Source organism: Ranitomeya variabilis, chromosome 4 (genome assembly GCF_051348905.1).
Source record: "Ranitomeya variabilis isolate aRanVar5 chromosome 4, aRanVar5.hap1, whole genome shotgun sequence".
NCBI classification, from domain to species: Eukaryota; Metazoa; Chordata; class Amphibia; order Anura; family Dendrobatidae; genus Ranitomeya; species Ranitomeya variabilis.
The window spans coordinates 381296376-381575002 of NC_135235.1; the positions used below are offsets into that span (position 1 = coordinate 381296376).

The window sequence follows — 278627 nt, forward strand, 5'->3', positions numbered from 1 at the left end:
AAATTCAAGAACCCCCGAACCGTCTAACGGTCCGGGGGGAGAACACCAGCCCCCCTAGAGCTTCCAGCAAAGGTCAGGATATAGATTTGGAACAAGCTGGACAAAAATACAAAACCAAAACAAATAGCAAAAAGCAAAAGGCAGACTTAGCTGATATAACTGGAACCAGGATCAGTAGACAAGAGCACAGCAGACTAGCTCTGATAACTACGTTGCCAGGCATTGAACTGAAGGTCCAGGGAGCTTATATAGCAACACCCCTAACTAGCGACCCAGGTGCGGATAAAAGGAATGACAGAAAAACCAGAGTCTAAAAACTAGTAACCACTAGAGGGAGCAAAAAGCAAATTCACAACAGCCTTAGACTGACTGTCCTGCCACTGTTTAGAGTATTGCTTGAAGCTGAATGTTATAATACTCTCTCGGCGTTCCGGCCACCGGTAGTGCGCCTCAGTAGGATGTTGCCTCGGTCTTACAGCACAACTCCTACTGGTATATTCTCCTTATTGCTTTGATCTCGTTTCTCATTCAGCACAATCTATCTCGCTTCTGATCCTTCCTTGGGCACCGCCGCTATCCTGAGCAGGCACGGTCCCGTTACGTTCGTTCAAGTTGCCAAGCCTCTGTCAGGATCCCACCCCTGACAGAGACCCTACTGTATCTTCCCCCACAACACCCTCTGCCACAAGGTGTTGCCTGGTTCCAACCCAGTCAGCTTTCTGATCTAACTTCCTGCCTGACCCCCAGTTTACCCACTATGGTGGGGAGTGGCCTAGTGAATAGAACCCTTAGCTCCCCCCGGAGGCCCGACTGTGAAATGTATTGGTGTCTGTGATACCTGATCAGATGAACTCCTTCAGTGCCATCAGACGTACCATAGCTCCCCTTAGTGGCGGAGCCACAGTACTGCAACGACCAGGACTCTGGGGCGCTGCATATGATTAATTGTTTCTTTTGCGATATTGCACGTAATTTCAAATTTTTACCCACTATGTGGTGACAACAGAATGAACAGCTACCAAAATGAAAATTACCTATTGGACTGATTGCATTTAACCGCAGCAAGTTATTTTTATTTTTATTTTCTTGGAATCTTTTATGTACTAAAACATCACTTATATTCTTGCAGTGTCAATATGCAATTAGTGGTTTATTCTTTGTTATAGTAGCTAGCTCTTTGGCATGATTTATAAAACCTTCCTCACTGCTATTAATCTTTCCAAGCCTCAAATACTGGCTATAGGGGTAAACCTTTTCAGTACCAACCCATACCAGAAATACATCATCCACGTACCAATGGTACACATGGATGTGTTTCAGGTATGTTTTTTCTTTATTATAGACATTCATATTAAAAATGATCAAAAATGAATTAGGAAAGGTACATGCAACAAGTGTGCTCATCGCTGTTCCAGTGGTCTGGGCATACCCCCTGTTGCCAAAAGAAAAAGCATTATGTGACAGAACAAAAGATAAACCTTCAATAATATACTCAATGCAGTCAGCTAAATCAAAAGTTTGTCCAGATTTTTTATGATTTATATTCCGATTTTTTTGTGGAATGTGAGTGTATAAATTCTCCACGTCGATTGCTACTAGCTTGTAATCATCTTGCCAGTCCAATTGAGATATAATTCTTAAAAAAAATCCGGTATCCTTTATATAAGCTGGAATTAATTTTAAAAGAGGTTTGAACCTGTAGTCCAGAAATTTTTACAGAGGTTCTGTGACTGTGACTGACCCTATTCCAGAAACAATGGGGTGTCCCAGATTATCCATAGTAGTATAATGAACCCCATAGTCATACATAAAGTATAATGCACCATATAGTCATTGTGGAGACACGGGAGGTTGGCGGATGCCCAGGTCCACTACCCGGAACCACATGGACTAGGGATCGTCCCGCCGAACGCCCATTCTCTCTTTTTAGGTGGGCGCAACGCTACTCAGGCAACACAGGGCGAGGGTAAAATAGTGTGACAATGCTTTATTGAACCACAATACAGGCAGATAACATGTAGAACAGTCCCAGCAAAATATCTCAAGATGGTGCACAATACAGAGTCTCACCCTTCCGCTGACTTGCTGGGATAATGGCAGCTGTTACTTCAGAGCTCCCAGGGTGAGCTACCCCACCTCTGACATGCACAGATAACGACAAGCTAAGGAAGATGACAGTCCATTGAGATATAATGCCAGTTGACCCGAGGGTCACAACCTGGCTTCTCCGAACATCTCCATGGAGCCCGGCGACCCGCGGTGTTATGATCCCAATGGCAGAGGATCTCTGATATTCCGGCAAGATAGCAAAAATATAAATACTGCTCTAGGGAGGTGGAAACTGGGCTAACCGCATACCTGATCCTAACACAAACAACTAAAAGTAGCCGGTGAACGTGCCTACGTTGGTTCTAGACGTCTCGAGCCAGCTGGAGAACTGACTACCCCTAGAGAGAAAAAATAAGACCTCACTTGCCTCTAGAGAAATTGAACCCCAAAGATATAGAAAGCCTCCAACAAATAACAACGGTGAGGCAAGAGGAAAACACAAACGTAGAGATGAACTAGATTCAGCAAAGTGAGGCCCAGTAGTCTAAATAGCAGAAAATAGATAGTGGACTATGCGGTTAGCAGAAAACCCTACAAAAACATCCACGCTGAACATTCAAGAACCCCCACACCGACTGACGGTGTGGAGGGAGAAAATCAGCCCCCTAGAGCTTCCAGCGAGTCAGAAAATCAAATGTAAAGCAAGCTGGACAAAAACAATGAATAATGCAAACGATCCAAATTGTACCAAACAGACTTAGCTTTTCTTGCATGAGGCAGACTGAAAGGAATCCGGAGGAGACCATATAGGTCTGGATACAACGATGCCAGGCAAGAGACTGAGTCCAGAGGAGACTTAAATAGGGAACACCCGCTGCTTAACGACACAGCTGGAGCTCAGGCCTGCAACAAGACATGCCTAACACAATACCGTTAGTGACCACCAGAGGGAGCCCAGAAACACAGTTCACAACAGTACCCCCCCCTTGAGGAGGGGTCACTGAACCCTCACCAAGACCCCCAGGGCGATCAGGATGAGCAGCATGAAAGGCATGAACCAAATCAGCCACATGAACATCAGAGGCGACAACCCAGGAATTATCCTCCTGACCATAGCCTTTCCATTTAACTAAATACTGGAGTTTCCGTCTAGAGATACGAGAATCCAGAATCTTCTCCACCACGTACTCCAACTCGCCCTCAACCAAAACCGGGGCAGGAGGCTCAACAGCAGGAACCATAGGCACCACGTACCGCCGCAACAAGGATCTATGGAACACATTATGAATAGCAAATGACGCTGGAAGGTCCAAGCGAAAAGACACCGGGTTAAGGATTTCCAAAATCTTATAAGGACCGATAAAGCGAGGCTTGAACTTAGGAGAGGAGACTTTCAAAGGAACATGCCGAGAAGACAACCAAACCAAATCCCCAACACGAAGTCGGGGACCCACACCGCGGCGGCGGTTGGCAAAACGCTGGGCCTTGTCTTGTGACAATTTCAAATTGTCCACCACATGGTTCCAAATCCGCTGCAACCTATCCACCACAGAATCAACCCCAGGACAGTCAGAAGGTTCAACCTGGCCCGAGGAGAAACGAGGATGAAAACCAGAGTTGCAGAAAAAGGGTGAAACCAAGGTGGCAGAACTAGCCCGATTATTAAGGGCAAACTCGGCCAGTGGCAAAAAGGTAACCCAGTCGTCCTGATCAGCAGAAACAAAACATCTCAAATAAGTCTCCAACGTCTGATTAGTTCGCTCGGTCTGGCCATTAGTCTGAGGATGAAAAGCCGACGAAAAAGACAAATCAATACCCATCTTAGCACAAAAGGATCGCCAGAATCTGGACACAAACTGGGATCCTCTGTCAGATACAATATTCTCAGGGATGCCATGCAAACGAACCACATTCTGAAAGAACAAAGGGACCAAATCAGAGGAGGAAGGCAACTTAGGCAAGGGCACCAAATGGACCATTTTAGAAAAACGATCGCACACCACCCAGATGACAGACATCTTCCGAGATACCGGAAGATCCGAAATGAAATCCATGGAAATGTGCGTCCAAGGCCTCTTTGGGATAGGCAAGGGCAAAAGCAACCCGCTGGCACGAGAACAGCAAGGCTTAGGCCGAGCACAAATCCCACAGGACTGCACAAAAGAACGCACATCCCGCGACAAGGAAGGCCACCAAAAGGACCTAGCCACCAAATCTCTGGTACCGAAAATCCCAGGATGTCCCACCAACACCGAAGAATGAACCTCAGAAATAACTCTGCTGGTCCATCCATCAGGGACAAACAATCTCTCCAGTGGACAACGATCAGGCCTATCAGCCTGAAATTTTTGCAGCCCTCGTCGCAAATCTGGGGAAATGGCAGACAAAATCACTCCCTCTCTGAGAATACCAGCCGGCTCAGAGACTCCCGGAGAGTCAGGCACAAAACTCCTAGAAAGTGCATCAGCCTTCACGTTCTTCGAACCAGGCAGGTACGAGACCACAAAGTCAAAACGGGAGAAAAACAACGACCAACGAGCCTATCTAGGATTCAGGCGCTTGGCAGACTCGAGGTAAATCAGATTTTTATGATCAGTCAAGACCACCACACGATGTCTAGCTCCCTCGAGCCAATGTCGCCACTCCTCAAATGCCCACTTCATAGCCAACAACTCCCGATTACCAACATCGTAGTTCCGCTCAGCAGGCGAAAATTTCCTTGAAAAGAAGGCGCATGGCTTCATCACGGAGCCATCAGAACTTTTTTGCGACAAAACAGCCCCTGCACCAATCTCAGAAGCATCAACTTCAACCTGGAAGGGAAGAGAGACATCCGGCTGGCACAAGACTGGCGCTGAAGTAAACCGACGCTTCAGCTCCCGAAAGGCCTCCACGGCCGCAGGAGACCAGTTCGCAACATCAGAACCCTTCTTAGTCATATCCGTCAAAGGTTTTACCACGCTGGAGAAATTAGCGATAAAACGACGGTAAAAATTAGCAAAGCCCAAGAACTTCTGCAGGCTCTTAACAGACGTGGGCTGAGTCCAGTCATGAATGGCACGGACCTTGACTGGGTCTATCTCCACAGTAGAAGGGGAAAAAATAAAACCCCAAAAAGAAACCTTCTGTACCCCAAAGATACATTTTGAGCCCTTCACAAATAGAGCATTCTCCCGCAGAACCTGAAACACCATCCTGACCTGGTTCACATGGGACTCCCAATCATCAGAAAAAAACAAAATATCATCCAGATAAATAATCATAAATTTATCCAGATATTTCCGGAAGATGTCATGCATGAAGGACTGAAACACAGAATGAGCATTAGATAATCCGAAAGGCATCAGCAGGTACTCAAAATGACCCTCGGGAGTATTAAATGCCGTTTTCCATTCATCTCCCTGCTTTATGCGCACAAGGTTATACGCACCACGAAGATCTATCTTGGTGAACCAACTGGATCCCTTAATCCGAGCAAACAAATCAGAGAACAATGGCAAAGGATACTGAAATTTAACCGTCATCTTATTCAGAAGACGATAATCAATACAAGGTCTCAGAGACCCGTCTTTCTTGCCCACAAAAAAGAATCCTGCACCAAGAGGGGACGAGGATGGGCGAATATGTCCCTTCTCCAAAGACTCCTTTATATAACTCCGCATCGCGGCATGCTCTGGCACAGATAAATTAAAGAGTCGTCCCTTAGGAAACTTACTACCAGGAATCAAATCTATAGCACAATCACAGTCCCTATGAGGAGGAAGGGCACTGGACCTGGCCTCATTAAATACATCCTGAAAGTCTGACAAAAACTCAGGGATCTCAGAAGGAGTAGAAGAAGCAATAGACACCAATGGAGAATCGCCATGAATCCCCTGACACCCCCAACTAGACACAGTCATAGCTTTCCAATCTAAAACTGGATTATGGGCCTGTAACCATGGCAGACCCAAAACGACAACATCATGCATTTTATGCAGTACCAGAAAATGAATCACCTCCTGATGTACAGGAGTCATGCACATGGTCACTTGCGTCCAATACTGAGGTTTATTCTCTGCCAATGGCGTAGAATCAATTCCTCTAAGAGGAATAGGATTTTCCAAAGGCTCCAGGACAAAACCGCAGCGCCTGGCAAACGACAAATCCATCAGACTTAAAGCAGCATCAGAATCCACAAAAGCCATAACTGAGTAAGAAGATAATGAACAAATTAAAGTCACCGACAAAATAAACTTAGGCTGAAAAGTACCAATGGCGACAGGATTAATTTATTTTTTTAAACGTTTAGAGCATGCTGAGATAACATGTGTTGAATCACCACAGTAGAAACACAACCCATTTTGACGTCTATGATTTTGTCGCTCGGCTCTGGTCAAAATTCTGTCACATTGCATAGAATCAGGTGACCGTTCAGACAGCACCGCCAAAGGATTAACAGATTTGCGCTCCCGCAAACGTCGATCAATTTGAATGGCCAGAGCCATTGAATCATTCAGACCTGTAGGGATAGGAAACCCCACCATCACATCTTTAATGGCTTCAGAAAGACCATTTCTGAAATTTGCGGCCAGTGCACACTCATTCCATTGAGTAAGCACGGACCATTTCCGAAATTTTTGGCAATATACCTCAGCTTCGTCCTGACCCTGAGAGATAGCCAGCAACATTTTTTCAGCCTGATTTTCAAGATTAGGCTCCTCATAAAGCAAACCAAGCGCCAGGAAAAACGCATCAACATTCACCAATGCAGGATCTCCTGGCGCCAGAGAGAAGGCCCAATCCTGAGGGTCGCCGCGCAAGAAGGAAATAACAATCTTAACTTGCTGAGCGGAATCACAAGAGGAACGAGGTTTCAGAGACAGAAACAATTTACAATTATTCCTAAAATTCAGGAATTTAGATCTATCTCCAAAAAACGGCTCAGGAATAGGTATTTTTGGTTCTGACATAGGGCTATGGATAACAAAATCCTGAATGCTTTGCACCCTAGCAGCAAGCTGATCCACACTAGAAGTCAGAGTCTGGACATTCATATCTGCAGCAGAGTTTCAGCCACTCAGAGAAAAAGGGGATGAAGAAGCTAGGCAAACTGCAGCAAAAAAAAAAAAAAAAACAAACTCAGAACTTCTTTTTAATCCCGCTTCTGCAATGCATTAAACATTTTCTTTTGGCCTGGCATTCTGTTATGATCCCAATGGCAGAGGATCTCTGATATTCCGGCAAGATAGCAAAAATATAAATACTGCTCTAGGGAGGTGGAAACTGGGCTAACCGCATACCTGATCCTAACACAAACAACTAAAAGTAGCCGGTGAACGTGCCTACGTTGGTTCTAGACGTCTCGAGCCAGCCGGAGAACTGACTACCCCTAGAGAGAAAAAATAAGACCTCACTTGCCTCTAGAGAAATTGAACCCCAAAAATATAGAAAGCCCCCAACAAATAATAACGGTGAGGCAAGAGGAAAACACAAACGTAGAGATGAACTAGATTCAGCAAAGTGAGGCCCAATAGTCTAAATAGCAGAAAATAGATAGTGGACTATGCGGTTAGCAGAAAACCCTACAAAAACATCCACGCTGAACATTCAAGAACCCCCACACCGACTGACGGTGTGGAGGGAGAAAATCAGCCCCCTAGAGCTTCCAGCGAGTCAGAAAATCAAATGTAAAGCAAGCTGGACAAAAACACTGAATAATGCAAACGATCCAAATTGTACCAAACAGACTTAGCTTTTCTTGCATGAGGCAGACTGAAAGGAATCCGGAGGAGACCATATAGGTCTGGATACAACGATGCCAGGCAAGAGACTGAGTCCAGAGGAGACTTAAATAGGGAACACCCGCTGCTTAACGACACAGCTGGAGCTCAGGCCTGCAACAAGACATGCCTAACACAATACCATTAGTGACCACCAGAGGGAGCCCAGAAACACAGTTCACAACACCGCGGGTCCCAATTCTGGCTTTTTCCAAACATATCCATGGTTCAGCGATGGTCAATGGAAAAGATCTGTATTCTTCCAACTGGGACCGAGGTACCCTAGGTTGGTTCCTGTAGAATGTTAGATCCGTGTCCCTCGTGATGGAGCCATGATGAATTGGCTGCTGTCCTGTCTCTGGTCCTTTGGATGTTTTTACTGAATCTCTTGCTATCTCTCAGTCTCTCTCAGTCTATAGAGAGGCATATCACCTCTTTTTATGTTTAACCAGTGTCTTACTGTCCAGCCTCACAGATAAGGAAAAGAATGGTGACGACCAAGTCGCCTTGTTTGAGATGTTCGGAGAAGCCAGCTTGTGATCCTCGGGTCAACTGGTCTCATACCTCAATGGACTGTCATCTTCCAAAACTTGTCCTTACCTCCTCTCTGTGTGCGTATCAGGGGATAATGCATCCCATAATTATTCATAGTAGTATAATGCACCCCCATAGATATACATAAAATATAATGCATTCCCATCGTTATATATATAGTAGTATAATGCACCCCCATAGTCATATATAATAGTGTTAATGCACTCTATAGTCATATTTAGCATTATAATGCACCCCCATAATAATATAATACACAAAAAAAGTTTATCCTTACTGAACTGGCAGAATCCTGCCGCTGGGGCCCAGTGAGCAGAAGAAAATAGAACAATAGTCAATATTTTATTAATAAATCATGAGAAAATTAATTGATTAAAACAGATGCCTCGTGTCAGACAAAGAGACTCAGCAAAAAGTATAGTTAATGTCTAAAGATGTTTTACAGTATGGTCTGGGTGATTAAGGCAGACTCCACAAACTGCACTGACATAGGCGCCTTGCTAAATGAACTGTTTATTTGCCTGACATGAGGCATATGTTTTAATCAATTCATTTTTTATAATTTATTAGTAAAATATTGTCTATTGTTCTGTTTATTGTGTTTACACTCCTTGTTCCTGATTTTTTATCTGTGTTCTGTTTTCATGTATTTGCAATGCTACAGCATTAGCTGCTTTAACCCAGGACCTTCAATCTTTAAACACAATTGCCTGTGTTGTCTGGGACTTCATACCAGCATCTTCCACCAATTGTAGGGATTCACTCTCTGGTAGGTATTAGGTAGCATTCACACAGGCAACGTGGTTTAATTCAATCATGTGCAGTTTTATTGCTTCCACCATAAAAGTCCCTACAGCCAACATTTTCCTATCTCCACCATGATGATGACTTTCCATCTCTTCCTCCTCATTTCCTCATTCCCCTCCTCAGCCTATCCATGTAAGAGAGATGGGAAGAAAGTTGAGTGGGTAATAGTCTGTGTTGCACTAGCCAACAGCTCCTGTTACTCTTCCTCCTCAGCCTCCACCTCCTCATTTTTAACCAATCCATGATGAGCAGATGAGATGAGGCTGGGCTGAGTAGTATCTCGTCTCATGTCTTCCTCCATCTCCACCAGGTCCGCGTGCATAGCTTCATGTTTAATTGTGAGCAGCGAAGGCACAGAAGTGGAATTGTTGCACTGACTATAGTGTCATTGCCGCTCACCATCTTCATGGAGTCCTCAAAGTCTTGGAGAACTACACAAATGTGAGACAGCTATGCCCACTCTTCAGTTGGCATGTGCGTAAGCTGACTAGAATATCTACGGGTGTGTTGGAGTTGGTACTTAACAGCTGGTCTCTGCTGCTCACTAAGCCTTGCCAGCATGTGCAGCATGTGGGCAGGTGGCACGCCAGTCAGTGAGCTGGCACGTGCATGCACTGCTGTAGCACTGCCAGAGCGGCGGCAGCTGTAGCTGACTTTCGGAAATGGGTGCTGATGCAATATATATGACAGCCATATATTTTGTAAGGGACTGCACAGCTCTAATCCTTGTCTACTGACTGTATTCTGTCACTGTCCTCGCTTCTGCAAATCACTCTCCCTCCCTAAACTAAATGCAGAATGTATGTGCAGCGCCCCCACTGCTGCAGGGCCGAGGGGTACCCGGTACCGGGCCTCTGAGTCTCTGCTCTGGGGTTGTCACGGTGGCTAGGCCCGGTCCGTGACCCTGCCGAAGGGCGCACAGTATCTGATAGATGTGGATGGTGGTGGTGGTGAGGCTGTAGTGGTGCGGTGCAGTAAATAACGAGGACACCAGGTTGCAGTCTCTTTACCTCTTTACTGAAGATCTCTGGGTCCTCAGTCCAGAATCTGGATAACCAGGCTGCGCAAGTCCGGCCGGTCCAATGGCACCTCCAGAGTTCTCTTAGCAGGTGGAAATCTGTGCCTTCCTTCTAGCGCTATGTGTTGCGGTCCTTCCCTGCTGTGCTTACGGAAAGTCCCCACAACTGTTGTGTCTGTTTCTTAAGTTCCCTCACAACTCGATTAGATGATGTTCTGCCTATCCTCCGTCCCTCCCTGGTGTTACGGTTAGGACGGCACCCGTTTGACGGGTAGGCTCGGAGCTCTTCCGGGACCCTAGAGTCGCCCCTCTCCACAAGTTGCCCCCCAAGACTGCATAGGTGATTTAAGTGAGACAGCCCGCCTTAGACTGACTGTCCTGCCGCTGTTTAGAGTATCGCTTGAAGCTGGATGTTGTAATACTCCCTCGGCGTTCCGGCCACCGGTAGTGCGCCTCAGTAGGGTGTTGCCTCGGTCTTACGGCATGACCCCTACTGGTATTCTCCTTATTGCTTGATCTCGTTTCTCACTCAGCACAATCTATCTCGCTTCTGATCCTTCCTTGGGCACCGCCGCTATCCTGAGCAGGCACGGTCCCGTTACGTTCGCTCTAGTTGCCAAACCTCTGTCAGGATCCCACCCCTGACAGAGACCCTACTGTATCTTCCCCCACAACACCCTCTGCCCCAAGGTGTTGCCTGGTTCCAACCCAGTCAGCTTTCTGAACTAACTTCCTGCCTGACCCCCAGTTTACCCACTATGGTGGGGAGTGGCCTAGTGAATAGAACCCTTAGCTCCCCCCGGAGGCCCGACTGTGAAATGTATTGGTGTCTGTGATACCTGATCAGATGAACTCCTTCAGTGCCATCAGACGTACCATAGCTCCCCTTAGTGGCGGAGCCACAGTACTGCAACGACCAGGACTCTGGGGCGCTGCACTCCCCCCTGGTTAAACACAGTACTCCGGGACTGAGAAAAAAACAACAATACAAGTTAGCAAAAAGACATACAGTTTTGTTGAGTGCAATAACAATAAGTATATTTAAACAGAGCTTCCCTTTATGGGAGGTGAGGACACTTGAACGTTACAAACATGGTTACCATTATAAATTACAGGCTATAAATAACTCCTGTTACCCAACCGGGTATTCTACTTAGTGCAAACTTTTGAATAATAAGTTAACGTTGTCCTTAAGGATGTACACGCTGAATCCGCTAAAGACCTTCTTATAATCACATTATAAGGCAATTTAACTTTTACATTCTCCTTCTTTAAGTCTGCAGGACCGCCTGTCCTAACGGCACCAGACCTACTGCCTCTCCTTTCTTACAGGACCGCTCCTTTCAGCCCGAGCCTTCTGTCTTTTCAACTACTATACACAGTATAGAATACAACACTACTTTCGGTTTAAGAGCACTGAGCTGTCTCTATATGGCTCCTAGGAGGACTCAGGGTTCACCTTCTGTCCTCATTGTCTATCAACATTATCAACATTTCTTTACAATTAACTAGTTGGATACATATAACTTTCTCATACAAACATTATCATCACTTTCTTTTCGTCAAAACATTATTGCTACCTGTCTTAAAGCAATATCACCATTTAAGTGCAACAAATGAACATCCCCTTTAAGAGGGGACCAAGTCTCTATGAGGTAGCATATCTTCTCAAGCTACCAGTCCGTATTCATCAAAGGTTCCAGTGTGGTATCTTCACAAAGAGTTCTTTTTGAAGTAAAACCAGTAGGGAGCACCTTTAAGAAGGTGCAAACTATTTACAAAAAGTTTGTATCATGCACTGTTCATGATTGCGGCAGTTCTTGATAACGTAGAAAAATAGAAAAAGCAAACAAAACAATAGGGATCCCGGGTCAACAAAGGGATCCCTTTAAGAGTTGACCCTGGACGGGTTTAGCAGAAAAGAAATCAGGAAAACAAACAGTTAAATGAACTATTTACATGTTAAAGCATTCCTGCTTACTCATCTTTCGGTAGCCCCCACCGAGGCTTCACCTGGCAGGTGGCCCTCTGCAAGCCAGGCAGGTCGGACTCCAAGCTCACTCCCGCGGCCAGGTACACCCCGTGGGTTCGGGTTTCCTGCACGACCAGGTCGTGCGCTGCAATGAGTGTCTGCGTGGGCCGATGGATAATGCTGGCAGCAGCAGCGGCGGCAGCAGCGGCTTCAGCGGCGAGCTCCTCTCCCTCGGTGCGGGATACTGCCAGAACGGCAGTGCAGCGCTGCATATCCCGGGCCCACCAGCTGCTCCCCTTGAGGTGCCGGCGGTATGTGACCACGTCCCCCGGCTTCAGGAAGGATTTGGCGCCGTCTCCACACAGGCAGGGCTCCACTTCTTCCCGGGTGATGCGGACCCTCAGGGCCGTCCCGATCTCCTGCATGAAGCCTTTTCCCGTCTGGGGCAGGTACACAACCACAACGCCCCACTTCGGCAGGGAGCCCTCCAGCAGTTCTCCTCGCGCCTCCCGCTCCACTTCTCGCTGGAACTCCGCGATCAGGTGGTTTCGATATTCCCCCCAGGGGAAGGGCCCGAGGTCATGCCCCCCCGGTGCATTGGTGCCAGACGGCGGGACATCGGGGCGCCACTGATCGCAGCAGTGGCCGGGTCGTGTGTAGAGGTGAGGTGGCCTCGCCGGGAGTCGCGGCATTGGGTACCTTTACTCACGGTAGCTCCTTCGGTGCCGCTCTCCTCTCCTGCGGAAGGCGTACGAACCGGAGACCATTCAGGCATGGGATGCCCCATCGGCAGCTCCCAAGGATCCAAATCCTCCAGCGGGGGCATATCAGAATAATCCGCTGGTGACGGGGGTCGATGCGGGGCCATTCTTTTCTGCAGGCCTGTCCTGATCTCCCTCCTGGGTCTTCACCCCGGGGAACCCCATAAGATTGGATCCGGGGTTCACCCAGCGGCACACTGTGCGCTCCGCGTGGACCTCACATAGCAGGGGAGTGGGGGCGATTGGGGCTCGCATACGGTGCTCCATGCCCGTGGCTTCCTCCCATGGTAGCAGGCGTTGGAGTTTATGGGTTCCCGGGAGAGGGGGCGCTGCTACGGGACCCACTAGCAAACCCTTGGCCGGTGGGACGGGGTCGGCGGACTCACCAGCCGATGCAGGGGCCTCCTCCGCGGCGGGTTCCTCCGGCGGCGTCGGTGAGGATCTCAGCGGTTGCTCCGGTAACGGTGCAGGATCCGACGCCTGAGGACCTTCTTCTGGCGCTGCCTGGTGCGGAGCCTGGGCCTTCATGTTCAGCTGGAGGAGCTGGTCGATCAGGCTCTCCATCTCGACCCGCAGAAGTTCGGTGCTGTCCACGGAGAACGGGCTGCTGTGCTTATCCGGGTGGTTGGGGGAGACTTCCACTTCAACCCCACTGTCGGGTTCGGAGCTGCTGGTCATGGCGTCCTCCACGTGGGTCGCTTCCTGGTCTTTTTCCCGCTCTCTCCTTCGTGGGCGGTGTCGTTTTCTCGGTCTCTGCCCTCCATTGAGGATCAGGAGGCGGATCTCCGCTGCTGACGGACACGTCCTCACAGTGCAGAAATATTTAGACTGGGCGGCCATTGTCCTTCGCGCTCTTCAGCTCGTTCACGCCCATTTCACGCCCCTCTTCTTCTCCTGCGCTCTCCTCAGCGCTGTAATGGCGGCGGATTTTGGCGGCAAGTGACACAGCACAGTCTTTGCAATAAAGTACAGTCCAAGCACAATAAATCACAGTTCCAAGCCACACATGACCTGATTCTTCAGGCTTAAGTAGATCCTGTTCGTGACGCCAAATTTGGAACCCCCCCCACTGCCGCAGGGCTGAGGGGTACCCGGTACCGGGCCTCTGAGTCTCTGCTCTGGGGTTGTCACGGTGGCTAGGCCCGGTCCGTGACCCTGCCGAAGGGCGCACAGTATCTGATAGATGTGGTGGTGAGGCTGTAGTGGTGCGGTGCAGTAAATAACAAGGACACCAGGTTGCAGTCTCTTTACCTCTTTACTGAAGATCTCTGGGTCCTCAGTCCAGAATCTGGATAACCAGGCTGCGCAAGTCCGGCCGGTCCAATGGCACCTCCAGAGTTCTCTTAGCAGGTGGAAATCTGTGCCTTCCTTCTAGCGCTATGTGTTGCGGTCCTTCCCTGCTGTGCTTACGGAAAGTCCCCACAACTGTTGCGTCTGTTTCTTAAGTTCCCTCACAACTCGATTAGATGATGTTCTGCTAATCCTCCGTCCCTCCCTGGTGTTACGGTTAGGACGGCACCCGTTTGACGGGTAGGCTCGGAGCTCTTCCGGGACCCTAGAGTCGCCCCTCTCCACAAGTTGCCCCCCAAGACTGCATAGGTGATTTAAGTGAGACAGCCCGCCTTAGACTGACTGTCCTGCCGCTGTTTAGAGTATCGCTTGAAGCTGGATGTTGTAATACTCCCTCGGCGTTCCGGCCACCGGTAGTGCGCCTCAGTAGGGTGTTGCCTCAGTCTTACGGCACGACCCCTACTGGTATTCTCCTTATTGCTTGATCTCGTTTCTCACTCAGCACAATCTATCTCGCTTCTGATCCTTCCTTGGGCACCGCCGCTATCCTGAGCAGGCACGGTCCCGTTACGTTCGCTCTAGTTGCCAAGCCGCTGTCAGGATCCCACCCCTGACAGAGACCCTACTGTATCTTCCCCCACAACACCCTCTGCCACAAGGTGTTGCCTGGTTCCAACCCAGTCAGCTTTCTGAACTAACTTCCTGCCTGACCCCCAGTTTACCCACTATGGTGGGGAGTGGCCTAGTGAATAGAACCCTTAGCTCCCCCCGGAGGCCCGACTGTGAAATGTATTGGTGTCTGTGATACCTGATCAGATGAACTCCTTCAGTGCCATCAGACGTACCATAGCTCCCCTTAGTGGCGGAGCCACAGTACTGCAACGACCAGGACTCTGAGGCGCTGCATATGTAATTCAAATAACAAAGAAAACTATTAGCTCTTACAAGGACTCTTAGTATGGTGGCTCAGCTTCAGCACCAGTATCAACACTACAGGCCTCTGATTCATTATATTGTGCACACACAGCCCTAGACAAGCACTGTCTCCCTCCAATACGAAGTGTCGCAGAGATGTGCAAGGGCATCAGTGTGCGAGCATGGCGGTGCCTGTCCTTTCACCACCCCTGATGATGTCACACAGCTAGCCAATCACAGTAATGTCACTACCAAGACATCTACGGCATTACACTGGCATGCAGGCAATCCCCGAATGCTTATTGGATGTGTAACACACGTCAAATATGTGAGGTGGGTATTAGAGTTTTAAATTGAGCATCTCCCAATCCTCACCGAGTAATGAGCACATCGAAGTACCCAAATACTCGAGCAATATCAGAGTAGCACCGAGTACATTTGCTCATCTCTATTTATTAACCCTTTAGATGCTTCACAGGAATTAAAGCTATGGGGGAAAAAAATAACATTTTAATTTTTCTCACAAAAATGTTGCTTTAGCCCCAATGTTTTAATTTTCAAAAGGATAACAGAAGAAAATGGACCAAACAATTTGTTGTGCAATTTCTCCTGAATACACTGATATTCCATGTGTGATAGAAAACTACTGTTTGGGCGCACGGCAGAGCTCGGAAGAGAAGGAGCACCAATTGAGTTCTGGAGTGCAATTTTGACTGGAATAGATTGCGGATGCCACGTCACATTTGAAGAGCCCTGACATGCTAAAACAGTAGAAACCCACACAAGTGACCCCATTTTGGAAACTATACCTCTCGAAGAATGACTTTGGGGATGTAATGAGCATTTTTAACCCTGAGGCGATTCATAGAATTGTATGACATTGGGCTGAGTCCGTGAAAAATTAAAAAAATTTCCACTAAAATGTTGTTTTGGCACCAAGTGTTTAATTATAAAAAAGGGATAATAGGAGAAAATGAATGGTACAATTTGACAAACACACGGTGACAGGTTCAAATCTTGCAGCGTGACCCACTGGTCTCTAGTTACATCACTAGACACTTTTTATATTTTTGTAACATATACATTGTTGAGGTCTGCAATATTTATGGAAAAAAGACCAATTCATGAGTACCTTCCTAAATATTCTGATGTCACCCCTCACCACCACGTTAAGGTCTGAGACCCTGAGACTGTGCAGACACTATGATATATTGTTTGTCTTCTCTGCAACAATCCCTATTTATTGAAGCTTGCATAGTTTCAGATGAAAGCCATCCTAGTGAACTGTGCTTCTTTCCCATGGTTTTTGTAATAAGGGATGCATTTTTCAGACTGACTGGGAATAATGACAATCACTAAAGGAGGGAGGCAGGAGACATGAGGGGGGCTAGTGAGGCTATTATAAAGCTAGCCTGGGATCCCAGCTCAGAATAGCAGGTCAGACAGCACACTAGCTCATTAAGGATTTGCATCTCTCTTTTCAATGCCTCTGAAAACTGAATGGAGAGGGGGAGGGAGAACAGAAAAAGAAAGGAGAGAGCATGTGGAACAGGAGGCAAAGTGCAAGAGGGGTGTGAAAAGCTGCATGTAGGAAACTGTCAACCTGCAGCAAACAAGCTAGAACTCCAGAAGAAATAAGGAAACTAGAGGCATGGTTCTGGGGACAGATGAGAGTTAGGTGAATGGGCCAAAAACTGAGAGTGGGTGGGGTGATCATTAATTGCCCACAAAGGAACCCATATGCCTGAAAGATTAGTCCCAAGGGAGAGGAGGAGGAGGAGGGTACTGAGAAGTGTTTTGTAAGAAAGCTGAACAACCCCCTCTGCTCTCCTCTCATCCCCCTCCTCCCTTTTTCCTTGGAGATTCCGCCCCACACCCATTGCAAGGGACACACACAGCTTTAGGGACTGTTACTAGGAATGGGCACAGGACTGTGAGCAGGGTGCTTCAGAGAGGGAGGGTGAACAGAAGGTGAGAAAAGTGGTGAGAAAAGTGATGAGACAAGTGCTGAGTGTGAACAGGACCGAAAGAGAAGAAAGTGATCTGGAAAAGTGATTATATCCTAGGATATGAAAATCATCCACGAAGACAGGTGACAACTGATACCTGTCTAGAAGACGGAAGAGTGACATTTCTCACTATGGAGGACAACTGTCCTTCACTTGGGCTCTGAGTTGTCAGAATATGAATACAAAGAAGGAAAAGTAAATTGCAAAAAAAAAGTATCTTCATCTGTGACCTTCCTTGGGTCAGAACCAGATCTTTCAAAAAGGAGCAGTGGAACAGGGATGATGCTGGACAGGGGAGCAGTGCTGGTGTGGGAATGGCAGGACAGAGATTCCCTGTGGAAGCCTTACAGCCCACAGGTGACTCGTCACATAGAGCAGGTGATCAAGGAAAACCCTAAGGCCTCCTCTGTGAACCTGGGGGAAGCTGATGGAAGCCTGACCCCTTACATCCTGGATCTATTGTCAATGAACCAGTTCCGTCTAGATACAGGTGAGTAATGTGGTGTCTGCATGTGTAAGTGGGGCAGGTGCTTCTCTGACAGGTGCCTGGTGCAGTTCCCTTCCGCTTGTGGGAAGTAATCTGGTGTAAACCAGCAGCTCTACATTCCAGATCACGGAATCCAAATATTTGTTCAATACATGTGACTGATGCAGAATTGTAGAGGCATTGGATGAGGAGGACAACATGGTGCCCTACTTATACCACCAGATATAGTCCAGTTTGTCAGAATTAGTAGCACAAATGTGACCTCAGGCATTAAAATGAAGTCGGTATCAATGAGTGGCCGATAATTGCTAATAACTACACTCTAGGTATTGTTGTCATGTGTGATATTTCTTTTAATCTACTGCATTTTACTTTGTCATAAAATATAAACTCATATATATGTAATCATGCGCCAAAGCCCCGAGATCACCAGGGTCCGATACTGCCACCATACACTTTCCATTCAATATTGGCACTTTAGGAAACTCTCAGGTCCCCAACACTCTAATTAGAGCTCTATTCCATTAGTCCAGTGATGTTTTTATTGTTTTGTGGATCTGCACATATTCCAGGAATATGAACTTATATAGAGCACCTTGCTGGATACTAATGATCCGTGTGAATGACTACAAGTGCTGAAATATGCACATTTGTATAGAACAATAAAAATATCACTGGACCAACGGAATAAGGCTCTAAACGGTCATTGAGGCCGTAAACAGGAGTCCAGGGGCCTGACGGCTTCCTTTCAAAGTCTGCTAAGTTGTGTTAGTTTTACAATTGTTAAACTTGTAAGCAGTTCTTGTAAACTTAAATGATTGATTGGAACGTAAAAAATACCACCATCCAGGGGCTGGATTGCTTTGTCAGGACATCAGTGGAGATTTCAATATTCACATTGAACGGTACATACTCACTTAATCAACTAGCCCTGCAGATTTTATCAGGACCAGACTATCTTCTAATGTGTTTGGTGTCTCGATTTTCCCTGATGGCAGATGTTGGGGCAGTTCTGTAACTGGCCATTGTGCTGGCCCTGTAGCTAGGTACAGTGACTTGTTTCCTCTCTCACAGGCATCCACTCGCCCTTCCAAGCTTTGTACCTATGTTAGGGAGGTAGATGGCTCTGACATGTTGGACTTTGGCATGCCTAATCCTTTTGTTTCCACTGTAGATAAGCAGCAGCAATAGCTAAGCACACATTCACACACCTGAAACATTGAAACCCAGACTGTGCTCATGGTGCAACAACTGGCCCAATCACTGAGTCACAAGACCTGAGCTAATGGCCTCATAGGCATAGGGTGCGAAGACCCAGCAGTCAGGTCGTGGGGTTACGATGCAGGTGTTTATTGACGTGTCTATTGTTAGCATAAGTGCCTATGTGGCAGGGCAAGAGAAATACGGCCAATGCACACACTTCTGGGGCCTCTTTCTTCAATATTATTTCCTTTTCAGATATGCCAAGCTACAGAAACCTACAAAAATTAGCTGATCTGAACTGCAAGCTTGTAGCACCATTCATGTGTAGGTCATTGGTAAAAGTCACACATCTTGCACATCCACTGATGCTGTTTCTAGAATAGTCTCAGTGACAAAATAACTTGTTAAAACAGAATGCAAGCCAGACAAAATGGGGAAAAACAAACTGAGTACATGAAAAACACTGCAGCACCATCTGCATGGCGGTTGTTTGGTTATTGGTTGCAGATGACACATTACAAAGTAGACATGGATTACTGTTAAGGTACCTTCACACGAAGCGACGCTGCAGCGATAGCGACAACGATGTCGATCGCTGCAGCGTCGCTGTTTGGTCGCTGGAGAGCTGTCACACAGACCGCTCTCCAGCGATCAACTATGCCGAGGTCCCCTGGTAACCAGGGTAAACATCGGGTAACTAAGCGCAGGGCCGCGCTTAGTAACCCGATGTTTACCCTGGTTACCAGCGTAAAATCTAAAAAAAACAAACAGCACATACTTACATTCACGTCCCCCTGCGTCCACTTCCTGACTGACTGAGCGCCGTACAGTGAGAGCAGAGCGGTGACGTCACCGCTGTGCTGCTTTCACTTTCACTTTGCGGCGCTGAGTCAGAGGAGGAAGCAGACTGCAGGGGACGCAATGTGAGTATGTGCTGTTTGTTTTTTTTACATTTTACGCTAGTAACCAGGGTAAACATCGGGTAACTAAGCGCGGCCCTGCGCTTAGTAACCCGATGTTTACCCTGGTTACCAGTGTAAAATATCGCTGGTATCGTTGCTTTTGCTTTCAAACACAACGATACACAGCGATCGGACGACCAAATAAAGTTCTGGACTTTATTCAGCGACCAGCGACATCACAGCAGGATCCTGATCGCTGCTGCGTGTCAAACGCTAGCGAGGACGCTGCAACGTCACGGATTGCTAGCGATATCGTTATAATGTCGTTTCGTGTGAAGGTACCTTTAGAGTTGTAAACGATCAACAATCAGCAAACTGATCTCACCAGAAATGTGGGACATTTCACAGCTCAGCCTTGAATTTTGCCTTGTGAATGCTGCAAGAACCATCAGCAGCAGATGGCCCAACTATTGAGAAATCCTGGAAAAAATGCTGTGCGTCCTGCTGAATGTGCATTGTCTGCTGATGAATTTTCTACTGTTCTCAATTAGATACGCTGACATGAATCACAAGCAGTGAGATTGGGAACATGTACTCGCTAACTCATCTTTGTAGGGATGGAATTTTAAGTCAGTGATTTGCTAATGTCTATAAAGTGTCCAATCTTCAAAAGAAAGTACTTTATGGCATAATCATGACTCTACCTAAATTTGGCCTAGTAGTCCATTCAACATGTTCTTAGGGAAATACTTATGCATTATTTGGCTTTTATAGCCACAAAGTTATAACCCTTGCTTATTGTTCCATCAAGTCTCCTATATTTAAGACAATTCATACAATGTTTATGACAAAGATCAATTCTAGATTTCCCAATCCTATGGAATTGTAGCATTCTTTTCTTGCCGTCCATTGTCGGCAAGAAAAGGCTTTCTGCTGGATCTGTTCTATCGGATCATTACTGGACATGTGAACATAGTCTTAAGGTGACCATACATATGAGATAGTTATTGGCCTAAGGCTTAGTATGGGAAAAAGGGGATATGCTTTTGTCAGACTCCTTATGCAGCAGCAGTGAGACTGAGAACATTTCATTTACATGTGCCTTTGGAGTATAGTCAAAGGCACCAATTTACTTAGTCTGCCTGTGAATATTGATGGATTTAATCTGATTTTTGGCTAATTTGTAGGGGTTGCCTAAGTTCTTGTTCATGAGATCATAATTGTTATTTTGACGGCATCACTATTTTTCTTGTATTCAATGGTATTGGCTTTAAAGACAACAATAGGACAATAGACAACAATTGTCTTGATATGCAGGTGTTAACTGACTCCTATAGTAGAGTATTTTAGGCAGGCTCTGTGATCTGTGCAGTGGTTGGCATGATCTGTGATCTGTGCGGAGGTTGGCATCATCTGTGATCTGTGCGGAGGTTGGCATGCTCTGTGATCTGTGCAGAGGTTAGCATGCTCTATGATCTGTGCAGAGGATGGCATGCTCTGTGATCTGTGCAGAGGTTGGCATGCTCTGTGATCTGTGCAGAGGTTGGCATGCTCTGTGATCTGTGCAGAGGTTGGCATGCTCTGTGATCTGTGCAGAGGTTGGCATGCTCTGTGATCTGTGCAGAGATTAGCATGCTCTGTGATCTGTGCAGAGGTTGGCATGCTCTGTGATCTGTGCAGAGGTTGGCTTGCTCTGTGATCTGTGCAGAGGTTGGCTTGCTCTGTGATCTGTAAAGAGGTCATTGTCTAGGGAAGACAGTAGAATAGTTCACAGGCAAAAACAGATGTTAAACCCCAGATTCTTAAAAATGACTGAAATTATTTACCAGTCCTCCAATATGGAGGCAACATAAGTTAAAGATTTAAAATCTCAATGCTCAGAAATACTGTTTTTCATCCGCTTTGCATCTTTGGTGTGCCTAGCCTTGCGCACCACCTCTGTCGCAGCTCCGACACACTCTGTGTCTGAGAGAGGCCCAATCTCAAACCCATTGTTCTTACTCCCTGGTGATCTCTTCTGATTCCAAACTCACACACTCTGCGAGTATCTTACAACTGTCTTCTCCAGACAGTTCCCTCCTTGACTCTGAGTCCTGTCTCCCACCAGTCTTGGGCCCTCTTAATAAACACCCCTTCTGGTGTCTCCAACCACCTGTTCACCAGCTGGCAGACGTTGGCTCGGAATAATCTATCTGTGGTTCTGGAACACTCTCCACTACAGGAATAACACTCTTCTCTTTCATTACCTGGGGCTTACAGTGGGGACTTTGGTACACATATAGTATCTCAGCATGGCCTGATAAACTGCTCTTTCCTTGTAACCAAAGAACCATTCCTATGTTAAACACAATAGACTAAAGTCCCACTGATATTGGCGGGATCATCCGAAAGTTTAATGTACATAGGGAGGGACCTCTCAAATGGGGGCCTCATCTTAAAATTTCAATGGCCTTTACTTTTGTTGTTCCTAGAGATAAGTTACTGGCAGGCTCTGCGAGCCAGCGATCCAGCCAGAGCAGTGCATGCTGGCTCTGAAGCACAGTGCGTTCTTTGCCTAGGAAACCAGCAACAGCTATAGAATTAAAAATCTCTCTGTTTATGAGCATGGAAAGGACTTTTTTTTATAAGGGATAAATTTAAAATGTTCTTGTTTTTACAAGAACTTAGCAATTTTAAAAATGATGATTGAGTATACCCCTTTAAAATAAAAACGTAATTTAAAGGGAGTCTCTCGGCCCATAGTTACTGTATAAACTAAAGACAGTCAGTGATTTCTGGCATAGGGAACACCACAGGGAGTCATGAATTAAACTAGTTGGGGCGTTCCACCCCAACTGCGCCACATGAAATGGGATGATGACAACAGAAGTTGCAAAAATGTAGGTGCAACTCTGAGTTGTGCTTATATTTTGCAACTTTTCACTGAGCCCAAAGTGTGCTCATTCCCTCAAAAAGCTTCAAATACTCTTCAAAACTGTTACATAAAGCAAAAAAATCCTCCACAAAGAAGCAGAATTTCCTGAAGCAGTTTCTAAAAGAAAAATTTGAATTTTTGAGCACCTCAAAAAAAAATTCTATATGCTCTTACCTTAAGCCTCATTCAGATGTCAATGATACTTCTTGTACACAAAAAAACAAACAAAACTATTTTAATCAGTGTTTTGGTTCAGATTTTTATGAGTTTTGGTCAGTGTGTCCATTTTTACTAACAGGATTTTTTTCAGTGATTTTCTCATATGCTTTATAAAAAGAAAAAAAGTTTCTCCTATTTTGTTACAGTATTAAATGTCAGCTCCAGGGATCCCGAGGCTCCCCTCACATTGTTATGCGCCCCTTGAGAAAAGTCAGCAGCTGCTATTGATCGGATGACTCTCAGACGTCCGGGAGAAGTGTGAGCGCTGCAGCCCATTAGCAACCGCTAATTGGCTGCAGGGCTCCCGTGACATAACCATGTCAGGCGAGCCTCGGGATACCTGGAGCTAAGTTCGTCGCAATAGGAATATAGTAATTAAGAAGGTGCTGTCCAAGTAAAGGACAACCCCTTTAATCATGGACAAAACCTAGATGGCATCCAGGTTCTGTACATTATTTTCAGTGACCCGTTAGTTTCTCTGGGTAATTTTGATCCATGATTCAGAACAAAAACGAATGTCGTTGTTTTAGGGAGTTTTTGCAAAGTACTTGGTCTGACAAAAAAAAGCAACATGAACATAGACTATAATGGCTACGCTTTCTATCTGTGAAAAACAGCGAACATGTATGTGAAAAACGGACATTTGAATGAGAATTTTTAGGGTATGTGCACACGTTGCAGATTTGCCTCTTTAATTTTCTGTGTGGATTCTGCATCTCTTGGCAGAAAATGCAGGTGCAGATTTGATGCATTTTTCTTTCGGATTTTGTGCGGTTTTCCTGCGGATGTACTGTGGATTCTGTGCAGATTTCATGCGTTTTTACCCCTGCAGAAACGCTGCAGATCTGCACAAAAGAAGTGACATGGTCCTTTTTTGAATCTGCTGCGTTTTCCTTGCAGATTTTTCCGCACCATTAGCACAGCATTTTTTTTTTACATTGATTTACATTGTACTGTAAATCACTTGCGGATCTGCAGCGTTTCTCCGCAGAAAAAAACTCTGCAGTTCTGCAGGAAATCTGCCATTTGTGCACATAGCCTTGTAAGGAATATATCCATTATAAGGCTATGTGCTTGGTTTATACCGCCAGTTCGGGACAACAATTGATCATTTTCTGACATCTCATATATTTTTCACATGTTATAATAGGTGCTTCCCTGTATTGGTAGGTCAGAATTACCTACAATCCTGTTCTGTTCTCCACTCCATGATTCTGTACTATTTGCAATCTTATTTATATGATGCCATACGATAGTACCGCAAAATAGCTTAATTATGTGCAATTATTTTTCTAAGCTGCAAAGACCAGGCTGACAACAAAAAATGACTAGACTAACATGCCTGACAATGATAAATGATTACTGTCAATTAAGAAAAGAATAAAGCAACTACACTATGTTCCAAATTATTATGCCTATGACATTTTTCTCGGATTTTCCTAAATGGTCGGTGCAAATGACAGTCAGTCTAATAAAAGTCATCACCCGTTAGATTATACATCGAATTTTATTGAAGAAACCTCCCAATGATAACAGTATAATCTCCAAAATGACTAAGGCTATGTTCACACGATCCTTTTTTTGCTGCTGTTCCGCAGCGCTTTTCAGGCTGCGGATTCCCATCCTTTTTCCATGCAGGGTACAGTACAATGTTACCCTATGGAAAACAAAAACCGCTGTGCCCACTATCCTTTTTTTCTCAGGCAAATCCGCGCTGATTTGCCTGCAGAAAAAAAGAAGTACCATGTCACTTCTTTCTGCGGATTCAGCTCCTGTTTTCAACAGGCACCAATAGGAAAGTGCTATTGAAAACCCGCAGAGGAATCTGCAGAAGAAACTGCAGGAAAATCAGCAGTGCAGTTTTGCACTGAGGGTTTTCCAAATCAGGACCTGAAAAAAAAAGGATCAAAAAAAGGATCGTGTGAACATGGCCTAAAAACTCTAAACGCACTGTTCCAAATTATTAGACACAGTAGAATTTCTAAACAGTTGATATATTTTAAAGAACTGAAAATGCTCATTTGTGGAATTTGCAGCATTAGGAGAAAAGCTATTTAATTCCAAAACATCCTAACAGGCCAAGTTACATGTTAACATAGGAACCCTTCTTTGATATCACTGTCACTATTCTTGCATTCATTGAACTTGTGAGTTTTTGGAGGGTTTCTGCTTGTATTTCTTTGCATGAAGTCAGAATAGCCTCCCAGAGCTGCTGTTTTGATGTGAACTGCTTCCCACCCTCATAGATCTTTTGCTTGATGATACTCCAAAGGTTCTCTATAGGGTTGAGGTCAGGGGAAGATGGTGGCCATATCATGAGTTTCTCCTTTTATGCTCATAGCAGCCAATGACTCAGAGGTATTCTTTGCCGCATGAGATGGTGCATTGTCATGCATGAAGATGATTTTGCTCCTGAAGACACGTTTCTGCTTTTTAGACCATGGAAGAAAGTTGTCAGTCAGAAACTCCATATACTTTGCAGAGGTCATTTTCACACCTTCAGGAACCTTAAATGGCCCTACCAGCTGTTTCCCCATGTCTCCGGCCCAAAACATGACTCCTCCACCTCCTTGCTGACGTCGCAGCCTTGTTGGGACATCGTGGCCATCCACCAACCATCCACTACTCCAGCCATCTGGACCATCCAGGGTTGCTTGACGCTCATCAGTAAACAAGACTGTTGAAAATTAGTCTTCATGTATGTCTGAGCCCACTGCAACTGTTTCTGCTTGTGAACACTGTTTAGGGGTGGCCGAATAGTAGGTTTATGCACCACAGCAAGCCTTTGAAGGACCCTACACCTTGAGGTTCGAGGGACTCCAGAGGCACCAGCAGCTTCAGATAACTGTTTGCTGCTTTGTAATGGTATTTTGGCAGCTGCTGTTTTAATCCAATGAATTTGTCTGGCAGAAACCTTCCTCATTATGCCTTTATCTGCATGAACTCTGTCTGTGCTCTGTTTCAGTCACAAATCTCTTCACAGTATGATGATCACTCTTAAGTTTTCGAGAAATATCTAATATTTTCATACCTTGTCCAAGGCATCGCACTATTTAACACTTTTCAGCAGCAGAGAGATCCATTTTATTTCCCATATTGCTTGAAACCTATGGCCTGCTTAATAATGTGGAACATCATTTTAAGTAGTTTTCCTTTAATTCGAATCACCTGGAAAACTAATTATCAAATGTGTTTAAGATTGATTTCAGTGATCCATTGAGCCCTGAGACACAATACCATCCATGACTTTATTTGAAAAACAAAACAATTAAATCTTTATGACACATAAATGCAATTTGCATAATAATTTGGAACACGGTGTAGTATCGGGAGATCTGACTACAATTGTTTGAGGTGTTAGAATAAAGTTGTATGGTGTAAAGAACCCTTATTCTTGCTTGTTAGTTTATGAGCATACTTACAGTATTTCTCATGTACTACTATATCACCCTAATCATTCGGGCCTTTTGTAGATTGTGTACCTAATGCACCATCTGACATTCGGAGGGGGTCAGAGAGCAGCAGCTCACTCTTCCGTATTTCAACTTCAACCAAGCAAAGTGAGAATGAAGCGACCCATTAGCGGACGCAGATTGGCTGAAGGGCTCACATGACATAACAATGTAACACAAGCTCCTGGTGACCTGGCACCAATATTTATACACCGATAGAGAACTATGAAGAGACTGGATCTCAAATATAATCAATAAAACCAAATATTTTATTACCTCCTGACGAAGCTGTGGATACAGTGAAACGCGCGTCGAGGTGTGCTCTGACTGGGTGATCCCCCTCTTTGGGTTTAACATGACTTCAGGTAATGATGACCTTATATGATAGTCTTGTCAGCCACAGGGTAATTGAGGATATTATTATCCCTTATATTGGGCAAGGTAAATATCGTTATATATCCTGCAAGTCAGCCGCAATATCGGCACTATATGTGTTATTAGGCATATGGATTGTTACATTTTTTCCAGACATGCTCTTTAGTGGGGAGTCACATCAGTCTTCGGCTCTGTTATGATCCTGTACTTATCTTAAATAGCATCTCACCAAGTTGTAACATTTTGTGTATTGGTTTTAAACTTTTTGTAATAAAATATTTGGTTTTATTGATTATATTTGAGATCCAGTCTCTTCATAGTTCTCTATCAGTGTATATATTCTCTGATGAAGGGATCTGAGTAAGTAGCAATGAGGGCATTGTTTCTTTGTTTGTTACAAACTGGCACCAATATTGCAGGAAGAGCCCCGCAGGTGAGAAGGGGTTGTTCGAGTAGTGTATAACCCCTTTTAAAGCATTAGGAAGTTTAATTTCCTTTCCTGAAAAACCCCCTCACATTTCACCCTATATACTGTAGGAACACGTTGACACATTATGGCGCCTAGTCTGGTTTTAGAACCTAGAGGCTCACTGCTTTGGAGACATGCTTTGCAGATCTTTGTCTTTTGAGTGAAATGTTCAGATACTTATGGGATGTATGCGTATAGTGTTCATTGTTAATGGTGGGATAGTTCAGGGAAAATGAGAGGATGAGCAGTCAGAGATCTCACCAGGATGTCCTTGTGTTTCTGACATTATCTGTCTCTCTCAATGTATGGGGTCATGTTTGGGGGTCTCGGACAGAACAGATGTGCCTTTGTTAAGATCTTGTCCTCCAGCTCCAAGCTCCCAGAGCTACAAGCCAGCTGTGTTTTATTGATGACTCTACAAAACAGACCTAAATATAACCCTAATCTACCTCCTTCTGTCTCTACATAACGCAATATAAGTTTATCTTTCTTAAAGTAACATGATACATTAGGTTACATAACACGTTTTCTGTTTCTTAAAAACTACAAACATAATAAAGCATGTTACCAATTTTGCAGGGTAAATTTGCCTATTTGATGTTGGAAGCCAAAGGCATAAAAGGAAACAGGATGATTAATAAAGTAAAGTCCACCTACTAATTGCCTACGGAACTGTACTGGCCATACGGAGTCTACTTTCTTTTATTTCCTTGCGTGGCAGTTATGAATATCATGAGGAAATACATATGCCATTTGATATTTGTTGTCAGATTACATCAATGTTAGCTGGTTCTACCACCCAATCTATAGGGTTAACTTCCTTTTTCACTGTGTCTGACGAAGGCCCATTAATTTTTTTGGTGGGGAAACACAGAATTTTACAGCATCAGCAAAAGAGGCAGCACGGTGGCACAGTGGTTAGCACTGCAGCCTTGCAGTGCTGGAGTCCTGGGTTCAAACCCCACCAAGGACAACATCTGCAAAGAGTTTGTATGTTCTCTCCGTGTTTGCATGGGTTTCCTCCGGGCACTCCGGTTTCCTCCCACATTCCAAAGACATACTGATAGGGAATTTAGATTGTGAGCCCCATCGGGGACAGTGATGATAATGTGTGCAAAAATGTAAAGCGCTGCAGAATATGTTAGCGCTATATAAAAATAAAGATTATTATAAAAATAAAGATTATTATTATAAGGAATGAGAGTTCTGAAATCTCATGTGCATGCTGCTTATTTTTTCCATGCAGATTTGAACTCTCAAAGCTTTTTTTCAAATCTGCAGTATGTCAGTGTTTTTGCCGTGTTTTGTACATTCTCTATCGGGTCACTGGGATGCCCTTTGCCAACATCTCTCTCCGATTCTGGTCTTCCATCTCTACCCTCAGTTGTACTGTACTGAGTGACCAATTACTGACCCAGATCTGAGATCAGCTATTAAGAATGCCCAGACTGGTAAAGCCCAAGGGTCAAATTAGTTCACTCTCCCATGCTGCAAATATTTTTCAGATATTATTCTCCCTTAATTTGTTTCTGTCCTGTATTCACTCGCAAAGGGTACCTCTATTCCAACAGATGCCCTAATAGCATATATGTCTGCAATTCCCAAGGGAGGCAAAGATCCTTCATTCTGTGCTAGTTAAAGACCGATCTCCCTTATAGGCGTCAACACAAAGCTTTTGCTAAAATCTTAGCACCTAGGCTATCTCCTCATTTGGGCCAAAGGATCCATTAGAACCAGGCAACTTCATTCCAAACTGAGAGGCTTAGTAAACACTTCCCATGCTATCAACCTGATCCAGCATGCACATATACAGTAGCTAAACTCCTGCTCATGCTTTTATTTTCAGATCTGGAAAAAGTTTTTGATTGGGTAGATTAGACCTTTCTTCACATGACTTTATTCCAAATTGTCTTGGGAACATCAATGCATTGGTTAAAGTTTACGGTTGCCCTTTCTCAGAATTCAAGATCACTAATGGAACCCGGCAGGGCTGCCCCAACTCCTCTCATAGTCATACTGAACCTAGAACTGTTTTTCCTCTTTGTAAGAACCAGTTCAGATATTGCTGGTTGAAGAGGTTTGAAGTGGAACACAAAGTCTCAGTGTATGTCGATGATTTTTTTGTATTAGCTTCAGACATGTGCTGGCTTGCAACACGTTCATCTGTAATAAAAACATTCTCAGATCAAAATCTTAGACCTAAAGTCAAACGTGTGATTGGTCATCCCACTCTTGGCCCAGTTGCAATGTTTGTTAAAGTAAAAAATAAAAAAAAAGTGTTTTGTACATGCCAGTCCTTCTCAAATTGGTATTTTTGAAAGTCAAAACCGGAAGGGGGTCAAGAATGCAGATGTGCAAGTGTTAAGGCTATTAACACATCAGTTTTTGGTATGCACATTATCTGTTATTTTTACAGATGTTCTTTTTCGCTGATCAATTGTCCACAAACCAAAAACAAAATAGAGACATGTCCGACATTGATTAGTGGTTTCAGACCAAACTCCCCAATACAAGTCTATGGTTCCGTGAGAAAAAAAGGGAAGCACATTGTCATCTGTGTGTTATTTGTATTTTACTGTTTATTGGGTAGGAGAAACTAAGAATATTTTTCTTCATATGATAAAATGGATGCAATAAGGATTGTAAAAACGGACACATGGACCACAAAATGGATGCGGCAGACTGAAAAATAAACTCATGCATGAAACCGGCCTAAGGCTACAGTCACACATCTGTGGATATTCTTACATCCATGTCAATTGGACATTTTCATGTAACCTGTGTTGCATCTGTATTACATCCGATTTTTTTTCTGATCCATTTTTTAAAGAGGTAGACAAGGGGTCACGAAACAAACGTCTGGCATACTCAATCATGTTCTACACCTGTTAACTTATAAATAGAGAATTCTTTTGGATTTTTAAATTGTCCACGCTGATACCAGGGGGTTTGACTGAATGCACAGAAAATACACGGTAAGTACTAATATATGTCTTGCATTCTGTTTTGGAATTTTAAAATAGTTTTACAATGAGCATGATTTTATAATGGACATTTTATGTTACTTTACTTTACTTTATTGTTTCTTCTGTGCTGTATAAATTTGTTTGTCTATGTACTAGTGCTTCTCACTAAATTAGAATATCATCAAAAAAAGTTAATTTATTTCAGTTCTTCAATACAAAGAGTGAAACTCATATATTTTATAGAGTCATTACAGAGTGATCTATTTCAAGTGTTTATTTCTGTTAATGTTGATGATTATGGCTTACAGCCAATGAAAACTCAAAAGTCATTATCTCAGTAAATTAGACTACTTTATAACATCAGCTTAAAAAATGATTTTAAAATCCGAAATGTTGGCCTACTGAAATGTATGTTCAGTAAATGCACTAAAAACTTGGTCAGGGCTCCTTTTGAATAATTACTGCATCAATGCTTGTGGCATGGAGGCAATCAGCCTGTGGCACTACTGAGGTGTTATGGAAGCCCAGGTTGCTTTGATAGCAGCCTTCAGCACGTTTGCATTGTTGGGTCTGGTGTCTCTCCTCTTCCTCTTGACAATAGAGAATCTATGGGGTTAAGATTATTATTATTTATTATTATAGCGCCATTTATTCCATGGCACTTTACATGTGAGGAGGGGTATACATAGTAAAAACAAGTACAATAATCTTAAACAATACAAGTCATGACTGGTACATTAGGAGAGAAAACCCTGTCCGCGAGGGCTAACAATCTACAAGGGATAGGTGAGGATACAGTAGGTGAGGGTAGAGCTGATTTGCAGCGGTGTGGTCGATTGGTGGTTACTGCAGGTTGTAGGCTTGTCGGAAGAGGTAGGTCTTTAGTTTCTTTTTGAAGGTTTCGATGGTAGGCGAGAGTCTGATATGTTGTGGTAGAGAGTTCCAGAGTAGGGGTGATGTGCGAGAGAAATCTTGTATGCGATTGTGGGAAGAGGAGATAACAGGGGAGTACAGAAGGAGATCTTGTGAGGATTGGAGGTTGCGTGCAGTTAAGTACCGGGAGACGAGGTCACAGAAGTATGGAGGAGACAGGTTGTGGATGGCTTTGCATGTCATGGTTAGGGTTTTTTACTGGAGTGTCTGGGCAATGGGGAGCCAGTGAATGGATTAACAGAGGGGAGAGGCCAGGGAATAGTGGGGTGACAGGTGGATTAGTCGGGTAGCGGAGTTTTTTATAATAGATTGGAGGGGTGCGAGAGTGTTCAAGCGGAGGCCACAGAGCAGGAGGTTGCAGTAGTCAAGGCGGGAGATGATGAGGGCATGGACTAGGGTTTTTGCAGATTCTTGATTCAGGAATGTACGGATCCGTGAAATATTTTTGAGCTGAAGTCGTCAGGAAGTGGAAAGGGCTTGGATATGTGGTTTGAAGGAGAGATCAGTGTCAAGGATTACCCCGAGGCAGTGAGCTTGTGGGACTGGGGAGAAAAGGCAGCCATTTACTGTAATGGATAGGTCTGTTGGGGGGGTCGAGTGAGATGGGGGAAAGATGATGAATTCTGTTTTGTCCATGTTAAGTTTTAGAAATCTAGCGGAGAAGAAGGATGAAATAGACAGGCATTGAGGGATTCTGGTTAGTAGGGTGGTGATATCTGGTCCAGAGATGTAGATCTGTGTGTCATCAGCATAGAGGTGATACTGAAAGCCGTGAGATTCTATGAGCTGTCCCAGGCCAAAGGTGTAAATGGAGAAGAGCAGGGGCCCTAGGACTGAACCTTGCGGGACTCCAACAGATAGGGGGTGAGGTGAGGAGGTGGTGTATGAGTGGGAGACGCTGAATGTTCAGTCTGTTAGGTATGACGAGATCTAGGATAGGTCCAAGTCTGTGATGCCAAGGGATGACAGGGTCTATAATAATAGGGAATGGTCCACTGTGTCAAAGGCAGATGACAGGTCCAGAAGGAGGAGGACAGAGTAGTGTAGCTTTCTCTTGGCAGTTAATAGGTAATTGGTGACTTTAGTTAGGGCAGTTTCAGTGGAGTGGTGTGATCGGAAGCCAGATTGTAAGCGGACAAAGAGGGTGCAGGAAGAGCGATGAGAGGACAGTTCAAGATGGACGTGTTGTTCCAGTAGTTTTGAGGCATAGGAAAGAAGTGATATAGGGCGATAGCTAGATACAGAGGATGGGTCAAAAGAGGGCTTTTTCAGAATAGGTGTGATTGAGTCATGTTTCAAGCTTGAGGGGAAAACACCAGTTGTTAGTGATAGGTTGAAGAGATGGGTTAGGGTTGGGATGAAGACTATGGTGAGGTTTGGGATGAAGTGGGATGGGATCGGGTCAAGTGCACAGGTGGTGAGATGCGATCTTGAGAGTAGAGTGGAAAGTCGATCTTATGTAATGGTGGAGAAGTTGGTTTTGGAGGTGGAGGGCTGGGCAGTTGGGAGGAAGGGCTCTGGGGGTTGTCAACCAAAACTGTCTCTGAAGTTATCAATCTTCTGCTTGAAAAATGAGGCAAAGTCTCATCAGGTGAATTTGCTGGCCAAACAAGCACAGTGATACTGTTGTTTTTAAACCAGGAATTGGTACTTTTGGCAGTGTGGACAGGTGCCAAGTCCTGCTGGATAATTAAATTTACATCTCCCAAAAGCTTGTCGGCAGAGGGAAGGATGAAGTGCTCTACAAATTTCCTGGTAGATGGCTGCATTGACTTTTGTCTTGATAAAACACAGTGGATCTACACCAGCAGATGCTATGGTTCCCCAGGCCAACACTGATGGTGGGAACTTCACACTAGACCTCAAGCAGCTTGGATTGTGTGCGTCTCTACTCTTCCTCCAGACTCCGGGAATTTAATTTCCATATGAAATGCTAAATTTACTTTGATCTGAAATCAACACCTTGGACCACTAAGCAACAGTCCAGTTCTTTTTCTCCTTGGCCCAGGTAAGATGCTTTTGGCGTTATCTATTGGTCATGAGTGGCTTGACACAAGGAATGCGACACTTGTAGCCCAAGTCCTGGATACATCTCTGTGTGGTGGCTCTTGAAACAATGACTCCAGCAGCAGTCCACTCATTATGAATCTCCCCAAAATTTTTGAATGGCCTTTTCTTAACAATCCTTTCAAGGCAGCGGTTATTCCGGTTGCTTGTGCACCTTTTTCTACCACACTTTTTTCTTCCACTCAACTTTCCATTAATATGCTTGATACAGCACTCTGCGAACAGCCAGCTTTTTTAGCAATGACCTTTTGTGGCTTACCCTCCTTGTGAAGTGTGTAAATAGCTGCCTTCTAAACATCTGTCAAGTTAGCAGTCTTCCTCATGATTGTGGAGCCTACTGAAATAGACTAAGGGACCTTTTTAAATGCTTAGGAAGCCTATGCAGGTATGTTCTGTTAATTATTCTAATTTACTGAGATAATGACTTTTGGGTTTTCATAGGCTGTAAGCCATAATCATCAACATTAATAGAAATAAACACTTGAAATAGATCACTCTGTTTGTAATGACTCTATATAATATATGAGTTTCACTTTTTGTATTGAAGAACTGAAATAAATTAACTTTTTGATGATATTATTATTTCGTGAGAAGCACTTGTATATATGATAGCTGGTACCAGTAATGGGGTATAATTTTCTGGGATAGCGTATTGGATGGTTTATCTATGCAAGTAAGGCTGGTTTCACATTTGCAGATGAGGGCTTTGAGGAGGACTGCATAGTTCCTCTATTAAGCCCTGCCCACTGTCACACCTCTTTTTCAGCTCCGCCTACGTTGGCATGCGTCTTGCGTACCCTATCTTTAACATTGGGTACCCAGGCCATGCGGATGTATGCGGATGCCTCCTCATGCGGCGTTTTCACGCTGCGCCGACCGTGACAAATTGCAACATGTTGCGTTTGACGCGGGTCTGCGTAGCGTGAAAGCGACGCATGCGGAGACATCCACATACATCCGCATGGCCTGCGCACCCAATGTTAAAGATAGGGTATGCAGGATGCATGCTGACATAGGCGGAGCTGAAAAAAGGCATGGCAGTGGGCGGGGCTTAACGGAGGAACTATGCAGTCCTTCGCAAAGCCTTCGTCCGCAAATGTGACACCAGCCTAAGGGGTTAATGCCTTTGATGTAATTGCTACATCATCTCCTACCACTTTATGGGTTGAGAAAGACATCCTGTTTGTTACACCTGATGAAGAGGACTGGCCATCCCTGAAACACATAGTTCAATAAATTGTTTTTTACCTTGAATCTACCTCTCCTCCTTCACGGCAGCGCCCGAGTGATATTGTACTTTCTTCTTGGTCTAATTCACTGTTCTGTGCCAAAGCTTTAGACCGGTCGATTGGTGCAGCAGCCTACATAGAATCTTGTTGAGCTATTTCCAGTGTTGTGTCTGCCTCAGGTGAGCAGGGGCGAAATCCTGAATTGTATGCTCAGTAATTTAAATCGGTTCAAAAAGTAGCTCTTTTTCTTTTCTTTGTTGCAACTTTAATATTTGTGCCCGTCTTGATACAGGCAGATGTGCCAAAATCCGGTGCATGCCTTTTAATAAATTTGGCTTAAAACTTAAAACATGTATTACAACTGGAGTGCATTTCTACCATAATTTGACATTTTTGTGGTGTAAAATGAAATGAACTTGTCAGGTCATGCTTTGCCACCTCCTCTTCCTTTTGCCATATTTCTTTGTTACCTTACATTTCTGGGCTAAACTGATAAATCATCCCCCTCAAGTAGAAGTAGTAGATGGACAAAATCAAACTCATCATCTTTCCGACACCTAATTCAACTTCCTATCAGAAATACTTATAACTACTTATAACAATAGACAACATCCCAATTTCACTGTGTCAATGTAACCCTTGACTCTGCTCTGTCCTTCAAAATACGCCTCCAAGCCCTTACCAGCTCCTGCTGCCTCCAACTTGAAAATATTTCCAAAATCCGTCCTTTCTTCAACTCCAAATCTACTAAAGTGTTAGCACATGTCGTTATCATCTCAAATACTGCAATGTTCTCCATTTTGGCCTCCAGACAAACTCTTGCACCTTTCCAGTCTGTCCTCAAGGGGGTTGTCCCACAAACAAAATTTTATTTAAATCAATAGATCTTGGACTAATAACAATTTCCACAATTGGATGTGTTTAAATAAAATGTTGCTGTGCTGAGATAACCTTATAAATGTGCCCCTGCTGTGTCTGTGGGTCTGATCACGCCACAGCTCCTGGGCAGGGGAGCAAAAGAATATACAGACACTACAGTGTGGGATCACAGCTGATTCTTTCTCTGAGGTAAAACATTTTGCTGCCTGTTTTTAAACAATATTTTACTTCAAAGAACATATCAGCTGTGATCCCACACTGTAGTGTCTGTATATTCTTTTGCCCCCTGCCCAGGATCTGTGGTATGATCAGACTATGTACCTGTACGGTCACAGTCATTACACAAGTACACAGCAGCGACACCTTTAAAAGATTATCTCGGCACAGGAACATTTTATTTTAACTAATTCAATTGCGGAAGTTATTATTAGTCCAAGATGTATTGATTAAAATGAACTTTTGTTCTTGGGAAAACCCCTTTAACTCTGATGCCTGAATGATCCACCTTTCCCCTAATCCCACTTCTCCCCACAGCCAATCCCTTCACTGGCTTCAATTTCCCTAGCAAAACCAGTTTGTACTACTAAAAATGATTCACAAGGTTGTTTGTAATATGTCTCCTCCATATATCTCCAAACTAATCTCCTGATCCCTCTCTACAAGTAATCTCCAGTCCTGACATGATCTCATTCTCTCTTCCACTCTATGTTTATCTCACAATTATATTCAAGATTTTCCTGAGCATCCCCAATCTTCTGGATTTTAGTGCCTCCTCATATCTGTTTGTTCCCCGCTGTAATCGTAATGACCCGAAGAATAAAACGGTCTTATGAATTTTACCACACATGGAACGATGTAAACCTCAACACCCGACCCAAACAATTCCTGAATTGATGGTTTTTGTTCATTCTGCCTCCCAAAACTCGGAATAGAAAGCGATCAAAAAAAGTCATGTGTCTGAAAATGGTACCAATAAAAACGTCAACCCGTCCTGCAAAATTAAGGCCTCACGTGATTCTGTGGGCTGAAATGTGGAAAAATTATAGCTCTCAAAATATGGTGATGCGTTTTTGCAATAAAAAGTCTTTTAGTGTGTGACAGCAGCCAAACATAGAAAAACTATATAAATCTGGTATTTTCACCATATTTATGTTTTTTCACATTGGTCTAGTTTCCAAAATGGGGTCACTTGTGGGGGGTTTCAATTGTTTAGGAACATCAGGGGCTCTCCTTGGCATGACATGGCATCCGCTAATGATTCCAGCAAATTTTACACTCAAAAAGTCAAATGACACTCCTTCCCTTCCAAGCCCTGCTGTGCGCCCTAACAGTAGTTTTCTCCCACATATGAGGTATGAGCGTACTCAGGAGAAATTGCACAACAAATTGTATTGTGCAATTTCTACTGTTACCCTTATGAGAATGCAAAATTTAGGGCTAAAATAACATTTTTGTAGGGAAAATATGATTTTTTTTTTTCACGGCTCAACGTTATAAACTTCTGTGAAGCACCTGTGGGTTTAAAGTGCTCACCACACATCTAAATACATTCTTTGAGGGGTTTAATTTACAAAATGGGGTCACTTGTTGGTGGTTTCCACTGTTTAGGCACATCACATGGCATCTGCTAATGATTCCAAGAAATTTTACATTCAAAAAGTGACGCTCTTTCCCTTCGGAGCCCTGACGTGCACCCAAACAGTGATTTTCCTCCACATATAGGGTATTGGCATGCTCAAGAGAAATCGCCAAATACATTTTGGAGTCCATTTTTTCCTGTTACCATTGCGAAAATAAAAAAAATTCGGGTCTAAAGTAAATTTAAAAAAGTTAAATGTTCATTTTTTTCCCACATTCCAAAAATTCCTGTGAAGCAATTGAAGGGTTAATAAACTTCTTGACTGTGGTTTTAAGCACCTTGAGAGGTGCAGTTTTTAGAATGGTGTCACTTTTGGGTATTTTCTATCACGTAGACCCTTCAAAGTCAGCTCAAATGTGATGTGGTCCCTAAAAAAATGGTCTTATAAATTTTCTTGGAAAAATGAGAAATTGCTGGTCAGCTTTTAACCCTTATAACTTCCTAACAAAAAAAAATGTTTCCAAAATTATGCTGATGTAAATTAGACATGTGGGAAATGTTATTTATTAACTATTTTGTGTGACACATCCCTCTGATTTAAGTGCAAAAGAATTCAAAGTTTGAACATTTTACAACTATCATAAAGTACAAAATGTCCCCCCAAAAACTCTCAGAATCAGTGGGATCTGCTGAAGTGTTTCAGAGTTATTACCACATAAATTGATACTGGTCAGAATTGTAAAAATTGGCCCTGCCATTAAAATTCAAACCACCTTGGGGGGGGGGGGGTAAAGGGGTTAAAATAAATAATAATATGTTTCAAAGTCAAAACTCTGAGTGAGTGATCAGACACAGTTGGAACAGGGGCTTCTGCTGTTCTTAGTTTTTAGCTCCACATATATGTGTCACCGTAATGTTCAGTGCTATGTGTCAGCCTGTATCCAGATCTTCTGCTCATTAGACATACATTAGGAGGTAGGGAACGTTGACCCTCAGGCTCTGGTCACTGGAGGGATAAAATGGAATCCTGGTGGGGAGGGGTGGACCAGCTGGGCTATGAATAGGAGAAAGACAGATGCTTTGAGAGTGAAAAGATAGCCGAAGAAGGGGTTGGTGGGGGTTGTGAGTGCATAGGAGAGCAAAAGATTTATACACAGACAATAGGAAAGAGAATTAATAATGTCCTGGGAAAATGGGCTTTTCTCACAGTCCTTAAGTACCCCTAACTGTTGCCCTCTGTCAGAATGACACCCCTCTGGTATGAACCAGACAGGAGTTTCCTTTCAAATGACCATCATTTTACCTAATTGAGAACCACCACCTTCACAATTGTTGTGTTATACAAGGCATTGTGTTTGAACACCTGTTGTATAAAGTCTGTTACATTCAGCATTGCAGTGGCGCAGTGTGGGGGCATCAAGCTCTACGTGGGCACAAAACTTCACCACCCCTGTCAATGTGGCACAGAATGCCAGCCCCAAGGAAATGTTCACTTTGCGGCAAACAAGCGCCACTGCTTCTACTATCACTGCTCAGGAGCAGCAAGTATTAGCTTTATTCACAGCAAGTCAGCTCCGCTGCAGTACCAAGTGGAACTGTAGAGGTGACTTTGTGATCAGCTGCTGCGCTCTGCATAGGCAGTGACCGAGATGACACAGCATTTGGTATAATCATTACACTATGCAGTATCTCATACCATCATACAGTATCCCTGTTGCTGTCTATGCAGCAGCACAGCAGTTGAGATGACTGTCGAGCTGCTGCATAGGCAGAAACAGAGATATTGTATGATGGTATGAGATACTGCATAGTGTAATGATACTGTATGATAGACAGCTCATATTGAATAAAGGCTAAGTTTATATTCACACCTGAGTTTTTTGAATAGTTAAAAAACTGAGTTTTTCAAGCAGAGAACACTTCAGTAAACTTCACACTGGTATTTTCAATTTTCCTGTGAAATATCTGCATTATCAGTTCGTATTATTCCATTATTATTACTCAAAACCTCCACACTTACAACCATTTTATAAATAAAACATAACACAGGAGTTTGGATAAGTTGGCCACAGCAGCTTTTATTTAAACAAACATAATAAATTGAAACGTTTAATACATAATAATGGTGTCCTTGAAGCTCCAAAATCTGGTGATTACCAAAACTATAAACCATAATTACTCCCACATAACCAAAACCATACCCCAAAGGGTTCCATTCCATATTCAAACTTGTAAGGAACCAACATTCTATTGTCACAAGCCCCCTCCAAAATCACCAGACCAAAGACCATATTTTCCAATTGAGGAATCCTTATCCTAATAAATCTCCCAGACCAATTTAGAACCAACTTCAAGGACCCCCAACTGCCACAACAAGGGCACTGTGAACACCTTAAATGCCTGAGACCCCCTACACTGCAATGTTATGGCCCTTTTAATCACCTCCTGTAGACCCAAGGCCCACAGATCAATGCCTACAGCATTCAAGTGCACACCATCAGTCAACCAAAACTCCCCCCCCCTTTTTTTAACTAAAAATGGCAAACTGCAATACCCTCATTTCAAGTAGCAAAATTAGACACCGCCCTATTCACTTTTATCTGGGCCTTATTGACCTTTTAAACTGATCTAGCATTCTGCCAACATTTTGGTGGGACAATTTCAGATCAAACTGTAACCATCCTGGAAAAAGACATCGAAATGCGCAGCAAGTCATGTTTAACACCCCTAATCAAATCTCTAAAAGGGTGGATTCCAAGATTGTTACCCCCCATATGTAACACTAAAATGTTGTGAGCCCTATCCAGATGAGCACTATGGTTTACTGGCTGCAAACTCTTTTCCAACCCATACCTTTAATACTGAGCCATCTAATCACCCCCGTGCTTCTGAAAAAAACAAGTTGTCTACCCTCTTTTCTTACGTCCATCCGAAGTGCTCCCCAGTGGACAGATTTTAATCCCCCAGTATCCATATCTACAGAGGATCAAAACCTGTAATAAAAAACAAGCAAGCCACAATCAAACTCTAGGAACAATACTAAATGAACACCTAATTCTAAAACCACCCCCTAAAATTTAAGCAGGCTATCCATCAACTAAACCCTGGGGTCTGATGTAAACCACGATAGTGCTAGGACTCCCAGAGTCCAATGCACTGAGCAGTTTCAGAGCTAAGACCACACACGCTTCTGTTGCAACCCCAATACGAAACAAGTATGCCATAACACGGGAGGAATCTAATCCCAGTATCCTTAAACATTTCCGGTACAGTGGGGTAAATTGGTATTTTGTCAAAAAGGAACCGTCTTCATCTCATAACAAAGGTCCTTCCTGACTAGCCCGTAAGCGTTAAAAAGCTGCAGACAATGTAAAATACACATAGTGAATTCCGGGACTGCTCCTAAAATTACCCATCTACATTTTCCTGCCTGATCAGTTTTCGATTTTTGAATTCCAAATTCTATTCCCTGGGCTGTAGCCACAAGATCCGCTGCTAAAAGTCCCCCAATCTGCTTCTTGCTAGGGGCCACAATCTCCCCAACTCTCGAGGCACCGAAGAAAGCGAGCAATAAAGTCACATGGAAAAGACAGACCTCAAAGTTTGAACTACAAATTGATCCCAATTCCTTCCCTAACTGCTCCAACAACCCAAACAAAACTGGTCACCTAAAATCCTTGCAACTGCTACCACTATGAAAACCCTTCACTTTTTGTCAAATTCTTGTGACCCCGCAACTTGAAGCCAAAAGCTAAACCTGAAATAACTTAAGAAAAAACTTAAGGGGTATTGTCCCTTGTCACAGATTATCTACTAAATATCAAGTATCTACTCTTATTCTGTCTAACACCACAACCTCTTCTGTAAATATGGAATCTGCACAGTACCACTTTCCAGCCCTGTACACTAGATGTCATTTTCAGTATCTGTATTATTCTGTGTATATATACAACTGCACACTAGCACTTTTCCTGTCCTGTACATTGGGTGTAATTCTAAGTATTATGTCTGGCATTGCATGAAGAGACAGAAGGATTTGTGCAAGCATTGGCTGGCATTGCCACCAGTCGCATGGAGGCAAATTACGAGACCCTAGATCAGCGGTCCCCAACCTCTTAGACCTAGAGAGCCACATTCAGCTCTGAGAGGGGGTCACGAGCAACAACCCTCTACTGTCCCCCTCAACGTAGTGTCAACCAAAGCCCCCTCTAACAGGTACCATTATATGTGCATCCAGATCTGCTCTTCTGTGCAGGGCTACTCAAAAATTCACCATTTTGAGATGTACTCTTCATACTTGTCTGCTAGACCTGGAGCTTATGCACCAAGCTGGCAGACAGTCGCGAGCCACAATCAATTCATGGGACGCGAGCCACATGTGGCTCCCAAGCTACAGGTTGGGGACCCCTGCCCTAGATGAATGGGGGGACAACTCGCTGTCGGGGACACCGGTACACTATGGGGCTTGTGACTCGGGAGAGCCCAGTTTCAGTGCTGGGACTGATCCTCCCCCAAGTAGTCACCTCTGCTCATTCCCCGCAGCTCTAGTGCTTCAGCGTCTTCTGACTCTTTGTGACGTCTCAGGGCAGAGGTTGAGATGATGTCAATACAGTGTGCTCTCTGTGCTGACCACTGCAGAGAGTCAGAAGATGATGAGAAGACCAGGGCTGCGGGCAACGGGAGAGGTATTAGATTTTTTTATATATACTATATGGAGCAATATATGAAGCCCATTATACTGTATGGAGCAAAATAGGCTGTGTCTTTATTTCCAATATAACTATAGGATTAGTAATAAATAGGTGTTATAGACACCTCTCGATTACTAGGTCATGGGCTTGATGTCACCAAACAATACAAAAATTACATCAACCCAACAAATATGAACCCCACTTGCCACTGCTACAGGGCAAGTCGGAAGAGCGAAGCAAAATGCCAGAACTGGTGCCTTTTCCGGGCTGCTGCGAGCTGCTATTTTCAGGTTGGGGGGGGGGGGGGGGGGGGGTTAATATCCATGGATCCTTACCAGCTTGAGAATACCAGCCCCCAGCAGTCTGCTTTAGCAAGGTTTGTTGTCAAAAATGGAGGGGACCCCACGCTGTTTTTAAAATGATTTATTTAAATAAAAAAATATAGTATGGTGACCCCTCTATTCTTGATAAACAGCCTTGCTGAAGCTGACAGATGAGGGCTGCAGCCCCCAGCTGTGAGTTTTGCCTGGCTGGTTATCAAAAATACGAGGGAACCCACACCGGGTTTTTTTTTAGTTATTTACAGCACAGGAGTCGGCTGATGAATACTCCCTTCAGCCGCTCCTGCTCTCACTTTAATTAGTGGCAGCAGGCGTCGGCTGATGAGAGCAGAAGTCCCATCAGCTGAAACTGTAAACTGTAAACTTTATACCTCCTATCATAGCTGGGCGCTCATGCAGTCTTTTGACAGCGTGGAAACCGCAGCTGTCTGACCGCTGGTGATGATTTCACTGCTGATCAGAAGCAGTGTTTGCCATGCTGTCATGCACATGACAGTGTGGCAAACAATGGATGTCCGTGCCCCCTATTTAAGAAAATGGGGTCCGGGTTTGGATCCGAGTACTGTTCTGGTACCCGAACCCGAACTTTTTGTAACTGTTCAGCCGAACCTGTTGGACTCAAACATCCAGGTGTCCGCCTATCTCTACTATGGAGCATTATATATGGACCATTATATTGTATAGAGTAATATACAGGATCATTATATACTGTATAGAGCAATGTATGGGGCCCATTATGCAGGAAAGAAAATGATACAACTCCAACAAGATTTATTATTGTTCATTTAAAAGAAGGTGTCAAAAAAAACAGTAACCAAAAATATTTGTAGAAAAGGGGGAGACATTGGAGGAAAAACATATATGATCAGGGCCGTATTTGCCACTAGGCACTTGAGGGCACGTGCCTAGGGTGGGGACAATGCAGGGGGCGGCACCTGAGCAAGGTTTGTTGTTTTTTTTTTTTTTAATAACAGCTGGGTCACCTCCCGACCGACCGGATATATGAGCCATGCATACGAGGGGGGGGGGGGAATATGAGCCATGCATACAGGGGGGGAATATAAGCCATGCATATGGGGGGGGGAATATGAGCCATGCATACAGGAGAGGGGGAACATGAGCTGTTGTGAACTCTGTTTTCGGGCTCCCTCTTGTGGTCACAGGTGGTATTGCGTGAGTTTTATTTTTGGGCTCCCCCTGGTGGCTTTGTTTGTTATCTTGCGGGTCTGTGGCTGGATCAGCTGCCTCGTTATTCTCTAGGGAGGTTCCTATTTAGCTCTGCTTCACCTCCACTTGTTGCCGGCTGTCGATGTATTCAGTGCTATTCTAATTACTCCTGACTATCTTGGTTTTCTGTCTCTTCCTGAGAAGCTAAGTTCTGTTTGATTATTTTTTGCTCATCTGTCTGCAATATGATTTCTGTTTATGATGAGTTTAGTCCAGCTTGCTAATATGTGATTTCTTGCTGCTGGTAAGCTCTGGGGTACGGAGTTGCTTCCCCCGCACCGTTAGTTGGTGCGGGGGCTCGAGCAATCTCTGCGTGGATATTTTGAATAAGGTTTTTCATTGACTGCACAGTTCCCTTCCTATTTTCTGCTATCTAGTGTTAGTGGGCCTCATTTGCTAAATCTATTTCATCTCTGCGTATGTGCTTTCCCCTTAACTCACCGTTAATATTTGTGGGGGCTTTTCTATATCTTTGGGGTCATTTCTCTGAGGCAAGTGAGGACTTACTTTCTCTCTAGGAATAGTCAGTTTCTCAGGCCGTGACGAGACGTCTAGGATTTCCAGGTAACGTTCCACGGCTACCTATAGTTGTTTGCGGATAGGATCAGGTTGCGGTCAATTCAGTTACCACTTCCCCAGAGCTAGTCGTTGGTTCAGTTTCTTAGCTAGTCAGATTTGCGATCCTTGCCACTAGGATCATAACAATGAGCCATGCATACAGGAGGGGGAAATATGAGCCATGCATACGGGGGGGGAATATGAGCCATGCATACAGGAGGGGGAAATGTGAGCCATGCATACAGGAGGGGGGAATATGAGCCATGCATACAGGAGGGGGAAATATGAGCCATGCATATGGGGGGGAATATGAGCAATGCATACAGGGGGGGAATATGAGCCATGCATACAGGAGGGGGGGAATATGAGCCATGCATACAGGAGGGGGAAATATGAGCCATGTATACAGGGGGGAATATGAGCCATGCATACAGGGGGGAAATATGAGCCATGCATACAGGGGGGGGGAATATGAGCCATGCATACAGGAGGGGGAAATATGGGCCATGCATACAGGGGGGGTATATGAGCCATGCATACAGGAGGTGGAAATATGAGCCATGCATACAGGAGGGGGGATATGAGCCATGCATACAGGAGGGGGAAATATGAGCCATGCATACAGGGGGGGAATATGAGCCATGCATACAGGGGGGGATATGAGCCATGCATACAGGGGGGGGATATGAGCCATGCATAAAGGGGGGGAATATGAGCCATGCATACAGGAGGGGGAAATATGAGCCATGCATACGGGGGGAAATAAGAGCTATGCATACAGGAGGGGGAAATATGAGCCATGCATACAGGAGGGGGAAATATGAGACATGCATACGGGGGGGGGGAATATGAGCCATGCATACAGGGGGGGGGAATATGAGCCATGCATACAGGGGGGTGAAATATGAGCCATGCATACAGGAGGGGGAATATGAGCCATGCATACAGGAGGGGGAATATGAGCCATGCATACAGGGAGGGGGGGGTGAATTATTGAAATATGAGCCATGCATACAGAAGGGGGAATATGAGCCATGCATACAGGGAGGGGGGGTGAATTATTGAAATATGAGCCATGCATACAGGGGGGGGGAAATATGAGCCATGCATACAGGAGGGGGGTCATTATACAGTATTAAGCATCATGTGGGATCATTATACAGTATGGAGAACTGTGTGGCCATTATACAGTATTGAGCATCATGTGTGGCCGTTATACAGTATGGTGCATCATGTGTGGCCAATGGCCATTATACAGTATGGAGGATCATGTGTCGCCGTTATACAGTATGGAGCATCATGTGTGGCCAATGGCCATTATACAGTATGGAGCATCATGTGTGGCCGTTATACAGTATGGAGCATCATGTGTGGCCAATGGCCATTATACAGTATGGAGCATCATGTGTGGCTGTTATACAGTATGGAGCATCATGTGTGGCCAATGGCCATTATACAGTATGGAGCATCATGTGTGGCCGTTATACAGTATGGAGCATCAACACATTATACAGTATTGAGCATCATGTGAGATCATTATACAGTATGGAGAACTATGTGTGGCCATTATACAGTATGGAGCACTATGTGTGGCCATTATACAGTATGGAGCACTATGTGTGGCCATTATACAGTATGGAGCACTGTGTGGCCATTATACATTATGGAGCATCATGTGTGGCCATTATACACTATGGAGCATGATGTGTGGCCATTATACAGTATTGAGCATCATGTGTGGCCATTATACAGTATGGAGCATCATGTGGGGCCATTATACAGTATGGAGCATCATGTGTGGCCATTATACAGTATTGAGCATCATGTGTGGCCATTATACAGTATGGAGCACTGTGGCCATATTTTTTTTTGTTTATAATTATTGTATATAAAACAGTGTGATCAGCAGTGCTAAATGGGTGTGGTTGGGACGTGGATAGTTGTGAAATGGGTGTGGTCAGAGGCGTGGCTTAAAATTTGCCGTGGCACACTACGCGTGCCGCAAACTTTATACCTCCTTCCCTTCTTCAAAAGTTGGGAGGTATGGTACCGCATTTGCCAGATCATGGCAAGTGCCGCAAATCCCATAGGGAATGAATGAGGCCGAACGCAGTGTTGCCGTAAGTGATCCATTACGCGGCAGATTCAGAAAAACTGTCCGATCTGCTGCAAAAGGCGACTTTCACATCAGCGATTCTTGCCAAAGTCACTGCCGATAGTGTCATACTCACCAAAGGGGGAGGCAGCACTAAAAGTGCCTAGGGCAGCAGAAACTCTAAATACGGCCCTGTATATGATCACCAGATGCATTTTGAATAGGACATGTTCTTAAACTTGGTGTGAATGAACACCATATCATGGAAGGAACCTTATTATTATTATACATTCTCATAGCGCCATTTATTCCATGGCGCTTTACATGTGAACAGGGCAAATATAGACAAGTACAATAAACATGAGGGAAACTAGGCACACATAAGTACAGGAGGAGAGAGGACCCTGCCCACAAGGGCTCACAGTCTACAGGGGATGGGTGAGGATACACTAGGAGAGGGTAGAGCTGGTCATGCGACGGTTCAATAGGTTGAGGATCACTGCAGGCTATAGGCTTGTCGTAAGAGGTGGGTTTTCAGGTTCTTTTTGAAGGTTTCCGTGGTAGGCGAGAGCCTGATGTGTTGGGGTAGAGAGTTCCAGAGTATGGGGGAAGCACGAGAGAAATCTTGTATGCGGTTGTGGGAGGAAGAGATGAAAGAGGAGTAGAGAAGGAGATCTTGAGAGGATCGAAGGTTGTGTGCAGGAAAGTACCGGCAGACGAGGTCACAGATGTATGGAGGAGACAGGTTGTGGATGGCTTTGTATGTCATTGTAAGGGTTTTGAACTCTAGCCTCTAGGCAATAGGAAGCCAATGAAGGGCCTGGCAGAGAGGAGAGGCTGTGGAATAACGGGGAGACAGGCGGATTAGTTGGGCAGCATCCCATCAGATTAATTAGGAAACAGGTGTGTGAGATTCAGGAAAAAGGAAAAAAAAACCATGCTAGAATAGCGAGAGAATTAATCTATAAGTAAAAATAAAGAATGAAAATAAAAACAAAGAGATCTATAATAAAATGAATAATGTGACAAAATTTCTTTCCCAATATTCAGACCTCGAGGAACCCGTGTATCTAGGGCAAAGATCTAAAATGCTTCTCTACTATGTAATATGTCACTTCTGTTTTCACAGGGCACTTTTTTAAATATATGTTCAATCGCATAGATTGAATAACTGGTTGTCTTTCTGTTAGACATAGTACGATTAGAAGGGTGTTAAATATCATATAGTTGTATTTGTGTTTTGAGTTCTCTAGTTGTGGAGCCTATATATTTTAGTTTACAGATGGTACACTCTCTTATATAGATAACATGATCTGTATTACAATTTAGGAAACTTGTGATAGGATAAATGCAGCTATTATCACTACTGGAAATGGTGGACATTTTAACCCCTTTCTGACCTCGGACGGGATAGTACGTCCGAGGTCAGATACCCCGCTTTGATGCAGGGCTCCGGCAGTGAGCCCGCATCAAAGCCGGGACATGTCAGCTGTTTTGGAGGAGGCTATTGAAGCATGGCAAAAGTAAAAAAAAAAGTAAAAAAAAATTTGAAAAAAATAAAAAATATATAAAAGTTTAAATCACCCCCCTTTCGCCCCATTCAAAATAAATCAATAAAAAAATCAAACCTACACATATTTGGTATCGCCGCGTTCAGAATTACCCAATCTATCAATAAAAAAAGGATTAACCTGATCGCTAAACGGCATAGCGAGAAGATAAATCAAAACGCCAGAGTTACTTTTTTTGGTTGCCGTGATATTGCATTAAAATGCAATAACGGGCGATCAAAAGAAAGTATCTGCACCAAAATGGTATCATTAAAAATGCCAGCTCAGCACGCAAAAAATAAGCCCTCAATCGACCCCAGATCATGAAAAATGTAGACGCTACGGGTATCGGAAAATGGCAAAATTTTTATTTTATTTTTTTAGCAAAGTTTGGAATTTTTTTTCACCACCTAGATAAAAAATAACCAGGTGTCTATGAACTCTTAATGACCTGGAGAATCATAATATCAGGTCACTTTTTAGCATTTAGTGAACCTAGCAAAAAAGCCAAACAAAAAACAAGTGTGGGATTGCACTTTTTTTGCAATTTCACCGCACTTGGAATTTTTTTCCCATTTTCTAGTACACGACATGCTAAAACCAATGATGTCATTCAAAAGTACAACTTGTTTTGCAAAAAATAAGCCCTCACATGGCCATATTGATGGAAAAATAAAAAAGTTATGGCTCTGGGAAGGAGGGGAGTGAAAAATGAACACGGAAAAACGGAAAATCCCAAGGTCATGAAGGGGTTAATGGCATGTGAACAGGTTTTGCAAGTAGCAGAGCCGAACTTGTGGAAAACACTAGCTGATAATCAGTTTTTATTAGTGGTAGTGGAGTGTGATTTAGAAAAAAATGGGTGAAAGACGATTTTCGATGGTTGTGGCTTTACGAGAAACAACTCTATTGCCTTTATTCAACAGCTAATCTATTATATGATCATCTCTTCATATATTTAAACTAGATGATAGCCCGATTCTAATGCATCGGGTATTCTAGAATATGTATGTAGTTTATTTATGAAGATTTTAGAATAATACATTGAATACACAGGATTCAGACTGCGCCTGTCGCTGATTGTTCGCGGCCGGCCATGTAGTATATAACTCTCTGCTAATCGGCCTCCCTCTTACCAAACTCTCCCCACTCCAATCTGTCCTGAATGCTGCAGCCAGGATCATATTCCTCACCAACCGTTACACCGATGCCTCTACCTTGTGCCAGTCATTACACTGGCTACCCATCCACTCCAGAATCCAGTACAAAACTACTACCCTCATCCACAAAGCACTCCATGGCTCAGCACCACCCTACATCTCCTCTCTGGTCTCAGTCTACCACCCTACCCGTGCCCTCCGCTCCGCTAATGACCTCAGGTTAGCATCCTCAATAATCAGAACCTCCCACTCCCGTCTCCAAGACTTTACACGTGCTGCGCCGATTCTTTGGAATGCACTACCTAAGTTAATACGATTAATCCCTAATCCCCACAGTTTTAAGCGTGCCCTAAAAACTCATTTGTTCAGATTGGCCTACCGCCTCAACGCATTCACCTAACGATCCCTGTGTGGCCTATCATAAAAAAAATAAAATCCATAATCAGGTTCCTCGTATCATGTTCTCATACACTTTATGCAGTTAATAGCCCTCTGTGTCTGTACTGTTACATACTTAGGCTGTTAACTGGTTCATGCAGCTTTACATGAACACCCGAGCCTTACACTATGGCTGGTCCAAATAACTAAAGCAATTGTTACCATCCACCTCTCGTGTCTCCCCTTTTCCTTATAGTTTGTAAGCTTGCGAGCAGGGCCCTCATTCCTCCTGGTATCTATTTTGAACTCTGATTTCTGTTATGCTGTAATGTCTATTGTCTGTACAAGTCCCCTCTATAATTTGTAAAGCGCTGCGGAATATGTTGGCGCTATATAAATAAAATTATTATTATTATTATATAACAGCCCACGTAGTATATTGCACAGCCACGTAGTATATAGCACAGCCACGTAATATATAGCACAGCCCACAGAGTATATATCACAGCCCACGGAGTATATAGCACAGCCACGTAGTATATAACACAGCCCACGGAGTATATAGCACAGCCCACGAAGTGTATAACAGCCCACATAGCATATAACACAGCCACGTAGTTTATAACAGTCCACGTAGCATATAACACAGCTCACGTAGTATATAAAACAGCCCACGCACGCAGTATATAACACAGCCCACATAGTGTATAACACAGCCCACATAGTGTATAACACAGCCCACATAGTGTATAACACAGGCCACGTAGTGTATAACACAGGCCACGTAGTGTATAACACAGCCCACGTAGTGTATAACACAGCCCACGTAGTGTATAACACAGGCCACTTAGTGTATAACACAGGCCACGTAGTGTATAACACAGGCCACGTAGTGTATAACACAGCCCACGTAGTATATAGCACAGCCCATGCAGTATATTGCACAGGCCACGTAGTATATTGCACAGCCCACGTAGTATATTGCACAGCACACGTAGTGTATTGCACAGCCCACGTAGTATATTGCATAGCCCACGCAGTATATAGCACACATAGCATATAACACAGCTGTCATGAATCCCAATGGCTAGGGATAGCAAGGGACAAGCAAAGTAATACAAAATATCGGACGAGCTCTAGGGTGATGGAACCAGGGCTGACCGCTGCCCTACGCCTGACAAACGCAACTAGAGATAGCCAGGGAGCGTGCCTACGTTGGTTCTAGACGCCACGCACCAGCCTAAGAGCTAACTAGTACTGCAGAGAAAATAAGACCTCACTTGCCTCCAGAGGAATGAACCCCAAAAGGTATAGTTGCCCCCCACATGTATTGACGGTGAAATGAGAGGAAGGCACACACATAGAGATGATATATATAGGTTCAGCAAATTGAGGCCCGCTGTAAACTAGAAAGCAGAACGATACAAAAGGGGTCTGAGCGGTCAGCAAAAAACCCTAATCAAAAAACCATCCTGAGATTACAAGAACCCATGTGCCAACTCATGGCACATGGGGAGAACCTCAGTCCACTAGAGCTACCAGCTAGCATAGAGACATAATAAGCAAGCTGGACAAAAAAACCAAACAACTGAAAATCAGCACTTAGCTTATCCTGAAAGATCTGGGAGCAGGTAGGCAGGAACCAAACAGAGCACATCTGAATACATTGATAGCCGGCAAGGGAATGACAGAAAGGCCAGGTAAAATAGGAAACACCCAGCCTCTGATGGACAGGTGGAAACCAAAGGCCGCAACCCACCAAAGTCACCCAGTACCAGCAGTAACCACCAGAGGGAGCCCACAAACAGAATCCACAACAGTACCCCCCCCTTGAGGAGGGGTCACCGAACCCTCACGAGAACCCCCAGGGCGATCAGGGTGAGCTCTATGGAAGGCGCGGACCAAATCAGTCGCATGAACATCGGAGGCGACCACCCAGGAATTATCCTCCTGACCATAACCCTTCCACTTAACCAAATACTGGAGTTTGCGTCTGGAAACACGAGAATCCAAGATCTTCTCAACAACATACTCCAATTCTCCCTCCACCAGCACCGGAGCAGGAGGCTCAACCGAAGGAACAACGGGCACCTCATACCTCCGCAACAACGACCGATGGAACACATTATGAATAGCAAACAATGCTGGGAGATCCAAACGAAAAGATACAGGGTTAAGAATCTCCGAGATCCTATAAGGACCGATGAACCGAGGCTTGAACTTAGGAGAAGAGACCTTCATAGGGACAAAACGAGAAGACAACCACACCAAATCCCCAACAAGAAGTCGGGGACCCACGCGGCGACGGCGATTAGCAAACTGCTGAGTCTTCTCCTGAGATAACTTCAAATTGTCCACCACCTGATTCCAAATCTGATGTAGCCTGTCCACCACCACGTCCACTCCAGGACAATCCGAAGACTCCACCTGACCAGAGGAAAAACGAGGATGAAACCCCGAATTACAAAAAAAAGGAGAGACCAACGTGGCAGAACTAGCCCGATTATTAAGAGCAAATTCGGCCAGCGGCAAAAAAGCAACCCAGTCATCTTGATCAGCAGAAACAAAACACCTCAAATAAGTTTCCAAGGTCTGATTAGTTCGCTCCGTCTGGCCATTCGTCTGAGGATGGAATGCAGACGAGAAAGACAAATCAATGCCCATCTTGGCACAAAACGTCCGCCAAAATCTAGACACACACTGGGATCCCCTGTCAGAAACGATATTCTCCGGAATCCCATGCAAATGAACCACGTTCTGAAAAAATAAAGGGACCAACTCAGAGGAGGAAGGCAACTTAGGCAAGGGCACCAAATGAACCATCTTAGAAAAGCGGTCACACACCACCCAGATAACGGACATTTTCTGTGAAACCGGGAGATCAGAAATAAAATCCATGGAAATGTGCATCCAAGGCCTCTTCGGGATGGGCAAGGATAACAACAACCCACTGGCCCGAGAACAGCAAGGCTTAACTCGAGCACACACTTCACAAGACTGCACAAAGGTACGCACATCCCTAGACAAGGAAGGCCACCAAAAAGACCTGGCCACCAAGTCTCTAGTACCAAATATTCCAGGATGACCAGCCAACACAGAAGAATGGACCTCGGAGATGACTCTACTGGTCCAATCATCCGGAACAAACAGTCTTTCTGGTGGACAACGATCCGGTTTATCCACCTGAAACTCCTGCAATGCACGTCGCAAGTCTGGGGATACGGCGGACAATATTACCCCATCCCTAAGGATACCAGTAGGCCCAGAGTCTCCAGGAGAGTCAGGCACAAAACTCCTGGAAAGAGCATCTGCCTTCACATTCTTTGAACCTGGCAGGTATGAAACCACGAAATTGAAACGAGAAAAAAACAACGACCAACGAGCCTGTCTAGGATTCAAACGCCTGGCAGACTCAAGGTAAATGAGATTCTTGTGATCAGTCAAGACCACCACACGATGTTTAGCACCCTCAAGCCAATGACGCCACTCCTCAAATGCCCACTTCATGGCCAAAAGCTCCCGATTACCCACATCATAATTGCGCTCGGCGGGCGAGAATTTTCTAGAGAAGAATGCACATGGCTTCATCACCGAGCCATTAGAACTTCTCTGTGACAAAACCGCCCCCGCTCCAATCTCGGACGCATCAACCTCAACCTGAAAAGGAAGTGAAACATCTGGTTGACACAACACAGGAGCAGAAGAAAACCGGCGCTTAAGTTCCTGAAAGGCCTCCACGGCCGCAGGAGACCAATCAGCAACATCAGCACCCTTTTTAGTCAAATCAGTCAAAGGTTTAACAATACTGGAAAAATTAGCAATGAACCGACGATAAAAATTAGCAAACCCCAAGAACTTCTGAAGGCTCTTAACAGATGTAGGTTGTGTCCAGTCACAAATCGCCTGAACCTTGACGGGATCCATCTCAATAGTAGAAGGAGAAAAAATGTACCCCAAAAAAGAAATCTTCTGGACTCCGAAGAGACACTTTGAGCCCTTCACAAACAGAGAATTGGCCCGCAGAACCTGAAACACCTTCCTGACCTGTAAAACATGAGACTCCCAGTCATCAGAAAACACCAAAATATCATCCAAATACACAATCATAAACTTATCCAGATATTCACGGAAAATATTGTGCATAAAGGACTGAAAGACTGACGGAGCATTGAAGAGTCCAAAAGGCATTACCAAATACTCAAAATGGCCCTCAGGCGTATTAAATGCGGTTTTCCACTCGTCACCCTGTTTTATCCGCACCAGATTATACGCACCGCGAAGATCTATCTTAGTGAACCACCTAGCCCCCTTAATGTGAGCAAACAAATCAGTCAATAATGGCAGTGGATACTGATATTTGACTGTAATCTTATTCAGAAGGCGATAATCTATACAAGGCCTCAGGGAACCATCTTTTTTTGCCACGAAAAAAAAACCTGCTCCCAGAGGGGACGAAGATGGACGAATATGTCCCTTTTCCAAGGACTCCTTAATATAATTCCGCATAGCAGTATGCTCTGGCAGTGACAGATTAAATAAACGACCCTTAGGGAACTTACTGCCAGGAATCAATTCTATAGCACAGTCACAATCTCTATGAGGAGGGAGCGAATTGAGCTTAGGCTCCTCAAAAACATCCCTATAGTCAGACAAAAACGCAGGGATCTCAGAAGGAGTAGATGAAGCGATTGAAATCGGAGGTGCATAATCATGAACCCCCTGACATCCCCAGCTTAACACAGACATTGTTTTCCAGTCCAGGACAGGATTATGAGTTTGTAACCATGGCAGACCAAGCACTAGTACATCATGTAAATTATACAGTACAAGGAAGCGAATCACCTCCTGATGAACGGGAGTCATGCGCATGGTCACTTGTGTCCAATACTGCGGCTTATTCATAGCCAATGGTGTAGAGTCAATTCCCTTCAGAGGGATAGGAACTTCCAGAGGCTCCAGACTAAAACCGCAGCGTTTAGCAAATGACCAATCCATAAGACTCAGGGCAGCGCCTGAATCCACATAGGCATCGACGGAAATGGAAGACAGTGAAAAAATCAGAGTCACAGACAAAATGAACTTAGGCTGCAGAGTACCAATGGCAAAAGATTTATCAACCCTTTTTGTGCGTTTAGAGCATGCTGATATAACATGAGCTGAATCACCACAATAAAAACACAATCCATTTTTCCGCCTATAATTTTGCCGTTCACTTCTGGACTGAATTCTATCACATTGCATAGTCTCAGGTGCCTGTTCAGAAGACACCGCCAACTGGTGCACGGGTTTGCGCTCCCGTAAACGCCGATCAATCTGAATGGCCATAGCCATCGACTCATTCAGACCTGTAGGCGTAGGGAACCCCACCATAATATCCTTAATGGCCTCGGAAAGACCATTTCTGAAGTTAGCAGCCAGGGCGCACTCATTCCACTGAGTAAGCACCGACCATTTCCGAAATTTTTGACAATATATTTCCGCTTCATCATGCCCCTGAGAGAGGGCTAATAAAGCCTTTTCAGCCTGAATCTCCAGGTTGGGTTCCTCATAGAGCAATCCCAATGCCAGAAAAAACGCATCCACATTGAGCAATGCAGGATCCCCTGGTGCCAATGCAAATGCCCAATTCTGAGGGTCGCCCCGCAGGAAAGATATTACAATCTTGACCTGTTGAGCAGGGTCTCCAGAGGAGCGAGATTTTAAAGAAAGAAACAATTTACAATTGTTCCTGAAATTCAGGAAGGTAGATCTATCTCCAGAAAAGAACTCTGGAATAGGAATTCTAGGTTCAGACATGGGAGTGTGAACAACAAAATCCTGTATGTTTTGAACTTTTGCCGCGAGATTACTCAGGCTGGAAGCCAAACTCTGGACATCCATGTTAAACAGCTAATATCAGAGCCATTCAAGGGTTAAGAGGAGGTAAGAAGCAGCTAGACAGCAATTAAGGGCTAGGCAGCAAAACTCTGAAGGAAAAAAAAAAAAATAAATTCCCTTAAACACTTCTTTTTCTCCTGCTTCAGCCCAAACAATTAACACTTTGCTGGCCGGCTATACTGACATGAATCCCAATGGCTAGGGATAGCAAGGGACAAGCAAAGTAATACAAAATATCGGACGAGCTCTAGGGTGATGGAACCTGGGCTGACCGCTGCCCTACGCCTGACAAACGCAACTAGAGATAGCCAGGGAGCGTGCCTACGTTGGTTCTAGACGCCACGCACCAGCCTAAGAGCTAACTAGTACTGCAGAGAAAATAAGACCTCACTTGCCTCCAGAGGAATGAACCCCAAAAGGTATAGTTGCCCCCCACATGTATTGACGGTGAAATGAGAGGAAGGCACACACATAGAGATGATATATATAGGTTCAGCAAATTGAGGCCCGCTGTAAACTAGAAAGCAGAACGATACAAAAGGGGTCTGAGCGGTCAGCAAAAAACCCTAATCAAAAAACCATCCTGAGATTACAAGAACCCATGTGCCAACTCATGGCACATGGGGAGAACCTCAGTCCACTAGAGCTACCAGCTAGCATAGAGACATAATAAGCAAGCTGGACAAAAAAACCAAACAACTGAAAATCAGCACTTAGCTTATCCTGAAAGATCTGGGAGCAGGTAGGCAGGAACCAAACAGAGCACATCTGAATACATTGATAGCCGGCAAGGGAATGACAGAAAGGCCAGGTAAAATAGGAAACACCCAGCCTCTGATGGACAGGTGGAAACCAAAGGCCGCAACCCACCAAAGTCACCCAGTACCAGCAGTAACCACCAGAGGGAGCCCACAAAAAGAATCCACAACACACAGCCACATAGTTTATAACAGTCCACGTAGCATATAACACAGCTCACGTAGTATATAGCAGCCCACGCATGCAGTATATAACACAGCCCACGTAGTGTATAACACTGGGCAGTATACTATGTAACTGGGCAATATACTACGTGGCTGTGCAATATACTATGTAACTGGGCAATATACTACGTGGCTGTGCAATATACTACGTCACTGGGCAATATACTACGTAACTGGGCAATGTACTACGTGACTGGGCAATGTACTACGTGTCTGGGCAATATACTACGTGGGCTGTGCAATATACTACGTGGCTGGGAAATATACTACGTCACTGGGCAATATACTACGTGGACATGCATATTCTAGAATACCCGATGCGTTAGAATCGGGCCACCATCTAGTATATTAGAAAAATGCAACACAATTAAACACAAACTGCAGTTTTTAAATGAAGCTCTTTATTATTAAGGGGAAAAGAAATCCAAATGTACAGGGCCGCAACTACCAGCTCGGGTCAGACCAGTGAAGTGAAGCCTTAGTCTTGAGTGAGGAAGAGGAATCTGATAGAGAGCGGACCAGAGAAATCGAGATGACTCGAGAAAGAGAGCCAACCTGAGTAAGAGTCGATCAGAGGAATTGAGAGAAAGGGAGCAGACCAGAGGGATCTGAGAAAGATAGACAACCTGAGATTTTGAGACGACCCGAGAAATGGAGCAGAGAAGGAAGGAGTTGATGGCTGAACCTATATCAGGACAGATTTGTGAAATTAGGTGATCTGGCTTATAGCCGCAACTACCAGCTTGGGTCAGACCAGTGAAGTGAAGCCTCAGTCTTGAGTGAGGAAGAGGGATCTGAGAGAGAGAGTCGACCAGAGAAATCGAGATGACTAGAGAAAGAGAGCCAACCTGAGGAAGAGACCGATGAGAGGAATCAAGAGAAAGGGAGCCAACCGGAGGGATCTGAGAAAGAGAGAGACAACCAGAGAATTTGAGAAGACTCGAGAAAGGGAGCTGATCAGAGGAATCGAGAGAGAAAGCTGACCAGAGGAACTCGGACGACAGTTGTGTAAATTGTGGCACAAAGAGGACCGATGGAATTTAGCCAGCCTTCAGGAAACGGAGGTGGCCAGGGTAAAGGCATTGCTGAAGCAACTAGTCGATAAGAGACTTACAGCCTAACGAAATAGCACCACTGACTCCCATTAGGGCCTGTACAGTGATTTTTACTACTGACATACTGACTAAGTGGCAACGGTGAAGATCACAACACTCACTGTGACACACTATAGGTTTTAGGACTGAAACACCATTACAAATCATTAGTGTTTATTTCCTTGTATGATAGTTTTATTGTTAGTATTGTTATAGCAACTTCCACCTCCAAAAGTGTATATTTCCATTGTAAAATACTTCACCGCATTTCAATAATTTGTCAATCCTTCTTAATTGTGTATCCTAATCACGTAAACTGTTGTGTTAGATTGTTAGATTAATAAATAATGTTTGTTGAAGTTACCAATATGTCCTCGTCATCTTCTGCGCTGTTTCATCCTATCGCCTGTCTATAATCAGGCACATATATCATTGGAAGCATCGGAGGTGAGTAGAGCTGTCATTATTTTACATGGGGGAATATAGCAATTGAGAAGGGCTTGTCAGAGTAGTGGAAAACACCTTTAACATATTTGTTAAATTTGCTTTTGTATGCAGGGTGCTAACAAAAGTCACCTTCTAGAGACCTGATCTTCATAGCTGAATGCTAGACCTGGTGCTAATGCTCCAAGCTGGCCGAGAGGTGTGAGAAACATGTTGGGGACCCCTCCCCTAGACTAACAGGCCTCTGCCTATACACATATAGGAAGAGACCCACCAGTCAAGGTGAGTGGGGAGAGTAGAAGCTGCAGGGGACCTGCCTCTTGTACTATTCAGCTGCGAAGCATAGCCCACAGCCAACTGACTTTTCAGACTATGTTCACTCTGAAGTGATAGAGCGTTTTATTGTTAAACACACATGGCTGCAATAACACAGTCAGTATCTAATTCCCACTGTCTATGAAATAGTCAGAAATTATCTGCTGTCAAGTTCGTTAAAATATGCACAAGCTTAATTTCTGGTTTAGATCTGGTGTATTAAGACTGTCTAGTCTAAGTTTGCATTGTCTAAGGATGGGTCCACACATCTGTCATCTGCCTCAGTTTTTTACCCTGACACAACTCAGCTGGATGACAAGTGATACAAAAATGTATCAGATGCCAGAAGGCTTTTTCCCCATTGACACAGCAACACCTGATGCACAGTTGTACGGTATGAAAGCCGTACTCCAGGGCATGGGCGTACCCAGGATCCAAACTAGGGTGGGCAAGCCATGGTCGTGCTTTTTACTCACCTCACTTGCCGGGTTCCCATGGTGATCGCTCCTCATCCCGGCACCGTAGGACCTGTCACAGGACCTTAAACAGCACCATGTGACCAGGCGATGTCACCGGTCACATGGTGCTTCCGGGTCCTAGAGCCCGCACTCGCTGCGGCCCAGGCGGGGGATCAGAAGACACCGGTGGTCACTGGGGGAGCGCTGTGAGGTATAAAGCACAGCAAGAATAAAAAAAAAAATTTATTTTGCTTATAGGCAGAGATGAACCTAGCCACACTGCTGCCTGAGGTGAACTTCAAAAACGGCACCCCCCCACAAACACATATACAGCCCCCCCATAGGGCTCTCATCTCATATACAGTCCCCCCATACATTACATGAGTGATAACTATTGTACATTCTACAATAGGTCATAAATCAGGCAGTATTCTGGGTACCACATAGTGCTCCATACAGAATAGTGAACCCCATATATTGCTCCATACAGTATTATGGGCACCACATAGTCCTCCATACAGTATTGTGGGCACCGCATAGCGCTCCATACAGAATCACATGCCCCATATATTGCTCCATACAGTATAATGAGTCCCATATATTGCTCCACACAGTATTTTGGGTACCATATAGTGCTCCATAGAGTATATTGAGCCCCATATATTACTCCATACAGAATAATGAGCCCCAAATATTGCTCCATACAGAATAATAAGCCACATATATTGTTCCACACAGAATAATGAGTCTCATACTTGTATATACATCATCACCAGCCCCAGCCCACTGAGCCCAGCATCTCTATATACATCATGACCAGCCTCAGCTCACTGAACCCAGCAACACCTGTATATATCATCACCATCCCCAGCCCACTGAGCCCAGCACCACCTGTAAATACATCATCCTAGCCCCTGTATATACATCAGCCCAGCCACAGCCAGCCCCCAGCCCCTGTATATACATCAGCCCAGCCAGCCCCCAGCCCCTGTATATGCATACATCAGCCTAGCCACACCCAGCCCCCAACCCCTGTATATACATCAGCCCAGCCACAGCCAGCCCCCAGCCCCTATATATACATCAGCCCAGCCACAGCCAACCCCAGCCCCTTTGTATACATCAGTCCAGCCACAGCCAGCTCCTGTGTATACAAAAGCCCAGCCACAGCCAGCCCCCAGCTCCTGTGTATACATCAGCCCAAGCCCCCAGCACCTGTATATACATCAGACCAGCCAGCTCCAGCACCTGTATATACATCAGCCACAGCCAGCCCCTGTATATACATCAGCCCATCCAGCCCCTATATATACATACATCAGCCCAGTCACAGCCAGCACGTGACCTGTATATCCATCAGCTCAGCCAGCCCCCAGCCCCTGTATATACATCAGCCCAGCCACAGCCAAGTCCCCTCTATAATGTAAAGTGCTGCGGAATATGTTGGCGCTATATAAATAAAAATTATTATTATTATAGACCAGCCAGCCCCCAGCCCCTGTATATACATCAGCTCAGCCACAGCCAGCCCCCACCCTCTGTATATACATCAGCCCAGCCAGCCCCCATCCCCTGTATATACATACATCAGCTCAGCCACAGCCAGCCCCCAGCATGTGACCTGTATATACACCAGCCCCTGTATATACATCAGCCCAGCCACAGCCAGCCCCTGTATATACATCAGCCCAGCCACAGCCAGCCCCCAGCCCCTGTATATATCAGCCCAGCCCCAGCTCAGCACCTGTAGCGATTGCCTCAGGAGCGTGTGGGTAATAGGAGCTCCTCCGGATGCCTGAGACCTAATCCTGATACATTCATCGGTGCACTGCAGCCAGGGGCAGGAGATGGGGAGAGCAGAGCGCTCTCTCTCCGCTCATAAAGAACGTCCTGACATTCAATGCCAGGTGTTCTTAACCTCTCTGTGCAGGGCACCCTGGCCACTGACACTGATGCGCGCACCTATAAAGGAAAAACAGGTGGCCAGGCCTCATCAGGATAGGTGCGCGGCGCGCCCCTGCTTCAGGGGGGGGGGGGGGCAGCTGCCCATCCCTGCCCCACAGTGGGTACACCCATGCTCCAGGGTGCAAGAAAAGCTATGTTCTGTATTCATCGCAAATGTCTTCGGCAGGCCAGGCTTTCCTGCTCAGATACTGACCGAGATGGCCGACATCAGTTTGGACAGGAGCTGCTGGAATAAACTATACAGTCAGGTTAGGTGAACAGAGAAATACACGTTCATGATGCCCGATCCAACGCTGCCCTCACTCGTCGTCTGTCTGGAGCAGACGTCTTTACCCAACCTACTAGGAGTCAGCTGGAACTGCTGATAAACTGCTATAGATGGCAGCTGACATGTTTAAAATCCTGACAGTGCACTATATAAACTTACCATTTTGCTAAATGTTTTCTAAATTTTAATATATTATAAAAATTATATATATATATATAAATGTTATATACAGTATATAACATTTAATTTAATAATATTTTAATGTATTTTATTTATTTTATTGCATTTCTTGGCGAACCCCTTTTAATACTGTCTTTACTGACAGTCATGTGACAGTTATGTCACATGACCTTTTCAGCCAATCAGCGGACACTTATAGACTGCAGCCTTTACTACTCCATCAGAGTGGATGGGTGTTTGTGTAATACATACAGTTGAAACCAGCACTTTACATACACTATATAAAAAGACACATATGCATGTTTTTCGCAACATCTGACATGAAATCAGAATAAACCTTTCCTGTTTTAGGTCAATTAGGATTACCATAATTGTTAATTTTTGCCAAATACCAGAATAATGAGAGAAAGACAATGCTTTAAGGCATTTTTATTACTTGCTGTAAAGTCAAAAGCTTACATACACTAAGATTACTATGCCTTTAAACATTTCTGGACTGCCCATATGATGAAGTCATGTGTTTGGAAGCTTCTGTGGATGTATTTTAGTGCACACCTGAAACACACTGCTTCTATGTGTTGCATCATGGGAAAGTCTGGCTCATCCTTGGGTACAATTTCAAGATACCTGAAGGTGCCTCGTTCATCTGTACAAAATATTATACGCAAGTACAAACGATGTACAAAAGATGGGAATGTCCAGCCATCATACTGCTCAGGAAGGAGATGAGGTCTGTGTCCCAGATATGAACGTGCTTTTGTCCGACCTGTGCATATCAAGCCAAGGACAAAAGCAAAAGACCTTGTGAAGATGATGGCAGAAGTTAGTAAGAATGTGTCAATATCCACAGTGAAATCAGTACTGCATCAACATGAGCTGAAAGGCCACTCTGCCAGGAAGAAGCCATTACTCCAAAGGAAACCTAAAAAGCCAGATTAATATTTGCAAATGCACACAGGAACAAATACCTTAATTTTTGGAGACCTGTCCAATGGTCTGATGTTACTAAAATTGAACTTTTTAGGCATAATGAGCATCGTTACATTTGGAGGGAAAAGGGAGATGCTTGGAAGCCTAAGAACACCATCCCAACTGTGAAACATAGGGGGGTTGCAGCATAATATTGTCGGGTTGTTTTTCTGCTCGAGGGAGTGGTGCACTTCACAAAATAGATGCAATCAAGAGAAAAGAGACCTACAAACCTTGATCGGTTGGACTAGTTTTGTCAAGAGAAATGGGCCCAAATTCCGACCTACTATTGTGAGAAGCTTGTAGAAGGATATTCCAAACGTTTGACCCAAGTCATTCAGTTTAAGGGCATTGGTACCAAATACTAATAAAATGTATGTAAACTTTTGACTTTCAGCAAGTAATAAAAATCGCCTTAAAACATTCCCTCTCTCATTATTCTGGCATTTGGCAAATATTAATAATTTTGGTAATCCAAATTGACCTAAAACGGGAAAGGTTTATTCTGATTTCATGTCAATATTGAGAAAAACATGAATATGTGTCTCTTTATGTAGTGTATGTAAACTTCTAGTTTCAGCTGTATCTCATCCACTTTACTGATTTAAATATGGTTCTAATGTAAACCAATAGAGCAATATTTAAGTACTTTTTTTTTCTTTTTTAAGAACGCAGCATGTGTGGCTGCCATTAGTCTTACAGAGAGAATATAGAAGTCTTTGAAAAGGCATTCAATGGACACTTAAGTATTCAAAATGTATTTGTATTGGATCAGTATTTTCATTTATGATCTGATTTTGCTCAGTATAAATAGCAACACCTAGAATTTCAGATGTTAAAACATATCAGATACTGGTAGAATACTTAGAAAACACTGATGGAAGATAGAATGCATCCTTTTTATTGTGGATCTGTGTTACATGAAAGACCAGGGACACACACATACAATGCTCTCCTCTGAGTGCTACATCTGGGTTTCGGCCATAATCCACAAAAAACAGGATCCTGCAACCCTGACACAGCCCCAATGGAGCCATTCACTATTAGTAAGCTAACAGAGCCACTATCGACATTTTCTGGCCTCCATCCGGCAAGGTCGGTGTTTTTCACAAGGTCATAGTGCCTAATACAGTAGCATAGCTACCGGGGGGCAAAGGAGGCAGTTGCCCCGGGCCCCGCGCTCTGAGGGGACCCACCCGGAGCTACGCTATGTAATTGTATCAGCGAGCACAGTGCGCCAATACAGATACATTCTGCGGCAGAGCAGGGAGAATCGATCTCCCTGTTCTGCCACTCCGTCGCTATGGGGTCTCTGAGGAGGCGGTGGGGGGGCCGTGTGCCAGCAGTGGGCCCCCCGCTCATCATCGCAGGGTCAACTGTATCAGCTGGATGCCGATACAGCTGACTGCATTGATGAGAGAAGGAGCATTATGCTCCCTCTCCCATCATCCTACTGTCAGAGTGTGACATCACCAATGCTGACACTGACAGGGGGTCGCGATTATGTCAGTACTCATCGCCTGTGGTCCAGTCAGAGCACCGCGGGAACAAGAACAAGGAGGAAGAGAGGTGAGTATTGTATTTATTTTTTATTGGAGTGCATTATACTGTACTGGCTGCCTAATGGGGGTGCAATATACTGTACTGACTGCCTATGGGGGTGCATTATACTGTACTAGCTGCCTAATGGGGGTACATTATACTGTACTGGCTGCCTATGGGGGTGCATTATACTGTATTGGCTGCCTAATGGAGGTGCGTTATACTGTACTGGCTGCCTAATGGGGGTGCATTATACTGTACGGGATGCCTAATGGGGGTGCATTATACTGTTCTGGCTGCCAAATGGGGGTGCATTATACTGTACTGAGTGCCTAATGGGGGTGCATTATACTCTACTGACTGCCTAATGGGGGTGCATTATACTCTACTGGCTGCCTAATGGGGGTGCATTATACTGTACTGGCTGCCTATGGGGGTGCATTATACTATACTGGCTGCCTATGGGGGTGCATTATTCTATACTGGCTGCCTATGGGAGTGCTTTATACCATATTGGCTGCCTATGGGGCTGCATTATACTATACTGGCTGCCTATGGGGCTGCATTATACTATACAGACTGCCTATGGGGGTGCATTATACTGTACTGGCTGCCTATGGGAAACGTATTATACTATACCGAGGACTATCTGGCACATTATACTACACCACGTTCCAAATTATTATGCAAATGATATTTTTCTCGGATTTTCCTAAATGGTCAGTGCAAATGACAGTCAGTCTAATAAAAGTCATCACCCTTTACAGTATACATCGAATTTTATTGAAGAAACCTCCCAATGATAGCAGTACAATCTCCAAAATGAATAAAAACTCAAAATGCACTGTTCCAAATTATTAGGCACAGTAGAATTTCTAAACATTTGATATGTTTTAAAGAACTGAAAATGCTCATTTGTGGAATTTGCAGCATTAGGAGGTCACATTCATTGAACAAAAAAGCTATTTAACTCCAAAACATCCTAACAGGCCAAGTTACATGTTAACATAGGACCCCTTCTTTGATACCACCTTCACAATTCTTGCATCCATTGAACTTGTGAGTTTTTGGAGAGTTTCTGCTTGTATTTCTTTGCATGAAGTCAGAATAGCCTCCCAGAGCTGCTGTTTTGGTGTGAACTACCTCCCACCCTCATAGATCTTTTGCTTGATGATACTCCAAAGGTTCACTATAGTGTTCAGGTCAGCGGAAGATGGTGGCCACCCCATGAGTTTATCTTCTTCTATGCCCATAGCAGTCAGTGATGCAGAGGTATTCTTTGCAGCATGAGATGGTGCATTGTCATGCATGAAGATGATTTTGCTCCTGAAGGCACGTTTCTGCTTTTTAGACCATGGAAGAAAGTTGTCAGTCAGAACTCTATTTACTTTGCAGAGGTCGTTTTTAAACCTTCATGAACCTTAAAGGGCCCTACCAGCTGTTTCCCAATGATTCCGGACCAAAACATGACTCCTCCACTTCCTTGCTGACATCGCAGCCTTGTCGGGACATAGTGGCCATCCACCAACCATCCACTACTCCATCCATCTGGACCATCCAGGGTTGCTCGACACTCATCAGTAAACAAGACTGTTTGAAAATTAGTCTTCATGTATGTCTGGGCCCACTGCAACTGTTTCTGCTTGTGAACACTGTTTAGTGGTGGCCGAATAGTAGGTTTATGCACCACAGCAAGCCTTTGAAGGATCCTACACCTTGAGGTTCGAGGGACTCCAGAGGCACCAGCAGCTTCAAATAACTGTTTGCTGCTTTGCAATGGTACTGTATTTTGGCAGCTTTTCTCTTAATCCAATGAATTTGTCTCTGGCAGAAACCTTCCTCATTATGCCTTTATCTGCATGAACTCTGTCTGTGCTCTGTTTCAGTCACAAATCTCTTCACAGCAGCGTCGGACTGGAGCACCTTGGGCCCACCAGAGAAAATCATTCTTGGGGCCCACTATGTATCTACATAGAAATAGATACAAGACCACCAATTGTGCTATAAAAAGTGCTAATATCAGGGTATAATATAAGGTAGTTCACATCTTAATTATGTAGCAAGGGTTGGGGTAGCCCCCTCACAGAATATAATGTAGCCCCCTCATAAAATATAATGCAGTCCCCTCTCATAGAATATAATTCAGCATCCCACAAAATATAATGCAACCCCCTCAGGTATAACGCAGGCCCCACCATAGAATATAATGTAGCACTCTCATAGGGTATAATGCAGCCCCCCTCATATAGTATAATACAGCCCACCACAGAATATAATGTAGTCCCCTGAGAGAATGCAGCCCCACTACAGAATATAATGCAGCCCCCCATAGAGTATACTGTAGCCCCCTCATATAGTATGATGTAGCCCCCCATAATATAATGTACTGTAGTCCCCTGAGAATAATGCAGTCTCCCTACAGAATATAATGTAGCCCCCTCATAAAGTATAATGCAGCCCCTCTCCACCCCATCATTGTCCTCATCACCACCTTCATCATTGCCTTTCCCCCTCCACCCCTATCATTCTCCCCCACCACCTCCATCACTTCCCATTCCACCATCTGCATCATTGCCTCCTCCCCACCATCATTGTCCATTTCATCACCTCCATCATCACCTCCATCATTGCCTCCCCCACCACCATCATTGCCCATTTCATCACCTCCATCATTGCCTCCCCCACCACCACCATTGCCCATCACCTCCATCATTGCCTCCCCACCACCATCATTACCCATCACCTCCATCATTGCCTCCCCACCATAATTGCATTTCACCTCCACTTCCCATCACCTCCATCATTGCCTCCCCCACCACCATCATTGCCCATCACCTCCATCATTGCCTCCCCACCATCATTGCCTATCACCTCCATTGCCTATCACCTCCATCATTGCCTCCCTCACCACCATCATTGCCTATCACCTCCATCATTGCCCATCACCTCCATCATTGTCTCCCCCACCACCATCATTGCCCATCACCTCCATCGTCTCCCCCCACCAATATCATTGTCCTTCACCACCACACACACACACTTCACCGCAGCTCATCACACACACACGCAGGCACACACACACACTCTCACACACACGCAGGCACATACATATGCAGGCACAGACACACACACACAGGCACACACACACGCAGGCACACAGACACACTCTCACACACGCAGGCACGGACACACTTCCACATACACACACATGCAGGCACACACACGCAGGCACACAGCACAGCTCACCTCCCCGCAGCAGCAGCTCATCCCAGCAGCCTCTTCCTCACTGGAGGCTTTCTGTCATCCAGCTGGGCTGTCTCAGACAGGAAGCATGACACTGGGAGGTGAGCTGCTCTGTGAGTCTGTGTGCCTGCATGTGTGTATGTGTGCGGTGCTGTGTGTGTGAGCGGTGCTTTGTGCGTGTGTGTGGTGCAGCTTTACATGCAGGCAGTGTTAGCTGCAGCTTGCGGCTAATGCTGCCCGCTATGAAAGAAATGGTATTCACGCCTCTCCACGCCCATAGGGATGTGGGGAAGCGTGAATATTCATTTTGCTTTAGCAGCGGGGACAGGATCCTGTCTCCAGCTGCTGCTACGCTGGCACAGAGCGGGCCCCCTGGACTCAGGGGCCCCATAGCCACTGGCTGGGGGCCCCTGGAGCAGTGGGGCCCTAGGCAGCTGCTGGCCAGTATGCAGCAGGTGTCAGTGCCTGGGCCTACTGGAGAATCCTCCGGTTCTCCGGTGGGCCAGTCCGAGCCTGCTTCACAGTATGATGATCACGCGTAAGTTTTCATGAAATATCTAATGTTTTCATACTTTGACCAAGGCATTGCACTATTTAACGCTTTTCAGCAGCAGAGAGATACTTTTTATTTCCCATATTGCTTGAAACCTGTGGCCTGCTTAATAATGTGGAACATCATTTTAAGTAGTTTGCCTTTAATTAGAGTCACCTGGAAAACTAATTATCACATGTGTTTAAGATTGATTTCAGTGATCCATTGAGCCCTGAGATACAATACCATCCATGAGTTTATTTGAAAAACAAAACAATTAAATCTTAATGACACTTAAATCCAATTTGCATAATAATTTGGAACACAGTGGAGGCTATCTAGGAGGCCATCATACAGTGTGTGGATCACAGTGAATGAGCCATCACACATTGTTGGGGCCATCAAGCAGTTTGGGGGCTACTAAGGGGTCAGTATACTGTGTGGGGGTACATTACAGTGAGTAGGCATCATGTTATGTATAAGAGAGCATCATACTGTGTATGGGGCAGCTGTACAGGGGGGAGACTCGGGACATTATTCAATGTTAAGTGGGCACTTATTGTTATAGGGGATCTCAGGTTACTGTGGCTATCAAAGAGGCACAGAGGGCACTATTACTTTCTAGGGAGCAAAATATGGGCACTGTTTTCTAGGGCACTTGTGCCCAGCACTACTATATTCTAGAGGTTTGCTTTAGAATTTAGAGGGCACAGAGAACCACACAGCAGGTGCAGTAATAGGGATACATTTGAGCAGGTTGGGAATAAATGGTGACGTGCTGAAAATATGAGAAGTGAAATGTGTCTTTGTTGTAATTTCTGCAGACGGATCCTGGGTGGAAGAAGTTGTGTCGGTCTGGGTCAGATGGAAAAGACCAGAAAAGTGAACAACGCCATCAGAAAGAACGTCAGTGGTAAGTCACCATCTGTAACTGTACTTCGATCTGTTATATGTTCTTCAGGATTGGTATCTACCATTAACCATATGGTGGTAATATCAATATTTGTCTTTATATAGATGTTATTTTCAGCAACAGTGTGATCATCTGCTATCCACTATTAGGGTGCGTCACCCAGTTGTAATGAAGGTTACCTGGTTAAGGGCCCACTCAGAAGCTTTGCCCCTGAACCAAAACCTTAGCTACACCTCTTGCCAGGGGTGGGATTCAGCCGGTACGACCCGGTACGGGGCAGCCGTTTACTAAAATTTCTATCTGCCAGCGTTCCGGTAATTGAAAAATGGTTACCACGCCCCCGGACCGCCTCTGGTAAGTTGCTGTGTGGTCGCTGGGGAGCTGTCACACAGACAGCTCTCTCCAGCGACCAAGCGACTTCGGCATCGCTGAAACTGTCTTCAGCGATGCCGAAGTCCCCATGTAAAAAAAAAAAAAACACTACATACGCACCTTCTGTCGTCCTTCATGTCCCTCGGCGCTTGCCGCACTGACTGTGTCTCAGCGCCGGCCGGCCATAACAGCGGTGCCCAGCGGTGAACCGCTGTTACTGCAGGTTCACCGCTGGGCTCTGCTTTACGGCCGGACGGCGCTGAGACAGTCAGTACGGCAAGCTCCAGGGGACGTGACGGACAACAGACGGTGAGTATGTAGTGTTTTTTTTTTTTTACTTTTAGGAGGGGGCAGAACGCTGGACACAGGAGGGGGCAGAACGCTGGACACAGGTGGGGCAGAACGCTGGACACGGAGGGGGCAGAACGCTGGACACGGGGGGGGCAGAACGCTGGACACGGGGGGGGCAGAACGCTGGACACAGGAGGGGGCAGAACGCTGGACACAGGAGGGGGCAGAACGCTGGACACAGGAGGGGGCAGAACGCTGGACACAGGAGGGGGCAGAACGCTGGACACAGGAGGGGGCAGAACGCTGGACACAGGAGGGGGCAGAACGCTGGACACAGGAGGGGGCAGAACGCTGGACACAGGAGGGGGCAGAACGCTGGACACAGGAGGGGGCAGAACGCTGGACACAGGAGGGGGCAGAACGCTGGACACAGGAGGGGGCAGAACGCTGGACACAGGAGGGGGCAGAACGCTGGACACAGGAGGGGGCAGAACGCTGGACACAGGAGGGGGCAGAACGCTGGACACAGGAGGGGGCAGAACGCTGGACACAGGAGGGGGCAGAACGCTGGACACAGGAGGGGGCAGAACGCTGGACACAGGGGGGGCAGAACGCTGGACACAGGAGGGGGGCAGAACGCTGGACACAGGAGGGGGGCAGAACGCTGGACACAGGAGGGGGCAGAACGCTGGACACAGGAGGGGGCAGAACGCTGGACACAGGAGGGGGCAGAACGCTGGACACAGGAGGGGGCAGAACGCTGGACACAGGAGGGGGCAGAACGCTGGACACAGGAGGGGGCAGAACGCTGGACACAGGAGGGGGCAGAACGCTGGACACAGGAGGGGGCAGAACGCTGGACACAGGAGGGGGCAGAACGCTGGACACAGGAGGGGGCAGAACGCTGGACACAGGGGGGGCAGAACGCTGGACACAGGAGGGGGGCAGAACGCTGGACACAGGAGGGGGGCAGAACGCTGGACACAGGAGGGGGGCAGAACGCTGGACACAGGAGGGGGCAGAACGCTGGACACGGGGGGGGGCAGAACGCTGGACACAGGAGGGGGCAGAACGCTGGACACAGGAGGGGGCAGAACGCTGGACACAGGAGGGGGCAGAACGCTGGACACAGGAGGGGGCAGAACGCTGGACGAGGGGGCAGAGCGCTGGACACGGGGGCAGAGCGCTGGACACGGGGGCAGAAAGCTGGACACGGGGGCAGAAAGCTGGACACGGGGGCAGAAAGGTGGACACGGGGGCAGAAAGGTGAAACGGCATGATTGGAGACACGGGGCAGGATGACAGACATGGCGGCATGACTGGAGACACTGGGGCATGACTGGAGACACTGGGGCAGGAATGGAAACAGATGGGGCAGAATTGAGACACAGGGGGCATGATTGCAGAAATGGGGGCCTGATTGGAGACGGGGCAGAATGGTGATACGGGCATGATTGGAGACACTGGAGGCAGGATTGGAGACAGACGGGGCAGGATCATGGGGCAGGATGGATACGATGGAGACAGATGGGGCAGGATGGGGAGATCATATGGTGCAGAAAGGATACTCATGAGGGCAGGATGGGAGAACATATGGCTGACGCCAGGAATGAGACACACGGGGGCCAGGATGGGGAATATTATTACCATAGGGACTAATTAAGGGATATTATTACTGCAGTGATGTATTTATTTTTTGAGGACACTGTTTTAAATGAGGGGGCGGTCCTGTTACTGTGTAGAGTGACACTATGTCGCCTCTTTTTCTTTATGCGGTGTAATGTAGAAGTTCGGAAAAATTAAGTAATGTGTTCTACAAGCGGAGCGCGAGATAACTCTGTTATTTCCTGCAGAGACGAGTCCTGGCTGGAAGACATGATGGCGGTCTGTGCTGGATGAAAGATGAAGGACTTAACCTAGAGACGTCACTGGTAAGTCAGTGTTACCTATACACTGACACTATACACTGTATACTATATACAGAGCTCCTGTGTATAATCTCACTAGTGATCACTGTATTACCTCTACACAGACACTGCATACTAAGTACAGATCTCCTGTGTATAATGGCACTTATGGTGATAGTGTGGTGCTTTTTTTTTATTACTGATCAGAATTGTAGTATTCAGTCACTATGTGGTGGTAATATGTGGTCTGGACATGGTGTTGCGGTATTTGTCCCTTGTATGTGATATTATTCGATCACTGTGGTGGTAATATGTCATCTGGTCATGGTGTAGCGGTATTTGTTCTTTGTATGTGATATTATTCGATCACTGTGGTGGTAATATGTCATCTGGTCATGGTGTAGCGGTATTTGTTCTTTTTATGTGATATTATTGGTCATTTTAAAAATTGAAAAATAAATAAAAATATACCTAAATTGTATTGCATATTTTAACAAATATTTAATAGGTTACAGCAGAGTAGGGCCTCACCAAAAGAGTCTACCGTGTTATGGTGGCGGCTTACAAAATCTTTTGGCCAAAACAAAAGCTGCCGGCTATATGTGTGATCTGGTGATGGGAACGGTTAGGGTATGTGTCCACGTTAAGTAAACGCTGCGTGTTTGACGCTGCGTGGGGCCACAGCGTCAAACACGCAGCGTCCAGATGTTCCAGCATAGTGAAGGGGATTTTATGAAATCCCGTCTCCACTATGCGTGGTAACACGCACCCGGCGGCCCTGCGACTCCGGACATGTGGCGCTTCTTTTAAGATCGCAGCATGTCCGTGTTCCTTGCGGCAGTCTTTGAATGACTTTAATACCGTATGTCACAACGTATTCTTGTCATTAAGGGAGACAAACTGCTTCCAAAAATATGAATCGTGCCACTGGGCGTGGCTTATTAGTATGGGCGGGGTTATTGAAAATGGGCGTGGCCAAAATTCCGGCCGCCGCGACTTAGAGGACCTGTTGTTAAAAATTTGAATCCCACCCCTGCCTCTTGCCTAATACAAGGCTAAACGAGGAGCTCTCTAGGTGTGTGAGCCTAGCCTTGCTGACATAGATCAATACATTTGTCAGGAATAAGTCATATTATAATACAAAGGCATGGTAAAGAATCGTATGGGTGTTTCACGCTATTGGTAAATCCTGCACATAAATGTGCCTTGGTGTCATCCCACTCAGGTAATTGTAACCAAGGTCCTTGAATAGCAATTAGGGTTTAACTTGGAAGAATGTGTGTTCTTTCTCTCTGATGTCCCTCATGAAAGAAAGTCCCACAGCTCCCAGAGCAAATGATGGGAGTCTTTCTTGTAGGGCTGCAAGATCCTCGAACAAAGAGGGGATAGATTTTTCAAAAAGGAGAGACGTCAATTCTCAAGCTCTTTCAGAAAATCCGATTGCATTTGGAAGCAAACAATAGTGAATAAGGCTAGGGTAGTTCACATTAAACAATTTGTCACAATATCCTAACAAAATCAATGGGAATGGTAATCAATGACTATGCAAAATAAGGAAAGACTGAGAAAACCGGTAGAAAACTGCATGTAGAAAGTGCGGCTGGGTTACCATGAAAGACATGGCGTGGTGTGATGGCAGACTGTGACAATGTGTTGTCATATCCTTCACAAATCGTAAAAACATGTTTAATTCCTCATAATACTTTCATAAAGTCAAAGGAATGGCAGTCTTCTGCTGAGGGGCAACCACACGTTTGCCCTTCTTCTGTTACACAATGAGTTAGGGTCATTGTAGTTTTTTATTCAATAAGCTAATATTTTTAATTATTTGTTATATTGTTGTTCTGTCTTCATACACGTTGATACGGTGTGTGATCCAACATACGGCATAAACCACTTCTGTCTCCCAAATAAGCAGACTGTTCTCTGTAGTCTAACTCGTTTATTGGTAAACATGAGCGCGGTAAAACTATAAGAATACAAATGACATGAATAAGTATTGGGTAAAATAATAGCACAGCTGACACTTTACAACTAGCAGAGAAAGTATGCAGTATGATGCAACTTGTATATAAAACTACATACAGTAAGTCACTGATAATAGATTTCCTATGTACTGGCTGCTATGCAATAATCACATTCTGTACAACACTATATTACAAGAACAGAAGTAACAATCTTACCGGATAAACTTAACCAGGATGGCAACTAAGTGAGATAGTTCCAGCACAGCACATGAACACGTGTGTCCCAGGGAGTACACAGAAAGTAATGGAGTCTCTCTTTCCTAGCATACCTTGGTACAATCCCATAATGCAACACTCTAATTATTACTAAAGCACAGATTATAAATTTAACCACCACTAGATGGTGCTATAACACAGTAAACCAACACTTTAATACTAAGCTTCAATGCGTAATATGAGCCACACTGTCTTTTCTTGAAATGGACAGAACAATTGTAACAGTATTTTGGTACATTTTTTTCATGATCAAACTTCTCACATCACTCAATCTGCACCTCTGAAACACAATGGGTTTTCACAGCAGGTAGGGGTCTAATGACAGGTCATAGGGGCAATTTGTGACTTTTGTCTCCTAGTTCTGTAACTCAATCTAAGGACAGATTTACACCTCAGTGTGATAAAAACTATAATGGTCAATATGTATTGAACATATAACAAAGTTTGTATAATGTTCAGGTTTTTCGTCATGAAAAGAAATATAAAGAGAAACACTTTTAGAAACTTGAGAAGATAAAATTGGGTAGAAAAATTAGCCGATGCATTGTGATGTCTATGGGATCCATTTGCTGCAGTCAGTACATTAAGAGACATGAGACCAGCAATATGATTTAAATAAAGCATAATCTAGAACAGTGGCGCTCAATATTAGGGTCCTCAGATGAATCTTTAGGCTCAGAGTGCCACATATTTCATTCTTTTAGTGCCGGCATAAGGGAAAGTCATTTACATAGATGCATACACATAAAAGACTCTTTTTCGTTACTATATTTACAATCTGGATTCACATCTTGTATTTTTTTATGTAGTAATGAAAGCAGATGAGTAGTAGAACAAACTTTTCTTAATATCAAGTTCAGTACTTTGATTTTAGCAAATGTTTGAAATTGCGCACATTATAGAGACAGATGTAATATTTCAGTGGTTTCTGCTAGTGAATTTTATAGCAGAAAGTCAACTGCTAATGAGTTAAAGATTATCTTTCACCAACATTTGCTCCGCCATCTAGGAGCAGCATGATGTAGAGGCAGAGACCCTAATTCCAATGATAAGTCGCTAATTTCACTGCTTGTTACAGTATAGATAAAATCATTTTTCTACTGCAGATCTACTAGATCTCTGAATGCTGAGCTCTGTATAATCCCACCCACACCACTGATTGGCAGCTTTCTGTGTACACTGTGCATAGGGGCAGAAAGCTGTCATTCAGTGGCGGAGAAGGGTCTATACAGAACTTATGAATCTTGAGGGCTAACTGGCATCAGTTTAGTATTCCTCTAGTGATAATCTCCTGCTGATAAAACAGTGGTTTCATCAAAACTACACCAGTTAGACCGGGTCTGTGTCTCTATACTAGATGGCAAAACCTAGTTGTGCTAAACAATACAGGACCATACTTTGTCAGAATAGTTGTTTACCTGGCCAAAAAGTTTCAATGAGATCCCTTTTTCTTTTGTTTTTATGAGCTTTTTGAATATCTACATTATTAATATTGTGGACATTTAATATACTGACCACTTAATTTTTTTCCATTCAGGTACCCTCTATCCAGCAAGAAGAGTGACCTTTCCCCTGTACAGTGCACCTGGACAAGGCATAGTATGGGAAAGTGAGGAGCTCCCAGGGCATTGGGTCCCATTTGAAACCCAATTGTCAGTTTTGATCCAGGAAGCTTTTGAGAAACAGCGGCAAGGTGTTCGTCTTGGAGATCCCTGCAGTGGGTCGCATATATGCCTTCAAACCATGACTCAAGTCAAATTTCCATCACAAAAGAGAGTAAGAGTCCGTGCTCGTGCTCACACTCCTTACCCTACAGCGGGAATCCAGTGTCCTTCAACTAAATTTCAGCCTGTGATTTCCCAACTTCTTCCAAATGGAAAATCAAAATATGGATTATATCCTATTTACAAAATTCCTGTGAATCCCAGTCAGGAGCTATTGCATTTAAATAAATTGCTAGTGAACACCAACCAAGGACTTATGAACTCTGGCAGAGCTAGCTCCAGCAAAGAACTAATAGATATTGACACAAGCAAGACATTAATTAATTCAAACAATTTAGTACTTAGCAGAAATCAGGAGAATATGAACTCGCACCCACAGACAGTTCCCTCCAGACATGACCCTGGGAACTACAATTATAGGATGACAGATATTGAGCATGTGTTGGGTAACTCAAATAGTGAAATCCTGAACTCTAACCAGATATTAATGAACTTTAATCATGGGGTGGTAAATTATAGCAATGGACCATTACAATCCAGTCATGAACTTGTAAATTCTAATGATCTTTCAGTAGAATGTAATCGAGGTTTGGAAAATGCCAGCAATGAATTAATTAATTTTGAAGCAAGCGTAATAAACCAAAACAATAGGCCATCCTATTGTAATAAAACCACTCCACCTAATTCCAGTCCATGGTCAGAGAAAACAAATTCATTGCTACTTGAGTCTAACACAATGATCCAGCCACAATGGGCACACGTGAGTCCTGATTGTAGACGAGGTAATCAAAGTCCGGTTTTATCAGCTTCTAAACCTAGACATGAAGTTTCAGAGTCCATGCCTTCAAATTATATAGCTCCTAGACCTGGAGACTATAGAAATGAATTGAACAGATCAATTTCTAGACCAGAAGAAACTAGGCCTGAATTTCTCCGATCAAATTCTAGACCATTTGATAATTCTAAATTTACTGGGTCTAACTCTCAACTCTCTGACTGTAGATCTGTGTTAATCAGATCGATCTCTAAATCAGGATGTGACAGATCTGACTCAAGACAAGCAAATTTTAGACCTGTGCTAGCTAAATCAGAATCACAGTATGATAGTGCTCTCATCGCAATAAGAAATTCTGACTGTGGAAATGTGGGCTCTAGACCTGGGTTTGTTAGATCTAATTCCAGACCTTCAGATGTCAAGCCTGAGTTTGTTAGGTCCCAGTCGAGATCTACTGACTTAAAGCCTGGTCTAGCAAGTCCTCATCCTAACTTCAGCCACTCAAAATCTACCATAGCTGGCAAAGGTTTATCTCGATCAACTTCGCTGAGAAGAAAAATGAGCCCCCCTCCCTGTACTTGCCCACAGTGTCTTCTGGTACAAAGTGTAAAATCAGCCAGTTGGCCTGGACGCCAGATGGAAAGCAGTGGATTATGGCTTGATGGTCATCGAATTCAAAAGGACAAGAACATAACTAGGTAAATGAGGATTATTGCTTAAATATTTGGCATGTTATTATCTGTTTGTTTGCAGCAGTCAACACATATCTAGTATCAGGCATAACACCAAAATCACTTATTATTGTGCAGGTTTTGCAGCACCCACTAGGGCCGTGGGGTACTGGGAACCTGGTCGGACGGTTCTTAAAGAGGTGATCACGGCAGCGGTGACCCGGTCCGTGGCCCTGGGCGCGCAATGAAATATTTAAAGGGCTTTTCGTGAATAAGATTAAAGTCTATAGGGGATAAGGGAATTGTTCGTGATGCCACCCGTGGTGTTCAGCCAGGAATAGCCGACGCTGCAATTCAGATCCACTGGGGCAGATGGTGACGCAGCTGAGTTGTTACAGCTCTCCACGGGTAGAGCTAGACCACAGGGCAGATAAAGGTGTTAAGTAAGATCACTGATGGATGGTAGCAGTGCAGGGCAAGTGTCACAGGAAAGAATTTAGAGGATACAGTAGGGTGTGGTGTTCACGTTTTACTCACAGTTCTCAGAGTACAGTACTCAGCCGGGTGTCCTCCAGGTCAGTGATCCAGCCAACTCTCCGGTAGCTTGGGGCACTTATCCGGGACCCCCTTTGTGTGTTCCCTTTCCTGGCCGACTCACTGCGCTGGCTTACACCTCTCCCTGCCCTGCGCCTCACACACAGTGTCCTAAGCCGGTTGCCATGGGTCCTGATGGGCAACATCCTCCCTGTCCCCTTGACCCTCTATGGTTCCCTTTTAAGCGAGATATGTGTGAATCTGGCTGTCGCACATGCAGACACGACACCTTATCTAGCTGGGACTTGTAGTACCCCCACTAGTTCGGGTCCGGTTTCCTACTGCGACCTAATCCCTCCAACTGATCACGGTCAGCGTGGTTGCAGGCCTTATTGGTGGTTTCCACACTTCTCGTGCCCCAGGACCCCTTTGTTCCTTCTGGGAGCTTCTCTCCCTTCACTCTCTCCTCAGACTGTCTTCTCCTCTTTCCACGTCTGCCCCTCTCTCCCTCTCTTACTTAACTCCTCCCCTTCTCCACTTTCTCCACCCACACTTTCTACCTAATCCCTCCCTGGCCTGGAGAGGTCTAGTGATGGGTGCTAGTGTTAGGGTCCTGTATAGTGTCCCCTCCTTACCAGAGAGTTGGGGCACCACACCTCTGGCTGAGGTGCAGTACCTCTGTGGCGACTGGGCCCTCAGTGTTGCCACAGTTTCATTTCACCAAAATAGCTTGACCATTTGTGCCATATATTTCACAAGACCTCTTAAGGTGTCTTTTGGTATCAAACACCACAGTGTTTTTACATAAAGGAGGCTCCATGGATTTGACTTGTTTTTCCAGGACATCACACATGCTTGATCACACTGCATTTTGTGAAATTTGGATGTGTTGAGTCCTCATCCGTCCCTGGCTTTCTGATGTAGAGAGATCCAAGTAATAACACACAGCACAAGAGATGTGTATTCATATGCAGGGATCGCCCAGGAGCTCGCCTCTGACTCACTGGGCTCACCCCTCCTGTTTATATAGGAATGAGATAAGCATTTACAGACATGCGTACAAGGGCTCATATTCTCTAACAAAGAGTATCTATTCTACTGATAACGTTCACTTCTGGAATGCAGGTTACAATATGGCAAAGGAATGCGTCCATAAAAGGAAATGTCTACCTTGCTCAAGTTTCTTCATATACGTCTCTGAGTAGAGGAAGACAAAATGGATTCTTCAATCTGATCTCTACAATTCCCCCCTTTGACATATTCCTTTTATAATCTATCACAAATCCCCTTTAACATATCCATATTTTAGATTACCACAGGGCCAAAGACAAAGCCTTTATTTTTGGTATTACACATGTACACGCTTATATCATTAATAAGAGAATCAAATCTAGTATCAATTCTTCCGTTTAACTCTCACAACCTTTTCTTTGTTTTGCAATAAGTATACTAAAATATAAAAACAAAAATTAGTACGGTAATATTAATTAGAATCACTAGAGGATAACATAAGAATAAAGAAGAAAATTTATACTCTTGCATCCATTACACAAAATTTATCTGTGCATACTGAGATACTCTTGAGCACAATCTGGAATAGTACGTATATGACTACAATAATCATAACTATATGTATTATGCTCTGCATAATCCCAGCAACCCACCCACCAATCCCTCTGAACCAGTTGGCTGGGTTGAGAAAAGAGAAAGTATCAGACCACCAGCTATCCTTATTCTGGTCATTGTCTTTATCATACTGATCTCTGAGTCGTTGTACGTCCTTTAATTTAAATGTCATGTACTAATTTTCTATGATGTTGTACGAATCTATTGTTCAAAGGGGTTAGAGAATTTAGTCTATCCCATGCCTCCGTTGAGATTAACATTATTAACATCAATATCATGAGTTTTGTACTGCTTTTTTGCAGTGGCTTGCATGTATCCATGATGCCTTTCCTTCTAGCTTGACTGATGTAGGTGTTGTCAACAGGACTTGGAAGGGTCCGTCAAATCTTGGTTCAAGAGCCTTTCTGGTGTGTCTTTTTACATAGACTTGATCACCTGGTTCCAACTTGTGACTTCCTTCTGTGTTGTCAGGATCTGGAAGAGAAGCAAAAACTTGTGCATGCACCTTAGTTAATTGTTTCTGAAGATTTTGCACATAAGAAGTCAATGACTCAATATTTAACACAAGTTGCTGTGGAAAATAACATCCTAAATTGGCAGTCCTGCCAAACAAAATTTCATATGGAGACAGTTTAGTCTTACCCCTTGGGGTATTGCGTATTGAGTAAAGGGCCAGTGGAAGGCATTCTGTCCAAGGCTTTCCTGTTTCAGCCATGGCTTTCTGTATTTTTAATTTTAAAGTTCCATTCATGCGTTCCACCTTACCAGAACTTTGAGGATGGTACGGAGTGTGTAACTGACTTTCAACACCCAACATTTTCAGTACATTTTGAAATATTTCTCCAGTGAAATGAGTACCCCTATCTGACTCGATCACTTCAGGGAGACCGTAACGGGGTATCAGTTCGGCAACTAGCTTTACAGCAGTGTTTTTAGCTGAAGCCTTCCGAACTGGATAGGCCTCTGGCCACCCTGAGAACATGTCCACACACACCAACACATACTCATACCCATTACTTTTTGGCAGCTGGATAAAGTCTATTTGTAATCGCTGAAACGGATAGAGAGGTCGGACGTGGTGCTTCATAGGGGTCTTTGTTGTCTGTCCGGGATTATGTGCCAGGCATATAACGCATGCAGCACAATAGTCTCTTGCATAGTTGCCAAAACCTGGAGCCAACCAGACTTGCTTTGTCAGTAGTGTCATTGCATTTGCAGACACATGAGTAGGGTGGTGCAGTCCACCAACTACAATCGGGTACCAGGCTCTAGGTAGACATATTAGTCCATCTTTCTTCCAAATTCCTGCTTGTTCTTCTGCCCCTTCCTTTTTCCACCTGTCCCTCTCCTCTTCTCCTGCATCTTCCTGTGCTTGTCTCAGTCTATCTTCAGTATTTTCTGTGGGGTTTACAGTATGAACCTGCTGTAAGGGTTTGACCGCTGCTGCCTTGGCTGCTTTATCAGCCCTATCATTTCCCCTAGATTCCCTAGTGTCGAGTCTCACATGTGCAGCTACCTTAATTACTGCTACTTCTTTTGTTTCTTGTGCAGCCTCTAAGATCTGTTTGATCAAAGAAGCATGTTTTACAGGTTGGCCTGACGCTGTCATGTAACCTCTAGCTCTCCAGATTACTCCAAAATCAAACACAATACCATGTGCATACCTAGAATCAGTGTATATATTAGCTGTCTGATTCTCAGCTATTTTTAGCGCTTCAATCAATGCTGTTAGTTCTGCTTCTTGTGCAGACTGTTTTGGTGGAAGTGGTTCTGCTTTGAGAGTTTCAGATTCTGACACAACTGCATACCCTGTATGGAAATTACCTGTGTCATCTGCAAACCTACTACCATCTATAAACAGCTCTAAATCTGGATTTTGAAGTGGTGTTTCGGATACATTGGGTAAGCCTACCGTTTCTTGTAAAATGAGCTCTGTACAATCATGTGTGTCTGTAGGGAAAAAATTTGCGTGTGGATCAGTGTCCTTATTCCCCCCTTCAGACTCGAGAGGTAGCAGTGTAGCTAAATTGAGAGTCTGAAGCCTTGCAAATGTGATAGTAGAGGGGAGCAGCAAAGAACACTGTAGCCGCAAATGTCTGGCCATGGAAATGTGTTTTGGTTGGACCTGGTTTAATATCCCATAAACATCATGCGTAGTTTGAACTGTGAGTGGATGCTCTAGGACAATTTCTGATGCTTTGTCCAACAATAGCGAGACAGCAACAACTACACGTACACAGGTTGGCGCTGCCCTGGCCACTGGATCTAACCTTGCTGAAAGATATGCAATTGGTCTTTGTTTCCCTGCATGCTTCTGGGTAAGAACTCCTGTAGCATGGGAATCAACTTCTGCAGCCATAAGCTGAAATGGTTTAGTGTAGTCTGGTAGCCCTAACGCTGGAGCTGAAACAAGGGCATCTTTTAATTGTTGGAACGAAATCTGACCTTCTTTTGTCAACAAATAAGGTTCACTTTTTACACAGTCATACAGTGGTTGCATTAGTTGACTGGCATGTATAATCCATTGTCTACAATGAGACACTATTCCTAAAAATGCTCGTAGCTGTTTATGATTTCTAGGCTCATTCATCTGTCTTATTGCTTCAGTTCTTTGAGGTGTAAGATGCTTTTTACCTTGAGAAATGCAATGACCTAGAAAGACCACTTTGATCTGACAAACTTGTAGCTTTTGTCTATTCACTTTACACCCTTCTTTTCCTAGAAAACATAGTAAACTCACAGTGGACCTTTCTGCTGTTTCTAGATCTGGGCAACAAAGTAGTAGGTCATCCACATACTGCAAAATTACTACCTGTGATTCAGGTTCAAACCTTTGAAGAACTGTTTGTAGGGCATTTGAATAAAGAGTAGGGGAGTGTATCATTCCCTGTGGAAGGCGTGTCCACGCCAACTGTTTGCCCTTAAATGTAAATGCAAACAAATGCCAACTGTCTTGGTGTAAAGGAACCGAGAAAAATGCATTTGAAAGATCTATTACAGTAAACACTTGAGAACTGGCTGGTATCTGTGATAGTAACGTATGAGGATTGGGTACAACTGGGGTGATTGGATCTAGAACTTTGTTTATTTCTCTTAGATCATGTACCATACGATATTTGGGCATAGAACTCTTATCAAGAGTTCTCTTCTTGACTGGATACAGAGGAGTGTTAGCAGGTGATTGTATCTCTACCAAAACTCCTTTCTCTCTATATCCCTCTATCTGTTTTGTAATTGCTAATTCCTGCTGGGCACTCACAGGGTATTGTCTGAGCTGTGGGAGAACAGTTCCTGGTTACACAGATAGTTTTACAGGAGAGATATGCAATAATCCCACATCAGTGTCACCCTGTGCCCACAGTGTTTCTGGGACCATTGAGAGATCTAGATCTGTGGTGTACTCTTTTTCTTCAGTATAATCCTCAAAAGCCTGAATTCTGACATATTGTTCTAATGTTTCTGCATCATCAGGGATAGTCAACATAACTGTGCCATCTTCCCTAAAATTGATGTTAGCTTCTAATTTCTTTAGGACATCAGTTCCTAACAAACATGTTGGGGCACCTCTGGCATACAAAAATCTGGATGCAAAACATTTAGGTCCTAATGAGACCTCTAGGGGCACAGTATATGGCAGTGTTCGAATTACCCCATCATAACCCTCAGCAAAAGTTGTTTGTTCTGAAATATCTTCCGGATTCGGAAGAAAATCTTGATTCAAAATTGAGGAAGTTGCACCTGTATCTATCAAAAATGGAATCTCTCTCCCCCCCCACATTCATCTGTATCATAGGTCTCCTAGCTGGTAGGGAAGTTTGTAACACATCGAGTCAATCTGAATCTGGTATGGGACCATCTATGATGGTAGATTTCTGCTGGTTGTCCGTTTGGGGAGGGTTATTTCTGGGAACAAATTTGCCTGACTTTATATCTGCCAACTTCTTCCTGCACTCTCTTTGGAAATGACCTAGCTTTTTACAGTAGTGGCAAGGAAAATTGTGTCTCACTCTTCCTCCTGTATTAGCTTGTGCTATTCTAACAGGCTTACGATTCTCTCTCATATCCATGGCTATTCCTAAACATCGTTGTTTCACAATATTTGGTTGTTCAATTGTTCTCCAATCTGGAGTAGAGGATTTAAATTTTTCTCTGATTTTCGGATCTAGCCCCTCTATTAATTGTTTTGTAAAAAGTCTCCTTACTGAAGCATCAGTCAAATCCAATCCTTCATCCCTAAAGCTATTTTCTAGTTCTTGACTATATTCTTCAATACTTTGCCCAAATTTCTGCATAATCACACCTGTTGACCCCCTTTCCCTCTGTTTTCCTCCTTCTGTTCTTCCAGATGGTACAAATGATTGGGCTTTTGGATCTAGGTAAGGTGGTGGGATTATATCACAACTTTTTCCCTTTCCCATGATCCATTTGGAAGTGTCTGGATCATACTTCCAATTCTCCTCTTTAGCTGTTTTTGAGACCTCTATCATACAATGTATGATTTCTTCCCACCCATTGTCTTTGATAATTCCACCTCGTTCTTTACTCAGTCTTTCCCATTCTGTACTGAACATAAGTGCTTCTGAAATTCCCAATTTTTCTCTCACTCTTCTAATCTGTCTTCTGACTATCTTTCCACATCTTTCCTGTATGATATCTGCTGCTTCCACTTGTCCTAAGACGGTTTTGGTCTGTTTATTTCTCATTTTAGCTATTTCTACCCCAGGTGACGTTTGGACAATCACTGTGGTGATGTCTCGTTGCCTTCTCTCCTAGGGAGCTAAAATATCCTTTCAATATTTGCTATTTCTACCCCAGGTGACGTTTGGACAACCACTTCCTCTGTTGGTGGCGTCTCGTTGCCTTCTTTCCTAGGGAGCTAAAATATTGAAGGGCTCGTCTGCTCCGTTTCTTCTAATATGCAGGACGTACTTAAGTGCTATTATGCACACAAACAGACCCAGCAACACCATACAGATCACAAAACTTTCTGTGTCAGTTAGCATACTTGTCCCAGGCTCATGGACCCGCGTCCTGGGCTCATTCTATCACACCTTATCCAGGGAATGTAGAAACAAGTTCTATAGGAGAGTCAAGCATGGGCGGAGGTCTCCCAGAAGGACGCTACCTCATAACCCAGTTAGGCTGACTTCACCAATAACCTTGTTCTAACAATCGTGGCTTATTGTTCTACGCACTTCTATTCTTCTTTCACAACATGTCACAACCTTCACACTGTTCACACACTGTTCACACACTGCCAGGGACTAGACTCATAAATCTATACAATATGGTAACCCGAGTTCTATAGGTATCTACTCACTACTAGACTAACCCAGCATGACACGGCTCATAGAGATCTTTCGGATAATACAGGGCAGATAAAAGAGAACTAATAATGTCTCTTACCTGGCCAGGTTTTTCAGTTCATTTGCCGTCCATTATCCCAGATCTCCGTTGTCCGTATCCGCAGGTAAATCTCGAGCAAACACTCTCTCCTCAGGTCCCTGTTCAGGCGCCAGAATTGTTGAGTCCTCATCCGTCCCTGGCTTTCTGATGTAGAGAGATCCAAGTAATAACACACAGCACAAGAGATGTGTATTCATATGCAGGGATCGCCCAGGAGCTCGCCTCTGACTCACTGGGCTCACCCCTCCTGTTTATATAGGAATGAGATAAGCATTTACAGACATGCGTACAAGGGCTCATATTCTCTAACAAAGAGTATCTATTCTACTGATAACGTTCACTTCTGGAATGCAGGTTACAATATGGCAAAGGAATGCGTCCATAAAAGGAAATGTCTACCTTGCTCAAGTTTCTTCATATACGTCTCTGAGTAGAGGAAGACAAAATGGATTCTTCAATCTGATCTCTACAGATGTCACATCTTCAACTTCTTATTATGTTTCTCAAACCATTCCTGAACAATATTTACAGTAAGGCAGGGTGCATTATCCTTCTGAAAGAGGCCAGTGCATTCACATGAATGCTACAACCCATGGTTTCCAAACAGAACTTTTTTCAAAGCATCGCGCTGCCTTTAGCGCCTTGTTTTTTCCCAGTGCCGTACCACCAATAGCAGCAGACCACGTGTCTGCTAAGTGGCCTGTTAGTTGGAACACAAGATTCAGCACCACTCCCCCACATGGCACCTCCATTTAAAGAGTGAGGATGCAGTGGTGGAACAAGGAGCCAACAACTCTCCACTCTACCATTCAGCTTGTCCATCTGAGGCCCCCTTCAAATGTCCGCTTAAAAAAACATACACGTGGGATGGTCCGTTAATACTATCTGTGTAGTTTTCTGTTGGCCGTCCGTGTGTACACATGAACCGCTCATGTGACATCCGTGTGCCGTCCCTGTGCCATGTACCATAATAGAATGCAGAAGAGAAATTTCAGATTTTTAGGTGTTAAAGATGTGCAAAGATATTGTCACGACTCAGCTGTCAGGTGACCCGCACCAGGGGCTCCTTCCCTGTACCTAACACTAGGGGGAGCCCTAGCTCGCCCTTTTCCCTGGGATACTTCTGAAGATGAAGATGCCGGGGCCTACACCCTTGCCTTATCTCCTGAATCAGCCCTCCATCTGTTCTCTTCCCCCACCCAGGGAAGAGGGGTGCTGTCATGTACCGAAGTACACCAACCCAACAAACAATGCAACACGAACAAGAGTAACTGAAAATACCAGGCATACAAATATTCACTCAAATAACAGAGGAATGCACCAGGGAGTGAAGGATGGGAAAAAACCAAAGTAAGAAGAGGGAAGGGAATTATCACATTTACAAACCCACGCAACAGTCACAGATAACTCCTTCAAACTCCTCATATAAACACCTCTCCTCCAAGCCATGCAGCATAAGCTAGCTCTGACATAGGTTTCAATCAGGACCAGATTCCCAGAGCTCCCAACATGGCCGATTAACCCCTGTTCTGCCAAAAGAAATTAACAGCATTTAAAAAAAGGTGAAATGCTTTTCAGCGCAGGAGTAGGAGCAATCAAACCCTGCGGTCTTCTGTCTCCTCTCTGTTGCGGTAACCCTGTGACAGATATAGATAGATAAGGGATAATAAATAGATGATAGATATATAGATAGATAGATAGATAGATAGATAATAGTTAAATAGATACCCATGAGATTTAGAATTTTTGCCTTTCATGTGTAGCTTACTGTATATTTATTAACCTAATAAAGAAATAAAAAAAGTATATGGGGTACCAGCCATTTTTGGTAACTAGCAAAGGTAAAGCAGACAGCTGTGAGTTGATACTATCAGGTTGGGAAGGTCCATGGTTATTGGGCCCTTACCAACCTAAAAATACCAGCCTGCAGCTTCCCCAGAAGTAGAACATCACATAAAATGCTCCAATTCTGTTGCTTTGCCTTCACTCTTCCCAATTGCCCCGGTGCTTTGGCAATCTGGGTAATGGGGCTTGGGGTTGATGCCAGTAGTGATTTGTCCAAGAACACAGCTGGCATCGAGCCCTGGAGTTAGCAATGGGGAGGTGTCTATCAGACACCCCCATTACTAACCCAGTAATCAAAAACAAAAACGCTTTATTTAAATAACACCAACCACATTTTCCCTGGTTCACCACTTTATAAAAAAAAAATCCCACACAGGTTCGACGTAGTCCACCAAATCCAACATAGTCCATGCAAATCCAGCGAAGTCCAGAGCTGCTGGGTCTCGCACAGAGGCTGTTTGCAAATACTACAGAGATTAGGACCGAGGTTCCATAGGATTTGTATGGTGGATTTGATGGACTTCGTTGAATTTGCTTGGACTACGTCGGATTCAATGTTTTTTTATAAATTGGTGAAGCAGGGAAGTGTCAAGAGAGTGTTTATTTTCATTTTTTTTGGGGTGTGCGTGTGTACGTGTCTCCAGTACGTGTGCAAACGGACGCCACATGTACCGGAAATACGGACCTGTGAAGGTCTCCACCCTGCAGATGCAGTTAAATCATTAGATCACACCTGCTGAGTTGAGCCCAAGTCCACACTCTGCACATAGCAGCGCATAGTGGGAATGGGGCTAGGTGAGTAGGTTTGTTTTTTGGCATTCAATGTATATGTGCATCATCCTCTTGGGTGGGGCTCTGTAGGGGCATCGTGCTGTGTTGGGCTTTAAAAAAACTATAATTTCGCACTCAAAATGAACAATTCAATGTACATAGAATGTATAAAAATGTACACATTAAATTTATAAGAAGTCTCTAATGGAGCAGGTACAGCAAGGATAAAAGCCATCAAATGTTCTCAGTAAAAAGTCATTATAAATATGTCCGATTGCTCAAAATAAAAAATAATCCAGTTTGGACACAATCACAACCAGAATAAGATGCTCACATAGTCCGTTCAGATATCTCTTGATACTTTTTTTTTTTTAAAAAAAAGTGGCTATCGATACAAAATAAACCCTGAAATACTTGAGATCTCCTGGGGCATACACAATAGTCAGACATTCCCTGTCTTTGGCAAAGGGTCAGCAGAGTCATCGTTATGTGCTAGTTCATTAATGGAATCATTTTTTCTTATATATCTTTTATGTTATTTTTATATAACACTTATGAGCTTCAGTAGAGGCCTGATTTTTGTGTGCGCGATGCAATACAAGTCCAGACTGTGATGCTGAGTCACTTATCACGGACAAGCCATGAAATGGGGATAGTCAAGGAGTCCGAGTTCAATAGCCAGGAGGGTACATCATAAACAGAGGGAAGAGATAAAGGCATAGTCAGTTAACAGTCTGAGACTTTTGTCTCCATGACCCTGTTGCTGATTCACCTGTCCTGTCGTCTATAACATTTTGACCCTTGTCTGTGTTATACTGACCAGTAGCTAATAAAACTCCACTCCGGCAAATGTGCTGCGGGATGTGGAAGATGGGGTGATTGAAGGAGCAGTCTCCATCGTACAAACTACTTACATGGCACAGTTGCTATAGATCGTGGCATCTAAGCAGTTGAATGCCACAGAATTGTACAATGCTGCAATCTAGGGTCTTGGAGCAAGTGCCCAGCTGTTTGCAACAGTGGATGCAGATGGCACTGGCACAACTCTGGAGCCATTCCAACCCTGCAATGCATTTTGACATCATAGTGCAGCAAATAACACTTCACCACAATGTATGTATACTTTGTGGTGCAGGAAGGGGTTAAACAATTAATCCATCATTTGTTGCCTCATACTGTATATCCTACTCATTGATAGGTGCCATTGTCATGCAAGTTTATTCACTGTGTAATTCCAATCCTCACCTTTCAGTGGTTTTAATGTAATGGTTATCCAGAATGTGCATATATAACAAGCTAACATAAATGGTAAATAATATAAAGTGTTTGAATATTTGAATATTTATAAAGAATTTCTGTGTTTTGCATTTTGCAGGGTGCCACCACTGCCTCTATATAATATGGAAGGCTCTGGAATAGTCTCACCCGCACTTGCAGGTAACTATGGGGTGGAAATCAAGGTGAAGAGTTTTTTATAACATACAATTTGTACGTAGCTCAAAGCTTTCCTAATAACTCTTTATTGATGAAATTAGGCATAAGTGGTCTCCTGATGAGTGCTGCAGGACTTCCAGTTTGTCTCTCAGTCCCTGCTTCTCCAATTTTTCGCCCGCCCCCAGTAAAGAAAAGATATCTACGTCCAGTTCCTGGAATTCAAGGGACCAGTCGAAAAATCACTAATAAAAAAGGTGAGGCACATCTTTGAGATGTTTTCTTGCTTTAGAAATAATATTTCCTGAATAATTTTCTTTAGGCTGCAGTCACACTAGTATAATCAGCTATAATGTGCTATACGCTACACTATTGAAGCACCCTTGCGGATATAACTAGATATAGCTTAGAGAGTGTCCCTATATGTTAAAACATAACCTATAATCACACAATTAAAATGGACAAAAGTACATGACACACACAAAAAAACCCCCTCAGATATATAAAGTGCTCGTGCAAACCAGTGTTCGTTTAAAAAATGGTTTGATCTCACCAATGTAAGCAGACGTATACTCCACAGCAGTTTTGATCCGGACCAGTTGGCCAAGGGGGAGAAAAAAATATATGGAAGGGGGGAAAGAAGAATATAAAGTAGTTTTATACTAGCTTCCTGTTGTGCCCCTACATTACTCCTGTCCTAACAAGGACATTCCCCAAGTATATCCTGCTGTAAACAGTCCCCATCCAAAAAGGAAAAAGGGGGAGTGTGAATCCCCCACAAGAATGAAAGGGTAAAAATCTCCCTACGCGTTTCTTCCCCAGTCCTGGGGATTCATCAGGGGAGTTAGAAAAAAGTTGGTGCCAATGGGACCAAAGACATATCTCAAATGTCCGTCTGCATAATGAGACCCTGCAGTGGTCGGATGTCTCCCAAAAGATGTGACTATCTGTGTCTCTGCCTATAGTGAATAGTAGGTATAGTAGGCAGTGACACAGATAGACAATTCAGAATATCAAAGGCGAATTGGCTGACGTTGAAAAGAAGAGACTGTCGCAAATGCATCAGGGGACAGGGAAAGCTCGGAGTCCCGCCATGACACTAGAATGCTTCATCGACAGAGACCTCTCACTTGCTTTAATTGTGGCAAGAATGGACATATAGCGCGGGAGTGTACACATCGGGGAAGAGTTCCACACTGTCGTCCGTTAAACTAATGGGCTCCGAGCCGGGGGACGCCGCCCGGAGCCAGAACAGATGCAGAGGAGTAGTGGAAGTCCCGCAAGTCTAGCATCAGCGTGTCCTCTAGTTTGGGACGAATTTCATGGTCGTGCAGTGTGCTGCCTGGTGGACACGGGTTCACATGTAACAACGATGCCAGAAACGTACTTCCGGCGACATTTTCCTGAAGCAAGGTGGCCTGAGTGGGGCTCAGTGATAAAGTTGATGGCTGCCAATCAACTGCCCATTCCGTTCGCAGGGGTGGCGTGGATGCAAATCTCCATTTGTGGAAAGGATCTGGGATGAAAGGGTGTAGTGCTAACCCAGGGAGAAGTGAGTAGCGGACATACAGTCACCCTGGAAATGAATGTTTTGAAGGAATTCGGGAGTCTCCTCATCAATGAACCCTCTAACGAGACTCTGAAGCAGTGGAGTCCACATACTCCTCAGAGAAAAGTATTCCAACAGTTAGTGCGTGAAGCTCAAGCATCTTGCCGTGAAGGAGGAGTGTTAGGAAAAGTGATCGTTCCCGCTTCTTCAAAGCTCATTTTAGCACCCGGACAAACAGTACCCACTTTACCCGTCTAAGCTTGCATCCCATTGGAAGGAGTTGAGATTCAAATTGAGCCATTTTTCTCAGAGCAACTTCCCTTGGGATTCTTGGTGGCAAGTCATTGTGCGTGGTGGAAATGTTCCTGTACACTGCATCAATTTAGAGGATCAGGACATCACAGTTCTCCCCAAATATGAAGTAGCCCGGATTGTGAGTATGCCTGAAGAGATAGTACCATCTCAGACTGTACAGCAAGGAGACCCCTGGACTGTGATGGTGAACTCCTCTTCGCCACCAGAGCCCCAACACATTCAGGATGGACGACTTGTCCTGGAATAAATTGGCCGGACTCACTCAGGCACAAGTGCAACAGGTGGAAGCTCTGATAGGGTGATATAGGGACGCATTTGCTCGCCATGAAGACAATTTGGGCTGCACCATGGCTATCACACACGAGATACCTACTGAAAATATCGCGCCAACTAGAGAACGCTATCGGCAAATCCCACCACAGCTGTACCAAGAGGTAAAGAATATATTGGGACAGATGTTGCAGAAAGGTGTCATCAGAGAGAGTCAGTTCATGAGCTGCTCCGATATTGCTGGTGCAGAAGAAGGACGGGAATCTGCGTTTTTGTGTGGATTACCGGAAACTCAATGCTTGTACCGTGAGAGACTCATACCCATTACCCAGGATTGAGGAATCTCTGTCTGCGCTAGGAAAAGCCAAATTATTTTCTATGTTGGACCTCGCCGGCAGCTATTGGCAAGTGCCGATGTCCGAACAGGATTGAGCAAAGACCACTTTTATTCTGCCCATGGGCCTGTTTGAATTAAACCGAATGCCGTTCGGCTTGGCCAGCGCTCCAAGAACTTTTCAACGTCTCATGGAAAGGTGACTGAGGGACTTGAACTTTGTAGCCACGCTTATCTATCTTGACGAGTTTATAGTCTACGCTGCTTCATTTGAGGAACATCTCCGACGACTGGAACAGGTGTTGAGTCGCCTTCAGAAGCACAGATTAAAGGTGAAACCTCAAAAATGTCATTTATTCTGCACTCAGATTGAGTACTTGGGCCATGTTGTTTCTGCTGACGGGGTAAAACCATCCCGAGAAAAGATTGCGGTGATACAGGATTGGCCCACTCCAGAGACGTTGAAAAATGTTCGAGCATTCCTGGGACTGATCGGATATTACCACCGCTTTGTAAAGAATTTTGCCCGCCGAGCAAGACCGCTGCTGGAGCTACTTAAAGGAGTGCCCTCGGGCTCAAAGAACTGGAACAGTCGTTGGAAGGAACACCAGGAGGAAGCTTTTCAAGATTTGAAGAAGGCATTGACGGAAGCTCCTGTGTTGTTTTATGCGGACTTTTATCGTCTGTTTATTCTCCTCACTGACTGGAGTTTGCATGGACTTGGAGCTGTGTTGTCACAGATACAGGATGGGAGAGAGAGGGTGATCACTTGCGCAAGTCAGTTTCTTCATCATTCCGGACGTAATCCAGACAATTACAGTTCCTTTAAGTTGGAGCTGCTGATGTTGATGTGGGCTATGACGGAGAGGTTCACAGAACATTTGTCCAGTTCTGAAGTGCTGGTACGCACCAATAACAACCCATTGGCTCACCTGGAAAATGTGAGGCTGGGCTCTGGAACACGATGGGTGGTCAGAATGGCAAAATTACAAAACAAAATTGCTTACAAAAGAGGAGCAAAGAACACTCATGCGGATGCCCTATCTAGGGTGAAACATGCTAAACCTGAGCGAAATAGAGATGAAGAACTGGAAAGTGAGGAGGTTCCTAGGTTTTAGGCCTCTTCAGGACAGTGGTGGTGTCACAGCACAAATCCTGAATCCTGACTCAAGGGGGCCGATCCCGGGATGAGTGGATCCGGTTACATCAAGAAGATAGTGAGCTTGCTCTGCTTAGACGGTGTGTGACCTTAAAGAGACTTCCCAGTTTGGCAGAGAGAAATACCCTGCCCCAGGAGACTCGGCGGCTTCATCGACAGTGGGAACGCCTTCAGATGAAGAATGGATTACTGTATCAGAAAGTGCAACTTCAGGCGGAGCTGGATGCCACCACAGAAGCATAAGAAAGGCCGTACTGGGGGCCCACGGCACTTAAGGGGAGGCCGCCATGACGGGGTTACGTGGGACCTGGGGAGCTGGAGCAGTTTAGATGAGGTAGTGAGGTAAGGGTTAATTGGGATATGAGGGGAGGGTTAATGGCATTTTTTGAATGTGAGGAGGTGGGACTAAGGGACTGTGGGGAGGGGGCACATAAAAGGGGGCACGCTTCTCACGTGGGCATCCATTTTAGGTGCCTGCGTGACAAGTGAGGAATCTCCCACTTGCCCTCCCTTTTTTGGCTAGGGTAAAGGGGGTGAATTCGGCCCGCGAGGTTTTTTGGGGTATTGTTTTAAGAGGTACCTAAATGTACTTGTTTTTTGGTCTGTGTATGCTGTTAGGGTATTGTCACGGCAGTTTGGCGGGGGGTGGGGGTCCTCGAAGTCGGTGGAAATGGTAAATGGTGGTTCAATGAGGGGGATCTTGAGAGGTCCTGGACCCCCCATGAGAGAATTTAACAAGGCGCGGTTCGGTTATCCCGTGTGAGGTGGATTTATGGGCCCCTGGCATGGGGGTGGGTTCGGTGGACCAGGATTGGTTATCTATCTCTGAGCTGGTGCTTTACGGCTGGGGGTAAGACTTATCCTGGGCTGAAAATTGTGTAATTTGGGATGCTTAGGTTTATAACTTTGGGGCTTCGAGGACCGCCCCTCCTATTCTGGATTGTTATAAAAGTTCTGTTATCATTTATTTTAATAAAATGGCTGCTGTGGCCAATTAAATCCAATATATGTCTCAGTCTGTTGATTTGCGTACGATAGAAGTTTATTCTTTAGGGGGGGTTATGTATGAAAGGGTTATGTATGAATGTTATGTATGTATTATGTATTATGTTATATATTATGTTATTATATTATGTTATATATTATATTATGTATGTAGTATGTATTATGTATGTTATGTAGGGGGGGTTATGTATGAAAGTTTAAGAGGATTGGGGGAATTTTTTCCAGGTCACGGAACTCACGTATACCCTATGTCATGAAAAAGGAGTGCACTTTGGTCAGGAGAAGACTTTTCACTGGTTACAACGCTTCATATTTCATCCTCGGCTAAAGGCGGTTATAGAAGAGACTTGTAGAGCATGTCGGACATGTGAATTGGCTAAACCGCCAGAGCAGAGAACCCCTATACAGTCCATTGTGACATCTGCCCCCCTGGAGCTGTTAATGATAGGTTATGTGACCATCGGGCTGGCCCACCAGGTGTATGAACATTGTTTAGTGGTGGTGGATCACTTCACGAAATTTGCTGTTGTGACTCCAACCAGGGATCAAACTGTGGAGTTAGCTGCACATGCAATTTGTAAAAATTTCATTCAACCTTACGGATGTCTGACACAGATCCATTCTGACCAGGGAGCCTGTTTCTTGGGTAAAGTGATAGAAGAATTACATCGTATGTACCAGATTGACAAATCCCGCACCACACTGTATCACCCTCAGGGATACTGCGCCTGTGAACGTTGATTCAAATGTTGAGAACTCTGGAAGAAGATCAGAAGGTCAGGTGACCTGAGTATGTATCAGATTTGGTATGGATATACAATAATCGAGTACACCGAACCACGGGTTCCTATTCTCTCCTATTCGGTCAGGCTGGAAAGGGAATCACTGAGTTAGAATTGGACCCAGAAGAGGATTACCCACGGACGGGGGTGTCCTCCTGGGTTCGAGAACATCGTCATCACCTGCAGACTTTGTATCGGTTGGTACAGACGAGGCTTTGGAAGTCAGAGCATGCTGAGAGGACTCCGCCGTGGGCAACAGATCTTCAGGTCAGAGACCGTGTTTTGGTGCAAGAAAGACATCCTCGAGACAAGCTGGAGAATCGGTGGGAAAAGGACCTGTACCGGGTAAAGCGATGAATCAGCTCCGAGGGGCCTGTGTACAAGATTCAGCCTGAAGGAGAACAGAGCTCTCCCACTCGGATAGTTCATCGGAACATGCTTTGGCCTTGTCTATCAAAGGACCTAGTACGAGCAGATGAGACACCAGAGACTCCTGAGCCAGTTCCCACGATAGTAGAGGAAGAAGAGGATGAAGAGAGTGAGGAACCAAGACCTGGGGTCCCTGAAGAATCTGATCCCGAGAATACAGATGCACCATTGCTCCATTCTGTACAACCTGATTCTGCCACTCAAGGGGACTCCACTTCTCCTTCCAATTTATGATGTTCAGAACGAACAACAGCGGGCAAACCCCCCAATCGTTTCGATCAGGAACATTCCTTTTGCCAGCAAAATGTACTAAAGAGAGGAAGACGGTCATGTGTTTCACAAGAACCCTCGCCTGTGGAATGGTGAGCAAAAGGATTGAGCGAATGTAGGAAGATGGACTAGAATAGTGGTTTCTCTCGCGTGTCCGGGCCGGAACTGTCGGGACTGTCACCATTGTTGCTGGGGGAATTATTGCCGGGGAAAGCACTTTCTGACCGGAGTAGTCCTTTGCACCTGACTGTTGGGGGTGGGTGTGATATAAAAGAGGCTTAGCGCGCAAGAACGGGGCTTTTGGCGGGTACCCAGCGTGTGCTACAGGAGAAGGTTGATTCCTTCTCCGCTGACCGACGCCAACTCAGAGGCCCGCATTGCAGCGTTCCATCCCCCACGCATACAGACTGTGCATCTCCTGAGACCAACTCCCTGTTATTCTCTGAACTCTACAGCACTAACCGGTCGGTGACTCTGACAGCTGCTGACTCTCTTTGCAACGCTGATCCGGCATTGCACGCGGTTTGCAGCGGTGAGACTGCGGCCTCCACTCCAGGGCTTTATACATCCTTAGCTGTGCAGCAGACCTTTCCCCGTTCAGCACTTTGTTCCAGGATCACAAGACCACTTGTAGGAAGACCAGCATACTTCGTCACCGTATAGAGACAGTGCTTCACATTTCTCCAGGACTGGCTCAGAGACTTCTCGCGCCACCTACGGCGCCATTGTGGGATTTTCTAGCCACCATCGGCCTGGAACCAGAGACTGATAAGTTAACACGTTATTTGATCCGTTATAGTTACTTTATTGCCTTATACACATTGTGGGTCTGTATATTTACACCCCCGTACTCCCTGCGTGGAGTATTTACTGCTGAGATAACTATATATATATAAGCCTCGTTAACTCTTGCTCTGCCTCCTGCTCGTCACTGCATCCCGCGTTCCTGGTAGTACCTTACACCCCCTATTTTTAATAACAAGCCAAGGTAAAGCACACAGCTGCGGACTTATATTATCAGGCTGGGAAGGTCCAGATAACCATGGACCTCCCAAGCCTATTAATATCCGCTCACAACTGTCTACTTTGCCTTTGCTGGTTATCAAGAATAGGGGGAACCCCACTTCATTTTTTTTAATTATTTATTTATTTAATAGGGCTAAATTCCTATCAGTGCCACAGGAAAGGCACTAAATGGTGGTAGTTTATTATGTGTAGGGGGTTTGTGACATTACATTTCTACATGACATTTTTCTATCTTTTCTATTCTGACAGTTCGACCTGTCAATTTACTGTACTTGGCTGATGAAATATCAGGTTTCCTGTGCTGTGGGATTTTTTTCTCGCACTAATTGACTCGCCTTGACGAATGCGATCTGATTCTCGAATCCACCCGGAGCATCCTGCAATGTTTTCCTCAGTTTGAATAGAGCTGAGGTAAAACTCGCAGATGAGCACTGACTCATTTGCTAACATTGGTCAGAGTGCAATGTGATGTTTTCTCGCATTGCACTCCTCCATATTATACGCCAGTGTGAGTGAGCCCTTACAATGAAGGGCGTACAGGGAAAATGTTTTCACTACAAAAATAAAAAGGCTGACATAATCAAATGCTGATTGAAAACCTCTGGGATTTGTTATTGAACATACAGGGAAGTAAGGCTAAAAATAATTTTAGACTTAACTATTGGACGCATTGCAATTCTGTACCATTAGGCTATGTTCCCACGATGAGCTTTTGGTGCCTTTTTGATGTTGTAGAGTTTCTACACTATTTCTGCACCTATTATTTAAATTAGGTTACGGTACTTGTGTGCTTTATTGCGTTTTTGTGTGAGGTTTAAAATGCGTTTTTATCTCATTTTTTGATGCTGCAAATTTTCTTCTGATAGGTATTTGGCTTTGAAAAAAATTTTATGGACATACTTGGGTGTGGATTACATGTGTTTTTGATGAATTTCCGCTGCTGAAACTCACTTAAAACGCATGTGCGGTTTTCACCTGCAGATTTTCCGCACCTAATGCAAGTCTATGGGAAATTTTTGCACAGAAAATTCAGCGTACCCACAAGAGAAATTGACATGCTGCGGATTTGAATCGGTCATTGTACGATGCCTTAAAAAGAAGCACAAGATGCAAAAGATTTTTTATAAATCCCATCCACTTTGCTGGAACTGCAAGATGCTCTGTTTTTGACGCATCAAAAATACACAAAAATGCGATAAAGGCGCATTTTTGGAATGTAGCAGTAGAGAACAAAATTCTGAAGCAGTATTTTGCAGTAATGTTTTTATATGTCTGCTGAATTGTTGTTTCAGTTGGGATAAATTCAGACTATGTAAATTCCTACCCTTACACGGAGTCAGAAAACAACTTATTTACCGTAATTAGTGTTTTTATCTTTTGTTTCTGTTTTTTTACTGGCTGTCCATACAAAGTAAATATTCCTGATCTTGCACTGTCCACTATCATACACAATGGGCAGATATTCCATTTTCCATGAAAGCAGATTAATGGAGGATGTGGTTTTTTTTTCTTATCTTTTCATTATTATTTATTAGCAAAAAGGCCAGAAGAAATGATAAAACAGTTCTTGCAAAGAGTGAGGCACTCATCATCAGAGGTATGTATTTTAATTTCCACCTGTTCCAGTTTGATTTAATTTTTCTGCGTTTCATATTGCCTGCACATTTTGTGATTGCATTTAGGATTTGGGACGCAAGAAAGATGTTCTGCAGTGTCTGTGTCACAATAGGAAACTTTGCATTTAAGTATTATATCAAGACTAGAAGTTCCAAGCCAAATCTGTAATGAAGCCACCGACAACCATGCTCTGTTTAGAATACTGATATTTTGTTATGTGGCAGGAGGGATCTTTGGGTTTGGGTACTACTTCTACCTCTTCATCCAAAAATAACTCACCTAAAAGGACATAAATTAAAATAAAAAATCACAAAAAACGGGTAGCTGTATTTAACAAAACTAGATTACAATACTAATGCACTACAGGACGCATCAACCCCCATGATAAAGGCGAAAGCAGCACGGGTGCAAACTACCGATGAAACAACCACTCACACGCCTGCCATTCATGATGGGGGTGCTTGTGTGGTATAATAAATGCACACGGATAAGACTTGTATAGAGTGCCAGTCACCAGATAGGTGTAGTGCACAGTGTCTGGCTTACAGCCTATTAGTGACGCGCATACTATTAGATCAGGCTGCCAAGCCCTATAACTATAAGCACATCTCACAAGGACAGACACCGCAAATTCCTCAAGCCAACACTAAAGTACCCGGCTGCACCCAGCAAAACATTACAAATTTGCAACAAAAAGGGATGAAACAGATGTGAAACATGCATAAGTTATTGGTTGATATTTTGTCCAAAATACACAAGTCTGCAACCCACATCAAGGGTCCTGATTGTTTTGCAAGTCCTAACACTAAATTCAAAGCAATTCACCCAAAAAGTAGATAAAATTAAAAAACATCACAGAAAAAAAGACATCCGTATTTCCCAACTCCAGGTAACAATTTTAATACACTACAGGACTCAGCAGACCCACGATAAAGGTGGAGGCAGCACAGATGCAGAATACTAATGAAACAACCACTTACACCTACCATCCCTGAAGGGTTGGGTGCCTAGTACTATAAATGCAAACTGATAAGGTTTGTATAGGGTGCCAGTCACACAGATAAAAATAGAGGAGCTAACTGCACCCTGCAAATAATGAAAAATGGACAACAAATAAAAAGATGTCTAAAATGCATGAGGTATTGGTCAATATTTTGGCAAAAATGTGTGAGCTCGCAACACACATCAAGGGTTCTTAGTGTCTTGTGGCTCCCTACACTAAAATTCAAAACCACTAATCCAAGAGCACATAAAATACCGCATTAGTGATAGGTGTGTGAGTGACTGATTTTCATTACCTTGCACCTGAGCTGCCTCCTCCTTTACCATGGGGGTCTCTTGCATCCTGTAGTGCAGTAATATTGTTATCTAGTGTTGGTAAATGCGGCTGCCTTTTGATTGTGATGGTTTTTTTTACTCCTGCATCCCGTATACTATAATGTAATGCGATTGTTACACAAAACCCTAGCAGACTGCATGAACTAGAGCCGGACTAGGCTGCTATTTACAGCAAAATAACTAATATAACTGCAGCGCCCCAGAGTCCTGGTCGTTGCAGTAATATCATTCTCCTCTAGGGGGGAGTGATGTTACGTTTGGAGGCAATAAAGGAGATCTCTTTACCAGGTATCACAAACATGCAACACATTTCATACTCCAGTCCACCAGGGGGAGCTATGCTCCTATTTAGGGCACTCTTCACAATTAGGTAAAACTGGTGGCCTGGATAGGAAGTTAGGCAGATGCAGGCTGAGCTTCACTCAGGCAGCTGCTAGCTGAGCTCCGCTCAGGTAAGTTGGTCCCTGACAGGGGTGGGATCCTGTCAGATGCCTAGACAGAAGGACACGGAGCTGCGCCTGCCCCACATGCGGCAGCCCCTAAAAAAGGACACAAACAGAGAACTGTATTGTAGAGGGTGAGAAACTAAGTCATAGCAAAAGGAGTGGAAACCAGAAGGAGTTCTGCCCTGCACAGGCTGCCTCCTTCTGAGGCCCAGGATCCGGTAGCCGGAACACCGAGGGAGCAACAGTCCTTTATGTCTTGCTCCAAAGACCGTCAGGACAGCTAATTTCACGTTAGTGATCCGCCCCATACCCAGGAGGCACAGTGGCACCCCTCAAAGGCCGGGGCATGCTAGAGTCCCTGTAAAAAGCCTCAGGCCACCAGTCATATGGGTTGTCCTATCCTTCCAGGGGACAGAGAAAGAGACATAATATCTAGAACATCTACAACAGTTGTGAGGACCTTATGAGAGGCTCAGCAGTAAGGTACTACAACACCCGGGCGCTAGAGGAAGGCTACTGATTTCCACCTGGATAGGGGGACTCTGGATTTGCCTCCAAACCGGCCGGACTCTGCCTGCCCAGTGATCTAGTGCTCTGGACTGTGGATGCTGAAGTCTTCAGTAAAAAGGTAAAGAGACTGCAACCTTGTGTCCTTGTTCTTCACCGCACCTCTCACCATCCACCATTTACACATTGGGAAGCCCTGGGGATACACTTCACCTGTGGGAAGGTATAACATCTAGCTGCCATAACATCACCCCAGTGGACCCCTTAAAGCAGCGTCAGTCACCCTGACCGAATACCACAGGTGGCGTCACGAATATTTCCCCTTTAAAGACCTTTCCCCCTTTTAATACGGACCTCCCGAGGGCCACGGACCGGGTCAGCCACAGTGGCATCCCCCCTTGAGAACCGAAGGACCCGGTACCGAGTACCCCACAGCCCTTGGGGGCGCTCCATAACTAATGTAGAAAAATCTTTACTGTGCTACGGCATTATAAGTGTTTTTCTGTATAACTTAAGGTACACTTAATACATACTGTATATACAGTTATTAAGGTAAAGTAATTTTAATTCTCCATCCCTAAATATTTAGTGCCATATCTGAACTATTTTCTAATATGTTTGCATAAAATATTCCCTATTCTTTCCTAACTACACTATCTGATTTATTTGCTACTTTTTCCCTATATCTTTTCTGATGACACTTCATTTGTGAATCTTAGTGCATGCTAGGAAACTCAAACGGAGCATAATCAGAGGACAAAGGCTGCGGTTACTGCCGCAGCCTCTGCCCCCTCTATGAAACAGAGTGTCATCAGGGGACAAACCGCCGCAACCCCTGCCCCCTCCGTGAAACAGAGCGTCATCAGTGACGATCGTTTCAGGTGCTGGGCTCGTTCCAGCGTGCTGTGCATGTGCAATGTGCACTCAACCTCTGCTTCATTTGAGTATCCAAGCATGCACTGGGATTCCCAAATGAAGCGTCATCAGAAATTAAGTAGGGAAAAGCATTAGAATAGCTGTTAGATAGTGTAATTAAGGAAGGTTAGGGAATTTTTATGCAAGTACATTAGAACATAATTTAGGTTATGGAATAAAATAAAAAGGGATTTAGAATGAAAATGACTTTGCCTTTGGACCACCCCTTTAATCTATGCCAGGTTCCTATGGTTTTTTTATACACTGCTCAAAAAAATAAAGGAAACACTAAAATCCCACATCCTAAATATCACTGAATGAAATATTCCAGTTGTAAATCTTTATTCATTACATAATGGAATGTGTTGAGAACAATAAAACCTAAAGATTATCAATGTAAATCACAACTAATATCCCACGGAGGTCTGGAGTTCGAATGATGCTCAAAATCAAAGTGGAAAATGAAGCTACAGGCTGATCCAACTTCAGTAGAAATGCCTCAAGACAAGGAAATGATGCTCAGTAATGTGTGTGGCCTCCACGTGGCTGTATGACCTCCCTACAATGCCTGGGCATGCTCCTGATGAGGCAGCAGATGGTCTCTGAAGGGATCTCCTCTCAGACCTGGTCCATAGCATCTGTTAACTCCTGGACAGTCTCTGGTGCAACGTGACGTTGGTGGATGGTGCGAGACATGATGTCCCAGATGTGTTTAATCAGATTCAGGTCGGGGGAATGAGTGGGTCAGTCCATAGCTTCAATGCCTTCATCTTGCAGGAACTGCTGACACACTCCAGCCACATGAGGTCTGGCATTGTCCTGCATTAGGAGGAACCCAGGGCCAACCGCACCAGCATATGGTCTCACAAGGGGTCTGAGGATCTCATCTCAGTACCTAATGGCAGTCAGGCTACCTCTTGCGAGCACATGGAGGGCCCTCCAAAGAAATGCCACCCCACACCATTACTGACCCACTGCCAAACCGGTGATGCTGAAGGATGTTGCAGGCAGCAGATCGTTCTCCACAGCTTCTCCAGACTCTGTCACGTATTATGATCTGGTGGCCTAGGAGCAGCATGAGACGTACTCTGGAGAAGGTGGTACGTGTACTGACCGCAGACCCTGAACTTAACACCGCAACTAGAAGTAGCCGTGGAATGTACCTAACACTTCCTAGACATCTCGACACAGCCGGAGGACTAAATACCCCTAGAGAACCCCTCAGAGAAAATCCCCAAAGGATAGACAGCCCCCCACAAATATTGACTGTGAGAGAAGAGGGAAATAACATACGCAGACTGAAATCAGGATTTAGCAAAGGAGGCCGCTCTAGCTAAATAGAAAGGATAGGACAGAGTACTATGCGGTCAGTATTAAAACACTAGAAAATATCCACCACAGAAAATACAAAATCTCCACATCTAACTAAAGATATGGAGGGTATATCTGCATCTCCAGAGATACCAGCTTGGCTGAACAAATCCTTATACTGACCAAGCTGGACAAGACAAAACATGGAAAAGAACTGAACAATAAGGCCCACAGCATGTGGACTGCAAAAAACAAAGCCAGAACTAATCTATGTTGAAATAAACAGCAAAGCAGGAGAGACCAGGCAGGGATGTGAATCCTCCAGAAACAATGGACAACTGGCACTGACTAAAGGGTCAAGCAAGACTAAATAGCCCAGTCAGGATTGCAATAAGTGGACACACCTGATGAATGCAGCGATCCAAAGACAGCAGCGCTACCAATTATAACCACCGGAGGGAGCCCAAGAGCAGAATTCACAACAGTACCCCCCCTTGAGGAGGGGTCACCGAACCTTCACCAGAACCCCCAGGCCGATCAGGACGAGCCAAATGAAAGGCACGAACCAAATCGTCAGCATGAACATCGGAGGCAACAACCCAAGAATTATCCTCCTGGCCATAACCCTTCCATTTGACAAGATACTGAAGCTTCCGCCTCGAAAAACGAGAATCCAAAATCTTCTCAACCACATACTCCAACTCCCCATCAATCAACACCGGGGCAGGAGGATCAACAGAGGGAACAACGGGCACCACATATTTCCGCAACAAAGATCTATGAAAAACATTATGGATGGAAAAAGAGGCTGGAAGGGCCAAACGAAAAGACACTGGATTGATAATCTCAGAAATCCTATAAGGACCAATAAACCGAGGCTTGAACTTAGGGGAAGAAACCTTCATAGGAACATGACGGGAAGACAACCAGACCAAATCCCCAACCCGAAGCCTGGAACCAACACACTGACGACGGTTAGCAAAACGCTGAGCCTCCTCCTGAGACAACACCAAATTGTCCACAACATGAGCCCAAATTTGCTGCAACCTGTCAACCACAGAGTCCACCCCAGGACAATCAGAAGGCTCAACCTGCCATGAAGAAAAACGAGGATGAAAACCAGAATTACAAAAGAAGGGTGAAACCAAGGTAGCAGAACTAGCCCGATTATTAAGGGCAAACTCGGCCAATGGCAAGAAAGCCACCCAATCATCCTGATCAGCAGACACAAAGCATCTCAAATAAGTTTCCAAAGTCTGATTAGTTCGCTCGGTTTGGCCATTTGTCTGAGGATGAAATGCGGAAGAAAAAGACAAATCAATGCCCAGCCTAGCACAAAAGGCTCGCCAAAACCTAGAAACAAACTGGGAACCTCTATCGGACACAATATTCTCCGGAATGCCATGCAAATGAACCACATGCTGAAAAAACAACGGAACCAAATCAGAAGAGGAAGGCAATTTAGGCAAAGGTACCAAATGAACCATTTTAGAAAACCGGTCACAAACCACCCAGATAACCGACATCCTCTGGGAAACCGGAAGATCTGAAATAAAATCCATAGAAATATGCGTCCAAGGCCTCTCAGGGACCGGCAAAGGCAAAAGCAACCCACTAGCGTGGGAACAGCAAGGCTTGGCCCGCGCACAAGTCCCACAGGACTGCACAAAAGAACGCACATCCCGTGACAAAGAAGGCCACCAAAAGGACCTACCAACCAAATCTCTGGTACCAAAAATCCCGGGATGGCCAGCCAACACAGAACAATGAACCTCAGAAATCACTTTACTAGTCCATCTGTCAGGAACAAATAGTTTCCCCACTGGACAGCGGTCAGGTTTATCAGCCTGAAATTCCTGAAGAACCCGTCGTAAATCAGGGGAGATGGCAGAAAGAATCACCCTTTCCTTCAGAATGCCGACCGGCTCAAGGACCCCAGGAGAATCAGGCAAAAAGCTCCTAGAGAGGGCATCAGCCTTAACATTCTTAGAACCCGGAAGATACGAGACCACAAAATCAAAACGGGAGAAAAACAGGGACCATCGGGCCTGTCTAGGATTCAACCGTTTGGCAGACTCGAGGTAAATCAGATTCTTATGATCGGTCAAGACCACAATACGGTGCTTGGCCCCCTCAAGCCAATGTCGCCACTCCTCAAATGCCCACTTCATAGCCAACAACTCACTATTGCCGACATCATAATTGCGTTCCGCAGGCGAAAACTTTCGAGAAAAGAAGGCACACGGTTTCATCAAGGAACCATCAGAATTCCTCTGAGACAAAACGGCCCCTGCCCCAATCTCAGAAGCGTCAACCTCAACCTGAAATGGAAGAGAAACATCCAACTGACGCAACACAGGGGCAGAAGTAAATCGGCGTTTAAGCTCCTGAAAGGCAGAAACAGCTGCAGAGGACCAATTCGTCACATCAGCGCCTTTCTTCGTCAAATCGGTCAGGGGTTTAACCACACTGTAGAAGTTAGCAATGAAACGGCGATAAAAATTAGCAAAGCCCAAAAATTTCTGAAGGCTCTTCACGGATGTGGGCTGGATCCAATCATGAATGGCCTGAACCTTAACCGGATCCATTTCTATAGATGAGGGAGAAAAAATGAAGCCCAAAAATGAAACCTTCTGTACTCCAAAGAGGCACTTAGACCCCTTCACAAACAAGGCATTATCACGAAGGATCTGAAATACCATCCTGACTTGTTTCACATGAGACTCCCAATCATCTGAAAAAATCAAAATATCATCCAAATATACAATCATGAATTTATCAAGATAATTCCGAAATATATCATGCATGAAGGACTGAAACACAGATGGAGCATTAGAGAGCCCGAATGGCATCACAAAGTATTCAAAATGGCCTTCGAGCGTATTAAACGCAGTTTTCCATTCGTCACCCTGCTTATTACGAACAAGATTATATGCCCCTCGAAGGTCAATATTAGTAAACCAACTAGCCCCCTTAATCCTAGCAAACAAATCAGAAAGCAAAGGCAAAGGGTATTGGTATTTGACCATGATCTTATTCAAGAGGCGATAATCAATACAGAGTCTCAAGGAGCCATCCTTCTTGGCAACAAAAAAAAAACCTGCTCCCAATGGTGAAGAAGATGGCCGAATATGCCCCTTCTCCAAAGACTCCTTAACATAACACCGCATGGCAGTATGTTCTGGCACAGACAGGTTGAAAAGTCGGCCCTTAGGGAACTTACAGCCTGGAACCAAGTCGATAGCACAATCACAGTCCCTATGCGGCGGAAGGGAACTGGATTTGGGCTCTTCGAATACATCCTGGAAATCTGACAAAAACTCAGGAATTTCAGAAGAGGGGGAGGAGGAAATTGACATCAAAGAAACGTCACTATGAACCCCCTGACAACCCCAACTAGTCACAGACATAGATTTCCAATCTAATACCGGATTATGCACCTGTAACCATGGGAAACCCAGCACAATAGCATCATGCAAATTATGCAACACCAGAAAACGACAATCTTCCTGATAGGTTGGCGCCATGCACATGGTCAGCTGTGTCCAGAACTGAGGTTTATTTTTAGCCAACGGTGTAGCATCAATGCCCCTCAAAGGAATAGGACTCTGCAAAGGCTGCAAGGGAAAACCACAACGTCTGGCAAATTCTAAGTCCATTAAGTTTAAAGCGGCGCCTGAATCCACAAATGCCATGACAGAAAATGACGATATTGAGCAGATCAGGGTCACAGATAACAGAAATTTAGGTTGTACAGTACTGATGGTAACGGAACTAGCTATTCTCTTGGTACGCTTAGGGCAATCAGAAATAACATGAGCAGAATCGCCGCAGTAAAAACACAACCTATTCTGACGTCTGAATCCTTGTCGTTCAGCTCTAGACACAATCCTATCACACTGCATAGGCTCAGGACTCCGCTCGGAAGACAATGCCATAGTGTGCACAACTCTGTGCTCGCGCAAGCGCCGATCAATCTGAATGGCCAGAGACATAGAATCACTCAGACCAGCAGGCGTGGGGAACCCCACCATAACATCTTTAACGGATTCAGAAAGACCCTTTCTGAAAATTGCCGCCAAGGCATCCTCATTCCATTTAGTCAGCACAGACCATTTTCTAAATTTCTGGCAATATGATTCTGCCGCTTCTTAACCCTGACACAGGGCCAACAAGGTCTTCTCAGCATGATCCACTGAATTAGGTTCATCATACAATAACCCTAGCGCCTGGAAAAAGGTGTCTACATTAAGTAAGGCCGGATTCCCAGATTCCAGGGAAAATGCCCAATCCTGAGGGTCACCACGCAGCAGAGAGATGACTATTTTAACCTGCTGAATGGAATCACCAGAGGAACGGGGTTTCAGAGCAAAAAACAGTTTACAGTTATTTTTAAAGCTCAAAAATTTGGACCTGTCCCCAAAAAACAAATCAGGAGTTGGAATTCTAGGCTCTAAAACCAGAGTCTGAACGATATAATCGGAAATACCCTGTACTCTAGCAGCAAGTTGATCCACACGAGAAGCCAATCCCTGAACATCCATGCCAGCGCCAAACTCCTGAGCCACCCAGAGGTAAAGAGGGAAGAAAAGACACAACAGACTACAGAAAAAAAAAATGGCTCAGCACTTCCCTTCCCTTCTTCTGAGATGCGATTAACTCATTGTTGGCCAGTTGTACTGTTATGATCTGGTGGCCTAGGAGCAGCATGAGACGTACTCTGGAGAAGGTGGTACCTGTACTGACCGCAGACCCTGAACTTAACACCGCAACTAGAAGTAGCCGTGGAATGTACCTAACACTTCCTAGACATCTCGACACAGCCGGAGGACTAAATACCCCCAGAGATAGAAATGGGAAAACTATCTTGCCTCAGAGAAAATCCCCAAAGGATAGACAGCCCCCCACAAATATTGACTGTGAGAGAAGAGGGAAATAACGTACACAGACTGAAATCAGGATTTAGCAAAGGAGGCCGCTCTAGCTAAATAGAAAGGATAGGACAGAGTACTATGCGATCAGTATTAAAACACTAGAAAATATCCACCACAGAAAATACAAAATTTCCACATCTAACTAAAGATATGGAGGGTATATCTGCATCTCCAGAGATACCAGCTTGGCTGAACAAATCCTTATACTAACCAAGCTGGACAAGACAAAACATGGAAAAGAACTGAACAATAAGGCCCACAGCATGTGGACTGCAAAAAACAAAGCCAGAACTAATCTATGTTGAAATAAACAGCAAAGCAGGAGAGACCAGGCAGGGATGTGAATCCTCCAGAAACAATGGACAACTGGCACTGACTAAAGGGTCAAGCAAGACTAAATAGCCCAGTCAGGATTGCAATAAGTGGACACACCTGATGAATGCAGCGATCCAAAGACAGCAGCGCTACCACTTATAACCACCGGAGGGAGCCCAAGAGCAGAATTCACAATAGTCACGTCTGTCACATGTGCTCAGTGTGAACCTGCTTTCATCTGTCAAGAGTACAGGGCGCCAGTGGTGAATTCGCCAATCCTGGTGTTCTGTGGCAAATGCCAAGCATCCTGCATGGTGTTGGGCTGTGAGCCCACCCCCATCTGTGGACGTCGGTCAGTCACACCATCCTCATGGAGTCGGTTTCTAACCGTTTGTGCAGACACATGCACATTTGTGGCCTGCTGGAGGTCATTTTGCAGGGCTCTGGCAGTGCTCCTCCTGTTCCTCCTTGCACAAAGGCTGAGCAGGTGGTCCTGCTGCTGGGTTGTTGCCCTCCTACAGCTCCCTTCATGTCTCCTGGTGTACTGGCCTGTCTCCTCGTAGCACCTCCAGCCTCTGGACACTACGCTGACAGACACAGCAAGCCTTCTTGCCACAGCTCGCATTGATGTGCCATCCTGGATGAGCTGCACTACCTGAGCCACTTGTGTGGGTTGTAGAGTCTGTCTTGTGCTACCACAAGTGTGAAAGCACAACCAACATTCAAAAGTGACCAAAACATCAGCCAGAAAGCATTGGTACTGAGATGTGGTCTGTGGTCCCCACCTGCAGAACCACTCCTTTATTTAGTGTATCTTGATAATTGCCAATAATTTCCTTCTGGTGTCTATTCCATTTGCACAACAGCATGTGAAATTGATAGTCAAACAGTGTTGCTTCCTAAGTGGACAGTTTGATTTCACAGAAGTTTGATTTACTTGGAGTTTTTTTCTGTTGTTTAAGTGTTCCCTTTATTTTTTTGAGCAGTGTATATTTGATAACTGTTGCTGGGTGCAAATTCATATTTCATGATCACTGACCATACTTAAAGTGAACCTGATAGCTGATAAAAGCTGCTGATCCATGACAATTATGTATTAGACACTGGCTGCATGATTTTAGCCATATTATTTAACTCTGAAATGTGTCGTTTTCAAAGAAAAATATACTTTAGGAGCTGGTCGCACGCTGCCCTTCAGTGATGAACTTCTCCCTGCATTTGTATATAGAGAGTGACCTGTGATACGCTGATAATGGGTGAGGCCTTTTCCACTAGTTTCCCATGTGAGGTCCCTCACCGGCTTCTAAAGGTACCTTCACACGAAATGACTTTGTAACGATATCGCTAGCGATCCGTGACGTTGCAGCGTCCTGGCTAGCGATATCGTTTCGTTTGACACGCAGCAGCGATCAGGATCCTGCTGTGATGTCGCTGGTCGCTGAATAAAGTTCAGAACTTTATTTGGTCGTCCGATCGCCGTGTATCGTTGTGTTTGACAGCAAAAGCAACGATACCAGCGATATTTTACACTGGTAACCAGGGTAAACATCGGGTTACTAAGCGCAGGGCCGCGCTTAGTAACCCGATGTTTACCCTGGTTACCAGTGTAAAATGTAAAAAAAAAAAAACAGTACATACTTACATTCGCGTCCCCCGGCGTCCGCTTCCCACACTGACTGAGCGCCGCAAAGTGAAAGTGAAAGCACAGCACAGCGGTGACGTCACCGCTGTGCCCTGCTACTGCCGGCGCTCAGTCAGTGCAGGAAGCGGACGCCGGAGGACGCATGTAAGTATGTACTGTTTGTTTTTTTTACATTTTACGCTGGTAACCAGGGTAAACATCGAGTTACTAAGCGCGGCCCTGCGCTTAGCAACCCGATGTTTACCCTGGTTACCCGGGGACCTTGGCATCGTTGGTCGCTGGAGAGCGGTCTGTGTGACAGCTCTCCAGCGACCAAACAGCGACGCTGCAGCGATCGGCATTGTTGTCGCTATCGCTGCAGCGTCGCTCCATGTGAAGGTACCTTAAAGCATGTTTTTCTCTGAAATGCCGCAGTGTTTTAGGCTATGTTCCCACGATGAGCTTTGGGTGAGTTTTTGATGTTGCAGATTTTCTATTACATAATATAGGTTACTCGCGTTTCTTTATTGTGTTTTTCAGTGTGTTCTTTTTCTACAAGTGTTTTTATCGCATTTGTTTTTGATGCTGTGTTTTTTGTTTCTTGTTGGTCTGTCATGTTTAAATAAAGCTTCTTTGTCTGTGATACTTCCTGGCATTTGAGTTTAACAACTTTATTGATATAGTCATGTATAGATTACATGCTTTTTCATGCATTTCGGCTGCGGAAACGCACTGAAAACACATGGTTTTTTTTGCAGATTTTCAGCATCTAATGCCATGTGCACACCTTGAATATTTGGTGAGTTTTTTTACCTCAGTATTTGTAAGCCAAAATCAGGAGTCAAAAAATCGGAGAAAAAGTATAATAGACGTTACCACTACTGCGGTTCCCACCCGTTCCTGCTTGTGGTCTAAACATACTGAGGTAAAAAATTCGCCAAATACTGACTATGGACTAAGGGGAAAATCTACACATAAAACTCAGTGTATCTGCAAGAGAAATTGACATTCTGGGGATTAGAAACGCACTGCAATTCAGGCTACGCTGAGCTATAAAAAAATCACAATGGGCATGAAATCTCTATTTGTGTGAACTGTAGGCGCTGCGTTTTTCATGTAGCGAAAATGCGCAGTGTCAAAAACTCATACAGCCTCAGTCAAGCATGCATGGCTGACATTGCACAGCCAGTGTGTGGTACATGCGGCATGCATCAACTGCCAGGTTTACTTTAAGGCCGGGGTCACACTTGCGAGTGTGATGCGAGAAACTCGCACGAGTCTCTGGCATCAATACCCGGCACTGCCGCCAGCTCTCGGGACCGGAGTGTGCGACTGCATGTATTTCTATGCAGCCGCTGCGGTCCCGAGTGCCAGCAGCTGTGCCGGGAATTGATGCGAGAGACTCGTGTGAGTTTCTCGCATCACACTCGCAAGTGTGACCCCGGCCTAATACGTATTGACACTAGCAAACAACTACTCCCAGGAAAAAAAGATATACTGATTTTTATTTACTTTATTTTTCATATTGGTGCTAGGGCTGCCTCGCTTCATTAATAGCAGTGTTTCTCAACTCCAGTCCTCAAGACCCCACAAAAGGTCATGCTTTCAGGATTTCCTTAGTATTGCATAGGCGATGGAATTAATGCTTGAGCAGGTGATGAAATTATCACCTGTGCAATACTAAGGAAGTCCTGAAAACATGACCTGTTGTGTGGGTCCCGAGGACTGGAGTTGAGAAACACTGGTATAGACAATGACCACATAGTCAATAGAAATAATTGCACAATTCTAAATTTAGCACAATTATTACAATATTATTAATAGTTAATATGAAAAGCTACGAATAACACAATAGTGTCTCTACTGACCATATACACAGTGTAAGGTTTGTTATAACTTGACTGAGATTTAATGGTCCTCAACTTACAAGATGATTGTAGTCTACAGACAAAATCTAACATCTTCGGCCATTTATAGTTTTGTACATTGCACTCATGAGATCCCACAAGGACGAATACCTAGTAATGGTAAGGTGTATTATGTGCAGATGAATACTACTCATTATTAGCTACTTTGCTCGTTTGTGGTTTCTTGCTCTAGGACTGTGCTTACTGTAGAATGACTCTGACAGAAGGAGAGGTTGGAAGATTATATCGATGTTCTCATTCTTACCATGTTCGATGCTTGGGACCCCTGTACAAGGTATGGGATAGCTGCTACTGCTCAATAAAAATGCACAATGCATGCAGATTAGATATTAGAAAAAAGCTTTTTTGACAATGAGTGGAACAGGCTGCCACGACAGGTGGTGAGTTCTCCTTCAATGGAAGTCTTCACACAGATATAGGACAGATATCTGTCTGAGATGGTTTAGTGCAGTGTTTCTCAACTCCAGTCCCCAAGACCCCACAACAGGTCATGTTTTCAGGATTTCCTTAGTATTGCATAGGCGATGGAATTAATGCTTGAGCAGGTGATTAAATTATCACCTGTGCAATACTAAGGAAATTCTGAAAACATGACCTGTTGTGGGGTCTTGAGGACTGGAGTTGGGGAACACTGGTTTAGTGAATCCTGCATTGAGCAGGGGGCTGGACACGATGTCCCTTCTAACTCTAACATTCTATGATTCCATGTAATGTTTTAGCTATTATTCACAGGGCAAAAACATCATTGCTCCTTCATTTAAGCGTCATCCACTTAGCCCTAGCCTAGAGGTTGACTTCTGTGTTAGTATCATATTTTTTTATTAATGATTTTTAATTCTATAAACAAATACTTTTAAGATTATGAAATTACATATTGTAAAATTATTTTTTTTATTGATCATTCACTGAGGGCTGCCATTTTTTTGGTGGTGTGTCAGAGCAAATATGGCAGACACCGGCCTTAAGAGACTGCTGTCGATGTCGGACCCTATATCCGATGCTGTGGCCTCAACAGCTGTTAATTATGCACGAAACCCCTGTCATGCGCAGTTCACAGCTGTGGGGGAGGGAAGGCGCCATTTTATTGTGGCCTAGCACTATGCACTGACAGGCAATTTCCTTCTTGCACCACTACTTACAGTCTTCAGTGGTAAACAGCAGAAGTAGTGGCAGTAAAAACAGGTCGGCAGCCTGTTAAAATAATTTTTAATATTTTATACTATTAAAAAAATTGTAACTATTTAAAACAAAAATTGAAGACAATATTTTTAATTTTTAATTTTTGATGATACATAATCTTTAACCCCTTCACAACACAACCAATTTAGTTTTTTTTATTTTAGTTTTTTTTCTCATCGTCTTCCCAGAGCCATAACATTTTTATTTTTTTTCCACACAAGCATATGAGGGCTTGTTTTTATTAAAGTGTGATGAAACTATTAAAAAATGAAGTGCAAATCTGACATTGTTTTTTGGGAACAGTTTTTATGGCGTACACTGTGTGGTAAAGAAAAAAAACCTTTCAATATGTTTCTCCCCATCAGTTTTTTTTATTGTTTTAGTAGTGAAAAAAAGAATCAGAACTTTTTAACCCCTTCATGACCCAGCCTATTTTGGCCTTAATGACCTTGCCGTTTTTTGCAATTCTGACCAGTGTCCCTTTATGAGGTAATAACTCAGGAACGCTTCAACGGATCCTAGCGATTCTGAGATTGTTTTTTCGTGACATATTGGGCTTCATGTTAGTGGTAAATTTAGGTCGATAATTTCTGAGTTTATTTGTGAAAAAAACGGAAATTTGGCGAAAATTTTGAAAATTTCGCAATTTTCACATTTTGAATTTTTATTCTGTTAAACCAGAGAGTTATGTGATACAAAATAGTTAATAAATAACATTTCCCACATGTCTACTTTACATCAGCACAATTTTGGAAACAAATTTTTTTTTTGCTAGGAAGTTATAAGGGTTAAAATTTGACCAGTGATTTCTCATTTTTACAACAAAATTTACAAAACCATTTTTTTTAGGGACCACCTCACATTTGAAGTCAGTTTGAGGGTTCTATATGGCTGAAAATACCCCAAAGTGACACCATTCTAAAAACTGCACCCCTCAAGGTGCTCAAAACCACATTCAAGAAGTTTATTAACCCTTCAGGTGTTTCACAGCAGCAGAAGCAACATGGAAGGAAAAAATGAACATTTAACTTTTTAGTCACAAAAATGATCTTTTAGCAACATTTTTTTTATTTTCCCAAGGGTAAAAGGAAAAACTGGACCACGAACGATGTTGTCCAATTTGTCCTGAGTACGCTGATACCTCATATGTGGGGGTAAACCACTGTTTGGGCATACGGCAGGGCTTGGAAGGAAAGGAGCGCCATTTGACTTTTTGAATGAAAAATTGGCTCCAATCTTTAGCGGACACCATGTCGCGTTTGGAGAGCCCCCGTGTGCCTAAACATTGGAGCTCCCCCACAAGTGACCCCATTTTGGAAACTAGACCCCCCAAGGAACTTATCTAGAAGCATAGTGAGCACTTTAAACCCCCAGGTGCTTCACAAATTGATCCGTAAAAATTAAACAGTACTTTTTTTTCACAAAAAAATTATTTTAGCCTCAATTTTTTCATTTTCACATGGGCAACAGGATAAAATGGATCCTAAAATTTGTTGGACAATTTCTCCTGAGTACACTGATACCTCACATGTGGGGGTAAACCACTGTTTGGGCACATGGTAAGGCTCGGAAGGGAAGGAGCGCCATTTGACTTTTTGAATGAAAAATGATCTCCATCGCTAGCAGAGACCATGTCACGTTTGGAGAGCCCCCGTGTGCCTAAACATTGGAGCGCTCCCACAAGTGACCCCATTTTGGAAAGTAGACCCCCCAAGGAACTTATCTAGAAGCATAGTGAGCACTTTAAACTCTCAGGTGCTTCACAAATTGATCCGTAAAAATTAAAAAGTACTTTTTTTTCACACAAAATTTCTTTTAGCCTCAATTTTTTCATTTTCACATGGGCAACAGGATAAAATGGATCCTAAAATTTGTTGGGCAATTTCTGCTGAGTATGTTGATACCTCATATGTGGGGGTAAACCACTGTTTGGGTGCACGGCAAGGCTCGGAAGGGGAGGCGTGCCATTTGACTTTTTGAATGGAAAATTAGCTCCAATCGTTAGCGAACACCATGTCGCGTTTGGAGAGCCCCTGTGTGCCTAAACATTGGAGCTCCCCTACACGTGACCCCATTTTGGAAACTAGACCCCCCAAGGAACTTATCTAGATGCATAGTGAGCACTTATAACCCCCAGGTGCTTCACAGAAGTTTATAACGCAGAGCCGTGAAAATAAAAAAATAATTTTTCTTTCCTCAAAAATGAGTTTTAGCCCAGGATTTTTTAATTTTCCAAGGGTAATAGGAGAAATTGGACCCCAAATGTTGTTGTCCAGTTTGTCCTGAGTACGATGATACCCCATATGTGGGGGTAAACCACTGTTTGGGCACACGGCAGGGCTCGGAAGGGAAGGCACGCCATTTGGCTTTTTGAATGGAAAATTAGCTCCAATCATTAGCAGACACCATGTCACGTTTGGAGAGCCCCTGTGTGCCTAAACATTGGAGCTCCCTAACAAGTGACCCCATTTTGGAAACTAGACCTCCCAAGGAACTAATCTAGATGTGTGGTGAGCACTTTGAACCCCCAAGTGCTTCGCAGAAGTTTATAACGCAGAGCCGTGAAAATAATAAATGTGTTTCCTTTCCTCAAAAATATTTTTTTAGCCCAGAATTTTTTATTTTTGCAAGGGTAACAGGAGAAATTGGACCCCAAAAGTTGTTGTCCAGTTTCTCCTGAGTACGGTGATACCCCATATGTGGGGGTAAACCACTGTTTGGGCACATGCCGGGGCTCGGAAGGGAAGTAGTGACGTTTTGGAATGCAGACTTTGATGGAATGCTCTGCGGGCGTCACGTTGCATTTGCAGAGCCCCTGATGTGCCTAAACAGTAGGAACTCCCCACAAGTGACTCCATTTTGGAAACTAGACCCCCCAAGGAACTTATCTAGATGTGTGGTGAGCACTTTGAACCCCCAAGTGCTTCACAGAAGTTTATAACGCAGAGCCGTGAAAATAATAAATGTGTTTCCTTTCCTCAAAAATATTTTTTTAGCCCAGAATTTTTTATTTTTGCAAGGGTAACAGGAGAAATTGGACCCCAAAAGTTGTTGTCCAGTTTCTCCTGAGTACGCTGATACCCCATATGTGGGGGTAAACCACTGTTTGGGCACATGCCGGGGCTCGGAAGGGAAGTAGTGACGTTTTGGAATGCAGACTTTGATGGAATGGTCTGCTGGCGTCACGTTGCATTTGCAGAGCCCCTGATGTGCCTAAACAGTAGAAACACTCCACAAGTGACCCCATTTTGGAAACTAGACCCCCCAAGGAACTTATCTAGATGTGTGATGAGCACATTCAACCCCCAAGTGCTTCACAGAAGTTTACAACGCAGAGCCGTGAAAATAAAAAATCATTTTTCTTTCCTCAAAAAAGATGTTTTAGCAAGCAATTTTTTATTTTCACAAGGGTAACAGGAGAAATTGGGCCCCAATGTTTGTTGCCCAGTTTGTTGTGAGTACAGTGATACCCCATATGTGGGGGTAAACCACTGTTTGGGCGCACGTCAGGGCTCGGAAGGGAAGTAGTGACATTTGAAATGCAGACTTTGATGGAATGGTCTGCGGGCGTCACGTTGCATTTGCAGAGCCCCTGATGTGCCTAAACAGTAGAAACACCCCACAAGTGACCCCATTTTGGAAACTAGACCCCCCAAGGAACTTATCTAGATGTGTGATGAGCACGTTCAACCTCCAAGTGCTTCACAGAAGTTTACAACGCAGAGCCGTGAAAATAAAAAATAATTCTTCTTTCCTCAAAAATTATGTCTTAGCAAGTAATTTTTTATTTTTGCAAGGGTAACAGGAGAAATTGGACCCCAACAGTTGTTGCCCAGTTTGTCCTGAGTACGCTGGTACCCCAAATGTGGGGGTAAACCACTGTTTGGGCACACGTCGGGGCTTGGAAGGGAGGGAGCACCATTTGACTTTTTGAATGCAAGATTGGCTGGAATCAATGGTGGCGCCATGTTGCGTTTGGAGACCCCTGATGTGCCCTAACAGTGGAAACCCCTCATTTCTAACTTCAACACTAACCCCAACACACCCCTAATCCTAATCCCAACTGTAGCCATAACCCTAATCCCAACCCTAACCCCAACACACCCCTAACCACAACCCTAACCCCAACACACCCGTAACCCTAATTCCAACCCTAGCCCTAATTCCAACCCTAACCCTAAGGGTATGTGCCCACGTAGCGGATTCGTGTGAGATTTTTCCGCACGACTTTTGAAAAATCTGCAAGTAAAAGGCACTGCGTTTTACCTGCGGATTTACAGCAGATTTCCAGTGTTTTTTTGTGCGGATTTCACCTGCGGATTCCTATTGAGGAACAGGTGTAAAACGCTGCGGAATCCGCACAAAGAATTGACATGCTGTGGAAAATACAACGCAGCGTTTCTGCACGGAATTTTCCGCACCATGGGCACAGCGGATTTGGTTTTCCATAGGTGTACAGGGTACTGTAAACCTGATGGAAAACTGCTACGAATTCGCAGCGGCCAATCCGCTGCGGATCCGCTGCCAAATCCGCACATGCCATAACCCTAACCCTACCCGTAACCCTAACCCTAGTTCTAACCCTAACCCTAGTTCTAACCCTAACCACAGTGGGAAAAAAAAAAAATATATATTTTCTTTATTTTATTATTGTCCCTATCTATGGGGGTGATAAAGGGGGGGGTTTATTTATTATTTTTTTTATTTTGATCGCTGTGGTAGAACCTACCACAGCGATCAAAATGTACCTGTAAGGAATCTGCCGGCCGGCGGGCGTACTGAGCATGCGCCCGCCATTTTGGAAGATGGCGGCGCCCAGCGAGGAGACGGCCGGACACCGGGAGGATCGGTAAGTATGAAGGGGTGGTGGGGGGGTGGATCTGAGCACAGGGGGGGTGATCGGAGGACGGGGGGAGCGGACAGCAGGACGGGGGAGCGGGCAGGAGCACGGGGCAGCGGAGCACAGGACGGAGGGGACCGGACCCCATAACGGAGCGGTGGGGGGGCGATCGGTGGGGTGGGGGGTGGTCACTTCAGGTTTTCCAGCCATGGCCGATGATATTGCAGCATCGGCCATGGCTGGATTGTAATATTTCACCTGTTTTTTAGGTGAAATATTACAAATCGCTCTGATTGGCAGTTTCACTTTCAACAGCCAATCAGAGCGATCGTAGCCACGGGGGGTGAAGCCACCCCCCCTGGGCTGAAGCACCACTCCCCCTCTCCCTGCAGATCGGGTAAAATAGGAGTTAACCCCTCCACCCGATCTGCAGGGACGCGATCATTCCATGACGCCACATAGGCGTCATGGGTCGGATTGGCACGGGTTTTCATGACGCCTATGTGGCGTCATGGGTCGGGAAGGGGTTAAAAAAATTTTTTGATTGTTTCTCCATTTTCCAAGACATAGCGTTTTCATTTTTCAGCTGTGTGTGAGGGATTATTTGTTGCAGGTCCACACTATGTTTTTATTGGTACCATTTTGAGATAGATGTGACGTCATTTTGTGGTATTACAGCAACAACAAAAAAAACGCATTTTTGGCTTTTTTTTTATTTTTTCTATGTTTATGTTATTTACTAATCAGGTTAATTGTTTTTATATTTTGATACATCAGACTTTTCTGCATGTGGCAATTTTTTTTAATCTATATTTTTAATCCCGACCTTGGGATTTTTCGTTTTTGCATATTTGTCTTTTGGTCCCCTTCTTCCCAGAGCCATAACTTTTTACGTCAATATGGCCATGGGAGGGTTTGTATTCAGTTGGAAGAGTTGTACTTTTGAACTACACCATTGATTTTACCATATAGTGTACTAGATAACAGGAAAATAATTCTAAGTGCAGTGAAATTGCAATTCCAAATTTTTTTTTTTTACCATATTCTCCAACCTGTGGATACTATATTATGTAGGAAAGCAGAATTTTTTTTTCTAATTTTGTACACTGCGCTTTCAAATGTGTTTTCTGGGTTTTTGGGCCTTAGGACATGCATAGCAGGGCTGCCAGCTACAACGTGCGTCCTCTTGTATTCCCATGATGTACATTTATGATGATATACGGTAATTGCCTCTTACCCATGATCATTATGCCAGACCATTATCATGGGTAAGAGGCAATTACCGTATATCATTTCCTTATGTGCACGTGTCACGTTTTATAATTATTTAACACTGTGTTTGGCAATCTCCCTATACCTATATATTGATTGGGTTACAGTTATAAAGAATGGAGGTTGCCAAATACTATCATGTCTCCTCTTTTCCCAATTTTAAGACTCCTGCGGGATTACCTTTTTTACATTTTTTGCACTGAGCAATATGCACTGTGATATACTGTATATTATTACCCGGGTGTCTAGGGTTCTCCCACTTGTTTATATTGTATGCCTCCCTTTGCTCCATGGTTGTACTGCTGCCCACCTATTTTTTTAAATAATTTTTGGTGTATGGATTTGATTAACTTTTTGTACTATCTTGTCTATGTGTACTTTTTGATTACTAAAGACAATTTTTGCACTTTTTGACATACAGTGGGTATGGAAAGTATTCATACCCCTTTAAATTTTTCACTCTTTGTTTCATTGCAGCCATTTGGTGAATTCAAAATAGTTCATTTTTTTATCATTAATGTACACTCTGCACCCCATCTTGACTGAAAAAACAAAAATGTAGTAACATTTCCAAATTTATTAAAAAAGAAAAACTGAAATATTCCATGGTCATAAGTATTCAGACCCTTTACTCAGTATTGAGTAGAAGCACCCTTTTGAGCTAGTACAGCCATGAGTCTTCTTGGGAATGATGCAACAAGTTTTTCATACCTTGATTTGGGGATTCCCTGCCATTCTTCCTTGCAAATCCTTCTCCAGTTCCATCAGGTCGGATGGTGAACGTTGGTGGACAGCCATTTTCACATCTCTTCAGAGATGCTCAATTGGATTTAGGTCAGGGCTCTGGCTGGACCAGTCAAGAATGGTCACAGAGTTGTTCTGAAGCCACTCATTTGTTATTTTAGCTGAGTGCTTAGGGTCATTGTCTTGTTGGAAGGTGACATTCGGCCAAGTCTGAGGTCCAGAGTACTCGGGAAAAGGTTTTCATTCTGGATATCTCTGTACTTGGCCGTATTCATGTTTCCTTCAGTAACAACCAGTCATACTGTCCCTGCAGCTGAAAAACACCCCCATAGCATGATGCTGCCACCACCATGTTTCACTGTTGGGATTGTATTGGGCAGGTGATGAGCAATGCCTAGTTTTCTCCACACATACCGTTTAGAATTATCACCAAAAAGGTCAATCTTTATCTCATCAGACCAGAGAATCTTATTTTTCATAGTCTGGCAGTCCTTCATGTGTTTTTTAGCAAACTCTATGTGGGCTTTCACATGTCTTGCATTGAGGAGAGGCTTCCGTCGGGCCACTCTGCCATAAAGGCCCGAATGGTGGAGGGCTGCAGTGATAGTTGACTTATGGCACTTTCTCCCATCTCCCTACTGTATCTCTAGAGCTCATCCACAGTGATCTTGAGGTTCCTCTTTACCTTTCTCACCAAGGCTCTTCTCTCACAATTGCTCAGTTTGGCTGGACAGCCAGGTCTAGGAAGACTTCTGGTGGTACCAAACTTCTTTCATTTAAGTATTATGGAGGCCACTGTGCTCTAAGGAACCTTGAGTACTGCAGAAATTCTTTTGTAACCTTGGCCAGATCTGTGCCTTGCCTCTGAGCTCCTTGGCCAGTTACTTTGACCTCATGATTCTCATTTAGTCTGACATGTACTGTGAGCTGTGAGGTCTTATATAGACAGATGTGTGCCTTTCCAAATCAAGTCCGATCAGTTTAATAATTAAAGTTTAATTAAACATAGCTGGACTCCAATAAAGAAGTAGAACCATCTCAAGGAGGATCACAAGGAAATGGACAGCATGTGACTTAAATATGTGTCTGAGCAAAATGTCTGAATACATATGACCATGTGATATTTCAGTTTTTCTTTTTTATTAAATTTGCAAAAATTACTACATTTCTGTTTTTTTTAAGTCAAGATGGGATGCAGAGTGTACATTAATGTAATTTTTTTTTTTTTTAACTTTTTTGAATTTACCAAATGGCTGCAATGAAACAAAGAGTGAATAATTTTAAGGGGTCTGAATACTTTCCATACCCACTGTAGCAAATCTCTAATATTTACCTATACCCTTTAGAGGTCAAGCCATACTATTATAAGGATATTTAAACTCTTTATGTCTCTTATTCACTCTCTATAGCTTTTTGAGAGTATCCTTGCTAAGGAATATGTATTTTGCTGCACTGCATCTGTTCTGGTATGTTCTTATGATAAGCAGCAGTGCCTCATCCTCGGGATTCATGTGGGTCTCATTCAGGGCCGGACTGGGACTAAAATTCAGCCCTGGCATTTGAAGTTACACAGGCCCACTTGTCACATGGTGACTATATAATATCTTTGTACACTTGTAGGCAGGGCTGGTTTTAGGCAAAGTGGGGCCCTACACCTAGGCAAAGTTTAAAATGGGGCCCCAAATGCTAACATATTGCACATCACACAAAAGCATTTCGGTTGCACTGGCGATGTGCTGCTGAGAACAATGATTTTTGTTCCAGCAAAAACAATCTGAATATGCAGCATTTTACTTTAGTAAAATACACCCCATAGTCCTCCATATATTATAATGTGCACCACAGTCCTCCATATAGTATAATACACTCCCTATAGTCCTCCATATATTAAAATACACTGCTCAGTCCTCCATATAGCATAATACACTCCCCATAAGGCTCCATATAGTATAATGCATCCATGTAGTACAATTCACTTCCCATAGTATAATGCACCCCATAGTTCTTCATATAGTATAACGTATTCCCCATAGTCCTCAAAACAGTATAATGCACCCCACATATAGTATAATGCAGCCACCACCCTACAGAATATAATGCAGCCACCCCAGAGTATAATGCAGCCACCCCATAGAATATAATACAGCCTACCTCCCCATAATATATAATGTAGCCCCCATAGAATATAATGCAGCCCCCCATAGTATATAACACAGCCTCCCCCATAGAATATAATATACCCCCACAATAGTATATAACAGCCACATAATATAACACGGCCTCCCCCATAGAATATAATATACCCCCATAGTATATAGTAGTATATAGCACAGCCCACATAGTAGTATACAGCACTGCCCACACAGTAGTTTACAGCACTGCCCACACAGTAGTATACAGCAGAGCCCACACAGTAGTATATAGCACAGCCCACACAGTAGTATACAGCAGAGCCCACATAGTAGTATATAGCACTGCCCACATAGTAGTATACAGCACTGCCCACACAGTAGTATACAGCACTACCCACATAGTAGTATACAGCAGAGCCCACATAGTAGTATATAGCACAGCCCACATAGTAGTATACAGCAGAGCCCACACAGTAGTTTATAGCACAGCCCACATAGTAGTATATAGCACAGCCCACATAGTAGTATATAGCACAGCCCACACAGTAGTATACAGCAGAGCCCACACAGTAGTATATAGCACAGCCCACATAGTAGTATATAGCACAGCCCACATAGTAGTATATAGCACAGCCCACACAGTAGTACACAGCAGAGCCCATGCAGTAGTATATAGCACAGCCCACATAGTAGTATACAGCAGAGCCCACATCTCTCCTCCCCCCTAGAATGGCCCCACAGTCCAGTAAAAAAAAACAAAAAAAACACAAGCTCTTCACCTTTCCTCGTGCCCGCGCTGCCTGCTCCCTGCTCCTGTCTTGGCGGCTGCCCCTGCACTGCCTGGGACACAGCGAGTGCGCGCGCACCCACAGTGTCAGAGGCAGAGCGGGGAATGATGGGAGAGGGAGCGTCTGGTGACGCCCTCTCCTCCATCATTGCATTCAACTGTACCGGCGTATGACGCTGGTATAGTTGAATGCGTCGGCAACGCTGGGGGGGGGAAGGTGAGTCGGCGTGCAGTGGCCCACTACTGGCACCGGCCCTTCTGGCATTTGCCAGAACTGCCCGATGGCCAGTCCGGCCCTGGTCTCATTGATAAAATCTGTATATACTATCCGTAATGTAATATCCTGTGGATATGGCATAAATGTAGGAGATCAGCATATCCATATATTGGCGAATTCAGATGTGATGGAATTGGTGTGGATTTGAGATGCAAATTCCACACCACACATTCAGAGGAGTTTATAGTACATATTTCATGTATGTACACATGTACAAATAATATATGTGGGGGGGTCATTTTGTATCAGGAAAAAAAAAGCCAAAATTAATTTTCGTAAGATACAAAAATATATTCTGTCCTCGTTTGTGTTCTGGGAAACTGGGTAAAAAATGAATAGGGTGGGGGTACTGAAGTGCAATTTTGCACAGGCCACTATTCGGGCTAAGGCTGTCCCTGAACCCATTGGCACCCAATGATCAAGCCATAGGAGAGCTGATGGACACATAGAATGATTTGCCCCCAATCTCTCAAAGCAGCATTTAACAGGTTAACAACCACGAGCGGCTGTTGGAGGCAGATCCTGGTTGTAACACGCAGCCATTACCTGCTGATATGGGGTGAGCTCACCCTGTGAGCCGTCTCTATACACCCACTACCGACTTGCTCAGTACATGTATGGCTTATGTCAGTAAGGGGTCTATGGATGTCTTTTGTGTCTATGGAAAAAATGTTCAATGTTTATATACTTTACTGATAAACTACTGAGATCTAGTAATTCATGTGCATTACATTTACAACTTGCACTTATATTTATTTCACTTATTTTTCACATTTTGTTTTCTTCCTCAACAGAATGGTACTTTACGATGTCCAACTTGTCAAACGTTATATGGTGTGAAAATTGGGTCTCAGCCTCCAGGAAAGATGACTTTCCACGTCATTCCTCATTCCTTGCCTGGATATCCTGACTGCGAGGCCATACGTATAATTTATTACATTGCTCCTGGAGTACAGGTACTATTAAGTACAAGTATAAGAAAGTTTGTGGATACAGCTCACCCCGTCCAGTATAAGTGTGGTGTTCAATCTCCTTCTTGGGCAAGACAAGGCTTGTTAGGCATCCAGCGCTCCGTTCAAAGGAATAATAAAGGTTTTTCAATCCAGTACAGCAAATTAACCCCTTAGTGACAGAGCCAATTTGGTACTTAATGACCGAGCCAATTTTTACAATTCTGACCAGTGTCACTTTATGAGGTTATAACTCTGGAACGCTTTATCGGATCCCGCTGATTCTGAGATTGTTTTTTCGTGACATGTTGTACTTCAAGTTAGTGGTAACATTTCTTCGATATTACTTGCGATTATTTATGAAAAAAAATGGAAATATGGCGAAAATTTTTAAAATTTTGCAATTTTCAAAATTTGTATTTTTATGCCCTTAAATCAGAGAGATATGTCACAAAAAATAGTTAATAAATAACATTTCTCACATGTCTACTTTACATCAGCACAATTTTGGAAACAATTTTTTTTTTTGTTAGGGAGTTATAAGGGTTAAAAGTTGACCAGCAATTTCTCATTTTTACAACACCATGTTTTTTTTAGGGACCACATCACCTTTGAAGTGATTCTGAGGGGTCTATATGATAGAAAATAACCAAGTGTGACACCATTCTAAAAACTGCACCCCTCAAGCTGCTCAAAACCACATTCAAGAAGTTTATTAACCCTTTACTTACTTCACAGGAACTAAAACAATGTGGAAGAAAAAAATGAACATTTAACTTTTTTTTGCAAACATTTTACTTCAGAACCATTTTTTTTAATTTTCACAAGTGTAAAAACAGAAATTTAACCACAAATTTTGTTGTGCAATTTTTCCTGAGTACGCCGATACCCCATATGTGGAGGTAAACCACTGTTTGGGCGCACCGCAGAGCTTGGAAGTGAAGGAGCACCGTTTGACTGTTTCAATGCAGAATTGGCTGGAATTGAGATCGGACGCCATGTCGCGTTTGGAGAGCCCCTAATGTGCCTAAACAGTGGAAACCCCCCACAAGTGACACCATTTTGGAAACTAGACCCCCCAAGGAACTTATCTAGATGTGTGGTGAGCACTTTGAACCCCCAAGTGCTTCACAGAAGTTTATAACGTAGAGCCGTGAAAATAAAAAATCGCATTTGTTTTCACAAAAATGATTTTTTCGCTCACAAATTCTTATTTTCACAAGGGTAACAGGAGAAATTAGACCACAAAAGTTGTTGTGCAATTTCTCCTGAGTACGTCGATACCCCATATGTGGAGGTAAACCACTGTTTGGGCGCACCGCAGAGCTTGGAAGTGAAGGAGCACCGTTTGACTTTTTCAATGCAGAATTGGCTGGAATTGAGATCGGATGCCATGTCGCGTTTGGAGAGTCCCTGATGTGCCTAAACAGTGGAAACCCCCCACAAGTGATACCATTTTGGAAACTAGACCCCTTAAGGAACTTATCTAGATGTGTGGTGAGCACTTTGAACCCCCAAGTGCTTCACAGAAGTTTATAACGTAGAGCCGTGAAAATAAAAAATCTCATTTTTTCTACAAAAATGATCTTTTTGCCCCCAAATTTTTATTTTCACAAGGGTAACAGGAGAAATTAGACCACAAAAGCTGTTGTGCAATTTCTCCTGAGTACGTCGATACCCCATATATGGGGGTAAACCACTGTTTGGGCGCACCGCAGAGCTTGGAAGAGAAGGAGTGTCGTTTTACTTTTTCAATGTAGAATTGGCTGGAATTGAGATCGGACGCCATGTCACGTTTGGAGAGCCGCTGATGTGCCTAAACAGTGGAGACCCCCCACATATGACACCATTTTGGAAACTAGACCCCTTAAGGAACTTATCTAGATGTGTGGTGAGCACTTTAAACCCCCAGGTGCTTCACAGAAGTTTATAACGTAGAGCCGTGAAAATAAAAAAATCGCATTTTTTCTACAAAAATGATCTTTTTGCCTCCAAATTTTTATTTTACCAAGGGTAACAGGAGAAAATGGACCCCAGAAGTTGTTGTACAATTTATCTTGAGTACGCCGACACCCCATATGTGGGGGTAAACCACTGTTTGGGCGCATGGCTGAGCTCGGAAGCAAAGGAGCGCCATTTGACTTTTCAATGCAAAATTGACTGGAATTGAGATCGGACGCCATGTCGCGTTTGGAGAGCCCCTGATGTGCCTAAACAGTAGAAACCCCCCAAAAGTGACCCCATTTTGGAAACTAGACCCCCCAAGGAACTTATCTAGATGTGTAGTGAGAACTTTGAATGCCCAAGTGCATCACAGAAGTTTATAATGCAGAGTCGTGAAAATAAAAAATATATATTTTTTAACAATAAAGATTTTTTAGCCCCCAAGTTTTTATTTTCACAAGGGTAACAAGAGAAATTGGACCCCAAAAGTTGTTGTCCAATTTGTCCTGAGTATGCTGGTACCCCATATGTGGGGGTACACCACTGTTTGGGCGCACGGCAGAGCTCGGAAGGGAAGGAGCGCCATTTTGGAATGCAGACTTTGATAGAATTGTCTGCGGGCGTTATGTTGCGTTTGCAGACCCCTAATGTACCTAAACAGTAGAAACCCCCAACAAGTGACCCCATTTTGGAAAATAGACCCCCTAAGGAACTTATCTAGATATGTGGTGAGAACTTTGAATGCCCAAGTGCTTCACAGAAGTTTATAATGCAGAGTAGTGAAAATAAAAAATATTTTTTTTCCCACAAAAAAGATTTTTTTAGCCCCCGAATTTTTATTTTCACAAGGGTAACAAGAGAAATTGGATGCCAATATTTGTTCTCCAATTTATCCTGAGTATTCTGGTACCCCATATGTGGGGGTAAACCACTGTTTTGGCACACGGCAGAGCTCGGAAGAGAAGGAGCGCCATTTTGGAATTCAGACTTTGATAGAATTGTCTGTGGGTGTTATGTTGCGTTTGCAGAGCCCCTGATGTACCTAAACAGTAGAAACCCCCACAAGTGACCACATTTTGGAAACTAGACCCCCTAAGGAACTTATCTAGATATGTGGTGAGAACTTTGAAAGCTCAAGTGCTTCACAGAAGTTTATAATGCAGAGTAGTGAAAATAAAAAAATATTTTTTTTTCCAACAAAAAAGATTTTTAGCCCCCAAGTTTTTATTTTCACAAGGGTAACAGGAGAAATTGGACCCCAAAAGTTGTTGTCCAATTTATCCCGAGTACGCTGATGCCCCATATGTGGGGGTAAACCACTGTTTGGGTGCACGGCAGAGCTCAGAAGGGAGGGAGTACCATTTGACTTTTTTAGCGCAAAATTGGCTGTCGTGTTTGGAGACCCCCTGATGTACCTAAACAGTGGAAACCCCCAAATTATAACTCCAACCCTAACTCCAACACACCCCTAACCCTAATCTCAACCCGATCCATAATCCTAATCACAACCCTAACGATAATCACAACCCTAACCCCAAAACAGCCCTAATCTCAACCCTAACCATAACCCTAATCAAAACCCTAAATCCAACACACCCCTAACCCTAATCCCAACCCTAACCCTAATCCCAACCCTAATCCCAAACGTAACACTAATCCCAACCCTAATCCAAACCCTAACCCTAATCCCAACTCTAACCCTAACTTTAGCCCCAACCCTAACCATAACTTTAGCCCCCGTCGTCACAAAAAAAGTTCAATGTAACCTTTTTTTTTGTACGTCGCATCCGCCATTTCCGCGCATGCGTGGCCGTAACTCTGCCCCCTCCTCCCCAGGACATAGACTGGGCAGCGGATGCGTTGAAAAACTGCATCCGCTGCCCACGTTGTGCACAATTTTCACAACGTGCGTCGGTCCGTCGGTCCGACGCATTGCGACCGCCCCGTACCGACGCAAGTGTGAAAGAAGCCTAAGGCTACTTTCACACTAGCGTCGTACTCGGCCCATCGCAGTGTGTCGGGCCGACGTACCGACGCTAGCGTTGTAAGCGCCGCACAACGGGTGCAGCGGATGCTGTTTTTTCAACGCATCCGCTGCCCCATTGTGAGGTGCGGGGAGGCGGGGGCGGAGTTCCGGCCACGCATGCGCGGTCGGAAATGGCAGACACGTCGCACAAAAAAATTACATGTAGTTTTTTTTGTGTCGACGGTCCGCCAAAGCACGATGCATCCGTCGCACGACGGATGCGACATGTGGCAATCCGTCGCAATGCGTCGCTAATGCAAGCCAATGGAGAAAAAACGCATCCTGCAAGCACTTTTGCAGGATGCGTTTTTTCTCCAACGACGCATTGCGACGGAAGCCAAAAAACGCTAGTGTGAAAGTAGCCTAACCCTAACCCTAGCCCTAACCCTAACCCTAAATTTAGCCCCAACCCTAACCCTAACTCTAACCCTAACTCTAACCCTAACTCTAACCCTAACCCTAACTCTAACCCTAACTCTAACCCTAACCCTAACCCTAACCCTAATTTTAGCCCCAACTCGTCTTCTCCTGCCGGCCGGCAGATGGCAGCAGATGGCGGGCGCACTGCGCATGCGCCCGCCATGATGAAAAAGCCGGCTGGCAGGAGAAGACAGAAGAGGACCCAGGGACACCGGGTGAGTATGTTAGGGTCCCCGAATCCCCCTATTTCTCTGTCCTCTGATGTGTGATCACATCAGAGGACAGAGAAATAACTGATCGCTTTTTTTTTTTTTTTTTTTTTGCGGTCGCCGGTAAACTGTTAATTACCGGCGATCGCAAAGCAGGGGTCGGTGCAAACCGACCCCGATCATGTTCTTTGGGGTCTCGGCTACCCCCGGCAGCCGAGACCCCAAAGATCTTCCGGGTGCCGGGCGGCGGGCGTACTGCGCGTGCGCCCGCCATTTTTTCCCGGAAAAAAGATGGCGGCGCCCATCGGGAGCCACGAGGAGCACCGGGAGAGGTAGGTAAGTATCGGGGGGCTATTGGGGGCCATCGGGGACCACATTTCTCTGTCCTCCGATGTGCGATCACATCGGAGGACAGAGAAATTAAACGGCAAATCGCGTTTTGTTTTTTTTTGTTGCGACCGCCGGTAAACGGTTAATTACCGGCGATCGCAACTCGGGGGTCGGTAAAACCCCCCCGAATCATGTTCTCTGGGGTCTCGGCTACCCTCGGCAACCGAGACCCCAGAGAAAATCCGACTCTGGGGGGCACTATTCACTTTTTCCACAGCGCCGTTAATTAACGGCGCTGTGGTTTAAGTACCCTTAGCGGCCGCCGTTAAAAGGCGTATCGGCGGTCGTTAAGGGGTTAAAAGCAAAAAATCTTTACTATGACTCCATTAAAATAATAATACAGAAAAATACAAAAGACATTTCGACTCTGGTTGACTCTTAATCGTAGATAAAGAAAATACACACCAATGGCAAAGCTACTATAGAGAACGTTGTAGTTGATTGTAATATTACAGTGTTTTCTTTAAAAATTATTTTTCATTTTTCACCACAGGGTCCAGGCCAGCCTCACCCAGGAATGAAGTTTACAGCACCCGACTTCCCACTTCACTGTTACCTCCCTAACACTAAAAAGGGGAGAGAGGTGAGTGTCACATTGCCATTCAGTACGTAGGACAAGTTGATTGACTACATCAGCAGAAACTATGAGTCACTTTTGTAAATCCAGGATCTGTTAAGTTAAAGACAACTGAATTATGAATGTATAAGATATTCCCTAAAGTAGAATATGACATGCTGTGCATTCAGTTGTGTTGAAACTTAAAAGGGCTGTCTGATCTAAAACTATAAGTGTGCAGTCACTTTATGTGACTGCAGACTTGTTAATCCTCACATTGTGAACACTGCACACTGTCAGGACTCTCCGGCTCCGGGATCAGTCGGTCATATGATTGTAAGTATGCAATATGCATATTCCTGGCCACATTCTGACTAGACTGGCACGGCCTCGTTCAATGCAAGTGTATTGAGTGAGGCAGGAAACAGTCTAGTCGAAATATGGCCAGGAGTATGCATATCGCATACTTGCAGTCCCATGGCAGCCTCCTCCTGAGGAGGATTAGCAAGTCTGCAGTCACATAAAATGACTGCTGACTTGTAGTTTTAAACCAACCCTTTTAAATTTACAGCTTAAAGGTGTTGTCGATGTTTGGTACAAAAGTCTGCAGTTACTCTATGTGACTACAAAATCCTTAAAGAACAGAGCCACATAATAACACAGCAGATCCCAATCAATGATAATAAGGTCCCTGTGTATGCAAAAACGGACTAACAGCCCCTATCATTTATCTAAATACACAAAGCTCAACACAACAAAATGACTAAAGGGTCAAAAAGGTATATAGAAAATTACAATTTTATTAATTAAAAAACAACCAAAAAATTAGGTCAACATACAAAGTGCAAGGGAAAAATATGCAAAAGTTTGAACATACATTGTGGAAAATGTAAAAGTCAGGACGCGCCGGGACATTGGAGATAAACGAGGCAAAAATACTATAGCCTCCTATGAGGGCAAAAGTCACAGTACATCCATGTAGAACCCCAAACTAACAAAAGGGTTAACACTAGTTCAAGCCCTAACGTGCCTGCACTCAGTGCCGCAGTAAATTGCCACAGCACCTATACATAATATAAAGTAACCGCCTCAGAGTAAAAGTGTAGCCATAATTACCAAAATGTACGCGATTCCAGGCATCAACACACCAGTGCCCCGACGCGCGTTTCGGACCTTCCTTCTTCCAAGGGGGCCTATGTGACTGCAGACTGCTAAATCATGACATTATTCCCCTTGCTAGTCTGAGGTCATGCGATTTGCATACGTGCAGTCATTTGCCTACTGGAATGTAAAAGTAATAAAAGTGAATTTAGAGGAGCCAGATGAGTCTAGTCAGCACATGACTTCAAGTATGCAAACTGCATACATGGTGAGTACTAGGGAATCGTGACAGCTTGCACACCGCACACTGCCACGATTTTGCACATAGTGTCTGCAGATATTTGTCCCAAAACCCCTTTAAGGGTTTTATAAAGATAGATAACTATACTTAATCCATGGCAATAAGCCTATAATCACTAGGCATAATTGGCAGAATAATGTGTAGGAATAGAAGAAACAAGCCAAAAACTAAACAAAAGATGATTTTCTTGTTTATTACATTTTTAAGAGGTAGACTTCTTGTATTAGGCAACAATCCATCTTGAAATCCAAGTATTTAATGCAACTCATTCCTACTGCCTCTGTGAGCATTGTTATTGTCGTTTGTCACCATTATAGGAAGGGAAGATGACTTGCGTTTACATAGTTACATAGTTACATAGTCATTAAGGTTGAAGGAAGACTTTACGTCCATCTAGTTCAACCCATAGCCTAACATGCCCTTACATGATCCAGGGGAAGGCAAAAAAAACCCATGTGGTAAGAGTAAGCTCCACCATGGGGAAAAAAATTCCTTCCCGACCCCACATACGGCAATCAGACTAGTTCCCTGGATCAACGCCTTATCAAGGAATCTAATATATATATACCCTGTAACATTATACTTTTCCAGAAAGGCATCCAGTCCCCTCTTAAATTTAAGCAATGAGTCACTCATTACAACATCATACGGCAGAGAGTTCCATAGTCTCACTGCTCTTACAGTAAAGTAAAGAATCCGCGTCTATTAACCTTTTTTCCTCCAGACGTAGATGATGCCCCCTTGTCCCTGTCACTGGTCTATGATTAAAAAGATCATCAGAAAGGTCTTTGTACTGTCCCCTCATATATTTATACATCAACATAAGATCACCCCTTAGCCTTCGTTTTTCCAAACTGAATAGCCCCAAGTGCAATAACCTATCTTGGTATTGCAGACCCCCCAGTCCTCTAATAACCTTGGTCGCTCTTCTCTGCACCAGCTCCAGTTCAGCTATGTCTTTCTTATACACCGGAGACCAGAACTGTGCACAGTATTCTAAGTGTGGTCGTACTAGTGACTTGTATAGAGGTAAAATTATGTTCTCCTCATGAGCATCTATGCCTCTTTTAATGCATCCCATTATTTTATTTGCCTTTGTAGCAGCTGCCTGACACTGGCCACTGAATATGAGTTTGTCAACCGCCCATACTCCCAGGTCTTTTTCATTGACGGTTTTGCCCAGAGTTTTAGAATTAAGCACATAGTTATACATCTTATTACTTCTACCCAAGTGCATGACCTTACATTTATCCCCATTAAAGCTCATTTGCCATTTATCAGCCCAAGCTTCTAGTTTACATAAATCATCCTGTAATATAAAATTGTCCTCCTCTGTTTTGATTACCCTGCAGAGTTTAGTGTCATCTGCAAATATTGAAATTCTACTCTGAATGCCCCCTACAAGGTCAATAATAAATATGTTAAAAAGAAGAGGGCCCAATACTGACCCCTGTGGTACCCCACTACTAACCGTGACCCAGTCCGAGTGTGCTCCATTAATAACCACCCTTTGTTTCCTATCCCTGAGCCAACTCTCAACCCACTTGCACATATTTTCCCCTATCCCCATTATTCTCATTTTATGTATCAACCTTTTGTGTGGCACCATATCAAAAGCTTTTGAAAAGTCCATATTCACTACATCTACTGGGTTCCCTTGGTCCAGTCCGGAACTTACCTCTTCATAGAAGCTGATCAAATTAGTCTGACATGATCGGTCCCTAGTAAACCCGTGCTGATATTGGGTCATGAGGTTATTCCTCTTCAGATACTCCAGTATAGCATCCCTTAGAATGCCCTCCAGGATTTTACCCACAGTAGAGGTTAAGCTTACTGGCTTATAATTACTGAGTTCAGTTTTTGTCCCCTTTTTGAATATTGGCACCACATTTGCTATACGCCAGTCCTGTGGTACAGACCCTGTTATTATGGACTCTTTAAAGATTAAAAATAATGGTCTATCAATGACTGTACTTAATTCCTGCAGTACTCGGGGGTGTATCCCATCCGGGCCCGTAGATTTGTCAATTTTTGTGATTTTTAGACGCCGCCGTACTTCCTGCTGGGTTAAGCAGGTAACATTTAATTGGGAATTTTTATCACTAGTCATATTGGCTGCCATGGGATTTTCTTTTGTAAATACTGATGAAAAAAAGTCATTTAGCATATTGGCTTTTTCCTCATCCTCATCCACCATTTCACCCAGACTATTTTTAAGGGGGCCAACACTATCATTTTTTAGTTTCTTACTATTTATGTAGTTAAAGAATATTTTGGGGTTATTTTTGCTCTCTCTAGCAATGAGTCTCTCTGTCTCAATCTTTGCTGCCTTGATTTGCTTTTTACAGAATTTATTAAATTTTTTGTATTTATTTAATGCCTCCTCACTACCTACTTCCTTTAATTCTCTAAATGCTTTCTTTTTGTCACTTATTGCGCCCCTTACAGCTTTATTTAGCCATATTGGTTTCCTCATATTTCTAGTATGCTTATTCCCATACGGTATATACTGTGCACAGGTCCTATCCAGGATGCTAATAAACGTCTCCCATTTTCTTTGTGTACTTTTAAGTCTCAGGATATCGTCCCAGTTAATTGCACCAAGATCCTCTCTCATCCGTTGGAAATTTGCCCTCCTGAAGTTTAGTGTCCTTGTCACCCCTCTACTACACATCTTATTAAAGGAGACATGAAAACTTATTATTTTGTGATCACTATTCCCCAAGTGACCCCCAACCCTTATATTTGATATGCGGTCTGGCCTGTTTGTTAATATTAGGTCTAGCAGTGCCCCTCTTCTTGTTGGGTCCTGAACCAGTTGTGAAAGGTAATTGTCTCTCATAGTTGTCAAAAACCGATTACCTTTACTGGAACTGCAGGTTTCTGTTCCCCAATCTATTTCAGGGTAGTTGAAGTCCCCCATAATAATGACTTCTCCTTGAGTCGCAGCTTCATCTATTTGCTTTACGAGGATATTCTCCATTGCTTCCATTATTTTTGGAGATTTATAACAAACCCCTATCAGTAATTTATTATTTTTTCCCCCTCCCCTTATCTCCACCCACAGGGACTCTACATTTTCATTAGATTCACCTATATTATCACGCAGGATGGGTTTTAAGGTTGATTTTACATACAGACACACCCCACCCCCTCGCTTATCTGTACGGTCATTTCTGAAAAGGCTATAGCCCTGCAAGTTAACAGCCCAGTCATGGCTCTCATCCAGCCATGTTTCAGATATCCCCACCATGTCATAATTATGTTCCAACAACATTAGTTCTAATTCGTCCATTTTGTTGTCGAGGCTTCTGGCATTAGTATACATGCACTTGATGTTCTTCTCTGTACCTCTATTCTTTCTTAAATTACTAACTGTTCTAACCCCACCCCTCATGCCACCGCCACCCCCAACTTCCTTATTTGTGCCCAGGTCTCTATCTGCACTATCTTCCCCTCCTATAAAATGAATACCCTCCCCCCATTCCCTAGTTTAAACACTCCTCCAACCTTCTAGCCATTTTCTCCCCCAGCACAGCTGCACCTTCCCCATTGAGGTGCAGCCCGTCCCTAGCGTAGAGCCTGTAGCCAACTGAGAAGTCGGCCCAGTTCTGCAGGAACCCAACCCCCTCCTTCCTACACCAATTTTTGAGCCACTTATTAACCTCCCTAATCTCCAGTTGCCTCTCTGGCGTGGCACGTGGTACAGGCAGTATTTCGGAAAATACCACGTTGGAGGTCCTTGCTTTCAGCTTGCAGCCTAATTCCCTGAAATCATCTTTAAGGACCTTCCACCTACCTCTAACTTTGTCATTTGTGCCAATGTGCACAATGACCGCTGGGTCCTCACCAGCCCCTCCCAGTAATCTGTCCACCCGATCAGCGATGTGTCGGACTCGAGCGCCAGGTAGGCAGCACACCGTTCGACGATCCCTGTTTGTGACAGATTGCCCTATCTGTTCCCCTAATAATTGAGTCCCCCACTACCAGCACCTGTCTGGCCTGCCCTGCTCTTCTATTTCCCTCCTTACTGGAGCAGTCACTCCTCCGGCTTTCAGAGGACATTCCTGGCTGCAGCACTGCTACCCCTGTACTGGCACCCCCCTCATCTGCCAACTTAGCAATCTTATTGGGGTGAGCCAGATCAGGACTAGCCTCCCTGGCACTCTTCCCTCTACCCCGCTTTCTGAATGTCACCCAGCTACCTACTTCACTGTCCTGCAGCTCCATCCTACCATCCCCCTCCTCATCTATCCCATTGAGCATCTGCTCTGTGAGCAGAAGACTCCTCTCCATATTGTCTATGGATCTCAGTGTTGCCAGCTGCACATTTAGATCCAGAATCTGGGATTCCAAATGCACAATGTGCTCACATCTCGCACAGCAGTATGCACCCTCGACCGGCTGATCAAGGACTGCATACATGTGGCAAGATGTGCACTGGATGGCATTAACAATAGTGGAGCACATTTCCTAATGGGGATTGCACCACACAAACGTTAAAATAAAAAATAAATACAAAGTATTAATTAAAAACAGACAGCAATTCCTCCCTTGGAAACTCCCTGATTCCAAAGTCACTGAATCACAAGTCACACTTACCGCCGTCCACACTTACGCTCAGGTCACACTCGCTATGCTGAAGATTTATAGATTTTTTTTTTCTCTATTTCCCTTCAACAACAAGCCACCTTGCTGTTCAAATGCACTTCCAAAAAGGACTTGAGCCCCAAACAGCTGCCCCTTATAAACCCTTGATTATGACCGCCCACCCTAAGTTAACCCCTTGTGAATATAGCTACTCCCAATTCAGCAACTCACACAAATTCACACAGGTATTTTTTAAAGGCTTTCCAAATACCTCCTCACTGAATCACAAGTCACACTTACCGCCGTCCACACTTACGCTCAGGTCACACTCAGCTCGCTCACACTCGCTATGCTGAAGATTTATAGATTTTTTTTCTCGATTTCCCTTCAACAACAAGCCACCTTGCTGTTCAAATGTACTTCCAAAAAGTGCAGGAATTCTGGTCGGCCTTGTTCTGTATTGATGTAGAGTCTGCACTATGCTTAGCATTAATGTTTTGTTTCTGGGCGAGTCAGAGGTGGTGGGGAATTTGCATGTTCTGACATTGCCCTTTCCTTGTGTTCGTATTCTTCCCAGTACTAGTAGCTGTTCTGAACTGATAATAACACAATTCCTTAATATACTAACAAAGTGAAGCTTTTACCGTAAATCAACGTGGAGCTCTGATTCTGGTGTTTGTTTCCATATAGGTTCTTCTTCTCCTGATAAAAGCTTGGGAAAGCCGTCTCCTTTTTCCTCTCCTTCCCTCACATCTCCCTGGTGTTCCAGACTCTGTGTCCATTTCTCGAATCCCCCTCAAGACAGAGTTTGGATCGAATGTAACTGGAAAAGGATTTCCAGACTCCCGGTATCTGGACAGAGTTTTGCATCAGCTTCAGGACTGGGGGGTGTCGGTGGACTGATCTGGTAGATCAAATGCCAGCACCATACCAGCATAGTTTGCTTTACGTCACTGCTGTGGTTACATTAACCAGTCATATCTCAAGTATTCAGTTGTCTGCTTTTAGTGCAGAACAGAGTATTTACATTTGTATATACATTATATTTCTACCTTTTGTCTTTTTCTTCCTCTTAGTGTGGGTTCCTTGCAGGTTCGTCTACAGTATTGTGTTTATATACTACTGATCAGAATTGTTTTTTAGCCGCTTTATAAACAGTAAGTCCTGCATGGTACATATTTAATATGTGCTATGTATTTGTACATATATAATGGCATTATCATATAATGGTACACAATTTGGAAAAGTTGCTTAATGTCTTAAGCATTTCATATGATGATGTCAGCAATAATTGAAACTACACTTTATTATCTCAATGTGCCATGTTAAAAAGTTTCTCTTATTTTTACAATATAAGGATCCAGGATGATGAAGTTGTCACTGAGGAATTTTCTGCTGGGTCCACTTTAGTCAGCTGGATGTGCTTACGGAAGTAAAAACGAGTGGTACCTGAACAATGAGTGGCCTCATAAATATTAGAAAGTCTATGATCAGCTCTAGTCAAGTGTCATAAGACAGTAAAACCTGCAAAGAATCTATGTTTGTCTGTCTTCTGTTAGACCTCTTCCCATCTCTAGGAGATGCAGCTCATTGTACTTCACTTGCTTTGTTTGTCTAGAACAATGGAAATAAACAATGTTGACATTCTAGTCTTACTCTGGAACTTTTATATATGGCAAGCTTAACCTAAAAAAGTAGATTATTCTTGTTTTATTTCAAGGGAACTTATTAAAGTTGCCCAAACCATGGCCAGCATGAATCAGTACCTGACTGCATGACTGCAAGAGTGTTTCAGAGGAAATATACCGTAGTTTTGAAGATCTACATACACACATGGGTGAGACCTGTCAATCAATCAGAACACTGCGGAGATAGGCTGGACGAATCTTCTCACTAGACATCTGGACCATTTCAGAGAAAAATATATCTTGCTGCAATAATGAAGCCAGGCTCTGGTTCATGCTCTCCATGATTTGGGCAGCATGAATCGGCTGAAAGATTCAGTCCAAGAATGGCCTAATGTAATCAGGTGATTATCATGCAGCCTCCAATGCTTCATATCATTTATAGTTTCAACATATACTTTAAAATGTATTCTGAAACTACATTGCTTTGCTGTGTTTTTTATGTCTTTTTTTAATTAACTTAAGTATTTTGACATTTGTACTCATAGCTACTTTCTAAAGTCTAGTTGCCATTGTTAAAAAATAATAGTAGTTTAACATCGCCTTACTGTCAGAGAATGTTAAGTGCTAACGGTGTTACCTTACGTATTATATTGATTTTAGTTGTATTTATTCTTCTAAAGCATAGATTTTTTGTTCTTAAAGCTTTGTGGAAACTGTACGGAAGTGCACGCACTACAGCAGTCAGTCCGGCATTGGGCTTCTGCCTTTTCCTTTATGGAAAAAACTAAAATATACTTTTTTTTCAATTTTTTTTTCTTTAACAGAAACTTATTTAAAAATAAAATTCTAAATCTGAATTTTGTGATGGAGTTTCCAAACTCTTAGACCCAAGCCTGTTGATGACAGATAACAAGAGATAAAGGTCACTTCAGAATTTCTCATGTCAGTGGTACTCCCTGCGCGCTTTGGCAGTTCCTGGGCAGTAAGCCATACCACATACCGTATTTTGCGGATTATAAGACGCTCTGGAATATAAGATGCACCCCAAATTTTGAGGAGAAAAATAGGAAAAAAAATGTTTTAATAAAATGGTGGTGCTTCTTATTCTCCATGCGTCTTATTGCTTACCGGGGGTGGTGGCTGCGGTAAAGCGGGGTCCCAGGGTCACTACTGAAGGAGGCAAGAGTGGAGCGTTGTTGCAGGCCGCAGGCAGGGATGAGGGAGTGTTAAGCGCTGAGATCTCATCTCCCGAGATCTTGGTGCCAAGATCTCCATCTGTGCATGGGCCGCCCCCGGCGCCCATTTTCCCAGAGTCCTCCGCATAGTAAACCATGTAAGTTAAGGGGCTCTGGGCTTTCATAAAATGTCGGCAGAGCCCCCTCAGCACTGAACACCTGCAGCAGCGCACATTCGAACACCCCCTCATCCCAGCCGGCGGCCTGCAGCAACAATCCACTCTTTCCTCCTCCAGCAGCGACCCTGGAACCCTGCTCCACCACGGTCGGTAGGGTATATCCGTATTATCAGACGCACCTCCATTTTCCCACAAATTTTTTGGGGAAAAAAGTGCATCTTATAATCCGAAAAATACGGTACCTACTGTAGCTCCTTCATCCATGCAGTTCGATGACCACTGATTTTGAACTATTGCCAATTTACCAATTTTTTTGCCATTACATTTTATTTTTCTCCTTGCCAATGGTGGATGTTGATTATATTTTTTTAACTATGCTATCACATGTCTAGTTTTAATTCAAGACTAAATATTGTAGTCACTGACAACATTTTAATGTTACACTGTTTCTTAGATACACAATGCTGTTCGACATTTTCATACATAAAAGTTACAGGTAAAATTCATACCATATATGTTCATTCTTCATTGCCATTGCCTGATGACTTCCAGATAGGGTTACTTCTAGGTGAAATCTTTGTGTGCCTTCTCTTCAAATGTTGAGATTATTTTTTGTAATGCTGTAAGCCAGAAGTTACCACCAATGGACTCATTTGGCCTTTTTAACTATTATTATGTACAATTTTATTGCATTTTTTTTGCCGGTCAGTAAAATATTTTAAAACTTTTTTGTCTTGAAATTGGAAAATAAATACAGATCTACTTTATTTTGTCCACAGATTATAGAAATCCTAATGTTAAGCATAATTAACAAATAACCAAGAGGTAGGGAAATATTTCCTGAATTGTTTGTATGATGTAGCAGTCAGTGCACTTGTATTTTGGAAGTAGCATTACACTGTACATTTGAGATGTAAATATTTCTAGAATTAAACAAAATATATAAAAAAAAATCTGACTGATTTAATTATTTTTTTTTCTCAGCTCTAAAACTACCAGAACTTACTGGCTACTGTTGAAGAATAGACATATAAGAATTTTTCCCTGCTTTTTATTCATAGGAATCAAATACAAGCGATGGCTGTGGTGTGCCAAGTGTAAAAGCTTCAAAGGGAATCTATCAGTAGGATCAATGCCCCCTTTCAATTAAAATTGCCTCTGGAGGCAGATTCTCAGGGAGAGCTCTGTCCAACCCATAGATCTTAACAGCTCATTTACATATTAAGAAAAAATATGGATTTCTCTACAATAACACATCAGATAGCAGATTCTAGCTGCTGCACAATCCTTTGTTGTCTATACCTGAGTTTTCATTTCATATGTGCAAAATGTTTCCTAATGGTGAAAGGTCTGAGCTGCAGGCAACCAGTTCATCAGCAGAAGTGTTCTGTGAAGCCATACTGTTGTGCTAGATGGAGTAAGTGGTTTAGCACTGTCTTGCTGAAATATGAAAGGCCTTCCCTGAGTTAATACTCATCATCGATACTGCCTTTCAAGATGTGTAAGCTGCCCATGCCATAGGCACTAATGTAGCCCTATACCATCAGAGATGCAGGCTTTTGAACTGATAACAAGCTGGATGGCCCCTCTCATCTTGAGTCTACAGGATGCGGCATCGAGGGCGGACAGTGGGGAAAACAGGTATTTGATACACTGCTGACCTTGAATGGAGCCCAAGACCGAGGGAGATTGACTGTCATCTTGTGTTTCTTCCATTTAATAATTGTGCCAACGGTTGTTGCCTTTTCACCAAGCTGCTTACTTATAGGCCTGTAGCCCATCCCAGCCTTGCACAGGTCTACAATTTTGTCTCTGGTGTCCTTAGATAGCTCTTTGGTCTTGGCCATGGTGGAGAGGTTGGAGTGTAAATGATTGTGTGGACAGGTGTCTTTTATACAGGTCACGAGTTCAAACAGGTGCAATTAATACAGGTAATGAGTGCATAGTAGGAATGCTTAACTAACAGGTCTGATAGCCAGAATTCTTGCAGGTTGGTAGGTGATCAAATACTTATTTCAGACAATAAAATGCAATTTAATTATTTAAAAATCATACAATGTGATGCGATTTTCTGGTTGTTATTTTAAGATTCTGTCTCTCACAGTTGAAGTGTACTTACAATAAAAATTATAGACCTCTCCATTCTTTGTTGATGGGAAAACTTGCAAAATCGACAGTGTATCAAATACTTATTTTCCCCACCGTACATAGAAATAATGGGGCCCTATAGAAGAAGTTCTAATTGGACACTCCCAACAAAAAAAATTCCGCTGGCCAGAGAAGAGCATATGTCACAACTTTGCAGTCCTTACAAAGTAATTTTCCTCCTACCTCTACTGAAGCCCTAGATTTCCCTTAATTCAAAACCATAAAGTATGAGGCCAATAAAAGTGCCACACAAACACTATATGATACCCCCAAAGTGAATTCCTCAACAGCACACTCTGTACGCACAGTATGATGACCCTACTATATCCCACCTTAACTCACTCTGCAAAGTATGGTGACCCTCAGCACAGTGTGATCCTCCCAACTGTGACCCCCACATAGCCCTCTATGCAGTATAATGGGCCTAGATACAGTATAATAGTTCCATAACTCACAACACTGTAAAATGGCCCCCACTAGGTCTCCAAACAGTATAATGGCCCCAACACAGCTCTCCTCACAGTATGATGGACCCCACACAAACCTTCACGCTGTATAATTGCTTGCATACAGTATAATGGCACCCACATAGCTCTCTCTAAAGTATAAAGGCTCGCACATAGCCCTCCAAATATTATAATGCTCCCAACATAGCCCTTCATATAGTATAATGGGCCACATAGTCCTCCATATAGTATACTGCACCCCATAATCCTCCATATAGTATAATGCGCCCCATAGTCATCCATATAGCATAATGCACTCCACAGGGTTTTCCACATAGCATAATGCACCCCATAGTCTTCCATACAGTATAATGCACCCCATAGTTTTCCATATAGTATAATGCTCCCCCAATAGTGAACCTTGTAGTATAATGCACTCCAAAAAGTCCACCATATAAGTATCATGCACTCTCCATAGTCCTCCATATAGTATAATCAACTCCCCATAGTTCTCCATATAGTATAATGCATTCCCCCATATAATATAATGGACTCCTCTTAGTCCTCCATATAGTATGATGCACTCTCCATAGTCCTCCTTATAGTATAATGCACTCCCCATATTCCACAATATTCCACAATATGGTATAATGCACTCCCCATAGTCCTACATGTAATATAATGCACTCCCCATAGTCCTCCATAAAGCATAATGCACTCCCCATAGTCCTTCATACAGTATTATGACTAAAGATGAGCGAACCTATCAAGGTTTGGTTCAGCAATGCTCCCCATTGAATTCAATGAGAGACAAAACCAAACGTACAGACAACACCTTAAAGGGGGACAGAAAGCTTCCAAAGCAGCTCAAATTAGGGGCAGACACTAGGAAATGTGGCATCAATTGAATAAAAATAATATAATTGCGCAGCATAGTTGCATGGGACAGGGCTTGGACCAGCATTTCTATCTGAAACATTGATCAGTAACAGATGGATGAGTGACAGGTGCAGGCCTGGTGTTCTGAGATGTCTGCCAAATTCAGGCAACACACGTGAAAGAGACCCAACTTGGAGTCCAAACATTTACAAAAATGATGGGCAGACACCAGGAAAAGAGGCCTCAATTGACCCACAGTAAAAATTTGAAAATCGCACAGCAGTAGTCAACCATGGGCCATGCATGAGGTATCAGGGTCTGGGCTAGCATTTAGAGCTTTGAATTGAAGTTTCAATTAAAATGAGGTGGGTGAGAGCGCAGTATAAGCCTTCTTTGCTGGGAGCACTCATAGTTCATGCAACAAATAAAACTGTTATTTTCCCAGCCACACTAAGGTGGCACAAACATCAGTTTTGTAGACTACTATTGGTAGAAAAGTGTAAGGATAGTAACACAAGTAGTTGACTGATCAATTGACCCACAATAGAACATTTTATAAAGTCACAGAAGCAGTCAGCCCTGGGCTATGCATGAGGTATCAGGGCCAGCATTTAGAGCTTGAATTAATGTTTTAATTAAGAAGAGGCTGGTAAGGGAGCAGTGTAAGTGTTCTTTGCTGAGAGGTCTGATACCTCTTGTAATAGCTCAAACTGTTTTTTTTTCTCAGCAACTCTCAGGTGGCACAAATATCATCTTGGTAGAGCACTAATGTTAGAAAAATGTGAGGATACTAACTCAGGTAGCTGACCGAAAGTGCAAGCCTGCCGGTCTGGGAGCCCTACTGCTACAGGCAACACGCATGAAGTAGACCCAACTTGGAGTCTCCACATTTCAAAAGATTATTGTCACACACCACTAAAGTGGCATCAGTTTCCATAGAGTAGAAACAGTATAATGGGCATCTGACACCCCTTCCAAAACAGGCAACACAAAGATGGAGACCCAACTTGGAGTCTCCACATTTCAAAAAATGAATGTCACACACCACTAAAGTGGCAACAATTTCCACAGAGTAGAAACAGTATAATGGGCCTCTGACACTCCTTTAACAAAAGTCAACCCAACAGATGGGGACCCAACTTGAAGACGCCACATTTCAAAAAATTGCTTCTAACATCAGCAGGAGTAGAAGCAGCAGGCATAGAAGCCATGACAAAGGTATGACAGACTGCAATAATGCGTGCTGGGGTGCAAATGTCATTGGAGATCCATGACTTTTTCATTTTGATTAAAGTTAGGCTACACTTTCAGAGGACAGGTGGTATCTCTACCTGCGCTAAAGACACGTTCTAAGAGAAAGCTGGCTGCCGGGCATGACAAAACCTCCAAAGCGTGACTGGCAAGCTCAGGCAACTCTTCCATTTTTGATGACCAAAATGCAAAAGAGTTCAAATTAATGACAATGATATTGAGCTCGACATACTCTTGCACCATCCTCTCCACTCGTTCACAACGTGTCAGACTTGTACTCTGCTCTGCTGATGCATGGGTTGGTCTAAAAAATGTGTGAAATGACTCACAGAAATTGCTTATGCCACTTGCCACTTACACTGCTGCTGCTGCTATTGTTTTTGCGTTGATGCCTTAACATTCCTGGGGTGTCACACTGGTGAGGGAGAAGTAAGGTGCACAACAACAGGGAGAAGGAGGAGGAAGCCCAAACACAAGGGAAGGGGGTAGTGGAGAATCTAACAACACCCTGTCTGCCCTAAACGTCCCTAAATAGGTTCCGCACCTATTGCCGAGCAGGAACCTAATGGCTGCCGGCCATAGTGATAGGCCCTGGATAGGGAGCAGATGGGGAGAACTAGTCAGCCCCCACTACAACTAAAAGCAGAGAGTGGTCAAATGAGGGGATAGACTTAGCTTAAGAAAACCACGGAGCTATCACAACAGCTATCCTCCAAGAGGCTCCAAGAAGACACTAGCCGGCTGCTACCATTTTGAACAAGACAGAGAGAAATCGAGGTAATACCAGTGCCCTGCTGAAGAAACTGAATGTATTTAAACCTACAGCAAAGGTGTGTTAATTAGCAGCAGGAGGTGGAGGTAAATGTTGGGTTCTAGAGGTAGAAGGATATCACTCCATAACAGAGATGAAAAAATAAAGAGCTAAACACAATGACCTACAGCCGAATCCAGGATGACTGTCTGTCACAACTAACATAATCGTGACACGGAGTTGGAAGTCTAGAACTGCAATGCACACTGGGTGCTTCACTGCTGTCTTGGAGAAAATGACTCTTAAGATTGCGTGGAATGCAGTGCATATTCATTTCTATTTAGCAGCGGGCACAGGAGTTAGCCGGAGCCTCCGGCTCCAGCCTCCTGTGACCTAATGCTCCACCGAAACCGCTCCCCCACCTCCCCACCACAGCCAGAGCCCATATATCCGGACTATAATGCTATGTGCCCACGTTGCAGAAATGCTGCGGAAATGTCCGCAGCATTTCCGCAACTCCCTGCCGCGGGAAAAACACATGGGGAATTTGCATGCGTTTTCCTGCAAAACACAAGCGTTTTGCAAGCGTTTTTAGCTTACAGAATGCTTGCGTTTTCCAAGTGATTTGAAGCATCGCTTGGAAAAGTGATTGACAGGTTGGTCACACTTGTCAAGCATAGTGCTTGACAAGTGTGACTCACGTTTTACTATTGATGCTGCCTATGCAGCATCAATAGTAAAAGATAGAATGTTAAAAATAATAAAAAATAATAAAAATATGGTTATTCTCACCTTCCGACGACCCCTGATCTCCTCAGCAGCGTTTCTGGTACGTTCTGTTCCCAGGGATGCTTTGCGCGAAGGACATTTGTGACGTCATGGTCACGTGACTGCGATGTCATCCCAGGTGATTTGCGCAAAGCATCCCTGGGAATGGAAGCCTCTGAGAGTCGGGAGGACTCTAGGGGCCATCAGAACATAAGTATATCCCTATTTTTTATTTTAATTCTTTTTTTTACAGGGATATTATACCTAGGGCCTGGAGGAGAGTCTCCTCTCCTCCAGACCCGGGTACCATCCGCACATGAAGCGCTCACTTTACGCATGGTGGGCATAGCCACATGTGTAAAGTGAGCGTTTCAATGTAATCCTATGGCTGCGGAATCGCCGTAATTCCACAGAAATAATGAACATGCTGCTGATTTTACCGCTATGCGATTTCGCAGCTGGAAAATCCGCAGCATGGGCACAGCAACTGCGGAATCCCATAGGATTGCATGGGAATGCGTTTTTTAAGCGTTTTTTTAGTGTTTCCGCTGCGGCAAAAAACGCAGCAGAAATGCAACGTGGGCACACAGCCTAAGAAGCACCCCCCCCCCCCATTTTCCTACACATTTTGGGAGGAAAAAAGTGTGTCATATAGTCCAAAAAATACGGTAAATGTGTCCTACTGATTCCTGACTGCAACACAGCTTTATCCAGCAATAGCACAAAAAGAGGACTTGAAAATCCTCCAAAAATACAAAAATACAGCAAAAAGTCAGAGATCCTTACCTGCTCAGGCCTCCAAAGAAATGCACTAACAGGATGCAGTGGACCCACATAGTTAAAGTGGTAGTAACACAGGTGCAAGAATACCGATGAGACAACCGCTCACAGCCTACCAATTCAAAATTCTAAACGGCGTAGAGAGAAAAAAAATCAAAACGCCAGAATCACATTTTTTTGGTCGCTGCAACATTGCTTTAATATACAATAACGGGCGATCAAAAGATCGTATCTGCACAAAAATGGTATTATTAAAAACATCAGCTCAGCACACAAAAAATAAGCCCTCACCCAACCCAAGATCACGAAAAATGGAGACGCTATCGAAAAAAGGCGCAATTTTTTTCTTTTAGCAAACTTTGTAATTTGTTTTCCAAAAGAACCTTGACATGTTTGGTGTCTATGAACTTGTAATGACCTGGAGAATCATAATGGCAGGTAAGTGTTAGCATTTTGTGAACCTAGCAAAAAAAAGCCAAACAAAAAACAAGTGTGGGATTGCACTTTTTTTGCAATTTCATCACACTTGGAATTTTTTTCCCATTTTCATGTACAACTTGTCCTGCAAAAAACAAGCCCTCACATGGATATATTGATGGAAAAATAAAAAAGTTATGGCACTGGGAAGAAGGGGAGCGAAAAACAGAACAGTTTTCTAACATCTCAGATTAGGAAATGCAGTAACAGGATCGATGAGGACATATATTTGTGTGTGTGTGTTGTGAGATAGTGCTTACTGCATGTGTTGGGGGACACTCGCTTAGCAACGGGACTCAGTCACACAGGCACGTTTTTCTCACAAAAACAGTCCATGCGGTTTATTATGGCATCATAAACCAGGTCATGCACAGTCCATTACACTTCATGGAACACCAACAGATGACATTTAGTTGCGGCTTTAACTTAGATACTTCTTATACGGCTTTAACTCACAGTTCCGACACTACACCCGCCAGCCCTCCTTGACTAGTTCCCGGGGGTGTCCGTATGCTGTATCAATGTCTATGTGCTATTCAGGAAGTCCTACTCCCAGGACTTCCAACACAGGCCACTGCATGTGCTGTTCAGGACGTCCGTCCCCACCTGGGACCATCCGACACACAAGTCTCTCAGTGCGCTTTACCAAGGATCCGATCCTACTCCCAGGACCTCCCAACACACCAGTCTTCCAGATCCACGGCCTCTCAGTGCACTGTTCAGGGATCCAGTCCACACTCATTACCTCCCAACACGCAAGCCATCCAGGATCTACACACTCTCCATTACAGAGAGCACAGAGACCATTACAGACTCTCCAATGAACGCCAGGTGTGTTACCTCTCCTCTTCTTCTGGGTCCTTCGCTTGAGACTGCCGTCTCCGGGTCTGCTGCCATCCTCGCCGCGTCTTCCCCGCTCTACTCTCCTGTCGGCGCTCCCCGCCGGGACTCTGCGTTGGTGTCCCAGTATGCTCCTTTCCTGCCGTCGGTCGCGCGCTCCTGTGGGTTGCGCAGGCATGTTAGGTCCTGATCATGCGCTCCCTCCAGCCTTCTCTTCCTGCTTGACCTGACCCGGCAGAGTATCCTGTCCAATAGAGGACAGGCTTCAGGTATTTCAGGCCGTCCTCCCTCAGTGGAGTCGCCTGATTATCCTGTTTCCTTGCTGTAGTTAGGCCGCCTTATTGTCTCGTCCTTTCGCTAGCCTTGCTTGTCATATTAACCCCTTGTTGTTCTTCCTCTCTTCCAGTACCTGCTCCTGCCCTGTGTTCCTCGGTCCCAGTCATCATCTTTCTTCAGTCCGGTTCTCGTCTCCTCATCTGGTTCTTCCCTCAATTACTGGCTTCCGTCTTCCTTGTCTTCAGCTTTATTATTTCTCCTCCTGTTCCCTCCATCTCTTTCCCTCCTGGTTCCTTGCCCTGCTCCTTCCCGTTTCCTTCCTCTGAGATTTCCCTCCGTCTCTCTCCTTTGGTTTTTCCTTGAGCCGATTACTGGTCCTGGCATCCGTGGTTCAAGAAATCCCTGAGCTTGCTTCCTAACTGTCCCTGTATAGGGGTTGGTCTATTCTGGTGTGCTCGCTCGGGGGAGGGTCGGTTCCACGGTCCAGTGGGTCCACTCTTGTACTCATCGCCTTCGGCGTAACAAGGTGGCACTCCAGGACAGACCAACGGTCGTGCAGCAGCTGGATCCAGAAGGACAGACTAGATGGAGCAGCAGGCGGAGCTAGTATCAGAATGCAGCAGACCAAGTTTGTATCCGAGCACAGCAGACAGAGTTTGTGTCAGAGTGCAGCAGACAGGGTCTGCATCAGAGTGCAGCAAGCAGGATTTGCACTTAAAGTGCAACAGGCAGGAATTGCACTAGAGTGCAACAGGCAGGATTTGCATCAGAGTGAAGCAGGCAGGATTTGCATCAGAGTGCAGCAGGCAGGTTTTGCATCAGAGTGCAGCAGGCAGGATTTACATCAGAGTGCAGCAGGCAGGATTTGCACTTAAAGTGCAGCAGGCAGGAATTGCACTAGAGTGCAACAGGCAGGATTTGCATCAGAGTGAAGCACGCAGGATTTGCATCAGAGTGCAGCAGGCAGGTTTTGCATCAGAGTGCAGCAGGCAGGATTTGCATCAGAGTGCAGCAGGCAGGATTTGCACCAGGGTGTAGCAAACAGGATTTGCACTGGTATGCGACCTTACACTACATAGACTGTAAACAGGAAGATTGCCCAGGCACCTCACCAGTGGGGAGGAAGCAATATATACATAATGTCCCACAGCCTTTGGCTGAGGAGGAAATAGCAAGTGCATGTGCTGACCCTTTAAGAGGGCAGGAGCACATGCTCGTGCCCTAAGGACATGGCTAGAGGACCGGCTGGAAGCATGCAGAGCATGGGCAAGGGAAGAACTGTCTGCAGCATGGGTGAGTGAAGTGACATGCCAGAGACCCTGCCTGTTAGAGCAGGGATTCGGTGTGGTGCTAACAGTACCCCCCTTTATGCCCCCTCCTCTTCAGGCCATCTGGGAAGTTCCGGAGAAGAATCGGAGCATGCATATTCTCCTTAGGCTCCACGGATCTTTCACCAGAAAGAAAATCTTGCCTCTCACCCTCTTCATGGCCAAGATGTTCTCCACTTCAAAAACATCATCTGAGGCAGTTGATTGACACGGGGTTAGTACTGGGATTCTTGAAGAAGGGGCTCAGGATGAGCGGCTTCAACAGAGATACATGGAAAGCATTCGGAATCCGTAATGAGGAAGGTAACTTCAGTTTATAGAAGACCTCATTGATCCTCTTCAGCACCTTAAAAGGCCTGATAAAACGAGGACCCAACTTGTAAGAGGGAACCTTCAATCGGATGTACCTGGGCGAGAGCCACACTTTGTCACCAGGGTGGAAGCACGGAGGATCCAGACGCCTTATGTCTGCATGTTCCTTCATACGGGTGGAGGAGGCTTCTAAAGTGGCTTTGGTATCCTTCCACAACTTTACAAAATCCTTGAAAAGGACATCTGCTGCAGGGACATCAGAAGGAAACGTCACCATGAGGGGAACCTCGGGTTGCCGACTGAATACAATATAGAATGGAGACTCTCACAAGGCTTAACTAACGTGATTGTTGCAAGAGAACTCAGCCCAGGGAAGTAATTTTACCCAATCATTATGGTGGGCATTGACGAAGTGTCGCAGGTAGTTGCCCAGGACCTGGTTGACACGCTCCACTTGTCCACTGGACTGAGGGAGATAGGCCAAGGAGAAATCAAGACGATATCCAGATGTTTACAGAGAGCTCGCCAGAATCTGGAAGTGAACTGCGAACCTCGATCAGATACGATGTGATGAGGAAATTCACACAGGTGGAAAATATGCTTAATGAAGCTGTCAGCCAATTTTGGAGTGGACGGAAGAGCAACGGGGTAAATGCGCCATTTTGGAGAAGCGATCCATGACTACCCAGATTACGGTGCAACCCTTGGAAACGGGCAAATCCATAATGAAGTCCATTGCTATGCGCTGCCATGGACCAGATGATATGGGTAACGGCAGGAGAGAACTGGTAGGAAGTCGTCTAGGAACTTTTTTGCAGGCACAAATCAGACAGGCAGCTACATAAGCATAGATCTCCCTCCTCATGGATGGCCCCCAGTAGTGGTGAGACATCAATTGTAATGTCTTCCTTTGTCCCATGTGACCAGCCACTTTGGACAAGTGGTCCCAGCACAAAAATCGCTCCTTCTTAGATTCAACCACTGGGGTCTTTCCTGGGGGAATTTGCGACAGACTGACTGGGGCAACAGTAACTATCTTGTAGTGTTCGATGATAAATTGAGGGTCTTCCTCTTGGTCCCCAGACAGAAATGAGGGAGAGAGGGCATCAGCTCTGACATTCTTGTCACCAGACCTGAAATGTAAAAGAAACCGTGTAGATAACCACTGGATAGACTGTGCCCTCCAGCAAGTATCGACACGCCTCCAAAGCCATCTTAATGGCGAATAACTCCTGGTCCCTGATGGAGTAGGTACGATCTGGAGCGGAGAAGGTCTTGAAGAAGAAACCACAGGACACGCGGCAACCCAAGGAGGACTTCTGAGTAAGCACCACTCCGGCCCCTAACAAGGATGCATCCACCTCAAGGAAGGACTGTTTGTTCAGATCTGGACAATGCACAACGGGTGCAGTGGAGAAGAACCATTTAAGAGAGTGGAAGGCCTCTTGAGCCTCGGAGGACCAGTTCTTTGGATTGGCTCCCTTTCGGGTCATAGCAGAGATGTGAGTAGTCAGAGTGGAGAAGTGAAGAATAAATTGCTGATAATAATTAGCAGAGCCAATGAATCTTTAGATTGCTTTGACTCCAACGTGCAGCGACCACTTAAGGATGAAAGAGACTTTCTCAGGATACATCCTGAGTCCGGCATCTGAGAAAATGTAACCCAAGAAAAGAAGGGAGGACTGTTCAAAAACACATTTCTCATACTTGGCGTAGGGTCGATTCTCCCTAAGGCTACTTTCACACTTCCGTCTTTCAGCTCCCATCACAATCCGTCAATTTTTGAGAATGCAGGATCCTGCAAAAAAATTTACAGGATCCTGCATTTTCCCATAGACTTGTATTAGCGACGGATCACGACGGATGGCCATGCAGTGCCCCAGAGTCCTGGTCGTTGCAGTGATGTCATTCTTCCACCAGGGGGAGTGATATTACGTCTGATGGCAATAAAGGAGATCTTCCTACCAGGTATCACAAACCATACACCACACTTCACACTCCAGACCACCAGGGGGAGCCTTGCTCCTATCTACTAGGGCACTCCTCACAGAAGGGTAAAACTGGTGGGCTGGATAGAAAGTTAGAGAGAAGCTGACTGGGCTTTGCCCAGGCAAGACCTGTCAGGCAGACAGGGGGAAAGGAGGAACATCGGAGCTGCAGACAGAGGGTCCCTGACAGGGGTGGGATCCTGTCAGAGGCCTAGCTAGCTAGAAGGCTACGGAGCTGCACCTGCCCCACGTATGGCAGCATCCTAAGAAAGGTCACGAAGAGAATTGTATTGTAGAGGGTAAGAAACAAAGTCATAGCACAAGGAGATAACACCAGAAGGAGTTCTGCCCTGAAATAGGCTGCCTCCTTCTGAGGCGCGTAGCCGGTGGCCGGAACACCGAGGGAGCAACCGTCTCCAAGCCTTGCTCCAGAGACCGGCAGGACAGTCAATTCCAAGTTGGCTGCCCGACCTTAATACCTAGGAGACACGGTGGCAACTTGTGGGGGCCGGGGCGTGTCTAGGGTCCCTGTAAAAAGCCTCAGGCCATCAGTCATATGGGTTTGTCCTATCCATACCATCTGGGGGACAGAGAGGAAGACATAACATCTAGAACATCTACAACAGTTGTGAGGACCTTACCGAGAAGCTCAGCAGGGAGGTACTACAACACACACAGGCGCTAGAGGAAGGCTACTGATTTCCACCTGGATAAGGGGACTCTGGATTTGAGTTCAGACCGGCCGGACTCTGCCTACTCTGTGGTCTGTACCTTGAACTGTGGATGCTGAAGCCTTCAGTAAAGGTAAAGAGACTGCAACCTTGTGTCCTCGTTATTCACTGCGCCTCTCACCATCCACTATCTACACTTCTGGGAAGCCCTGGGGACACACTTCACCTGTGGGAAGGTATACCATCTTGCTGCCATAACATCTCCCCAGCGGACCCCCTAATGCAGCGTCGGTCACCCTGACCGAATACCACAGGTGGCATCATGAACTACCCCTTTAAAGACCTTTCCCAAAACCATAAAAACTCTTTCCTTTAATGGACGTCCCTCAAAGGGCCACGGTCCGGGACGGGCCACTGTGACATCCTCCGAACCGAAGGACCCGGTGCCGGGTACCCCATTGCCCTTGCATGGGGGCACTCCAGCCACATGTCGCATCCATCGTGCGATGGATCCGTCGTGTTTTGGCGGACCGTCGTCTGGAAAAAACATTCAATGTAACTATTTTTGTCTGCGTCGGGAAAACGTGTAGCGACGGATCCTGCATCATACGTCGTTCACTAGAATGGAAGCCTATGGATGCAGGATCCGTCGCTGACCGTCACACACTGGAATCCAGCGACGGATCCAGTTTTTCCCCTCTGAGCATGCCCAGAAGGATTTTCAAATCCAGGAGAAAAGGTCTCTCTCTTTCTCTCTCCCTCTCTCTCTCCCTCTCTCTCTCTCTCGTCCCCGGACATTTATTTTCCCGGAATTTATGGACGATGCATCCGTCATTACACTGGATGCGTCGCACACGTTTTTCACTATTTTCATGACGTCCATCGATCCGTCATTTTGCTGCACTACGACGGACACAAAAAGATGGAAGTGTGAAAGTAGCCTAAGAATCTGAAGAACTTGCCAAACTGCTCATCTGTGAGAAGGCCAGATCTGGGGAAAATATCAGAATATCATCCAGATACATTACAACACAGGAATAAAGCAGGTCCTGGAAGGTACAATTGACAAACTTTTGGAAAACAGCCGATGCATTACTGAGACCGAAGGGCATCACGCGGTATTCATAATGTCTATCCCTGGTGTTGAAAGCCGTCTTCCATTCGTCTCCTCCGCGATTGCAGATCAGATTGGAGGCGCCCCTCATATCTAATTTGGTGAAGATCCTGGCACCTCTTAACCAGTCAAACAACTCAGGAATTATTATTATTATTGCGCCATTTATTCCATGGCGCTTTACATGTGAGGAGGGGTATACATAATAAAAACAGGTACAAAAATCTTGAACAATACAAGTCACAACTGGTACAGTAGGAGAGAGGACCCTGCCTGCGAGGGCTCACAATCTACACGGGATGGGTGAGGATACTGTAGGTAAGGATAGAGCTGGTTTGGTCGATCGGTGATTACTGCAGGTTGTAGGCTTGCTGGAAGAGGTAGGTCTTCAGGTACTTTTTGAAGGTTTCGATGGTAGGTGAGAGTCTGATATGTTGTGGTAGAGAGTTCCAGAGTAGGGGTGATGCGCGAGAGAAATCTTGTATGCGATTGTGGGAAGAGGAGATAAGAGGGGAGTAGAGAATGAGATCTTGTGAGGATCGGAGGTTGCGTGCAGGAAAGTACCGGGAGACAAGGTCACAGATGTAAGGAGGAGACAGGTTGTGGATGGCTTTGTATGTCAAGGTTAGGCTTTTGAACTGGAGTCTCTGGGTAATGGGGAGCCAGTGAAGGGATTGACAGAGGTGAGAGGCCGGGGAATAGCGGAGGGACTGGTGGATTAGTCGGGCAGCTGAGTTTAGAATAGATTGGAGGGGTGCCAGAGTGTTTGAGGGGAGGCCACAGAGCAGGAGGTTACAGTAGTCGAGGCGGGAGATGATGAGGGCATGGACTAGTGTTTTTGTAGATTCTTGGTTTAGGAATGTACGGATCCGTGAAATATTTTTGAGTTGAAGGCTGCAGGAAGTGGAAAGGGCTTGGATATGCGGTTTGAAGGAGAGATCAGTGTCAAGGATTACCCCAAATTAATAGGATAGGGTACAATAAACAGGATTTGCACTGGTATGCGACCTTACACAACATAGACTGTAAACAGGAAGGTTGCTCAGGCACCTCCCCAGTGGGGAGGAAGCAATATATACATAATGTCCCACAGCCTTTGGCTGGGGATGAAATAGCAAGTGCACGCGCTGACTCTTTAAGAGGGCGGGTGCACACGCGCACGTGCCCTAGGGACATGGTTGGAGGACCGGCTTGTATAAGAGGTAAATAATAACCATTCATCAATATACAAATATCAATTCAAGAAGAGCTAACATAAAGATAACTGTGTATACCTCCTGGATTACTAAATTTGCATCTAAGGCTACTTTCACACTTGCGTTTACCTGATCTGCGGCAGGCTGCGGACTTCCTCCGTGAAGCCCCACCCTCGGCCGCTAGCTCCGCCTACTTCTGCATGCGGCCCTTATGCGACCTCCGTACCTATCTTTAACTTTAGGTACGCAGGTCGTGCGGCTGTATGCGGATGCTGCCACATGCGTCGTTTTGACGATGCGGAAAAAAAAAATGCTACAGGCTGCATCCTACGCTGGTCGCCGCATCGTCAAAATGACACATGCGGCAGCATCCGCATACAGCGGCACGACCTGCGTACCTAATATTAAAGATAGGTATGGAGGTCGCATAAGGGCCGCATGCGGAAGTAGGTGGAGCTAGCGGCCGAGGGGCGGGGCTTCACGGAGGAAGTCCGCAGCCTGCCGTAGGTCAGGTAAACGCAAGTGTGAAAGCAGCTTAATTAAGATTAAATGCTGTGTTGTCTCAAGGGGTATTAAACTGCCCTCCTTGTTTGCAGTGTGTGAAGAATAAAAAAAAGAATAATAGATAAGATTACATTTTTTTATTATTAAGGTGGTTTGCTGCAATATTTCTTGGATTAATCAATTCACAGTCACACTGACTCTGGAAGTCCTGCAACTCCCTATTACTTGAATCTTTGGAATTTTATTCACAGACTGAGTTTACCACTTCAGTTTTCAATGTGGTTCAGCACTGCAGTAATACAACACAATCTTATTTAGGCATTTTTATATCCTTAATTGTAATGAGATGTGCACTCTGAACCCATATCCATGGCTGTTAAATTGTAAAATTACCAATGCTTTTTCCTGTTCTCATCTTTTACTGTAAAGTCCCAATAACAGTCCCCCTGATTGGCTGCGCTAGGTCGTGTGATGTGACAGCTGCAAGGCATTATGAGGAAGTCCGCATGGCCACGCCTGACATCATAAGCTTGCTCTCTGGCTGCTGCAATCTTCAGGAGTGAATGACTGGCTTTCTTTTAGATACAAATCGAATCACAATGTGTTCAAATTAGCCAGGCATTGTGGAATTCAGGAAATTCAATTTGCTTTGCAGCAGATCCAGCGCTTATCTCTTTGTTTTTACTTAGATTTAATCAACAGATTTAATTGATAAAAAAAACTATTAATACTTCTAATGTATATATGCTTCAGTCCTAGTGTCTCCTATGTAATGTATATTCTTCAGTGTAGCCTGTGTGATGTATATACAGCAGTCTCAGCGTCTCCTATGTGAGGTATATACAGCAGTCTCGATGTCTCCTATGTGATGTCTATACACCAGTCCCAGTGTATCCTATGTGATGTATGTACAGCAGTCTCCATGTCTCCTATGTGATATACACACCAGTGTGTCTCCTATGTGATGTGTGTACAGAAGTCTCAATGTCTCCTATGTGACGTGTACAGCAGACCTCCCACTTCTTGAGTGCTATAAATGTAACTTGAGCAGTGACTCATTTCCCACTTTAAGGAAACATGCAGTGTAAAATGCATCTATGTTCGGAACAACTTACTGCAGCAATTAATTCTTCTAAAAACGAATCCCTGCTTTTCTTATTATCTAGAGCATTAATGCAATTCAAATTTCATATATTTAATGTTTACATGCTGCAGCACTATAGAGTATAGAGTGCAACTTTATCTGTTTGTTATGTATAGAGATGGCTATTATTGGTTTGCACTTGTACACACTAGCCTTCTGTTTGGAAGTGAAAGTCAGTCTTTTGTTATTTGTATATTAGCTCTCTGACTGAGCACTCCACTCACCAGCCTGTGGTAGTTTTAATTGCAGCAGGGACCTACCTCCCCATAAATGCAGACTTCGGCCTAAGAGAAGATTCACATTAGATAGGTTCCTGGCAAATGGATATCGCATTGTCATTGGCTGCCCAGCACACATGAATTGGCCAAATTATGTGCTAAGCATCTCACTGTTTTCATATGATCTAGAGCAGGGCCGTATTTGCCACTAGGCACTTGAAGGCATGTGCCTAGGGGCACCAGGATGCAGGGGGCGGCACCTGAGCAAGGGTTTTTTTTTTAAGTCCTTTTCAGACTGCCCACCCACCAACAATCGTTACTGAACTTTGCAGCCTAACCCCGGAAACAGCCCGCTCCTTCACTGCCCATGTTCCCCAGCCGACAGCTACTCCACACCTCTGTGGGCACCACAGCTACTTACATGTCCTTGGCCAGCAGGTTCTTCCCTTCCACTACCCTAATGAAGAGGGAGCACCGTCTGGCCATGGCTGAGGGCAGAGAGTTCAGCAGCCAGCTCCCATCCTCGTCTCCCTCCACATTAGTCCTAAAGGCTCCGGTTAGCAGGTAATGCTGTGGCTGCTGTGGCTGCAAGGAAATAGCAGCCAGCGGTCCCACAGAGCCCTCGGCAGCGGGTTAGGGGGTTTCCTAGTCTCTACCGTTCTCCTGGGAGCTGCTGGATTTCTATGACAGGGTCATGACCTAGAGTCAATCTGCAGAGTGAATGGAAGGAATGCTCACTGAGGGCTTCTGGGTGCAGAGTACTTTTATAAGCGAAAGCACAGATTTCTCTCAGTGTAAATGCACATGAGGAAATCACAAGCTGCTCACTTCAGACTAAAGACCTGGTCAATTCTGCTACCTCTACATGTTTCATTTGTTACTGTTTATGTGGAATGTGGAGAGCAGAACAAATAAAATGTAAAGCAGTTTCCCCCATACAAATCAGCATCCACCTAGCTTTCCCATACCTCCCAACTTTTGAAGATGGGAAAGAGGGACAAAGTTTGCGGCGCGCAAAGCGCGCCGTGGCAAGTTTTAGGCCACGCCTCTGACCACACCCATTCATAATTAGTCACACCCATATCCACGTCCCAACCACACCCATTTAGCACTGCTGATCATACTGTTTCATATACAATAATTATAAACAAAAAAATATGGCCACACAGTGCCCCATACTGTATAATGGCCACACATGATGCTCCATACTGTATGATGACCACACATGACGCTCCATAGTGTATAATGAACACACATGATGCTCCATACTGTATAATGACTGCACATGTGTTATGGACCTGGTGGTTAGGTGCACCTGGAATGACCTGATGGTTAAACTAAAAAACAGGACAAGCTCTGGGAAGTGGGAACTCTGCTGACCGCAATCCTAATCCTATAACACACACACTAGAAATAGCTGTGGAGCGTACCTAACTCTACCTAGACGCCTCTTCACAGCCTAAGAGCTAACTACCCCTAAAGATAGGAAAATAAGCCTTTCCTTGCCTCAGAGAAAATTCCCCAAAGGTAAAGGAAGCCCCCCACATATATTAACTGTGAGTTAAGAGGAAAGTCACAAACACAGGGATGAAACAGGTTTCAGCAAAGGTGGCCAGATTTACTAAATAGACTGAGGATAGGAAAGGGATCTATGCGGTCAGCACAAAAATCTACAAAAAGCCACGCAGAGTGTGCAAAAAGACCCCCGCACCGACTCACGGTGCGGAGGTGCCACTCTGCAACCCAGAGCTTCCAGCTAGCAAGGCAATATCATGTTAGCAAGCTGGACTAGAACTTAGCAAGTACTAAGAAATATATATTCAGTACACAATGAACAACAAATGAACTAGCAGGGACTTAGCTTCTGCTGGAGTAGACAGGTCATCAGAAAGATCCGAGAGAGATCTGAACCAGTGCAGATACATTGACAGCTGGCATGGAGTAACGATCGGAGTGGAGTTAAATAGAGAAACCAGCCTAGCCGCAAACGAAGGCAGCTGAGGAAGGAACCTCAGAACCAGCAGTTCCACTCACAGCCACCAGAGGGAGTCCACGGACAGAACTCGCCGAAGTACCATTCATGACCACAGGAGGGAGCTCGAGAACGGAATTCACAACAGTACCCCCCCCTTGAGGAGGGGTCACCGAACCCTCACCAGAGCCCCCGGGCCGATCAGGACGAGCCAAATGAAAGGCACGAACCAACTCGGCCGCATGGACATCGGAGGCAAAAACCCAGGAATTATCCTCCTGACCATAGCCCTTCCATTTGACCAGGTACTAAAGTTTCCGTCTCGAAATACGAGAATCCAAAATCTTCTCCACCACATACTCCAACTCCCCCTCGACCAACACCGGAGCAGGAGGGTCAACGGAGGGAACCATAGGCGCCACATATCTCCGCAACAACGACCTATGGAACACATTATGGATGGCAAAAGAAGCTGGAAGGGCCAAACGAAACGACACAGGATTGAGAATTTCAGAAATCTTATAAGGACCAATGAAACGAGGCTTAAACTTAGGAGAAGAAACCTTCATAGGGACATGACGAGACGACAACCAAACCAAATCCCCAACACGAAGTCGGGGACCAACACAGCGACGGCGGTTGGCGAAACGTTGAGCCTTCTCCAGGGACAATGTCAAGTTGTCCACTACATGAGTCCAAATTTGCTGTAACCTGTCCACCACAGAATCCACACCAGGACAGTCCGAAGGCTCAACCTGCCCAGAAGAAAAACGAGGATGAAAACCAGAATTACAAAAAAAAGGCAAAACCAAAGTAGCCGAACTGGCCCGATTATTAAGGGCAAACTCAGCCAATGGCAAGAAGGTCACCCAATCATCCTGATCAGCAGAAACAAAGCATCTCAGACAGGTCTCCAAAGTCTGATTAGTTCGTTCGGTTTGGCCATTTGTCTGAGGATGGAAAGCCGAAGAGAAAGACAAATCAATGCCCATCTTAGCACAAAAGGACCGCCAAAACCTTGAAACAAACTGGGAACCTCTGTCCGACACGATGTTCTCCGGAATGCCATGCAAACGAACCACATGCTGGAAAAATAGTGGAACCAAATCAGAGGAGGAAGGCAATTTAGGCAAGGGTACCAAATGGACCATCTTAGAGAAGCGATCACAAACCACCCAGATGACCAACATCCTTTGAGAGACAGGGAGATCTTAAATAAAATCCATGGAAACATGCGAAAGAACGCACATCCCGTGACAAGGAAGGCCACCAAAAGGACCTAGCTACCAAATCTCTGGTACCAAAAATCCCAGGATGACCAGCCAACACCGAACAATGAATCTCAGAGATAACTCTACTAGTCCATCTATCAGGGACAAACAGTTTCTCTGCTGGACAACGGTCAGGTCTATCAGCCTGAAACTCCTGCAGCACCCGCCGCAAATCAGGTGAGATGGCAGACAGAATTACCCCCTCTTTGAGAATACCAGCCGGCTCAGGAACTCCCGGGGAATCAGGCACAAAACTCCTTAAAGGGCATCGGCCTTCACATTCTTAGAACCCGGAAGGTATGAAACCACAAAATTGAAACGGGAGAAAAACAGCGACCATCGAGCCTGTCTAGGATTCAACCGCTTAGCAGACTCGAGATAAGTGAGATTCTTGTGATCCATTAAGACCACTACGCGATGCTTGGCTCCCTCAAGCCAATGTCGCCACTCCTCGAACGCCCACTTCATAGCCAACAACTCCCGATTGCCAACATCATAATTAAGCTCAGCAGGCGAAAACTTGCTACAAAAGAAAGCACATGGCTTCATCACAGAGCCATCAGAACATCTTTGAGACAAAATAGCCCCTGCTCCAATCTCAGAAGCATCAACCTCGACCTGAAAAGGGAGCGAAACATCTGGCTGACACAACACAGGGGCCGAAGAGAAACGACGTTTCAACTCCCGAAAAGCCTCAACGGCCGCAGAGGACCAATTCACCACATCAGCACCTTTCTTGGTCAAATCAGTCAACGGTTTAACAACACTAGAAAAATTAGCGATGAAGCGACGGTAAAAATTAGCAAAGCCCAGGAATTTCTGAAGGCTCTTCACAGATGTAGGCTGAGTCCAATCATAAATGGCCTGAACTTTAACAGGATCCATCTCGATAGTAGAAGGGGAAAAAATGAAGCCCAAAAAGTAAACCTTCTGAACTCCGAAGAGACATTTGGACCCCTTCACAAACAAAGAATTAGCACGAAGGACCTGAAACACCATTCTGACCTGCTTCACATGAGACTCCCAATCATCCGAAAAGACCAAAATATCATCCAAATATACAATAATGAATCTATCCAAATACTTTCGGAAGATGTCATGCATAAAGGACTGAAACACAGATGGAGCATTAGAAAGCCCGAATGGCATCACCAGGTACTCAAAATGGCCCTCGGGCGTATTAAATGCTGTTTTCCATTCATCGCCCTGTTTAATACGCACAAGATTATACGCCCCTCGAAGATCTATCTTGGTGAACCCACTAGCCCCCTTAATCCGAGCAAACAAATCAGACAGTAGAGGCAAAAAGTACTGAAATTTGACCGTGATTTTATTGAGAAGGCGGTAATCTATACAAGGTCTCAGAGAACCATCCTTCTTGGCCACAAAAAAGAACCCTGCTCCCAACGGTGATGACGACGGGCGAATATGCCCTTTCTCCAAGGACTCCTTTATATAACTCCGCATAGCGGCGTGTTCCGGCACAGATAAATTGAAAAGCCGTCCCTTAGGAAATTTACTACCAGGAATCAAATTAATAGCACAATCACAATCCCTATGAGGAGGTAGGGCACTGGATTTGGGCTCATCAAATACATCTCGGTAATCCGACAAAAACTCAGGGACTTCAGAAGGAGTAGAAGGAGAAATTGACAACAACGGAACGTCGCCATGTACCCCTTGACAACCCCAACTGGACACAGACATCGATTTCCAATCCAATACTGGATTATGGACCTGTAGCCATGGCAAACCCAACACGACCACATCATGCAAATTATGCAACACCAAAAAGCGAATATCTTCCTCATGTGCAGGAGCCATGCACATGGTCAACTGAGCCCAGTACTGAGGTTTATTCTTGGCCAAAGGCGTAGCATCAATTCCCCTTAATGGAATAGGATACTGCAAGGGCTCCAAGAAAAAACCACAGCGCCTGGCAGACTCCAAGTCCATCAAATTCAGGGCAGCGCCTGAGTTCACAAATGCCATAACAGAGTAGGAAGACAAAGAGCAAATCAGAGTAATGGACAAAAGAAATTTAGGCTGTACAGTACCAATGGTGACAGACCTAGCGAACCGCTTAGTGCGCTTAGGACAATCAGAGATAGCATGAGTGGAGTCACCACAGTAAAAACACAGCCCATTCTGACGTCTGTGTTCTTGCCGTTCAGCTCTGGTCAAAGTCCTATCACATTGCATAGGCTCAGGCCTCTGCTCAGAGGATACCGCCAAATGGCGCACAACCTTGCGTTCACGCAAGCGCCGATCGATCTGAATGGCCAAGGACATTGATTCATTCAGACCAGCAGGCGTGGGAAACCCCACCATAACATCCTTAAGGGCTTCAGAAAGACCTTTTCTGAAAATTGCTGCAAGGGCACACTCATTCCATTGAGTAAGCACAGACCACTTTCTAAACTTCTGGCAATATACCTCCGCTTCATCCTGACCCTGACACAAAGCCAGCAAGATTTTCTCAGCCTGATCCACAGAGTTAGGTTCATCATAAAGCAATCCAAGCGCCAGAAAAAACGCATCTACATTAAGCAATGCAGGATTTCCTGGCACAAGGGAGAATGCCCAGTCTTGAGGGTCGCCACGTAACAAAGAAATAATGATTTTTACTTGCTGAATGGGGTCACCAGAGGAGCGGGGTTTCAAAGCAAGAAACAGTCTACAATTATTTTTGAAATTCAGAAATTTAGATCTATCCCCAGAAAACAATTCAGGAATTGGAATTCTAGGCTCTAACATAGGATTCTGAACTACATAATCTTGAATGTTTTGTACCCTTGCAGTGAGTTGATCAACACAAGAGGACAGACCTTGAATGTCCATATCTACACCTGAGTCCTGAACCACCCAGAGGTTAAGGGGAAAAGAAAGACAAAACACACTGCAAAGAAAAAAAAATGGTCTCAGAACTTCTCTTATCCCTCTATTGAGATGCATTAACACTTTGTGGGCCAGCTGTACTGTTATGGACCTGGTGGTTAGGTGCACCTGGAATGACCTGATGGTTAAACTAAAAAACAGGACAAGCTCTGGGAAGTGGGAACTCTGCTGACCGCAATCCTAATCCTATAACACACACACTAGAAATAGCTGTGGAGCATACCTAACTCTCCCTAGACGCCTCTTCACAGCCTAAGAGCTAACTACCCCTAAAGATAGGAAAATAAGCCTTTCCTTGCCTCAGAGAAAATTCCCCAAAGGTAAAGGAAGCCCCCCACATATATTAACTGTGAGTTAAGAGGAAAGTCACAAACACAGGGATGAAACAGGTTTCAGCAAAGGCGGCCAGATTTACTAAATAGACTGAGGATAGGAAAGGGATCTATGCGGTCAGCACAAAAATCTACAAAAAGCCACGCAGAGTGTGCAAAAAGACCCCCGCACCGACTCACGGTGCGGAGGTGCCACTCTGCAACCCAGAGCTTCCAGCTAGCAAGGCAATATCATGTTAGCAAGCTGGACTAGAACTTAGCAAGTACTAAGAAATATATATTCAGTACACAATAAACAACAAATGAACTAGCAGGGACTTAGCTTCTGCTAGAGTAGACAGGTCATCAGAAAGATCCGAGAGAGATCTGAACCAGTGCAGATACATTGACAGCTGGCATGGAGTAACGATCGGAGTGGAGTTAAATAGAGAAACCAGCCTAGCCGCAAATGAAGGCAGCTGAGGAAGGAACCTCAGAACCAGCAGTTCCACTCACAGCCACCAGAGGGAGTCCACGGACAGAACTCGCCGAAGTACCATTCATGACCACAGGAGGGAGTTCGAGAACGGAATTCACAACACACATGATGCCCCATACTGTATAATGACTGCACATGATGCTCCATACTGTATAATGACTGCACATGATGCTCCATACTGTATAATGACTGCACATGATGCTCCATTCTGTATACTGGCTGCACATGATGCTTCATACTGTATAATGACTGCACATGATGCTCCATACTGTATAATGACTGCACATGATGCTCCATACTGTATAATGAACACACATGATGCTCCATACTGTATAATGACTGCACATGATGCTCCATACTGTATAATGACTGCACATGATGCTCCATACTGTATAATGACTGCACATGATGCTCCATACTGTATAATGGCCCCACATGATGCTCCATACTGTATAATGACTGCACATGATGCTCCATACTGTATAATGACTGCACATGATGCTTCATACTATATAATGGCCCCACATGATGCCCCATACTGTATAATGACTGCACATGATGCTCCATACTGTATAATGACCGCACATGATGCTCCATACTGTATAATGAACGCACATGATGCTCCATACTGTATAATGACTGCACATGATGCTCCATACTGTATAATGACTGCACATGATGCTCCATACTGTATAATGGCCCCACATGATGCTCCATACTGTATAATGACTGCACATGATGCTCCATACTGTATAATGACCGCACATGATGCTCCATACTGTATACTGGCTGCACATGATGCTCCATACTGTTTAATGACCGCACATGATGCTCCATACTGTATACTGGCTGCACATGATGTTCCATACTGTATAATGACCGCACATGATGCTCCATACTGTATATTGGCTGTACATGATGCTGCATACTGTATAATGACCGCACATGATGCTCCATACTGTATAATGACTGCACATGATGCTCCATACTGTATATTGCCTGTACATGATGTTCCATACTGTATAATGGCCACACATGATACTTCATACTGTATAATGACTGCACATGATGCTCCATACTGTATAATGACTGCACATGATGCTCTATACTGTATAATGGCCACACAGTTCTCCATACTGTATAATGATCCCACATGATGCTTAATACTGTATAATGACCCCCCTCCTGTATGCATGGCTCATATTCCCCCCCCCTCCTGTATGTATGGCTCATATTTCCCCCCCCTGTATGCATGGCTCATATTCCCCCCACCCTCCTGTATGCATGGCTCATATTCCCCCCTGTATGCATGGCTCATATTCCCCCCCTGTATGCATGGCTCATATTCCCCCCCTCCTGTATGTATGGCTCATATTCCCCCCTGTATGCGTGGCTCATATTCCCCCCCCCTCCTGTATGCATGGCTCATATTCCCCCCTGTATGCATGGCTCATATTCCCCCCCCTCCTGTATGCATGGCTCATATTCCCCCCCCTCCTGTATGCATGGCTCATATTCCCCCCTGTATGCATGGCTCATATTTCCCCCTCCTGTATGCATGGCTCATCTCTCCACCCCCTCCCCCACGCTCCCCCCACGCTCCCCCCACGCTCCCATCTTGAACGGCGCGGCTTACCGTCCTCCTTCATCCCCCCTACCCTGTCCCCCGTCCCTCATACTTACCTGTTCCTCACCGCGCGCTCATCCCTCTCGCTCTGTCCCGACTCCCGGCTCAGCAGAACCTTCTTCCTGGGTGAGCGGTCAGGTGATACCTCATTAAGGTCATGAATATGCTCATATTCATGAGCTTAATGAGCGGTACCACGTGACCGCTCATTCAGGAGCGCTGCAGAAGCCGAGACCATCGCTGGAGCAGGGTGAGTATCGTCTTCAAGGAGGGTGGGTGGGAGGTGGGAGGCGGGCGTTCGGGGGGGGCGGGGGCGGTCGGGAGGTGACCCAGCTTTTATATAAAAAAAAAAACAGCCACAAACCTTGCTCAGGTGCCGCCCCCTGCATTGTCCCCGCCCTAGGCACGTAGTGCGGGACAACTAATGTCCCGCCCGGGATCTGACTGTCAAAATCAGGACAGTCCCGCGGGATCCGGGATGGTTGGGAGGTATGCTTTCCCCCATACAAATCAGTATCCACCAAGCTTTCCCCCATACAAATCAGTATCCTCCAAGCTATCCCCCATACAAATCAGTATCCACCAAGCTTTTCCCTATACCAATTGGTATCCACTCAGCTTTCCTCCATGCAAAACAGTATCCACAAGCTTTCCCAAACACAAATCACTGTTCACCCAGCTTTCGCCATACAAAACAGTAACCACCCAGCTTTCCCCCATACAAATCACTATTCACACAGATTTCCCCATACAAATCACTATTCACCTAGCTTTCCCCATGCAAAACAGTATCCACCCAGCTTTCCCCATATAAATCAGTATTCACTCAGTTTTCCTCCAAACAAAACAGTAACCACCCAGCTTTCACCCATACAAATCACTATTCACCCAGCTTTTCCCATACAAAAAAACAGTATCCACCCAGCTTTCCCCCATACAAAACAGTATCCACCCAGCTTTCCCCATACAAATCAGTATTCACTCAGTTTTCCTCCAAACAAAACAGTAACCACCAAGCTTTCACCCATACAAATCACTATTCACCCAGCTTTTCCCATACAAATCACTATTCACCTAGCTTTCCCCATCAAAACAGTATCCACCCAGCTTTCCCCATATAAATCAGTATTCACTCAGTTTTCCTCCAAACAAAACAGTAACCACCCAGCTTTCACCCATACAAATCACTATTCACCCAGCTTTTCCCATACAAAAAACAGTATCCACCCAGCTTTCCCCCATACAAAACAGTATCCACCCAGCTTTCCCCATACAAATCAGTATTCACTCAGTTTTCCTCCAAACAAAACAGTAACCACCAAGCTTTCACCCATACAAATCACTATTCACCCAGCTTTTCCCATACAAAAAACAGTATCCACCCAGCTTTCCCCCATACAAAACAGTATCCACCCAGCTTTCCCCCAAACACATCAGTATCCACCCAGCTTTCCCCCATACAAAACAGTATCCACCCAGCTTTCCCCCCATACAAAACAGTATCCACCCAGCTTTCCCCCAAACACATCAGTATCCACCCAGCTTTTCCCCATACAAATTGGTACCCACTCAGCTTTCCTCCATACAAAACAGTATCCACCCAGCTTTCCCAAATACAAACCACTATTCACCCAGCTTTCGCCATACAAAAAACAGTATCCACCCAGCTTTCCCCCATGCAAAACAGTATCCACCCAGCTTTCCCCCAAACACATCAGTATCCACCCAGCTTTCCCCCATGCAAATCAGTATCACCCAGCTTTCCCCCATACAAATCAGTATTCACTCAGTTTTCCTCTATACAAAACATTAACCACCCAGCTTTCACCCATACAAATCACTATTCACCAGGCTTTTCCCATACAAAAAACAGTATCCACCCAGCTTTCCCCCATACAAAACAGTATCCACCCAGCTTTCCTCCATGCAAATCAGTATCCATCCAGCTTTCCCCCGTACAAATCAGTATCCATCCAGCTTTCCCCATACAAATTGGTATCCACTCAGCTTTCCTCCATAGAAAACTGTATCCACCCAGCTTTCCCCCTTACAAATCAGTATCTACCCCACTCTCCCTAATACAAATCACTATTCACTCGGCTTTCCCATATACAAATCATTATACACCTGCAAATACCGCCACACCATGACCAGACCACATATTGCCACCACATAGTGACTGAATATTATGATACTGTAAGGAGAGAATGGAGACAAGGAGACTGCCTGTCCTAGTCTACGCCGTAGCCTGGAGCCTCATTATCATAGGAATATGTCAGTTAATAAATTGTTTTTCTAAAGCTTTATAGTGTAGTTTTAGGTCAGGGAGGAATGGTTAGGGATGAGCTAGCAAGGTGCAGGGACAGGTAGTGATGGCTACTTGCGGACATGTGCGGCACTTGCTGTTTTGTACTTGCGGTGAGACAAAAAAAACCCCACTGCTAGCAGCATTTTTTTTTCCGTTGCTGCCGGATTGCGGCAAAACCGCAAATGCCGCTGTAGTGACCAGGAAAGCTATTACTAATGTATGTTATATATGTAAGTGTGTTCTCTATTCCTTACATGATTACACTTGCGACATCGGCTCTCTGCCTTGCCTTGGGAGCAGGTAAACTATTTAATTCTATGCTGCCCTCTCCTGCCTTGTTTTGGTATTACAACTTGTAGTACTATGCTGCCCTCTTCTGCCTTAGTTTGGCATTGCAATGTGTTTTTCTGATTTGAAGATAAGTGGCAGTTGGAGGTGGTGCGTGCGGGACGAAGGCACTTTATGGATGATTTTGGTGGGGAGAGGAGATAGAAAATTGAGGCTCCTGGATTGGGACAAGCGGGGTGTACAAATAGCACCCTATTCGGAGTGCCCTGCATCTTACAGCAACAGAGTGTGCTGAGACAAGAGAAGGAACTGCAGAACTGCGCAGCACATTCCATGGATACTCCGATCTGATTAAGGTCAATTTGATCCTCCTCCTTCGTGCAGCACAGGTAGTCAATTGAAAAGTTACCACCGGGCCGGGACCGAGAAAAGGCTTTGACCGTCGCAATTGTAAGAAAAATTTTATCGGCTACCCATGACTGTTATATTGAAAAATATAAGGATTGTTACAAGTCTTCAGTAAAGTTCATCTTCAAGTTTGCACAAGACCCCGGTGTATGCTTCCTTCATCCGCAGCCCCATAACTCACAGTCTCATATATCCGTCGTCTCCCCCTTTATATTTGCCACTGAACCTAGGGATTGTTAGAGCCATTGGAGTCACCATGACTGAACCATCCTCCGAGATACTAGGTCCTGCATCTCACAAGGCGGTGCATCCCTGCACATGTCCGCAAGTCCCATGGGGAATGAATGAGGACGAACGCAGTGTTGCCGTAAGTGATCCGTTACATGGCAGATGCGGAAAAACTGCCGGATCTGCCGCGAACGGCAAAAATCGCTGATGTGAAAGTAGCCTAAGTCACTGCCGACAGTGTCTGCATTAGTCATACTCGCCAATGGGGGAGGCAGCTCAAAAAGTTCATAGGGCAGCAGAAACTCTAAATATGGCCCTGATCTAGAGCAATCATACAATTTAAATTTCATATGGTTCATGTTAACATGCTGTAGCACTACAGAGTGCAACTTTATCTGTTTGCTATGTGTAGAGATGGCTACTCTTAGTTTGCACCTGTACACACTAGCCTTCTGTTTGGAAGTGACAGTCGGTCTCTTGTTATTAAAGAAGTTGTCCACTACTTGGACAACGTCTTCTCATACCCCATGCTTGGCCCCCATAAATAGTAAAGCTTAAACCCGCCTCCTATGCTGGCGCCGTTACCAAGGTGTCGGCACTCCATCTCTCAGGGCTCCCGGGCTGTTCTTGGGATGCCAGCACCCAATCAGCGTAGGCGTCACTGTCCCCGCCTCTTGTCGAATAGAGCAGGAAGAGGAAAAGGAGATAAACTGCAGACGAGACTTCTTGTTAATATTCGATTTGTCCGAAGGCAGGGACAGTAACACCAGCGTTGATTGGGTGCAAGTGTCATATACAGTATCACAACACCACACGAGAACCCAGAGCGATCAAGTGCCAATACCGCTGGAACGGTGCCAGCGCAGGAGGTGAATATAGGCTTTACTATTTTTTCGTCGAAAAACATTTTGATCAAGAAGGGGGTTTTCCTAGTAGTGGACAACCCCTTTAATATACCAGAGCAGACATGTGTTTCCTATAACAGTATATGAATTAATGCCCTGACCCTATGTCATATAGAAATTCCCCTTTTTTTTTTTTACATAGTTCCTATTTCAATTATTCAGGTCTATGCATTAACCCTTTGTAGGTTTTCGTTAGTCACAATTAACCCCCATATGTCATTCGCTGCACCGAACTCTAGGCTCATTACTTATATATATATGCTACCCTCGAAACCACTGAGTACATCTTCCTCAGTGCACTGCTGCCCGTATTGCACAGTAATGTATTTTCCCATTTACTATAGGAGAGAAGTTCTTAGATGCATATGTCAGAATTTCCATATTCATAAGCAAAAGCAGGATGCTAGTAGTGCTTCCTACATGTACAGAGCAGTACCACACAAAAACCCTAGCTGGGTATGGAAAACCACAAGAAAAGGGTCAAGAGTATAGGAAAATGCACTCAATTTATTAATAATATATTTATGCAAAATTACATCCATCCAGAGTAACACTACCAAAAGCAGGTAACATGGGGATTTTGTGAACCAAGGTATTGCATAGTTGACAACTTAATTACACTGATGAAGAAAATAAATAATTAAAATGAATTGTTATGTGCAGTATATGATGTAAGAGCACACTAAATGCCAAAGGTTCACGATAGCCACATTCGTAGTTAGTCCCATAAGGGGTCAAACTCCAAGTGGAGAGGGAACATGGATAGTGATTAATTCTATTAATAAAGTGCCACAGTGCATATCAATGCATGTATGTTAAACTATGTATCCATGATAAAAGTGCTTGTACCAGTGCTACAACTTGCATGGTATTCCACAAAAATTAATCCCAGGCCTGCCGCTCTACGCGCGTTTCGCCCGTTTTCGTCAGAGCAGTATATCAAATGATGCCACAGAGATTAAGGTAATTTCAAAACTCGGACACACCCATTAGATGATGTCAAACCAGGTCTACATCCATTTGGCTAGAATAGAACCAATCAGAAATCTCCTTCTGCTGCACCTTTGGGGTGACCGCCATTAGTAAGTGAGGAGGGTCATGGCCTTTGTAAGATATTGTGCCATCGGCAGACAAGGATTCAACAAGGCAAAGAGAAAGAGAAACTTGCAAACTTTTCCAGTTACTCGTGGTCTTTTAGTGCCCCATGGCATACTGTATAGATGTACAGTACAGAGCGAAAGTTTGGACACACCTTCACATTTAGAGATTTTTCTGTATTTTCCTGACTATGAAAATTGTACATTCGCACTGAAGGCATCAAAACTATGAATTAACACATGTGGAATTATATACTTAACAAAAAGTGTAAAACAGCTGAAAATATGTCTTATATTCTAGGTTCTTCAAAGTAGCCACCTTTTGCTTTGATGACTGCTTTGCACACTCTTGGTATTCTTTTGATGAGCTTCAAGAGGTAGTCACCGGGAATGGTTTTCACTTCACAGGTGTGCCCTGTCAGGTTTATTAAGTGGGATTTATTGCCTTATAAATGGGGTTGGGACCATCACTTGTGTTGTGCAGAAATCTGGTGGATACACAGCTGATAGTCCTACTGAATAGACTGTTAGAATTTGTATTATGACAAGAAAAAAGCAGCTAAGTAAAGAAAAACGAGTGGCCATCATTACTTTAAGAAATGAAGGTCAGTCAGTCCGAAAAATTGGGAAAACTTTGAAAGTGTCACCTCTGCTTCTGAGAATAAGTTTATCCAAGTCACCAACATCAGAAATCGCAGGTTAACAGCAGCTCAAATTAGAGACCAGGTCAATGCCACACAGAGTTCTAGCAGCAGACACATCTCTACAAAAACTGTTAAGAGGAGACTTTGTGCAGCAGGTCTTCATGGTAAAATAGCTGCTAGGAAACCACTGCTAAGGACAGGCAACAAGCAGAAGAGACTTGTTTGGGCTAAAGAACACAAGGAATGGACATTAGACCAGTGGAAATCTGTGCTTTGGTCTGATGAGTCAAAATTTGAGATCTTTGGTTCCAACCACGCAGAAAAGGTGAACGGATGGACTCTACATGCCTGGTTCCCACCGTGAAGCATGGAGGAGGAGGTGTGATGGTGTGGGGGTGCTTTGCTGGTGACACTGTTGGGGATTTATTCAAAATTGAAGGCATACTGAACGAGCATGGCTACCACAGCATCTTGCAGCAGCATGCTATTCCATCCAGTTTGCGTTTAGTTGGACCATCATTTATTTTTCAACAGGACAATGACCCCAAACACACGTCCAGGCTGTGTAATGGCTATTTGACCAAGAAGGAGAGTGATGGGGTACTACGCAAGATGACCTGGCCTCCACAGTCACCAGACCTGAACCCAATCGAGATGGTTTGGGGTGAGCTGGACCGCAGAGTGAAGGCAAAAGGGCCAACAAGTGCTAAGCATCTCTGGGAACTCCTTCAAGATTGTTGGAAGACCATTCCCGATGACTACCTCTTGAAGCTCATCATGAGGCTGCCAAGAGTGTGCAAAGCAGTCATCAAAGCAAAAAGTGGCTACTGTTAGGGCTAGCGGAACGCACTGAGGAAAATAGTTTTTATTGTTATTGGTGCGTTCGCAGCCCGGGGTCCACCGTGCAGGAGAACCTGCTGCTAGACAAATGGCAGCACTATATGGCGGTATTGGCTAGCTCGGTTAACTCACAGAGCAGCCGTGAAAGCAAAGCTCTGCGCCCTGTTAACTTCACAGGAGCACAGGCTAACTACCCAAGAGAGAGCAGTCAGTGGTCATGCATGCACACAGAACTCCTCGCCGGAGGTGCCAGCATTCTAGGGGCTTATTTCAGCCAGGTCCCTGAATGTACTCAGACACACAAACTCCTCGCCGAAGGTGCCAGCATTCTAGGGGCTTATTTCAGCCGGGTCCCTGAACACAATCACACATGACCACACTGGCGCAAAGCACATAATTTAGAAAGTCACTAGCGCATGGCCGTGCGGCCATGCAAGCCTTTTATAGCTGCAGCCCGAACAGGACCTTCCAAGAAGGACCAATGAGAAGCTGCCGCAAAGCCTGAGCACCTTCAGGACCTTCCTGGAGGACCAATGGGCTTTGCTGCAGTATCCAAGCATGTGACCCTCGATCTCCAATGAGAGATCTTACTCTGGGCATGCTCAGAAGGAGAAAAGCAAGACTTAGTCCCAAAAGCGTCTGCTCGCCACTGCCCAGCACTGACTACAATAGCAGAAGCTGGAAGAGCAGCAGTAATCCTCCTCACAGAGTCAGATTGAGCGAGACGCTGAGACTGACGTCTCCGCTGAGCAGCCTCCACTGCAGCAGGAGAAGAATGGGATACCGCAGCGGAGATGGCCAGAGATTCCCCCTGTGCAGAGGCGGGAACTCGACTCCTAACATGCCCCCCCTCCTTGGGCCTCGCTACGCTCCAAGGCAGCAATGAGCTGCGGAGCCCTAATGTGCTCAGCAGGCTCCCAAGACCTGTCCTCAGGACCATAACCCTTCCAGTCCACCAAATAAAGTTTTTTACCACGTACCACCTTGCACCACAAAATAGCGTTCACCTCGTAATCGTCCGTAGACTAACCCGATGTCCCAGCAGATGACTCGGAAAACTGGGACATGTGTACGAGTTTCAAGAGGGGCACATGAAAGGTGTCGGTGATACTAAGGCGTGGCGGAAGGGCTAAACGATAGACCACAGGGTTAACCTGTTCGAGGGCCTTGAAAGGACCCAAGTAGCGAGGTGCAAACTTAGTGGACTCAACTCGCAGCCTGATGTTACGGGCGGAGAGCCACACCAAGTCACCAGGAGCAAAGGTCGGAGCGGGGCGCCGATGTGCATCGGCGGAAGACCTCATTCTCTCCTTGGAGGCCCGAGTGGCATCCTGAGTGTGGTCCCAAATATCCCGTGCCTCCACAGCCCAGTCTGCCACCCTGGAGTCGGCGGAAGACACGGGCATAGGCACAGGTACCCGCGGATGCTGACCACAGTTGAGGAGGAATGGGGTTTGTCCAGTGGAGTTGGCTACAGCATTGTTCAGCGCAAACTCCGCCCACGGTAGCAAGGATGCCCAGTCATCCTGCCTGGCTGAGACAAAATGTCGCAGATATGTGACCAAGGTCTGGTTGGCCCTCTCTACCAACCCATTCGTCTCGGGATGATATGCGGAAGAGAGATTTAATTCAATGCTGAGAAGACGACAAAGCTCTCTCCAGAACCGAGATGCAAACTGGGGACCCCAGTCACTGACAATTTTGTCTGGCATACCGTGTAGGCGGAAGATATGTTTTATGAACAACGCTGCCAAGGCCCGTGCAGAATGTAACCGTGGAAGCGGCACCAAATGCACCATTTTGGAAAAATGATCAGTGATAACCCAAATGATGGTACAGCCACGAGTCTTTGGCAAACCCACCACAAAGTCCATCCCTACCATTTCCCAGGGCCTGTCTGCCACCGGCAAGGCATAGAGTAACCCAGCTGGCCATTGTCGAGGAGACTTATTTTTGGTGCAGGAGACACACGCCTGAATATAATCTCTGACATCACGGACCATATGTGGCCACCAGTACGTTCTTGCCAACAGCTCAGACGTCCTCTTTGTCCCAAAGTGTCCACCCACCCTGGACGAATGAGCCCAAGAGAGAACCTCTGGTCGCAAATTAATGGGCACAAAAGTCTTGCCCGGAGGCACAGACTCTAGCGAAACCAGAGCTACAGTTCTCAGACTCTCGGAAGGGACAATAAACCGAGGCTCTCCTTCCTCCTCCTCAGATGACACAACAGAGCGAGAAAGGGCATCAGCACGAATGTTCTTCTCCCCAGCGAGATAATGGAGGGTGAAATGGAATCGGGAGAAGAACAAGGACCATCTGGCCTGGCGAGAATTTAGCCGCTGAGCTGTTTGCACATATAATAAATTTTTGTGGTCCGTGAAGACTTGAAAGGGAAAACGAGCCCCCTCCAAGAGATGTCTCCACTCAGAGAAAGCCAACTTCATTGCTAGCAACTCCCTGTCCCCGATAGAATAATTCTTCTCCGCTGGTGTAAAGGTCTTGGAGAAAAAGAAGCAAGGATGCTTCCGACCTTGAGCATCCTTTTGGAAAAGGACTTCTCCTGCACCAACGGATGAGGCATCCACCTCCATGATAAATGGCTTATCTACAATGGGACGATGTAGAATGGGAGCGCTAGCAAAATGAGACTTGATAGAAGAGAAGGCCCTGGAGACCTCTTCTGACCACAATTTGGGATTTGCTCCCTTCTTGGTGAGTGTCACGATTCCCACCGTGACTGTCTCCAATTGTCACGATCCCTTAGCCGTGGCCCGCAGTTTGTCACGAAAATCCACAAGGATTCCTGACCACTGCCACCATTAGGTCACGGATTGGGGTGACTTTAGACCAGCAGACGGCTATCACATGTGCAGGGGGGCTTATCCTCGTTATCCCTCCACTGTCACAATGTGATAAAAAAAACACACAAGGTTATTGACCTCTTAGTTTACAGCAGGGGCTTATTTTAGGTATCCCACTGCTCTTCAATATACCATGAACTGCAGGGATTTGTGTATCCCGCTTATAGTTTCACTCAACCCTTGCAGCTCTCTGGCGCCCCCCTTACTCTCAGGTCAGATTAGGTACTGCACCTAGGGTAATTAGCCGCCAGAAAGGCTGCCTGCTATGTACTGGCTATTGGGCGCACTGCAGCGACGCGATAACTACTCCCACTCAGGCAGGAACAATAATTATCAAGCCGCAGTCGCTACAGTGACCCCCAAAACCCTGCACACGGTAAGCTGCCACCAGCTCCGATTAAACGGGTCCGGAGCTAACCCAAAACAGTAGCGTAATTCCCCTTCAAGAGACTTAGGGTACGTTTTTAGAGCAGGGAGGAAGAACTGGCATGAAATAATATACCCCACAAGGAGTAGGCAGTGCTTTATAAAAATATTTTACAAAGATGTTACAAGTGAGACAATTGCAAATATGTACAAGGTAATTATGAAAATAAAAGGATTAAATGAAGAAAAGATAACACTCACATTTCTCAGATCATTGCATTGCAGGCAACCATACGTCCCAGCTCATTGGACGTGCTGCTCAGGTCTGTCCAGCAAAACTCACAACTCCCCCCTGGAAGCCTGCCAGCAACTTTATAACCTACAGCCTGTGACCTCACAGAAAGGGCTGGCTTTTCCAACCCCTCCTACTTCTTCAGTATTACTCACTGGGCATTAAATATATCTGATGCCCGTAACTTCGCTACAGAACATATCATAATCATACCATACCCAGCATTCATCTCGTATTATCGTGGGCATTCCGATGAGATCAAATATGTCCTATTATTTACAGAGCAATCCCTACTTCCTCACCCAATGGAGTTAGACGCCCGTATTTAGAGTGATGCGTAGATCCTTCGAGTGTGATTATGACGATATATTTTGGTGTTCGTATTTTAAATCGTTTGCCTAATATCTTACAAAAACAGAACAAAGGACTTTCATGATTCTAGAAGGTTCTAGTCCAGTGATAGCTGGACAAGAGCTTACGCGGCAGGAAATGCCGGTCGTAAATACCTTTCTTCAATAAAACTCCCCTCTCACATACATTGGCAAGGCAAGCTCAACTCTGAAGTAAAAGAGAAGGGGGGTTTCTTAGCCCACATCCTGGGCTGACAAGAGAAACTCAACTTATATGATATTTCCTACCATATCGTGACACCTCCCCCTTTTAGCGTGCGCTACGGCGGCAGAACCTCTCGGTATGCCTCCATGCGCACCTCCGTGGGTTCACCCTGGCGGGAGAGTCCATCTGCATTCCCATGCTCTTTGCCCGCTTTGTGTTTAATGGTGAAGTCAAATTGCTGAAGGGCAAGGCTCCAGCGTAGCAACCTGCCATTGGTTCCACACATGGTGCTTAGCCAGCGCAGAGGGTCGTGGTCGGTCACCACAGTGAAGGTGCGACCGTACAAGTAGGGCTGCAAGCGCTGCAGGGCCCAGACTATGGCCAGGCACTCCTTCTCAATGGTGGAGTAGGCCACTTCCCTCGGCAAAAGTTTCCGGCTCAGGTACAACACGGGGTGCTCTTGGTCCTCCGAGTCAACCTGGCTGAGCACAGCACCAAGGCCAAACTCGCTGGCGTCGGTCTGGACCAAGAACGGTCGACTGCTGTCGACTGCTTTCAACACAGGGGCGTTGCACAGTGCTGTTTTCAACGCCTGGAAGGCCCCCTCACAGCCATCTGTCCAGTTGACGATGTGGGGTAGCTTCTTCCTGGTGAGGTCCGTCAAAGGTTTTGCCAGGCTACTATAGTGCTGCACAAAGCGCCTATAGTACCCTGCAGTGCCCAGGAAGGACATCACCTGTTTCTTGGTCCCAGGAGTGGGCCAGTTCACAATCGCGCCCACTTTCTCAGGCTCCGGTTTCAGGGTGCCTCCACCTACCCGGTGCCCCAGGTAGTGGACCTCCCTCATGCCCATCTGGCACTTTCCCGGCTTGATAGTCAGTCCTGCTCGGTGAATTCGCCCGAGCACCTCCTCGAGATGCTGCAGGTGTTCATCCCAGGAGGGACTAAAGATGGCAATGTCATCTAAGTACGCCACAGCGTACTTCTCCAGTCCCTGAAGCAGGAGATTGACCATCCGCTGGAAAGTGGCAGGGGCATTCTTCATGCCGAAGGGCATGACCGTGGACTCGTACAGTCCAAATGGTGTGATAAAGGCGGACTTCTCCTGCGCCTCGGGGCTCAGGGGAATCTGCCAGTATCCGCGACTCAGATCCATTATTGTCAGGTATTTTGCACCAGCTAACTTCTCAAGCAGCTCCTCGATGCGCGGCATTGGGTGCGCGTCAGAGGCTGTAATGGCGTTGAGCCCCCTGTAGTCCACGCAGAACCGGGTGGTCCGGTTCTTCTTTGGCACGAGAACTACAGGTGAGGCCCACGCGCTCTTTGACCGTCTAATCACCCCCAGCTGTAACATCTCATCGATCTCCTGGCGCATAATCTGCTGCACCTGGTCAGAGATTCGATAGGGTGTTCGCCGTAGTGGGGCGTGATTCCCGGTGTCCACCTCGTGGACCGCTAACTCAGTCCTTCCAGGCCGGTTGGAGAACATGACCCGGAAGGGTTCCAGTGTGGTTTGCAACTGCAACCGCTGTGGTTCATCTAGCGAGGCGCTTACCTCCATGTCCTCAATGGACCCACGGGCCTTGGCTTGGGCCAGCATGTCCAGGAGGGTGTCTTCCTCCCCTTCTTCGGGTGCGCTGCAGACCGGTAGGACTAAAGGTTCACGTTCGTGATGAGCCTTCATCATGTTGACGTGAAAGGCCTTTCGCCTAGCCCGAGTGTGGTCAAGCGTGACCACATAGGTGACCGGGTTGAGCTGTTGGTGGACGACGTACGGGCCCTCCCAGGCTGCCTGAAGCTTATCCGTTGGTACAGGACCAGCACCCACACCTTTTGACCCACGTGGTAGGTCCGCTCCCGGGCGTTCTGGTCGTACCAGTGCTTCTGATCAGCCTGAGCCTGCATCATGTTGTCATGCACCAACTGCGTCAAGGTCTGCATCTTGTCACGGAAGCGCATGACATACTCCACTATGGACACTTCAGAAGGGTTCGGCTCCTCTTCCCAGGATTCTCTTACCAACCCAAGGGGTCCCCGGACTCGCCTGCCGTACAGGAGCTCGAAGGGGGAAAACCCCGTCGAGGCCTGCGGAACCTCTCGGTAAGCGAATAGCAGGTGTGGGAGGTACCGCTCCCAGTCGCGCCCTTGTGTCTCAACCAGCATGCGTAGCATCTGTTTGAGGGTACCATTGAAGCGTTCACACAAGCCATTGGTCTGTGGGTGATGCGCACTCGATACCAGGTGCTTCACCTGCATTTTCTTACAGAGAGCCTCCATTAGGTGAGACATAAATTGGGTCCCTTGATCAGTAAGCATTTCTCTGGGAAATCCTACCCGTGCAAAGATAGCCAACAGGGCATCTGCCACCTTATCTGCCCTAGTTGAAGACAGAGCTACTGCCTCTGGGTACCGGGTAGTGTAGTCTACCACAGTAAGAATATATTGCTTTCCAGAGCTGCTGGGGACGGCCAGCGGGCCCACAATGTCCACCGCAATCCTCTGGAAAGGCTCCTCTATCACTGGCAAAGGGATCAGGGGAGCCTTAAGAGCAGGCCCCGCCTTCCCCACTCTTTGACAGGTGACACAGGAGCGGCAGTAGTTTGACACATCTGTCCCCATCTTAGGCCAATAGAAGTGTTGAGACAGCCGGGCCTTAGTTTTGCTGATCCCCAAGTGTCCAGCTAGCGGGATCTCATGGGCAATCCGCAACAACTCACCCCGGAATTGCTGTGGGACGACCAGCTGTCTTTCCCTCAACCACTCCTTTTGTGATTCTCCGGGTACTGTCTCCCGGTACAACCTTCCCTGTTCCCAGAACACCTTCTCCTTATCAGTCTCGGAGAATGGCGTCCCGGCGAGTTGTCTCAAACTCTCTAGGCTCGCATCTGTGTGCAGAGCGGCCTGAAACTCCTGGCTAGGGGAAGCCAGAAGCGACGTCAGGGTCCCTTCCCCACGGAAGCCCTCTGGGACCTGCTCTGGGTCCACCTCTGGTTCAGTCATACTGATGACTGAGGAGGGTCCGGAAGGCAAACGGGTATCTGCGTTCCGGGCACTCTGACTGCGGGTGACAGCAGCTACGTAGGCTGTCTCCCCGGGGGTTTCTACAGACCCATCAGCCGATGCTGCTATGGGCTCTACCTCCCCATCCACCCCCATTACCTCAGGAGCATTGCTACTTATGGGCCAGTTACCTTCCTCGGTGACACTGGTCAATTGCATGGCATCACCTTGCTCACGGTTCCCATGTATCTCCCCATTTCTTGTAGCACCGACACTTGCCCCTGCTAGGGGTTCCTCAGCCGTCTCACTCCGCAGAGCGACTTGGCTGAGCACTCCTGTACCTATGGACACATCAACTTTCACAGAAACATCATTATCAGATACAGTTGGCACAGGTACAACATTTCCCCCATCAATCCTAAGGAAAAAATGGTTATCAGATGCAACATTACAAGATAAAGCATGGTCGGGTAACACATGCGATTTCCCATCATCACCATCATCAGGGTTAACTTTACCCTCATTAGTAGATTGGGGAGGAGGGTCATCGACGAAGTATGCAAACAACCTCCCCAAATCAGTCCCCAACAAAACATCAGTGGGCAAATTATCAGACAGCCCCACTTCCTTCACCCCACTCCCGGCACCCCAATCAATAAAAACCCGGGCCATCGGTAAGGGACAGCTGATGCCCCCAATCCCAGTGACAGTTAGGGTTTTCCCCGGAATGATTTCTTCAGGGGCCGCCAGTTCGGGTCGGATGAGGGTTCGTTCAGCCCCGGTGTCCTTGAGGCCTGTAGCAACATGACCTCCCACAATGACATGCTGTACGTTATCACACCCCCTCCCAGCCACACCACCCACCAAAAGAACTGCTGCATTCGGCCCTGGGGCCTTGGATGAGGGGTTCTTCTTCTTGGCTGGACATTGGTGACTGAGGTGTCCAGTCTGCCTGCAGTGGTAACACTGGCGAAGTTCGGTGGTAGGTCTGGTGCTGTTAGCCACGGGGACAGGACCTCTGGTGTGTTGGCTGGCAGGGGTACTGGCGTTGGATGCAGGCTTACCCCCTCTCCAGCTGGAGGTGACTGGCTTCCGCACTTCCGATCTACGGTTGGCCTCATAGGCATCGGCAATCTGCGCTGCTTTCGTCACGTCTTTGGGTTCTCTGTCCATCACGAACTGTCGCACCTCAGTTGGGCAAAGATGGAAGAACTGGTCTTTGATCATCAGGTCGCGCAGCTGTGCAAAGGTGGTCACTGACAGTCCTTGGGTCCACTGGTCAAAGTGGGTCCCCAGTCCATGCACCACATCACTGTAACTGTCGTGTGGGCCACGTTGGAGGGTCCGAAACTTTTTACGGTACACCTCGGGTGTAAGCTGGTACTTGGCTATCAGAGCCTGCTTGATGGCCTCATAGTCACCATCTTGTTCTTGAGGGAGGACAGCAAACGCCTCCAGAGCTTTGCCTCTCAGCCCTGGTGTCAGGTATCGTGCCCATTCTTGTGTAGCTGGTACTGCCTGCAGGCTTTCTCAAAGGCCCGCAGAAAAGTGTCCAAGTCCCCATCCTTTTCCATAACAGGAAAGTGGTCGGGCCGGGGCTTTGGTGTCTGAGCGCTGCTGGGCTCACGGCTCTGGGCAGTGGAAGGCATCCCCCCCTGCCGGAGCATCTCCAGTTCATGTTCTCGCTGGGCTTGGCGCTCGGCTCGCTGGGCCTGGGCCTCTCGCTCGGCTTGCTGGGCCTCTCGCTCGGCTCTCTCTGCCTCTCGCTGGGCCTCTCGCTCGGCTCGCTCCTGGTATTGCTGGATCAGCTGCAGACGTCTCTCTAGGTCATCTGCGGAGCATTGTTGCAGAGCCAGCTGCAGGCGGAGGTCTGCGCTCCCCTGGTTGCCAGTAGGGCCCGTATTCAGTGGTTGGACCTCTGCTGCAGCACCATGTTCGCTGGTGCTGGAATCTGCGGCCTCTGGGCTCTGTGAGTGGTCTAGAGTGGCTTCCCATTGCACCAGTTCAGCGACCATTTGAGTCTTGGTCTTGTTCTGGGGGTTCAGGCCATGGTACATGCATATCCCAGCAAGAGTGTCCTTCTTCTGCTGGGTGTACCAGGCTTCTCCTTTCGCAGCCATGGTTGCCAAATAAAAGATAGGATAGAAAAACGAAGAGAAGGGAGGGGATAATTACCAGTACACAATTGTCTCAAGTCTAATAAACACTGAGTTCGTTCTCCCAAACTTATTTGAGCAGAGTTCTCGCAAAAACTTTCTGCAAGTTTTTAGTGAGAGGAATGATTGCTCAACCCAAATCACTAATGCTCTAATATCCCACCGCCTTGCCACCAATTGTCACGATTCCCACCGTGACTGTCTCCAATTGTCACGATCCCTTAGCCGTGGCCCGCAGTTTGTCACGAAAATCCACAAGGATTCCTGACCACTGCCCCCATTAGGTCACGGATTGGGGTGACTTTAGACCAGCAGACGGCTATCACATGTGCAGAGGGGCTTATCCTCGTTATTCCTCCACTGTCACAATGTGATAAAAAAAACACACAAGGTTATTGACCTCTTAGTTTACAGCAGGGGCTTATTTTAGGTATCCCACTGCTCTTCAATATACCATGAACTGCAGGGATTTGTGTATCCCGCTTACAGTTTCACTCAACCCTTGCAGCTCTCTGGCGCCCCCCTTACTCTCAGGTCAGATTAGGTACTGCACCTAGGGTAATTAGCCGCCAGAAAGGCTGCCTGCTATGTACTGGCTATTGGGCGCGCTGCAGCGACGCAATAACTACTCCCACTCAGGCAGGAACAATAATTATCAAGCCGCAGTCGCTACAGTGACCCCCAAAACCCTGCACACTGTAAGCTGCCACCAGCTCCGATTAAACGGGTCCGGAGCTAACCCAAAACAGTAGCGTAATTCCCCTTCAAGAGACTTAGGGTACGTTTTTAGAGCAGGGAGGAAGAACTGGCATGAAATAATATACCCCACAAGGAGTAGGCAGTGCTTTATAAAAATATTTTACAAAGATGTTACAAGTGAGACAATTGCAAATATGTACAAGGTAATTATGAAAATAAAAGGATTAAATGAAGAAAAGATAACACTCACATTTCACAGATCATTGCATTGCAGGCAACCATACGTCCCAGCTCATTGGACGTGCTGCTCAGGTCTGTCCAGCAAAACTCACAACTCCCCCCTGGAAGCCTGCCAGCAACTTTATAACCTACAGCCTGTGACCTCACAGAAAGGGCTGGCTTTTCCAACCCCTCCTACTTCTTCAGTATTACTCACTGGGCATGAAATATATCTGATGCCCGTAACTTCGCTACAGAACATATCATAATCGTACCATACCCAGCATTCATCTCGTATTATCGTGGGCATTCCGATGAGATCAAATATGTCCTATTATTTACAGAGCAATCCCTACTTCCTCACCCGATGGAGTTAGACGCCCGTATTTAGGGTGATGCGTAGATCCTCCGAGTGTGATTATGACGATATATTTTGGTGTTCGTATTTTAAATCGTTTGCCTAATATCTTACAAAAACAGAACAAAGGACTTTCATGATTCTAGAAGGTTCTAGTCCAGTGATAGCTGGACAAGAGCTTACGCGGCAGGAAATGCCGGTCGTAAATACCTTTCTTCAATAAAACTCCCCTCTCACATACATTGGTAAGGCAAGCTCAACTCTGAAGTAAAAGAGAAGGGGGGTTTCTTAGCCCACATCCTGGGCTGACAAGAGAAACTCAACTTATATGATATTTCCTACCATATCGTGACAGTGAGGGCTACCAAGGGAGCTACCAAAGTTTAGAAGTGGGGAATGAACTGGCGGTAATAATTAATGAACCCCATAAAGCGCTGCACCGCTTTAAGAGAATGAGGTTCTTGCCAGTCCATCACAGCTTGTAGTTTGGCAGGATCCATAGCCAATCCCTGGGCTGAGATGATATAGCCCAGGAAAGGTAAAGACTCCTGCTCAAACATACACTTCTCCAACTTAGCATACAGGGAATTTGCCCGTAAGAGGTCGAAGACTCTGCCAACATCTCTCCGGTGGGAGTCAATATCAGGAGAAAAGATAAGAATATCATCCAGATAGACTACAACCGAGGTGGAGAGCATATCCCCGAAAATGTCGCTGCCAAAGTCTTGGAAAACGGCTGGGGCATTACAGAGCCCGAAGGGCATCACTAGATATTCATAGTGCCCATCTCTGGTGTTAAACGCCGTCTTCCATTCGTCCCCCTCACGGATGCGAATCAGGTTATATGCACCCCGCAGATCTAATTTGGTAAATACCCTTGCTTCCCGTAGCCTATCAAAAAGCTCAGAAATCAAGGGCAGCGGGTATTTATTCTTAACGGTGATGGCGTTAAGACCCCTGTAGTCTATGCAAGGACTTAACTCTCCATTCTTCTTCTGGATGAAAAAGAACCCCGCCCCTTCCGGTGACACTGACTTCGTAATGAACCCTCTTGCCAAGTTCTCCTGGATGTATAGGGACATAGCCTCAGTCTCCGGGAGAGAGAGGGGATAGACACGTCCCCTAGGAGGTTCTGCTCCAGGCAAGAGATCTATAGGACAGTCATAGGGACGGTGAGGCGGAAGGGTCTCAGCAGCCCTCTTGGAGAAAACGTCTGCATAGGACCGATAGCATTCGGAAAGAGAAGACAGATCTGCGGGTATCTCAGTGGTGGAAACCTGAACGCACTCTTTCACACATCTGCCCTTACAAGACTCACTCCAACCCAATATCCTCCCAGAGGACCACTCAATATGTGGAGAGTGAAAACGGAGACAGGGTATTCCCAGCAAAATCTCATCCATTCCCTCGGGAAGAACAAGAAGGGAAATAATCTCCTGGTGGGATGGGGACATGGCTAATGTGAAAGGGACAGTCTGGTGTGTGATTTGTAATGGAAGTGTCGACCCATTCACCACTCTAACAGTTACTGGTTTAGTGAGCATCACCAGAGGTACATTGTGGCGCAGAGCAAAAGTAGAGGACATGAAATTTCCCTCAGCTCCTGAATCCACACAAAGCTCAACTGCAAGAGTGAATGAGTCCAACAGAATTGTCCCTGTTGTGAAATTGGATTTTGGGCTCCCCCGGTGGCCACTGGTGGAATTGAACTGGTGTGCATCATCCTCTCTGTTCACCTGTTTCCATCAGGATGTGGGAGTCGCTATTTAGCCTTGCTCCTCTGTCACTTCCATGCCGGTCAACATTGTAATCAGAAGCCTTTCTGTGCATGTTCCTGCTGCTAGACAACTCCCAGCTAAGTTGGACTTTAGTCCTTGTTTGTTTTTGCATTTTGTTCCAGTTCACAGCTGTAGTTTCGTTTCTGTGTCTGGAAAGCTCTTGTGATCTGAAATTGCCACTCTGATGTTATGAGTTAATACTAGAGTCTTAAAGTAATTTCAGGATGTGTTTTGATAGGGTTTTCAGCTGACCATGAAAGTGCTCTTTCTGTCTTCCTGCTATCTAGTAAGCGGACCTCAATTTTGCTAAACCTATTTTCATACTACGTTTGTCATTTCATCTAAAATCACCGCCAATATTTGTGGGGGCCTCTGTCTGTCTTTCGGGGAAATTTCTCTAGAGGTGAGTCAGGACTATATTTTCCTCTGCCAGGATTAGTTAGTCCTCCGGCCGGCGCTGGGCGTCTAGGGATAAAACGCAGGCTACGCTACCCGGCTACTGTTAGTTGTGTGGCAGGTTTAGTTCATGGTCAGTTTAGTTTCCATCCTTCCAAGAGCTAGTTCTTATGTTTGCTGGGCTATGTTCTCTTGCCATTGAGAACCATAACAGTTTGACCGGCCGGAAAGGGTTAAATTAATTGACAGAGAAAGGAGAGAAAAGAGAAGTCTGCTGAAGATTTTTTTTTTTTTTTTTTTTCCTTCAGTTCTGAGTGTGCTTGTAATTGAATCTCTTGCAAGTCTGCCTATATTGCAGCCTTTCTCTCTCTCTCTCCTTCTAATCCTGGAATGGCTCTGTGTTCACCTGTTTAAAATGGATATTCAGAGTTTAGCTGCAGGTTTGAATAATCTCACCACGAAAGTTCAAAATTTACAAGATTTTGTTGTTCATGTTCCTATATCTGAACCTAGAATTCCTTTGCCTGAATTTTTCTCGGGGAATAGATCTTGCTTTCAAAATTTCAAAAATAATTGCAAGTTGTTTTTGTCCCTGAAATCTCGCTCTGCTGGAGATCCTGCTCAGCAGGTCAGGATTGTGATTTCCTTGCTCCGGGGCGACCCTCAGGATTGGGCTTTTGCATTGGCTCCAGGGGATCCTGCGTTGCTCAATGTGGATGCGTTTTTTCTGGCCTTGGGGTTGCTTTATGAGGAACCTCAGTTAGAACTTCAGGCGGAAAAGGCCTTGATGTCCCTATCTCAGGGGCAAGACGAAGCTGAAATATACTGCCAGAAATTCCGTAAATGGGCTGTGCTTACTCAGTGGAATGAGTGCGCCCTGGCGGCGAATTTCAGAGAGGGTCTCTCTGATGCCATTAAGGATGTTATGGTGGGGTTCCCTGTGCCTGCGGGTCTGAATGAGTCCATGACAATGGCTATCCAGATCGATAGGCGTCTGCGGGAGCGCAAACCTGTGCACCATTTGGCGGTGTCTACTGAGAAGACGCCAGAGAATATGCAATGTGATAGAATTCTGTCCAGAAGTGAACGGCAGAATTTTAGACAAAAAAATGGGTTGTGCTTCTATTGCGGTGATTCAACTCATGTTATATCAGCATGCTCTAAGCGTACTAAGAAGCTTGATAAGTCTGTTTCAATTGGCACTTTACAGTCTAAGTTTATTCTATCTGTGACCCTGATTTGTTCTTTATCATCTATTACCGCGGATGCCTATGTCGACTCTGGCGCCGCTTTGAGTCTTATGGATTGGTCCTTTGCCAAACGCTGTGGGTATGATTTGGAGCCTCTTGAAACTCCTATACCCCTGAAGGGGATTGACTCCACCCCATTGGCTAGCAATAAACCACAATACTGGACACAAGTAACTATGCGGATTAATCCGGATCACCAGGAGATTATTCGCTTTCTTGTGCTGTATAACCTACATGATGTGTTGGTGCTTGGATTGCCATGGATCTCATAACCCAGTCCTTGACTGGAAAGCTATGTCTGTGTTAAGCTGGGGATGTAAGGGGACGCATGGGGACGTACCTGTGGTTTCCATTTCATCATCTATTCCCTCTGAGATTCCTGAATTCTTGACTGAATATCGTGACGTTTTTGAAGAACCTAAGCTTGGTTCATTACCTCCGCACCGGGAGTGCGATTGTGCCATAGATTTGATTCCGGGTAGTAAATACCCTAAGGGTCGTTTATTTAATCTGTCTGTGCCTGAACATGCTGCTATGCGAGAATATATAAAGGAGTCCTTGGAAAAGGGACATATTCGTCCTTCGTCATCTCCCTTAGGAGCCGGTTTTTTCTTTGTGGCTAAGAAAGATGGCTCTTTAAGGCCGTGCATTGATTATCGGCTTTTGAATAAAATCACGGTTAAATATCAATATCCGTTGCCACTGCTGACTGATTTGTTTGCTCGCATAAAGGGGGCCAAGTGGTTCTCTAAGATAGATCTCCGTGGGGCGTATAATTTGGTGCGAATTAAGCAGGGGGATGAGTGGAAAACCGCATTTAATACGCCCGAGGGCCACTTTGAGTATTTGGTGATGCCTTTTGGTCTTTCAAATGCCCCTTCAGTCTTTCAGTCCTTTATGCATGACATTTTCCGTGATTATTTGGATAAATTTATGATTGTGTATCTGGATGATATTTTGATTTTTTCGGATGACTGGGACTCTCATGTCCAGCAGGTCTGGAGGGTTTTTCAGGTTTTGCGGTCTAATTCCTTGTGTGTGAAGGGTTCTAAGTGCGTTTTTGGGGTTCAAAAGATTTCCTTTTTGGGATATATTTTTTCCCCCTCTTCCATCGAGATGGATCCTGTCAAGGTTCAGGCTATTTGTGATTGGACGCAACCCTCTTCTCTTAAGAGTCTTCAGAAATTTTTGGGCTTTGCTAACTTTTATCGTCGATTTATTGCTGGTTTTTCTGATGTTGTTAAACCATTGACTGATTTGACTAAGAAGGGTGCTGATGTTGCTGATTGGTCCCCTGCTGCTGTGGAGGCCTTTCGGGAGCTTAAGCGCCGCTTTTCTTCCGCCCCTGTGTTGCGTCAGCCTGATGTTGCTCTTCCTTTTCAGGTTGAGGTCGACGCTTCTGAAATCGGAGCTGGGGCGGTTTTGTCGCAGAGAAGTTCCGATTGCTCCGTGATGAGACCTTGTGCTTTTTTCTCGCGTAAATTTTCGCCCGCCGAGCGGAATTATGATGTTGGGAATCGGGAGCTTTTGGCCATGAAGTGGGCTTTTGAGGAGTGGCGTCATTGGCTTGAGGGGGCTAGACATCAGGTGGTGGTATTGACTGACCACAAAAATCTAATTTATCTTGAGTCCGCCAGACGCCTGAATCCTAGACAGGCGCGCTGGTCGTTGTTTTTCTCTCGGTTTAATTTTGTGGTGTCCTACCTGCCGGGTTCTAAGAATGTTAAGGCGGATGCCCTTTCTAGGAGTTTTGAGCCTGACTCCCCTGGTAATTCTGAACCTACAGGTATCCTTAAGGATGGAGTGATATTGTCTGCCGTTTCTCCAGACCTGCGGCGGGCCTTGCAGGAGTTTCAGGCGGATAGACCTGATCGTTGCCCACCTGGTAGACTGTTTGTTCCTGATGATTGGACCAGTAAAGTCATTTCTGAGGTTCATTCTTCTGCGTTGGCAGGTCATCCTGGAATCTTTGGTACCAGGGATTTGGTGGCAAGGTCCTTCTGGTGGCCTTCCCTGTCTCGAGATGTGCGAGGCTTCGTGCAGTCTTGTGACGTTTGTGCTCGGGCCAAGCCTTGTTGTTCTCGGGCTAATGGATTGTTGTTGCCCTTGCCTATCCCGAAGAGGCCCTGGACGCACATCTCGATGGATTTTATTTCGGATCTTCCTGTTTCTCAGAAGATGTCTGTCATCTGGGTGGTGTGTGATCGTTTCTCTAAGATGGTCCATTTGGTTCCCCTGCCTAAGTTGCCTTCTTCTTCCGAGTTGGTTCCTCTGTTTTTTCAAAATGTGGTCCGTTTGCATGGTATTCCGGAGAATATCGTTTCTGACAGAGGTACCCAATTCGTGTCTAGATTTTGGCGAGCATTCTGTGCTAGGATGGGCATAGATTTGTCTTTCTCGTCTGCTTTCCATCCTCAGACTAATGGCCAGACCGAGCGGACGAATCAGACCTTGGAGACATATTTGAGGTGTTTTGTGTCTGCAGATCAGGATGATTGGGTTGCTTTTTTGCCTTTAGCGGAGTTTGCCCTCAATAATCGGGCCAGCTCTGCCACCTTGGTGTCTCCCTTTTTCTGTAATTCGGGGTTTCATCCTCGATTTTCTTCTGGTCAGGTGGAATCTTCGGATTGTCCTGGAGTGGATGCTGTGGTGGAGAGGTTGCATCAGATTTGGGGGCAGGTAGTGGACAATTTGAAGTTGTCCCAGGAGAAGACTCAGCTTTTTGCCAACCGCCGGCGTCGGGTTGGTCCTCGGCTTTGTGTTGGGGACTTGGTGTGGTTGTCTTCTCGTTTTGTCCCTATGAGGGTTTCTTCTCCCAAGTTTAAGCCTCGGTTCATCGGCCCGTACAAGATATTGGAGATTCTTAACCCTGTGTCCTTCCGTTTGGACCTCCCTGCATCTTTTTCTATTCATAATGTTTTTCATCGGTCATTATTGCGCAGGTATGAGGTACCGGTTGTGCCTTCCGTTGAGCCTCCTGCTCCGGTGTTGGTTGAGGGCGAGTTGGAGTACGTTGTGGAAAAAATCTTGGACTCCCGTGTTTCCAGACGGAGACTCCAGTATCTGGTCAAATGGAAGGGATACGGTCAGGAGGATAATTCTTGGGTGACTGCCTCTGATGTTCATGCCTCCGATTTGGTCCGTGCCTTTCATAGGGCTCATCCTGATCGCCCTGGTGGTTCTGGTGAGGGTTCGGTGCCCCCTCCTTGAGGGGGGGGTACTGTTGTGAAATTGGATTTTGGGCTCCCCCGGTGGCCACTGGTGGAATTGAACTGGTGTGCATCATCCTCTCTGTTCACCTGTTTCCATCAGGATGTGGGAGTCGCTATTTAGCCTTGCTCCTCTGTCACTTCCATGCCGGTCAACATTGTAATCAGAAGCCTTTCTGTGCATGTTCCTGCTGCTAGACAACTCCCAGCTAAGTTGGACTTTAGTCCTTGTTTGTTTTTGCATTTTGTTCCAGTTCACAGCTGTAGTTTCGTTTCTGTGTCTGGAAAGCTCTTGTGATCTGAAATTGCCACTCTGATGTTATGAGTTAATACTAGAGTCTTAAAGTAATTTCAGGATGTGTTTTGATAGGGTTTTCAGCTGACCATGAAAGTGCTCTTTCTGTCTTCCTGCTATCTAGTAAGCGGACCTCAATTTTGCTAAACCTATTTTCATACTACGTTTGTCATTTCATCTAAAATCACCGCCAATATTTGTGGGGGCCTCTGTCTGCCTTTCGGGGAAATTTCTCTAGAGGTGAGTCAGGACTATATTTTCCTCTGCCAGGATTAGTTAGTCCTCCGGCCGGCGCTGGGCGTCTAGGGATAAAACGCAGGCTACGCTACCCGGCTACTGTTAGTTGTGTGGCAGGTTTAGTTCATGGTCAGTTTAGTTTCCATCCTTCCAAGAGCTAGTTCTTATGTTTGCTGGGCTATGTTCTCTTGCCATTGAGAACCATAACATGTCCCTTTAAAGGACAACTTGGAGGAAAAGGCCGCTGTGTCCAGTGAACCTCCTCCTATAGTCACTAGATGCGATCGTTTACCCGACCGCTGTGGACACTTGTTAGCATAATGTCCCAGTTGCTGACAATTTCTACACACCACAGGTACTCGAACGGTCTGAGACTTAGGTCCTGCTCGAGAAAACTCCATGGCCTCATGGGAGTCGGACGCCAGGATGGGAGATTCTGGAGGTTTGGCGAAGGTGGGAGCCAGCCCAAACCTCTGCCTACACTGGGTCCGCTCCAACCTCCGCTCGTTAAAACGGAGGTCGATGCGGGTAGAAATTGTAATGAGCTCCTCCAGTGTGGCGGGAATCTCCCTAGTGGCCAAGGCGTCCTTTACATGATCAGCCAGTCCTTTCCAGTACACCGGAATAAGGACTTTATCCGGCCATTCTAACTCAGAGGCTAGAGTCCGGAATTGAACGGCAAACTGGCTGACCATGGACGAACCCTGAGTAATTGCCAACAATTGGAGCGCGGTATCGTGAGTGACACGAGGTCCTAAAAAGACCTGCCTCAGAGCATCCAGGAAGAGAGGAGCACTCTGCACCACACGAACATTGCCCTCCCAAAGCGGCGTTGCCCACTCCAATGCCCTGCCCAACAAAAGAGACAAAATGAATCCCACTCTCTGACCTGGCCTCCACAGTCACCAGACCTGAACCCAATCAAGATGGTTTGGGGTGAGTTGAACCGCAGAGTGAAGGCAAAAGGGCCAACAAGTGCTAAGCATCTCTGGGAACTCCTTCAAGATTGTTGGAAGACCATTCCCGATGACTACCTCTTGAAGCTCATCAAGAGACTGCCAAGAGTGTGCAAAGCAGTCATCAAAGCAAAAGGTGGCTACTGTTAGGGCTAGCGGAACGCACCGAGGAAAATAGTTTTTATTGTTATTGGTGCGTTCGCAGCCCGGGGTCCACCGTGCAGGAGAACCTGCTGCTAGACAAATGGCAGCACTATATGGCGGTATTGGCTAGCTCGGTTAACTCACAGAGCAGCCGTGAAAGCAAAGCTCTGCGCCCTGTTAACTTCACAGGAGCACAGGCTAACTACCCAAGAGAGAGCAGTCAGTGGTCATGCATGCACACAAAACTCCTCGCCGGAGGTGCCAGCATTCTAGCATTCTAATTTAGAAAGACACTAGCGCATGGCTGTGCGGCCATGCGAGCCTTTTATAGCTGCAGCCCGAACAGGACCTTCCAAGAAGGACCAATGAGAAGCTGCCGCAAAGCCTGAGCACCTTCAGGACCTTCCTGGAGGACCAATGGGCTTTGCTGCAGTATCCAAGAACGTGACCCTCGATCTCCAATGAGAGATCTTACCCTGGGCATGCTCAGAATGAGAAAAGCGTCTGCTCGCCGCTGCCCAGCACTGACTACAATAGCAGAAGCTGGAAAAGCAGCAGTAATCCTCCCCACAGAGTCAGATTGAGCGAGACACTGAGACCGAGGTCTCCGCTGAGCAGCCTCCACTGTGACAGGAGAAGAATGGGATACCGCAGCAGGGATGGCCCGAGATTCCTCCTGTGCAGAGGCGGGAACTCGACCCCTAACAGCTACTTTTAAGAACCTAGAATATAAGACATATTTTCAGTTCTTTCACACTTTTTTGTTAAGTATATAATTCCACATGTGTTAATTCATAGTTTTGATGCCTTCAGTGTGAATTTACAATTTTCATAGTCATGAAAATACAGAAAAATCTTTAAATGAGAAGGTGTGTCCAAACTTTTGCTCTGTACTGTACATCTGCTGTTTCTTATTCTCTTATCAATGTGCTTTATACTTGAGTCCTTTGAGCTCTCTGTTGGTCAAGATTCTAGTAATATAATTGTTGCGCTGTCTAAATATTGTGTTTCTGTCACGTCTTAAACATTACTTCCATAATGAATAAAATAGTCATCTATAGGTTTGTTGAATATGATTTTGTTTTATGATTCTCATGATTGCATTTCTGCAGGTCTCATGACCTGGTCGGTGTCAGCATCGTTATCTTCTTCTTGTTGCGCTCACATTTGTTCTTCACCTCCTCTTTTATCCATGGCTTATAGTTTCTACCTTCATCTGTGTTTGGAGTCAAAATCGCTATTCATTGCTTGCGTTGAGAAACACGTGATGGTGTCTCCATGGCTTTTCTACATGCATTTGCATATTTCCCATCAGGGATGGTGGCAGTGTTCTAGATCACTGCGTTGAGAAACACGTGATGGTGTCTCCGCGGTGTTGGATGTTTTCATCTCCCCGAGGTCATTCACCCTTATGTTTATAGTCTTTTCATTAGGCACTGCTCCTAATAGCCAGTTTCCTACTCCACACTGATGAGGGGCAAATACCCTGAAACAGCTGTCTGTGGATGGATACCATGTTTTGGCATAGGTGGTTTTCCTTTATTGGATGCTGCCCTTCCCGTGGTTGTTTCTTCCTGGTGAAAGACCTGGCTATTCATTGCTTGCGTTGAGAAACACGTGATGGTGTCTCCACGGCTTTTCTACATGCATTTGCATATTTCCCATCAGGGATGGGGCAGTGTTCTGGATCACTGCGTTGAGAAACACGTGATGGTGTCTCCGCGGTGTTGGATGTTTTGATCTCCCCGAGGTCATTCACCCTTATGTTTATAGTCTTTTCACTAGGCACTGCTCCTAATAGCCAGTTTCCTACTCCACACTGATGAGGGGCAAATACCCTGAAACAGCTGTCTGTGGGTGGGAGTGCCTCTCGGCCTTTTGGCTGCGATCTTGTGTCGCAGTCAGAGGGTGCGAGTATTTCTTTGCAGCGTGCTGCTAATTTTCGTCTGCGATATTCGTATCGACAGTGAAGACTGAAGATGTTTATCAAGAATAGGATTCATGTGATCGTGGAGGATGGTGCCAAAAACAACGTGACCAATCACACGGGAGGCAGGAGACGCGCGCATTTTAAAATGCGCGCGTGTCCAGCCTCCCGTGACGTCACGGCTTGTGATTGGTCGCGTCGCCCATGTGACCGCGACGCAACCAATCACAACGCCGGAACGTAATTTTAAAATCCTGAAGGACCTGAAATTACGTCACGGCTTGCTGTGATTGGTTGCGTCCCGGCCACATGGGCGGCGCGCGACCAATCACAAGCCGGGACTTCGCGTAAGGAAGTTAAAGCGCGAATTTTAAGCAAAGAAGGCTGCCGGTTCCCTCGGTAAGGTGCAGGCTGCGTCGGAGAGGTGAGTATAGCAATATTTTTTATTTTAATTCTTTATTTTACACATTAATATGGTTCCCAGGGCCTGAAGGAGAGTTTCCTCTCCTTCAGACCCTGGGAACCATCAGGAATACCGTCCGATACATGAGTCCCATTGACTTGTATTGGTATCGGGTATCGGTATCGGATTAGATCCGATACTTTGCCGGTATTGGCCGATACTTTCCGATACCGATACTTTCAAGTATCGGACGGTATCGCTCAACACTAGTGAAGTATGAACTGTGTGATGTGGATGTGAGATTGTTAGAAAAGAAGAAAGCTGTATATAAGATGATTGAGTGTAGAGAGATGGAATGTGACATTATTGTAGGACGAGCCCATAGGCTGTTCTTGCCAGATTTTAAAATGATAAGAGGGGATGATGTGCAGAAAGTATGGAAAAAGGTACGTGTGAATGGTATGACAAATAGGCAGAGTGAGATTGTATGGCAGTCATTGCATGGGGTGTTGCCGGTGAGGGAGTTTCTCAAAAATCGGGGTTTAGTGAGGAGTGTGGTGCATTTGTTTTGGAATTGTCAGTATGCTAGAAGTGTGATTGCAGGTCTGGGTCATTTGTGTAAGGAGCTGTGTGAGGTGAATCTGTTGTCTTTTGAGCTTTTTATGTTTGGATTGGGTATGTGTGGGGAGAAGGAGAGAGTATTGTGGTTGATGATGGCATGTATAAAAGAGGTTTTGTGGGATGTGAGGAATGTGTAATTGTTTAAAAGGAAGGATATTGAGGTTAAAAACTGTATAAAAATTATTTTGGGAAAATTGGATTTTTGCTTTGTGTGTGATCAGAGGTGGAGAGGGGAGGTGGATGCAGAGGGAATTTGGAAGACTAAAAAGTGAAAACATTTTGTTAATGTATCTTGAAGTGTTTTTTGGTTGTTAATAAAAAAAATTTTTGTGTGTTTTCCAATGATGATGGGAATGGCGGTTGCACTAAGTATGTGGCACGCTGTTTTGGGAGATGAGTTCCTTATAGTTTTGGCTACCTGACTGTGGAACTTCCCATCTGAGGGAAAAAGAAGCTGTCTGTGGATGGATACCATGTTTTGTCATAGGTGGTTTTCCTTTATTGGATGCTGCCCTTCCCGTGGTTGTTCCTTCCCGGTGAAAGACCTGGCTATTCATTGCTTGCATTGAGAAACACGTGATGGTGTCTCCGTGGCTTTTCTACATGCATTTGCATATTTCCCATCAGGGATGGGGCAGTGTTCTGGATCACTGCGTTGAAAAACACGTGATGGTGTCTCCGCGGTGTTGGATGTTTTGATCTCCCCGAGGTCATTCACCCTTATGTTTATAAAATCGCTATTCTGTCTGAAAAATCACTTCAAAAGCGCCCCAGAAAATGAATATACTGTTAGAATCTGTTTAGTTTGTGACTATGCCATTTTCTTGTGGAGTTCTGGCTGCTGGTCTTTTTTCTCTGGTGCTGGGTTTGTCTTGGGTCAGGTGTTTGTATCACTCTTTATTAACCAGCACCTGCCTCCCAGTCCTTGCTGGACAACAGTGTTTATCTGCTTGAGCTCTAGCTTGGTGCTTTGCATTGTCATCTGTGTGTTATTTTTGCAGTGCTGGTATCTCTGGTTCTGCTAGCCTTAGTTTCCGTTTTCTATTGGTTTCTGCAGCCTTCTCTTTGTTTTCTATTAGGAGGTGACCCGTTTTTGTACCTAGTCCTTAGTTCTTTAGGGAACCCCTTCCCCTTATCTATAGGTCTTCGCTTGAGATTAACCTAGGATCGTCGGTGGGTCTTTTCGCAAGGAATGGGTCGCCCACTCCATCATAGGGTTTCAGCCTGGTCATAGTGCAGGGTCAGTTTTCCCCCTTCTACCTTAGTCCTGTGTTGCAGATCCGTAACATATACTACACAGCAATGTCAGTACAACATTGCTGTGCACACGTTCCGTCTTATGTCACTTCTTTTAACTACTTCAGGGTTTACAAATCCTGAAGTAGTTAAAAAATGTGACATGTCCATTGTTCAGGTGGTCCTTTAGGGCCACTCAATCTCAAAACTTAAAGGATAGAGAGAAAGTTGCTAGCGATGGAGCCACTGCAAAAGTAATGGCACAGCTGTTGTCAAAGCAACCTCAGGAAAGCAACCACTGGTGTTTTCATTAAAAAAAGGCTTCACCTGGGAAAACTCTGCGACTGTACTGGCTTCTAAATTATGTCGTGTGCACATAGCCTTATATCAGAATCAACTAGAATGATATACAAAAGGGCTATCATAAAAGTCAACATTTTTTAAAGCAATTTGTGTCTCAAATTTTCTGCATGTCTCAGCTTCCCCCCTCCTCACCATCCTATGATACAAGCTGACATAGAAAAGACATACACACGCACTGTGTGTATAGCGTCATGTGGTTATAGTGATGTGCGTCTTATCAAATGTGTTAGGGTATAGCATATAAGTCATGTATCATGTTAATGTGTAATGTGAGTAGTGTATAGTGTGGCGCCCCAGGGTCCTGGTCGTCACAGTGGCATTGCTTTCCCCTTGGGGAGAGGGATGTTACGCTTGGGAGCGATGAAGGATATCTTTCACCAGGTAAATCTCACATACAACACTTTCACGCTCCAGGCCAGAATGGAGAGCTCTAAACCTGGTTTACAGTGACCTCCTCTATAAATACATTCTGGTTGGAGGGAAAGCATCAGTTCCTGTCAGAGAGAGAGAAGAGAGAGCAGACAGACATAGAGTGTCAGAAGGTCTGAAGGGGCCCTGTAGTCTGAGGTACTACAGCCCCTGGAGAGAGAGATTGCCAGAAGGGAGCTTGTCGTGGAACATCTGCGGAAGCAGAGCTGGTATGATAGGAGAATAGCTGAGCAGACGTGGAAGTCTGCAGCTCTTGGCAGAAGGAGGAAACTGAGAAGGAAAGAACAACTTGTGGAAAGTATGCAGGAGAGAAAAGGCACAGGAAAGTGACACCAGGGGAGCAGAGCAGTAATTTGGCTACCTCCCTGGATAGCGCATATTCCGGTAGCCGGAAGGCCGAGGCCGTGTGGGACTCTAAGGGACACAGCAGAAACCGGCAGGACAACTGAACTGCAAGTTACCTGTCCGCCTTACACCCAGGAGACACATTGATAATTATAGGGCCCGGGTCATCCTAGAGACCCTGTAAAAAGGCCCAGTTCACCTGTCATATGGGTTGTGTCCTAACCTATATGGGGGACAGAGAAAAACTGTGAAGACCTTATGTGAAGCCTTAGGCAGTAAGGAACCACATCACCACTGCACTTGGAGGAAGGCTTTGATCTCCACCTGGTGAAGGGGACTCTGGATTCGCTCCCGAGTCGGTCGGACCCTGCCTGTCCTGTGATCTGGTGCCCTGGACTGCGGTTGCCTGAAGCTACAGTAAACCAGGTACCATCCACCACACCATTGGTGCCCTACACCTGGGAAGCCCTGGGGACCCTGCTTCACCTGTGGGAAGCGTTACCATCTTGCTGCAACAACATCACCCCAGAGGACCCCTATAAGCAGCGTCGGTCCCTATTGACCGAGAACCACAGGTGGCATCATGAACAATAGACTTTATCCACAAATCCCCTTAAAAGACCTTTCCCCTTTAATTGGGTGCCCAGGGCCATGGACCGGGTCGCAGCCACCGTGACATCCCCTTTAAGACCGGACCCGGTACGGAGTGCCCCATGGCCCTGGCGCGCTACTCATGTAGTGCAGAATAAGCATAGGCTTAGCTTGGAGATAGCATAAGTATGGTTTATATAGTAAGTGGTTCAGCAACACTATAGGAAACAGGATAAGAACTATAGGTTTAGTCTATAGGATATGAAATGGTTAATGATAAAACTAGCCCAGTGGGTGTAACTGGTGTTAATAAAAGTGTGCACTTCCTGCTAGTGTGTAGTTAGAGAAATGCAGTGTCAAGGTCATGTTTAGGTGCAGTGAGCTGCTAGGGGCAGCATGGGCCAATCATTAGAGACAGTACTGACAAAGCTGATGGACATTCCGGTAATGGCTGGAGCCTAGGTCTTGGGCCAGATACCAATTGCGGGAATGGTCTTCTGACATCTCGAAGTTGGTGGACATGGAATTACGTGGGGGTGGCTGGTCTCAGGTACACTGCTGAAGTGGACAGGATACCCTGACACTGATGGAGCCAGTGGGCTTTGAGGTAGACCAAGATGAACGAGTGGCAGGGTTAAAGAGGTACTGTACTAAGGAAGGAAAGAACATGAATTGCTGGGCCCTATCTCACATGTTACCACCTGATGAACTGGAACTGACTGGAGGCAGCGGAGGTTACCCCACACATGACAGCACACTGGGATTGGGACTTTGGCTTTTTTCATTGAGCACCCGATTCCAATGAACTGGCGTGTTTAACGCACAGCGAGCTTTCTATATGGAGCGGCCCCCAAACGCAGGGCAGTGGGGTACTCGGTACCGGGTCCCTTCTGTCTCGGTTCTGGGGATGTCACTGTGGCCCGACCCGGTCCGTGGCCCTGCTAAGGGGCGCCCAATTAGAGGTGTAGGTGAGAGTTTGTCAAGTGTTCGTGACGCCACCTGTGGTGTTCGGTCAGGGTGACCGACGCTGCCAGGGGTCCGCTGGGGTGATGGAATGGCAGCTAGATGGTGTAACTTCCCACAGGTGAAGTATGTCCCCAGGGCTTCCCTTGGTGAGTAGATGGTGATGGTGTAGGTCACAGTAAATGACGAGGACACAGGGTTGCAGTCTCTTTACCTTTTTACTGAAGGCTTTGGCATCCACAATCCAGAGCACTGCTAACAGGGCTGGCTGAGACCGGCCGGTCCGAAGGCACATCCACAGTTCCCTTTGCAGGTGGAAATCAGTAGCCTTCCTACTAGCGCCTGTGTGTTGTAGTACCTCCCTGCTGAGCACCACGGGATAGTCCTCACAACTCTCGTGTATGTTTCTGTTCTCTCTCTCCATCCCCCAGATGGTTTGAATAGGACGCACCCATATGACGGCGTAGGCCTGGAGTTATTTTATAGGGACCCCAGAGATGCCCCTCTCCCACAACTTGCCTCCGTTGTCTTCGTAGGTGTAAAGGGTGGACAGCCAACTTGGAATTAGCTGCCCCTGCCGCTATCTGGAGTAATGCGTGTAGTCGGTACTCCCTCGATGTTCTGGCCACCTGCTACGCGCCTCCGAAGGATGTTGCCGATCTTGGGGCACGACTCCTCCTTTTTCTATCTCCTAGTGCTGTGATCTCGATTCTCACTTCTCCACAAAACACTTCGCTTCTTGTCCTTTCTTAGGAAACTGCCGCGATGCAGTGTGTTGTGAACTCTGTTCTCTAACTCCCTCCTGTGGTCAGGAATGGTATTTCTGTGAGTTCTGTCCATGGGTTCCCTCTGGTGGCTGAAAGTGGAGCTGCTGGTCTGGAGGTGGCTTCCTCAGCTGCATCGTTTAAGACTGGGCTGGTTCCCCTATTTAACTCTGCTCAGATCGTTACCTGATGCCAGTTGTCAATGTATCTGTACTGGTTTAGATCTCACTTGGATCTCCTGATGACCTGTCTACTTCAGCAGAAGCTAAGTCCCTGTTAAGCTCATTTGTTGTTCATTTGTGTGCTGAATATATTTCTGAGTACCTGCTAAGTTTTGTCCAGCTGGCTATCATGATATTGTCTCGCTAGCTGGAAGCTCTGGGTTGCAGAGTGGCACCTACCGCGCTGTGAGTCGGCGCGGGGGGTTTCTTGCTCACTCTGCGTGGCTTTTTGTAGTTTTTTGTGCTGACCGCAAAGATCCCTTTATCTATCTTCTGTCTATTTAGTAAGTCGGGCCTGCTTTGCTGAAACCTGTCTCATTCCTATGTTTGTGCCTTCCTCTTAACTCACAGTCAATATATGTGGGGGGCTGCTCTTTTCCTTTGGGGAATTTCTCTGAGGCAAGGTGAGGCTATATTTCTCTTTAGGGGTAGTTACCTCTCAGGCTGTGAAGAGTCGTCTAGGCAGAGTCAGGTACAATCCACGGCTAATTCTAGTGTGTGTGATAATAGATTAGGGCTGCGGTCAGCAGAGCTCCCACTTCCCAGAGCTCGCTCTGTTTTGCAGTTTTGACTATCAGGTCATTCCCGGTGCTCCTAACCACCAGGTCCAGCCATAACAGTACAACTGGCCAGAAAGTGTTAATGCATCTCAATAGAGGGATAAGAGAAGTTCTGAGACCATTTTTTTTTCTCTGCAGTGTGTTTAGTCTTTTTTTTCCCCTAAACCTCTGGGTGGTTCAGGACTCAGGTGTAGATATGGACATTCAAGGTCTGTCCTCTTGTGTGGATAATCTCACTGCAAGGGTACAAGGCATTCAGGATTATATAGTTCAGAATCCTATGTTAGAGCCTAGAATCCCAATTCCTGATTTGCTTTCTGGGGATAGATCAAAGTTTCTGAATTTCAAGAATAATTGTAAACTGTTTCTTGCCCTGAAACCTCGCTCCTCTGGTGACCCTAGTCAGCAAGTAAAAATCATTATTTCCTTGTTTTGTGGTGACCCTCAAGACTGGGCATTCTCACTTGCGCCAGGAGATCCTGCATTGCTTAATGTAGATGCGTTTTTTCTGGCGCTTGGATTGCTCTATGACGAACCAAATTCTGTGGATCAGGCAGAGAAAATCTTGCTGGCTCTATGTCAGGGTCAGGATGATGCTGAAATGTATTGTCAGAAGTTTAGAAAGTGGTCTGTGCTTACTCAATGGAATGAGTGTGCTCTGGCAGCGATTTTCAGAAAGGGTCTTTCTGAGGGCCTTAAGGATGTTATGGTGGGGTTCCCCATGCCTGCTGGTCTGAATGAATCAATGTCCTTGGCTATTCAGATCGATCGGTGTTTGCGGGAGCGGAAAGTTGTGCACCATATGGCGGTGTCCTCTGAGCAGAGGCCTGAGCCTATGCAATGTGATAGGACTTTGACCAGAACTGAACGGCAAGAACACAGACGTCAGAATGGGCTGTGTTTTTACTGTGGTGACTCCACTCATGCTATCTCTGATTGTCCTAAGCGCACTAAGCGGTCCGCTAGGTCTGTCACCATTGGTACTATACAGCCTAAATTTCTTTTGTCCGTTACTTTGATTTGCTCTTTGTCATTCTACTCTGTTATGGCGTTTGTGGATTCAGGCGCAGCCCTGAATTTGATGGACTTAGAGTATGCCAGGCGCTGTGGGTTTTTCTTGGAGCCCTTGCAGCATCCTATTCCATTAAGGGGAATTGATGCTACGCCTTTGGCCAAGAATAAGCCTCAGTACTGGACCCAGTTGACCATGTGCATGGCTCCTGCACATCGGGAAGATATTCGCTTTTTGGTGTTGCATAATTTGCATGATGTGGTCGTGTTGGGTTTGCCATGGCTACAGGTCCATAATCCAGTATTGGACTGGAAATCTATGTCTGTGTCCAGTTGGGGTTGTCAAGGGGCCCATGGTGATGTTCCAGCGTTGTCAATTTCTTCTTCCACTCCTTCTGAAGTACCTGAGTTTTTGTCGGATTACCAGGATGTATTTGATGAGCCCAAGCCCAGTGCCCTGCCTCCTCATAGGGATTGTGATTGTGCTATTAATTTGATTCCTGGTAGTAAGTTTCCTAAAGGCCGACTTTTCAATTTATCTGTGCCAGAACACGCCGCTATGCGGAGCTATATAAAGGAGTCCTTGGAGAAAGGGCATATTCGCCCGTCGTCGTCACCATTGGGAGCAGGGTTCTTTTTTGTGGCCAAGAAGGATGGTTCTCTGAGACCTTGTATAGATTACCGCCTTCTTAATAAAATCACGGTCAAATTTCAGTACCCTTTGCCTCTATTGTCTGATTTGTTTGCTCGGATTAAGGGGGCTAGTTGGTTTACCAAGATAGATCTTCGAGGAGCGTATAATCTTGTGCGTATTAAGCGGGGCGATGAATGGAAAACCGCATTTAATACGCCCGAGAGCCATTTTGAGTATCTGGTGATGCCATTCGGGCTTTCTAATGCGCCATCTGTATTCCAGTCCTTTATGCATGACATCTTCCGAAAGTATCTGGATAGATTCATGATAGTATATTTGGATGATATTTTGGTCTTTTCGGATGATTGGGAGTCTCATGTGAAGCAGGTCAGAATGGTGTTCCAAGTCCTTCGTGCTAATTCCTTGTTTGTGAAGGGGTCTAAGTGTCTCTTCGGAGTTCAGAAGGTTTCCTTTTTGGGCTTCATTTTTTCCCCTTCTACTATCGAGATGGATCCAGTTAAAGCCCAGGCCATTTATGATTGGACTCAGCCTACATCTGTAAAGAGCCTTCAGAAATTCCTGGGCTTTGCGAATTTTTACCGTCGCTTTATCGCTAATTTTTCTAGTGTTGTCAAACCACTGACTGATTTGACCAAGAAAGGTGCGGATGTGGTGAATTGGTCCTCTGCGGCCGTTGAGGCGTTTCAGGAGCTGAAACGTCGTTTTTCTTCGGCTCCTGTGTTGTGTCAGCCAGATGTTTCGCTCCCTTTTCAGGTCAAGGTTGATGCTTCTGAGATTGGAGCAGGGGCTGTTTTGTCTCAGAGAAGTTCTGATGGCTCTGTGATGAAGCCATGTGCTTTCTTTTCTAGAAAGTTTTCGCCTGCTGAGCGTAATTATGATGTTGGCAATCGGGAGTTGTTGGCCATGAAGTGGGCATTCGAGGAGTGGCGACATTGGCTTGAGGGCGCCAAGCATCGCGTGGTGGTCTTGACGGATCACAAGAATTTGACTTATCTCGAGTCTGCCAAGCGGTTGAACCCTAGACAGGCTCGATGGTCACTGTTTTTCTCCCGTTTCGATTTCGTGGTTTCATACCTTCCGGGTTCTAAGAATGTGAAGGCTGATGCCCTTTCAAGGAGTTTTGTGCCTGATTCTCCGGGAGTTTCTGAGCCGGCTGGTATTCTCAAAGAGGGGGTGATTTTGTCTGCCATCTCCCCTGATTTGCGGCGGGTTCTGCAGGAGTTTCAGGCGGATAGACCTGACCGCTGTCCTGCAGAGAGACTGTTTGTCCCTGATAGATGGACTAGTAGGGTTATCTCGGAGGTTCATTGTTCGGTGTTGGCTGGTCATCCTGGAATTTTTGGTACCAGAGATTTGGTGGCTAGGTCCTTTTGGTGGTCTTCCTTGTCCCGGGATGTGCGTGCTTTTGTGCAGTCCTGTGGGATTTGTGCTCGGGCGAAGCCCTGCTGTTCTCGTGCCAGTGGGTTACTTTTGCCCTTGCCGGTCCCGAAGAGGCCCTGGACGCATGTTTCCATGGATTTTATTTCAGATCTCCCTGTCTCTCAAAGGATGTCGGTCATCTGGGTGGTTTGTGATCTCTTCTCTAAGATGGTCCATTTGGTACCCTTGCCTAAGTTGCCTTCATCCTCTGATTTGGTTCCGTTGTTTTTCCAGCATGTGGTTCGTTTGCATGGCATTCCGGAGAACATTGTGTCGGACAGAGGTTCCCAGTTTGTTTCGAGGTTTTGGCGGTCCTTTTGTGCTAAGATGGGCATTGATTTGTCTTTTTCTTCTGCTTTCCATCCTCAGACAAATGGCCAAACTGAGCGAACCAATCAGACTTTGGAGACCTATCTGAGATGCTTTGTTTCTGCTGATCAGGATGATTGGGTGACCTTCTTGCCATTGGCTGAGTTCGCCCTTAATAATCGGGCCAGTTCGGCTACTTTGGTTTCACCTTTTTATTGTAATTCTGGTTTCCATCCTCGTTTCTCTTCAGGGCAGGTTGAGCCTTCGGACTGTCCTGGTGTGGATTCGGTGGTGGACAGGCTGCAGCAAATTTGGACTCATGTAGTGGACAATTTGACATTGTCACAGGAGAAGGCTCAACGTTTCGCTAACCGCTGTCGCCGTGTTGGTCCTCGACTTCGTGTTGGGGATCTGGTTTGGCTGTCATCTCGTTATGTTCCTATGAAGGTTTCTTCTCCTAAGTTTAAGCCTCGTTTTATTGGGCCTTATAAGATTTCTGAAATCCTCAATCCTGTGTCTTTTCGTTTGGACCTTCCAGCTTCTTTTGCCATCCATAATGTGTTCCATAGGTCGTTGTTGCAGAGATATGTGGCGCCTATGGTTCCTTCCGTTGACCCTCCTGCTCCGGTGTTGGTCGAGGGAGAATTGGAGTATGTGGTGGAGAAGATTTTAGATTCTCGTATCTCGAGACGGAAACTTCAGTTTCTGGTCAAATGGAAGGGCTATGGTCAGGAAGATAATTCCTGGGTTCTTGCCTCCGATGTCCATGCTGCTGATTTGGTTCGTGCCTTTCATTTGGCTCGTCCTAATCGGCCGGGGGGTTCTGGTGAGGGTTCGGTGACCCCTCCTCAAGGGGGGGTACTGTTGTGAACTCTGTTCTCGAACTCCCTCCTGTGGTCAGGAATGGTATTTCTGTGAGTTGTGTCCGTGGGTTCCTTCTGGTAGCTGAAAGTGGAGCTGCTGGTCTGCAGGTGGCTTCCTCAGCTGCATCGTTTAAGACTGGGCTGGTTCCTCTATTTAACTCTGCTCAGATCGTTACCTGATGCCAGTTGTCAATGTATCTGTACTGGTTCAGATCTCACTTGGATCTCCTGATGACCTGTCTACTTCAGCAGAAGCTAAGTCCCTGTTAAGCTCATTTGTTGTTCATTTGTGTGCTGAATATATTTCTGAGTACCTGCTAAGTTTTGTCCAGCTGGCTATCATGATATTGTCTCGCTAGCTGGAAGCTCTGGGTTGCAGAGTGGCACCTACCGCGCCGTGGGTCGGCGCGGGGGGTTTCTTGCTCACTCTGCGTGGCTTTTTGTAGTTTTTTGTGCTGACCGCAAAGATCCCTTTATCTATCTTCTGTCTATTTAGTAAGTCGGGCCTCCTTTGCTGAAACCTGTCTCATTCCTATGTTTGTGCCTTCCTCTTAACTCACAGTCAATATATGTGGGGGGCTGCTCTTTTCCTTTGGGGAATTTCTCTGAGGCAAGGTGAGGCTATATTTCTCTTTAGGGGTAGTTACCTCTCAGGCTGTGAAGAGTCGTCTAGGCAGAGTCAGGTACGATCCACGGCTAATTCTAGTGTGTGTGATAATAGATTAGGGCTGCGGTCAGCAGAGCTCCCACTTCCCAGAGCTCGCTCCGTTTTGCAGTTTTGACTATCAGGTCATTCCCGGTGCTCCTAACCACCAGGTCCAGCCATAACAGCAGTGCAGGCGCAGCTCCGTAATGATCTCCCTGTGCTAGGCCACTGTCAGGATCCCACACCTGACAGGTCTTCTCTGGAACTCTTCCAGGCTGCTTTCTGGCTAACTTCCCATCCAACTCCCAGTTTTACCCGTGTGTGAGGAGTTGCCTAGTAGTTAGGACCCTTTGCTCCCCCTGGTGGCCGGAGTGTGAAGTGTAGTGTGTGACTGTGATACCTGGTCAGGTGAACTCCTTTAGTGCCATCAGACGTACCATCACTACCCCTTGTGGAAGAGCGACAATAGTGCAACGACCAGGACTCTGGGGCGCTGCACTCCCCCCCCCCCCCCCCCCGTTAAGTCCAGTACTCCTGGACTGGGAAAAGAAGAACAACAATACATGTTAGCAAAAGACATGCAAAATTTTTGGAATGCTGTAAACAATTAAATATAACAGTGCTTCCCTTTATAGGAGGCAAGAACACCTGAACGCTGCGAAAATCTTGGTCATGCACAGTTCATGACTCCCAGTTCAGTGAGTGCAACTTGAAACAGCAGGGATCCCGAGTAAACAAAGGGATCCCTTTTGAAAGTTTTGGAGCAATTCACTGTCCATTACTCCATTGTTCATTTTAAATCTGTAACAAAGATATATATATATATATATATATATATATATATATATATACAAACATTTTTAACCAAACAGCAGCACCCATTAATATTTCCAAGTTTTGTAGTGAATTGGGGTTTGATTCTTGGTGCTACGTGTAGACCTCCACAGTGCCGGGGTTGCTTGTGACCTAACAGGACCCGCTGTGCTTGCTATCGCTGGTGTAGTGCACTGTCTTCTAGCTACACTTCTAGTGAATCTGGGTAGCACTGATATGCTGGAGCTCTCAGGACCGCTGCTACTAATTGTGGGCATGGCAGATTCACCGATAGCAGAGGGAGGACTTGCCGATTCAACTGTTGGCATGGCATCCTCTGTTGGAATCTGCTGTGGTTGAGTTACAGCCGGAATCGCGTCGGCTATGGGAACCTGTTGGTGCAGAGTCTCTTTTGGCTCCAGATGATCTGGCATCACATTTGGTTCCAGCGGCTTTGGCTGATGAAACTTTAAGACAGGTACCACGATGGCCTGATTTATTTGAGTCCAAGACTGGGGAAAATCGCCAAGAACAGTGTGTATCATCTTCTCCTCTTCCGCTGGTGGAGATGTCCCTGGGTCTGTGTAACGCTCCCACCGAGACTGGTTGGCGCGGGCGCCTGGGGGTGTGGCCCCACTGGACCACAGACCGAACTTCCCTGGAAGGGGCGTAACTAAGCAGCTTCCTAGGTGTTTGCTGGAGCCTCTGATGGTGAGGACAGACTTGTGCAATAGGAAGCTACCAGGTACCACTCCAGGGTGGAGTCGGACTGTGGATGGTGATCCCACCAGGGACAAGACACATGCAGGCAGGCACGGCTGTGACACTGGCTGACAGACGGGTATGGCAGAGGCCCTGACGGGCAGACTGGCTTGACGGAGATACAGGCAGGCAGACGGGCGTGGCTGGCACTCTGACAGGAACGGCTGTGTTGTGAACTATACTTTTTGGCTCCCTCTTGTGGTCACTAGTGAATTGGCACTTGGATATTCTTTTACCAGGTTTCTGCTCACCTGCTTCGTTAGGCCTGGGGTGTTGCTATTTAAACTTCCTGGATTCTCAGTCCAGTGCCTGGCTTCGTTGTAATCAGTTCACTTCTGTTTGCTCCTGTCTTCAGGTCCTGGTTCTTTGCAAGATAAGCTAAGTCCTGCTTTCGTACTCTTGATCATTTGCATTGTTCATATTTTTTGTCCAGCCTGTACAATATGTGATTCCTGTTATTGCTGGAAGCTCTAGGGGGGCTGATATTCTCCCCCCACACCGTCAGTCGGTTTGGGGGTTCTTGGATATTCAGCGTGGATATTTTGCAGGGTTTTTGCTGACCATATAAGTCTTCTTACTATATTCTGCTATTAGTCAGTGGGCCTCTCTTTGCTAAATCTAGTTCATTCTTACGTTTGTCTTTTCTTCTTACCTCACCATTATTATTTGTTGGGGGCTTGTATTACTTTGGGGTCTTTTCTCTGGAGGCAAGAGAGGTCTTATTTTCCCTGATAGGGGTAGTTAGTTCTCCGGCTGGCGCGAGACGTCTAGAATCAACGTAGGCACGTTCCCCGGCTGCTGTTAGTGTTTGCGCTAGGATCAGGTATATGGTCAGCCTAGTTACCACTTCCCTATGAGCTGGTATTTATGTTTTGCAGACTTTGCTGTAACCTTTGAGGTCCCCTGCCATTGGGATCATAACACGGCTGGCACTGGCAGACAGGGCTGATACTCTGGAAGGAACTGGTATTCAGATGGATGTATGAAAACAGGTAAGAACCTGTTCAGAACATAAAGAAACAGGTAGAGACCAGTACGGCAAGTGCAGAATAAAGGTAGAGCAAGAGTGGAAGCAAAGCAGAATCACAGGAGGCGGAGTAAGAGCAGGAGGTGGAGCCAAGAGTAGAGAAGGAGAAGGCAGAACTATGAGCAGAGAAGGAGAAGGCAGAGCAAAGAGTAGGGAAGGAGAAGGCAGAGCTATGAGCAGAGAAGGAGAAGGCAGAGCAAAGAGTAGAGAAGGAGAAGGCAGAGCAAAGAGTAGAGAAGGAGAAGGCAGAGCTATGAGCAGAGAACAAAAAAGGCAGAGCAAAGAGTAGAGAAGGAGAAGGCAGAGCCAGGGACGGAGCCGCAGGAGGCGGAGCCAAGAGCGGAGATGCTGGAGGCGGAGCCAAGAGCGGAGATGCTGGAGGCGGGGCCAAGAGCGGAGATGCTGGAGGCGGAGCCAAGAGCGGAGACGCTGGAGGCGAAGCCAAGAGCCAGAACCGCAGGAGGTAACGCCAAGAGCCAGAGAGTGCAGAACCACAGGTTGTGGCGAGGGAAGCTGAGAGGCACAGAACCACGGGTTGTGCAGAACAGAGCAGAGAGATGCAGTGCCACTGATTGTGGCAAGCAGAGCAGAAAGATAAGGCGGAGGTACACACAGCAGAGTGGGAAATGACAAATGACAAAGAAGGAACAGGAACGGACATAGACCAGAGTTCAGACAGGAACAGACACGGATACACAAACAGAACACAGATGAAGGCCTGCAGTATTGCAGCCCTCTGAGACAGGAAACAGACATGACCTGGCAGCTCAGTAGCAAATGCTAACTGAGGGGAATAGTTTGCTCAGGCATCCTCCAATGGGTGAGGATGCCTTATGTATCAGAGGCCTCAAGACTATTGGCCAGGAACACCCCAGGGAGGTGCACACAGTCTCAATAAGAATCCGGAGTGGCTGGCGCCGCCCCCCTATGCACACAGCCAGGAAGTGTACACAGAGCAAGCCGCCATGAAGCACATGGCATGGAGCCGGCAGCAGACAGATCTCACAGCATGGCACTGGGTGAGTGAGTTGATGTGACAGGCAGGTGGGGAACGGAAGGCCATGCAGTGATGCCGGCAGGGTTGTTACAGTACCCCCTCCTTTACGCCCCCTCTTCTTCAAACCCACCAGAATGATCTGTAGAAGAAGAAAGAAACCACTCACAGTCCAAATCATCATAACATCTTCAAAGTAGGATAAGGCAAACGGGTCACCAAGAATCTCAGAAGACAAAGTCTCTTTGTGCTCAACAGGGTTAGCTTCACCCGGAATCTCAGATAGCAAAGTCTCTTGGTACCCAATGGGGTTGGCTTCCACAATGGACTGGACCATTTCCTCTGGGTAGACAAGAAGCAGGGACTTGGATGCTACTGACTTGATATCTTCACCAGCCGGCCACATGGAAGCCGAAGGAGCATTCACAAGATACATCTTCTGCCCGATATCCAGAGACAAACTTTCAGGTAGCGGAGATGTCTTGATATCTTCACCAGCCGGCCATATGGAAGCCGAAGGAACACTCACAGGATACATCTTCTGCCCGTTATCCAGAAAAAAAAGTCCAAAAGGCGGGGATGTTTCCACAAACCGGTTACAGGTATAGTCATTAGAGTTGTGAGGAGAGATTGTCACCGCTTTCCCATCTTTGGTAACATCAGCACTCCTTGACTCTATGATTAACGGGTTACTGGTATAGTCACTGGAGACGTGTAGAGAGATAGTCACCGCTTCCCCCTCTTGGGTGACATCATCACACCTTGACTCAATGACTAACGGGTTACTGGTATAGTCACTGGAGACGTGTGGAGAGAGTCACCGCTTCCCCAACTTTGGTGACGTCAGCACACCTTGACTCGACGACTAGCAGACCAGCAGAAGAAGAAGACAACACAGTTGACTGTCCTTGACGCATGGGAACCAGACACCTCTCATGACTGGGTAAATCCAAACGAAGCATTTTGCAGGAACTCTTGACCAGGGCGGGTGGTAGAGTCCTAGGCTCAGAATGCCCCCTGGGCATAACAGACAGCATACGGCAGACAAACCTCTTCGAGTATGAGATTCCAACCTGGAGCTGTAATTGTCCTTGAAGGACTAGACTGCTCTTGAGTAGGGCTTGACCAACTTCAGACAATGCCCTCACGGGGTTCTGGAGCTGTAGAACGGAGACCACACACTGACTCTGAATGGCAGGCGACTTTACTTCGCCAAAGCTCCTGGAAAACAGAGACACAGTCTTAGATTTAGATGGAGAGGAAGTACTCTCACCTAGGGCAGCCTCTCCTGCTGGCCCAGGGTTTTGGAGTTTAACATCCACAGAGCAGAGACCGTCTGGATGTTCCTTGCAACCGCAGCGATACCGCGTCCCCTTCTTGCGGTTGGATTCGGGCTGCTGCTTTGCCAGCCCACTTTTACCAACCTTCTTGGGATTTGCTTGGGTAGCTGCAGGAACAGGTAGAGGAACAGGCGGGTTTTGGACGGGCTTGGTCAGACGTGACGGTTTCTTTGGGGGATTCGCTCGTCTAGACCGCCTCTGAGATCTGGTGAGGGAAGACTTTGCAGGAGGAGCTGGCTTAGGCGCTTTGAAGGCTTTAAGGAAAACCGTCAGGAAGGCATCAAGGTCAGAGAGGATAGGATCCCTTGCTTCCCATAAAGGGTTAATCCAATTCAATGCATCTCCTGCTAGGTAGGACATCAGGAATCCCACCTTGTGCTGATCAGAGGGAAATTCAGAAGCATTCAATTCCATATACAACAAACTTCGCTCCAGGAACTACATGCACTCCTCTGGATCCCCATAGTATCTTGGCGGAGGCTTCCGAAGGAATTTTTTATAAGCAAGGTAATTATACAACTCATCAGAGACTATATAAGCATATAAATAAACACGTATTTCTGAACAATGGTAAACAAACTTTATTAAATATAATAAAAACAAAAATTAAAGGTTTAAAAAATAGCCAACAGTGCTTGGGTGAGCCAAAGAACCAGAAGAGGCATCACCATTGGGTGGGCAGGATAATCAAAAACATATAGCATAGCAGACTGCAGTACAAACGATCGAGGCAAGGATCATAGACAACAGGGATACAAGTGAATTACAGGCTAACTAGTGCCATTATATATACCAAAAGGAACCCTAATACTAAGATCCATAGATCCCCAATACAAAGAAATAGTAACATATATAGACCGTAGATTACGGGGTTAAGAATAATGAAAAAACTACATGTAGACTAGTGCCTTATACAAGCCAAAAGAGGCCCCCGGTCCTAAGGTCCATAGATCCCCAATAGATTTATAAGGAAGTACATACAGTTAGGTGCAAGCATAAATATAAATATGACTTACCAACACCCAAATGGCGATGCCACAGCCCCTATGCGCATTTCGGCGGCGTGCCTTCATCAGGGGGAGTGGCATCACAGCTAAAACATGCCCTTTTTATATGAGAGATGGCCAATAGAAACAAAAGATGTCACGAGACACATGACCGGAAGTGGACCGAAAAGGATGCTGGTAGTTGTAGTATAAACCCGGACGTGATGGTCGAGGGCGGCGCATGTAGCCCGGCATGACAGGATGATGTCAGCGAGTGCGTCATGGCTGGAGGCGGGACGCCAAGGGAGAGGCCACGGCCACACACTGAAGAGCGTGAGCAGGGAGCCGCCCCAGACATCCGCCCACAACCAAGATAGACCCCGTCGCCGGCAACATCTACAGGAGTGCCAGTGCACATGCGCACAAACCACCAAGTGCCGATATACCGGAACTACATCAAGTATGCGGCAGATTTTAAAACGGCCCACAATATAACATGTGGCACAGTATATGCTAAAACATGAATATAGATAAAGAAAGCGCCCAAGTATAAGGCTACTTTCACACTAGTGTCGGGCTAGGCCCGTCGCAGTGCGTCGGGCCGAGGTCACCGACGCTAGCGTTGTCTCCGCCGCACAACGGTGGCAGCGGATGCATTTTCCCAGCGCATCCACTGCCCCATTGTTAAGTGCGGGGAAGTGCGGGGAGGTGGGGTCGGAGTTCCGGCCACGCATGCGCGGCTGGAAAAAGCGGACCGTCGGGAGCAAAAAACATTACATGTAACGTTTTTTGCTCCCGGCGGACCGCCACAACATGGCGCAACCGTCTCACGACGGTTGCGACGTGTGGCAATCCGTCGCAATGCGTCGCTAATGTTAGTCAATGGAGAAAAAACGCATCCTGCAAGTGTGGCGCCCCCACTGCCGCAGGGCCGAGGGGTACCCGGTACCGGGCCTCCAAGTCTCTGCTCTGGGGTTGTCACGGCGGCTAGGCCCCGGTCCGTGACCCTGCCGTGGGGCGCTCAGTGAATAACAGGTGTGGATGATGGTAGTGACGCTGTAGTGGTGCAGTGCAGTAAATAACGAGGACACCAGGTTGCAGTCTCTTTACCTCTTTACTGAAGATCTCTGAGTCCTCAGTCCGGAATACGGTTCACCAGGCTGCGCAAGTCCGGCCGGTCCAATGGCACCTCCAGAGTTCTCTTCACAGGTGGAAATCGGTGCCTTCCTACTAGCGCTATGTGTTGTGGTCCTTCCCTGCTGTGCTTACGGAAAGTCCCCCACAACCGTTGTGTCTGTTTCTTAAGTTCCCTCACAACTCGATTAGATGATGTTCTGCTAATCCTCCGTCCCTCCCTGGTGTTCTGGTCGGGACGGCACCCGTTTGACGGGTAGGCTCGGAGCTCTTCCGGGACCCTAGAGTCGCCCCTCTCCACAAGTTGCCCCCCAAGACTGCATAGGTGATTTAAGTTAGACAGCCCGCCTTAGACTGACTGCCCTGCCGCTGTTTGGAGTATTGCTTGAAGCTGAATGTTATGATACTCCCTCGGCGTTCCGGCCACCGGTCGTGCGCCTCAGTAGGATGTTGCTTCGGTCTTACAGCACGACTCCTACTGGTATTTCTCCTTTGCGTGATCTCGTTTCTCACTCAGCACAATCTATCTCGCTTCTAATCCTTCCTTGGGTACCGCCGCTACCTGGAGCAGGCACGGTCCCGTTACGTTCTTTCTTGTTGCCAAGCCTCTGTCAGGATCCCACCCCTGACAGAGACCCTACTGTATCTTCCCCTACAACACCCTCTGCCACAAGGTGTTGCTTGGTTCCAACCCAGTCAGCTTTCTGATCTAACTTCCTGCCTGACCCCCAGTTTACCCACTATGGTGGGGAGTGGCCTAATGAATAGCACCCTTAGCTCCCCCCGGAGGCCCAGCTGTGAAATGTATTGGTGTCTGTGATACCTGATCAGATGAACCCCTTCAGTGCCATCAGACGCACCATAGCTCCCCATAGTGGCGGAGCCACAGTACTGCAACGACCAGGACTCTGGGGCGCTGCACTCCCCCCTGGTTAAACACAGTACTCCGGGACTGGGAAGAAAACAACAATACAAGTTAGCAAAAAGACATACAGTTTTGTTGAGTGCAATAACAATAAGTATACTTAAACAGGCTTCCCTTTATGGGAGGTAAGGACACTTGAACGTTACAAACATAGTTAACGTTATAAATTACAGGCTATAAATAACTCCTGTTACCCAACCGGGTATTCTACTAAGTGCAAAATTGTTGAACAATAATTTAACATTGCCTTTAAGGACATACACTCTGAATCCACTAAAGACCTTCCTATAATCACATTATAAGGTAATTTAACTTTTTCATTCTCCTTCTTTAGATCTGCAGGACCGCCTGTCCTATCGGCACCAGACCTTCTGCCTCTCCTTTCGGTTACAGGACCGCCCCGTTCAGCCAGGGCCTACTGCCTTTTCAACTACTATACACAGTATAGAACATAACATTACTTTCAGTTTAAGAGCACTGAGCCATCTCTACATGACTCCTATGAGGACTCAGGGTTTACCTTCTATCCTAACTATCTATCAACATTATCAAAACATTTTCTATTGAACATTAAGCCTTCTCATTATCTTTCTTTCTATCATGCATGCTGGACCCCACGTCTATCCCTACGGGCCCACTGCATCCTTCTTTTATCCTTCACCTTTTTCTTCTCAGAGAACATCATCAGTATTTCTTCACAATTAACTAATTAAATACATATAACTCTCTCATGTAAACATTATCATCTCTTTCTTTGGTCAAGACATTATTGCTTCCTATCTTAAGCAATATCACGGGTTAAGCACAACAAATGAACATCCCCTTTAAGAGGGGACCAAGTCTCTATGAGGTAGCACGCCTTCTCAAGCTACCAGTCCATACTCAGCAAAGGTTCCAGTGTGGTATCTTCACAAAGAGTCCTTCTTTAAGTAAAACCAGTAGGGAGCGCCTTTAATAAGGTGCAAACTATGTACAAGAAGTTCGGATCATGCACTGTTCATGATTTCAGCAGTTCTTTTTAACTAGAAACTTGTGCAAAACTTTAGAAAAACAAACAAAAACAAACAATAGGGATCCCAGGTCCACAGAAGGATCCCCTTAAGAGTTAACCCTGGACGGGTTCAGCAGCAAAAAATCAGGAACCAAACAGTTAAAAACTATGTACATCTTTAAAGCATTATGCTTACTCGTTCTTCGGGGAAGAAGGTGGTTTCCTCCCGGGCCTCACCAGACCAACAGGTCGTCCGGCTGGTTCAAGGATCGGGTCCCGCCCCAACAACGACAGGATCCCTCGCCGGGATGTTCTTTTCACCGAAGCTCCGGCACGCCCCCAAGGTACATGGTGAGTCCGGTTGCTCCGCTGTTCTTCAGGGCCAGGTTCAGCAGCTTTTTCAGTAGGAGATTTATCCTCCGGTGCTCCGGCAGCGGCTTGTAGTGCGACGCACCGCTGGACGCCCCGCGCCATCCAGCCAGCCTCTCCCGTGGCTCTCCTCCATCTGGTATAAGTTACCGCGTCACCTGACTCCAGGTCGCAAGGGAATCTTCCTTCGCAGGGCTCCACCTCCTCCCGGTCCACATGGACTTGTAGCGGCTCTCCAATCTCTTGGATAACCCCGCGTCCATATTGAGGGTTGAAGGAGACCACTACACCCCAGTGGGACAAGGGGGGCTCCGCAACGGTGATTAGATCAACCTGGGTTGCCGGTTGTGGTCGGGCTCACCATGCAGCCATCAAGCGCCGCAGGTGTTCGGCCTCAGGCATGAGCTTCAGGCCCTGTATCTGCAGCGCACTTTCAGCCGCGACCGGGTTGGAAGGAGCAGGGGACACTGGAGACAAGCAGACCTCCGTGGGCTGGCCCAGCCGAGCGATCACGCGGGCATCAGCCTCCAGGCGGGCAGCGATCCGCCGGGCTTCGGCCGCGGCCATACACTCTTCCGACGGCGGCCGGGGAGGTCGGCCCATCGTTGGCTCTGTAAGGGTCAGCTCTTGCAGTGACGGCGTACCCTGGGCCACCTCGGGCTGTCCAGCCTCTCTCCGGGTTCGACCATTCCCGTGCGGTGCTTCCGGCGTCGCCATCTTTATCTCCTCTCCAATGTCTTCTTCCCGCGGTCTCTTTCGTGGGCGGCCCCGTCTCCATGGTCTCCACCCTCCAAACAGGATCAGGAGGCGGACCTCAGCTGTTGACGGACACGTCCTCAGGACACAGAAATATTTAGACTGGGCGGCCATTGCTGTTCGCGCTCTCCAGCTTGCCTACGCCCACTTCACGCCCCTCCTCTTCTCCTGCGCTCTCCTCAGCGCTGCAATGGCGGCGGATTTTTGGCGGTAAATGGCGCAGCACACAGTCTCTCAATAAAGTACAGTAAATCACAGTTCCTAGGCACACATGACCTGACTCTTCAGGCTTAAGTAGATCCTGTTCGTGACGCCAAGTTGTGGCGCCCCCACTGCCGCAGGGACGAGGGGTACCCGGTACCGGGCCTCCGAGTCTCTGCTCTGGGGTTGTCACGGCGGCTAGGCCCCGGTCCGTGACCCTGCCGTGGGGCGCTCAGTGAATAACAGGTGTGGATGATGGTAGTGACGCTGTAGTGGTGCAGTGCAGTAAATAACGAGGACACCAGGTTGCAGTCTCTTTACCTCTTTACTGAAGATCTCTGAGTCCTCAGTCCGGAATACGGTTCACCAGGCTGCGCAAGTCCGGCCGGTCCAATGGCACCTCCAGAGTTCTCTTCACAGGTGGAAATCGGTGCCTTCCTACTAGCGCTATGTGTTGTGGTCCTTCCCTGCTGTGCTTACGGAAAGTCCCCCACAACCGTTGTGTCTGTTTCTTAAGTTCCCTCACAACTCGATTAGATGATGTTCTGCTAATCCTCCATCCCTCCCTGGTGTTCTGGTCGGGACGGCACCCGTTTGACGGGTAGGCTCGGAGCTCTTCCGGGACCCTAGAGTCGCCCCTCTCCACAAGTTGCCCCCCAAGACTGCATAGGTGATTTAAGTTAGACAGCCCGCCTTAGACTGACTGCCCTGCTGCTGTTTGGAGTATTGCTTGAAGCTGAATGTTATGATACTCCCTCGGCGTTCCGGCCACCGGTCGTGCGCCTCAGTAGGATGTTGCTTCGGTCTTACAGCACGACTCCTACTGGTATTTCTCCTTTGCGTGATCTCGTTTCTCACTCAGCACAATCTATCTCGCTTCTAATCCTTCCTTGGGTACCGCCGCTACCCGGAGCAGGCACGGTCCCGTTACGTTCTTTCTTGTTGCCAAGCCTCTGTCAGGATCCCACCCCTGACAGAGACCCTACTGTATCTTCCCCTACAACACCCTCTGCCACAAGGTGTTGCTTGGTTCCAACCCAGTCAGCTTTCTGATCTAACTTCCTGCCTGACCCCCAGTTTACCCACTATGGTGGGGAGTGGCCTAATGAATAGCACCCTTAGCTCCCCCCGGAGGCCCAGCTGTGAAATGTATTGGTGTCTGTGATACCTGATCAGATGAACCCCTTCAGTGCCATCAGACGCACCATAGCTCCCCATAGTGGCGGAGCCACAGTACTGCAACGACCAGGACTCTGGGGCGCTGCACAAGCACTTTTGCAGGATGCGTTTTTTCTGCAAAACGACGCATTGTGACGGATTGCAGTTAACGCTAGTGTGAAAGTAGCCTTAGCCGCACGTGATATGATGAACATACCCCTTAAAGTGACAGAGAACTATTAAAAAGTGTGCACTGGATATAAGTACTGCTAAAAAAAACTATAAGTGCAGTACATCACAGGTTAAAGGATGGGTACCGAAAGTGGACAGAAAATAGACAAAAAAAGCGAATGTGTAAACATATGCAAAATGAGTGAATAAAGAATAAGGTGCAGGTATGGGACAATTACTATCCCGAAATAATCGAAGGAGAGAACCAGAGATAAATACACCAAACATCTCAATATGATAAAGTGCCAAAAAGTGATATTAATACAGTAAACGAAAATAGAAAATGATGAGGAAAAAACCTCAAATATTAGCGCCATATGGCAAAGAATTTAGCAATAGGTAAGTGTATACCACATTAAGCATATATTAAGATGTGCAGAGTGGTTAATAAAAACGGCATCAATGAATCACAAAAAATGAACTTAAAAAGCTATCTATATATATATGTACCCAATAAAAAAATATTATTAGACATACAGTAAATGAGTAAATATAGCAAAAGATCGTGCAAATATAATAACAAAACAATGATATATATCTCTTCAATGTAGCTACATATAAATCATTATCAATAATATTATTATTAATAGTACATTGACAACGATGTGAACGATTAATAAAGTGCAAAATGCAAAGAATGTGATAGAGCTGTACAAAAATCTTCAAAGCGGTCGATGGTCCAGTTCTCCTTATTATCACAAGATATAGTCATATAGGTGGATAAAAAGTTCCACGTCGGTCCCTCATCTAGAGATCCCACTTCCAATGAGTCAGGGAAAAGTATACGACAATTAGCCACGGTCATACTAGAAGGGCATGTAAAGTAGCACAAATTAGTATTAGATAAAAACAATTAAAAAGTTGAATAAGACTCAAAACATACATGAGTAAAATGAAAACATATAAGAATAGAAAAAAAACAAAAAACGAAAGAAACAGATGCCAAAACAATTAATAAGCAACTCGTTGCACGAGGTCGAGATCTAAATGAAAGGAGCAAAACTAAGAGATTCATTTAGACCATTTGGGTGTAGGGTACGCAGAGTTCAGATCCATTTTGCCTCTCTTTGAGCCAGACAACGACTAAGGTTACCCCCACGAAGGTTAGATTTAATGTGATCAATACCTTTTACTCGGAGACCAGATGGATCACAGGCATGATGTTGCTTGAAATGCCTTTGAAATTGTCTTCAATTGCTCCAAATCATCTATTTTTGCCGCTGCCACAATATCGCGTACATGTTCCCGAACTCTAACCTTCAGAGCTTGTGTGGTAAGGCCTATATAAATGAGGGAACAAGGACAGGTGGCGTGGTAAATCACTGTTTGTGTGGAACAATTTATTGAATGCGTAATGACAAAGGTACGTCCATCTGATGAAAGAAACTCTTTTGTTTTTTCAATGTTGGGACATGCGACACATTTACCACAGGAAACGCAACCCCATACATTGGTCACTCTTCTGCCCGTGTTTACAAATAACTGAGGTTGATTTGTAGGTGAGTAGTAACTCCTAACTAAATGGTCACGCAGATTATCGCATCGTCGAGCAGTGGCAACTGGTCTTTCAGGTAAATATTATCTCAAAGTCTTATCTGCCAATAACACTGACCAATGTTTTTCCATAATCTCGTACATCCTCTGCCACTGGGAATGATAACGTGTTACCATCCTTGGAGACTCCACTTTTGGCTTCATTGTTTTGACGTACTTCAACTCATGACGATTGTCATTTTTTGCTCGATTATATGCATGTTTGATAGAACGCTTGCTGTAACCGCGTTCATAAAACCTTTCCCTCATGTCCCTTGCACGCTCTTCAAAATCCAGGTTTGTTGAACATAGGCGCCTAAGCCTAAGGAATTGGCCAACCGGAACCGATCTCACAACATGTGCTGGGTGAGATGATGTAGCGTGCAAAATAGAGTTGACCGCAGTTTCTTTCCGGAACAAATCTGTCTGCAATAAGCCGGTGTCATCTTTTTTGATCAATACATCTAAGAATTCGATTTGACAAGCATGGTATTTGTAAGTCAATTTTATAAGTCAATTTTATTTTGTAAGTAAAGGTTATATATGAGGTTTTTTCCTCATCACTTTCTATTTTCGTTTACTGTATTAATATTACTTTTTGGCACTTTATCATATTGAGATGTTTGGTGTATTTATCTCTGGTTCTCTCCTTCTATTATTTCGGGATATTAATTGTCCCATACCTGCACCTTATTCGTTATTCACTCATTTTGCATATGTTTACACGTTTGCTTTTTTTGTCTATTTTCTGTCCACTTTCGGTACCCATCCTTTAACCTATGATGTACTGCACTTATAGTTTTTTTAGCAGTACTTATATCCAGTGCACACTTTTTAATAGTTCTCTGTCACTTTAAGGGGTATGTTCATCATATCACGTGCGGCTTATAGTTGGGCGCTTTCTTTATCTATATTCATGTTTTAGCATATACTGTGCCACACGTCAGATTGTGGGCCGTTTTAAAATCTGCCGCATACTTGGTGTAGTTCCGGTATATCGGCACTTGGTGGTTTGTGCGCATGTGCACTGGCACTCCTGTAGATGATGCCGGCGACGGCGTCTATCTTGGTTGTGGGCGGATGTCTGGGGCGGCTCCCTGCTCATGCTCTTCAGTGTGTGGCCGGTGGCCTCTCCCTTGGCGTCCCGCCTCCAGCCATGACGCACTCGCTGACATCATCCTGCAGGGGGATGCCAGGCTACATGCGCCGCCCTCGACCATCACGTCCGGGTTTATACTACAACTACCAGCATCCTTTTCGGTCCACTTCCGGTCATGTGTCTCGTGACATCTTTTGTTTCTATTGGCCATCTCTCATATAAAAAGGGCACGTTTTAGCTGTGATGCCACTCCCCCTGAGGAAGGCACGCTGCAGAAATGCGCATAGGGGCTGTGGCATCGCCATTTGGGTGTTGGTAAGTCATATTTATGGAGCGCCCCCAGACGCAGGGCCGTGGGGTACTCGGTACCGGGCCTCTCTGTCTCAGTTCTGGGGTTGTCACAGTGGCTGGACCCGGTCCGTGACCCTGCTAAGGGGCGTCCAATGAAAGGTGTAGGTGGTGGTGCGTGGTGCAGGTCGTGATGAATAACGAAGACACAGGGTTGCAGTCTCTTTACCTCTTTACTGAAGGCTTCAAGATCCTCAATCCAGAGTACGGTTAACAGGGCTGTCTGAGACCGGCCGGTCCGATGGCACCTCCAGAGTTCCCTTTGCAGGTGGAAATCTGTGCCTACCTTCTAGCGCCTGTGTGTTGTAGTACTTCCCTGCTGAGCACCACGGGATAGTCCTCACAACTGTTGTGTCTGTTCCTGATGTTATTTCCCACAACTATGTCTGTTCTGATGTTCTTCTCCGTCCCCCAGATGATATGGATAGGACGCACCTGTATGACGGGTAGGCCTGGAGTTCTTCCGGGACCCTAGTGATGCCCCTCTCCCACAGTTGCCCCCTATGTCTGCTTAGGTGATTTAGGTGAGACAGCCAACCAATAATTAACTGTCCTGACGTTGGTTTGAAGTAATGCTTGGAGCCCAATACTTCCTCGGCGTTCCGGCCACTGGCTACGCGCCTCAGTAGGATGTTGCCTCGATCTTACAGCACGACTCCTACTGGTGTTATCTCCTTGTTGCTTTGATCTCGTTTCTCACTCTCCACAGTAAACCTCGCTTCTTGTCCTTTCTTGAGATACCGCCGCGATGTAGTGCAGGCGCGGTTCCTTAACGTTCTTTCCTTTTCGCTAGACCTCTGTCAGGATCCCACCCCTGACAGGGACCCCCCTGAATCTTCCCCTGCAACACCCTCTGCCACAGGATGTTGCCTGGTTCCAACCCAGTCAGCTTCTCTCTAACTTTCTATCCAACCCCCAGTTTTACCAGATTGTGAGGAGTGGCCTAATACATAGCACCCTTAGCTCCCCCTGGAGGCCAGACTGTGAAGTGTATTGGTGTCTGTGATACCTGGTCAGGTGAACTCCTTCAGTGCCATCAGACGTACCATCACTCCCCTTAGTGGCGGAGCATCAGTACTGCAACGACCAGGACTCTGGGGCGCTGCACTTATATTCATGCTTGCACCTAACTGTATGTACTTCCTTATAAATCTATTGGGGATCTATGGACCTTAGGACCGGGGGCCTCTTTTGGCTTGTATAAGGCACTAGTCTACATGTAGTTTTTTCATTATTCTTAACCCCGTAATCTACGGTCTATATATGTTACTATTTCTTTGTATTGGGGATCTATGGATCTTAGTATTAGGGTTCCTTTTGGTATATATAATGGCACTAGTTAGCCTGTAATTCACTTGTATCCCTGTTGTCTATGATCCTTGCCTCGATCGTTTGTACTGCAGTCTGCTATGCTATGTGTTTTTGATTATCCTGCCCACCCAATGGTGATGCCTCTTCTGGTTCTTTGGCTCACCCCAGCACTGTTGGCTATTTTTTAAACCTTTAATTTTTGTTTTTATAATATTTAATAAAGTTTGTTTACCATTGTTCAGAAATACGTGTTTATTTATATGCTTATATGTATTTTGCGTAGAACAAGTCCCCATCCTTTTTGATTTGGATACAAAAATATAGTAAATAGTTTTTGGTTAGTCTTCTAACTATTGTGTTATATAATTTAGTGTATCCTTTAGCAGGAATAACTATTGGTTATTGTCATCAGAGACTATGAATTGACCACCTGGAGTGGGTGTAGGCAGATCCTGCAACCGAGCAGGAAAACCTTCCGGGGGCCAATACTGGCTAGAAGAGAGTTAATTTTGCTCTGAGAGCAGCGGCTCATGGGACTCAGCGGGGACCATGGCCTGAGCAATCTGTAACGCTCACGCCGAGACTGGTTGGCGTGGGCGCCTGGGGGTGTGGCCCCACTGGACCACAGACCGACCTTCCCTGGAAGGGGCGTAACTAAGTAGCTTCCTAGGTGTTCGCTGGAGCCTCTGATGGTGAGAACAGACTTGTGCAATAGGAAGCTACCAGGTACCACTCCAGGGTAGAGTCGGACTGTGGATGCTGATCCCACCGGGGATAAGATACAGGCAGGCAGGCAGGCACGGCTGTGACACTGGCTGACAGACGGGTATGGCAGAGGCCGTGATGGGCAGACTGGCTTGACAGAGATACAGGCAGGCAGACGGGCGCGGCTGGCACTCTGACGGGCACGGCTGGCACTGGCAGACAGGGCTGATACTCTGGTAGGAACTGGTATTCAGATGAATGTATGAAAACAGGTAAGAACCTGTTCAGACTGGAGAACATAAAGAAACAGGTAGAGACCAGTACGGCAAGTGCAGAATAAAGGTAGAGCAAGAGTGGAAGCAAAGCAGAATCACAGGAGGCGGAGTAAGAGCAGGAGGTGGAGCCAAGAGTAGAGAAGGAGAAGGCAGAGCTATGAGCAGAGAAGGAAAAGGCAGAGCAAAGAGTAGAGAAGGAGAAGGCAGAGCCATGGACAGAGCCGCAGGAGGCGGAGCCAAGAGCGGAGACGCTGGAGACGGAGCCAAGAGTGGAGACGCTGGAGGCGAAGCCAAGAGCCAGAACCGCAGGAGGTAACGCCAAGAGCCAGAGAGTGCAGAACCACAGGTTGTGGCGAGGGAAGCTGAGAGGCACAGAACCACGGGTTGTGGCAGAACAGAGCAGAGAGTTGCAGTGCCACTGATTGTGGCAAGCAGAGCAGAAAGATAAGGCGGAGGTACATGCAGCAGAGTGGGAAATGACAAATGACAAAGAAGGAACAGGAACGGACATAGACCAGAGTTCCGACAGGAACGGACACGGATACACAAACAGAACACAGATGAAGGCCTGCAGTATTGCAGCCCTCTGAGACAGGAAACAGACACGACCTGGCTGCTCAGTAGCAAATGCTAACTGAGGGGAATAGTTTGCTCAGGCATCCTCCAATGGGTGAGGATGCCTTAAGTATCAGAGGCCTCAAGACTATTGGCCAGGAACACCCCAGGGAGGTGCACACAGTCTCAATAAGAATCCGGAGTGTCTGGCACCGCCCCCCTATGCACACAGCCAGGAAGTGTACACAGAGCAAGCCGCCATGAAGCACATGGCATGGAGCCGGCAGCAGACAGATCTCACAGCATGGCACTGGGTGATTGAGTTGATGTGACAGGCAGGTGGGGAACAGAAGGCCATGCAGTGATGCCGGCAGGGTTGTTACAGTCTGTTGCCCCATCTCTCAACTTATCAGGGCATATTGCCGTTGAAGTCTCTCCCCCATCTTTGTTGATGAGACAGACCTTTGTATTGTCAAAATCGGATGGCAGGATGGTATATGGTTCCGCCTCCCATTGATCGTCAAGCTTGTGTAATCTCCTCTTCCGTTTGAGCACTTGCTCAACGGGTGACAAGGGAATTGCAGGAGCATGCTGATTGTAGTCCCTTTCTTGTTTTTGTTGGGCTTGGGTTAAACTTCTTTCCATGCATTCCTGTATTCTGCAGTACCTGTGCTGCCTTTCTGTATCCCAATTTGCAGCTGGGGAGGTGTCTTCGGGGGTTAGGACCCCCATGTCTAGGTCAACAGGTAATTTGCTAGGTCTCCCTCGCATCAGGTAGGCTGGAGTGCAATTGGTGGAGTTCACCGGGATGTGGTTGTACATATCTACCAAGTCAGGCAACTTGGCTGGCCACAAGTTCCGTTCTTCCACAGGTAAGGTCTTCAGTAAGTCGATTACCACTTGGTTCATCTTCTCGCACATCCCGTTAGTTTGTGGGTGATATGGCATTGTTCTGATCTTCTTACACCCGTACAAACTGCAGAATTCCTGGAACACCTCCGCTTCGAATGCTGGCCCTTGATCGGTCAGCAACTTCTCCGGGTACCCATGCGGCCTACAGAAGTACTGCTGGAAGTCTTTGGCGGCCGTTCGGGCCGTCAGATCTTTGACCGGCACAACTACCAGAAATCTAGAGTAGTGGTCCATGATGGTAAGAGAGTAGACACAGCCTGACCGGCTGGGTGTTAGTTTCACGTGATCTAGCGCGACCAGCTCAAGTGGCCGTTTGGTGATGATAGGCTGCAAGGGAGCCCTTTGGCTGTCACGGTCCTTCCTGCATAGGCTACATGGGCCACACTCTCGACACCTCTTCTCGATGGCTTTCTTGGCTTTCTTCATGCCGATCCAGTAGAACCTCCCGCGGAGGAGACTCTCCAACTTCCTCCATCCAAAGTGTCCTGCCCCATCGTGGTACGCTCCCAGAACCATTGGCGCGTCTTGCCGTGGGACTACTATCTGCCATACCAACTCATGAGTGCGGGGGTCAATGCTTCTTCAGCACAGCTTACCATCGTGAATGAACAGTTTGCCTCTCCCCTTCCACAGTTGTTGTGTCTCTTGTGGATCATCCGGGCCGGGATGCGAACCTGCCTGCGTCAGGAGCTCTTTCACCCGACGGACCGCAGGGTCACCGTCCTGGGTCTCTGCCCATCCGTGGTGGGGCAGGGGATTTAGCATGGCGTCCTGCTTGTTCTTGCGCCTATTCTCCACATGATGGAAACACTGGATGGCCTTGGGGCGATGGAACGCGGGCAACTCTATCTCTTCAAGTGCTTCCGAGTCTTCTCCCGTTTCCGGCAAGTTGGGCATCCTGGACAAGGCATCGGCGTTCGCATTCTTGTGCCCTGCCCGGAACTTGATAGTGAAGTCGAAATTGGACAACCGGGCCATCCACCGCTGTTCCAAGGCGCCAAGTTTTGCTGTGTCCAGGTGTGTTAGGGGATTATTGTCCGTGAAGATGGTGAATTTTGCCGAGGCCAGGTAGTGCTTGAACCTCTCCGTCACGGCCCAAACGATGGCGAGGAACTCCAGCTTAAAGGAACTGTAGTTGTCAGGGTTCCTTTCAGTGGGACAAAGCTTCCTGCTGGCGTAAGCAATTACCCTCTCCTTGCCTTTCTGGACCTGGGACAACTCGGCTCCCAATCCCATGTTGCTGGCATCCGTGTACAGCACAAACGGTTGGTCATATTCAGGGTAGACCAGTACCTCTTCTCCCATTAGCGCCGACTTTAAACAAGTGAAGGATCCCTCCAGTTCGTCATTCCAGTCAAATGGGGTATTCCTACACTTGGTCTTCTTGGACTGGCCCACCAACAGGTTTTGCAATGGCGTGGCTTTCTTGGTGAAGTCCTTGATAAATCTCCTGTAGTAGCCTACCAACCCGAGGAACTGCTGGACTTCGTGGAGGTTGCTGGGCTTCGGCCAGTCCTTGATCACAGTGACCTTGTCGGGGTCTGGGGCCACTCCCTTGGCACTCACCACATGGCCCAGGTACTGCACTTTGGGTTTTAGCAGATGGCACTTGGACTGTTTTACCTTTAAGCCGAAGTTGGACAGGGCTTCAAACACCTCGGCTAGGTGCTTCAGATGGTATTCATAGGTCTTGGAGAAGACAATGACATCGTCCACATATAGCAGCACGGTTTCAAAGTTCTTGTGTCCCAGACAGCACTCCATCATCCTCTGGAATGTTCCCGGGGCGTTGCACAGCCCGAAGGGCATGTAGTTGAATTCGCATAGACCCATCGGCGTCGTGAAGGCCGTCTTTTCCCTGTCCGCCTCTGCCAAGGGAACCTGCCAGTACCCACTGGTGAGATCCAAGGTAGAGAAGTAGTTAGCAGATTTTAAAGCGGCCAAGGACTCTTCTATCCCAGGCAGTGGATATGCATCCTTATGTGTAATGCGATTTAGCTGCCTATAATTAACACACATCCTCATTGTGCCATCCTTTTTCCTAACGAGGACTAATGGAGCTGCCCAGGGGCTACAACTGTCTCTCACTACCCCAGCCTCCTTCATCTCTCGCAATATGTCTTTGGCACACTGATAATGAGCTGGGGGTACGGGACGGTATCTCTCTTTTATAGGTGGGTGATCTCCTGTGGGGATATGATGTTGAATCCCTTTTACCTGCCCAAAATCTAGGGGGTGCTTGCTGAATACCCGCTCATACTCATGAACCACCCTGTAGGCCCCCTGTTTCTGGTGTGATGGGGTTGAATCAGTGCCCACGTGCAATTCCCGACACCAATCTACCTTTTGCCCTGCAGAGCCATTGTTCTCCGCCTGGTTGGACGGACTCAAGGGTTCTGGTGCCTGTACCGCATTATTACCAACAGTAAACAGTTTAGCAAGTGTGGCATATTTGGTTAGGTGGACCTCTTCCTCTCCACAGTTAAGAACACGTACTGGCACCCTCCCCTTGCGGACTTCAACCATTCCCCTGGCGGTCAGGAGGGTAGGCCTGCTATCTGAATACACAGGTTCTACCAGGGCCTGGTAGTCTTTACTCCTGAGGCCTATTGCTGCTCGACACCATATTAACATTTCACTCCTGGGAGGTATTGCAATGGGGGTTGAATCACTCACGGTGACACAACCAATTTCACCACCAGTCAGCTCTACCTGTTGTCTCCGCTTCAGAGCCTGAATTTTCTTCTGCAGGGCCCGTTGCTCACTGTAACCAGCTGTTTCTGCTACCTGCTGTAACAAGACAATGACTACTGCAAGACAATTTTCTATGACATTAGTACCAATGGTCATCATGGGGTTACATTCACGCCGGTCAATATCAACAATTACGATTCCTTGGGCCTCCAATTCTACCCGCCCCACTTTAATGGTGACCTCTTTGTACCCCACTTGTGGCAATGGATGTGGCCTCCCAATAACATCTATAAAGGATGTAGGGCATAGTTGTCACCTGAGAACCGGTGTCCAAAAAAGCATTCATGGGGATACCGTCAATCACAATGGGGAGAACTGGTCGTCCTCCAATGTATTTGGCTCTCCAATTTTGCGGGCCTGGTCGTCCTACTCCTGGGGGTTGGCCCTCTGCCCCAGGGGTTGCTCGTTTAAATGACAGTACCTTGCGATGTGGCCCATCTGGTTGCAGTGGCGGCAGATGGGTCGTCCGTCCTGATGAAAGCGATCGCGTCTGGTCAGCGGAACCCTCCTCTGTCGTTGCCAGGGAACATCCTCCGGTCCGGAAGCCAGCTTGACCTTCTCCTTGGGGCCTCCTGTAGGGACTGGATGGTCCGGGCTAAGGCAGCAACGCTCTTGGTCAGCTCCTGCATCTGGAGGCGTAGTCCTGCAGGGGAATCGTCTTCTAGGATCTGGGCATCGGCCTCGGCAGAGACTGGGGCATCTGATGCCACCTCCTGGTGGTACGTGAGAGCTTGATGCCTAGGAAGTACTGCATGGCTGGGCTGTCGCTCCTGGAGCATCTGGATGGCTTTGTCTTTAAATTGCGCGAAGGGCAGGTCAGGGTTTTGCATAGCCATGAGGTGCAGCTGGGCCCTTTGATGACTGCACAGGAGCCCCTCGATGAACCGCTCTTTTAAGAGTTTATCCTCATCTTGCGTGCCGTTTGGGTCATCCAGCTTAATGGCCCGTAATGCCTCTTGGAGATTAAGGGCATAGTCCCGTAAGCTATCCTGCGGTCTCTGCTTGCACCCATAGATCGTCAATTTAATTTCTGTGGCGGTGCAGGTGTCAAAGGTGGTTTTAAGCTTTGCAAAGACCTGCTGCGCAGTTCTCTTATCCGCAGCGGGCCAGGACTTTACTTCCCTCCAAATAGTTGGCCCGTTATCATGTGAACTTTCTGAGGCTCGGTCAGGGGATAAAACTCAAGCAGGCTGCAGATCCCTTCTTTAAAGTCAGTTAAGGTATGCGATTCTCCCGAGTATCGCGGGAGCCAGGCTGCTCCAGGGATGTATGGTATGGAGAAGGGCATTATGGCCGCCGTAGCTGCGGCAGTGTCCGGCTGGCTGATGGGGGCGGCAGGCTCTGTAGGAACCGGTGGCGGTACCAGGCCCGCGGCTGCGTCTAGCGCGGGGCCCAGCGGCGCTTCTGCATCTGCGGCTGCGGCCACCGCTGCCTCCCCTTCCAGGTCGGACATGGCCGCTCCTCCCTTCTGCTAACCTGGTGGAAGTCGGGGGGGAATCCCCTCGGGGTCAGCACTTCGCTGCGTTTCCACTTCCGGCTTTCCCGGCAGCAGCGCGGCGCCCGTCTTCCCGCTTCGCGCTCTTTTCGGCCGGCTCCGCCCACGAAGCTGTGGCTCCTCCCCTTGCGCTCCACACGGCGCGGCAATGGCGGATTTTGGTGGCAAGTGGCAGTACACAGTCTTTGCAATAAATCACGATTCAAGCACAATTCAGAAACAGTTCCAAGGCACACATGACCTGATTCTCAGGCTTAAGTAGATCCTGTTCCTGGCACCAAGTTTGGAGCGGCCCCCAAACGCAGGGCAGTGGGGTACTCGGTACCGGGTCCCTTTTGTCTCGGTTCTGGGGATGTCACGGTGGCCTGACCTGGTCCGTGGCCCTGCTAAGGGGCGCCCAATTAAAGGTGTAGGTGAGAGTTTGTCAAGTGTTCGTGACGCCACCTGTGGTGTTCGGTCAGGGTGACCGACGCTGCCAGGGGTCTGCTGGGGTGATGGAATGGCAGCTAGATGGTGTAACTTCCCACAGGTGAAGTATGTCCCCAGGGCTTCCCTTGGTGACTAGATGGTGATGGTGTAGGTCGCAGTAAATGACGAGGACACAGGGTTGCAGTCTCTTTACCTTTTTACTGAAGGCTTCGGCATCCGCAACAGGGCTGGCTGAGACCGGCTGGTCCGAAGGTACATCCAGAGTTCCCTTTGCAGGTGGAAATCAGTAGCCTTCCTACTAGCGCCTGTGTGTTGTAGTACCTCCCTGCTGAGCACCATGGGATAGTCCTCACAACTCTCGTGTATGTTTCCGTTCTCTCTCTCTCCGTCCCCCAGATGGTTTGGATAGGACGCACCTGTATGACGGGGTAGGCCTGGAGTTACTTTATAGGAACCCTAGAGACGCCCCTCTCCCACAACTTGCCTCCGTTGTCTTCGTAGGTGTAAAGGGTGGACAGCCAACTTGGAATTAGCTGCCCCTGCCGCTATCTGGAGTAATGCGTGTAGTCGGTACTCCCTCGGTGTTCCGGCCACCTGCTACATGCCTCAGAAGGATGTTGCCGATCTTGGGGCACGACTCCTCCTGGTTCTATCTCCTAGTGCTGTGATCTCGATTCTCACTTCTCCACAAATCACTTTGCTTCTTGTCCTTTCTTAAGAAACTGCCGCGATGCAGTGCAGGCGCAGCTCCGTAACGATCTCCCTGTGCTAGGCCCACACCTGACAGGTCCTCCCTGGAACTCTTCCAGGCTGCTTTCTGGCTAACTTCCTATCCAACTCCCAGTTTTACCCGTGTGTGAGGAGTGGCCTAGTAGATAGGACCTTTTGTTCCCCCTGGTGGCCCGGGTGTGAAGTGTAGTGTGTGACTGTGATACCTGGTCAGGTGAACTCCTTTAGTGGCATCAGACGTACCATCACTCCCCCTTGTGGAAGAGCAACAATACTGCAATGACCAGGACTCTGGGGCGCTGCATATACCCTGCACCAGTGATTCAGCAGCTGTTCAGTACGGACTTTTTTTCCTTTTGGTTTGGTTTCATGTTGTGAATTAGACTTTTTTGGCTCCCTCTTGTGGTCACTAGTGATATGACTCTGGGATTGTCTTTCCTCAGTTTGGCACCCACCTGGGTCGTTAGTCCAGGGGTGTTGCTATATTAACTTCCTGAATTCTTAGTCTGGTGCCTGGCATCGTTGTAATCAGTCCTTTCTGTTTGCTCCTGTCTGCTGATCCTGGCTCTTGCAAAATTAAGCTAAGTCTTGCTTCCTTGTTTTTTGGTTATTTGCATTGCTCTTATTTTTTGTCCAGCTTGTACTAAATGTGATTCCTGATTTTGCTGGAAGCTCTAGGGGGCTGGTATTCTCCCCCCGGGCCGTTAGACGGTTCGGGGGTTCTTGAATATCCAGCGTGGAAATTTTGATAGGGTTTTTGCTGACCGTATAAGTCATCTTACTATATTCTGCTATTAGTCAGTGGGCCTCTCTTTGCTAAATACCTAGTTCATTCTTACGTTTGTCTTTTCTTCTTACCTCACCGTTATTATTTGTTGGGGGCTTGTATCCAACTTTTGGGGTCTTTTCTCTGGAGGCAAGAAAGGTCTATCTTTTCCCTTCTAGGGTTAGTTAGTTCTCCGGCTGGCGCGAGACGTCTAGAACCAACGTAGGCACGTTCCCCGGCTGCTGCTATTTGTGGTGCTAGGATTAGATATACGGTCAGCCCAGTTACCACTGCCCTATGAGCTGGTTTTGGGGCCATAACAGTATGCCAGGCCAACATTGAATGTTTAATGCATTGCAGAAGTGGGATAATAAGAAAGGAAATTCTGAGTTGTTTTTTTTTTCCTCTCTTTCTTCCTCCCCTTTACCTCTGAGTGGCTTATGCTTGCTGCAGAGATGAATGTCCAGACTTTGATTACAAGTGTGGATCAGCTTGCTGCTCGTGTGCAGAGCATACAAGATTTTGTTACCAGTAGTCCAATGTCTGAACCTAAAATACCTATTCCTGAACTGTTCTCTGGAGACCGATTTAAGTTTAGGAATTTCAGGAATAATTGTAAATTGTTTCTATCTCTGAGACCCCATTCGTCTGGAGACTCAGCTCAGCAAGTTAAAATTGTTATCTCTTTCTTGCGGGGCGACCCTCAGGATTGGGCTTTCTCGCTAGCGCCAGGAGATCCGGCATTGGCGAATATTGATGCGTTTTTTCTGGCGCTCGGATTGCTTTACGAGGAACCCAATCTTGAAATTCAGGCAGAAAAAGCCTTGCTGGCTATTTCTCAGGGCTAGGATGAAGCTGAAGTGTATTGCCAAAAATTTCGTAAATGGTCCGTGCTTACTCAGTGGAATGAGTGTGCTCTGGCCGCAAATTTCAGAAATGGCCTTTCTGAAGCCATTAAGAATGTGATGGTGGGTTTCTCCATTCCTACAAGTCTGAATGATTCCATGGCGCTGGCTATTCAAATTGATCGGCATTTGCGGGAGCGCAAAACTGCTAATCCTCTGGTGGTGTTGTCTGAACAGACACCTGATTTAATGCAATGTGATAGAATTCAGACTAGAAATGAACGGAAAAATCATAGACGTCAGAATGGGTTGTGTTTTTTCTGTGGTGATTCTACACATGTTATATCAGCATGCTCTAAACGCCTAACAAGGGTTGTTAGCCCTGTCGCCATTGGTAATTTGCAACCTAAATTTATTTTGTCTGTGACTTTAATTTGCTCATTGTCTTCCTACCCTGTTATGGCGTTTGTGGATTCAGGTGCTGCCCTGAGTCTTATGGATCTGTCATTTGCCAGGCGCTGTGGTTTTGTTCTTGAGCCATTGGTAAATCCTATCCCTCTTAGAGGTATTGATGCTACGCCATTGGCGGAAAATAAACCGCAGTTTTGGACACAGGTAACCATGTGTATGACTCCTGAACATCGGGAGGTGATTCGTTTTCTTGTTCTGCATAAAATGCATGATTTGGTCGTTTTGGGTCTACCATGGTTACAGACCCATAATCCAGTCTTGGATTGGAAGGCAATGTCTGTGTCAAGTTGGGGCTGTCAGGGAATTCATGGTGATTCCCCGCCGGTGTCTATTGCTTCCTCTAATCCTTCGGAAGTTCCTGAGTATTTGTCTGATTTTCAGGATGTATTCAGCGAGTCCAGGTCCAGTGCTCTGCCTCCTCATAGGGACTGTGACTGCGCTATAGATTTGATTCCAGGTAGTAAATTTCCTAAGGGAAGACTATTTAATCTGTCTGTACCTGAGCATACCGCAATGCGTTCGTATATCAAGGAATCTCTGGAGAAGGGGCATATCCGTCCATCCTCTTCCCCTCTTGGTGCGGGATTCTTTTTTGTGGCCAAGAAGGACGGATCTTTGAGACCTTGTATTGACTATCGGCTTCTGAATAAAATCACTGTTAAATTTCAGTATCCTTTGCCTCTGTTGTCGGACTTGTTTGCCCGGATTAAAGGTGCCAAGTGGTTCGCCAAGATAGATCTTCGTGGTGCGTACAACCTTGTGCGCATTAAGCAGGGAGATGAATGGAAAACTGCATTTAATACGCCCGAAGGTCATTTTGAGTACTTGGTGATGCCTTTTGGGCTCTCTAATGCTCCTTCAGTGTTTCAGTCCTTTATGCATGATATTTTCCGGAAGTATCTGGATAAATTTATGATTGTTTATCTGGATGATATTCTGTTTATTTCTGATGATTGGGACTCGCATGTAGAGCAGGTCAGGATGGTGTTTCAGGTCTTGCGTGAGAATGCTTTGTTTGTTAAGGGCTCAAAGTGTCTCTTTGGAGTACAGAAGGTTCCCTTTTTGGGTTTTATTTTTTCCCCTTCTGCGGTGGAGATGGACCCAGTCAAGGTCCGAGCTATTCATGATTGGACTCAACCCACGTCAGTTAAGAGTCTTCAGAAGTTCTTGGGTTTTGCTAACTTCTACCGTCGTTTTATCGCTAATTTTTCTAGCGTTGTTAAACCTTTGACGGATATGACCAAGAAAGGTTCTGATGTTGCTAACTGGGCTCCTGCAGCCATGGAACCTTTCCAAGAGTTGAAGCGCCGGTTTACTTCAGCGCCTGTTTTGTGCCAGCCTGATGTCTCACTTCCCTTTCAGGTTGAAGTGGATGCTTCTGAGATTGGGGCAGGGGCCGTTTTGTCGCAGAGAGGCCCTGGTTGCTCTGTAATGAGACCATGTGCTTTTTTCTCTAGGAAGTTTTCGCCTGCTGAGCGGAATTATGATGTTGGCAATCGGGAGTTGCTGGCCATGAAGTGGGCATTTGAGGAGTGGCGTCATTGGCTCGTGGGTGCTAAGCATCGTGTGGTGGTCTTGACTGATCACAAAAATCTGATGTATCTCGAGTCTGCTAAACGCCTGAATCCTAGACAGGCCCGTTGGTCATTGTTTTTCTCCCGTTTTGACTTTGTGGTCTCGTATTTACCAGGTTCAAAGAATGTGAAGGCTGATGCTCTTTCAAGGAGCTTTGTGCCTGACTCTCCTGGAGTCGCAGAACCAGTTGGTATTCTTAAAGAGGGAGTAATCTTGTCAGCCATTTCTCCGGATTTGCGACGTGTGTTGCAGAGATTTCAGGCTGGTAGACCTGACTCTTGTCCACCTGACAGACTGTTTGTTCCTGATAAGTGGACCAGCAGAGTCATTTCCGAGGTTCATTCCTCGGTGTTGGCAGGGCATCCGGGAATTTTTGGCACCAGAGATTTGGTGGCTAGGTCCTTTTGGTGGCCTTCCTTGTCACGGGATGTGCGGTCATTTGTGCAGTCCTGTGGGACTTGTGCTCGAGCTAAGCCTTGCTGTTCTCGTGCCAGCAGGTTGCTCTTGCCCTTGCCTGTCCCGAAGAGGCCTTGGACACACATTTCCATGGATTTCATTTCAGATCTTCCGGTGTTTCAGGGCATGTCTGTCATCTGGGTGGTATGTGATCGCTTTTCCAAGATGGTCCATTTGGTATCTTTGCCTAAGCTGCCTTCCTCTTCCGATCTGGTTCCTTTGTTCTTTCAGAATGTGGTTCGTTTACACGGCATTCCTGAGAATATCGTGTCTGACAGAGGATCCCAGTTTGTTTCCAGGTTCTGGCGATCCTTTTGTGCTAAGATGGGCATTGATTTGTCGTTTTCGTCTGCCTTTCATCCTCAGACTAATGGACAAACGGAACGAACTAATCAGACTCTGGAGGCTTATTTGAGGTGTTTTGTTTCTGCAGATCAGGATGATTGGGTGACCTTCTTGCCGTTGGCTGAGTTTGCCCTTAATAATCGGGCTAGTTCCGTTACTTTGGTTTCGCCATTTTTCTGCAACTCTGGTTTCCATCCTCGTTTTTCCTCGGGACATGTGGAGCCTTCTGACTGTCCTGGGGTAGATTCTGTGGTGGATAGGTTGCAGCAGATTTGGAATCATGTGGTGGACAACTTAAAGTTGTCACAGGAGAAGGCTCAGCGTTTTGCCAACCGCCGCCGCGGTGTGGGTCCCCGACTTCGTGTTGGGGATTTGGTATGGCTGTCTTCTCGATTTGTTCCTATGAAGGTCTCCTCTCCTAAATTTAAGCCTCGCTTCATCGGTCCTTACAAGATATTGGAAATCCTTAATCCTGTGTCCTTTCGCTTGGATCTTCCGGTGTCGTTTGCCATTCACAACGTGTTCCATAGGTCTTTGTTGCGGCGGTACGTTGTACCTGTGGTTCCTTCTGTTGAGCCTCCTGCTCCGGTGTTGGTTGAGGGCGAGTTGGAGTACGTGGTGGAGAAGATCTTGGATTCTCGTCTCTCCAGGCGGAGGCTTCAGTATCTGGTCAAGTGGAAGGGCTATGGTCAGGAGGATAATTCCTGGGTGGTTGCCTCTGATGTGCATGCGGCCGATTTAGTTTGTGCCTTTCACGCTGCTCATCCTGATCGCCCTGGTGGTCTTGGTGAGGGTTCGGTGACCCCTCCTTAAAGGGGGGGTACTGTTGTGAATTAGACTTTTTTGGCTCCCTCTTGTGGTCACTAGTGATATGACTCTGGGATTGTCTTTCCTCAGTTTGGCACCCACCTGGGTCGTTAGTCCAGGGGTGTTGCTATATTAACTTCCTGAATTCTTAGTCTGGTGCCTGGCATCGTTGTAATCAGTCCTTTCTGTTTGCTCCTGTCTGCTGATCCTGGCTCTTGCAAAATTAAGCTAAGTCTTGCTTCCTTGTTTTTTGGTTATTTGCATTGCTCTTATTTTTTGTCCAGCTTGTACTAAATGTGATTCCTGATTTTGCTGGAAGCTCTAGGGGGCTGGTATTCTCCCCCCGGGCCGTTAGACGGTTCGGGGGTTCTTGAATATCCAGCGTGGAAATTTTGATAGGGTTTTTGCTGACCGTATAAGTCATCTTACTATATTCTGCTATTAGTCAGTGGGCCTCTCTTTGCTAAATACCTAGTTCATTCTTACGTTTGTCTTTTCTTCTTACCTCACCGTTATTATTTGTTGGGGGCTTGTATCCAACTTTTGGGGTCTTTTCTCTGGAGGCAAGAAAGGTCTATCTTTTCCCTTCTAGGGTTAGTTAGTTCTCCGGCTGGCGTGAGACGTCTAGAACCAACGTAGGCACGTTCCCCGGCTGCTGCTATTTGTGGTGCTAGGATTAGATATACGGTCAGCCCAGTTACCACTGCCCTATGAGCTGGTTTTTTGTGTTTGCAGACTTGGTATTTATTTCTGAGACCCTCTGCCATTGGGGTCATAACAGTTTCAACACTGGGATTGGGATACTGTTTTTCTGTAAAGTGTAAGAGCATAAGTGGACAGCAACTCGGTCGTGACTACCGCTTATGTGGCACCCCAGGAGTTCGGGTACTACATTAGTGCTGTCTTCCTCACGGGGAGGATAGTGCTATGTCTGGAGACAAGTGAGATCTCCTTTGGTAGGTTTATACACACACAACACCTTCCACTTCCAGGCCAGGAGGGGGAGCTCAAGCCCTGTTTTAGGGCAACTTCCCTGAATAAAGATCTTGGTTTGGAGACAGCTCAGTTTGTAGCAGGAGTCTGTGTGCGAGGACAGACAGGAGTGGAGCACAGAGGAAAGAGAGAGCTCCAAGAGGCCACGAGCAGGCCTCTGAAGAGTAACAGCACAAGAATCCGGGTACCGGGAGCCCGAGGCTTTTGTGAATTATAAAACACAGAGCAGAACCGTAGGGCATTGTTCTACAAGGACTTTGCCCATAATTACCTGTGGCACAGCAGCACCTAGGAGCCTGGAGTCACCGAGAATAGACCCCAGTTCACACAGCCCAAGCTGCCTGCCATACAGGTACCTTGTTATGGTTCTCAATGGCAAGAGAACATAGCCCAGCATACATAGGAACTAGCTCTTGGAAGGATGGAAACTTAAACTGACCATGAACTAAACCTGCCGCACAACTAACAGTAGCCGGGTAGCGTAGCCTGCGTTTTATCCCTAGACGCCCAGCGCCGGCCGGAGGACTAACTAATCCTGGCAGAGGAAAATATAGTCCTGGCTCACCTCTAGAGAAATTTCCCCGAAAGGCAGACAGAGGCCCCCACATATATTGGCGGTGATTTAAGATGAAAATGACAAACGTAGTATGAAAATAGGTTTAGCAAAATCGAGGTCCGCTTACTAGATAGCAGGAAGACAGAAAGGGTACTTTCATGGTCAGCTGAAAACCCTATCAATACACCATCCTGAAATTACTTTAAGACTCTAGTATTAACTCATAACATCAGAGTGGCAATTTCAGATCACAAGAGCTTTCCAGACACAGAAACGAAACTGCAGCTGTGAACTGGAACAAAATGCAAAAAACAAACAAGGACAAAAGTCCGACTTAGCTGGAAGTTGTCTGGTAGCAGGAACATGCACAGAAAGGCTGCTGATTACAATGTTGACCGGCATGGAAGTGACAGAGGAGCAAGGTTAAATAGCGACTCCCACATCCTGATGGGAACAGGTGAACAGAGGGGATGATGCACACAAGTTCAATTCCACCAGTGGCCACCGGGGGAGCCCAAAATCCAATTTCACAACAGTACCCCCCCCTCAAGGAGGGGGCACCGAACCCTCACCAGAACCACCAGGGCGATCAGGATGAGCCCTATGAAAGGCACGGACCAGATCGGAGGCATGAACATCAGAGGCAGTCACCCAAGAATTATCCTCCTGACCGTATCCCTTCCATTTGACCAGATACTGGAGTTTCCGTCTGGAAACACGGGAGTCCAAGATTTTTTCCACAACGTACTCCAACTCGCCCTCAACCAACACCGGAGCAGGAGGCTCAACGGAAGGCACAACCGGTACCTCATACCTGCGCAACAATGACCGATGAAAAACATTATGAATAGAAAAAGATGCAGGGAGGTCCAAACGGAAGGACACAGGGTTAAGAATCTCCAATATCTTGTACGGGCCGATGAACCGAGGCTTAAACTTAGGAGAAGAAACCCTCATAGGGACAAAACGAGAAGACAACCACACCAAGTCCCCGACACAAAGCCGAGGACCAACCCGACGCCGGCGGTTGGCAAAAAGCTGAGTCTTCTCCTGGGACAACTTCAAATTGTCCACCACCTGCCCCCAAATCTGATGCAACCTCTCCACCACAGCATCCACTCCAGGACAATCCGAAGATTCCACCTGACCGGAGGAAAATCGAGGATGAAACCCCGAATTACAGAAAAAAGGAGACACCAAGGTGGCAGAGCTGGCCCGATTATTGAGGGCAAACTCCGCTAAAGGCAAAAAAGCAACCCAATCATCCTGATCTGCAGACACAAAACACCTCAAATATGTCTCCAAAGTCTGATTCGTCCGCTCGGTCTGGCCATTAGTCTGAGGATGGAAAGCAGACGAGAAAGACAAATCTATGCCCATCCTAGCACAGAATGCCCGCCAAAATCTAGACACGAATTGGGTTCCTCTGTCAGAAACGATATTCTCCGGAATACCATGCAAACGAACCACATTTTGAAACAACAGAGGAACCAACTCGGAAGAAGAAGGCAACTTAGGCAGGGGAACCAAATGGACCATCTTAGAGAAACGGTCACACACCACCCAGATGACAGACATCTTCTGAGAAACAGGAAGATCCGAAATAAAATCCATCGAGATGTGCGTCCAAGGCCTCTTCGGGATAGGCAAGGGCAACAACAATCCACTAGCCCGAGAACAACAAGGCGCACAAACGTCACAAGACTGCACAAAGCCTCGTACATCTCGTGACAGGGAAGGCCACCAGAAGGACCTTGCCACCAAATCCCTGGTACCAAAGATTCCAGGATGACCTGCCAACGCAGAAGAATGAACCTCAGAAATGACTTTACTGGTCCAATCATCAGGAACAAACAGTCTACCAGGTGGGCAACGATCAGGTCTATCCGCATGAAAATCCTGCAAGGCCCGCCGCAGGTCTGGAGAAACGGCAGACAATATCACTCCATCCTTAAGGATACCTGTAGGTTCAGAATTACCAGGGGAGTCAGGCTCAAAACTCCTAGAAAGGGCATCCGCCTTAACATTCTTAGAACCCGGTAGGTATGACACCACAAAATTAAACCGAGAGAAAAACAACGACCAGCGCGCCTGTCTAGGATTCAGGCGTCTGGCGGACTCAAGATAAATTAAATTTTTGTGGTCGGTCAATACCACCACCTGATGTCTAGCCCCCTCAAGCCAATGACGCCACTCCTCAAAAGCCCACTTCATGGCCAAAAGCTCCCGATTCCCAATATCATAATTCCGCTCGGCGGGCGAAAATTTACGAGAAAAAAAAGCACAAGGTTTCATCACGGAGCAGTCGGAACTTCTTTGCGACAAAACCGCCCCAGCTCCGATTTCAGAAGCGTCGACCTCAACCTGAAAAGGAAGAGCAACATCAGGCTGACGCAACACAGGGGCGGAAGAAAAGCGGCGCTTAAGCTCCCGAAAGGCCTCCACAGCAGCAGGGGACCAATCAGCAACATCAGCACCCTTCTTAGTCAAATCAGTCAATGGTTTAACAACATCAGAAAAACCAGCAATAAATCGACGATAAAAGTTAGCAAAGCCCAAAAATTTCTGAAGACTCTTAAGAGAAGAGGGTTGCGTCCAATCACAAATAGCCCGAACCTTGACAGGATCCATCTCGATGGAAGAGGGGAAAAAAATGTATCCCAAGAAGGAAATCTTTTGAACCCCAAAAACGCACTTAGAACCCTTCACACACAAGGAATTAGACCGCAAAACCTGAAAAACCCTCCTGACCTGCTGGACATGAGAGTCCCAGTCATCCGAAAAAATCAGAATATCATCCAGATACACGATCATAAATTTATCCAAATAATCACGGAAAATGTCATGCATAAAGGACTGAAAGACTGAAGGGGCATTTGAAAGGCCAAAAGGCATCACCAAATACTCAAAGTGGCCCTCGGGCGTATTAAATGCGGTTTTCCACTCATCCCCCTGCTTAATTCGCACCAAATTATACGCCCCACGGAGATCTATCTTAGAGAACCACTTGGCCCCCTTTATGTGAGCAAACAAATCAGTCAGCAGTGGCAACGGATATTGATATTTAACCGTGATTTTATTCAAAAGCCGATAATCAATACACGGCCTCAAAGAGCCATCTTTCTTAGACACAAAGAAAAAACCGGCTCCTAAGGGAGATGACGAAGGACGAATATGTCCCTTTTCCAAGGACTCCTTTATATATTCTCGCATAGCAGCATGTTCAGGCACAGACAGATTAAATAAACGACCCTTAGGGTATTTACTACCCGGAATCAAATCTATGGCACAATCGCACTCCCGGTGCGGAGGTAATGAACCAAGCTTAGGTTCTTCAAAAACGTCACGATAGTCAGACAAGAATTCAGGAATCTCAGAGGGAATAGATGACGAAATGGAAACCAAAGGTACGTCCCCATGCATCCCCTTACATCCCCAGCTTAACACAGACATAGCGTTCCAGTCGAGGACTGGGTTATGAGATTGCAGCCATGGCAATCCAAGCACCAACACATCATGTAGATTATACAGCACAAGAAAGCGAATAATCTCCTGATGATCCGGATTAATTCGCATAGTTACTTGTGTCCAGTATTGTGGTTTATTACTAGCCAATGGGGTGGAGTCAATCCCCTTCAGAGGTATAGGAGTTTCAAGAGGCTCTAAATCATACCCACAGCGTTTGGCAAAGGACCAATCCATAAGACTCAAAGCGGCGCCAGAGTCGACATAGGCATCCGCGGTAATAGATGATAAAGAACAAATCAGGGTCACAGATAGAATAAACTTAGACTGAAAAGTGCCAATTGAAACTGACTTATCAAGCTTCTTAGTACGCTTAGAGCATGCTGATATAACATGAGTTGAATCACCACAATAAAAGCACAACCCATTTTTTCGTCTAAAATTCTGCCGTTCGCTTCTGGACAGAATTCTATCACATTGCATATTCTCTGGCGTCTTCTCAGTAGACACCGCCAAATGGTGCACAGGTTTGCGCTCCCGCAGACGTCTATTGATCTGGATAGCCATTGTCATGGACTCATTCAGACCCGCAGGCACAGGGAACCCCACCATAACATCCTTAACGGCATCAGAGAGACCCTCTCTGAAATTCGCCGCCAGGGCGCACTCATTCCACTGAGTAAGCACAGACCATTTACGGAATTTTTGGCAGTATATTTCAACTTCGTCTTGCCCCTGAGATAGGGACATCAAGGCTTTTTCCGCCTGAAGCTCTAAATGAGGTTCCTCATAAAGCAACCCCAAGGCCAGAAAAAACGCATCCACATTGAGCAACGCAGGATCCCCTGGAGCCAATGCAAAAGCCCAATCTTGAGGGTCGCCCCGGAGCAAGGAAATCACAATCCTGACCTGCTGAGCAGGATCTCCAGCAGAGCGAGATTTCAGGGACAAAAACAACTTGCAATTATTTTTGAAATTTTGAAAGCAAGATCTATTCCCCGAGAAAAATTCAGGCAAAGGAATTCTAGGTTCAGATATAGGAACATGAACAACAAAATCTTGTAAATTTTGAACTTTCGTGGTGAGATTATTCAAACCTGCAGCTAAACTCTGAATATCCATTTTAAACAGGTGAACACAGAGCCATTCCAGGATTAGAAGGAGAGAGAGGAAGGCTGCAATATAGGCAGACTTGCAAGTGATTCAATTGAAAGCACACTCAGAACTGAAGGAAAAAAAAAAAAAAAAAAATTTTTTCAGCAGACTTCTTTTTTCTCTCCTTTCTCTGCCAATTAATTTAACCCTTTTTGGCCGGTCAAACTGTTATGGTTCTCAATGGCAAGAGAACATAGCCCAGCATACATAGGAACTAGCTCTTGGAAGGATGGAAACTTAAACTGACCATGAACTAAACCTGCCGCACAACTAACAGTAGCCGGGTAGCGTAGCCTGCGTTTTATCCCTAGACGCCCAGCGCCGGCCGGAGGACTAACTAATCCTGGCAGAGGAAAATATAGTCCTGGCTCACCTCTAGAGAAATTTCCCCGAAAGGCAGACAGAGGCCCCCACATATATTGGCGGTGATTTAAGATGAAAATGACAAACGTAGTATGAAAATAGGTTTAGCAAAATCGAGGTCCGCTTACTAGATAGCAGGAAGACAGAAAGGGTACTTTCATGGTCAGCTGAAAACCCTATCAATACACCATCCTGAAATTACTTTAAGACTCTAGTATTAACTCATAACATCAGAGTGGCAATTTCAGATCACAAGAGCTTTCCAGACACAGAAACGAAACTGCAGCTGTGAACTGGAACAAAATGCAAAAAACAAACAAGGACAAAAGTCCGACTTAGCTGGAAGTTGTCTGGTAGCAGGAACATGCACAGAAAGGCTGCTGATTACAATGTTGACCGGCATGGAAGTGACAGAGGAGCAAGGTTAAATAGCGACTCCCACATCCTGATGGAAACAGGTGAACAGAGGGGATGATGCACACAAGTTCAATTCCACCAGTGGCCACCGGGGGAGCCCAAAATCCAATTTCACAACAGTACCTGTTCTAGGACAGCAGAACGATTAAAGACCTTGTTGAGACACTTAGTGGCAGCAGGGACTTAAAGACAGAAAGCGCAGAGTGGTAGGCTCCCACCTGACTTACCCAGGGGAACTCGCTTGTCTCTGGACTGCTCGGACTTCTCTCCTGCCCTGTGATCTGGTGCTCTGGACTGTGGATGCTGAAGTCTTCAGTAAAAGGTAAAGAGACTGCAACCTTGTGTCCTCGTTCTTCTCTGCGCCTTTCACTATATCACCATCTACACCCCGGGAGCCCTGGGGATATACTTCACCTGTGGGAAGATATACCATCTAGCTGCCATAACATCCCCCAGCGGACCCCCTAAAGCAGCGTGGGTCATCCTGACCGAATACCACAGGTGGCGTCACGAACATAAACTCTATCCCTTTTAAAGACCTTTCCCTTTTACATGGGTGCCCTGGGCCACGGACCAGGTCGCAGCCACTGTGACATCCCCCTGTGAAGTACCGGACTCGGTACCGAGTAACCCCTGGCCTGTGGGGTGACTCACTTACACATGGCCCCGCAGATTCAGAGCAAGCCTCTTTGCAGGTTTGTGGTGGCCCTGGGAAGCAATGCCCGTGCTGGATCCCCGAGGGCGCTGTATACCTGAATTTTGTCTATCTAATCACATACATTCCTGAAAACAATAATTAACCCCTTCACTCCTAAACCTGTTTTCACCTTCCTAACCATGCCAATTTTTACAATTCTGACCACTGTCACTTTATGAGGTCATAACTCTAGAATGCTTCAATGGATCCCGCTGATTCTGAGAATGTTTTCTCGTGACATATTGTTCTTTATGATAGTGGTAAAATTTCTTTGATATGACTTACGTTTATTTGTTAAAAAAATAGAAATTTGGCGTAAATTTGAAAAATTTCGCAATTTTCAAACTTTTAATTTTTATGCCCTTAAATCTGAGTCATACTGCAGAAAACAGTTAATAAATAGCATTTCCCACATATCTACTTTACCGCAGCACAATTTTGGAAACATAATTTTTTTTTTTGTTAGGAAGTTATAAGGGTTAAAAGTTGACCATTGATTTCTCATTTTTACAACAAAATTTGCAAAACCATTTTTTTTTTTAGGGACCACCTCACATTTGAAGTCACTTTGAAGGGCCTATATGACAGAAAATACCCAAAAATGACACAGTTCTAAAAACTTCACCCTGAAGGTACTCAAAACCACATTCAAGAAATTTATTAAGCCTTCAGGTGTTTCACAGGGATTTTTGGAATGTGGAAGAAAAAAATAAAACATTTACTTTTTTCACAAAAATGTTCCTTTAGACCTATTTTTTTTTACTTTTGCAATGTCAACAGGAGAAAATGGACCATACATTTTGTTGTGCAATTTCTCCTGAGCATGCCGATACCCCATATGTGGGGGAAATCTGCACCCTGAAGACAATTTCCGTATTTGCGTCTTCAGTTTTTTATCTCCTTACTAAAATATCCATTAAATTTTTTTTGATCTTTGTACTTACACGGACAAATGAGGCCTTACTTTTTGTGAAGGACTGGTTGTACTTCTGAATGACGCCATTCATTTTAAAATTCCAAGTGAACTAATATAGTGATAAAAACAAATTTAAAACATTGTTTTTTTTCAGGGTGTTAATTGTGCAGCAAAAATGACCTAGAACCATAATTCTCCAGGTCCATAGGATTACAGAGTTACTAAACATGTATAGATTTTTTTTGCTTAAAAAAAATATGAATTTAAAAAAAAAGAAAAAAGAAAAAGCAATGACTTTGTGTGTCCCGTAACTTTTTTATATTACCATAAATGGAGCTGTGTTGGGGCTTGTTTTTTGCGTGACGAGCTGGTGTTTTTATTTATACCTTTTTGTGGTACATACTTAAACCCTTCACGATGTTCGCTGTACAGGTACTGCGCATGTCGTGTCTCTCCCTTTGATGTGGGCTCCGGAGCTGAGCACACATCTTTCCTGGCACATGTCAGCTGTTTTGAACAGCTGACATGTGCCCCTAACAGCCGCTTTTGGAATCGCGATCCACCCGCAGATGCTAACTTGTTAAATGCTGTTGTCAATCTCTGACAGCTGCATTTAATGTAATCGCACAGAAAGCGAGTCACTAATCCTACCCATCGGCGCCTGTGTCACATGACGGACATGGGTCGGCAGTGCATAGGCATGACAACCCGGGGTCTGCAGGAGACCCTTGTTGTTGTCACTGCCGACTTTCCGTGGGCGCCGCCCGGTGGCAAGTATTTCTGCTACATACAGGTGATCTGATCATCGCCTGTGTGTAGCAGAGGCGATCAGGTTATCGCAGCTTCTAGTCTACCATGGAGACTATTGAAGCAAGTGAAAAGTCAAGAAAAATATTTAAAAAATAAACAAAATAAAAAAGTTCAAATCACCCCTCATTCGCCCATTCAAAATAAAACTAATAGAAAAATACACATATTTGGTATCGCCGCATTCAGAATTGACTTATCTATCAAGATATAAAGAAGAATTAAAACGAACGGTAAATTTTTATATATTTAAAACTTTTTTCCCACTTTTCTTTTCATATTTACTTAGGAGACTTATGCCTGTGATCACCTGATCGCTTGTTCTATGTTTAGTAGCAGCACAGTGCAGCGCCCCAGAGTCCTGGTCGTTGCAGTAATGTCGCTCTGCCACTAAGGGGAGTGATGTTACGTCTGATTGCACTAAAGGAGTTCACCTGACCAGGTATCACAGCCACACACTACACTCCACACTCCGGCCACCAGGGGGGGTGGTTCTATCTATTAGGCCACTCCTCACACTCTGGTAAAACTGGGGGTTGGACAGGAAGTTAGAGAGAAAGTAGCTAGGGAGAGCTCGAGAGAGGACCTGTCAGGGGTGGGATCCTGACAGTGGCCTAGGACAGACAGAACGTTACGGAGCCGTGCTTGAGTCCATAGCGGCAGACTCCTAAGAAAGGACACGAAAGCGGAGTATATTGCGGAGAAGTGAGAAGTGAGATCACAGTACAAAGGAGATAGAATCAGAAGGAGTCGTGCCCTTAAGACCGTGGCAACATCCTTCTGAGGCGCGTAGCCGGTGGCCGGAGCACCGAGGAAGTAAGGGACTCTACGTATTGCTTCAAACAGCGGCAGGACAGTTAACTATAGGTTGGCTGTCTCACCTAAATCACCTAACGAAGACAAAGGAGGCAATTGTGGGAGAGGGGCGTCTCTAGGGTCCCAGAATAACTCCAGGCCTACCCCGTCATACAGGTGCGTCCTAGCCATATCATCTGGGGGACGGAGAGAGAAAGAACATCAGAAACAGACACAACAGTTGTGAGGACTATCCCGTGGTGCTCAGCAGGGAGGTACTACAACACACAGGCGCTAGAAGGTAGGCACTGATTTCCACCTGCAAAGGGAACTCTGGATGGGCCTTCGGACCGGCCGGTCTCAGCCAGCCCTGTTAGCAGTGCTCTGGATTGAGGATCCTGAAGCCTTCAGTAAAGCGGTAAAGAGACTGCAACCCTGTGTCCTCGTTATTCATCGCGACCTGCACCACGCACCATCATCACATCTCTCATTGGACACCCCTTACCAGGGTCACGGACCGGGTCTAACCACCGTGACAACCCCAGGACTGAGACAGAGAGGCCCGGTACCGAGTACCCCACGGCCCTGCGTCTGGGGGCGCTCCAACTTGGCGTCACGAACAGGATCTACTTAAGCCTGAAGAATCAGGTCATGTGTGCCTTGGAACTGTGTCTGAATTGTGCTTGAACAGTGACTTATTGCAAAGACTGTGTATTGCTGTTTGCCGCCCAAAATCCGTCATTGCTGCGCCGAGCGAAGAATGGAGAGAGGAGCCATAGTTTAGTGGGCGGAGCAGGCCAAAAAAGAGCACGGAATGAGAAACCGCGGGGAGGTGCCGACTCCGGAAGAGGAACCCCGACTCCCAACAGGTTAGCAGGGGGAAGGAACGGCCATGTCGGATCCCAGAGGGGCAGAGGTGGCGGTCGCAGCCGCGGACGTGGGGGCACCTCCAGGCCCCGTAGTAGACGCAGCCGCGGACCTTGTACCACCGCCAGATGCCGCGGGGCTTGCCGCTCCCACCGGCCAGCCGGACACTGCCGCAGCTACGACAGACATAATGCCCTTTTCCATGCCGTACCTACCCGGAGCCGCTTGGCTCCCACGATACTCTGGAGAGTCCCATACGTTAACTGACTTTAAAGAGGGGATTTGCAGCCTGCTCGAGTTTTATCCCCTGACAGGGCCTCAGAAAGTTCATATGATAACGAACCAACTCTTTGGCGCGGCCTTGAGAGAAGTGAAGTCCTGGCCCGCTGCAGAAAAGAAGACTGCACAACAGATCTTTGCAAAGCTTAAAACCACCTTTGACACCCGCACCGCTACAGAAATTAAATTGACATTTTATGGGTGCAAGCAGAGGCCGCAGGATAGCTTACGGGACTATGCCCTTAATCTGCAGGAGGCACTGAGGGCCATTAAGCAGAGTGATCCAAGCGGTATGCAAGATGAAGATAAACTCCTAAAAGAGCGGTTCATCGAGGGGCTCCTGTGCAGTCACCAAAGGGCCCAGCTACACTTCCTAGCCATGCAGAATCCCAACCTGACTTTTGCGCAATTTAAAGATAAAGCCATCCAAGCACTACCAGAGCGACAGCCCAGCCGTGCTGTACTTCCCAGGCGTCAAGCCATCACGTACCACCAGGAGGTGGCACCGGAAGCACTCGTCTCCACCGAGGCCGATGCCCAGATCCGCCGAGGACTCCGCCGACCAGAGGCAGGGACGACGATCGCTTTCATCGGGATGGACGACCTATCTGCTGCCGCTGCCACCAGGTGAGCCATCTTGCAAGGTACTCTCCTTTAAACGAGCAACCCCTGGGGCAAAGGGCCAACCCCCAGGAGTAGGACGGTCAGGCCCGCAGAATTGGAGAGCCAAGTACATCGGAGGGCGACCGGTCCTCCCCATTGTGATCGACGGTATCCCCATGAACGCTTTGCTGGACACGGGTTCCCAGGTGACGACTATGCCTTACATCCTTTATAGACGTTATTGGGAGGACACCGACATTACCCGTGTCCCTGATGATGACTTCTCCATAATAGCTAGTAATGGCCAGCAACTGCCACAAGTGGGATATAAAGAGATCACCATTAAGGTGGGGCGGGTAGAATTGGAGGCCCAGGGGATTGTTATTGTTGATATTGACCGACGTGAATGTAACCCCATGATGACCATCGGTACTAATGTCATAGAAAATTGTCTTGCAGAAGTTATTGTCTTGTTGCAGCAGGTCGCCGAAACAGCGGGTTACAGTGAACAACGTGCCTTGCAGAAAGAAATCAGAGCTCTAATGCAGAGACAGCAAGTGGAGTTGACTGGTGGTGAGATTGGCCGGGTCACAGTGAGTGATTCAAACCCCATTGCGATACCCCCCAGGAGTGAAATGTTGATATGGTGTCGGGCAGCCATAGGCCTTAGGGGTAAAGATTATCAGGCCCTGGTAGAACCTGTGTATTCAGATAATAGGCCTACCCTCCTGACAGCCAGAGGGGTGGTTGATGTCTGTAAGGGGAGGGTGCCAGTACGTGTTCTTAACTGTGGGGAGGAAGAAGTCCACCTAACCAAATATGTCACACTTGCCAAGTTGTTTACTGTTAATAATAGTGTGATACAGGCACCTGGACCCTTGGTTCCATCCAGCCCGGCGGAGGACAACGGCTCTGCAGGACTAATGAAAGATTGGTGTCGGGAATTGCATGCGGGCGCTGATTCTACCCCATCTCACCAGATACAGGGCGCTTACAGGGTGGTTCATGAATATGAGCGAGTATTCAGCAAACACCCCCTAGATTTCGGGCAGGTAAAAGGGATTCAGCATCACATCCCCACGGGAGATCACCCACCCATCAAAGAGAGATACCGTCCTGTACCCCCAGCTCATTATCAGTGTGGACATGTTACGAGAGATGAAGGAGGCTGGGGTAGTGAGAGACAGTTGTAGCCCCTGGGCAGCTCCATTAGTCCTCGTTAGGAAGAAAGATGGCACCATGAGGATGTGTGTGGATTATAGGCAACTAAATCGCATTACACATAAGGATGCATACCCCCTGCCCAGGATAGAGGAGTCCTTGGCTGCTCTAAAGTCTGCTAACTACTTCTCTACCTTGGATCTCCCCAGTGGGTACTGGCCCCGGGGACGTTTCAGAAGATGATGGAGTGCTGTCTGGGGCACAAGAACTTTGAAACCGTGCTGCTCTATCTGGATGATGTTATTGTTATTGTCTTCTCTAAGACCTATGAAGACCATTTGAAGCACCTGGCCGAAGTGTTTGAAGCTCTGTCCAACTTTGGCTTAAAGGTGAAACCGTCCAAATGCCACCTACTAAAACCCAAGGTGCAGTACCTGGGCCATGTGGTGAGTGCCGAAGGAGTGGCCCCAGACCCCGACAAGGTCACGGTGATCAAGGACTGGCCGAAGCCCGGTAACCTCCATGAAGTCCGGCAATTCCTTGGGTTGGTGGGCTACTACCGGAGGTTCATCAAGGACTTCACCAAGAATGCTGTGCCGTTGCAAGACCTGTTGGTGGGCCAACCCAAGAATCCCAAGGGTAAGAATACCCCATTTGATTGGAACGACGGACTGGAAGTATCGTTCACCTGCTTAAAATCGGTGCTGACGGGAGAAGAGGTACTGGCTTACCCTGAATATGACCGTTTGTGTTGTATACGGATGCCAGCAACGTGGGGCTGGGAGCTGTGTTGTCCCAGGTCCAGAAAGGCAAGGAAAGGGTAATCGCTTACGCCAGCAGGAAACTTCGCCCCACTGAAAGGAACCCTGACAACTATAGTTCCTTTAAGCTGGAGTTTCTCGCCGTCATTTGGGCCGTGACGGAGAGGTTCAAGCACTACCTGGCCTCAGCAAAATTCACCGTCATCACAGATAATAATCCACTAACACACTTGGACACAGCAAAACTCGGCGCCTTGGAGCAGCGGTGAATGTCCCGGTTATCCAATTACGATTTCACCATCAAGTACCGGGCGGGGCACAAGAATGCGAATGCAGATGCATTGTCCCGAATGCCTCACTTGCCTGAGACGGAGGAAGATGCAGAAGCATTTGAAGAGGTAGAGCTGCCCGCTTTCCATCGCCCCAAGGCCACCCAGTGTTCCCATCAGGTGGAGGCCAGGCGCAGGAATAAGCAAGGTGCCCCATTGCATCCCCTGCCCCACCACAGGTGGGCAGAGAACCAGGATGGCGACCCTGCGGTCCGTCGGGTGAAAGAGCTCCTGACGCAGGCGGGTTTGCATCCCGGCCCGGAAGATCCACCGGAGGCATTACAGTTGTGGAAGTAGAAGGGCAAACTGTTTATTCATGATGGCAAGCTGTGCCGGAGGAGCGTTGACCCACTGTTGTGAATTCCGTTCTCGGGCTCCCTCCTGTGGTGATGAGTGGTACTTTGTGAGTTCTGTTCTTGGGCTCCCTCTGGTGGCTTTGAGTGTTACGGCTGGTCTGTAGCTGGACTCCAGCTGCCTCGTTTCCTGCTAGGCTTGCTGCCTATTTAATTTCACCTGGACCTTTACTTGTTGCCTGCTGTCGTTGTATTCAGTACTGGTTCAGATCTCTCTGGGACTTCCCTTGTGACCTGTCTCCTCGTGGAGAAGCTAAGTTCATGCTAGTCTATTTTTGCTCATTGCTATTTGAAAATGTTTCTCAGTATATGATGAGTTCAGTCCAGCTTGCTTATATGCTATGTGATTGCTAGCTGGAAGCTCTGGGGTGCGGAGTTGCGCCCCTCACATCGTGAGTCGGTGTGGGGGTCTTTTTGTATTCTCTGCGTGGATAATTTTTGTAGTATTTAATACTGACCGCACAGATTCCTTGCTATCTTCTGACTATTTAGTTATTAGCGGGCCTCATTTGCTAAAACCTGTTTTCATTTCTATGTTTGTGTTTTCCTCTTAACTCACCGTCATTATTTGTGGGGGCTGCTCTCACTTTGGGGAAAATTTCTCTGAGGCAAGTGAGGCTTTGTTTCTCTCTAGGGGTAGCTAGTTTCTCAGGCTGTGCAGAGGCGTCTAGGCCTAGTTAGGAACGCTCCACGGCTGCCTATAGTGTGTATTGATAGGATCAGGATTGCGGTCAGTAAAGTTCCCACATTCCCAGAGCTTGTCCTATTTTTTGGTTTACCTATCAGGTCAGTTCATGTGTTCTTACCACCAGGACCATAACACCCACGCACCCACGAACTGGTATGGCAGATTGTGGTCCCAAGACGAGATGTACCAATGGTCCTGGGAGCGTACCACGATGAGGCAGGACACTTTGGATGGAGGAAGCTGGAGATGCTGCTCCGAGGGAGGTTCTACTGGGTTGGTATGAAGAAAGCCATCCAGAAGTGGTGCCGAGAGTGCGGCCCATGCAGCCTACGCCAGAAGGATCGTGACAGCCAGTGGGCTCCCTTGCAGCCCATCATCACCAAACGACCGCTTGAGCTGGTCGCGCTGGATCACGTGAAGCTAACACCTAGCCGGTCAGGCTATACCTATGCGCTCACCATCGTGGACCACTACTCCAGATTCCTGGTAGTCGTGCTGGTCAAAGATCTAATGGCTAGGATGGCCGCTAAAACCTTCCAGCAGTACTTCTGTCGACCTCATGGGTACCCGGAGAAGGTACTAACCGATCAGGGGCCAGCATTTGAAGCGGAAGTGTTCCAGGAGTTCTGCAATCTGTATGGATGTAAGAAGATCAGAACCACACCATACCATCCACAAACCAACGGGATGTGTGAGAAGATGAACCAGGTGGTGATCGACTTACTGAAGACCTTACCCGTGGAGGAACGGAACTTGTGGCCCACCAAGTTACCCGACTTGGTGGATATGTACAACCACATCCCCGTGAATTCCACCAACTGCACCCCAGCGTACCTGATGCGAGGGAGGTCTAGCAAGTTACCTGTTGATCTGGACATGGGAGTCCTGACCCCCGGGGATATCTCGCCAGATGCGGACTGGGATACCGAGAGGCAGCAAAGGTATCGCAAAGTACAAGAAAGTGTGAAAAGAAGTCTTGCCCAAGCCCGACAAAAACAAGAAAGGGATTACAACCAGCATGCTCCTGCAACTCCCTTGTCACCCAGGGAGCAGGTACTCAAGCGAAAGCGGAGATTACACAAGCTTGATGATCAATGGGAAGCGGAACCATATACCATCCTGCCATCTGATTTAGACAATACCAAGGTCTGTCTCATCAGCAAGGATGGAGGAGAAACCTCAACGGCAGTATCCAGTGACCACCTTAAGGTATGCCCTGAGAAGCTGAGAGATGAGGAAACAGACCCCAGGACGCCTCCGCCCATGGAAGAGGAGAGATGATACACACTGTTCTTGGGGATTTTCCCCAGTCTTGGACTCAAATAGACCAGGCCATTGTGGTACCTGTCCTAACGTTTCGTCAACTGACACCGCCAGAACTAAACATGGAGCCAGGTCATCCCGACCTGCAACCGCAGCGGACCCCACTGGAGGATGCCATGCCAACCGTTGAACCGGTCAGTCCTTCCTCTACTATCGGTGAATCTGCCATGCCCATCGGTCGTAGCAGCGGCCCTGAGAGCCCCAGCCTGCCAGTGCTACCCAGACTCACTAGAAGTGTAGCTAGGAGACAGTGCACTACACTAGTGGTAGCCAGCCTATCGGGCCCTTTTAGGGCAATAGCCACTCCTGCACTGCGGAGGTCTACACGTAGCACCAAGAATCAAACTCCACTTCGCTACAAAACTTGGAGATACCAACCATAGCTACTATTTGGTTCAAAATGTTTATGTAAGTTTCTTGTTACAGGTTTAAAAATGGACAATGGAGTGATGGACAGTGAATTGCTCCAAAACTTTCACGGGGACCCCTTTGTTTACCCGGGGTCCCTGCTGTTTAACGTTGCACCTACTGAACTGGGAGTCATGAACTGTGCATGACCAAACTTTTGCAACGTTCAAGCGTCCTCACCTCCCATAACGGGAAGCACTGTTATATATTCACTTGTTCATAGCATTTACTTGTTTATAGTGTTTCAAAATTTGGTGTGTTTTCTAATGACATGTAATATTGTTTTTCTTTTCCCAGTCCGGGAGTACTGGATTTAACCGGGGGGGGGGGGGGGGGGGGGGGGAGTGCAGCGCCTGGTCGTTGTCCTGGTCGTTGCAGTAATGTCGCTCTGCCACTAAGGGGAGTGATGTTACGTCTGACTGCACTAAAGGAGTTCACCTGACCAGGTATCACAGACACACACTCCACTCCACACTCCGGCCACCAGGGGGGGGGGGGTTCTATCTATTAGGCCACTCCTCACTCTCTGGTAAAACTGGGGGTTGGACAGGAAGTTAGAGAGAAAGTAGCTAGGGAGAGCTCGAGAGAGGACCTGTCAGGGGTGGGATCCTGACAGCGGCCTAGGACAGACAGAACGTTACGGAGCCGTGCTTGAGTCCATAGCGGCAGACTCCTAAGAAAGGACACGAAAGCGGAGTATATTGCGGAGAAGTGAGAAGCGAGATCACAGTACAAAGGAGATAGAATCAGAAGGAGTCGTGCCCTTAAGACCGTGGCAACATCCTTCTGAGGCGCGTAGCCGTGGCCGGAGCACCGAGGAGGTAAGGGACTCTACGTATTACTTCAAACAGCGGCAGGACAGTTAACTATAGGTTGGCTGTCTCACCTAAATCACCTAACGAAGACAAAGGAGGCAATTGTGGGAGAGGGGCGTCTCTAGGGTACCAGAATAACTCCAGGCCTACCCCGTCATACGGGTGCGTCCTAGCCATATCATCTGGGGGACGGAGAGAGAAAGAACATCAGAAACAGACACAACAGTTGTGAGGACTATCCCGTGGTGCTCAGCAGTGAGGTACTACAACACACAGGCGCTAGAAGGTAGGCACTGATTTCCACCTGCAAAGGGAACTCTGGATGTGCCTTCGGACCGGCCGGTCTCAGCCAGCCCTGTTAGCAGTGCTCTGGATTGAGGATCCTGAAGCCTTCAGTAAAGAGGTAAAGAGACTGCAACCCTGTGTCCTCGTTATTCATCGTGACCTGCACCACGCACCATCATCACATCTCTCATTGGACGCCCCTTAGCAGGGTCACGGACCGGGTCTAACCACCGTGACAACCCCAGGGCTGAGACAGAGAGGCCCGGTACCGAGTACCTTGCGGCCCTGCGTCTGGGGGCGCTCCAACAGCAGTCCTGCATGTCAAGAAGGTCACATGACCAACACTTGCATGCTGCTGTCAGTGATTGACAGCGGCATTTAACAGGTTAGGCTACTTTCACATTTCTGTCTTTCCTCTGCCATCGCAATACGTTGATTTTTGAAAATGCAGGATCCTGCATTTTCCCATAGACTTGTAGTAGCGACGTATCGCGATGGATGGATGGATGTGATGGGCCGTCTTTTGCAAAAATGTTCAAGGGAACGTTTTTCTGTACGTTGTATCCAGTGTTTCAGACTGCGCATGCCCAGCAGGAAATCTCGCACTCAGTCTCTTTCCTCACCCAGAATGCAGACGGAAATGTGAACGTGGTACGTCGCGCTGACGCTTTGTGACAAGCGACTACCGACGGAAATGTGAAAGTAGGCTTAGAGGCCAGCTATCTAATACTGCCCATATCTGCCCGCTCCAGTGTCCCTACACTCTCCATAACGTGTATATCTGCATATATAAAGTGTATGTATAATATATATATATATATATATATATATATATATATATATATATATATATATATATGTATATATATATATATTTTCATCCTGCGCTGTCTCTTTTGGCTATGGGCAGCATGAACACAGTGTAATGTAGGCCCATATCTCAGGTCTGTAGCGATCACCCCTGCCCCACAAGTGACAGAACAGTGCCTGCTCATGTGCATAACTATAATAGATAAACTGCAGTGAGGAGAGCAATCCTCTCTACATGATTTCACAGAAAAAGTCCTGTTGTGGTTTTCTGTTCACCAAAGAATATTCAGTGTAGGAATAAAAAAAGTATAGAAAAATAAAAGATTGACCTGCGCTAGCCGGGACTCGAACCCGGGTCGCAAGAATGGGAATCTTGCATGATACCCCTACACTACTAGCGCTGCTGGTGGAGACTCCTTCTCCTGGAATCCTATCTGTGATCGTACACACGTCAGGATACACTACAACACAGTATGTGGTGAGGAGCTGAGTGACTGAGGATTCAGTATCATATCACACACGTCGCCATATAAATATGACTTTACAAAACGCTAAGGCTACGTTCACACGATCAGGATTTCCATCCTTTTTTTTTCCTGCCCGTTTTTGGAAAACGGCAGCTAAATTCCGCAGTGAATTTGAGCTGCGTTTTCTGATCCTTTTTCTTCAGCGTTTTCCACTGCGGGTTTCCAATAGCAGTTTCCTATTGGAGCTGCTGGAAAACCGGTGCGGAATCCGCTGAAAGAATTGACATGCTACTTCTTTTTTCCGCTGGAAAATCCGCGCGGATTTTCCAGCGGAAAAACGGATCGTTAGCACAGCGGTTTTGGTTTTCCATTGGGTTACATTGTACTGTAACCAACATGGAAAACTGATCCGGATCCGCAGCTGAAAATCCGCTACGGATCCGGATCAAAATCCGGATCGTGTGAACGTAGCCTAATAGTTGGAACCTGGTATGAAAGAAAAAGTTATTAAGCAGAAATTAGAAAAAAAAATACACGATGAAGGCCCCAGCGAGATTTGAACTCGCGACCCCTGGTTTACAAGACCAGTGCTCTAACCCCTGAGCTATGGAGCCCTGTACAGTCCCCACGCCGATTTTTGCGTTTCTATGATGTATCAGTGGAGCAGAGGCACAAAGTTGCTGTCATACTGACGTGATATTCCCAACAAACAAGCCAATTGTCTTTGCGAATCTTGCAAGGTTCAACTAAAAAACTGCTCACTCGAGGCGGTCCTGTCATACTGTGACTTGAACAATAGATTCCTGGACGCATGCCTCAAGCAAAATGGCGTCAAAGCTGTGTGCAACCTCGGAACCGGGGGGCGTAACGAGCGCTTTGTACAGCAGCAGCTGGCTCCTCTCTGTCTGTCAGTCAGTCAGTCAGTCAGTCAGAGAGGAGAAGCGCCGTCCACATACTATCAATACAAACGGCAGCCCTGGGCTCCGCCACTCCCGGAGTCCGGACTGAGGCTCAGTTCAATTTTTCCGGTGTGTGAGGGACACTGGCATATACACAGGGAGGTGTGAGGGGCACTGGCACAGTCAGGGAGGTGTGTGAGGGGCACTGGCATATCCACAGGGAGGTGTGAGGGGCACTGGCACAGTCAGGGAGGTGTGAGGGGCACAGACAGGGAGCTGTGTGAGGGACACTGGCATATACACAGGGAGGTGTGAGGGGCACTGGCACAGTCAGGGAGGTGTGAGGGGCACAGACAGGGAGCTGTGTGAGGGACACTGGCATATACACAGGGAGGTGTGAGGGGCACTGGCACAGTCAGGGAGGTGTGTGAGGGGCACTGGCATATCCACAGGGAGGTGTGAAGGGTAGGGTTGAGCGACTTTGACCTTTTTAGGGTCGAGTCATGTTTCGCGAAACCCGACTTTTTGAAAAGTCGAGTCGGGCAAAATCGGCCGATTACTGCAAAAAGTCGAGGATCGGCCGGAACACGAAACCCTATGCACGTCAATGGCCTCCTCCTCCTCCTCCGCACAAGCGATAAAATGATGATAGCCGTGCACGCCCCTAACCCCTATGTCATCACTCTGCCCACACTCCTTCATTGGCTGAAAAAATGGCGCTAAACGCATCATACGAAACGCGACTTTGGCGCCAAGATCGCGTACCGCATGGCCGACCCCACACAGGGATCGGGTCGGGTTTCATGAGACGCCGACTTTGCCAAAAGTCGGCGACTTATGAAACTGAACGATCCGTTTCGCTCAACCCTAGTGAAGGGCACTGCATATCCACAGGAAGGCACTGGCACATACAGGGAGGTGTGAGGGGCACTGGCATATCCACAGGGAGGTGTGAGAGGCACTGGCATAGCCACAGGGAGGTGTGAAGGGCACTGCATATCCACAGGAAGGCACTGGCACATACAGGGAGGTGTGAGGGGCACTGGCATATCCACAGGGAGGTGTGAGAGGCACTGGCATAGCCACAGGGAGGTGTGAAGGGCACTGCATATCCACAGGAAGGCACTGGCACATACAGGGAGGTGTGAGGGGCACTGGCATATCCACAGGGAGTTGTGAGGGGCACTGGCACAGACAGGGAGGTGTGAGGGGCACTGGCATATCCACAGGGAGGTGTGAGGCGTATGCTGTGTGTGAGGGACACTGGCATATATATAAGGAGGTGTATGCTGCCTGTGAGGGGCACTGGCACATATACAAGGAGGTGTATGCTGCCTGTGAGGGGCACTGGCCAGGGCCGGCCCGAGAGATTACGGCGCCCTAGGCGAAACTATTTTGTTGCGCCCCTACTACTTTTAACATACCTCCCAACTTTTGAAGATGGGAAAGAGAGACAAAGTTTGTGTAGCGCGAAGCGCGCCGCGGCAAATTTTAGGCCACGCCTCTGACCACACCCATTCATAACTAGCCACACCCATATCCACGTCCCAACCACACCCATTTAGCACTGCTGATCACACTGTTTCATAAAGAATAATTATAAACAAAAAAATATGGCCACACAGTGCTCCATGCTGTATAATGGCCACACATGATGCTCCATACTGTATAATGGCCACACATGATGCTCCATACTGTATAATGGCCACACATGATGCTCCATACTGTATAATGACCGCCTAGTTAGCCTATACGTTCGGGCCGGCCCTGGCACTGGCACATATACAAGGAGGTGTATGCTGCCTGTGAGGGGCACTGGCACATATACAAGGAGGTGTATGCTGCCTGTGAGGGGCACTGGCACATATACAAGGAGGTGTATGCTGCCTGTGAGGGGCACTGGCACATATACAAGGATGTATGTGAGGGGCACTGGCACATGTACAGGGAGGTGTGAGGCATATGCTGGGTGTGAGGGGCACTGGCTAGGCTTAGCTAGGGTTTTGGTTCGGGGGGGCGAAGCTTCTGAGTGGGCCCCTAACCAGGTAACCTTCATTAGAACTGGGTGACACACACTAAGGCTGCCGTCACACTAGCAGTATTTGGTCAGTATTTTACATCAGTATTTGTAAGCCAAAACCAGGAGTGGAACAATTAGAGGAAAAGTATAATAGAAACATATGCACCACTTCTGCATTTATCACCCACTCCTGGTTTTGGCTTGCAACTACTGATGTAAAATACTGACCAAATACTGCTAGTGTGATGGCAGCCTAATAGTGGAGGAGAACATCAGCAGATGACAGCGATGTTACTGAAAGTAATCTATATATATAACAGGCATCGTGATTACTCGCTAATCCCGCCCCCTGCACAGTAGCTCCGCCCTCACCACATCACCACACATAATCCCGCCCCCACCCCATTTCCACACATAATCCCGCCCCCACCACATCACCACACACAATCCCGACCCCACCACATCACCACACACAATCCCGCCCCCCCACCACATTACCACACATAATCCCGCCCCCCCACCACATTACCACACATAATCCCGCCCCACCACATCACCACACATAATCCCACCCCCCACCACATCACCACACCCAAGCCCGCCCCCCACCACATCACCACACACATCCCCGCCCCCCCACCCCATTACCACACATAATCCTGCCCCCACCCCATTACCACACATAATCCCGCTCCCTAACACATCACCACACATAATTCCGCAACCCACCCCATTACCACACATAATCCCCCACCACCACATCACCACACATAATCCCGCCCCCACCACATCATTACCACACATAATCCCGCCCCCACCACATCACCACACATAATCCCGCCCCCCACCCCATTACCACACATAATCCCGCCCCCACCCCATTACCACACATAATCCTGCCCCCCACCACATTACCACACATAATCCCGCCCCCCACCACATTACCACACATAATCCCGCCCCCCACCACATTACCACACATAATCCCGCCCCCCACCCCATTACCACACACAATCCCGCCCCCCACCACCACAAACAATCCCGCCCCCTACCACCACACATCCCACCCCCCACCACATCACCACACATAATCCCACCCCCCACCACATCACCACACACAATCCCGCCCCCCACCACATCACCACACACATCCCCGCCCCCCCACCCCATTACCACACATAATCCTGCCCCCACCCCATTACCACACATAATCCCACTCCCTAACACATCACCACACATAATTCCGCCCCCCACCCCATTACCACACATAATCCCCCACCACCACATCACCACACATAATCCCGCCCCCACCACATCATTACCACACATAATCCCGCCCCCACCACATCACCACACATAATCCCGCCCCCCACCCCATTACCACACATAATCCCGCCCCCACCCCATTACCACACATAATCCTGCCCCCCACCACATTACCACACATAATCCCGCCCCCCACCACATTACCACACATAATCCCGCCCCCACCACATTACCACACATAATCCCGCCCCCCACCCCATTACCACACACAATCCCACCCCCACCACATCACCACACACAATCCCGCCCCCCACCACCACAAACAATCCCGCCCCCTACCACCACATTATCCCAACCCCCACCACATCACCACACATAATCCCGCCCCTACCACATCACCACACATAATCCCGCCCCTCACTACATCACCACAAATAATCCCGCCCCCACCACATTAACACACATAATCCCGCCCCCCACCACATTACCACACATAATCCCACCCCCACCACATCACCACACATAATCCCACCCCCAACACATCACCACACATAATCCCGCCCCCCACCCCATCACCACACATAATCCCGCCCCCACCACATCATTACCACACATAATCCCGCCCCCACCACATCACCACACATAATCCCGCCCCCCACCCCATTACCACACATAATCCCGCCCCCACCCCATTACCACACATAATCCTGCCCCCCACCACATTACCACACATAATCCCGCCCCCCACCACATTACCACACATAATCCCGCCCCCCACCACATTACCACACATAATCCCGCCCCCCACCCCATTACCACACACAATCCCGCCCCCCACCACCACAAACAATCCCGCCCCCTACCACCACACATCCCACCCCCCACCACATCACCACACATAATCCCACCCCCCACCACATCACCACACACAATCCCGCCCCCCACCACATCACCACACACATCCCCGCCCCCCCACCCCATTACCACACATAATCCTGCCCCCACCCCATTACCACACATAATCCCACTCCCTAACACATCACCACACATAATTCCGCCCCCCACCCCATTACCACACATAATCCCCCACCACCACATCACCACACATAATCCCGCCCCCACCACATCATTACCACACATAATCCCGCCCCCACCACATCACCACACATAATCCCGCCCCCCACCCCATTACCACACATAATCCCGCCCCCACCCCATTACCACACATAATCCTGCCCCCCACCACATTACCACACATAATCCCGCCCCCCACCACATTACCACACATAATCCCGCCCCCACCACATTACCACACATAATCCCGCCCCCCACCCCATTACCACACACAATCCCACCCCCACCACATCACCACACACAATCCCGCCCCCCACCACCACAAACAATCCCGCCCCCTACCACCACATTATCCCAACCCCCACCACATCACCACACATAATCCCGCCCCTACCACATCACCACACATAATCCCGCCCCTCACTACATCACCACAAATAATCCCGCCCCCACCACATTAACACACATAATCCCGCCCCCCACCACATTACCACACATAATCCCACCCCCACCACATCACCACACATAATCCCACCCCCAACACATCACCACACATAATCCCGCCCCCCACCCCATCACCACACATAATCCCGCCCCCCACCCCATCACCACACATAATCCCGCCCGCCACACATAATCCTGCCCCCCCACATCACCACACATAATCCCGCCCCCCTACACATCACCACACATAATCCCGCCCCCACCACATTTACCACACATAATCCCGCCCCCACCACATCACCACACTTAATCCCACCCCCAACACATCACCACACACAATCCCACCCCCCACCCCATCACCACACATAATCCCCCCACCCCATCACCACACATTATCCCGCCCACCACATCACCACACATAATCCCGCCCCCTTACCTCATCACCACACGTAATCCCCCATCACCACACATAATCCCGCCCCCCGACCACATCACCACACATAATCCTGCCCCCTTACCTCATCACCACACATAATCCCGCCCCACCACCACATCACCACACATAATCCTGCCCCCCGACCACACCACACATAATCCCGACCCCCCACCACATTACCACACATAATCCGGCCCTCCACCACATTACCACAGATAATCCCGCCCCCAGTACATCACCACCCATAATCCCGCCCCCCACCACATCACCACACATAATCCTGCCCCCACCACATCACCACACATAATCCCGCCCCCCACCATGTCACCACACATAATTCCGCCTCCCACCACATTACCACAGATAATCCCGCCCCCCCACCACATTTGATAGCAATGAGCCTGTCGAGCGTTAGCTGGCTGGAAACAGCTAGTCTCTACACTGTGTTCCAAATTATTATGCAAATAATATTTCCTCATATTTTCTCTAAATGACCTATCTGAATTGCAGTCATTGTTATTTTCCAGTCATCTACTATTCTAGTATAATTGCAATGTTTTGGAACAAACTGCCTATGAAACCAGTATCTTTTTAAAAAAAATAAACACTCAAAATGCATGTTCCAAATTATTATGCACAGCAGTGTTTTCAACCATTTTTATTTTATTTTGAACAAATAAATGGTCAATTGTGAAGTTATAAGCATTATCAGCTTATTAAAAATGAAATCAAACAGTTTTCAAGTGAAAACTTTATTCTAGGTGATGTTACATTTGCACATAGGACCCCTTGTTCGAAAGAAGCTTCTGAACACTCTCGTCCATTGAATTTGTCAGTTTTTGGATGGTTTCTGCTTCAATTGTTTTGCATGTGGGCAGAATACCCTCCCAGAGCTGTTGCTTAGATGTGAACTGCCTCCCGCCATCATAGACACTCCTTTTGATGATGCCCCAGAGGTTCTCAATGGGGTTGAGGTCAGGGGAAGATGGTGGCCACACCATAAGTTTGTCCTCTTTTATGCCCATAGCAGCCAGAGATGCAGATGTGTTTTTTGCAGCATGAGACGGTGCATTATCATGCATGAAAATGATCTTGCTGCGGAAAGCACGGTTCTTCCTCTTGAACCATGGCAGGAAGTGTTTTTAGAGACTCCACATAGATTATGGAGTTCATCTTTACCCCTTCAGGGATCATAAAGGGGCCGACAATCTCTCTCCCCATGATTCCAGCCCAAAACATTACTCCACCTCCTCCTTGTTGGCGCCTTAGCCGTGTTTTCATGAGGTGTCCATCAACCAGCCATCCTCCACTCCATCCATCTGGACCATCGAGCGTTGCACGGCACTCATCGGTGAACAAAACAGTTTGGAAGTCAGTCTTCATGTATCGTTTGGCCAACTGGAGCTGTTTCTGCTTGTGTGCAGTGGATAGAGGTGGTCCACAGGATGGCTTACGCACCTCTGAAGGACCCTGCATCTTGTTGTTCTGGGGACGTTGGAGGCACCAGCAGCTTCAAAAACTTGTCTGCTGCTATGACAAGGCATTTTTGCAGCTGCTCTTTTAACCTTACGCAATTGCCTGTTGGAAAGGGTCCTCAATTTTTCCTTATCAGCACGCACACGTGTGTGCTGGGAATCAGCTACATACTTCTTGATTGTGCGATGATCACGATGAAGTGTCTTGGCAATGTTGATTGTAGTCATGCCTTGACCTAAATACTCCACAATTTGTTGCTTCTCAGCAGCCGACACATCTTTTTTCTTTCCCATTTTGGCCAAAAATGTAGGCTGCTTAATAATGTGGAACAGCCTTCTTAAGTAGTCTTGCCTTTATTTGGACACACCTGCCAAACTAATTTGCACAGGTATCTGCAATTGCTTTCAGTGATATAAAGAGCCCTGACACACATCACCATCAATGAGTTTAAATGACAAACAAAAAAATTCTAACCTTATCACTCCTAAACTCTTTGTGCATAATAATTTGGAACACAGTGTATATGAAGACCAACATAGATATTACCACCATATGGTCAGTGGTAGATACCAGCCCTACAGAACATAGATCACAGCACAGTTACAGATAATGACTTACTGCTGACGTTCTTTCTGATGGAGTTGTCACTTTTCACGTATTTTCCATCTGGACCAGACCGACACGACAACTTCTTCCAGCCACGTCTCGGCTGCAGAGAAAACAACAAAGACACGTTTCATATTTTCAGCCATCACCATCTATTCCCAATCTGCACAAACTCCTCATCCTGCTGATAACCCAATGCTGAGCCACTGCTGCTGTATGTGTCCCTATTACTGCCCCTGATACCCCAATACTGAGCCGCTGCTGCCATATGTGTCCCTATTACTGCACCTGCTGTGTGGTTCCCTGTGTCCTCTAAATTCTAAAGCAACCCTCTATAATATTGTAATGCTGGATGCAAGTGCCCTAGAAAACAGTGCCCATATTTTGCCCCCTAGAAAGTAATATTGCCCTGTGTGCCCCTTTGACAGGCAAAGTAACCTGAGTTCCCCTATAACAATAAGTGCCCACTTAACATTGAATAATGTTCCGAGTCTCCCCCCCCTGAGGCTCCAAGACTGTAATCTCCACACTGTATGATGGCCCCCTAGATAGCCTCCATATAGTATAATGCACCAGATAGTCCTCAATATAGTATAATGCACTTTTCTTAGGACTCCATATAGCATAATGCACTCCCCATAGGCCTATGCTATATTGTATAATGCACCCCCATAGGCAGACTCTATAGCATAAGACAGCTCCCATAGGCAGACTCTGCAGTATAAGGCAGCACCCCATAGGCAGACTCTGTAGTATAAAACAACACCCCATAGGCAGATTCTGTAGTACAAGACAGCACCCCCATAGGCAGACTCTGCAGTATAAAACAACACCCCATAGGCAGACTCTGTAGTACAAGACAGCACCCCATAGGCAGACTCTGTAGTATAAGACAGCACTCCATAGGCAGACTCTGTAGTTTAAGACAGCACCCCATAGGTAGACTCTGTAGTATAAGACAGCACCACATAGGCAAACTCTGTAGTATAAGGCAGCACCCCATAGGCAAACCCTGTAGTATAAGACAGCACCCCATATGTTAGGAGTAGAGTTTCCGCCGCTGCACAGGGGGAATCTTGAGATATGTCTGTTGCGGTCTCCCATTCTGCTTCAGCCGCAGTGGAGCCTGCTCAGCGGAGATGTCGGTCCCAGCGTCTTGCTCAGCCTGATACTGTGCAAAGGGTTACTGCTGCCTTTACAGGTTCTGTGTAAGGATTCCGGACTTCCCTTGTTCCTGTTTGCCCTGATCCAAGATGGAGTCTTGGATCTCACCCTGTCGTGGAACTTCCTGTCTGTCCTGATTATTTAAGTCCGAGTCATGTGGTGTTCTGTGCTTCAGTATTTTGTGCTGCTGGCTCCTGAGCTTCTGCCTGTGGTCTGGGAAACTCCCTGCTTCAGCTGCTCACTACTCGGGGGACTGCCTCGCCCCTTTGAGCTGCATCTCACCTCTGGAACTGCTGCGACTGGCAGCACACCTGTGGAAGGATTTCCCTTGTTTGCTAAGCTTTTCCCAGTGTTGTGCCTCTTTGCACAACCACACCAGGTGAGCAAGATTCCAGTGTTGCTTTTCTCACCAAGAGTGTTTTGTACTTATCTACTACGCTTAGATAGCGTTCTCCCTCTTTTTCCTTTTATCCTCTTTCACCAGGACTTCATGCTCAATGCACCACCTGCATATTATTGAACTTCCACAAACAAGTGCTGTGCGCACGTGGGATCAAGTTTTGCTGGATTTCCTCATCAAGTACTGTGTGCATTTCTACTTCACTTCTGCTGGATTCCTTAGTTTAAGTACTGTGTGCATTTCCACTAATAACCTACTGGACTTCCTTGTCAAGTGGCTTGTTTGCCCCCTCGTCATATCTTTGCTGGACTGGTTCATATTAGCGGTCGCGTCCCGCAATCCGCTGTGCTGTGATTTACTATATTGTGCTGAGCATCTCGTCACAATTGCAGGAATATCTGTTAGTTCTGTTTGCTTTTCTGTTTACCATATTGTGCTGAGCACCTCGTTACAATTGCAGAAATATCTATGTTGGTTCTGTTTGCATTTCTGTTTTGTTAAAATGCATCTTTTACAGCAGCTTTGCTCTCAGACTGGTTTTATCCCAAGCTATCAGATTCCTTAGTACCTATATATTGTTACATTCTGCTTTTGTAGCCACCACTGGTCAGCGGTGTGCAGGCTTTTATGGGACTAAGTCCTGCTATGCACACACTGAGCATGCCCACGGGAGGACCTCTCATTGGAGGTCAGGGGTCACACGCTCTGACCCTGTAGCAGCTCCTATTGGACCACTTGGAAGGTCCTTGTCTGCTACAGCTATAAAAAGTTCGCATGGCCGCACGGCCATGCGCTAGTATCAAACCAAAGTATATGAACTCAGCGCCAGTGTGGTCATGTTTATATGTGTGTATTCAAGGCCTTGGCAGAAATAAGCCGCTAGAATACCGGCACCTCCGGTGAGGAGTTTGTATGTGTGTATTCAGGGCCTTGGCTGAAATAAGCCGCTAGAATACTGGCACCTCCGTTGAGTTGTTTGCCTGTTTCTCTGCATGACCACAGTTTTGCTCTGTTTGGTAGCTGTGTACCTCTGTGAGGTTAACAGGGCACAGCATCTTGTTTCTAATGAATATGTGGAGTTAACAGAGTTCGCTTATACCGCCATATAGCACCGCCATTTGCCAGCAGCAGTGTAATAATTATAGGGGATAACTCAGGAGTCTCTTTGCGTGGAACAAGACAACTACAGGACACAGTTTTATAAGTGGTAAAGTCTATATTATCACACGGTGATTCAAACAGGTGCAGAGAGAAACTCAAGTCCACAACACTTGGTGTAAATATTAAATGCAGCTTAGCAGTTTATAGGAAACTTCAGAGGAAAAATGCAATCAAGCAGAAAGTCTATGAAGCACAGTTATTCTTGAGGATACTTGACACGAATAAATCCTTGTCTTAGTCCAAACACAGATAGATGAGCTTATAAGGCAGTTCAAATAATATCTTAGCTCAACCAGGGAGGCCTGGTTAATAGTCTCAGGTTTTTGCAGAGCAGCAAACGCTTACATGTCCAGCAAATGCAGATGGAAGTAAACAAGAGCAGCAGATGAAGGAGGATTACTGGAACTGGTGTATGCAGCAGGAACTCAGAGCAGAGTAGCAGGATCACCACACAGGTTCACAGGAGCAGGTATATAGCCAGGGAGTCACCAGAGGTCAGGAGCTGGATGCAAGGCAGAATACTCTAGCACAGACTGAAGGCTGGGGTGGAGTTTTATAGCAGGAAGACACAGTGCACATGAGACCAAAGATGCCATCTTGGAAAAGGGCAGTAATGCACAAAAGGTAAAAAATGTTCAGAGTCCTGACATTACCGAGGGCGCCGGGCAGTGATGTCATCATGCCCCATCAGTGACGGCTTTGGTGACGTCAGACGCTGACAGGGGGATGATGGGAGGAGTGTAGCGCTCCTTCCCTCATCAATGCGGTAAGCTGCATCGGCTAGATGCCGATACAGCTGACCCTGTGATGACAGGCGGGGGGCCCACTGATGGCACCGCCCCCCGCATGCTCAGGGGCCCCATAGCGGCCGGGCGTCAGTGCAGGAAGATCGATTTTTATTTTATTTTTATTTTTTTTTCTTCCCCTGCTCTGCCGTGGAATGTAACTATCGGCGCTCTGTGCTCGCCAACACAGTTACAGTAGCGTAGCTCCGGGTGGCCCCCCTCTGAGCACAGGGGCGATGGCCCCCTCTGCCCCCTCCAGTAGTTATGCTACTGCCACTGGCACATATACAAGGAGGTGTATGCTGTCTGTGAGGGGCACTGGTTTATACACGGAGGTGTGTGTGAGGGGCACTGACATATATACAGGGATGTGTGTGAGGCATATGCTGTATGTGAGGGGCACTGACACATATACAGGGAGGTGTATGCTGTGTGTGAAGGGCATTGTATATATACAGGAAGGTGTGTGAGGCATATGCTTCATGTGAGGGGCACTGGCATATGCACAGTGAGAGGTGTGCTGTGTGTGAGGGGCTATTAATAGCCTAGGATGGGGCCATGGATATTGGCCCCCTCTGAGACTAAAAACATCACCTCTCAGTCGCTCCAGAAAAGGTGCATCCATAAGACATGCCATTTCTGGCACTTAACCTTGCTCTTCCCACTTGCCCTGGTGCCGTGGCAAGTAGGGTGATGGTATAGGGGTCGATGTCATCTTTGTATTGTCAGGTGACATCAAGCCCAGAGGTTAGCAATGTAGAGGCATCTAAAGGATGCCCCCATTACTAACCCCATAGTGATATTGTATAAAAAAAAACAGAATAGTAATTCCTAGGCTATTAATATCAGCCCGGAGCTGTCTTCCTTGCCTTTGCTGGTTATTATAGGGGGACCCTACATCATTTTTGGGGGTTCCCCATTTTAATAAAAGGCTAATGAAAGGCTAAGTATACAGACTGTATGCTGATATTAATAGCTCAGGAACCTCCATCGGTATTACCCCCCCTTCCCAGTCTAAAAACATCTGCCCCATCTGTCTGCTTTCCTTCTGCTGGTTAATAAAATTTCAGGGGACCCCACTCCATTTGTTTAAATAAAAAAAATTTTATTTAAAAAAAATTACAGTAAACTACACATACAAAGCACTGATTATATATCTCGCACATATTTATATCTATCATCTTGTATCTCTTATCTATCTAGAAATCCAAAAAATGGGGCAGCACACCATTTTCAGTGAAAAAAGAAGGTTCACATCTTTGTTTTTCCAAACAATTTTATTAACATTTTCAACCAAAACAAGACATAGAGAGAGCAAGGTTAACATACATGCAATGGCATGAAACATTCATGAAGCATAAAAGTAAAAATAGAATAAAATAACAAAACAATAAATACAGTAAATTCTTATGGAAATATTTCCAGCCAGCGAGACCATTTTTTCAGTAACACCAATTTTTGTTCATAGGATTTATGCAAAGCCAGTTTGTCAATAATTTCTTGTGAACAGGGTATTTTAGAAGATTTCCCCCAAAAAAGCAATAGCATTCTTAGAAACTAAAAGCAGATGTATAACAAGTTTCCTAAAAGGCAATTGATCTGCATTCAACGAAAGCAGGGCCAACTGAGGAGACAGAGAAAAATCCAAATATTTTAATATAATAGAAATAAGAGAAGAGATTTCATCCCAAAAAGGTCTAATAGGTGGACAAAACCAAAACAAATGGGAATGGCTACCATAATTACCACAATCCCTCCAGCAGAGAGGAGAATTGGAAGGATTAATAAATGCTAAGTGAGACGGTGAATAATACCACCTATAGATAAGTTTAAAATAAGACTCATGAAGAGCCATGGACATGGTGGCAGAATAAGTCAAGGACATGGCCAGTTCCCAATCATCTAGAGCTACAGAAAGATTCAAAGTAGATTCTCATTTGCTCATGTATGGGGATTTTATAATTTTGAAATCGTTATTAAACCACTGGTAGAAATATTGAGTAGACCAAAATATGCTATGACCAGAGTTGCATAAAATATTAATCGCCGGCTCCGATAATGCAGGGCGACCAGTCACCAGTAGACTTAAAAAATCCTTTAAAATAGTAAACTGCATAAAAGCCGATGAAGGAACACCAAACCAATCTTTAAGGTGGGTAAATGAAACAAACTTGTTACCATCAAAGATGTCATGTAGTTTAGAGATTCCCCAGTCAGCCTAACTTGAATGCAGATCAAATGCTGCCACAAACCACACATCGCTCTCCTGCTTGATGGCATTCCAGAGCTCCTGCGCTGTGTGGCTTCGATTCCCCAAAGAAATTAATTTCAAGACGGCCTGTTGACGTTTGGCCACGGCTGTGCTCATGTCAGTCGTAACAGGTAAACGTTCACGGGTCCATGTGGAGGTGGACTGTGACGGCTCCTGCAGCGATGATTCTGAGGAACTTGTGTAAGAGGAGGAGTCAATGCGTACAGACTGGATTCCTGCAATCCTTGGAGTGGGCAGGACACGTCCTGCGCCACTCGCACGATCTGTACCCGACTCAACAACATTAACCCAATGGGCAGTGAGGGAAAGGTATCGCCCCTGTCCATGGTGACTGGTCCACGCATCGGTGGTGAGGTGGACCTTGCTACTGACGGCTTTCAGTAGCGCGTGTTTTATGTGTCCCTCCACATGCTTGTGCAGGGCAGGGACGGCTTGCCTGCTGAAATAAAAGCGGCTGGGCACATTGTACTGTGGGACTGCCAATGACATCAAGTTACGGAAGCTGTCAGTCTCCACCAGCCTGAATGACAGCATTTCCAGTGACAGAAGTTTGGCAATGCCTGCAGTCAGAGCCTGTGCTCGTGGGTGGTTTGCCGAGAAAGGCCGCCTTTTCTCCCATGCCTGTACTACCGATGGCTGTAGACTGGGCTGGGAATGTGAGGATGACTGGGAACGTGGTGCTGCTGGTGGAATTACAGTGGGTCTCTGGACAACAGTGCCAGAGGTTCTTCCATGGCGATCCTGGGAGGAAGCCGAACCAGCTGTGTGTGAGCTGGAGGAAGAGGCAACACGAGCTGAAGAGGTGGTAGCTGCCGCTGTTGGTTGGCCTAGGTCTTCAGTGTGTTTTTGTAACTCCGCCGCTTGCCTGGTCCGCACATGTTTCCACATGTTGGAGGTATTGAGGTTGCTGACATTTTTCCCTCTTTTGATTTTATGATGACACACCTTGCATTTGACATAGCAAATGTCATCTGCAACTGTGTCAAAAAAGGACCAGGCACTGCAAGTCTTGGGAGCGCCCTTTTTGGCTTTTGGAAGAGACATGCTCCTAACGGGTGCCAAAGTGGAGTCTACAGGATCCGCAGTCTTCGCCCTCCCTCTCCCTCTTTGGCCCTTTCGGGGAATCTCTTCCTCAGAGCTGCTCCCACCACCTTCCTGTCCCTCACGCCACGATGGGTCAAGGACCTCATCATCTACACTACCCTCTGCCACCAACTGCTCCTCCTGGGTAGTCTCAGCAGCTGTACGCACCAGAAAGTGGCACCTGAGTGTCATCAGCAGATGCGTTCTGCGGTGTGGTGACCGGAGGCACTGGCCCACCCGCCTCTTCAGACTCAGAGAGAAAAAGCTGTTGGGCATCACTGCACACTGCCTCTTCTTCCATTTCTCCAATGCTGCTTGGCTGGCCCCCTGTTTCCAAGCCAAGACATTCAGAGAACAGAAGTAGAGACGGCTCCTGTCCTGGGCTCTCTGTCTGCCTGGGCAATTTGGCAGGTGGTGAAGAGACAGATGGCTGCTCTCCAGTGCTCTGTGTCTGAGAGGATGTGGCACTAATTGAAGTCGATGCGTTAGCTGCCATCCATCTGACAACGGCTTCAATTTGGTCTTCACGCAGCAGCGGTGTACGGCGCTCTCCGACAAAGCTGTGCATGAAGGACTGTTCCCTGCTGAAACTGGGTGATGATAAGTCGCCAGTGCCCGCAGCAGGTACAGAATCCCCACGTCCTCTCCCTGCTCCGCGCCCACGCCCACGTGCCTTACTCCCTGCCTTCTTCATCTTGGTTGACTAATAAAGATAAGCAGAAAAGTACTAATGGCTTAGTGTGCTTATTCCTGAACAGCTCCTAACAGGTATAAGAAACACTAATTTTCTAAAGTGTGGACTAGACTTTAATATGAGCTAATGTGGCCTACACAACTGTAAAGTGGTGTGTTTGGTGAACTTTATTATTTATTTATTTTTGGGGGGCTGAATTGACAACAGGGCGAGCTGCACTCACACGGAGACCGTGCAGACAGCCGTAAACGGCGCTGCAAGGCCCCAAAAACCTCCTCTACGTTATCCTATGTAGTGTCTTTCCACAATTTAGCTGGATACGGGTGGAAAGCCACTAATAGGAATTATTTGAAAAAATGTGCAGCGGGCTGCACTGTTTGCAAAAAAGGACAATGGAATGGATAGAACTGTATGAGTCAGTGAACCACCCTGAGCTGGATACAACCGGCTGTGGCTGCACACAGACTACAGGGCGAGCTGCACTCACACGGAGACCTTGCAGACAGCCTTAAACGGCGCTGCAAGGCCCCAAAAACCTCCTCTACGTTATCCTATGTAGTGTTTTTCCACAATTTAGCTGGAAACGGGTGGAAAGCCACTAATAGGAATTATTTGAAAAAATGTGCAGCAGCCTGCACTATTTGCAAAAAAGGACAATGGAATGGATAGAACTGTATGAGTCAGTGAACCACCCTGAGCTGGATACAACCAGCTATGGCTGCACACAGACTACAGAGTGGGCTGCACTCACTCACACACACACACACACAGAGACCTTGCAGATCGCTGTGAAAACAGCGCTGCAAGGCAAAAGCAAGGTGAACACACAGCGGTTGCTAAATTAGCCTGGGAAAAGCACAAAGAAGCAAATCGCTATCTCAACTGGCCCTCAGTCAGAACACAGCGTCCTATGCCTAACTGAATTCACAGCAGAGTGAGCCCAAAATGGCGCCAGCGACTTTTAAACTGCAGCATGACATCATTTCAGCAGCCAATCACAGCCTTGCCAGTAGTTTCATGCCCACCATGCTGAACAGGATGTGCCCACACTTGTAATCAGTCCTCATTGGCTGAATTCGTGCTGTTTGAATTGAGAACTTCCGATTCCGGTATCCGATATGCGGCAAGTATCGGATCTCGGTATCGGAATTCCGATACCGCAAATATCGGCCGATACCCGATACTTGCGGTATCGGAATGCTCAACACTAGTGCTCACAGATCACCGTAATTTGGAATTCCTTAAGTCCGCCAGATGTCTCTCTCCTCGACAAGCTAGGTAGAGTTTGTTCTTGAACCAGTTTGATTTTATTATCTCGTACCACCCAGGTTCATGTAATAGGAAAGCCGATGCATTATCCCGAATCCACACGATGGACTCCGTGCCTGGGACCCCGTCTAAGACCATCTTGTCTGATGCCAATTTCATAGGAGTGCTCCAGGACCGGGACTTGTGGGAGGAGATCAAGCTGGCCTATGATGGTGATGTATTTCTTGCTGCCCCACCTGACAATGTGAATCTTGTCTTTCAGAATGGTGTATGGCTTAGAGATCGATGTATTTATGTCCCTGAGGCTGTGAGACTTCGAATTCTCAAATTGGTCCATGACTCCGTATTGGCTGGTCATCAGGGGGTACAGAAAACGCAGGAATTTTTAAGTAGTTTTTTCTGATGGCCTACCTGCTTGAAGGATGTGAATGACTATGTCCGCTCTTGTGAGATTTGTGCCCGGTACAAAGTTCCTCGTGTTTCACCTACTGGCCTTCTTAAGCCACTACCCATACCATCTCGCCCTTGGGGGTGTATTTCGATGGACTTTATTGTGGAGTTACCCACCTCTGGCGGTAAAAATACTATTTTGGTGGTAGTGGACCGTTTAACGAAGGTTGCTCATTTTATTCCTTGCACCGGTCTTCCCTCAGCTACAGAGACAGTGGATCTGGTTATTCAGAACTTTTTCTGGCTTCATGGGGTACCAGATGAGATCATCTCTGACCGGGGAATACAATTTACCTCTAGGTTTTGGAAAGGATTTTGTTCTGCGCTCCACATTAATGTTTGCTTGTCTTCTGCATACCACCCTCAGACCAACGGGCAGACCGAACGGACCAATCAAACCTTGGAGCAATATCTACGCTGTTACGTCAGTCATTTGCAGGATGATTGGCTGAAGCTACTTCCGCTAGCGGAATTTTCGTATAACAACTCACAGAGCAGTTCCACGAAGGTAACGCCTTTTTTCCCCAATCTGGGATATCATCCAAATATTTTGCCTTGGTCTCCAGTTGCTACTTCGGTACCGGCAGTTCAAGACAGAGTGGCGGTGTTGCAACGTAATCTTGAAGTTTTGAAAGACTCCAGTGCGGCGCCCCAGTGTCCTGGTCGTCGCAGTGATGTCATTATCCTTTCAGGGGAGAAGTGATGTCATGTCTGAAGGCAATGAAAGACAACCACATCCAGGTATCACACACATGCAACATGTTCACACTCCAGACCAGAAGGGGGAGCTCTAAGCCTGTTTAGGGTGAACGCCCCTATTTACATCGTGATCTGGAGGGAAAGGAGTTGAGTTTCTATCAGGCAGCCAGGACGAGAGGAGCTCTGCTGGCCTGAAGTGCTGCAACTCCTGGGAAAAGGCACAAAAAGGTGGACATACAGCAGAGAGTGTGCAGGAAAGCCGAGCACAGGAGAGGAATATCAGAGGGAGATCCGCCAGGAACAAGCTGCTCCTTTCTGAGGCGCAGAAGCCGGTAGCCAGGAACACCGAGGGAGCAACTGTCTCTAAGCCTTGCTCCAGAGACCAGCAGGACAGTCATTTCCAAGTTGGCTGCCCGACCTTAATACCTAAGAAGACACGGTGGCAAATTGTTGGGGTCGGGGTGTCTCTAGGGTCCCTACAAACAAGCCCCAGGCTACCCAGTCATACGGGTTGTCCTATCCATACCATCTGGGGGACAGAGAGAGGAAGACATAACACCAAGAACATCTAGAAGAGTTGTGAGGACCTTACCGGGAAGCTCAGCAGGGAGGTACTACAACATCCAGGAGCTAGTAGGAAGGCTGCTGATTTCCACTTGGATAGGGGGACTCTGGAATTGCCTTCAGACCGACCGGACTCTGCCTGCCCTGTCATCTGGCGCTCCGGGCTGAGGATACCACCTGAAGTCTTCAGTAAACAAGGTAAAAGACTGCAAACCTGTCTCCTCGTTCTTTACTGCACCTTGCCCATATATAAAGTCTTTTACTGGACGCCCCTGAGGGCCACGGACCGGGTCAGCCACCGTGATATCCCCCGAATCGCAGGACCCGGTACCGAGTACCCCATTGCCCTACTCTGGGGGCGATCCATTTTGGCGTCACGAACAGGATTTACTTAAGCCTGAAAAATCAGGTCATGTGCGCCTCAGAACTGTGCCAGAACTGTATGTGAACTGTGCTTTGCTTAAAGACTGTGTTGCAAATTGCTGCCAAAATCTGCCATTGCCACACCGTGTGGTGTTGTGAACTATACTTGTTGGCTCCCTCTTGTGGTCACTAGTGATTTGGCACTTGGATTGTCTTTTACCAGGTTGGTACTCACCTGCTTCATTAGGCCTGGGGTGTTGCTATTTAAACTTCCTGGATTCTCAGTCCAGTGCCTGGCATCGTTGTAATCAGTTCATTTCTGTTTGCTCCTGTCTTCAGGTCCTGGTTCTTTGCAAGATGAGCTAAGTCCTGTTTTCTTATTTTTTGTTATTTTGCTTGTTCATATTTTTGTCCAGCTTGTACAAAATGTGATTCCTGATATTGCTGGAAGCTCTAGGGGGCTGATATTCTCCCCCCTCACCGTTAGTCGGTTTGGGGGTTCTTGGATATTCAGCGTGGATATTTTGCAGGGTTTTTTGCTGACCATATAAGTCATCTTACTATTTTCTGCTATTAGTCAGTGGGCCTCTCTTTGCTAAAATCTAGTTCATTCTTACGTTTGTCTTTTCTTCTTATCTCACCGTTATTATTTGTTGGGGGCTTGTATTACTTTGGGGTCTTTTCTCTGGAGGCAAGAGAGGTCTTATTTTCCCTGATAGGGTTAGTTAGTTCTCCGGCTGGCGCGAGACGTCTAGGATCAACGTAGGCACGTTCCCCGGCTACTGTTAGTGTTTGTGCTAGGATCAGGTATATGGTCAGCCTAGTTACCACGTCCCTATGAGCTGGTATTTATGTTTGCAGACTTTGCTGTAATCTCTGAGATCCTTGCCATTGGGATCATAACAGTGTGGAGCGCGAGGAGAGAAGCCATAGCCTCGTGGGCGGAGCCAGCCGAAAAGAGCGCGAAGCAAGAAGACGGGTGCCGTGCTGCTGCCTGGGAAAGCCGGAAGTGGAGATGCTGTGCAGCAGAGCCGCCAGAAGAGATGCTGCAAAGTGCCGATTCCGGAGAGGAGCCCCGACTTCCACCAGGTTAGCAGAGGGGAGGAACGGCCATGTCCGATCCGGGAAGGGAAGTAGCGGCGGTCGCAGCCGCAGACCTGGAAGCGCCTCCAGGCCCCGCGATAGGCACAGCCGCAAGCCTTGTACCGCCGCCGGGTCCCGCAGAGCTTGCCGCTTCCATCAGCCAGCCGGACACAGCCACGGCTACAGCAGCCATAATGCCCTTCTCCAGGCCATACATACCTGGAGCAGCCTGGCTCTCAAGACACTCTGGAGAATCGCATACATTAACTGACTTTAAGGAAGGGATCTGCAGCCTGCTTGAGTTTTATCCCTTGACAGAGCCTGAGAGAAGTGAAGTCCTGGCCCGCTGCGGATAAGAGAACTGCGCAGCAGGTGTTTGCAAAGCTTAAAACCACCTTTGACACCCGCACCGCTACAGAAATTAAATTGACGTTCTATGGGTGCAAGCAGAGGCCACAGGATAGCTTACGGGACTATGCCCTTAATCTCCAGGAGGCACTGCTGGCAATCAAGCAGGATGATCCAAACAGCATGCAAGATGAGGATAAACTCTTAAAGGAGTGGTTCATCGAGGGGCTCCTGTGCAGTCACCAAAGGGCCCAACTACATCTCCTGGCCATGCAGAATCCTGACCTGACGTTTGCACAATTTAAAGACAAGGCCATCCAAGTGCTACAGGAGCGACAGCCCAGCCATGCAGTACTTCCCAGGCGTCAAGCCCTCACGTACCACCAGGAGGTGGCGCCAGATGCTCAAGTTTCTGCCGAGGCCGATGCCCAGATCCTGGAAGACGATGGAGAAGCAAGACGTGCACTCTGGGAATCGTGTGGTAGGTGCTGGTTGAACCCGGAGAGATCCAGATCATGCGAATTTAGAAGAAAACAACCGCACTCAAACTGTAGATTTGCGTCATAAATGAAAAGACTTTAATAGGGACACCACAGTGATACAATCAATTGTTCAGGAATTGTAGAGGTAACGTTTCGACCCTTGCATGGGCCTTTGTCAAACCTCACTAAAAAAGTACAGAAACAAATAATTAGAAACATGTACGAAACTGAAAGAAAAATATACATATGCTGCTGGCTAAATAAGAGAGTGAAAAAAGTGCCACAAGTAGATAGTATACAAAGGGGAACCATACTATCATACATAATATATATAATATTTACATGATATGTACAAAAAGAAGCCCTAGATAATGTCATAAAAAATGGCAGTGAACTGCTACAAGGCAAGGAGGCGGAGGCCAAGGAGGAGGGCAACGTTGTCTACTAGAGTACCAAATTAACATAGTCTGCTAGGGCAAATGCAAAATATAGATATAAATGTAAGACAATAAATACATAGGAGAAACAGTAATAGTAGCAATGTAAATGCAAAATGTTAAGCATACCTGACCTTCAGGAAGGAAAGGAGGGAAATAAGCAACGTGGAACACAGTGGCTCCTAAGGAAAGTAAAGAGATTTATGAGAAAACAATAGCAATAGGCAGGGAGGGATAAGGGTCCGGAAGCAGCAGTACAGTGGTGGATAACCAGATAATAGCGGAGGCCCAGTGGAAAAAAATGAACGCACATACCACTCGGATGGGAGAACTTGGTAATCTGGAACGGCACGGATAAGGGGAATGATCCCTATGAAAGCTGAAGACACAGGGGCGAAAAAAGAGGGCGGGAAGGGGAAAGGGGGAAGGGGGGGGGGGCGCTGATGAGATGAGTAAACACTAGGAACGGTATGCAGGAGCGTATGGTGATGCACAGTACCTGTGGGTCCTATGTCCGGGAAAGGCGGCTGTAGTGTGTGCATTTGGCCGGTGGCTGTGGGTAAAATAGACCCAGAGCAGGAAGTGAAGTAGGGCGGGAAGGGGATGACGTCGGGGGAGGAGCGACAAAGACGCACAAGGAAGGGGACTGTGGTGGAACGCAAAGGGCAGCCGCATGCGCGGTGCCGCTGGGCTGAGAGAATGATGTCGAAAGCAGCGCGACAGGGACGCACAGGGTAGGGGACCAAAATGGAACGCAAGGTGGAGCACAAAAAGCGGGAGCATGCGCCGTGTTGCTGAGTTGGTAGCGAACAGCGCCTATGTACTGAAGGGCTGACAGCTGCGGGGAGCGCGGTAGTCTGGCACTGGGCCAGGCAGTGGTGGCACAGCTAGATGAACCAATGTAAATGAGCTAGGACACGTAATGTGGGGAAAAAGAGAAAACAGAAAATGAGGAATTAAAAGGGGGCGGATAAGGTACAAAATAGAGGTGATAATGGAGATAAAAGGGGGAATAAAATGAATGTGGTATGATGATGAATATAGGATGGAATGAACCATGTAAAGATAGACATATTAGAGCGAGGGGGACCATATTGAAAAAAGGAATGCTGAAAACTAAGGGTAAACAGTCATAAAATACCTGAAAAAATACACAGATTGTTATTGTGAAATGAAAATGAAACAAATGAAAGGAATGAAAAAAATGAAAAAAATGAAAAAATAAAAAATAAAAAAATAAAATGAAAAAATGAAAAGAAAGAAAAAAATGAAAAAAATGAGAAAGAAAAATGACTAAAAAGGTATAATAATAAAATGGACAAAATTGAATAGAAATGAAAAATTGAACCTAATACTGAAAAAAAGGAAAAAAGGAAAAAGTAAAATGAAAAAAGAAGAATGCAATAAATAAGAGAGAAAGAAACAAAATATTGAAAATGATTAACAAAATAAGGAATAAAAGGGAAAACAAGAAAAAATAAACTAAAATATAAAATAAAAATTAAAAAATGAAAAATAAAAAATAAAAATAAAAAATGAATCTGGGTACTTACCCCAGTGGAATAACAATGTTCAGGCTACCTGTAAGTAGGGGATAGGTTAGTAGAATCAGAATAGAGAAGGTCAGTATGCTCACACCTACAAAAGACAGTAGAATATAATGAACACAATGTACAGTATGCTATATAGTGTCATACAAAGTCATACAAAATAGCAGGAGACTCAGCAGGAGATCACGAGGTCACCTGGTAGAGAAATATTGATCGGAGAAAGTCAGATTAAATCGAGTTCCCTATTGAGACCTTTGGGCATTAGTGTCTTCAGGGTAAAAATCCAATAGGATTCACGTTGGCGTAATAGTTTTATGATTCCCACCACGTCTGGGACGCTCAACCTGCTCGAGCACCTGGAAGCGTAGCTGGGATACTGAGTGATTAGCAGCTACAAAATGATGTGGAAGAGTTTTTTTACACCTGATGGTGGACTTGTGGCTGGAGATACGTTCACGAATGTGTTGCGTGGTTTCACCCACGTAAAGAAGCCCACAAGGGCATTTAATAGTGTAAACCACGTTGCTAGACTCACAAGTAAAAAATCCTTTGATGGGGATTTGTTTACCAGAATGTGGATGGGTGATGGTGTTGGACTTAATCACATTGGAGCAGCATGCACAATTAAGACATGGATATGTGCCGCGCCTCTCGGTGCCCAAGAAGGTCTGGCGTGGTGACCTAGAGGAACTACCTACAGGTCCTTCTCAAAAAATTAGCATATAGTGTTAAATTTCATTATTTACCATAATGTAATGATTACAATTAAACTTTCATATATTATAGATTCATTATCCACCAACTGAAATTTGTCAGGTCTTTTATTGTTTTAATACTGATGATTTTGGCCTACAACTCCTGATAACCCAAAAAACCTGTCTCAATAAATTAGCATATTTCAACCGTCCAATCAAATAAAAGTGTTTTTTAATAACAAACAAAAAAACCATCAAATAATAATGTTCAGTTATGCACTCAATACTTGGTCGGGAATCCTTTGGCAGAAATGACTGCTTCAATGCGGCGTGGCATGGAGGCAATCAGCCTGTGACACTGCTGAGATGTTATGGAGGCCCAGGATGCTTCAATAGCGGCCTTAAGCTCATCCAGAGTGTTGGGTCTTGCGTCTCTCAACTTTCTCTTCACAATATCCCACAGATTCTCTATGGGGTTCAGGTCAGGAGAGTTGGCAGGCCAATTGAGCACAGTAATACCATGGTCAGTAAACCATTTACCAGTGGTTTTGGCACTGTGAGCAGGTGCCAGGTCGTGCTGAAAAATGAAATCTTCATCTCCATAAAGCATTTGACCCTGCCCTTGATGAAACACAGTGGACCAACACCAGCAGCTGACATGGCACCCCACACCATCACTGACTGTGGGTACTTGACACTGGACTTCAGGCATTTTGGCATTTCCTTCTCCCCAGTCTTCCTCCAGACTCTGGCACCTTGATTTCCGAATGACATGCAAAATTTGCTTTCATCAGAAAAAAGTACTTGGGACCACTTAGCAACAGTCCAGTGCTGCTTCTCTGTAGCCCAGGTCAGGCGCTTCTGCCGCTGTTTATGGTTCAAAAGTGGCTTTACCTGGGGAATGCGGCACCTGTAGCCCATTTCCTGCACACGCCTGTGCACGGTGGCTCTGGATGTTTCCACACCAGACTCAGTCCACTGCTTCCTCAGGTTCCCCAAGGTCTGGAATCGGTCCTTCTCCACAATCTTCCTCAGGGTCCGGTCACCTCTTCTCGTTGTACAGCGTTTTCTGCCACATTGTTTCCTTCCAACAGACTTACCATTGAGGTGCCTTGATACAGCACTCTGGGAAGAGCCTATTTGTTGAGAAATTTCTTTCTGGGTCTTACCCTCTTGCTTGAGGGTGTCAATGATGGCCTTCTTGACATCTGTCAGGTCGCTAGTCTTACCCATGATGGGGGTTTTGAGTAATGAACCAGGCAGGGAGTTTTTAAAAGCCTCAGGTATCATTTGCATGTGTTTAGAGTTAATTAGTTGATTCAGAAGATTAGGGTAATAGGTCGTTTAGAGAACCTTTTCTTGATATGCTAATTTATTGAGACAGGTTTTTTGGGTTATCAGGAGTTGTAGGCCAAAATCATCAGTATTAAAACAATAAAAGACCTGACAAATTTCAGTTGGTGGATAATGAATCTATAATATATGAAAGTTCAATTGTAATCATTACATTATGGTAAATAATGAAATTTAACACTATATGCTAATTTTTTGAGAAGGACCTGTATATTTGCCCTGACAACTCAGTCCCTGATGTTGTTAGGCCTACGTTTGCACATGAGTGGCGGTGTTCGGAATGCTTCAATGTGTGGATATGCACTGTGCAATAGAGACCAGTGTCTGCGAATGATGTTATAAATCAAGGGCATGGCCGGGTGATGGGTATGAACGAAGGGAACTCGTTCTGGTTTAGTTGGTGATTTGAAATTTAAAACTGGGTCAAGGGATGACATGTCCCACAAGTTCGCAGCTAGACACTATCCTAGCAGCCTACTTGCCAGAGAAAAGGGGTCAGCCCTTGACCCAGTTTTAAATTTCAAATCACCAACTAAACCAGAACGAGTTCCCTTCGTTCATACCCATCACCCGGCCATGCCCTTGATTTATAACATCATTCGCAGACACTGGTCCCTATTGCACAGTGCATATCCACACATTGAAGCATTCCGAACACCGCCACTCATGTGCAAACGTAGGCCTAACAACATCAGGGACCGAGTTGTCAGGGCAGATATAGGTAGTTCCTCTAGGTCACCATGCCAGACCTTCTTGGGCACCGAGAGGCGCGGCACATATCCATGTCTTAATTGTGCATGCTGCTCCAATGTGATTAAGTCCAACACCATCACCCATCCACATCCTGGTAAACAAATCCCCATCAAAGGATTTTTTACTTGTGAGTCTAGCAACGTGGTTTACGCTATTAAATGCCCTTGTGGGCTTCTTTACGTGGGTGAAACCACGCAACACATTCGCGAACGTATCTCCAGCCACAAGTCCACCATCAGGTGTAAAAAAACTCTTCCACATCATTTTGTAGCTGCTAATCACTCAGTATCCCAGCTACGCTTCCAGGTGCTCGAGCAGGTTGAGCGTCCCAGACGTGGTGGGAATCATATAAAACTATTACGCCAAAGTGAATCCTATTGGATTTTTACCCTGCAGACACTAATGCCCAAAGGTCTCAATAGGGAACTCGATTTAATCTGACTTTCTCCGATCAATATTTCTCTACCAGGTGACCTTGTGATCTCCTGCTGAGTCTCCTGCTATTTTGTATGACTTTGTATGACACTATATAGCATACTGTACATTGTGTTCATTATATTCTACTGTCTTTTGTAGGTGTGAGCATACTGACCTTCTCTATTCTGATTCTACTAACCTATCCCCTACTTACAGGTAGCCTGAACATTGTTATTCCACTGGGGTAAGTACCCAGATTCATTTTTTATTTTTTATTTTTCATTTTTTAATTTTTATTTTATATTTTATATTTTAGTTTATTTTTCTTGTTTTCCCTTTTATTCCTTATATTTTGTTCATCATTTTCAATATTTTGTTTCTTTCTCTCTTATTTATTCCATTCTTCTTTTTTCATTTTACTTTTTCCTTTTTTCCTTTTTTTCAGTATTAGGTTCAATTTTTCATTTCTATTCAATTTTGTCCATTTTATTATTATACCTTTTTAATCATTTTTCTTTCTCATTTTTTTCATTTTTTTCTTTCTTTTCATTTTTTCATTTTATTTTTTTATTTTTTATTTTTTCATTTTTTTCATTCCTTTCATTTGTTTCATTTTCATTTCACAATAACAATCTGTGTATTTTTTCAGGTATTTTATGACTGTTTACCCTTAGTTTTCAGCATTCCTTTTTTCAATATGGTCCCCCTCGCTCCAATACGTCTATCTTTACATGGTTCATTCCATCCTATATTCATCATCATACCACATTCATTTTATTCCCCCTTTTATCTCCATTATCACCTCTATTTTGTACCTTATCCGCCCCCTTTTAATTCCTCATTTTCTGTTTTCTCTTTTTCCCCACATTACGTGTCCTAGCTCATTTACATTGGTTCATCTAGCTGTGCCACCACTGCCTGGCCCAGTGCCAGACTACCGCGCTCCCCGCAGCTGTCAGCCCTTCAGTACATAGGCGCTGTTCGCTACCAACTCAGCAACACGGCGCATTCTCCCGCTTTTTGCGCTCCACCTTGCGTTCCATTTTGGTCCCCTACCCTGTGCGTCCCTGTCGCGCTGCTTTCGACATCATTCTCTCAGCCCAGCGGCACCGCGCATGCGCCTGCCCTTTGCGTTCCACCACAGTCCCCTTCCTTGTGCGTCTTTGTCGCTCCTCCCCCGACGTCATCCCCTTCCCGCCCTACTTCACTTCCTGCTCTGGGTCTATTTTACCCACAGCCACCGGCCAAATGCACACACTACAGCCGCCTTTCCCGGACATAGGACCCACAGGTACTGTGCATCACCATACGCTCCTGCATACCGTTCCTAGTGTTTACTCATCTCATCAGCGCCCCCCCCTTCCCCCTTCCCCCTTCCCCCCCCCCTCTTTTTTCGCCCCTGTGTCTTCAGCTTTCATAGGGATCATTCCCCTTATCCGTGCCGTTCCAGATTACCAAGTTCTCCCATCCGAGTGGTATGTGCGTTCATTTTTTTCCACTGGGCCTCCGCTATTATCTGGTTATCCACCACTGTACTGCTGCTTCCGGACCCTTATCCCTCCCTGCCTATTGCTATTGTTTTCTCATAAATCTCTTTACTTTCCTTAGGAGCCACTGTGTTCCACGTTGCTTATTTCCCTCCTTTCCTTCCTGAAGGTCAGGTATGCTTAACATTTTGCATTTACATTGCTACTATTACTGTTTCTCCTATGTATTTATTGTCTTACATTTATATCTATATTTTGCATTTGCCCTAGCAGACTATGTTAATTTGGTACTCTAGTAGACAACGTTGCCCTCCTCCTTGGCCTCCGCCTCCTTGCCTTGTAGCAGTTCACTGCCATTTTTTATGACATTATCTAGGGCTTCTTTTTGTACATATCATGTAAATATTATATATATTATGTATGATAGTATGGTTCCCCTTTGTATACTATCTACCTGTGGCACTTTTTTCACTCTCTTATTTAGCCAGCAGCATATGTATATTTTTCTTTCAGTTTCGTACATGTTTCTAATTATTTGTTTGTGTACTTTTTTAGTGAGGTTTGACAAAGGCCCATGCAAGGGTCGAAACGTTACCTCTACAATTCCTGAACAATTGATTGTATCACTGTGGTGTCCCTATTAAAGTCTTTTCATTTATGACGCAAATCTACAGTTTGAGTGTGGTTGTTTTCTTCTAAATTCACATGATCTGGATCTCTCCGGGTTCAACCAGCACCTACCACACGATTCCCAGAGTGCACGTCTTGCTTCTCCATTACCAATTCCTGTTGACGTTTGCACCGGTGCCCTCAATGTCTACTGATACTTTTGCCTTCGATGATACTGCCGCTACCAGGATACTTGGTAAAGTGACCAGCTCAGGTGAATTCCTGAAGACTCCGCCTCAAGAACTTCGTACCAAGGATTATGAGCGCGAGCGAAGGAGGCTGACTTCGTTCGATCTACACTCAGTCACACTAGCTGAATACTATAGACTCAGCAGGATCCCACGTGGTCTCCGAAGCCATCTTAGACCCACACTTTTCTCTGACAAACCGGACTTTTGTGAAAAATTTCAGAAGATTTTGAATAAGTGTTCATTGGATATCATTCTATTGACTATCGATTTCCTTCAAACAGCTATCACCGAATCTGAAGAGAAGCTGACGGCCATCGAGGAACAGTTATCCACTACACTTACAGCCATAGACTGGAACTCTCTGAAGACTAAAACCGACAAATCGATAGACGAACATCGTAAGTACCTACAAGACAAAAAAAGATCCAAGTTCCAACGTGACTCAGAGGACTACGCCCTTGGCCGAGTTTACAGATGGAACGATTCTGCATCTTCACACACCAGGCGAGGCTACAGTGGTCCTCGGCAGTATGGTCCCTACAGCTCAGACAGCGACAGTTCCACAAGCGGCCCGCAGAATCGTTTTTTATTCGGACGACCCAACCCGAGACCCAACGTCCGCCCTGGCGGCGACCGCCAAGGAGGGCTGCCAGGAAACCGAGAGCGCATGACTATGAGGTCACAGGTAAGGCCCCCAATTCAGTCATCAACATCTCGTCCTACACCCTGAGTCCTGCCGAACTACTAGTTCTACAAAAGGGCTTATCCTTTTGCCCTACTCCAGCATGGGACAAATTTAAATTGACCCAGGACCTACAACGGTTTTACCGTAACCTCCGCCTCAAGACACACTTTGGACTGTCACCGGACTCTGCTAGGCATAGGACCCCCACGGCTGTGGTGGATCCTATCCCTGAACTAAGCATTATCAATCTAGGGCTACGTACCACCAGTAGCTTCAGTCCACCACGTACTAACCATGCCACTGAGACCTATATTGACCTAATCCAAAGGGATATTAGTATCATATTTGAGCAACACCGCTTGGGTAGTCTCCCTACCCACAGCAACATTTCCCCAGTCGAGAAACAAGCCATTGAGTCACTCAGGTCCAACAAAAAAATCACCATTAAGCCGGCCGATAAGGGTGGGGCTATTGTTCAGAACACAGTGGATTATTC

The 278627-nt window shown here is 46.2% G+C and overlaps 1 protein-coding gene and 2 non-coding genes across 3 annotated transcripts; 1 reads left to right on the plus strand and 2 right to left on the minus strand.

Moving 5' to 3' along the window:
• Window positions 1–16870: 16870 nt before the first annotated feature.
• LOC143764824 (E3 ubiquitin-protein ligase DTX4-like) lies at window positions 16871–135664 on the plus strand. Its single transcript, XM_077250813.1, has 9 exons — window positions 16871–17625; window positions 73943–75602; window positions 87133–87194; window positions 87293–87445; window positions 95863–95924; window positions 109432–109533; window positions 121285–121446; window positions 126923–127012; window positions 133668–135664. The coding sequence occupies exons 1-9, from the start codon at window positions 17415–17417 to the stop codon at window positions 133878–133880; spliced, it is 2715 nt and encodes a 904-aa protein (XP_077106928.1). The 5' UTR covers window positions 16871–17414; the 3' UTR covers window positions 133881–135664.
• Window positions 135665–248719: 113055 nt separating this feature from the next.
• TRNAG-CCC (transfer RNA glycine (anticodon CCC)) lies at window positions 248720–248790 on the minus strand. The gene has a single exon. It is a non-coding gene; the product is annotated as a tRNA-Gly (tRNA).
• A 607-nt stretch (window positions 248791–249397) lies between these two features.
• Window positions 249398–249470, minus strand: TRNAT-UGU (transfer RNA threonine (anticodon UGU)). Its single transcript has one exon. It is a non-coding gene; the product is annotated as a tRNA-Thr (tRNA).
• Between the last annotated feature and the right edge of the window lie 29157 nt (window positions 249471–278627).

What these genes read in the sequence shown, in the direction of transcription:
- LOC143764824 (XM_077250813.1), top strand. Translation starts at nt 17,415, where the DNA reads ATGATGCTGGACAGGGGAGCAGTGCTGGTGTGGGAATGGCAGGACAGA. An exon ending in ACATTGCTCCTGGAGTACAG is followed by an intron (nt 121,447 to 126,922) that starts GTACTATTAAGT and finishes TTTTCACCACAG; the next exon opens with GGTCCAGGCCAGCCTCACCC. An exon ending in ACACTAAAAAGGGGAGAGAG is followed by an intron (nt 127,013 to 133,667) that starts GTGAGTGTCACA and finishes GTTTCCATATAG; the next exon opens with GTTCTTCTTCTCCTGATAAA.